Here is a 274700-nt window from a genome sequence, read left to right on the forward strand (position 1 = left end):
TAAGAAAGAAAGAAGAAAAAGAGAAAAGCGAGCTAGAATAAAGAGAGAAAGGGAACCGAGTAGGTTCCTATTAACAAAAGCACTAAAAGTGCTAACCTAATAGAACCCTAAAAAAGGGAATTATCAGCAATGGGTCTCTCTAGGCGGACCACTGGCCTTCCCGAGCGTACAACTCCGCTCCGAGCAGAAAGGACTGATTATGGGAAAAAAAGAAAAATAAAAGCCTTGTTAAAAAAAAACAAGGACAGATGAGCATTTCCCAACAAATAGGGATAGATATGCATCAGGGAGATGCAATAGTATACAAAGCACTTTTGAGCCATCTCCGGAAAGACTGTGATCATGGCTTGTGCAGTTTCAAAGGATTGAAGAAATTTATCCAATTCCTGAGGTTGCTGAAACAGTTTTGTTTGATTATGATGAGTGACTCGCATCTGTGCCGGATACATTAATCCATATTTTGCCCCAATATTCTGCAGACGCGGTAGTGCCTTTAGGCCTGTGGGTTGAGGCCAGTCCTAGATACTCTCCAATTTCTTGGGGTCCATTTGAAACCCGTTCTTAGAAACAATGTATCCCAGGAAGGGTACAGACTCCTTATGAAATTCACACTTTTCAAGCTTCGCGTATAGGGGTAGATTTTATAATTTTGCGCGTAGCCGCGCATATCTTATAAAATCCAAGGTCGGCACGCGCAAGGGGGTGCACATTTGTGCAACCTGTGCGCACCGAGCCCAGCGCGCGCTGTCTGCTCCCTCCGAGGCCGCTCCGATTTCAGAGCGGCCTCGGAGGGAACTTTCCTTCACCCTCCCCCCACCTTCCCCTCCCTTCCCCTACCTAACCCACCCCCCTGGCCCTATCTAAACCCCCCCCTTACCTTTGTTGGCAGATTTACGCCTGCTGAAAGCAGATGTAAATCTGCGCGCGCCAGCGGGCTTCTGGCGCACCATCACCCGTCCCGGGGGCTGGTCCAGAGGCCTCGACCACACCCCCAGGCCGGTGCCACACCCCCGGGCCCGCCCCCGAAACGCCATGTCACGCCCCCGAAACGCCACATCATTTACGCAACGCCCCTGACGTGCCCCCGACACGCCCCTTTTACGAAGCCCCGGGATTTACGCGCGTCCCGGGGCTCTGCGCGCACCGGCGGCCTATGCAAAATAGGCGCGCCGGCGCGCGAGGGCCCTGCGCGCGTAAATCCGGCAGGGCATTTAAAATCCGGCCGATAGGTAGTACCCACCCAGGCGTCTCAGGTCCTTCTTAACATCCTCCTGATGAGTTTGCAGATCTTGAGAAAAGATCAATATATCATCAATATATACTACTATGCATTGATAAAGTAAGTCCCGTTCATCATATTTTGAAAGACTTCAGGTGCATTACTTAAACCGAAGAGCATGACAAGATATTCGAAGTGTCCCTCGCGGGTGTTAAAAGCAGTCTTCCATTCGTCTCCTTCACGGATACGTACTAGATTGTAGGCTCCCTTAAGGTCTAATTTGGAGAATATCTTGGCTCCTTGGAGCCTGTCGAACAGTTCAGAATTTAAGGGCAAGGGATACCTGTCCTTGATGGTAATCTCATTCAGACCCCTGTAATCAATGCAGGGGTGTAAGGTGCCATCCTACTTACCTACGAAAAAGAAGCCTGCACCAGCAGGAGATTTGGAGGGTCTGATGAATCCCTTCTGTAGGTTTTCCTGTATGTAGGTAGACATAGCTTTAGTCTCAGCTACTGAAAGAGGATAAACTCTTCCTTTGGGAGGTTCTAAATTAGGCCTCAGATTTATGGCACATTCAAATACTCTGTGTGGTGGAAGTGCATCAGCTGCTTGCTTTGAGAAAACATCCTGGAAGGATGGTCGGCCCCTGTGACATAGTGAGGGCAAAGGCGATCTGCTGCCAGTATTCAAAATGGTGCCGATTGCCTTTGCCCTCACTATGTCACAGGGGCCGACCGTCGGTACCTGTGACATAGTGAGGGCAAAGGCGATCGGCGCCATTTTGAGTACTGGCATCGGACGGCCGGCGTGCAGGAGGTCGCTCCCGGACCCCCGCTGGACTTTTGGCAAATCTTGTGGGGGTCAGGAGGCCCCCCCAGGCTGGCCAAAAGTCCCTGGGGGTCCAACGAGGGTCCCGGAGTGACCTCCTGCACTCCGGCCGTCCGATGCCAGTACTCAAAATGACGCCGATAGCCTTTGCCCATACTATCTCACAGGGGCTACTGGTGCCATTGGTCAGCCCCTGTCACATGGTAGGAGCACAAGATGGCGCCAATGACCATGTGACAGGGGCTGACCAATGGCACTGGTAGCCCCTGTGACAAAGGCTATTGGCGCCATAATGAAACCGGCACCGAGGGTGTGAGTGCAGGGGATGGATCCCAGACCTCCCGCTGGACCACCAGGGAGTTTTGGTAAGTCTTGGGGGGGTTCAGGAGGGTGGGGGGTTTGTTTAAATTTTTATTTAGGTGGCCGTATAATTCGGCGAAGTTTCGTGTATTCGTGGGGAATCGCAATACGTTTTGCTTCCCCACGAATACTACGAATAGTGCAATATACGTTGTGGATCGCCAATATGGCAAAATCGAATGCACACCCCTAGAGCAGAGTATTTGCATCAGCTCTTCTCTTGAGAATCTTTATTTCACTCAGGCTTCCTCTGTCAGGGTCCATGTGTAAAAAAAACCACTTAGGCCTAGTTAGCCTTCTTTTTGACAATGTTGCAATTGACTGTACTAGAAAAAGTGTACTCCAAGTAAAGAGAACAGCAAATATATGTGGCTGCTCTAAAGTTTTCTGAATGATTGTGAGTGTAAAACACCATGTCCCTACATAGTGTTCATGAAGGCCTGCCAACACAGTGTACAGAGCTTACCCTAGCTTGCAGCATTTGGCTTGCTGGCCCTACCTCTTGCATACTGTTCTAGGCCTCACATGTGGGCGACATAGTGGCATTGGTTCTGCTGGGACTTCAGCAGGGCTGGGGACATGGAGGCCACCAGCTATAGAATTCAAATCAAGCACAAGTAACTCAGAAATTTGAATGTACATTTTAAAGGTACAAGTTGTTAGTAAAAAATATTTTTCTCAGAGTACACTTTTAACTATATCATTTCATAGCATATCATTCCGTGTCTTCAGCCACTATGTGCCTGTACATGCACTGTGACACAAGGGCCTGTAAAGACACTGATGTCAGCACTGCATTAGCTGTGGCAAAGCAACAGCAGACATCAAAGTGCTCTTCTAGCAGGTGGCAGTTATAGTCTTTCCTAAAGTTCATGCAAGGATAGTGTCATTCCCACAATGTTTACTAGTCTTACCAAGCCAGCATACCTGTTTGTGGTTGGGTGCAGCCATATACAGATGCACCCTGATCAAGCTACCTAGGATAACTGTCAACTATCATGTCCAGATGTCTGTTGTGGTGTCATGTTGGTTATGTGAGCTTCTCAGGAAGGCTAGACAAGGATGCTGTTCTGACTGTGTGCAAGCAAGATGGGGAATCATATGCTGTCATGCCTTCACCTTGCAATTGTCAAGGTCACATTATAGTTTCTAAGGACTCTAAGAGCACCCATTGACTCTATACGAAACCTTCCCCTCATTTAACCCACCTCAAAGCTGTGTTAGAAGCAGTTAGCCTAGTTGGACAGGTTACAGGTGGCCTTTGTCATGGTTATGGAGATATGACAGTTGATGCACAGCCCTTGGCCCATCCATTTCATGGCTAGTCAGCTTGTGCAGCTGTATGATTGTATGTAGCTAGAAATTATGCAGAGTTGTGTGTTTGAAGCACTAGCTAGTATCTGTTCCACTCCTTATGCTATCTGTGGGCACCCTTAAAGCACATAGGCTGAGGACTCCTGGGATGAGTAACATGCAGAATGGGCAGAGCCCTGGTTGAGTAATCCACTATCAAGTGGCTTAAGTTTAGAGGCCTTTGCTGGTCCAGATGACAGCCCTGACTTGAAGCCCCTAGGAAAGAGTAGCTGTTCTATAGGCTGTGTCTCATGTGGTGTTTGTCACTGTAACAGTTTGTGGTGAGCAAGGCAGGTGTGCTGATAGTATCTCTATCCTCAGCTCAATGAACATAAGAACATAAGAAATTGCCATTCTGGGTCAGACCAAGGGTCCATCAAGCCCAGCATCCTGTTTCCAACAGTAGCCAATCCAGGATACAAGTTCTTGGCAAGTACCCAAACACTTGAGTAGATCCCATGCTACCACTGCCAGCAATAGCAGTGGCATTCCTCAAGTCAAACCAATCAATAGCAGTCAATGGACCTCTCCTCCATGAACCTTTCCAAATCTTTCTTAAACCTACCTACACTAACTTCACTAACCACATCTTCTGGCAACAAATTCCAGAGCTTAATTGTGCATTGAGTGAAAAATAATTTTCTCTGATTAGTTTTAAATGTGCTACTTGCTAACTTCATGGAGTGCCCCCTTGTCCTTCTATTATCTGAAAGAGTAAATAACCGATTTGCATCTACCTGTTCTAGATCTCTCATGATCTTAAAGACCTCTATCATATCCCCCCTCTGCCGTCTCTTCTCCAAGCTGAACATCCCTAACCTCTTTAGCCTTTCCTCATAATAAGAAGATGTTCCATCCTCTTTATCACTTTGGTCACCCTTCTCTGTACCTTCTCCAGTGCAACTGTATCTTTTTTGAGATGCATTGACCAGAATTGTACACAGTACTCAAGGTGCAGCCTCACCATGGAGAGATATAGAGGCACTATGACATTTTCTGTTTTATTCAACATTCCCTTCGTAATAATTCCTAACATTCTGTTTGCTTTTTTGACTGCCGTAGCACACTGAGCTGACAATTACAATGTTTTATCCACTATAATGCCTAGATCTTTTTCCTGGGTGGTAACTCCTAATATGGAACCTAACATTGTGTAACAACAACTGGGTTATTTTTCCTTATATGAAAGACCTTGCACTTGTCCACATTGAATTTCACAAGGTCCTCTTGTAATTTATCTCAATCTTCTTGTGATTTAACTACTCTGAATAATTATCATCCACAAATTTGATTACCTCACTCATTGTATTCCTTTCCAGATCATGTATAAATATATTTAAAGGCACCAGTCCAAATATAGATCCCTGAGGCACTATACTGTTTACCCTTTTCCACTGAGAAAATTGGCCATTTAATCCTTCTCTCTGTTTTCTGTCTTTTAACCAGTTTGTTATCCATGAAAGTATATCGCCTCCTATCCCATGACTTTTTAGTTTTCTGAGAAGCCTCTCATGAAACGCCTTCTGAAAATCCAAATACACATCTACTGGTTCACCTTTATCCACATGTTTATTAACCCCTTCAAAAAAATTAAGCAGATTTAGAAACATAGAAATGATGGCAGAAGAAGACCAAACGGCCCATCCAGTCTGCCCAGCAAGCTTTCACACTTGTTTTTTTTCTCATACGTATCTGTTACTCTTGGCCCTTAGTAACCTTATGGTTCTATTTCCCTTCTACCCCCGCCATTAATGTAGAGAGCAGTGCTGGAACAGCATCTAAGTGAAGTATCTAGCTTAATTGTTTAGGGGTAGTAACCGCTGCAATAAGCAATCTACTCCCATGCTTATTTGTTTACCCAGCCTGTGCAATTCAGTCCTTGTTGGTTGTTGTCTGAATATAAATCCACTTTTCTTCATTCACCCCTGTCATTGAAGCAGAGAGCTATGCTGGATATGCATTGAATGTGAAGTACCAGGCTTAATTGATTCGGGGTAGTAACCGCCATAACAAGCAAGCTACACTCATGCTTATTTGTTTACCCAGACTATGTAATTCAGCAACTGAATTACATAGTCCTTGTTGTTGTTGCCTGAATATAAATCATCTTTTCTTCATTCCCCCCTGCCGTTGAAGCAGAGAGCTACGCTGGATATGCATTGAAAGTGAAGTATCAGGCTTATTTGGTTTGGGGTAGTAACCACCGTAACAAGGAAGCTACTCCCTGCTATGAATGGCATATAAGTTGTAAAATAAAAAAATCTAGGCTAGTCAGTAGGGTATTAAGGGTCGGGGCTAATAACGTAAAACAGAGGCTATTTAGCTAGGGGGGTTTAGGAAGTCCTATCCTTTCCCTGGGCAAACTGGGAATGAACTGGGTAAATTGATAACTGTATCGGGCACGTGTGTCTACTAAAATCCCCCCACTTAACACGGTAGAGACGGCATTTGCATGCACATGCACGCATCTGTATAAAATTGTGCACAAATGTATGCGCGTTCCGCCTATTTTATACCATGTGCACATATACACACGTATGTTATCAAATGGTCACATACATTGGTGTGCAGCAGCACACGCGCATACACATGTGCCTGCGTGGCTGTTTAAAAGTTACCATTCCTAGGAATAGCCACTGCTTATTAATTGAATTAGTAGCATGGGATCTATTTAATGTTTGGGTACTTGCCATGTAACTGGATTGGCCACTGTTGAAAACAGGATACTGGGCTTGATGGCAACTTCTTATGTTCTTATGTTCCTTGAACTCTAACAAAAACTGCCACACTGCTCCTAATGCACTGCATGCCTTTATGCAAGCTGCTAACCAATCCAGGAATCTTCAGAGGAGGTGCCTGACAAGGATCGTCTGCCAACTCCTACCTCCTCACTAAATTCTGTCCCACTGCCTGAAGTAAGGACAAACTGGATAGTGGAGACCAAAGAGGTCTCTACATATTTCTTGTTAGGATGACACCATCTCTGAATAGCTTACACAATCCAGGGGTTACTGAATTTGAACTTAGGATGCCTGAGGAATATTGTTAGTCATAGGCCTGAGATTTTATCAATGGATTATACATTCCTGTTGCAAAAGGGGTCCAAAACAATGGCCACTATAAGATACCATTTATGTGACATTTTCTCATTTTCTTTGGCTGCTTTGCTTTCTTCTTTTATACTATTTTTTTATGTTAGAGCACAATTTTGCTGGTAGATGATTACAAGACTGGGCTATAGGAATGATCCCCTCTTTATGAAAATAGTTTCTTCACAAGGTACTTTTTGTTACCTTTCTTTCTAGTGGCCGGTGATAAAATAAATTATCATGACTTCCTTTAGCTAGATTTGTAATTTCTTCCATAAGAGGAAAAGAAATAGAAATAACATTGATCCTATTGACTGGACGGTAACTTTTAATCAGGTGCGCGGGCGCACCTGCTCGCATGTTCATTGGCCTGAATCCAGGGACTTGGATATTTTATAACATACACACGTATATGTGCACATTATAAAATAGCCTGAATGCATGCACATGTGGGCTCAATTTTAAATGGATGTCTGCTCAGTTTTAAATGGAGGTTTATTAAAATATCCAAGCAAGCACGCAAATCTTAATACTGTATTTTCTTCAGGATGCATGGCAAATCAGGCTAACACCTTTCTTTTATGTCTAAATATGTTTGCTTTCCACTTTGAAAGGAAAATTTATTGATGGTGAAAGTGTGACAAGACTAATGTGCACAGAAATTGTTTTATGTTAACTGTACAAACTATATTTGAGGCTTATTGTACTTTTTTTTTTTTTTTGCTTTTTTACTGAAACTTTCCTTTTCCTCAAAATGTTATATTAAGTACTGAAAAGGACCTAAAATTCATTTCTGTTGTTAGTTACTAACGAAAAATATTGAAGAAAATGAATGCAGGTTCCATCCTGGCCTCTTGTATAACCAGTACCCCCTCTGCTGGCTTTTCAGGCAAATTACTGAAAATATATGTGTTATTGACTGGAAAGAGAATTTGACACTTTTTCCTTCCATACAGTACATCAGTATAATAGAGTGTACATTTTAAAAAATGTAATCAATCAGAAATAGGTTTTAAAAGGTTAGTATATTGTGTTTGCAAATGTATAATATACATAACAGGAAATTGTTTTGTGTGGTGATTATAAAAATCAGTTTCGTTGCATCCCATAGAGGAACAAAACAAAGGTTTATAAATTATAATTAGGCTATGAATAAATTAATATGCAGTGGTCTGCAGTTTTTAATTCTGCTTTGGACATTGGAATGTGAGACATAAAGCATCAGATGGATATTTATTTCATTTATTCTTTCTTAAAATTGTAATATTGCTTTCTTTTTTCACTCTCTGCCTGCTTTATTTATTTTCCCTACTGCTTACTTCCTTTTCTGCAGTCTAGAAGATTTAATTTCTCTTAATTCTATTTTCGAGTAAGTCAAATAAAAAACTCCCAATCAAGACTTATTTCTCTTACTTGGTCATAATGCGTTTTATTCACAGAGTGTCTTCATTTGTTTTGTTTCAGACTGAATAGAAGTCTCCATGACAAAGAAAATCCAGAAATGTCCATTCTAACTATTGACTTGCACAGGGATTCTTTTGTGAAGCAGTTTTAAGCTGGTAGATTCTTCTCATTCTAAAGGGATCTCTGTCAACTTCTCTTTTTTTAGGCATTTAACATCCCTCCCTGATGATAGCCTAAAGGTGCTTAGGCTACAAAATTAATGGAAGACATCACAGGGGAATCTAATGGGTATTCAGCAAGAAGTTCACTTCCAGTAATATAATATTTTGACAAATGGATACTGTGATGTTTTCAAAAGGTGAAGATGTGATAAACTACTTGATAAAAGTATCAAATGCTTCTATTAAACCTTGTTTTATTTTTGTTTTTATTAGAAGCAGAGTTAAGATGAAATCACTTAGTATGTGAGTATACATTACATAACTTTGCTTTGTGCTAGATCATTTTGTTGCTTTCTCAATACTTTTTATCTTCCAAGTGGCACTTAAAATCAGTAATCCTACATTTATAAAGAATAGTAATAATAATAATTTAGATTCATATTGAATGTGTATCTAAGCAAGATTTCAATATTTATTAATTTTAGTACTTATAAAGTCAATAATGATGTGGCATCTGGAGTAGAATACCAGAAGTACACATTGGATACTATAAATATTATAAACAGGAGAAGGGACACCATTAACTATTCTTTATATTCTTATCTTTTGCATTCAATTACAGTTGTACAAATAGATAAAGTTATTTAACTATTCTGCTGTAATACCTGTTGCAAAACGTATAAAGCAAATAGATATACTGAACTACAAAAATGGAGATTATCTCAGCCTTCAGCAAAGGATGATATATAGTGAATGGATATGAGGTAGTATAATTTCTCTTATCTTACCAATGTACAATAAATATGTTTGAAAAGCATATAGCAAGTTCTCTGGGGTTCAGAGATTTTAACAGATTCCAATAATAATTACTGTATAATTTGTGGTGCTACCATCTTCCTTACATTATCATAAAGTTATGTATTTAAATTAATTATGTTTATAGAATATTATTAGTACCAAATCTATATAACAAAAAATGTATCAGTAGCTCACATATGAAAATGTACAATTACTGGATGGAATATTGTAGTACCTTAAAATCATTTTTACCCTCTTTAAAAAGATATTGTTGTATTAAAAATGGAAAGTGATTTTCCCAGCAACTTTAGAGTAATATTCAATGTTATGAACAACTAGAAAATTATAAAAACAGGTGTGATAAAGCAAGGCATAAAAGTATCAGAATAAAATAAAATGTATTACCAAGCAGTTCTCTAAGCACACCCTTGTTATCTATCATTAAATTCGCTGAAAGGCTAATCACAATCACATTTATTGGCCTAACAGAGATGTTAAGCTTGACAGAGAATTCTTCAGTTTGTTCCAAATTTCCCAATAATGCTTCTAAAACTAGGAGAGAAGCTTTATTCAGACCCAGTGAAAGGGAAGATAATTCAAATGGCTTAAGGATTATAAATAAAGCACCTTTTCTTTCTTTAATAAGTGAATATTTTCCAATTTCTGTACACAATTGCATGGTATTTGAGCATATCCTTTAATGCTACGAATGCTCTGGAAACCATAAAACAAAGGGGTTAAAAGTAGATAATATGAAATCTTATTTTCTGAAAACAGCTTCAGGTCCACTCCTACCCACCCACCCCCCCAAAAAAAATAAATAGCAGCAGCCTGTGAGCAGTCATTATTACAGACTTTGATGAAGTACACAGTTCTTCTTTCCTTGCAATTGTAGTTGATAAAGTTTAAAAACTGCATATGAAGCTTACTGAATTAATAGAAATTGCTGCTAAAACAAGTGAAGTAATATGGTTGACACATTAGGGTTACTTAAATATGTAGAAATAGAAGATGAGTAAACCAATTGCAAGTGATAACGTTTTACAAGGCTAAACCTATACTTTTGTGAGTATAGTTATAAAGATAACCTCCCTTCACGGCGTTCATGCAAAACAAGAATAAGGTTGCCATAATTTCCTTGCCTATTGACACAACTTCCTTGCCTGCTTATTTTTACAGACCGAATGATAGAGATAAGTCAGGAATGTGTTAGGTTAGTCTAACAGAATAGTACCAGTTGTAAAAGAAAAATCTATTATATAAATAGTGATAGTGATAATGCCCTGGAACAACATATATCATACTCACTTTTCTCAGGAGAGATAAGAAAGAACTAGAATACATAAAATAATTGCCAATATATTTGATTGTTAGCTCTTTCCCCCTCATTATTCACTGATAAATATTAAATCATTGTCTCTAAAGTATAGTAAGATGTACATTTAGCCTGTTAAGTGTCTTCAGGGCTAGTCTGAATCATTATTGGAGCAGCAACTAACGTACTGCAAAACTGTGCAAAGCTCTAAAGCATAGCAAATGTACTATTAGGTCAATAAAAGTTTTTACCATAATTAGGCATCTAGAACATAATTATCTTTCTTTAATGAGTGCGCGTAATCCTGCAATTTCTGACTGGCAGTCATACAAATTTGAATAGCGGGCGAACAAACAGAGCTTCCCTGTACATCAGTAAACATTTGATTATTAAGTAAACTCAAATCTGCTATCTTTATAATATATATTTTTTGTTCATCTTATTGAATTCATTATCAAGAGAAATGTAGTCACAGTTGAATATTTCATCTAATAAATTTTGTGTCACAATTTGTTTTTTTCAGTAATTCCTTGCTTTTTTCCTTAAAGATTCATTGCATTTCAGACTTATGGAACATATCACTTGAAGTTGATTATGAGGTTGTCTGATATTGGTGGGGTAGCATTGAAATGGTTTATTTCATTTCTTCAGGGAAGAATGCAGCAAGTTAATCTTGATGATAATTGAAGTGGTATGATAATAAGTGGAGTCCTCTGTCCGCTGTCCTTTTTAATGTATTGGCTACTCTACAGCTAATCTATGGGATTTATGTGGACGATGTGCAGCTTTATTTACCCAGTGATAAGACTGCTGAATTTCTATTTGATTCCTTTAATAGTAATTTAAAAACTGTTAAGCAGTGTTTTGCAGAAAATGATTTGGTTTTCAGCTGATCACAGACAACTGTTTCATGGCTAGGACCTTTGCCTTTACCTTTGGTTCCACATTTATCTATTTTGGTTGACAGTATAGTAAAATTAGTGATGAATTGATTATACTGAATTCTAACTTGTTGTTAGCCACTAAAATTTAAAGGGCAGCATTTGTTAAGGCCATTAAGAAATATTCTCTCACTTCTTGATTTTGCCTACTAGTACAGGCCAATGTTCTTTCTAACTTAGGCCTAGATTTATCTAGATTTATCATTCTGCTATATTTATATTTATAGCAGAATGATGAGCCGCACAAAAGAAAGGGGCAGGGGTGAAATAGTGCAGCTGGCTGCATCGCTGCAGTATGTTTTCACCCATAGCAGTTGCAGCTGGGGTGCACAGTTTCGCCCCATGGGAAAAGGTGTAATTATTTCCCGCGGTGCTGCCGGTGATAATGTAGGAAACGTTAGTGCCCACAGTGCTGCCAGGACATAACTCCGCCCTAACCCAGCCCACACTCCTTCCCTTTCCCTAATTGTCATTGTACCGCCACGATGTGGTCAGTATCGCGTGCGATACCGGCACATCGCGGTTCGATGAATGACCCGGCTAGATTATTGTAATTCTTTGCATGGCAGGTTGCCTAAATATCTTTTGCATGTTTTGCAGCTTGTCCAGAAGGCTGCAGTAAGGGCAGTATTTGGCTTGCATTGTAGAGAAAGTATTACCCACCACTTAAAAGAGCTGCATTGGTTACCTGTTGCTCAAAGAACTAAATTTAAATTGTTAACAATTTATATATAGCACATCATCAAGTAAATTTTCAAAGGCCTGCGTGCGCAAATACTGGAGTTTACGCGCGTGGCCGGGCCTTGCGCGAGCTGCGCGCATTTTATAACAGGCCCAGCCACGCGCATAAACCCCGGTACATGCGCGAGTGCTGGGCCTCCCTAAAGGGGCTGGCCGGGGAGGTGGGGTCTGGGCGGGCACCGCATGCTGCTTTAAAAATTGACCCCTATATGAAGATTCCTTTTGCCTGAAGGATAAAATATCTTGTTATGTAAATTCTTGAACTTTACGTTCTGCCTCACAAAGTAAGCTTATTATTTCTACCATATCCCAAACAAGGTTAAATGTTTCCCAAGTTAAAGTTCTGTTATTGGTGCTGTGTTTTGGAATTATATTCCACTTGATATCCACAGCCAGCCAGACTACCTTAAATATAGGAAGCTGTTAAAAGCGTTTCTCTTTATGCTAGCTTTTTATATTGAGTTGTATATTGTACTCAGCTTTATTATTATTATTATTTTGTGATTCTGTATGGTGATCCCTGTTTTATTTTGTATGTAATTGTAATCCACTATGATTTTTTTAAGTAATGTTAAATAAAAATAATAACATAAAATAAATCAAGAATAGAATCTATTTGTATTAAATTGCATAAAGTACAATAATGATAAGTATTAATTAGAAGAATTGAGCCTCAATCTACTTTAAATCAATTTGATTGCAATTATATACCATCCTTATTCTAATTATATGAAATTATACCTAAAGAACTAGCTTCCCAAACAACAAATTTAAAAAAAAAGAAAATGACGAAGTCTCTTTATCTGAAATGAACAAAATGTGCAGCCTAATCATAGGGAAATGCAACAGATTATATCTGATTTAAAAAAAAAAAAAATTGGAACCAAATACATCAAATAATTCTATACATTGATCATAACTACTTTCATTAAAGTACACAAAAACGATAAATTAAAATCAAAAGATATAAGGCTGGATTTTAAAAGGCCTGTGTGCGTAAAACCCGGGATTTATGCGTGTAGTCGGGCCTTGCGCTCGCTGTGCGAATTTTCAAAGAGGCCTGGCCACGTGTGTAAACCTTGGTATGTGCACAAGTGCCGGGCCTCTTCAAAGGGGCGGGCTGGGACAGCGCCATTGTATGCTGTCCTGGAGAAGCGCGCGTCAGCAGCCAGCCGGCCTGCGTAAATTGCTTCTGCTCCTGAGGATCAGTAAGTAAAAAAATAAAACAATTAGGGGTAACTAGATAGGCATTAGAGATCGGGGTGGAGAGGGGAAGGGGAAGGAAAGTTAGGGAGGGGGGTAGGGAAGTTCCCTCCCAGTCCGCCCCAATTAAGGGAATTTGGAGAGGCCCGATTGCATCGCCGCGCGTTCTCTTACAAAATACGGCCCCCCCACCCCGAGCGCGCCGCCCGCACATGCACGCGCGGATTATAAAATCTACCCCACAGGAGGAAATATAGTATCAGAAATACAAGGAAAGTTTGGGATAGAAGACATTACTAGGTTCTTTTCTCTTTGTCGTGTGTAGTCTTAAAGGTTTTTGTCTACAAGTCTTTTAAAGTATTGAGGTGCAATATTTCCATCTGAAAACACATTTTTGGCAAATGAAGCATTAATACATGTGTTCATGGGAACTGCTATTCTAACAATTTTTAAAATGCACTATAGGAAAAGGGGAATTCTAAATTGGAGTAGCCTGTTACCTAAAGTGCATTTCATCCACCCAAGCTGGATACTTAAAACAAAGTCAAACAAACAGAGAGCAAAAAATGTGGTGTCTTACATTCCAGTTGATAGAAGTTTTGTTTTCTTACACAATAAGTATGTATGGAGTATGTGACCTGTGCGGCTGCACAGGGCACCATATTTAAGGTGATGCCACTGCCCCTTCCCTCCCTCACTAGTCCATGTGATGAGTGCAAGCAGCAGATTCAGGAAGATTGTGCAGGAAGCAGAAAACTTTTCTCTGGTGGCAGGTGAAGGATCAGCCTGCAGGGAGGAGGAAAATTGGAGCTGAGAAAAATGAGAAGCTACTGGGCAAAGGAGAGGAGAGAGAAAGAGAAGAGAATGCCAGAGATAGGGGGAGTGTGCTGGGCATTGTGGATAGATAGAGAGGAAACTGAAAGAGGGTGAGGGAAGTGTGAGTGTGGGAGAGATGAGTATACTGTGTTGGAGCCACTGCTACTGATGAAGGATGGAGTGCTGTGCCATGGTGCAAACAAAAGGGGAGAGGGGAGAGGGGACGTTGCAAATGTTTGTTTTCAGACAGGGTATTGGTGAGCCTAGAGCCACTCCTTCTTGACAATTACTACTTTCAACTAGCTAAAATCCTCATTGAGTTGCTTCCAGAATTAGAGCACTTCAGTTAATAAAGCTTAGAACAGGGGTGGCCAACTCCAGTGCTCAAGAGCCGTAAAGAGATCTGGTTTTCAGGTTGTCCGCAATAAATATGTATGAGATATATTTGAATGCACTGCCTCCAAGGTATACAAATATATCTCATGCATATTCATTGTGAATAACCTATAAGTCAAACTTGTATGTGGCTCTTGAGGACTTCAATTGGCTATCCCTGGCTTACAGAATTCAATATATTCAGTATCAGCCGGATTTTTAATGGTCCGCGCATGTAAAACACAGGGGTTACATGCGCGGCTGGGCCTTGTGCGCACTGCAAGCATTTTAAAAGGGGACCAGCTGTGCACATAACTCCTGTTACGCGCACAAGAGCCGGGCCTAGGCAAAGGGGCGGTCCGGGGGCGGGGCCTAGAGGCGCTCGGTACAGCGGCCATTTGCCACTATGCCGGAGGATCGCACTCTGCTTGCTCCATCTCCTTTGCAGGAGCAAAAAGTAAGTAAAAAATGGGAGGGCCTAGGATAGGGATAGGGGGAGGGCAGGATAGTGGAAGGGGAAGGGAGGTTAGGAAGGAGGTAGGGAAGTTCCTAAAGGAGCAGACTGGGAGGGAACTGGGGAAGCCTGATGATGTGTCGCTGTGCGAATTCACGAAATTCTACTCCCCCTTGCGCGCATCCATGTGTGTGCGCCGGGTAACGCACGCGTCCTTTTTTAAAATCTACCCCTATATACTCAAACTGTTTTCAGGTGCTAGAACACAGTAAAGAGTTTAAAAACACTAAATCCATGCAGCAGTCGGAATATATAAAACATACTGCTCTTTTCACTATCAGTCCTAGACATAGATAGGGAACATATATTTTTACGATATTTTTGACATGTTTAATCTGAATGTATATTTCTACCTGCATCCCCTCCCTATCTTCGTCCCCCCCTGCATGAAATTTACGCTATTTTGTTGACATGTTTAATCAGTTTCGCTGTTATTCCCTATGGGCCAGATTTTAAAACATGCGCGTGGGTGTAGATTTGTTCGCGCAACCCAGCTTCCTGTACACCCCCATTTGCTTGCCACCTAAACAGACATTCACATGCCCCATGCACATCACACAAATACAAAACCCAACACACTTACCTATTCCTATACCCCCATTCTAAAAAGCACACTAATACCCCTCAACACTAACCCACTCCCACACTCATCCCCACACTTTTACTTCTGTATATTCCCCCACTCAAAAAAAGACCCAAACTACCTCAAATATACCCCCACATACACACTTAACTCTCCATACACTCCTCTCACCTAATACCCAGGGACATATGCCCGCCCACCCTCCAACACACTCCTACATACCACCACCCACCTGACGACCTATAAACCTAAACATAAACCCAGAACTCACAATTCTACACTCACTCCATCATACCCAAACCCCTCACATACATTCACACAAATCACAACCTCCTACACCAACAAACCCACCATGCACAAACATATCCCCCATATAATAACTGTTATGATTCCATCCTCATTGTACCCCGACTATGATGTTTCCCCACCTGCAGAGGCCTCCAGTGAACTCTGCTGTTAGGCACCAAAGCCATGTCCTCACAGGTCATTCAACTCAACCTGTGGTACAGCCTCCTAGCAACCAGGAGTCCTCAGCAAGCCATGTCTCCAGCCTTGTCAAGCTACCCTCCTTGCCTGCACCACACCCAAGCCTCAGCCCTACATAACCCTTCCTTGCTAAACCGGAGACCTTTGTATGGAATCATCCCTGGCTCCTTGTCCTGGCCTTCCAGCCTTCTTGTTCCTTGCCTTGTCTTGCCTTGTCTTGCCTTGCCTTGTGGCCTTCCAGCCTTTTCAAACCTTGTCTTGCCTTGTAGCCTAAGGGCTTTCTTGCCCCTTTCCTTTTTGCATAGCCTATTCAGGCTTACCTTTGCTCTCTGGCCAGTTTAGGAATTATCCTGCTCTCTAGCATATCTAGGCCTTTTCTGGCCACTTTTCTGGCCACTAAGCAAGAGGCCCCCTCTTGCTTAGTGGCCATTTGGAACTTAGCCTTGCTGCCTTTGGGCTTTCATGTTCCTTGTTCTGTGTTGTCTGTTTCAGTCTGTCAAGCCCATTCCTGTCCCTGTCCTGTTTTGTCTGTATCTGCCCCAGTCCATACTGCACTCTGATCCTGTTCAAGCTCCAGCCCTTATCTGCACTCTGTGCTTGTTCATGCTCCAGCCTTACCAGCCTATCCATATCTTGCTCCAGCCTAGTCTGCCTGTCGAAGCATTATTCCATACTTGCTATGTTAAACAGCTGCAACAAAGACCTACTAGCCCCCAAAACCCAAGGGCTCAACCTGCAGGGGAGAGGGCTGGTTAGGCGGAAGATCAGCCCAATCCTTGCCTTTGAAGTCTTGTGCCACTCCTAGGGTGATGTTCCCTGCATCTAGCCAGGACCCGAGTCATAAAAATTATATCCACCTCCGCACATAATACACTCCCCCCAAATAACCCATCAACACCGCCAAGCACCATCCATCACCCACACCACTTCTACACATCTATGTTGGAAAGCATGCACAAAGTCATGCATCTACATGCTTTCCCTCTTACTGTATTAATGCATTTGTGAAGCAATTAGCACACATATTTTTGGCTGCCCTAAATGTTAGTGAGTTGTTTTGCATCTCATTACTTCATTGGCATAAATTTTGCATTCAAATTCTCAGAAGGTACAAAATGCTTGTTAAGAGTGCTGTTAATGTGCATAGACTAGATTGCACTCATTAACAGGACTTTTAATGCACATTAACACTTTTGAAAGTATTAGTGCACTTTAGTACATTATCCATTAACAGGGAGATTTTAAAAGTGTTGCTTGCGCAAAAGCAGCCCCACACACACACATGGGCTGTGCGTGAGCAATGCAAATTTTAAGAAGCCAGGAAGTACACGTGTACATACCTGTGCATGCATTAAGAATAAGGAGGCAGAAAAGGGGTGTTCTGGTGTGGGGCCAAGACATACATGTGTAACCCTTGAATTTTGCAAGACTAACCATGGCAATGTATGCCAAGTTATGCAGGTAACTTTACTACTGGTCCTGATGAGGTGAAGGATTGAGGATATGGGGGGGGGGGGGGGGAGGAGAGAGAGAGAGAGAGCGCCTCTTTTAAAGGCCCAATTTGACACTCTATATATATCCCACTATAAGGGGGGAACCAACTCAGGGTGGGTTTTGGGGAGGGAGCAGTGCTTCAAGGGTCTACAGACCCTTGTGCACTAGGCAGACCAATGTAACACCACCCCTCCCCAAAACCCAGCCTGAGTTGAAAATGCCCCCCTTACAGTGGGATATATATAGAGATTGACAGATTGGCCCTTTAAAAGAGGCTCTCTCTCTCTCTTGTGAGTACAAGCATAAGGCTTCTACACACAGTAGGGATGTTTTAAATGGTGCATGTCACACAATATAAAATTGAACATTTTTTTGCTTGCATGCCCAATACACACGTTTAAGGGCCCATGCACACACACACACACACCTTTTAAAATTTACTTGTAAGGGGCAATTTTGAATAGAGTTCATTGTTTGCAGTATATGCAGGTATTTTCAGCCAATGTACATAGCAGCAAGCAGCACTTTTTGAAAAGGTTTCCCTTAGATAATTAGCATCCACAAACTTTGCATACTAAAAAAAAACTGCTTACTTTGCACCTGATATTTGTGCGGGCAGAACGTGGGAGGATGGGAGCTCATATAATTTTGAAAATCTCATGCAGACATGCTATTTTTTTCCCCAAATCTAAATGCACCCAGCGGAATTCCTCTTTTTAATCCAGCTAAAAGTGCGTGTGCAATGGAAATTCACTTTTACTTGTAGCTTGACAGTCGGGCAATTTTCAGTCAAGTCATTTTATTCTGGTAAATATCTATTTACCTGGATAAATGGCTGTGAAAATTGTTCTCCATGTGGGTAAATTAATTAACATACAGATAACTAGGTATTATTCAGTGGGTACTACAAGTATTCACTTATTAATACTTATTAGCACAATATTTAAAAGCAAAAAGGAATAGTGAGAGAATTCAAGCTGTGCAATCATCTCATTATAAGTTAATTTCTAAGGATAATGAGAATGCCAAACAATTTAGGGAATACTATTTCTATCTATAATGATTAAAAACTAAGGCCTAGATTCATCATTTTGTGATAAATATAGCAAAAATAGTGCCTGCTATAAAAAAGGGGCATGGTTAGGATAATTTTCCAGGTACCACTTCACATAGGTATTTTACTGCAACGTGTGTTAAATTTATCACACCCACATTATTTTCACATCACAAGCTGAAAAGTCCCCAGACAGTCTTTTACCGTATTTTGATCTGCTGGCTAGAGAGAGAGAGAGAGAGAACCACTGTGGAAGCTCACAAAAAAGTTAACTATTTATACCACTGTAAGATGGGGCACTAGTAAGGTATGTGGGGTGGATTCTGGGGGGCAATTTTACATGCATAGTCATACATACGAACAGCGCAGTTACCATCAGTGAAGATTTAATGTAATTTGGAGTGATGAAAAGTAGAAGAACAGTAGATTTGTACCATGTTCTCTCTACCTAGCTTGTTTGCAGCTAGGTAGATAGTGTATCAAACTAGGTAGAGAGAACATGATACAAATCTACTCTTCTTTCACATTTCATCCCTCCAAATCACATTAAATCTTCACTGATGGTAACTGCGCTGTTCGTATGTATGACTGTGCATGTAAATTTGCCCCCAGACCCCACCCTACCCCAAAAACCTCACCCTGCGTTCATAATGCCCCCTCTTACAGTGGTATAAAAAGTTCAAAAATCAGTGGGTCTCCACAGAGGTGCTCTCTCTCCCCCCTCCCAAAACAGGATTTGCGATAAATCCTGTTTTGGCCGTATCGCACAGCTATTATAGGCATAACGCCCAGCAAAAAGGTGTAGTTATTTCTAGCATTAAATCCCATGACAGTGTGCATTGTTATCACACACAATGTTAACCAGCCCTCACTTCCATTTACTCCTCTCACTGCAATAAAATTTGCATACGCATTTCACAATGCGGTGTTTATTGCATGCATTACGGCATTATCACGGGAGTTAAGACTCTAATGCATTGGCCGGCCCCTGTCACATGGTAAGAGCAATGGATGGCCTGCACCATTTTTTAAGATGTCGCCGGCCATCCATTGCTCCTACCATGTGACAGGGACCGGCCAATGGCACAGATAGCCCCTGTCACATGGTAAGGGCAAAGGGCCACCGGCGCCATTTTATTTACTGGTAGCCAACGGTACAATAGCTGGAGATCGCTCCCAGGACCACCGCTGGACCACCAGGGTCTTTAGGCAAGTTTTGGAGGGGTCGTGAGGGTGGGGGATTGTAAATAATTAAATGTGAAGGATCAGGGTGTGTGCTAATGGGTTTGTGTTAGCGCGCACTAACTTCCGTTAGTGCATGCTAAACCGAAAACGATTCTATACAAAAATAAAAAAGCCGATCTGTGGGAATATGAACTTTTCCCGCAACTAAATGAAACAGAAAGCGGGCACCCGATGCACATCTCTAGTGTGCACATGCAAAGGAAGTACATTGTATGCTTTTGATTGTGTACAGTGAATAGTGTGGTATGGTTTCTACACGCTATTTAGTGCATGCATTGGGGATTCAAGATGGAAGAGATGTGGCTGTTGCAGCTGGAAGAGATATGTGAGTTGGGGAGTAGAGGATGGGGAGAAAAGGGAGAGAAGGAAAGAGAAGAAACAAGATACAAGAGAGAAGAAACATCAACACATATTTGATCACTTCAGAAACAATCCCAGATCTAAACAGATTTTACAAACATATTTTCAAACAAAAGGTTAGTAGATGGCAACTGTTTATCAAACATAGAGGCCTGTTTATCTAATTGTGATAACACACATTTAGGACAATGTAATAAGACCATGGTAATAATAAGCACTACATTTTTAGTGCCAATTTGTTTTGTTATGATGGTAAAACTTTACATCCAATGTAATAAGCAAATTGAGAGGAATAGTCATAATAGTTAAAATATGCACTAAATCAGAATTAAAAGTACATGGCAATGAAAGTAAAGTTAACTTTGAATTAACTCTGTTTTTATATTATCTAAAAAAAAAATAAATTATTGTCACTCTGATCCAGGGACAAGTGACCCAGGACCCCTAAAACAGAGAGATTCTGTCCCATGTCCAGAGACCCTCACACACACACTCACACTAACACTCCCACCCACTAAACCCCCAGCCTCCACTCTAAAATACTTCCCATTAAGTTCTTATGTTCTCTAAACCACGTGGTAGATGGTAGTATACTTGGATTTTCAGAAGGCATTTGACAAAGTTCGTCATGAAAGGCTTCTAGGAAAAATAAAAAGTCATGGGATAGGTGTGATGTCCTTTCGTGGATTACAAACTGGTTAAAAGACAGAGAGTAGGGATTAAATGGACAATTTTCTCAGTGGAAGGGAGTGGGCAGTGGAGTGCCTCAGGAATCTGTATTGGGACCCTTACTTTTCAATATATTTATAAATGATCTGGAAAGAAATACGACAAGTGAGGTAATCAAATTTGCAGATGATACAAAACTGTTCAGAGTAGTTAAATTACCTTGTGAGGCTGGAAAATTGGGCATCAAAATGGCAGATGAAATTTAATGTGGATAAGTGCAAGGTGATGCATATAGGGAAAAATAACCCATGCTATAGTTACACAATGTTAAGTTCCATATTAGGTGCTACTACCCAAGAAAGAGATCTAGGCGTCATAGTGGATAACACATTGAAATCATTGGTTCAGTGTGCTGCGGCAGTCAAAAAAGCAAACAGAATGTTGGGAATTATTAAAAAGGGAATGGTGAATAAAACGGAAAATGTCATAATGCCTCTGTATCGCTCCATGGTGAGACTGCACCTTGAATACTGTGTACAATTCTGTTCGCCGCATCTCAAAAAAGATATAATTGTGATGGAGAAGGTACAGAGAAGGGCTACCAAAATGATAAAGGGAATGGAACAGCTCCCCTATGAGGAAAGACTAAAGAGGTTATGACTTTTCAGCTTGGAGAAGAGACGGCTGAGGGGGGATATGATAGAGGCGTTTAAAATCATGAGAGGTCTAGAACGGGTAGATGTGAATCGGTTTTTTACTCTTTCGGATAAAAGAAAGACTAGGGGGCACTCCATGAAGTTAGCATATGGCACATTTAATTCTTTATTTATTCATTTTCAAAATATATAAACAAAAATCACATTTGCTTATAAAGAAATACTGTGGGTTCATAATTAACTCAATCCTCATTCCTCAACATCCAAGAAATTTTTATAATAGACACATAAAATCAAATTATATAAACCTTTTACTTAGTTGAGATGATTTAACCAAAATCAATATCACTAAATTCTCAACAATTAAATCCCACACCTAGCAGAATACTTTATGAGGAGGAGATTTGAAATCTTTTAAGGAAGTATATAGGAAAACCCATAATTAGCTATTCTCAGAAACGCACGTTACAGCAGCTTCTATTTCTATTCCTTACTGGGTCAGAATATTAATTTTTCTGGCATCTATAAACTCTTTTAGTTGGTCAGAAGTGAAAAACATAAAACGGTCAACTCCTTTAGATAGGAAACATTTACAAGGAAACAAAATGTTTACAGTATAGCCCAGCCCCACTGCCTCTTGCCTGAGGTTTTAAAAACCCCGACGCCTGGCCTGCGTGGCTGGGGCCAGATCAGGAAAAATTTTCACCGCAGCTTCATAAAAATTAATCGGATATTTCCTAAAATATGATTTCATCACCTTACCGATATCCTTAGTGGTAATAAATGAAACCAGAAGTGTTCCTCTATTAATTACTTCTAATGTAGAGTCCTCTAAGAAACTGGTTAAATTTCCTTGAAAAGGAACATTACTGGCATTCCCCATTCCTCTTGACAGAAAGAGGAATGGGGAAGAAGCAGGGGTTAATAGATGGAAAGTTCCCTTCGCTTATTTCCAGTTTTTCCAATAAGAATTTCTTTAAAGTAGTATAGGGAATTTCCCCAGCTACTTTTGGAAAATTTATCACGCACAGATTTAAATGTCTTGATTTATTTTCAAGAAATTCCATACGTCGGGACAAAACTTCACTGTCCTTAATTGCAGCTTTCTTAAACTGCTGAAGCTCTTCCCCGTTTTTCTCCAATCCGAAAACTTTACCCTTTAAGGAATCGACTTGGTTTTGTAAATCTGCAGATTTTTGCAAACATTGGGCCTCATTTACCAATATCGCATTGGTAACGCATTGGTACCGCCTGCGTTAAAAAAAGGGGTGTTCCCATGCAAATGAGGCTTTTTTCGTGCATCAGGAAAACTTTGCGTGCCGCGATATTTTCGCGAATCGCGAACCTATCTTCGCGGTTTGCGATAAAAAGACCAAAAATCATCGCAGTACGCGGACAAAAGTGAAAGCAATTACCGCGTCACGCGATAATGTTACATGTATAAAAGGTCACTTCCTGCCCCACCTCCTTTGAGGGTTTGGAAGGAGTTTTGGAGAGGAGGTAGGAGTTTGAGGTTGCTGTTGGGGTTAGGAGCTTTTGAATTTGATTACTGAGTGTGGTGTCTTGTTTACTTGTTGTCATCTGTTTCCCTTTACCTGTGTCTTTTGTAATATCTGTTGGAGTGAAAGTTTGTCAGTTACCTGTTTGTCCCTATCTGTGTGGAGGAGGAAGAGGAGGAGTGTGGTGGTGGTGCTGGTGCTGGTGGTGGTGGTGAAGGTGGTGGTGCTGGTGAAGAGGAGGCTGAGGAGTGTGGTGTTGGTGGCGAGGAGGAGTGTGGTGGAGGATGGAGTGTGGTAGGAGAGGAGAGAAGAGGGAAGTTGAGAGTAGGGGGAGGGGGAGTAGGATGGAGAGGGGGAGGGAGGAGGAGGGACCTAGTGGTAGGGATATGAGGAGTAGGAGCAGGGACAGGGGTAGTGGGAGAGATAGGCAGGAGGGAAGTGATAGGAGGGTGGGGGAGGGGGAAAGGGTGAGGCAGGAGAGAATGGTGGGAAGAGGTAGGGCTAGACAGGCAGGGCAGAGGGGAAGGGAGCAGGAAGTGCAGGGTCAGGTGGGGGGGGAGGAAGGGAGTGAGGAATCGGGTGGGTCAGAGAGAGAGCCTAGGGAGGAGACCCCTCCGGAAGTGGCACCCCAACCAGGCACGGTAACAACAACAAGGGTAAATATAGTCCTTAACTTAATGAACATCAAAACATCACATAAGGACATAAGAAAAGCAAAATGTGCTCAGTAAATGTTCTTACAAATTTTACATCAACTATGATAAATTTATTGCATATACATCACATATTATAAAATATCACATAGAAAGATAAGACATTTTTTCATTTTCAAATATTATTTGTTAACATAGTGAGGGTACCCATAACAAATCCCAAAATGTTCTTATCATAAATACCACCAATCCCATAAAACACTTCATTCACTCACCACAATCAAACAATTAAAATACCCACATTGCACATTTTCCCAAATACCTATTGAACAAAGGACAACAGGAACAATGAACCCTATATAATTATTAGCAATCCCCAACCAGGCAGCCAGGCCAGGGTCAGGCAGCGTGCCATGCGGTTCAGCGTGGAGGACAATGACATGCTGATAGAGGGCGTCCTGCGTCATTATGCTCACTTGTTCGGGAATTTGTCAGTGAAGACCACCAAGGCAGCCAAGGCACAGATCTGGGCCACCATAGCTGGGGACATCCAAAGGCAAAGTGGCATCCCTCGGACCGGGAAGCAGGTGGCCCACCGGTGTCGAGATATCAAGGCGCAGCTGAAACTGAAGATAGCCGAGAGGAACCAGTACATGAGGGACACAGGAGGAAGGTCACCGTGCCCCATCAGATTCACTGAGATGGAGAGGCGACTTATGCAGCGGCTGGGACCAGACGTCTTTGAGGGCTTGGATCCACACCTTGATACCTCCCACCTCGAAGATGGTAAGTAGGCCTGTACCCCCCTGTCATGTGCAAGGTTTCAACACAATGTTTAGTCCTGTTTTCTGTTTCAGTTCCCCATGTGCTCTCCAGAAAAGTCTTGCCCCCCCCCCCCCCTCCCGCAGAACCTGGCAGTCTGAGCTGTGCAAGCAATGCTGAGAAGTTCACATTGTCACTTTCCACATGTGATGTGCATACCCCGGCCTGCAGGGCCCATCCCCCTGGCCCTTCCCCCATGCCATTAGGCATATATATTCAAAATAGCTCTAAGCAGAAAGTCATGTGGGTCAAAGCTTATGTGTCCATGTTTGATGTAACTCCAATTCAAGCAAATGCTGTGGTACTGATGATGTCTCTCTTTTTGTCCCCCATCTTCTACAGAGCACTCTGGTCCCAGGCAGCAGACATCAGGTGCCAGCTGGGAGGGCCCAAGCACCAGCAGAGACCCACCGGGGACACGGCGGCCACCTATGATGACCAGGCCCTTTCAACTGGATGCGACGACACAGTGATCGGATTCGGAGGAGGAGGAAGAGGTGCGGCCCACCCTAGCAGCCACAGGCAGACCCCTAACCCTGAACGAGGCCCTGGAGGATCTTGAGTGGGTGACCTCCCCCACTGATCAGCACCCCCTGATCTTCGAGTCAACTCCGCCCAGTAGGCCCACACCAGTCATGTCACCATGCAGCCCTGCACCATCGGCTGGGGCAGCAATGCCAATCACACATCCCCCAGCACCACAAGCACCTCCAGCAGCGCCACCCTCACAACCATACCAGGAACCGATGAGAGCCACACAGGCGGAACAACTAAGAATGGAACTGCGTGGCCTCAGGAGAGCTGTCAGACAGCTGAGCCGTGACTTCCAGCTCCAGACTGCAGCCACCACACAGGCAGGCAACACCATCGCTGCAGCAATTGGGACACACAATACAATTTTGTTGCAAATCCTCCAGCAGATGCAGGACTAGCAGGTGTCCTCCTCATCCACAACTTCAACACCCCAGCCAAGTCCCTCAGGGTCCCGAGGCCGCAGGGGCCGTCCCCCGAAGAACCTGCCACCTCCCACCGGACCCTCAAGACGTGGCAAGGGACACTGAGGGGGCCATCAGGCACCACAAACAGGGTGGGGCAGTTACTGCCACCACTGGGATGGCCATCCCACAGAGGGGCAGTGCCGTCGAGATGGAAGAGGAAGCATCACTGCCAGCTCCCCACAGAGGGGCAGTGCCGTCGAGATGGAAGAGGAAGCATCACTGGATGGTTTGGATAAAATGCAAGAGGTGAATGACTATTAAAGGAAGCAAACTGTAACATAATTTTATTTCATTCTACCCGCAGATGGTTGAATAAAATTAGACCATGAACAACAAGCGTAGGCAAACACTCTTGTAGGTCCAAAGATTTTTTTTTTTGCATTAAATATTTTTATTCTTGAATATGGCAACTCCACTGTTTAAATATACATTTTAATATAATTCCACGGGTCCCCCGACATGGATCCCGTGTTTCTCCAAACTGGCTGCGTCGGGAGGGACAGCATGGGTAGGAAATAATTCTTTCTCTAGACAGTGTAACAGGTGGTCCCCCGACACGGATCCCTTGTTTTGCCAAACTGGCTGTGTCGGGAGGGACAGCACGAATAGGAAATAATTCTTTCTCTAGACAGTGTAACTCCCTGCGCACCAGGCGCGAACAAAAGTACGCTGGATTTTATAAGATACGCGCGTAGCCACGCGTATCTTATAAAATCTGGGGTCGGCGCGCGCAAGGGGGTGCACATTTGTGCAACTTGCGCGCGCCGAGCCCGGCGCAGGCTGCCTGTTCCCTCTGAGGCCGCTCTGAAATCGGAGTGGCCTCGGAGGGAACTTTCTTTCCACCCCCCTGCACCTTCCCCTCCCTTCCCCTACCTAACCCACCCCCCCAGCCCTATCTAAACCCCCCCTACCTACCTTTGTTGGCAGATTTACGCCTGCTGAAAGCAGGCGTAAATCTGTGCGCGCCAGCGGGCTGTTGGCGCGCCTCGGCCCGGGAGCTGGTCTGGAGGCCTCGACCATGCCCCCGGGCCGGCGCCACGCCACCCCGAACCGCCCCCTGACCCCGGGCATGCCCCCTCCCCCGCCCCTTTTACGAAGCCCCGGGACGTATGCGCGTCCCGGGGCTGTGCGCACGCTGGAGGCCTATGCAAAATAGGCACGCCGGTGCGCGAGTGCCCTGCGCGCGTAAATCTGGCCGGATTTATGCGTGCAGGGCTTTTAAAATCCGGCCCTTAGTAAACTTGATTAATAGCCGTTAATGGACTTCTCCAAGAACTTATCCAAACCTTTTTTGAACCCAGCTACACTAACTGCACTAACCACATCCTCTGGCAACAAATTCCAGAGCTTTATTGTGCATTGAGTGAAAAAGAATTTTCACTCAATGCATTAGTCTTAAATGTGCTACTTGCTAACTTCATGGAATGCCCCCTAGTCCTTCTATTATTTGAAAGTGTAAATAACCGAGTCACATCTACTCTTTTAAGACCTCTCATGATCTTAAAGACCTCTATCATGTCCCCCCCTCAGCCATCTCTTCTCCAAGCTGAACAGTCCTAACCTCTTCAGCCTTTCCTCATAGGGGAGCTGTTCCATCCCCTTTATCATTTTGGTTGCCCTTCTCTGTACCTTCTCCATGACTTTTTAGTTTTTGTAGAAGCCTCTTATGAAGGACTTTGTCAAACGCCTTCTGAAAATCCAAATACACTACATCTACCAGTTCACCTTTATCCACATGTTTATTAACCCTTTCAAAAAAATGAAGCAGATTTGTTAGGCAAGACTTCCCTTGGGTAAATCCATGTTGACTGTGTTCCATTAAATAATGTCTTTTTATATGTTCTACGTTTTTAATCTTCAGAATAGTTTCCACTATTTTTCCCGGCACTGAAGTTAGGCTCACTGGTCTATAGTTACCCGGATCGCCCCTAGGTCAGGTGTGCCCTGTTAGTGATTGATCAACCAAGATATCAGCCAGTTTGTCTTGAACATCACACTGAAAAGAATCAGTAAGTACTGCTTGGGGAAATGTTTAAAACTTAAAAGTATTGGGGAGAAGTATACTATTGGGGTGTATTATTTAATGTGGGTGTATTATTTAATGTACCTATTCAATACAGAAACATGTTTCTGTATTGAATAGGTAGTCAGAAAGGTAGGCAGTAAACAGAAGTTTGTATGTTTCCTCATAGGGCAGCCATTTCATGCCTCTTATCATTTTGGTTGCCTTTCTCTGCACTTTCTCCAGGGCAGCTATATCCTTTTTGAGTTGCAGTGACCAGAACTGCATAGACTATTCAAGGTGCAATCTCACCATGGAGCGATATAGAAGCATTATGACATCCTCCCTTTTATTTGCCATTCCCTTTTCTGATACGGTTGCCTACTCCCCATCTTCTCTGTAGAACATATCCTGGAAACATAACATAGGGGCTGCCACACCAGGCCCTATCATTTGACACTTAGTCTGCCATATATATACGCTGGCACATTAGGCTTACACATAATCTGCCAATAATCTGCCATATGTAGCTCCATATGTTTTGTGCGCATACATAGAAGTCATGGCACATTTCTCCTGTTGATTCTAGGGAACATGTTTTGCTGCACATTTTCCCTGCATCACTTGTCTACCTCCCAAGCTTTGGATTATGCACCTGTCTACTTGCTGGCTTCTGGAACACCGTGTCAGCTGCTGTTTGACAACTAAGGGAGGTGTGCATGGAACGGCAATTACTACCAAAAGAAGCATGCTGGGCATGCTGGATGTACCATTTGGTCTTTTTCTGCCATCGTTAATATGTTACTATGTAATAAAAATGAGCATTGCTCAGTTCAATTGCTTGTTTTCTTTTCTTTCCTTTCCAAGTGGGCTTTCTGTTTTCCTTTCCTTCCTGTAGAAAGCTCTACAAGTCAGCAAGCAATTAATTAGCTTTATAAAACACAGGCTCTTTCTGTTAGAGGTATTGTAGCTCTGCTTCTATCTCTCCCAGGACCATTCTTCAGGGCCCAGAGAAATAAATTATTATTATTTTTAACTCTGTTACAATAACAGTGTGATAAGACTAGCCAGAGCAAGAGGAATGCTGGGGTTCCTATGGAGGAGCACAGCCAGTAGTAAAAAGAAGGTAGCAGTGCTTCTGTACAGGTCATTTGTAAGACCTTACCTAAAATATTATGACTTATTTTGGAGGTAATATTTCCAAAATCTATATAGACATGGTGAAAGTAGTCCAGCAAAAGGCTAACAAATTGGTGCAGGGTCTGTACAAAAAATCCATATGAAATGATACTTAAGGACTTAAATGTGTGTATTCTAGAGGAGAGGAAAGAAAGACAGGATATGATAGAGACATTCTAATATATCACATATATAAATAATGCACAAGACAAAATCCTTTCTTGTCTTAAGGAAGAATGCTCTAAAAGCAAGCAGTCTTGGTTTGAGGCACAAGAACAACATCAGAAAAAATGTCTTCACAGAAAAGATGCTGAAATGGCTTCCCACTGGAAGCTGTGGAAACAAAAACAGTAATGAAATTCAAGAAGGCATGGAATAAGCACAGAGGATCTGCAATTACACAGAAATGAGGGGAAAGCTAGAAATCAATAGAAGTATGCAGCCAGAAAAATTGTGTACCATTTTTTGGCTTGTTTTATTTTTTTCTCCATCCACTTCATTGGAGGTTTTTTTTGTTTTGATTTGTTTTTATTAAGTTTGATTTATATTTAATGCACATTAAAGCTGTTGCTCAGAGAGATTGTGAGCCCTTGGGCCATGGCGTGGGTCAGGGAGGAGCCCCAAGACACTGTGGGAGGGACAGTGCTCAGGCACGGGCAGGAGCTGGAACAAGACTGAACCAGGATCAAGACTTGGAACATCAGGAAGTGGAACAAGGCAGACTCAGCCCTCCAATTGACCTGCACACACCAGTGAGACCCAGCTATGCAATGCTGGTCTGAAGAGTAGCCCTCTGGCCACTCGGTAGCCCTTCCGGACCTGCCTCTTGGGAACTACAAATGCATGAGACCAGACGGAGGCTGAGGGCAGGAACAAGATGAGACATGGAACTCAGGGAACTTGGAAGACTCAGACGAGGATACTTGGAACTTGAAAGACTCAGACAAGGATATGTGGAGCTTGGAAGATTCGGACAAGGACTCAAGGAACTTGGAAGACTCAGATGAGATTTCAGGAAACTTGGAAGACTCACACAAGGTTTCAGGATACTTGGAAGACTTGGACAAGGTTTCGTGGAACTTGGAAGACTCAAATAAGGATCCAGGATACTTGGAAGACTCAGACGATGATTCAGGATTCAGGCACTAGTACAGGGTGAGTACTGCACTGCAACACACCCTACACAGCCACCCATGGCTGGTTGCAGACCACGCCAAAAGTGAAGTAGACTCCAGGCAAGAAAGTGAAGACTTGGAACCGGAAACATGTTGAAGATTCAGGAGAGGCCTGAAACAAGGTGTGCCCTACACAGCCGCTGACCATGCTGAAGTGGAGCAGGTTCTGGCTAGAGTCTTAGGCATGGACGGAAGCAGGCAGAAGGTACTCCGAAGACCAGAAAAAGGATTCAGACTCAGTATTCAGACTTCGGAACTCAGATTCAGACTCAGAACTCAGATTCAGGAACAGACCTCGACTTTAAAAACAAGGGGGCCTTCCAGAGACTTGCGCTGCAGACATGAAGACAGGCCTTGTACCACGAAGCTCCCTACACTGCCCCCCATGGGCTAGTCATGGACCATGATGGTGGCACGCAAGGAAAGGTGGACAATCACAGGACCTGGAAGCAGGATGAAGAGCCGGAGACAAGGACATCAGGACCAGGACTGGAACATAGAACATCAGGAACTTCAGGAAATGGAACATCAGGACACTGAAGAGACAACGAAGGAGCTCCGACAAAGAATAGAACCAGGAACATCAGATGACAGAGACCAGGAACATCTGGAACATCAAACGAAGAGCCATCTAGACACAAGAAGACCATGGAGGACCTTGACCAGAGAAGACCACAGACCACTGTGAAGTCCAATTTGAAGGCCCCGAGGAATGAAGGCTGAGCCCTTTTATAGGGCTGGACATGGCACCAGCTGATGATGTCATCTGGTGGGGCCATGGGCTTTTCCCGCCGCAGGCCCTTTAAATGTAAAGCAGAGACTAGGGATGTGAATCGTGTCCTCGATCGTCTTAACGATCGATTTCGGCTGGGAGGGGGAGGGAATCGTATTGTTGCCGTTTGGGGGGGTAAAATATCGTGAAAAATCGTGAAAAATCGTGAAAAATCGTGAAAAATCGTGAAAAATCTAAAAATCGCAAAACCGGCACATTAAAACCCCCTAAAACCCACCCCCGACCCTTTAAATTAAATCCCCCACCCTCCCGAACCCCCCCCAAATGAGTTAAATAACCTGCGGGTCCAGCGGCGGTCCGGAACGGCAGCGGTCCGGAACGGGCTCCTGCTCCTGAATCTTGTTGTCTTCAGCCGGCGCCATTTTCCAAAATGGCGCCGAAAAATGGCGGCGGCCATAGACGAACACGATTGGACGGCAGGAGGTCCTTCCGGACCCCCGCTGGACTTTTGGCAAGTCTCGTGGGGGTCAGGAGGCCCCCCACAAGCTGGCCAAAAGTTCCTGGAGGTCCAGCGGGGGTCAGGGAGCGATTTCCCGCCGCGAATCGTTTTCGTACGGAAAATGGCGCCGGCAGGAGATCGACTGCAGGAGGTCGTTCAGCGAGGGTTCCGGCGCCTCGCTGAACGACCTCCTGCAGTCGATCTCCTGCCGGCACCATTTTCCGTACGAAAACGATTCGCGGCGGGAAATCGCTCCCTGACCCCCGCTGGACCTCCAGGAACTTTTGGCCAGCTTGTGGGAGCCTCCTGACCCCCACGAGACTTGCCAAAAGTCCAGCGGGGGTCCGGAAGGACCTCCTGCCGTCCAATCGTGTTCGTCTATGGCCGCCGCCATTTTTCGGCGCCCATTTTGGAAAATGGCGCCGGCTGAAGACAACAAGATTCAGGAGCAGGAGCCGTTCCGGACCGCTGCCGTTCCGGACCGCCGCTGGACCCGCAGGTTATTTAACTCATTTGGGGGGGGTTCGGGAGGGTGGGGGATTTAATTTAAAGGGTCGGGGGTGGGTTTTAGGGGGTTTTAGTGTGCCGGCTCACGATTCTAACGATTTATAACGATAAATCGTTAGAATCTCTATTGTATTGTGTTCCATAACGGTTTAAGACGATATTAAAATTATCGGACGATAATTTTAATCGTCCTAAAACGATTCACATCCCTAGCAGAGACACGCACGCCTAGAGGCCCGGGGACAGGTAAGAGCAGGTAGCAGCATTGGCGGTGTCCCTGCCACATGGCGGAGCAATGGCGGCATCACCAGGGCTGCATGAAGAGGCCTCCCGGTGGCAGCAGTATGGCCGTGAAGGCGCAATCCCGGCAGCGGCTCCTGCCACGGAGATGGAAGAACAGCGGCAGTGGCTTCCCAGCCGCGAAAGGCGGAATCTACGACGGTGGCACTCCTGCTGTGAAGAGCAAGGCCCCAGAGTCGGCTGCGTCCCAGGCTGCGAAGATGGGAGAAGTTGGCGGTGGCGCCAGGGCTGCAAGAAGAGGATGTCCTGCTGCATCAGGCCGGTGGTCAGGCGGCGGCTGGAGGTGAGAGGCTGCTCTCGGGATGGGCTCCGCAAATAGCATCATAACAAAAGCACAATAGTGCATACTATTTAGATTTACAGAGCACTAAAAACTTAGGGGTGAATTTTATTTGTTTTTATTCTTTTATATGGTCTTTTTTCTGAGTGAATTTTTAAGTTTTTATCTTATTTTTAATGATATTTTTGTATGTATTTAATGATGGGGATGGACAGGGTATAAAATGTTTTAAAAGAATAAATAAATAAATAAATAAATGTGTGCACCAACAATTAGAACATAGACGCATGAATAGCTTGTTCTTGCATACACACATACATTTACACACAAAAAAGGGATCGTCTAGGTGTGTTCCAGGGCAGAGCCAAGAAGTATGCATGTAAGTTGCTATTTTATGAGACGTGTGCTCACACGTCAATTTATTTATGTAATTTCACATCTGCTAATTATCTTGAGCAATTTATATCAGTCTCGTGTATTTTGTACTATTGGTTGGGAAGGAGTTCTGGGTGAACTGGGGAGAGTTCAGAGTGAAGAACTAGGAGGGTCTGGGGAAGGGCTGAGCAAACTGATGGAGATTTCGGCAAACAGATGATTTCAATTATACAAACATGTTCTCAAAATATTCTGACTTCTGCATGTAAACAGGGTTTTACACGATCAAGACAAAAAAAAATTTGTGCATAATACATTCGCCTGTATGCTTTTAAAATAGGTAGGAAAAGTGCATGCATTCAATGCATTGCAGATATTTGTGCATAAGGAAACATACACACATCTGTTATGGGGTAGACTTCATAGTTCCATCTATCGTGAGTAATTGATCATACAGGTTTTACATGGCCGCTCACATAAATAATATTCAAAATATTATTCAAAAAATAAAAAAAATAAATAAAAAATAAATAAATAAAAATATTCAAAAAGGACCTAAAAATACTAATGTTCCGCAAATTCTACACTGACTCTCAGACGTCTGATCATTCCAACTCTCAACTGAACTCTCAGTTATAAACCTCTTAATACATTCTCTTCACCCTGAACTGCATGCCCTCCTCTTCCAACCTAATAATGCTCTCTGGACTTGATATGCTTATTTTTGATATTGTTCAAATTGTTTTTTATTGTTGCACAACTGCTAAGAAAATGTATAACGTTCACATTGTTTTTTTCTGTTACACAACTGCTAAGAAAAATGTATATTTTTGTAAACCATTATGATGGCTCTACCGAATGACGGTATATAAAACTCAACAAATAAATAAATTTTTCTTTGTTCTATATACAGAAATGCAACGCTAATACAGATGCTCAAAAATTTTTGTTTTAAAAATATTGTTGCTGACACGAAAAAAAATATGCATGCACCTAGTCACTCCTTGGAGAGAACATTGGTAGACTTATGCGTATTTTTATCATTTGTGTGTACCTTATACATGCAGTTTATGAAATACTGTAGTAGATCTTCACATGGTCATATGCACAGGTATGTAGGATCATGCAGAGTTTTCTGAAAGTTACCCTCTCAGGGGTAAATTTTAAAAGCCCTGCGCATGAAAATCAAGCCAGATTTTACGCGTGCAGGGGACTTGTGCGCCAGGGCGCCTATGTTGATAGGCCGCTGGTGCGAGCAAAGCCCCAGGACATGCGTAAGTCCAAGGGCTTTGCTTGGGGTATGTGTCGGGGGGGCGTGTCGGGGCGGGGCGGCATTCAGGGGCGTTCCGGGGGCAGGGATGTGGGCATGGTTCCAGCCCGGGTGTGTGGCCGAGGCCTCCGAAGCAGCCCCTGGGCTGAGGAATGGCGCCGCAAGTTACACCTGCCTTGGGCAGGCGTAACTTTTTCGACAAAGGTAGGGGGGTTAGTTAGGGATGGGGGGGTGGGTTAGATAGGGGAAGGGAAGGGAAGGGAAGCCGGGGGGGGGGGGGGGGGGGCGGAAAAAAGTTCCCTTCAAGGTTTCTCCGATTTCGGAGCGGCCTTGAAGGGAACGGGGAAAGCCATTGGTGCTCCCCTCAGGCTTGTCGCGCGCAAGGTGCACATGTGTGCACCCCCTTGCGCATGCCGACCCCAGAGTTTATAACATGCGCGCGGCAGCACGCACATGTTATAAAATCGGGCGTAGATTTGTTTGTGCCGGGTTGCGCGAACAAATCTACGCCCGCGCGTATGTTTTAAGATCTGCCCCCCAGTGTATAATAAAAATCAAAAAGGAATAAAATGAATTCACATTCCTAGAAATCAGTTGGGGGTCTCTGTTTCTGTACCAGGAATCAAACTGGACAGACTAGAGACTTGATTCATTAAAGCTTTTGTCCTGTTCTGTGTCTATGGGAAAAGCTTAGTCATTGAAGCCGTAGAGGGGCCTTATATTTGTTTCCTGCTATCATATAGGTGAATTTTAAAAGGAGTTATACAGGGTTGGTTATTTGAACGCTTTGGTCACGCCATATAAGGCATCTGTGAAAGTAATGGGTATGCAAAAAAACTCCTGAAGAAGGCAGTATCTGCCGAAACATAGTCCATGTCGGGTTGATTCTGAAGTAGTTAGGAAGTGGAGTTTTATATTCTTATGAAGCTAAGTATTTGGTGTATTAGTTTCAGCCATAATTTGGGCTTGTTTGAGAAGAGTTTTTGTTTTTTATAATTAGTTCAAATTTATATGTGTAGTAGTGAGTATCTAAGTAATAATAAAAGTTAGTGAGAGAGAAATTTGGTTTGTGGAAGGTTGATGGTAAATGATTTGAATTTGAGGTGCAAGTAATGCTAATACTGCCTGAGGCCCATCGCGGGTGTGAGACAGCAGATTACATCTCTTGCACCATTTTTTCTGATGCTGTCGCTTTCCCATTTTATTTATTTGTATCACTGTTTTGTTGACTGGATTAGATTTTTTGATGATTTTTTGGATAAACAATTTTTGCTTTATTTTGTTTTCTATTTTTTGTTTATACATGTAAATATAACATACTAACATGACAATTTTCAAAAACCTTTTATGTGAGTAAAGTGCACTTACACATGCGTATCCTACAGACAATTCAATGGCATATATTGTAGCAATTTTCATATCCCACTTACTTGGGTAAAGTGCACTTACATGTGTAAAACCTAATTTTAAATGTGGAAATGTTTTCTAAAATCAATCCCATAGTTCATATTTCTCTGTGCCAATAGGTTGCAGGCCTCATTTGGTTCAAATTTGACATGGTATTTGTTTTATCTGTGCAAAAGAATTAGCAAATCAAATGTATGATAATCTTCAGTAATGCAGTAGAAATACCACACAATTTTAGCATCTCATTAGCTTAGTACATTGTGGGGCGGATTTTAAGAGCCCTGCTCACCTAAATCCGCCCAAAACCGGGCGGATTTAGGCGAGCAGGGCCCTGCGCGCCGGTGAGCCTATTTTACATAGGCTTTCCGGCGCGCGCAGACCCCGGGACTCACGTAAGTCCCGGGGTTCTCCGAGGGGGGCGTGTCGGGGCGTGTTGGGGGCGGGCCCGGTCATCGCGGCGTTTAGGGGGCGTGCCGGGAGCGTTTTGGGGGCGGGCCCGGGGGCGTGGTTACGGCCCGGGGTGGCCCAGGGGCGTGGTCGCGCCCTCCGGACCCGCCCCCAGGTCGCGTCCCAGAGGGAGGCGTAAATCCCCCGACAAAGGTAAGGGGGGGGCTTAGACAGGGCTGGGTGGGTGGGTTAGGTAGGGGAAGGTGGGGGAAGGTGAGGGGAGGGCAAAAGGAAGTTCCCTCCGAGGCCGCTCCGATTTCGGAGCGGCCTCGGAGGGAACGGGGGTAGGCTGCGCGGCTCGGCGCGCGCCGGCTATACAGAATTCATAGCCTTGTGCGCGCCGATCCAGGATTTTAGCGGATACGCGCGGCTCCGCGCGTATCTACTAAAATCCAGCGTACTTTTGCTTGCGCCTGATGCGCCAGCAAAAGTACGCCTATTCGCGTTTTTTGAAAATCTACCCCTGTGTGATGTGATATCTATTTTTTTTAGGTCTCCCATGATAACATAGCAAACTGTTCACACTTTAGTGCATTGGATCATAGTATTATATATATTTTTAGCAACCATATTCATGAGCCTGAATAGGTTTGGCAGAACAAGTTGGATAGAAGTGAAAGCAATCTTTTTCCAGCAGGTGCTTTGGACTCATGAATAATGGAGGAGTTCTACATTTCTGACTTGTCAGTCTTTGGTCTGAGATAGAATCTTCAGGGATTATACTTTTACTTAATTTTTTATTTGTTGTTGCTGGTTTTTGTCTGTCATCCTATCTTATAATAGATTTATATATTTTAAAGATTGTAGTTAAAGAGGTAGATGTTCAAATACCTTCAGTCTAAACAAATTCTGTGGGTATTTTTAAAACCATAGGATTTGCCATAATATTCAAAGCAGAACTATGCAGGTAATTTTGCTTTGACTATTGCCCCATAAAAAATAGCCACAAAAATGTGTGCCTTCTTTCTGTGCGGGTACATTATTTTAGGAAAACTTTGTGGGTAGTTTTGATTTTTCAAAATTACCCACAAAGGTGCCTCCTCTGATCTTATCCCACCTTAGGAATATCTCCATAGATAGGTGGGCAATAATTAAAAAGTAAATTTCCATGAGTACACCAGTGTTTTACCCATGACAAGTGTTTGCACTATTGCCCTCCCCATGTATTTATATTGTGATCCACTGAAAATAAGATATCATAGGATTGGCAGAATGGAAGTGTTCATATATACATAAATATAATCCAATAAGTCAGATTCCCCATAACAAACTTGCTTATCCCTAAAAAATGAATGGAAGAAAAACATTTACGGGTAAATTTTCAAATGGACGTGCCAATTTTATAACATGCACGCACCAACGTGGGCATATTATAAAATCTGACACCCGCAAGCCCGTGCGCGACCGATTTTATATCGGTGAGTGCATGTGCGCTTGGGTGCCCACTCGCACATGCAAGGGGGGATTTCACAATACACCCGTGGCGATACTATCGGGCCTTTGCCCAGTTCCCTTACCCCTTACCCCTTACCTATCCTTCCTACCTTTTCCCCTTTTCTCCTCAACCCCTAAACCTACCCTAACTCAGTCAATTATTTTTGTTCTTAAACTTACTTTTTCTGAAAAGATGAAGTAAGTCCCAGCCAGCTGCTACCCCCACCCCACTCTGACCACACCCCTGTCCTGCCCCTTTTAAGAAACCCACAACTTCTGCACATACCGGGAGATACACGCATGGCTGCGCTGCTCTGGAGATGCTCTCATAAGAACATAAGAAATTGCCATGCTGGGTCAGACCAAGGGTCCATCAAGCCCAGCATCCTGTTTCCAACAGAGGCCAAAACCAGGCCACAAGAACCTGGCAATTACCCAAACACTAAGAAGAACCCATGCTACTGATGCAATTAATAGCAGTGGCTATTCCCTAAGTATAATTGATTAATAGCCATTAATGGACTTCTCCTCCAAGAACTTATCCAAACCTTTTTTGAACCCAGCTACACTAACTGCACTAACCACCTCCTCTGGCAACACGCCCGGCCCGGCCCCACATGTATCTCCTAGGATTTGCGTGTGGCAGGCTTTGAAAATTGGCCCCTTAGAGCCCAATTTTAATATTCTGAGTAAGTCACCAAATGCATGCATAAATGGCCACATGGAGATTTCTGCTAGTATTTTATACACTGTGTGGCAAGGACATATTTCTCCAACAAAAGTATTGCATCTTTCAGTAAATAAGTACATTCATAATGCAGGAGAACACATACTTTATCTATCCAGTATTTTACTCACATGGGCAGTAACTTTCAAACCAGCTTGCAGGCACACATTGAAGCGTGTGCGTCAGTGTGCACTCAGGGAGGCAGCCATTTTCTAAAATAGCCTGGCTGCATGCACATGTGCCCCTAAATTTAAGTGGGCATGCACATGAATGGGCAAATCCCGCTTCTACCACGTAAGTCAGGGGATTTTAAAAGAGGCGCATACTCACACCATTGCCAATTTCTCCAGTTCTTCCACCAGTACATCTAGTTAAGAGCTAGATCCTCCAAAGTCCAACCCCCTAGTTAGTAGCCTTTACTCCCCCCCCCCCCCAATTAGTCAAGACCCTTAAAAGCCCTCAGAAATGGCTAGTTTTCTTTTTTTTCAAACCATGTAAAGTGTACAAATCTACTCTTCTTTTATCGTTCATCACTCCAAATCACATTAAATCATCATATGTATGACTATACATGTAAAACTGCCCCCCAAAATTTACCCCACCCAAAAACCTCACCCCGAATTACTAGTGGCCCCTCTTGCAGTAGTATAAATAGTATGAGCCTCTACAGAGGTTCTCTCTGTTTTTCTCTCTCTCTCTCTCTCTCCAGCAGCCTGAACAGCCATTCACAATAAAAGCCTTTTTGGCTGGTAACACAGCTGAGATAAATTACTCAGTGTGCAATGTAAAACTAATATGCAATGTGATAATGTTATTGCATGTTGCAGTAAATACCTATTTGATGCAGTATCAGGAAAATTACCCTAACCATGCCCCTTTTTTTTATCATGGGCCCTATTTTTGCTAGATTTATAACAAACTGATGAATCTAAATCTTAGGCCTGGATTTATCAAAATGCGATAAGTATCGCATGCAATAGTGCTAACATACAGTTTATCACAATTTGCACTAATTACCTATGTGAAGAGGTAAGTTAGCACAAATTGCAATAACATTTTCAGACTGTTTGATAAGTGCCATATCTGTTGTATTTCTTGCATTCAACCTCTGGGAGGGAGGGAGGGGGGAGAGAGAGAGAGAGAGAGAGAGAGAGAGAGAGAGAGAGAGAGAGAGAGAGAACCAAGTCATAATATCCTATCCCTAGATAGGTATTTGTATCCCTATGGGTGGCCCACCTAGTAACTCGAGGTGAGGTTTAGGTATTAGTTTAGGGGGTTAGGGGCCACTTTGGCATTCAACGTGAGATGTACGAACAGAACAGTGCTCTCTTGTGAAGATTTGATGACCTTCGGAGTGAGGAAACTCACTCCAAGATGATATTTGTGCAAGGTTCTCTCAACCTAGCTTGATGGACTCTCTACCTGGGTAAAATACCTATCTAGGGAGAGGTCCTCATGACTAGTGTCTCTCTCTCTCTGCCCCCCCCCCCCCCCCCAAGATGGCTAGGCTGGTGCTCTGGGAGCTTCAACTCTACTAAACCAGGCCTTTCAGAGGACATCACTAAATGCACTAAAACCTTACTGCCCCATAACACAAGCTATCGCACAGCTTAATGCTACTGAAAAAGGTGTAGTTAAAATTGGTGTTAAGTCTGTGTAATAGCACTTCACAGACTGGCAAACCCAGCCCACTCCTCCTCTTTTTCAAATTTGCATCGCACCATACGATATGGCCTTAATGCATGTGAAAACGCCTTAGCGCATTTTGATAAATGACCCCCTTAGTTTGTACTCAATATACTAGTCTATCTTAGTACAGGAGTAGTAGTAGATCATGATACTAGATTGTAAATAAGATAGTTTGGAGGAAGATACTTATTTTATTACTATACTTATTACTAGTATCTTCCTTCAAACTATTGAAAAAAATAATTCTCAGTTAGCCATAGATACCAGCAAACTATCACCATCTGTAAAGTAAGCTGAAGCTATAAAACTACACCAAATAAAACATACCCTAACAGGCCAATATATTCATACAATAAAAGAGTAACTCACACACACACACACACACACACACACACAACATTTTTGATTAGAGTAGACTAGGTATAGACAATACAATAATCAGCTAGACAAAACTAACTAGTGCTATTTTTAAACTAACTTCTACTCCTGGGTCCTTCTTCCGTCCTTGACCCTGCTTTTGGTGTAATTTGCTGTTAAAAGATAACATTAAAGAATAAAAAAATCATCATAACTTAAATTTATTGTTCTTCATACACCAGCATGCAAAAATACAAGATATCAGTAAATGGTCAATTACATTTTAATTCCATCATTTTAATATAGTAATACACAATCATAATATAACATTTTATATTAAAGTACAGCAGCACGCTGTAACATGCTTAACATTTTCACCACCCATTCCCGGGCCACCCAACATATCACACAGACACCATTCTTGGTGAAAACAAGGCCGCAGCATTTATTAACGTCATTAAACAGATTAACATAATTACATTACCGGTACCCGAGCCGTTGGTGCGTTCAGGCATACTGCCATCCGGGCGTCAAGCCGGCATCCGCCATGTTAAGTCAGTCCGCCACCATCTTTCCGGCCCCCCACCATGCCTCCAGGCCGCCCATGCCCAACTACACGCACTTTCCCTTACCGAGGACTTCCGGTCTGTCTTGACCACGTCCTCGAGGTCCCCATCTACCTACTGACTCGGGTACCCCTGCCACCAGCCTGGGACAGTTCCCAACTTGTCCCAGGCCCCCCACCATTACTGCAGCCAACCTCGCTAAATACTCGCTCCAGTGATTCCTGTATGGAGTTGTTAAATAAATCGTACCCAACTTCGGATAAATGTATCCGATCTGGCCGATATAAACCCAAACATGGCTCATCCGCCCAGTCATGTCTGATTTGATGAATGCCCCTTTGCTGGGCCCATAAACCGACCTGTCTATTGATCTTCTTTCTGCCCTGCACCATAACTTGCTACCCTGCCATTTGATCCTCGGTATTATGTCTGACCAAATGATGGTTGTCCCTGGTGTCATCTCCCGAACTGCAGCCAAGTCTCTCTTTATCATGTCTATTAGCTGTTTGGCGGAATGCACTCCCAGATCATTACCCCCCCAGGTGGATAACTATCGCGTCTGGTCGTTGCAATGTGCTTAATCTGTGCCGCAGATCTGCCAGCAGTTGCTCCCATTTCTCCCGACCTTCCCATCCATTTCAGATTGATACCCCGCAGAGCCAAGCCCAAGTGTATGCCATATGGTCTTTCCTGCGCCCTCTTGGCTGCCCATCGCACGAAGGAATGTCCTATTAACCATGCTATCTTCCTGTGGCTCCATGTATCTGCGGGTGAAAATAAACAAGTTAGTTACCCAATTGTGCAAACTCCGGCCTCACATATCGCTTGGCCACCGCCGATTGCCATCTACCAATCTTATGAATGGTTTCCATTGGCAAACCTGCTTGTGCTGCGCTAGTCGCAACCCTGATTCGAAATGAATGTGTTCCGTACTCTTTCGGGTCCAGTCCTATCCTTTCCAACACCGCGTGTAATACCGCTGCGAACTGAAACTTAGTCAGTGGAACTCCGTCCCTATGCACCAGCAAATGGTCCCCACCCTTAGGCCTTATATGTAGGTAGTTCTTTATGTTCCTTACCGGTCAGGTTACCTGTGGCCCCGCCATTGCCAATTGAATTTCCACCCCTTTTGCCGTTTGATCCATCTTTGATTTGTGTACCCGTAATCTAATAAGCCGGTCGTGCACTTGGATGTTGCGATACAGTAAACCGTTACTCCCCTTATCGTTTTTGGATGATGCCACCAACTCGCTAACCCTTAAAGCAGCAAAAAATGCTGTGCAGAATGCCGCCCTAAACAATACTGCCTCGAATGGCTCCGTACATACCTGCGGCACCGCATATCACAATCTCACTAATACTTCGTGTGTTATCGGCCTTCTTTTATCGCCTTCCCATGCTACCTCCCTCGCCCAGCCTGCTAGTAGCTTCTTAACTATGAAGAAGCTAAGTGGGTCCCCTAAACCTTGTGCCTTTGTGAAGAAGGCAAAACCAGCCAATTGCTTTATCGTGGTTCCTCTGGACAAGCCCGACTCCTTCGCCCACGATATGAACCGAACTATCTGTTTTGCTTCAACTACCCCCGTCGCCTCTCCCTGCCCCTGAAGGAATTCCTGCACCCTAGCGTAACCCCGGCAGTAGGCTTTCCAAGTCGCTGGGGCAACAGACGCCCTTAACAATCCCTGCTTGACCTTGTTCCAATTTGCCATAAACGGTCCGGTATTGGGACTCCCTCCGCCTCTGCCTCTGGCACCTGTTGGCGAAAAAGTTCCCACTTAGCCCTTGAGAGTGCATCGGCCACCTGATTCTGGGTACCGGGTACATGCTTCGCCCTTAATGTCATGTTCAAACGTAAACTTTGTAGCACCACTTCCCTCAACAACTCCGCCACCCGTGAACAGCGGCAGCCTGCTTGTTCAACACCGTCACTACCGCCATGTTGTCACACCAAAAAACTATCCATTTGTTGTGCAACTTGTGCGCCGACACCGTGATCGATACCAATATGGGGAAAAGCTCCAGGAATGTGATATTCCTTACTAAACCTATGTCCCTCCATACCTTCGGCCACGGGGCCGCGCACCAGGCGCCCTGACAATATGCCCCGAACCCCCATCCTCCTGACGCGTCTGTGTATATATCCAAGTCCCTGTTGGACACTGACTCCTCCTGCCACATTGATATGCCATTGAAGCTGTCCAAAAATTCCAACCACATTACAATTTCGGCCCTTATTGGTCGCGCTACTCTGATGTGGTGATGCGGACGCCTCACTTCCTTTGACATGTCTGCCAACCATCTCAAAAAGGCCCTCCCCATGGGTATTACCCGGGACGTGAAATTTAAACTTCCTATGACGGATTGCATAGTGACTAAGGTGACCTTCTTTGCCGCCAATGTCTGTCTGAGCATGTACCGTAGCTTGCACACTTTCTCCATTGGCAATCTCGATGTCATGGCCTGCGTATCTATCTCTATTCCCAGAAATGACAAAGTGGTCGCCGGACCTTCCGTCTTTTCCTGGTCTAAGGGTACCCCAAATTCTTGGGCCATCTCCTGAAATGTTGTTAGTATTTGTGCACAGGTGTTCATGTTGGCCGGTCCCACAAACAAAAAGTCATCCAGATATTGTACCACGTTGCCGTTCCCAGCCCTTTTTTGGAGTGCCCAATGTAGGAACGTGCTGAACATCTCGAAATATGCGCAAGATACGGAACACCCCATCAGCATACATTTGTCAAAGTAGTATCAACCATTAAAATGGAAATCCAGTAGCGGGAAGCTGTCGGGATGTACGGGCAACAATCTATATGCGGACTTTATATCAGCCTTGGCCATCAATGCCCCTTGACTGCATTGCCTTACCAAGGCAATAGCCACATCGAAGGATGCGTATTGGACCTTACATGCATCCTCTGGCAAGTGATCATTAACGGAATCGCCTGGAGGATATGACAAGTTCTGAATTAATCTAAACTCCCCTTGTTCTTTCTTGGGCACTACCGCCAAGGGTGAGAACATCATATCCTGGAAAGGCGGGTCCACGAATGGACCCGCCATTCTGCCCATTTCGATTTCCTTATTGACCTTCCGTTGCACGATGTCTGCGTGTCTGACTGCGGAAACGGCATTTCCTAAACTTGCACTCTTAATTCGCCTCTGAAAAGGAATGCTGAAACCATATTGAAAACCCTCCCTAAGCCTGGCAGCTTCAGCTCGTTTAGGGTATTCTGCCAGCCATGCGGTGATAGTTGCCAATCGTACAGGTGAAGGTGCCTTGCTGAAAACACTATCGTTTTCCACCCCCGCTGCCATTTCCGGCAGGTCCTTGCCCTTTCCTAGTACATTTACTTGCCGGGTGCGGTGCGGCGCACAGGGAACATATGTGTTTAAATTTACATTCATGAAAGGTGCATCCCGCCTTGTTGAATCTCCAACAAACCTTGTTATTTCCGCTTTCCCCCCAAGAACTACTCCCCGGTGTTGCTAGCCCAGTGCCGGCTTTTCCGGTTCCGTGTGCCCCGCCTATGTCGAGGACCTTACTGGTCATCTGCCGCAACCATAAACCTACGTCCTGTGTTCCCCATGACATGTTCCTGTTGTCTTCCATTTTATCCCTAAACTGTTCATCATAGTTTAACCAACACCAGCCTTGATACTCTTTGTAAGCCTCCAGTATTGCATCTGCATAGCTAAGCATGGGTGCATACTGGGACGGGTCCTCCTTACCTATGACACTAATCATTCTTAAATAGGCCCTGGTCCAATTAATGATATTCTTAGGTACCTTCTCCCCCTTTTTTCCCCTCTTCTTTCTCTCAGATGCACTTTTCCTATCTTCCAATATAGAGAATATATCTATTTACTCTCTTTTCCTTATTTTGCTTCGCAAACCCCTTGGGACACTTTCCCACAACTCGGCTAAAGGAGGCAGCATAGTTGCCGCTGTCGTGCCCACTGCTACCCGCTTAACCGTCGCTGAAGCCCCTTTTTCAACTTCGCTCCCAACGGAATCCTCCTCTGACGAATCAGTGGAGGATTCGCTGTCTTTTCTCCTTCTCTTATTACCCTTGCCTTTTGTTGCTCCATCATTATCTCGCTCTCCTTCGCTTGCTCCGACCGACGCCTCAGGCTCGACCACTACTTCTGATGATTTTTCCGGTGCCCGCGTCTCGCTGTCTACCTCTATACTTGCATCGCTTTCTCTGGTGTCCATCACTTGTGGCGCTTTGTCTCTGCCATTATCCTTCGTAGCAATCCATTTCTTGGGTTGCTGGCCTTGCTTGGTTTGCCTTTCCTGCCGTTGCGCTGGCTTAAACTGTTGTCCTATGCCATTGTCCATGTCCTGTGGAGCCGTTGTTCCCCCAGCCGACAGGCTATACCATGGCGGTGGTACCTGTCACCATGGGGGATACATATGCTGCTGGTAAGGATGAGTCATCACTGCGTGCCATGGCTGGGCACCATACTGGTTTCCCCCTTTTCCTCCTTGTACAGACGCATCCGAGGGTAGTCCTGGCGCTCCCATGGCTGGCATGGCCCCTGCATTCATCATTGGCCACATGGGCCATCCCCACTGCGGCGGGCCGCCATGTCCCATCTTGGACTGCAGTCCTGTAAACCCTTGGTGGCTGCCTTGTTCCAATGGGGGTGCCCTGGGCTGCTGCTGCCTGCCTTCATTCTTTTTTACTTGAGTCTTCTGTGCCTTCCCGGCCACTCCTGCTCCCTTCTGACTCCTGTCTTGCGGCCTCGGTCTTCTCCCTCCAACTCCTCCTCTTTCCTCTCCTGTGTGTGGGAAGAGGTCCTCTTGTGCATCCCGTGGCCCTGTGCCCCTCGGCTGCCTTGCTCCCCCCCCCCCCCCATACTCTCGTTGCTCCTTTCCCTGGCATGCTTGCAATCAGTGCACAAAGAAAATCCCCCCTTTTTTTTTTTTTTACTCACAGTTTGCAGTTTCCAGTGGGGGAGCGCTGGCGAAGTGTCTGTCCACCACTTGGATCAGTCTGGATCAGTCTGTTGTCCTGGAACCCTCCTCCTTCCAAAATAGGCGCCTGTGCCTTTAAAATTCCCACCTTGGCTTTCTCTCGTGTCTGCAGGACTGAAAAGGGCTCGACACGTGTCAGCAGGGCTGAAAGGGCTCCGACTCCAAAGCGCCGACCAAACAGGTGGTATTGTCTCCCGAAGTTTAGCACAGCGCTCACCATGTGACCCAAGATCCTTCTGCTGCTCCCGGCACCTTGAAGTGCTTCTGTGGCTTTAAATTTGCAGCGGTTCCCCGGATCCTCCCCGGAGACTAAGGGAGTGCCTGCCCAATTTTTTTTTTGTTTTGTTTTTGTGCTGCCCGATCGCGTGTCTCGTGGGCCGGGCCTTCTCCGGGCACCCTCCTCGAGTGCCTTGCGGGACCAGACCTTCTCCGGGCACTCTCCTCGGTGATACGATGAAAAAGGAGAGCGCTGACCAGGTAAAGAGGGCCGGGCCAGCGCTCGCCGCGGTCTTATAGGCCCCCAGCCTCACGAGACCCGCGAGGCTGATGTCATTGCATTGATGACGCGCCGGCCTCACCGTGCCGCGCGCATCATCCCCCCCCCCCCCCCCCCCGGACCAAGGGGAGGATTGTTTGCCACCGCGCGGGTCCGCGGCACCAAAAGGTAAGCGGTGGGGGGGGCCCCTCCCCGCATGGCACGAGTCTGCCCCGTCGTATATATGTAACAAAGTTTAAGTTAAAATATTCCACTTGGGAGAGCGCACACCACAAACAACAACAATAAAGTGAATGCATACACAACACATTGCATTGACTTTATACACTTAAGTTCAAATGTAAATAAGAGAAGGCCGAGAAAAAGCATGCCTTTCATTGAATATATAATTAATTGAACTTAACTTTACTATCTCTAACTTAGTACATTTTTCAGCATTCATGTGATGATTACAATCTCTTGATGACTAGTAACTAATACTGTCTCACAAACTACATGTAAACTAGTAGTTTATAAACTAACTTACCAGTTAAAGGAGGATGTAAGGTCCTACGGACCTCCTCCAACCATTCCCCCAAATGGAGATGGAGATTCCACACCTTCTTCCTGAGATCCTCCATTTCCCAAGGGGAAGAGGCATGCCTGTTATATCCTCCAGGAGGGCCTTTTCAGGCTGCATGGTATTTTTCCAGATCTTGGCGATTTCTGGACTGCCCCTTCATGCCAGTGCCCTTTGAGGGCTGTTCTCCATCTCTATCCATTACTGTAAAAAAATAGAATTAAAGAAAGACAGATAAGAGATATACTAGTACTTGCTTGGAGCGCTTAACTGCTTAGCTTACTATTCTACTGTGTGGTCACTATGGTGGCTTTCGATTGAGGGACATGAACCTAAAAGAGAGATCCAGCCACTACATTGAAATATTAGTTCTATATGTAGCGGCTGGGTTCCTCTTTTCAGTGTGTTGTCATCATCAGTTATTGGCTATGTTCAAAAACCACTTAAAACTTTAGCAAGGAAGCTGAAATATAAAATACATATATTCCATAGTACAAACATTGCAAGTTTAACTTTTACTTACTTTTACTTATATTGTAATATACTATAAAAGTATATATACTTTCTCACTAGTGCTGCTGGTGGGCCCAGGTGGTGCTGCTGGAGTGCTAGTGGCACTGTCAATCTAATAGCAGGACAACTGTCCCAGTCAGGCAGGTGCTGCTGCTGGCTGACATCATACAGTGTAAAAACAGTGTCATACATGCCACCAGGCATGAACTCTGTTACTGTTTGGAAACTCCCGTTACTCTGTGAAAACTGCATTCATACGCAGTAACAGGTTTCTGCATGGAAACAGTAATCTCGTGCAGTGATAGGAGTTACCGCACAGTAACAGAGTTCATGAGCAGTAATGGGAGTTATTGTGCGAGATTGTTGTTTCCATGCAGTAACAAAACTTACTGACGAGATCAGTGTTACTGCAAAGAACCATAATGAGCATGCAGTAACTCTTATTACTGCGTGGAAACAATAAAATTCAGAAAAAAAAACCAAACAAAAATCCCCAACCCATTCTAGCTGTGAAATGGGCACATAATGACTCTACCTGAAACCAAAATGAAAAAAAATATATATATTACCACCCCTACTCTCTATTTATCCAAAATAGCATGCATACAGGTACACACTACTTACGTACATATATACTGATTTTATGCATGAGAACCTATTGAAGATTAACCCTTTCATATTTCACTCAGAGTCTTTTATTGTTGCTAAAGGGAGCTCATTGAATATCAAACATGAGTACCATTGATACAGTATATTGTATATGAAAAACTTTAGGACAAAAAAATATCAGTCAAGATCAAATGTAGAGCTGCAAATTTTCCATGAAAAAAAAAAAACATGCTCTTGTTTAAGCTAGACCTTTACAGATAAAACCAATTGTATCTATTTGCTTTGTCTTAAGCTACACATGAGGATAACTGCCTGTCAAATGTATTGAACAATTTCAGAAGCTGTTTTGTATCTCTGAGCAGGAGCACCATTAGAGAGTAGCCAATAGTTTTCAAATTGTATTCCAACATGAAAACAAATAAACTTTTTTAAGGAAAAAGTATAGAAACCAACCTCAAAATCTTTTTGTAGTGGGAAGAAACTGGTAGCCTTATCTGGAGACTAGGATCTGTCATAGCTTCCAAAATTATTATTAATATAACAGCTAATAGTAATAGAGTTATTCATAGAAGAAATACTATTTATCGACTGCAGCAGTATGTTTTCTTGGGATTATAATAGAGAAATAAAGACCATCCAGGAATATAGCTCAGAAGAGGAGACAGATCAGCCCCAGGAATGAGCATGCTAAAGATTAGTAAAATGTAGTCTGGATCTTTAAAGGATTCATTTAATCCCCAAATGATCGAGCCTCCCTCATGCATGCATGCACTCATACAGGTTCCACATGCTGATGGTAAGAAGAGGTATTAATAGTTTGTTATTAAAATTTGTTTTCCACTTTACCCAGAGAATGCTTTAAACAGTTTATAAGATTAAATCCCTTCACATATAAATAAAAAGAGATTTAATAGTTACAGTTACATACATGGGACATTTTCATAATAATCGATATTTATATTATAATAACATAATTGAACACAACAAAACCTGAGAGAAAAGCAGTGCAAATGCAGCAGTTTCCCTTTCTATCTAAATCCCATTTCTCAGAGATGTGTTTCTACCAACTCCTACGGGCAGGCAGCACTGACGATCCAGCACTATCAAGACAGGAGAGTCAGATGTGTTCATCTTCATGAATTGAAGGGTTAACACTGAGAGGAAGCAGATCTCTAATCCTGCAATACACAGGCAGAGGGAGAAATGAAAAGCAGAACTTACTGAAGGGTGCAGGAGGCGTACATTGGCTGACAGAATCCCATCACCTTTGCAAAACTACTGGAAATCCTAGCGCAGGTGGTAGATCTGGGGTAAGGAAGCTAAATGAATAGAGAAGAGCTAAGAAGAGGGTTGAAAGAGGGGTTCTGGGAAGGCAGCTCTAAAGTGGGGTTTAGGGAAGATGAGAACTGGTAGGAAGAAGATGATATCTGAGAGGGGGAAATTGCAGGAGAAGAAAATGAGCTGAGAGAGTAAAAGGAGGCTTTGAGAGTGCAAAGAGGAAAGTGGAAAAGGAAAGAAGGGATGAGATCTTAAGCAAGAAAGTTGAGAGATACATGGGAGGAAAGGAGAAGAAAGAGAAAGGAGGAGGAAGAAAGGATGGCCCAATTCTGCTCGTGTGGAGAGAAGGGGAGATTGCTGGGCTCCATTGCTGTTTGAGGAGGTGGAAAACTGGTGCAGTTCAGGATCCTTGCAAGTTGTAAAACAAGTTGTTAACAAACAGAGGAGGAACAGCATAAGGACAGTGACATCTGCTTGTTTACAATATCCATCACAAGCTGCAACTATTTGTTTGAAAAAAATTACATCAAAGTCATGTTCATAAGAAATAGAATAAAACGTAAGGTCAGGTTAGGTTCTCAAACACAGAGAGATTGCCAGAGCAATGAAAAATAGGCCATTCTGTTACAATGTGGTTTGCAAGTTGTGAAGGTGCACACATTCACACCTGCAGATGGTAGACAGACCCATACTAACTTGCAAGTGACAAGGGATGTGCAGGGGTAAAAAATTAATTTTGTTTTTTTGTTTCATTTTCTGGAGGGGTTTCCCAATGAATTTCATTTCTTTTCATGTTTAATTTCTTTCTTTCATTTAAAAAAATGAATCAAACATTAAAAAATACAAAACAAGGAGAGCAAGATGGCCGCGCTAGGAGGTAGACGCGAAAGAAGTGCTCTCCGTTGGATTACCTTCTTACGGGCCAATACAGTAAAGCACGGCTGTAGTTGCCCGTTTTTTTAACACGCTTTGGACGCACGTTTTGAGCGCGTAAGACGGACCCTCGAGTCAGTATCGGCTTTTACACATCCTTAGCGCTTGCCAAAAAAGATGCTTATCCACTTCCGCCCGCCGCATGTATATGATATGTTAATGATCGGATTAGCTATTCCCCACGGTACAGTAATGTGCGCCCAAATTGTCGCCTTTTTAACCAGCTTTTTTACCACGTCTTTAACCTCAATATTTACCGCCTACCCTGACCCTGGCATTAGTGTGGAGTTCAGTCAGCTTCGGACCGGACAGCACACGGAATACAAAGGGAAAATCTACCAGAAAGAAGAGGAACACATGGAATAAAGGGAAAATCAACCAGACAGAAGCACAGACGTCCATACAGGCAGCGGGGCATTTCAGTCATGAACATTCAGAAAGAGGCAGGAAAGTCCATGAATGTCCATGAACGGAAGCCGCATCACGTCCGGCCGGGTGCTCAAGGCAGCGGCCATGGACGTTGGAAGGCAGTGGGGCCTCCGATCATGGACGCCCGGATAGAGGCGGGAAGGTCCATGAACAGAAGCCTCAACCTTGGACATCTGGCTAGGTGCCCGGATGTGGAAGGTTGGGGGTGGCCTCCGAACAAGAGGACGTCCGGATGCTCAGAGCAGCGGCCCCGGTGTCCATGTGGGGTTTGTAGAAAAGAACCATCCACTTACCTGGTGGAATGACATTTGAAATGACAGGTACCAGCGCACCATGGATACTGTATAGGTGCTGTATACCGCTCTATACAGTAAAATGAATTGCGAACGCCTACCACTTCATAGGCGTGCTTTGGACGCTCGTTTGCCGCTGCTTGGATTTGCATCTAATTTGAATACTGAATTGAGCACCTTGTGAACCAAAATGTAAGCGCGTCAAATGCGAGGGCGCCCGGCACTGCCACACCTTTTCTTACGCATCTGTACTGTATCGGCCTGTTAGTTATTTCCTATTGCTACTAGAAGCAAAATGCCTCATACGAAAGGGAAAGCGGATTTCTACTTTTTTTGCGCCAACGCCTGGGTTTTCACCGGAGGAGAAGGCCGCTGATGACGCCGGTGCAGAGCGGGTTTCGGCATCGCAGGCTGAAATATCTCTAAGTCCCCGGAGCTCCGTGCACCCCTCCTCCACCTCACCAATTGATTTCCTTGGGCTGTGAGAGAACCGAAGACAGCGGAAAAGAGGAAGGAATACCTGGAATATTAGGAGGAATCCTTCAAGAAGAAGCTGACGTTGTACTCCAGGTGAGGCCTCCTTTATCTGCAACAACCGGGAACTCTATTGAATTTAGACTGTCGAAGGAGGGGAGGAGAGGAGAACACCAGGCTGTAGCGGGAGATGCAGAATCTGAGGTTGTAAGAAGCAGTTTAATATCATTGGGAAAACCTGCAGAGATTTCTTTAGAATCATTATGGACTGCCATAAAATCCCTGGAGGTGGCAATAGTCAACTTGACCAAAATAACTGTGAATTCAAACCAGCGTTTTGTTAATATAGAATGTTCTATTACTGCAAATAATATTAAATTTGAACAACTGGAAAACTGTATGGGAAAATTAGAAATATGGCAGCAAAGATTTGCTCATGCAGATATTCTCAATGAGAAGAGGTTTGAAGCAATGGAGAATTCTTTAAAGTATGCTAATCTTAGAATTCTTAACCTCCCAAAGCTAGATAAATTACCACCATACGACATGTTTAAAGAATATCTCCTTCAGATCCTAAAAATTCCTCAACAAGCAATTCCAGTTGTTTCTAAAATATATTACCTTTCATCAAAAGTAAATGCACTGACTGAGAATAAGCCTACGGAGGAATTAATTAATCTGACAGATATAATTGAATCCACACCTGAAACCGTAATAAACATCCTGCATGAGACTAAATACAAAATTGAATCTTTATGGGTAGAAATCCCTTGAGTGTCGGGGAAGACTATAGTGATAGGGGTATACTACCATTCACCTGGTCAAGATGGTGAGACGGACAGTGAAATGCTAAGAGAAATTAGGGAAGCTAACCAAATTGGTAGTGCAGTAATAATGGGAGACTTCAATTACCCCAATATTGACTGGGTAAATGTATCATCGGGACACGCTAGAGAGATAACGTTCCTAGATGGAATAAATTATAGCTTTATGGAGCAATTGGTTCAGGAACCGATGAGAGAGGGAGCAATTTTAGATCTAATTCTCAGTGGAGCACAGGACTTGGTGAGAGCGGTAATGGTGGTGGGGCCGCTTGGCAATAGTGATCATAATATGATCAAATTTGATTTAATGACTGGAAGAGGAACAGTATGCAAATCCAAGGCTCTCGTGCTAAACTTTCAAAAGGGAAACTTTGATAAAATGAGAAAAATTGTTAGAAAAAAACTGAAAGGAGCAGCTACAAAAGTAAAAAATGTCCAAGAGGTGTGGTCATTGTTAAAAAATACCATTCTAGAAGCACAGTCTAGATGTATTCCACACATTAAGAAAGGTGGAAAGAAGGCAAAACGATTACCGGCATGGTTAAAAGGGGAGGTGAAAGAAGCTATTTTAGCCAAAAGATCTTCATTCCAAAATTGGAAGAAGGATCCAACAGAAGAAAATAGGATAAAACATAAACGTTGGCAAGTTAAATGTAAGACATTGATAAGACAGGCTAAGAGAGAATTTGAAAAGAAGTTGGCTGTAGAGGCAAAAACTCACAGTAAAAACTTTTTTAAATATATCCGAAGCAGAAAACCTGTGAGGGAGTCAGTTGGACCGTTAGATGATCGAGGGGTTAAAGGGGCACTTAGAGAAGATAAGGCCATCACAGAAAGATTAAATGATTTCTTTGCTTCGGTGTTTACTGAAGAGGATGTTGGGGAGGTACCCATAATGGAGAAGGTTTTCATGGGTAATGATTCAGATGGACTGAATCAAATCACGGTGAACCTAGAAGATGAGGTAGGCCTGATTAACAAACTGAAGAGTAGTAAATAACCTGGATCAGATGGTATGTACCCCAGAGTTCTGAAGGAACTAAAAAATGAAATTTCAGACCTATTAGTAAAAATTTGTAACCTATCATTAAAATCATCCATTGTACCTGAAGACTGGAGGATAGCAAATGTAACCCCAATATTTAAAAAGGGCTCCAGGGGTGATCCAGGAAACTACAGAATGGTTAGCCTGACTTCAGTGCCAGGAAAAATAGTGGAAAGTGTTCTAAACATCAAAATCACAGAACATATAGAAAGACATGGTTTAATGGAACAAAGTCAGCATGGCTTTACCCAGGGCAAGTCTTGCCTTACAAATCTGCTTCATTTTTTTGAAGGAGTTAATATACATGTGGATAAATGTCAACCGGTAGATGATGTATACTTGGATTTTCAGAAGGCGTTTGACAAAGTTCCTCATGAGAGGTTTCTAGGAAAAGTAAAAAGTCATGGGATAGGTGTGATGTCCTTTCGTGGATTACAAACTGGCTAAAAGACAGGAAACAGAGAGTAGGATTAAATGGACAATTTTCTCAGTGGAAGGGAGTGGACAATGGAGTGCCTCAGGGATCTGTATTGGGACCCTTACTTTTCAATATATTTATAAATGATCTGGAAAGAAATACGACGAGTGAGATAATCAAATTTGCAGATGACACAAAATTGTTCAGAGTAGTTAAATCACAAGCAGATTATGATAAATTGCAGGAAGACCTTGTGAGACTGGAAAATTGGGCATCCAAATGGCAGATGAAATTTAATGTGGATAAGTGCAAGGTGATGCATATAGGGAAAAATAACCCATTATATAATTACACAATGTTGGATTAGGTGCTACAACCCAAGAAAGAGATCTAGGCGTCATAGTGGATAACACATTGAAATAATCGGTTCAGTGTGCTGCGGCAGTCAATAAAGCAAACAGAATGTTGGGAATTATTAGAAAGGGAATGGTGAATAAAACGGAAAATGTCATAATGCCTCTGTATTGCTCCATGGTGAGACCGCACCTTGAATACTGTGTACAATTCTGGTCGCCGCATCTCAAAAAAGATATAGTTGTGATGGAGAAGGTACAGAGAAGGGCAACCAAAATGATAAAGGGGATGGAACAACTCCTCTATGAGGAAAGGCTGAAGAGGTTAAGGCTGTTCAGCTTGGAGAAGAGACTGCTGAGGGGGGATATGATAGAGGTCTTTAAGATCATGAGAGGTCTTGAATGAGTAGATGTGAATTGGTTATTTACACTTTCGAATAATAGAAGGACTAGGGGTCATTACATGAAGTTAGCAAGTAGCACATTTAAGACTAATCGGAGAAAATTCTTTTTCACTCACTGCACAATAAAGCTCTGGAATTTGTTGCCAGAGGATGTGGTTAGTGCAGTTAGTGTAGCCTGGTTCAAAAAAGGTGTGTATAAGTTCTTGGAGGAGAAGTCCATTAACTGCTATTAATCAAGTTTACTTAGGGAATAGCCACTGCTATTAATTGCATCAGTTCACCAACTGAAACGTGCAAGGGAATCCTTATCTGGTGGTTATTTTGTACGGAGGTTTTTCTCTAGGGTAACCGATTTACAGTTATCCTTTTCTTTTCCTCCGTCTATTATTCTTTTATTATTTTCAAAAGTATTTCTGTTTTTTAATTTTAATTTTTTCTTTTTCTTTTTTACTTAAAATCCCTTCTCCCCTGCTGCTTTTCCAACCCACTCCAATTTTTATTTCATACTTATCAAGGTCGCCGCCTTTATTGGTGTTAATGGGTACGGAGCTGCATGTCCGACACGGGCCATGTTTCGGCACAGTGTGCCTGCTTCAGGGACTGCGGGAGAATCTACTGTGTCATATATGGGGTTCACAGCATTCATGTTACTCTTCATAACATCAGGTAAAGTAACACCACTCTATCTCCTTGTTTAGGCAAACGGGGGTAATAGTGTTCAGCAAGTGTATCCATTTCTGCTCACGTCGGATCAAGTGCTCATCAAAATTACCGCCTCTAGTAGGTGTGGCAACTACCTCCAAAACAAAGAAAAACAAATCAGGAATAGTGTGTGCAGATGTAATCCAATGGTCCACTAGTGGAGCCATATCATGGGAGTGTTTGATATTTGATCTATGCTCAATAATCCTGATTTTAACCTGTCTCCTTGTCTTCCCTACATACAATTTGTCACAGGGACATCATGTAACATAGATCATTCCTTCTGAATTGCAGTCAGATTTACTATGTAGTATAAAATGTTTACCTGAAATGGGGTGAATAAACTGAGACATAGTTGTACTGTGTTTACAGACAGAACAGTGTCCACACGGTTTGTGTGTGCCGACAGTATCAAGCTCGAATCAGAGTGTGTTAATAAGTTCCGCAGATTTTTGCCTCTGCGGTAAGTGAATCTTAGGGCACCTTGGAAAAAATTCTGAAACGACAAAGCGTACCAGTGTCTGCGTATAATCTGAGAGATGGAATTACTCAACGGTGAAAAAGGAAGAATACAGTTTAGAGTCTTATCTCTGTTTTTTTCTGATGAAGAAATAACAAATCTCTATTCGCATAGGTCCAGATTTTCAAAGGGGTACTCATGTACACCAAAAACCTGGCCGAAGTACCCCCTGCGCACGCCGAGCCTATGTTGAGTAGGCTCGGCGTCACGCACAAGCTCCGGGATGCACATAAGTCCCGGGGCTTGCCTGGGGGGCGTGTCGGGGGCGTGTCGCAGTGGCATATCATTTGGGGGCAGGGCCGCAGGCATGGTTCTGGCCCGGGGCGTTTCAGGGGCGTGGCCGAGGCCTCCGAAACAGCTCCCAGGCCTGGGAATCACGTGCTAGTGGCCGGCCAGGTGCACGCAAGTTACGCCTGCTTTGGGCAGGCGTAACTTGTACAACAAGATAGGGCTGGGGGGGTGGGTTAGGTAGGGGAAGGGAGGGGAAGGTGGCGGGAGGCGGAAGGAAAGTTCCCTCCAAGGCAGGCTCCATGGCTCGGCGCGTGTAGGCTGCCGATTTTGGGCAGCCTTGCACGCGTCGACCCCGGATTTTAGTGGATATGCGTGGCTACGTGCGTATCTATTAAAATCCCGTGTACTCTTGTTTGCGCCTGGTGTGCAAACAAAAGTACGCGCGGGTGCAGATTTATAAAATCTACCCCATACAGTGCTCATTTAAAAGCTAATTTTAACACTTTAGGAGGGTACCCTCTCAGCCTAAACCGAGAGGACATCTCCTTAGCTTTAACGACAAAGTCAGCCTTTGATGAACACAGTCTACATAAACACAGGAACTGTCCTGTGGATATATTTTTCTTCAATACCCTAGGGTGACAGCTATCAAATTTAAGAATGGTGTTGCGATCTGTATCCTTACAGAAAATAGTTGTGGAGAAGGAGAAACTGTCAAAAGTTATCAACATGTCCAAAAACAATATCTGAGAACGGTGTATGCTGTAACTAAACTGTAAGTGGGGATTACACTGATTTATCCAATCAAAAAACATGTAGAATTGGACATCTATGTCCAACCAGATCAAAAAAATGTTGTCAATGTATCTAAGCCAGGAATGTATGAAACTGGACCAAAAAGGGGGTAAACATATGTTTCTTCGAATTTTGCCACATACAGGCATGCCAGGCTGGGGGCCATGGTTGCCCCCATGGCCATACCCTTAATTTGCTAATAAAAAATCTCTTCAAAACGAAAGAAAGTTTTTGTCAATGCTAGTGAGGTCAGTTGCATTAGAAAAGGGGTCGGAACCCGTATCGGTGCGGTGCGGTAATTCAGTGTCTCCTCTACAACTTCCGGTGCTTCATCTTGAGGGATATTTGAATATAGCGACACTATATCTAGGGTAATCAAAAAACAAGGAGATGGAGGGATATCTAAATCCTTCAAAATAGAAATCAAATGCAAGAAGTCACGGACATAGGATTGTATAGCAGGGTCAAAAGGTTTCGAAATATATCCACAAATTGTGAAAGGGGTTCTAAAATAGAGCCAATCCCTGACACAATTGGACGTCCCAGGGGATTTTGTAAGGTCTTATGCATTTTTGGTAAAACGTAAAATACAGGTGTGATGGGGAACTTGACAGACAAGAAACTAGCCTCGCAATTTGTAGTATAATGACGTGTAACACCATCTTGAATCAGCGTGGAGATTTCAAGCTTTAAAGATTCTGTGGGATTCCCAGACAAAGGTAAATAAAAAGTGGTATAATTGAGTTGGCGACAGACTTCTGTCATGTAATCCACACGGTTCATAATAACAATTCAACCACCCTTATCAGCTGATGTGATGATGATCGTTGGATCCTCAGCTAAAGAGTTCAGTAGGGCTTTCTCTTGTTTAGTGAGGATATAATGAATATGTCGTTTCTCCTGTAGGAGTGACTGAATATCATTCCGCACCAATTTTTCAAATACAATCAACATAGGACCAACAGGGCCCGGAGGAACCCATCTCGACTTTACAGTTACCACTGATTCATACTGTATAGTCTGATAATCAGAGAAAAACATTTTAAGTTTCAGAGATCTAAAGAACCTATACAAATGAACTTGTAAATCAAAAGTATCACATCTAGTGGTTGGAACAAATGACAGTCCTTTTTCCAGAGATCTTAGCTCATTACTTGACAAAGCCCGAGAGGATAAATGAAATACAGCTTCAGAGTTCACTGCCATGGATCCTGCTGTTGACATGTCGTTCGAGTCGAGTGTTGAACTTGAGTGGTATACGGACGACCCCGGGACCAGGAGCCCCGGTTGCTTCGAGGTGCCTGTCCCGAATCTAAAAAAGAGGCTGCTATAGACAAATATGGACCAGAACCCGAAGGAACCAGCGATGTGACTACTTGATGTTCTCGAACAGGATGTGTTATGACAGGTGCAACATCTTCTCCCGATGAATCGTCTGAAGACGATTGTGCAAAGGTCACAGTCTTTTTCTGGAGTCTGTTTGTGTTCATCCATTGATACACAGATCCTTTCTTGTAGTCAAACTCGTCTCTCTGGAATTTTTTTGTATTTCACGACTTTTAAATCCTTCTTAAATTTCTCAAGATTATCATCAAATTCCACACATTGTTGTTCATACAGTTCCAGAGAAGAATTACATCGGATAGCCTGAATTTGAGATTCCAGATCGTCCTTTAAAGAAACTATCAGCTCTGTGGTTGTCTCAATGATCAGCAGCATCAAGTCAAATGAGCATTTATTAAGTATTTGGTTCCAAAGTGTGATAAAACGAAGGTTATCAGTATGTAGTCGTGGCTCCTTTTGAACCCATAGACCTCAGGGAATTCTTCTAACTCTGCAATATTCTATAAGGGTTGAAGCGTCATGGCATCAAGCCATGACACTGATGGTAGATCTCCAGTAGCTGCGTCCACAAAAAATGAAGCATCTGACTGAACTACTTTAAATGAGTCTTCCGAATAGCTAAATGTCTGATCATCAGCACTAGTAGCCATTTAAATGCTCACATTTAGGGAAGAGAGTCCAAGAAAGCACACGAGCAGAGGCAGCACTCAATATATATATAGAACACCAAGAAAAGTGCTGGGAAAAGTTTACATAGTCTGAGAATCTAAGGAGTTTAGTCAAACTTTTTTATTTTTACATCTGGCAACTCCACTTTAAATATTGTTGTATTTCACATGGGTCCCCCGGCACGGACCCGTGTTTCACCGAGCCTGCGTCGGGAGGGACACACAAGTAGTATCAACAAATTCTACAAACAAAGCATCAAAAGGACTATGCTAAAATGGGAACAGTGCCAAACAGAAAATATACACAAACTTGTACTTGCAAAGATGAATCGTACCTTCATCGGGTTTTAAAAGGATATGGCAGGGAGCGAGTCTTACATTGTTGTACAGGTATTCTTAAGCACTATCAAAAAAGGTGCCAAAGGCCCGCGGACCAATCAGCTATCAGACAGTCTAACAAATCAGGAAGAGGGACGGGTTATCCAATGAAAGTCAGGTAAAGTAACACCACTCTATCTCCTTGTTTAGGCCAACGGGGGTAATAGTGTTCAGCAAGTGTATCCATTTCTGCTCACGTCGGATCAAGTGCTCATCAAAATTACCGCCTCTAGTAGGAGTGGCAACTACCTCCAAAACAAAGAAAAACAAATCAGGAATAGTGTGTGCAGATGTAATCCAATGGTCCACTAGTGGAGCCATAACGCGGGAATGATTGATATTTGATCTATACCTGAACAGTGTCCACACGGTTTGTATGTGCCGACAGTATCATTAATTGGCTGTCTCAAGCTCGAATCAGAGTGTGTTAATAAGTCACGCAGGTTTCAAAAATATATCCACAAATTGTGAAAGGGGTTCTAAAATAGACCCAATCCTTGACACAATTGGACATCCTGGGGGATTTTATAAGGTCTTATGAATTTTTGGTCAAAATTTGTTCCATGGTGCCCTAAGATTCACTTACCGCAGAGGCAAAAATCTGCGGGACTTATTAACACACTCTGATTTGAGCTTAAGACAGCCAATTAATGATACTGTCGGCACACACAAACCGTGTGGACACTGTTCTGTCTGTAAACACACTACAACTATGTCTCAGTTTATTCACCCCATTTCAGGTAAACATTTTATACTACATAGTAACTCTGACTGCAATTCAGAAGGAGTGATCTATGTTATATGATGTCCCTGTGACAAATTGTATGTAGGGAAGATGAATAGACAGGTTAAAACCAGGATTATTGAGCATAGATTCTCGGACTATGTAAACTTTTCCCAGCACTCTTCTTGGTGTTCTAAATAAATAACAATAAAATAAATAGAAACAAAGGAGCTAATGTTAAGATCCCTGGGGATATTCAACAGTGCCTTTGCACCACTGAATATCCCTGCCAGCTGCTGAATATGGAGCTCATAATCTTTTTTTCTTATATTTTACCTGCCATTATATTTGTACAAAAATTGGGCAATTATTGTGCAAGAAAATCATTTATAGCATTTTGTAAATTTTCCTCATTATTTTTATTACATTCTGGTCAAGTTGTATGCTTTTCCACAAATCTTACATTTGGCAAAAATGAGAATTCATTTGGAGGATTTTTTATTTTATTTTTACCTAATCTTTTAGTTTAGCTGAAAACATTTTGTATATCTTCCATCAAAAGGGAAAAGTATACCATGAGTTTTGTACAGTAATCCTTGCTCTATAAAGTAAATGTATTTATGAAAACATTTTAAGACTCAGGATAGATATACCATCTCTTCTACTTTGAGTCATACATTAAACATAGTAAGAAAAGCTCTTGCTCTATATATGACTATATAGGGATTGTGGTTTAATTTTGTTAATAAATATTCACTGAATATCATTCTAAATGTATAAGAGTGAGATTCTCAGAGGACCAATTAAAGGAATGTAAGAACATGCTGGTAGATTGGCTGCCAGTAGGGAGAAATCATAGGATGACAATAAAATGTAATGTAGTCTTGTGATATACTTATTATTCCTGTAAAATAAAGGATATCAAGGAAGTTATCTAAACATTTAACAACAATATAAATAACATTTTTATTAGATAAATACAAATGTGAATATAAATTAAAATTTAGTAGGGATGTGCTATAGGGTTTTGGTTTAGTTTTAGCATGCACTAATTTTGAGTTAGTGGACATTAATATGAGTTAGTGTGCATTAATATGACTTAGTGCACCTTAACTCAAAATGGGTGTGCACTAAAAATAAAACAAAAAGAAAGTGGGGAAAAAATAGTAAAATTAAAAAATTATATTAAATGTTTTTGGCTGCACACTCATAAAATGTATCTATCCATTAATAGTCCTGTTTCCCCTGCCCATGCATGCATAAATGCATATAATACAACCATTTCAGGGATATATCACTTTTCTGGAGAAGAGATTTATAAGCAAGAAAAATAATAAATATCCCTATATGATTTCTGTATAAAGGTATCTGTTAAGCAATTCTGTTTTTTTTTTCCATTCTTCCTCTATGCAATCTTTAATTTATCTTGCTACATTCACATTCCATATCCCAAACTTACATAATAACATAGTAGAATATGGCAGAAAAAAGGCCAATGGCCCATCTAGTCTACCCAGTTATTCTATCTACATGCTAAGAATACATACCTACTGCCAGAAATTTTCTCTTTCCATCCAGGACAATCTTTTTTTTTAATTCTTCCTTTGTATTCTACTATCCTGGATAATAGAGTATACAAGATCCTTACTAGTTACTTCCAGCACTCCCACCATTCACATACCTATCCACAAAGCTCACTATATTCCAAACAGTCAGCAGAAATGTAAGCTACTAGGTTGAAACCTGGTGAATTGTCTTAAATCCCCAGCCCCCTGCAAAAAAAAAAAAAATCTCTTCCACTAATTTGATATGACTACCCTGATAAAACTCACCTTGTTCATCTCAAGGCTCCATCCAACACCAAATACAACAAAAGTAAACCACACTGTTAGGCAGAAAAAAGATAAGAAGTCACCCAGCTTTATTAACAAAGCTTCTTGACAATAAACAAGGTATATCATCACATATCATTTTAACAAATTCAGTGACCCCAGGCTGAACTGGCCAGTTCACCGTACTATAATCTCAGTGACCCTCAGTATAAATCAAACCTATCCCTGAAAACATAAGATAATTTTTGGTATCCTGTTACCTTAAACTCCTTGTAATAGCTCTTTAGATGTGTTAGCTCTATTTTAAAATAGGATAACAACATTTAAAAATCCCATCCTTCATGGAAATTTCTCATCCACAAACTGGAACTGGAAATTGCCAGCAGATGTCTGTCTCTTCCCAGATGGCCTGAAGTTCTCTCATGTGGGTCTCTCTCTCTGCTTCCAATGATGATGAGGCTGCTATGGATGCTGCAGCAGTTGTGTGTGTATGTTGCTGTTAGTCTTGTCACTAGTACAGTGAATCTCTCTTATAGCTGGTTGCTATTGCATTGTTATAGTACAGTAACTTGTTACTGAAGTTAAGCATAGCTGTGTAAGTGAATTCATTAATAAGTAAAAAGTTATTCAAGAGTGAGTTCCTTCAAGAATGAATTCTTTCAACAACTGTCTCCTAGTTGCTTATACCTTTCCAGATCAATCAGTTGAAATCTTGCCATGAGATTTTCCCAACACTGTTCATGCAAGATACTGAAATTTTTCCAATTCAGCAGAGTTTACTTGCCATCTGATAGCTGGTGCTTCTGATGTCTCAGATTTGACAGTTCACACTTCAGCACTTTGTAAGTCCAATAGTCTTTGCAATTTCAAATGTCCATTTTTGATGGGTTGATGACCACTGACATATACTTCTGACTGTTTCACAGCCCTTGGCTAACTAACAGTTCAGCTTGTTATTGCTTTCTCACCCACCATCTGCCTTAAGAAAACTAGTCTTTTCCTCCTCCCTTATCTCACAGGTCAGAAAAGTAGCAGGAAATTTAAGATAATAGACAATAAAAGTAAAAGGTTAGCTAGATAGAGGAAAACAGGACTTCTGCTAGAAGTCAGCGGAATTCAAAGAAAGAAATAGGAAAAATAAGATTAGATAATATACCTAAAAAAATTAACTACTAATGTCCCTATAAAAATGAATATATAAAAATTAGGTCAAAAGGAAATATATATATATATATATATATATATATATATATATATATATATATATATATATATATATATACTGGCCTTTAACTATACTAACTTACAACACCAGTGTTGCTGCTGTCCAAACAAATTATCTCCTAGGTTCCCTCTATAGCTTTCCAGACAGACCTGGTTCTGTGAGTGTCTGCATTTATTTTTGTTTTTTTATAATTGCATTTTTATTTGAACATTTTCAATAAAACACTCAAGGATAGACAGATCTACCTGCAAGTCAATGCTACCATTGAAGCCTATCAGACAGCTGGGTTGTGTAGATACCTGTGCTACCACTAAGACTTCTAAAATGTCATATTAACTTCTTTGCCACACAACACCCAGTAACTCAGTAGATAGCAGCAAATAAGGACCTATTGATCCACCAAGCTTTTCCAGTATTTTCTATCTACACTGTTCTATCTAAAGATATATTCCAGCTATCAGTCATGCAAAATGACTACAGGATATCAGTGTCAATCAAATTCAGGTAGCTTTATCTTCCCTCTTTGGTCTCTGCCTTTATGAGTAGATGATCATATATTAATACAACACTCAAACTATTCACTCAATGCTGTTCCTACCACTGCCCTTTATGGGCCTGATTTTAAAAAGAATTTATATGCTTAAAGGTGAATTTTAAAAGAGATGAATGTGCATAAAACATCAGATACAAGCACAAGTAGGACTTATTCACGCTGGGGCTATATATGCAGATTTGGGGCATGTCAGAGACATTCCAGGGCAGGGCCAACACATATGCATGTAAGTTGCAATGTCATATCCTATGAATGCAGCACATATACGGCTCTTATCTATGCATTTTCATCTCTGCTGTTTATCAGGTGTAAGTCTGAATAGAACTATTTAGAGACAAATTTGGACTATGTGAAGAGTCTGGGTAAACTGGGGAGAGTGCAGACTAAAAAACTTGGGGGGGGGAGTCTTGATGATATAGATGGGGCAAACTGGTGGACTAACTGGTAAAACTGGTCATTTCCTTCAGGTGCACATGTTATAAAATGAGCTCTCTTGCATGTGTAAAAGCCAGTTCTTAAGAAAAATGCGCAAATAGTTGCTTATGAAAGTGTTTAAAATGAGAACCACACATAGGTGAGTTAGGCCTATTTTATATAATGTGTGCACACTCCAGCACACACTATAAGATTCAGGCCTATGTAGCCGGGCACCCCCATATTTACGCATATGGGCACACATGCGCTGTTTTAAAAGTTACCATATTAAAATTGGATTTTACATGTGTGAATGAACTTTACCCATGTGAGTGGGCTTTTTAAAATTGCTACAATATGCCATTGATATTTGCAGGTAAGTGTACTTATAGTGGTAACTTTCAAGGTGACACTTGTGCACACATGTGCACGCATTTGCTTCTGCACGCACATGGACGCTCCAATTTTATAACATGGGCATTTATGTGCGCATGTTATAAAATCAGCTACCCGCGTGTACAATTTCACATGATTTTATATCGACGTGCATGTGTGCGCAAATGCTGTCTCGAGCTCATAACTGGGGGGGGGGGGGGGGGGTTAGTAGGTGTGCCTGGTGACACATTAGGCCTATTTCCCAGTTCCCTCCCAATTTGCCCCAGAAAAACAGAGGCCTTCCTAAACCCCCTACCTAACTAGCCTCCCTTTTACCTTACTAACCCTGACCCTTAAAACCCTGCTAACTACCCTATTTTTAAATTTATCTACTTACACACAGCCCATAGCAGAAGCAAGTTACGCGTTTGTGGGATCCCAGTACACACTAGTGTGCATAACTGACTGCATGGTGAAGATCCAGCCCTCCATGCCTTGCCCATGACCAGCCTAGACCTTACCCATGTCATGTCACCATTTTGCCAAAATTTTATTATTCACATATCGGGAGATTCGTGCGTGGCTGCAAGTCTTTTAAATCCAGTCGACTCGCACACATCTGAGTCACATGCATATCTCCCAGTTTTGCCGTGTGCAACCCTTTTAAAATCTACCTTTATGTGTGAAAATGGCTTTTCCCAAGCATGCTTAATAGTTGGGGTAGGAAGAGGGAAAATTTTGTTTCATTTTTCGTTTCATTTTTGGAGGGGCTTTTTCCAATGAATTTCATTTTGTGCAATGTTTATTTTGTTTCTTTAGTTTAAAAAAATGAAATAAACATTGAAAAAAAAACCCAGAAAAAAAGGAATTAAGGCCTCCCAGGCCTTCTCTGCCCCCTACGCATACCTTCCACCTAGAAAAATGCCAGGTCTGGGATCCTCTCTGAACTCCAACTTACCCAATCCAGTGAGGACCTGCAGATGAGGCCTAAGGCCCAGCCCAAACTCGGGCCTTGCATGGAGCCTAGACTGAGGTTGCAGTGACCTACTGTGTCCTAAGCCTACATAACGGCGAGGCTTCAGCCTGGACCTAGGTGTCAGGTCCAGCTAGTCCCAAAGTTTCAGCCTTGCGTAGGCCTAGAGCATGGTAGGTTACCTCAACCTTGGCCTAGGCCCTATGCAAGGCCCAGACATGGAGGCCTGGACCCAACTCCAGGGTTTCAGCCTAGGCCAGAGCCTGGACCTAAGCTGACACCGCAGCCCAGTTCAAAGGGGCCAAAGCCAAGGTTTCAGTAAGGACTCAGACTCAATGCTGGGGCCTAGCCTGGAGGCCAGGTCCCAATGCCTGGTCCTCAGCCTAGGCCAGGGCCCTGACCCAGGTCCATCCAATGCCACAGCTCAGCCTGGAGGCTGGGTCGCAGTGCCTGGGCCTCGACCTAAGACAGGGCCCAATCTCAGGCCCAACACTACAACCCAGTCCAGAGGCCAGGTCATAACGTCATCATGGAAATAGTGCTGGTGTCATGGTTTCACCTGTTACATCGTTTTCCCACCAGCAGAGGTCATCAGAGAGCCCCTCTAGCCACTTCCCTGCTGATCACATGAAGCAGCAGTTCCATCCCTACTTAACCCAGCCTGCCCATTTCCTCGTTTCCTCTTTATCGAGTCACCTCAGTTCTGTGACCTGGCCATTCTTGCCGTTCTTTCCTGTCTTGACTTGTGGCCTATCTAGGCCTCCTTGCCTTGTTCAGTGGCCTCCTGGACCTCCCTGTCCTGCCTTGTGGCCTTTGAGCTTTCTAGGTTTACCTAGCAGCCTTGTGCCCTGTTTGGATCTTCTTTTTTATTGTTGCCTGTTCTAGTCCTGTCCTTGTCCAGTCTTCTGATGTTCTGTCTGGTACTGTCCTACCCAGTCCAGTCCTTGTCCAACCTTGCCCAATCCAGTTCAGTTCCTTGTCTGTCTCAGGTTTTGCCCTTGTCTTCTGGTCCAAGCTTGCCCTTGATTCTAGTCCTGTCTCCAGTCCTGCCTGTATCCAGCTCTCAGCCTGTACCATGTTCCAGATTCCTGCCTGTGCCTAGTTCCAGTTCCCAGCCATGCTTCCAGTTAAGTCCTGCCATCAACCAAAACCCAAGAGCTCAACCTGTGGGAGAGGTGACTGTTATAGGCAAAATATCATGTCCAGTCCTGCCTTGCAACCCTGTATCGGTTCTGCGGGGATTACCCCTGTTTCCAGCTTACCAGACCATGACAGTTTGATGCCCTCCCAGGAGATCTGGTAAAGATGAGAATGATAATGGAATTCAGAAGGCTGGAGGATGGAAATGGAAAAAATGGGGTTAACCTATATTAACTTTAGGAGTAACATTTCATCATGGGGGTAGCCTGCATGGAATGGCAGTTACTTCCCTTAACAGTAGGCAAGGGAATAAACTGAATTTAGTGGCAGTTGTACCCTTAACTGCAGGCAATGGAGAAAGCTGTACAGAGCAACAGTTACTACCAAAAGCAACTCACTGGACAGACTAGATGGACCTTTACTCTTTATCTACCATCATTTACTATGTTACTAAGTTACTTCAATAACATTGACTCAAACGTTCTCCATTACCAGACACTTTATGAAGCAAAAGTGTCACTCACTGCCCATATAGCATACTTGTCATATCAAAACAGTACCAACTCTTAGATCCAAACAGCTCCAACACTATGGGGCAAATTTTCAAAGGCCATGCGTGTAACATTCGCGCATATTCCGAGAAAATCTGCCCCTGCACGAGCCGAGCCTATTTTGCATAGGCTCGGCGGCGCGCACAAGCCTCGAGACGCACGTATGTCCCGGGGCTTGCAAAAAGTGGTGTTCTGGGGGTGGGGTCGTGGGTGGGGCACCAGCCTGGGGGTGTGCTGGGGGCGGGACCGAGGCCTCCGGCACAGCCGCCGTGCCAAGGAATGGCGTGCCGGCAGCTGGCCGGCAAGCATAACTTTCGAGATAAAGGTCAGGAGGGGATTTTAGTTAGGGCTGAGGGCGGGTTAGATAGGGGAAGGGAGGGGAAGGTGGGGGGGGGGGGGGCAGAAGGAAAGTTCCCTCCAAGGCCGCTCTGATTTCAGAGCGGCCTTGGAGGGAACAGGGAAAGCCATCGGGGCTCCCCTAGGGCTCGGTGCGCGCAAGGTGCACAAGTGTGCACCCCCTTGCACCCGCTGACCCCGGATTTTATAACATGCGTGCGGCTCCACGCGCATGTTATAAAATCGGGTGTAGATTTGTTCACGCTGGGTTGCACGAATAAATCTACACCCTCGCGCTGTTTTTAAAATCTGGCCCTATATGAAAAGGCAACTCTGCAAATATCCCATTGGACCCTTAAACACCAACACATCCCCTAATGGGAAAACAGAGCAAACTGGACTTTTACAGATCCATGCACAGAAACTACAAACTAGCAGAATATCTCATCTCAGTTACACATTTAAAACATGACCCTCACCAAATATAGAAAAAGTGAACACAATTTGAAATAGAAATATGCTAGTGATTTACTTTCATTCTATTTGTTTTTGGAAGATTTTTGCCTGTAAAATGTATTCTGTGCACAAAATTTAACGTGTTCTGTTCATAAAAATTGTATATATGCATGTACATGTGTATATGCTATTTTATAAATGTCTGAGAGTATGCACATATTTTTTGTTTCATGCAAACATTTTACCGGAGGGAAAAAGGATGTTCTAGTGTGGGGTTCAGAAGTATGTGCGGTATTTTGTAAGAGATATATATAGCTACATTACCAAATGTCCCACTGAAGATCCCTGATTAAAGTTATCCGACTAACCATTGCTGGATATCTTTAAAATAACTGGATATTCTTTTGAATATCGCCGGCTATAATTTAGCCAGATAAGAAGTTCAATAGCTCATTTAATCCATTTAGAAGGATAACATGTGAGTTATCCATCTAAATGGCTTTTGAATATTTATTTATTTATTTATTATTATTTTATATACCGACATTCGATCTGAGATATCTACCCCATAGACTATATAAAATACTAGCATTAACCGTCGTGAATCTACTTACATGTTCAAATGCTGTATAACAGATAGGCTTGAAAGTTAGTCTCCCTGCGTGTAAGCACTAGTTGCATATAATAGAAATGTTTGTGCATAAACTTCTCAAAACAAAAGAACAAATGGATATAGTGTAACGAATATAGAACATTTTTGATTGAAATGAAAACAAATTACACCAATTTTGTTCCCATGTACATCCTAAAATATGCAGGCAAAACAAAATCTCCTTTGCTCTGAGGTCCACTGCAACTTCACTCCTTCCCTCCTGTTCCCTACAGACAGGAAGTAAGTGAGGAATGAGGAAGGGCTGATTTAGGGAGCAGATTAGCTTTTCTTTCAGGCTGATACAGTACAGTGCGCTCCAAAGGTAGGCGTTATTTTCTGCCTGCACCGGGAAAGTTTACAGAAAAGCAGTAAAAACTGCTTTTCTGTACACCCTCTGACTTAATATCATGGCGATATTAAATTGAAGGTCCCAAAAGTAAAAAAAAATTTAAATATCAGGCCACGGCTCGCGGGTTGAAAACCGGACGCTCAATTTTGCCGGCATCCGGTTTCCGAACCCATGGCTGTCAGCAGGTTTGAGAACCGACGCCGGCAAACTTGAGCCTCGGCTGTCAAACTCGCTGACAGCCGCGGCTCCTGTCAAAAAAGAGGTGCTAGGGATGCGCTAGTGTCCCTAGCGCCTCTTTTTACCGCGGGCCCTCATTTGCATGCGGGCTGATACTAAATCGCGCGCACAGGAGAGTGGCCTGTGCACGCACCGGGAGAGCGGGCACTCGCCCGCTCTCCCGCAACTTTTACTGTATCGGCCCGTTTTGTCTGTAGTGCCTACTGTAGGCTCAACCCTGACCCCTCCCCCCCCCCACACACACACACCCCCTCCTGTTCCTGGATGGCAGGAAGGGAGGAGCTGGATTAGGAAGCAAAGTGACTCTTCTTCCCTATGCTTTGTGCTCTGTCTGCTGCAGATTCATTCCTCCTTTCCTATTCCCTATAGGCTGCCTGGGAGGGGAGGTGCTGGAGCAGGAAGCAGCGGGCTTTGGGTTTGGGCCCCCTGCTATGCTGGGCCCCTTTTGCCCATAGATAAAAGCAGTCCTGAGCAAACCATAATGAAACATCACTAGCACAGAGCTCAAGTAAGTCAAACTAACAAAGGCAAATCATGTGCTTCACAGTTTTACTTTGACAACACGAAAGGGGTTGGTGGATTTAGCATAAAATCTCTGGCTTAGTTTTCCTCAGTAGCAACATTGTAGCAGCCAGTGCTAGAAAAGATCAAAAGCTGTTCAGATCCTATTTACAGCAAAGAAAGTATAATGAGAGCACCTGTAAATGGCATGTAAATTATTGAGCAATAATTCAGCTTCAGTCAGGTTTACAGATGAATTGAGATCCTTAATTCCATTTTAGTTTAAAACTCTCATTATACCACAGCTTGTAAAAAAAATCAGTTTTAATCCTCTTTTTAAACTGTTGGTCAACCGATCCATTCTGTACCAGACATGCAAATGAATTCTGTTCACCAGATCCTTTCTTGTTTCACGCTAGCTATTTAGAACTATATTTGACTGTAACTGAAGAATTTATGTATTAATACTGAGTAAATGTACATAATGAGGATTTAAAAAGCACAGCCTGAAATACTTGCTGGTATGGGATTTATCCACAAAGAAAGAGGTTTTATGTGCATGAGAATCAGTATACACTGTCATTTACAGACTGGAACATGTTGGTGAAAATATTTTAGAAATATGATGGGGTCTAAAGGCCTCTTTTCTCAGTTGTATAAGAGGTAATGAAGAATTAGAGATGGTATTCTTGGGTAGGGGTAACAGAATAAAAGTGAACTGAAATCAGAGCAGAGGTAATTCAAGTGATACACATTTAGTTTAAATCTTTTTAATTGAGGAAAATTATTGAACAAGGCAATATGTTACATAATAATCTTTGCAACTCAATTGCTAGATAGATAATATTTCTAAACATCAATCTTTCTCTTTTATAAAGCTTTTTCGTCTTTCCTAAGAACTCACCCCAACCAACTCATCCTATTTTTGGTGCACCTACACTCACTGCTGATAGCACAAAAAAACAAATGTTAGAAAGAAAATAAGATGATTAGCTAAAATGAAAAAGAGAGGATTGCAGACTCCAATAAACTATTCAGAAAAGATCTAGCTCAGTTCTTAATATACAAAAGAAAGTAGAAAGGTCACTTCAATGTTCATTCATTAATAACATTAGTTCCTGCTCTGTGTGACGAAGAAAGAATATACAACTACTGGATTTCCATAAATATATATCTATGAGGAGCTTGTAAGGCCATACAAGAAAATGGCTCCAGCCAACCCTGATATCACTTTGGCGCCATCTTGAGAGCCTCTGGCATTATTATTAGTTGAGAGTGAGAGCAAGAACAAGTGTGCCTCGCTCCTGCACGTCTTATTGCCAGACCCTATGAATGGAATAAGAGGGTGCCAGAGAGGTCCAGAGCCCCTGGCCCATGGAAAATTTTAACAGGCAAGAAGGCTTCAGAGGATCCCAGAGAGGGCCCAGCTGAATGGACTCATCCAGATCCAGGTGGGTAGGCCTGGACCCCAAGCTAGATTTGGACAGGCAGTAGTGAAAGTTGAAGGTGTTTGGGGAGACCCTGGCTGGGCACTGGCCCCAGACTTCTTTATGCGGAGTACGAGGGGAATTATAGAGCTTCCAGAAGGCCAATGTTGGCTTATCGCACGCGATACAGCCGTATCGTGTGAGATAAGCCGCTATCACATACGAAAAGGGCCTTTTTCCATGTGATAGAATGCAAATTAGGGGGAGGGGAGGAGGCGGGGTGGGGAGGGGCAGAGTTGGTGGTGTCTTCACTGCCAGCGATAATGTTACTAACATTATCGTCGGCAGTAGCACGCCGAATAGCACCACCTTTCATAGTGGTGCTATCGGTGCAAAAGCTGGCAGCCGGTGCACCACCGTGGTGCGAAGGTTGTGGGCTTTCGCAGGTGCACCCCCTTTCCCCCCCCCCGTTTTCGCAGGCTTCATCATTCTGCGAAGAATGATGAATCCTGGCCATAAGTAGTTGCCATACTGAGTCAGGCCGAGGGTCAATCAAGCCCAGCATCCTGAGTCCAATAGTGTCCAATCCAGGTTACAAGTACCTGGCAAGTACCAAACATTAAATAGATCCCTTGCTATTAATGCCAGTATTACCAGTGGCTATTCCCTAACTCAACTTGATTAATAGCAGTTCATGGACTTCTCCAGGAACTTATCCAAACCTTTGTTAAACCCAGCTATACTAACAGTGCTAAACACATCGTCCGGCAATGAATTTCAGAGCTTAATTGTGTGTTGAATGAAAAAGAATTTTCTCTGATTTGTTTTAAATGTGCTACTTGCTAACTTACTTCCTGGAGTGCCCTCTTTTCCTTCTATTATCTAAAAGAGTAAATAACCGATTCACATTTACCCGTTCTAGTCCACTCATAATTTTATAGACCTCTCTCCAATCCCCCCTCAGCTGTATCTTCTCCTAGCTGAACAGCCCTAAGCTCTTTAGCCTTTACTCATAAGGGAGCCACTCCATCCCCTTTATCATTTTCATCACCCTTCTCTGAACCTTTTCAGTGCAACTATGTCTTATTTGAGATGTGGTGACCAGAATTACACAGAGTACTCTACGTGCGGTCTCACCATGGAGTGATACAGAGGCATTATGGCATTCTCCATTTTATTCATCATTACCATCGTAATAATTCTTAACACTCTGTTTCCTTTCTTGACTTCTGCAGCACACTGAACCAATGATTTTAATGTATTTTCTACTATGACACCAAGTTCTTTTTCCTGAGGGGTAAGTCCTGATGTGTACCTAACATTGTAAAACTACATGGGTTACTTTTCCCTCTGTGCAACACATTGCATTTGTCCACATTAAACTTCATCTGTCATTTGGATGCCCAGTCTTCCAGTCTTGCAAGGTCCTCCTGCAATTTATAACAATCCGCTTGTAATTTAATAACTCTAAATAATTTTGTGTCATCTGCAAATTTTATCACCTCACTTGCCAATCCCCTATCCAGATCATTTATAAAAGCTGTATATTAAAAATCACCATTCCAAGTACAGATCCCTGAGGCACTTCACTGTTTATCTTTCTCCACTGAGAAAATGACCATTTAATCCTACTCTCTTTTTCCAATCTTTTAACCAGTTTGCAATCCACAAAAGGACATTACCTCTTATTCCATGACGTTTTAATTTTCTTAGAAGTCTCTCATGAGAGACTTTGTCAAAAACACCTTCTGAAAATCCAAGTACACTAAGGGGTAGATTTTCAGACATACGCGCGGGCGTAGATTTGTTCGCGCAACCCGGCACAAACAAATCTATGCCCGATTTTTTAACATGTGCGCGCATCCACGAGCATGTTATAAAATCCAGGGTCGGTAGGCGCAATGGGGTGCAACTTGTGCGCGCCGAGCCATGCAGCCTTCCTCCATTCCCTCCACCTCCCCCCACCTTCTCCCCACCTTCCCCCCACCTTCCCCTCCTAACCCACCCCCCAGCCCTATCTAAACCCCCCCAACCTTTATCGTCGAAGTTATGCCTGCCTCCGGGCAAGCGTAACTTGCACATGCCAGCCACTTGCCGGCACGCCATCCCTCAGCATGGCCGCAATGGAGGAGGCCTCGGCCCCACCCCAGGACCAGTGCCCCGGCCATGGCCCCACCCCTGGAACGCCCCTTTTTCGAAGCTCTGGGACATACACATGTCCCGGGGCTTGTGCACGCCGCCGAGCCTATGCAAGATAGGCTCGGTGCGTGCAGGGACAGGTATTCGGAGGTTACTCGCATATGTTACGCAGATAACCCTTTCAAAATCTGCCCCTAAATCTACTGGCTCACATTTATCCATGTTTATTAACCCCTTCACAAAAATGTAGCAAATTTGTGAGGCAAGACTTTCCTTGGGGGTACATCAGTGCTGGCTGTGTCCCATTAAATCATGTCTACCTATAAGTTGTGTGATTTTATTCTTTAGAATATTTTCCACAATTATTTCTGGCACTGAAGTCAGTCATAGCAGTCTATAGTTTCCCAGATCACCCTTGAAGCCCTATTTAAATTTCAGGGTTAAACTGGACATCCTCCAGTCTTCAGATACAAAGGACAATTTTAATGATAGATTACAAATTGCTAATAATAGATCTGAGATTTTATTTTTGAGATTTCAGAACTGAGGGGTGTATACCATCTGGTCCTGGTGATTTGCTACTCTTCAGTTGTCAATCTGGCCTACAATATCTTCTAAATTCATCATGATTTGGTTCAAGTCATCTGAATTATCACCTCTGAAAACCATTTCCAGAATGGGTATTTCCCCAACATCTTCAGTAGTAAACACTGAAGCAAAGAAATTATTTAGTCTTTCTGTGAGAGCCTTATCTTTTCTAAGTGCCCCTTTAACCCCTCAATCATCTAATGGTCCAACCAGCTCCCTCACAGGCTTCCTGCTTCTATGATATTTGAAAAGGTTTTATTGTGAATTTTTTCCTCTACAGCCAGTTTCTTTTTAATTCATTCTTAGCTTGTCTTATCAATGTTTTAATTGCCAATGCTTATGCTTTTTCCTACTTTCTTCAGATGGATCCTTCTTCCAATTTTTGAAGGCAGTTCTTATGGCTAAAATAACATCTTTCAACTTGTCTTTTAACTATGCCAGGAGTCATTTGGCCTTCCTTCCATCTTTTTTAATGTGAGGAATGCATCTGGACTGCGCTTCTAGAATGGTATTTTTAAACAATATCCACACCTGTTGTACTCCCTTCACCTTTGTAGCTGTACCTTTTAGTTGTTTTCTATTTTCCTCATTTTAAAGTCTCCTTTTTGAAAATTTAGTGTTCAACTGTAGATTTACTTATTCTCCTCCTTCCAATCATTAAGTAAAATTTGATAATATTGAGCCAGATATTCAAAGTGGGCCAGATTTTTAAACTTATGTGTGGATGTAGATTTGTTCACGCAACCCGGCGCGAACAAATCTATGTCCGATTTTATAACATGCGCGCATATTATAAAATCCGGGGTTGGCACACGCAAGGGGGTACACTTTTTCTCTGCCCCCCCCCCCACCTTCCCCTCCCTTCCCCTATCTAACCCACCCCGCCCACCCCCGAATCGCCTCCATGCCCCTGGACCTGCCCCCGGACCACCCATTTTTGGAAGACCCGGGACATATGCGCGTCCCGGGGCTTGCGCATGCCACGGAGCCTATGCAAGATAGGCTCGGCACACGCAGGGGCAGGCAGGGGCAGCTTTTCGGGGGTTATGCATGTAACCCTTTGAAAATCTGCCCCAGTATGTTTAGCGCTAGATAGCCAGATAAGTAGGACTTATCCATCTATCTAAAGGCTGCTGAATATCAAGTTATGCTCAGCGGCCACTATATAGCTAGATAAGTTACGTATCTGGCTAGCTAAATAGCCAGATAAGTCATAAGCAGGTAGTGGGCAGATCAGGCAGCACTATTTATCTAGTTAACTTAAAATAAAGTCTCAATATAACTCCAGAGTTGCAGCTAACTTTTATGAAAATAATGTGGCTTGCAATTTTTCAGTCAAGCCATGCTATTTTATTTCCATGAAATTTCCTAGTAATAAAATGCTTTGTGTGCATTTGTAAAGGATTTCCATGCAAAGCAGTTCATTACTATTTTGCATTATTGGGGAAAAATAACACAATATTTTAAATACTTTACATTTTCGCAACCACAAGGCATGTACCTGCTGGATTATATATACAGTAAAAGTTCCATTATCTCACACTTTACCTTCCAGAATGCTCACCAACTGGAATCTCTCTCAGGCAACACTTCTGTGGGAAGGGAATGATGGGGGAAGGATTGAATTAAGGAGCAAAATGGCTTTTCTCTGCTCTGCTCTGTATACTCCATCTCCCTTCCCTTCTGTTCCTTATAAGGCACAGGAGGGGAGGAGAGAGTAAATGACAGGAAAGGAGGAGCTGGATTAGGGAGCAAATCAGCTCTTCTGTATTCTAGTCTATGCTCTGTCCTTTCCATCCAGCCTTAACCCCTCCACTTCTGTTCACTGCATGCTGCTGCTGCCTGGGACGGGAGGAACTGGAGGATGAAGCAGGGGGCTCTCAGATAACTGGCATATGTGATTAACAAGCACCTCTGTTCCCCATGGATATCACATACAAGAGGTTTTATTTTACTTCACTATTCTATTATTTGTAGAGTTTCCATTAATTTTCATACATCCAAGGTAGGACTGACCTGAAGTTTCCAACCTCCTGCTATTACCAAAGTGGGTCAACCTCTGCCCTTCTCCAGTCCTCTGGGACCTGTCTTAACTCCAAAGAGCTATTGAAGGGATCCTTTAGTGGAACCACCATAACATCTCTGAGCTCCTTTAATAACATTGGATGTATTCCACGTGGCCCCAGAGCTTTCTCCACTTTTAGTTTTGTTAAGTTTCAGACAAACCTTCTCTTCTATAACTGAAGTGGGATCTAACCCAGAACCTTGGACCCCGGACAATAATCAGTTGTTCTCCTTTGATTCTGCCTTTGGTTGATACTGAACAAAAATGTTTTTAGCATTTCTGCTTTTTTCTCATTATCCTTCTAGCAATCCATCTTTCCTCCTTTTCATCTTAGAGTCCCACCTATGCACTTCTTCCTTTCACTTACATACCTGAAATAGATTTCGCTCCAGGTTTTACCATCTTAGTCACTATTTCTTCCATTCTCACTTTCATTGTCCTAACTTCCCAGCTTTTTTCAGCTTTATGAGATCTTCTTGTACTCTTCTTTATGAGATCCTTTATACATTTTGAATGGTAAAGAAAGAAAAAAAAAAGAAAAAGGTGGAGGGGGAAGGGTGGGAGAGTTAGGCGAAGGGAAGAGAAGGGAAGGTGGGGTAGGGAATGGGGAAAGGCAGCACGGCTCAGCGCGGGCTCGGTGCAGGCTTAGTGCATGCATGGTGCACCCCCTTGCGTACCGACCCCTTGCGTACCGACCCCTGATTTTATAACTTGCATGCGCAAGTTATAAAATTGGGCGTACATGTGTGCTCACCGGATAGCGCGCGCACACCTTTTAAAATCTTCCGGGACCCCGCTGGACCACCAGGGACTTTTGGTCTTGGGGGGGCGGTTCGGGCAAGTCTTAGGGGGGTCGGGAGGGTGTGAAAATATCACACCCTCCCGACCCCCAACTGAAGGGTTGGGGTGGGTTTGGGGTTTTGTTTTTTTTTTAATGTGCCCTTTCTGCCCCACCCAAAAATGATAAGAAAACCACACAAACGTTTGTGTGGTTTTCTTATCGTTTCGACGCCCCTCCCCCCGAAACGCGATGAAATAGGAAATATCATCTCTATTTCCTATTTCATCGCAAACGAATGCGCATCCCTAATGAAATCCATATTAAAAGGGATTTGTTAGCTATATTGGCAGTAAGCTGGACAAACCCCAGGGTTTTAAAAGTCCTGCCAGTTTCAGCAGCAGTGATTTGGTTACCTAACCAATTAGCTGGATAACTAGTTAGGCAGAGAACTGAGAGGCATCCGAGGGTGTTCTGAGGCAAAGTAAAGTTATGCAATTAACATAACTAAATAATGCTGATATTAGGCATTATCTGGCTAAGGCCTAGATTCATCATTTTGCTATAAATTTCACATGAATAGTGCCCATGATAAAAAAAAAAAGGGGTGTGATTAGATAATTTTAGAGTTACCACAACGCACGCTATTTTAGCGCTTCACATAGGTATTTTACTGCAACACATGTTAAGTGTATTGCACCCGTGATATTTTCACTCCCTCTTGGGTGCTATCAAGCTACGACGAGAGTACATTATAGAAATCTCATCTTTGTGTACTTTTCCTCATTCCAAATCACTTCAAATCTTCACTGATGTGTTCTGTGCTGTTCGTATGTCTGACTGTGCATGTAAAACCTTACCTCAAGTTACTAGTGGTATAAATAGATGACTAATATGGGTGCCACCTTAGAGGCTCTCTCTCTCTCCACTCCATTCCACTCCTCTCCCGCCCCCCCCCCCCCGCCCAAAACAGGATTTGAAATAAATATCACAAATCCCATTTCAGGCATATCGCAAAGCTTATCACCAGGAAAAAAAAGTGTAGTTATTTCCAGCATTAAAATGTGTGATAATGTGCATTACACTATTGCACGCAATGTTAAACATCCCTCATTTTCATAAACCCTGCCCAAACTCATCCCCTTGACTAAATTTTCATAATTTTCATATGCATCATGGAATGCGAAAAATAAGGCATTTGGATGAATGACCCTGTAAATTAGATGATAACTTTTGGATTGCCACAAGACAGTCCCAAATTTAGCTGGATAAATGTGCATATATTGCAGCTTTCTGTGTATATGGGGGGGGGGGGGGGGATTTAATCAAACAATCAGTCCCTAGATAGTAAATCACAAAGGAATAAGACTAAACCACACCCATTCCTACAGAGTAATTACAGACAAATATAAAAAGAACAAGATTTGTTTCTCCTTTTTACTTCTCCACTCAATAAACATTGGCCAAATACTTGGTCTAAGCCTATTGTAAGTTATCTCCCCTTAAAACATACTTTTAAGACATACAAAAGCCACTGAACAGTACCCTAGAGACCTCTTGCAAGCAAGCAGGTTATTTTTCCTCTTTTCTGCTCTTCTGAGCATGATATAGTGATCACCACTGGCCAGCCACTCAGCCTGAGTCTAATGTAAGATTTTGCCACTTAAAAGAAACCTTTAAGAAGCAAAAAAGGGCCAGAACAGCCCTCCAGAGACTCCTTGAACATAAACAAGTAACAAAGGAAGCTTTTTTTTCCTTCTTTACCTCTCCACTGAGCAGGAAATAGCAATCAGAACTGGCCAAGCATACAGTTGAGCTTAATGAAAGTTATGTCCACTATAATATCATCACCACCCTAAGACCAAGATTTAGAATACAAAACCAAAGTATAACAACAAAGTATGGAAAGTATATAATCTCCAGGGGTGATGGGCCGAAATGATCCCTCTGCTGGCTTCTGAGAGTTCTGAAATAGTTACAGGTCCTTCAGATATTTATATAGTTTACCTTGTGTAATGTACTTTTCCTTAAGTTCACATTCCTTGTATCTGGCCATGAACACAAACAAGGTAACACACACCAGAAATAATTGCATACAAGCTTATGTGCTGATTGCAATTATGTATTGTGTGTGTTATCTTCAACCTCACATTCCAGAGCATTTCCCAAGACTTCCTGTCTTCCTTGTCCTTTCTCTGCAGGGTCTTCATGGATTTCTAACATAGCATTCCTGCCTGAGGCTGTTTGTGATCTCAACACCAAAGCACACTATAGTCCTGTAAATCTGATCTGTCCTATTTTGTGCAAAATATCTATGTATTGCCATGATTTCCAAAAAAGAAGTCAACACACCTAGAGATGGAAGACTGACTTATAATATTCATGTCCCAAGTATGTTCTAAAATAACCTGCCTCCATGATTAGAGATGGCCTAGCTGGGTTTCCAGGTGTGGGCTCAGTTGGTCAGTTTTGGTGGCTCTTCGATTGTTAGCCTTAGTTAATTGCTGCTGTCTTCTCATTCTCATTCTTGCTTCTAAAATGAAGGTCAGCCTCTTAGATACAGAAGCATACACTGCTGAGGAGTGACCATCAGAAAGAGTCCATCCTGATTGGGGAAAGCCATATTGGATTGAAATGACTTCCATAGATATTCATATGTTGTTATAAGCTACCAGGGAAAACACAGTAGCATATATTATACTTTTCTTTAAAAGACATGTAACTATGTTTCTTCCCTAATGATCATTTTTTTCTGTTTTCAGTTTTTGGCCAGAGTTTCTTTCAGTGACTTCTAAAGGACATGGGGTATTTCAGCCCCTGAAAGAGAGGAATATATATATATATATACATACTGTGAAGTCTGAATAGCCAGAAGGTTCAGTGACTGTCTGTAGGTGTGTGTGCTTGCAAATGAGACTGAACATGCTTCCTTCTGAGTATGCTTGATTGAGTGTACATACTGATGTTGAGTCAATGTCATGAGTGCACTTCTTGCTAAATCTTTTAATTGTCCTCCTTTTTTACATCCATGGTTGTGATTAGAAGTTTTGCCATGCTGAGAAATAGATTGCTGGTTGTTGTCCTCCTGTCTTTCATTTTGATGACTTGATCTGGCAAAAATGTTCTTTCACATGTATGGTTCATGTCTTTGACAGCCGTTGTTAACACCTGTATGGTTGTTATGACTGCTGTCTTTGAATATGGTACTGCCATAGAAAGGCTATACCTATATCACCACCACATACACACATACACGTTTCCATCCATTTGATACAGGAGGAAGAAACAAAGTAGACAAAACGAAAAGAGCACCAAGGGGAAATAAAAGTAAGTAATAAACTTCCTGCTGGGGGTAATTATGATGCAGAAGGAAAGCCTATGCATTGATAGAGGATGGAAAAGTTTGCCATTTTGGGAAGGTGCAAGAGAAGCAGGGGATGTGGAACAAACAGGGGGAAAAGATCAGGGCAACAAACCATCACAATCAAAAACTCTCATGGGTATTTATAGAACTATGTAGCCCTGCTAGATGTATTTACTCCAGCAAGAAGCAAGAGTAAATATATTCAGTTCCAGACTGCATATAAATGGTGGATAAAAATTTGGCAAAATCACTCTAAACGTTCTAATGGAAGTCAATGGAGAAGAGTCAGAGATATCCAAGAAGGAATGTCTATGGAGGACATGCCACCATCAACCCTGAAATATTTCACCTCCACCCCCATCAAACATCTTGAAATGTGGCCAGTACTCAGGCATGTTTGTTGTTTTGATTTGTATTTAAAAGAAATATGGCTGACAAAAGATGATACAATCAGCAGAACTTAGCCCTTTCTGCTGCGTGCCTCTCCAGAGAAAATTTGTGAAGAGAGGAACAGGTAATGAAATGTCAATGAAATTCTTTACAACTTCACCCTGTTATGCGATCTCCTTACTATACTGTAAAACGCTTAGTAAAAAAAAAAATTTTGAAACATCCCCCCTCCCCCAAATCATGCTGGCATAAGTAATTCAAATTCCATTAATTTATTAACCTTAAAAAGCATACAGATTTTTCATAACTGATCAGTCTTTTTATCTCATGCTTCTGTTTCTCTCGGTGCATATGCGGTATTGCTCCCACAGCAGTCAAAAAGCGTTTGGAATAAGCAGCATCCACAAAAAAAACATTACATATTCGATTAAACTGTTCTCTCTCATGTAACCTTGTGACATATTCTAGTGAATTAAACTGAATGTACAAGTATTTAATGACTAATCCTTTTAAGTATTTTAATGTCCAAATGAAGTTTTATTGGAGAGAAAACAAAGCATATGCGGTTTCCGTTAGAGCTTGCCTGCAGGCGGAGGATTGAGCAGATTGGCCTTGTTTAATTAATATTTCAATTCTTTGTATTTGGCGCGCAGCTTACACGTGGCTTCCGGGTCCTGAATGAACAGCTCCTTTCAGCAGTGCTCGTGCTGGCTGAGATCAGACTGTAAGTAATAGAGGCAGCTCTGGATGAAAAGAGAACGAGCTTCAGACTCTACAAACCCTTCCTCCTACAACTAGGAGGTCTGCAGCTCCAGGAATTAACCTTTTGATCCTTCTGAAAACAAAGGTGGGGGTGGAGGAGCAGGAGAAGGAGATTGAACAGGCAAGGAAAACTAAGATTCTGAAATACTCAGCTTGTACCGATGGAGATAAAGGTATAGCAAAAGTATAAAGGTATAGCAAAAATGTCAAGAGGCCAGTGGCACCTTGTAGACTAACCAATCTACTGAGGCATGAGCTTTCCAGGACAGAGTCCACATCGTCAAATGCATGAGATAAAGGTAGTTAATTCCGACTTTGCACTGAGTGTAGTTCAAGTATATTGAGAGAAATCCACACCGACTTTTATCTCTGCTCTAGAGGAGTTATATAGCAAGGGTTTCTCTTTTTTTTTTATAGAAAATAGTCGTGCTGAGAGAGACAAGCTCCAGCCATAACTCTACCATCAAACTTTCAATGGAGCGCTGCTGCTTTTAGCGCTGAAAAGATAAGTGGTGCGTTTGTAAGTGAAGGCTAATGTCGCTTCTTTAGCCCAGACTTGTGTGTGCCTTCGATTCCATGTGCAAAGGAAGGTGCATAATATTCTAGCTGCAATACAAATCAAACAACTAAACACAACCATAATAGTAAGAAAATGAATTGGGAGAGAGGGAGGCATTTCAAAGGGATTAACAAATCCGAAGATCACTGTCTGCTTTGATATTTTTTTAAGTCCAAATTTGCTGCCGCTGAAAAGCAGGGACACCTTTAGTCGCTATGGGTTTTTTGTTTTGTTTTGTTTTGTTTTTATTTTAAATTAAAGTTTTTTCAAAGTTTGAGGGTTTATTCGAGAACCTTTCCATCGAGGCAGTTTCGTAGACTGGGAGTCTGTTTCCTCACTGCTTTTTCCCACCCTGTGCTAACTAGCAGGGTTAACATCTGGAGTTATTTATAACATAGGCAGCAGATGCAGCTGTTTTGAAATGGTGCATGACTTGCACTAAGAAATTACTCAGTGAGGCTCATTTATCAGTAAGCCCTCATGCCAAGCCTAGCACCGGCATTGGCTCTTTTTAGTCTTTCAGCAAATCTCTAAGGGGCATTAGTGCCCAATTAGTGCCCAGATTAGCCCAGAATTTAACAAAAATCACAGTTTGTCGTGTGCTTGAATTTTAACCTTAAAAGGAGGGTAGTCAGTAGCTCTATGCTAGTAATATGAAAAGGGGTTCTGGTGGTATAGGTGCAAAAGGATGCCCAATGGAATTTATCAAAGTGTATGGGATGGGGGGGGGGGGGGGGAGTCGAATAATACTTAAAATTCACCATAGCTGTAAAATAGTGTTAAACCAGTTCCTGGAAATGTATCTATTTATCTATTTATTTAAATGTTTTATATACCGACGTTCCAAGTGAGAACCACTAGATCACAAATTCTCTTGAAGAGGAACTTTTTTTCAGAAATAAATGTTCTGAGGGATGGAGGCATAGGTTTATAGGTTCTTTATACTTTATTCCCTATTTCACTAGTTGTTTCACTACAACAAATGCTATAAGTGTTCTGCTCGCCATTAACTCCATTCTGTGTGCAGACTGACTGCTTCATCCAGACTCTTTTAAGCACAAGGTGGTGAAATAGCATTAGGCATTCTGCTATTTAAACATTGCAGTCCTTTGTAAAAAGGAAGCAAATCACGCAAGCGAACAAATAAAAACAACAAATAAATAAACAAGCCTGTAAAATTAGCCCAGTAGTGACCTACTTCTTATGATGAATCTACCAGTTTGTGTTCGTTTACTATTTAGATCTTATTGGTAAAGACATTGCCAGCTTATAAATGGGCTGTCATTTGCTTTATTGTGGATTGAACGTCTTAATTTTAAAACAATAATATTAATACCAAATATTATTAATAAAATAATTATTATTATACATCGTTTAAACTAATTTCTGAATCAATATTCACATTCTTGCCGCCAGATCTAGTCTTCCACCTATGCATAAGGTGTTCAGGGAGGAACATGTAAATAATCTGCGGTTACTCCAGTGGACCCTCAGGAGCAAAATATAGTTTATTGACTAAAAATAACATAAACTTGCAATTAACTCACTGTTATCTAAAATGTGCATTCTACATTTTCTGCTGTACAGTAGATGGTTCCTGCAGCAATTACAAGTAAATTTTGTTCTTCATTGGAAGGCAAATACTAGAAAGAGCAAATAAAAAAAGAAATAAAAAGGTTTTATTGCATTCTTTTTCTTCTCCCTGTTCCACTGTCCCCTAAGATAAAATCATTGGGGCTCATTTAAAAAAGAGCAGCCAGACTAATTTTCGTTTTCCGCTGGGATTTCCCTGCACCTCTGTCATTTTGCTCCTGAAGATACATTATTCGGGTGCTAAAGTAAGTATGCCAGCCCAGCCGACAGAAATTTAGCACTAGTGCAGGACTGAGTGCCTACAATGGAAAATGAAATTCATTTTCTTACCGTGAGATTGTAAATTCACCTGACCTTAAAACTAGGGCTCAGGAGAAGCACTTAGCAATTCAGTCTTAGCCCACTCCTGGCAGAAACAGCGTTCCAGTTTTTTGAATTATCCCTACTGCGACAGAGAGAAAGAAAGAAAGAGAGAGTGATTGATTTTAACAACTTAAAGTGTATACTCTAATTCCTCAACCTGCTTTACAACACAACAGATGTACAACTGTGCGACAAAGAATATCGTGTTGCTTTGTGTTCAAAGCTCCAACCAAGTACTAAAGAAGTAAAGAAACAGCTGCTACAGCAGCCTTGTATGAAAAAAGTTTTTAATATATCTCAAGTAATATAATTGCATTATTATTTTCACTGGAGTGATTCTATTTTTCTAATACCATTGTTTGTCTTGTCTTTTAGAAAATAATAATGATTACTTTCTTCCATTATGTGTTGGATTGAAAAGGTACGCTTAGTCTAGCTGAAGTTGCTTTCAGACATAGGGTGAAGATTATATTTAACAAATCAGAAGTCTCACGCTCAAATATATTTCTGAATTTAATATAAATAATTAGTACATCAACGTTTGTAATAATGTATATTTTCTACTATCAGCCAGAAGTTTCAAACTGTATCTCTTTCATAATAGAAATTCTAAATCAAATATTGAAATAGACATTGAACATAATGTGGCAGATGCTCTCTTTATCTTATGTCACCATTAAATTGATATAATTCTAGTGACAAACGAAATCCAACTGTTTTTGAGCTTTACATTGACCAGAAACTCACAACAGCTTCCAAACTCAGTGATAGGCAATCGATTAAGAAAGTGCATATCCTCTTCCTTCTCCCCTTCCAATATGGATTTTTTTTTCTTATTCCAGCTTTGTACGGTCTAGCCTTTCATGTCTCATAGATTATCAGATCTTCTTCAGATGTACAGAAAAAAAAGGACAAGTACGCTGTAGGAGTTAGAAATTCATGACATAAATGGAAGCTAATTCCAGGTACAAATAGTATGAGTTTGATGTAACATTTCTGAACTTTAAAGAACATTTCTAAACTGCTTCTCATGAAACATGCTCTAAAGAGTGGCTAAAACTGTGTTCAGTTCCCCTTTTTGAGGATTTAAATGTTCTTCTGTGTACACAAGTACACATGTCTTCTTATACACTATAGAATATATGAGAAAGAAGCAATGTACAAGTTACCCTCCTCTGTTAAGCAATGCTGAGTTAGATAATGCGTTGCTAGATGATGATGATGATTATACATCTTTTAGATTCATTTCTGAATCAATACGAACTTTCTTATCCATAAATCATAGTAGACATACCTATTTACTGAGTTTTCTGGAGTCGATATTCAGTTTCAGTTTAAAAAAAAAAACAAAAAAACATTTCAGGTATCAAAAAATCACAATACCCACTTGTTTTGCATTCTAGTTTGCCTTGCTTGCAAATATACATACTATTTGACTGTGATGCACTGAAGTGGAATACCGGGAATACAGCAAGCTAACTTACTGAAAGATTGTTTTGAGTAGTCATTTACTTTTATTGGCTTTACCAAAATGAATTGGAAAAACTGAATATGAGAAATGACTAAAGCTTTGTATTCGAAATGTTAATCTGAACTATTACACTTAAAAATAAGTTTCAATTGCGTTAATTATATAAATTTTCACTGCACTATTTTCCTTTCTGGACCAAATACATCAGCTTAGATAACAGAACATATTCTTTAAAATGGGAAGCAGAAATAAGTTTTATTGGGTTAATCAGTGAGATTAATGCAAACATTGACAAGACAGAACAAACAGGCATACAACTAAACATTTGTATAACAAAAAATTCGAGAGCATTCATAAATGATGCGAATTTCTACAATTCTGAAGCTGGAAACCACATTTCTAATATTGTAATTATTAAGACCCTGAGTAAACTACAACTAGTAGAATGCCCAAGACTATTTTAAGAAATATCATTAACCATCAGCTGATCTAACCGTTTTAAAATATTCACAAAAGGATATAATGGATCTTCAAAGAAAACCCTTTTTAAAACTGTATTTCTTCTTGTAAAGTCTTATAAAGCTGCAGAGAGTATATAGATAGATAGATAGATAGATATCCAGAAGTAACCAGAAGTAAGAAAAGTTTTTAAAAAGTAATGTAATTGTCAGGATTGTATTCCCACAGCCTCCACCGAAGTTCATGAAAATTACATACAAGTTAGTAAGATGTATATTTATATATATGTGTGTGTGTGTGTGTGTGTGTGTGTGTGTGTGTGTGTGTGTGTGTTATTCAATCCTTGTATTTCAACAGCCTTCATTAATATTTGAAAAATGTTCCTTTTCAGATTAAATGTTTATTCAAATGTTCATCAAGAGAAAACTGCTTAGGAAAAACATAGCGATGAAGCTACATTTGAGCAATGGAAATGGAACCAGATAATTACTGGGAGAATGGTTGCTCCCGAAAGATAAAAGATAAAAACTATATATGTTTGAAATGTTATCGTGTAAAATTCGAATACCTGAAAGTTGAGGTTTTCAGTAAAATGTTTTTTTGGACTGCTTTTTGACAAAAAATGAGAGAGAGATGGACAGGGAGAAGTGTAAGTGTGTAGGGATGAACTGAAGGGACATGCATGTGTATTCGTGCAGAGGGCACAAAAGGGTCTATACAGGAAAGAAGGAGTGAAGGGCATGAGGCCCCTGCATCCTGGGAAAACCTATGTGTACAATAGTATTTAGCACATTGGTCTAACAAGACGGAAACTGGGAAATTGTACGTTGAGTCTCTTGCATTGAAACTGCAAGGGTAGATGAGTGTGTACTTTTATATTAAAACTCTTTTGTCACCTCTACAGCCAACAAAAACAATTTTGCATTTTACTCAAGGCTACAAGTGGGGAAAGCAGAGCATGCAACCTCTATTTGATTGTTTTCTGATTAACTGGACATTAAACTACAATAGGGAACAATGCACTGGATGGTTCACTTGAAGTCAAGTAGCCCATTTGCAAATCATTCAATTTTTTTTAATCTCAATAAACACAAAATGCAGTTTGGCTCAGTCTAGTAATTGAAAAAATGGCACTCATATGTATATGGTACTGGGGAATTTTTCAACTTTCCCTTCATAAGCAATAGCTTTTTGTTATACAATTTGAAGTACTTGCTCCTGTCTATTTTCTTTTTGGACAAAAATCTATTTTAAATGTCAGTTTCTTGAAGCTTTAGCATAGGGTCGCAATAATAAAAACTCTTTGGAAACAGAGCCTCTGAGTAAAAGAGAGATGCTAACAAGCTTTTATTTTAACAAACATGGTATTAGATGTAAGAAAAGAAGTAAAACAAAAGAAAAACCAAGCCATTACAACTCAAAGTTTATAAACTTATGATGCATTACTTTTTCAAAATTATTGATTTTCCAAACGCAAATGGACTGCAGAAAATTCTTTCAGGTCACCGGTTTTCCCATGTTTTGAAAGTCTAATTTAGTAAATAATATGAAATCATTAATACAGGCTGCAAACTTTAGCTATATAGTTCTGAAGATAAAGAGGCAGGGCACGACTTTGTTTAGCGCCTGTGTTTTAACCTTTATAATAGTGTCCTTAGGTCTTTTATAGGTTGAATAAAAATATATATATAAAAAAAAAATGAAAACGGACAGGGACAGGGGAAGAAAATGGTAACCTTATTTGACACCGGGAAGATGCATTAATAATCATCATGAGCCTCCTACACCTGAATATTGGTTTTCCTTTCCATCATCTTCATCTTATCTTCTGATTGGCTGCTTCGGTGTTTATATTCATCTCTGAAGAAGAAAATATGAAAAATGTTACGTTTCTCTCGGCAAAGGATGTTGTTCCTAAACGACTAATATTAACAGAGAGAGAAAGGAAGGAGATGTGGGGGGGGGGGTGTCTTTTATTTTTTATTTACTGAATATATATATATAACCTTTATTTATTGGGAATTCATCATGCAATTGAAATAAATCGGAGGATTTATTATTCAGATATGCACTTTGTTACTGCCTGCACTACTTGCGATACCTTTACAAAATAACACTGCTTTGCAAACAGTCAAAAACAATTGCCATATCCATCAAAAAGTGCAATACAAGTTTACTGTGTTACACGAAACAGGGTTTTCCTACCTGTTTCATTTTTCTTTTAGGGTAAACTGCACAAAGTCTGTCACAATTACCCTGCTAAAAGAAGGTGGAAGACGTAGGTAGCGCTTCCTGCTGACCCTTATGCAAGTCTGAAATATCACTTTGCCATTGCAGACAATGCACTCCGTTTTAGTCGTCTGCCTTTGTCCATTTTTACAAAGCAAAGAGATCTGCATGACAGGTCCGGTTAGCCTGCATAAAGAGATACCAATAACCCCCCTCCAAAACCCACACATTTTCACACACACACACACACACACAAGCACACACGCACAGACAAAGAATCTGTTTGACTGTTTGCCTGCGGCTGCTATTAAGATGCCTTCCTATCTGTAACACTTAAAAGCATAGCAAAAAATTAAACGGTAATTAATAAGAAGATGCACCCTTTTATATCTGGAGGCAATACTTGTGACTATGAGATAAACTGTATCACAATGTTCATCTGAAGGAAAGGTGAATGAAGAGATTGTCATAACCTTTCTAATTTATTATTCCAATTTTTTTTTTATTCGATGTTCACAATTATTTTATTTCTGTGCTATTTTGAGGTGCATATTGCTGCTCACAGTCAGCCAAATTCATATTTTTCTTTCACCTTGGCAGATCCTTTTAAATCACATAATCATTCTAGTGCTGTTTACTTAGAATTCTTCCATACTCGAAAGATGAAAGGGAACACGAAGAGAGAAAAGCATGTGAGCAGGTTCCTATTTTCTATCCTTCCGAAAACTTTATAACGCTTTGTCTGCTATCCTAACGTGTTCAGAACTATTTTTTTTCACTCATGCAGCGTCAAATTAAGAAGAAAAAAAAAAAAGAATCTGAAAATCTGAGCCATCGTAAGATTAGCTTATTGTCTGAAAGAGTAAAACAAAACTCGTTCTGAAAATGAATACCTCTTTCTTTTTATGCGAGGTTGTATGAAAAATAGTAAAACATACCATCCTACTTGATATATATCTATATGACTTCTGATTAAATATATATATCTAAGAAATGTATACAAAATTCCAGTGGGCGACATACTTTCCAGGTTAGGCAGCATAAAGCATTATGAGGTTGGAAAAATGGATAAAAATGTTGAAAGAACCCGCAGTTCCTTATTAGGCGAAGATACAATATTTATTCCTTGTCTCCTGGGATGAAGCTCTTCTATCTATTGTCCTCCCAGTTCTCAGTGCTGATGCTTAATTTTCAAAACTTCTATATTACCAAGGGACCTACGACATCAGCTAAAGAAATACCCAGCAAGTACAAAATCTGATCCAGGGAGCGTCTTTCGTGCAGAGGGAAAAAATTTTCCTGCAGCTTTTTAAGGAGTGCAAAGCAAGACCATTACATCCTTAGGCGTGCCTACCTACATTTTTGGGAAAATACAAGAAGTTTGGATTTTGGGGGTATATCCTGCTAACAAAAGGAAAACTGCAATTCTCGGAAAACAAACAAAACATGTCAACTACTTTTCCTGGACTCGTCCATGATACAGAGGTATTTTGGTGCCGCTCTCTTTTTAATCCTTAGAACCGTTACATTTAATTAAAATCTGCTTCCGATAAGTTAGAGAAGAAAAAAAAAAGAAATTCGTTAAGACATCTGTCGCCAGGAATATGACTCTTTACAATATAACAGTTGCTATAACGAAAAAAAAATTCTGATAACAGATAAACTTCAGAAAGGATTAAATGAGTAAACTATTAGAACACCTTTTTTTGTTGGATCGGATTAGGAAAGCTTTAATGCATTTTAGAGAAAGTATAATGTTGTATAGGATGAGTTTTCTAAGCGGTAAATATAGCAAAATAGCATTAGATATTTTGCGGGGCTGTGGAACCCTTATAGCAAACACAGAATATACTTTATTAAACAAGACGTCTTATGTTTATCGTAAAGTCCTAAGGTATAGCTTTGAGAAAGTCTCCAGGCTTTTATATGAAGCTATACGTTTCTTTGCGTGCATACGCTTTGCTTTTTTTTTTGTTTGTTTGTTTGTTTGTTTTGTTTTGTTTTTTTTTGTCATTTAAAGATTGCAGGGTACCCGACATGGTATGGTATTAGTGTTTTAAATGTCAAACCTAAGAGGGTCTTGCATTCTTTTTACCCCTTCGTTTCAGATACGTCATGATGGATCAAACAGTTATCGTTTGATGCAGCTCGGATGTCTGGAGTCTGTGGCCAACTCAACCGTCGCCTATTCCTCCTCGTCTCCTTTAGCATATTCCGCAACTGGTACTGACTTTACTTCCCCTTATTTCTCCTCCAATCACCAATACACACCACTTCATCACCAGTCCTTCCACTATGAGTTCCAGCACAGCCACCCAGCTGTAAACCCAGATGCCTACTCCTTGAATTCTCTCCATCATTCGCAACAGTATTATCAACAAATCCATCATGGCGAACCGACAGATTTTATTAATCTCCATAATGCCCGGGCACTCAAATCTTCCTGCTTGGACGAGCAAAGACGAGAGTTTGGGTGTCTAGATGCTTACCGTCGGCATGATCTGTCTCTTATGAGCCATGGGTCCCAGTATGGGATGCACCCAGATCAAAGACTCCTGTCAGGACCCAGCCTAGGGCTTACAGCCTCGGGTGCAGACGATTTGCAGGTAAATAAGAGGAATATTTTCCCTCTAGAATATTGTCGATAGATTTGTCCTTTAGTCGAAGACAAAGAATAAAATATAATAAAGCTGACGTTATTTAACATTAAGGACAAAGCAGGACTAACCTCAGTGATCGAACACAATCTTACCTGGCTTTAATATTTAAACTGTTGGAGATAGTTTGAAGATTTTTGTTTTTGTTGTTGCTGTTTTGCGGTATTTCAGAACTCAGTTGTCATATCTTTAAAACAGAAAACAAAAAAACCCCTGTCGTTTCTTTTATTAAATCCACATAGATTATAATTTCTAAAGACTTCTTTAAACAGTATACTTTGGAAATCGTATACCATATTAAAAAATAAGATTCTTTTATGATACGTGAGTATTTGTATGTTATCTGTATCTAGTTCAATCACTGTTTTCAAACTATAATGTACTTCACATTATAAATACAAGAAGAAGCATAGCAAAACAAAACTGATCTTAGCAATTAGAGTTAAAATAACTCGAAATCTTTTCCATGATTACTTATATTACATACATCTTTTTCCTCAAACTTGGGCATGTGCTAATTTGGAAAAAAAAAATGGAAGTATTTTAATGCGCTAAACGGAACCTGTGTTATTAAAATGTCTAAGCGACAAAGTTGTGCTCTGCTGACCTTTCCCGATTTTACTTCGGAACAAGATATTATTACAAAATTCTCTAATAACTTCATGTTATTTTTCGCATTAGTGTAGACCTAGAATTTCCCTATCCACATGTTCGGTAAATAATATTCTGAGATCAGAAGGGTATTCACTTTCTCAGACAGCATTTCTGCCTCCACGGCAACCCAACACACACATGCGCGCGCGCACACACACACACACGCACAAGACTTTCTATTCAGTGATGAGCTCAACTAAAACCTGTTTATTCCTTCTTTAAAAAAAGACACGTCTGCTGCTGATTTTTTTGTATCTGTACAAATTTTTTTCATTGCTAGGCACAAAGCCTAGTATTTTTCAAAAAGAGGGGATTAGACCATTTGCAAGGTCCAAATAAAGAGTAAATCCTTTGCGAAAGAGAACCGTAGTTTATCCAATTTTCTACTTAATCCGACTCAACTGGTCATTTATGCAATGTCATCTGACTAAACAACACGCTTCCCTTAAAAAAAAAAAAAAGCTTGGTAAAACTGCAGTCAAGTGCACGAGAGAAAATCAGCAACTTATTATATAACCACTTTAGATCTTTAAACGAAATAGCTGTAAAATTATTCTGGATACAGTTTATAAATCTGTTTTCATAATTAAACTATATTTAATTTTTTTCCCTACTCACTGTGAAGAGTAAGTACATTTCGTTTTTATATGGCAAATGCCAGAGTAAACATGGTTTTCATGAAATCTCAATCATACATGTTTAAAAAATATACCTATATATATATATATGGATTGAAGTCATAGTTGATGAAATAGCCACCAATTTTCTCGATTTCTTTTCTTCTTTACAAAAGTCTGTTAGCTTGTTGCCTCATTTTAGATGCAACCCATGTAAATATACTTTTCCTGAACAGAATTTTAAGTAAAAACCTAATTGTAGAGAGGGCGCTTAAGTCACTAGAACAGATGCAAACAGTCTTGAGGCTGCAGTTACATCTTTCAGTCCCCTAAAAAGATTTGCTATGCCCAACAAAGGAACCTGTCACACCTTTTCCCGTCACCGGCTTAATTTATGCCAGCTCTTCCAGTTTTTCTGTATTGATTTGATAATCACTTTAAGGCAGAACGTAAGAAAAGAGCCCGTGAGTTTGTGGAAGAAAAAAAAAGATTCAGTAAGCCTTCCTCTATACAGAGAAAATTAAAAAGAGAGAAAGACAGGCTGTACGGTTTTTTCTTTTTTTGTTTTTTGTTTTTTTTTTTATAAACCTGAGTTTTAATATGCACAAATTATCTCCACGTTCACGGAAATGTTCACGGGCTAGTTGGTACATTGATACCCTAAAAGATATTTTCTATTTGAAATTACCTACCGTTTTTAAAGGAAGCTTAGTCACATGCGTTCCCTTAACAAAAGGCATTATTATTTAACTTTTGAATCGAACTCATGAATTAGGAAGAGGGCCTTCCATTTTTCCACTGCCAAATGCACATACTAAGATGGCATACTTTTACCAATGCATTTTCTGTAGACACAGGCCTTTAGAAATGAAGGCCCGAGAAACTAGAAAGAATTTCTTCAACAACAAAAGCCTGTGAAAAGTAGACGTTTTGCTCAATAAAGTTCCACATTTATAAATTACAGAAATGCATGGGACTTCAATACTGTTCTCCTGGGGGGGGGGGGGGGGGGGGCGAGGTTGGTTGTCGTTGTATTTTCTTGTAATTTTATTTCTAGAGGATATTTAATTACAGATGTCCCGTTACAACTTGTATGGGAGCATTAAATGAGTTCGCATGGGATATATTAAAAATCTTTTTTCATATCCCAAGATTAATAGGAAACATAGAACATTACATCCATAAAGATGGAGAGTCCTATTTAGGCAATAATTAAGAAATGGATATGCAATTTCTTAAATTCTTGGCAGAATGTTATGGACTGTATGTAATTAGCATTATAATGACCATACAAATAACTTTAAGATAAATACAATGACGGCGATATAATGCTCTTTCAGGTTTTCTTTTTTCCGCTCAATGCTCTTTAATGGATAGACATATATTTTATCTATGCATGTATGTACTGTAAACATATTTGCGCATATCTGATTTATATTAAAGGGATCAGTGGAGGCGCAGTGTGGTTTAGTACTGAACGGTCAAGGTGGGGTGATAAGGCGAGGTAAGAAGGCTTCTATTTATTCTTTGTTACATTTACTGTAAACAGGAAAAGACGATTTTATTTCAATTTCATTTTAGCAAAATAATATTTAAAAAAATATATTATCTTTTGATTAGTTTACCAGTTTGGGAAAATTAAGAAAATACAGAGTGGAAACTAAAGAGATGTACCTGGTAATTTGAAATAAAAAATTCTAACAAATCAATGAACTATAAAACAGCATTTTTGTTACAGATTACTAACTTTTAATAAAGAAAAACAGGTGTCAAAGACTGTCTTTGATGTCACTTTCCCGCTGCCAATCTTGTAAATCTATCACGAATGCGTTGGGTAAAACAAAAGTAACAACCATAGAATGTGATAGGAGCATTTGATATACAACATAGCTTCAACAATTAAATTAGAGCTGGACAGCTAACCGTAGGCTAAATATTCCACTCTGGTATTGTTAATTTTGTGTGTTAGTAAAAATACCTACCTAAATTTACCAGTTAGTAAATAAATAAATAAAAATGTAAATTTTATTCAGCATATATGTACAGAGGTTATTTTTAAGGCAATATCTATGAATGTTTTCTCAGATATTGCTCATAGTAAACAGACTCGGGGGGGGGGGGATGTTTGGGGCGAATTGTAACTAATCTCTACAATATATGCTGGTAGGAATAATGGAAAGCAAAATGAGATAGAACAGTATGTTAAATTGTAAGAATCAGTTTTTTCTCCTAACATAAAAGGACCTTAATGTCCTAATCTATTCTCTATAGGCACACAATAAGGCATCACCTTTACACGTTTGTATTAAAAGATATTGCAGTTGCACTATCTTATTTCTGAGAATTTCCAAATTGCCAGTATATTATTGTAGAACATAATATTACAGTATGTCTTATAAATGTTTTTGTATTATACATACCTAATTATATTTTTCTCCAAAATATTATAAAATACCATAAAAATTAATTGAAAGAATTGTCTTTTTTTTTCTATGCGGAATGAAAAATTTTATTCATTTGGTGTGTACTAATTGAATCGTTCCTGATACAGTATTTCAATCATAGACACTAGTGCTGCTTATTGTGAAATGTTCCATTTGCCCATGGCAAACATTATTCAAGGGTTAAAATATATCAGCTTTAAAGCCGAGAAGTAGGAGCTTAAACTAATTTATTATGATGTAATTTGGATGACAGATTTACAGTCTAGAATGTTTTAATAAATCCAACAATACATCTGCCTTTATGCTGGCTTTATTAATATTCTTATTATATACATTTACATTTTTCTTCTGTACGCCACATTGGACAAAATGTCTGGTTCTAAATCCGGCCAGTCCAGTGACAAATAATCTCAACGCCACAACAAAAACATATTAAAGCAGTTGACCATGTCGAGTTAACCTATAATAAATATGAACGCTAGTCACAACGATATATGTTGAATAAAGAAGCAAAAGAAGAAATACATTGTGTCAGAGCAGATGCGAAGTTGTTATTTAAACAGTTTGGACTGTACCACCAGAAGCAAAATAGACTTTAATTAAGAAGAGTGGGTGAAGGTACAGATGGTGCTGAAAGGACAGCTCCGTCAATTATAAACCCTATCCGTCCTAATAATACGAGCATTTCGTGAGCAATTGTATTTCTATCTTGAATGTGTATATTTAGATGTTTAAGTATTTTTACTGAGACTCTAAAATTAAGTTTTGACACTGTAAATAGTAAATACCGGGATTTATTTAGAAGAAAATTCAATTGTTTATTATTTTAAAAAAATGTAGATCCTAAAGAAATGTGCTTAAAATTTAGTAACTGTTGCAATTAAAAAACAAATAGCAATAAATAAATAAAATTCTATTGCATTTTTACATTTTGAAATATTTCTAACCAAATTAGTTTTAAAGTAATAAAAAGCACATAATTTCCTACTTTTAAAGACTGAGCACAAACTATTTCTCTAGTTATGCTACATCTAAAATATTTGAATTTGTCTTCAGATATCTGTTGTTATTTATTAGATTTGAAACAGTTTAGTATAGTTTCTTAACTAAATAATAAAATGGGTTTCCCTTAAATCTGGATCTGATTTAACTTCTCTGGAATTGGATTTTAACCTCTATGGCAAGGCAACATTCCGCACTCACTTCATTGTTATATGTGTATCCCTAAGGATCTTCGATTATCAATCTGCTAGGCTAATTCCTCAGGCAGTGAAGGTAATGAAGGACTTAATATAATGCAGGTGAAAAAAAAACTGACTTTTTTTTTTCTAATGAGCTAATTCTGTGCTTCTCTTTGGAAAATAGGGTAAAATAGTTATGGAATTATAAAAAAAAATACTGCACCAGAAAAAAAAAACGTTTTTAGTGTAATCTACGTAGGATTATAGACTGACGTGATAGAAATATTTTAAATAAAGAAAATAAATAAGACCTGTTTGTTCTGTCACGTTAGTGCCGACATAAAATTAAACGCTTTACGAAAGCAAATGCATTTCTTCATAAAACCTTTTCTTGCTCAAAGATAATTTCAGCAACAGTATAGTACAATCTTAATGGAAACTGTTACTTTTGATATTTTTGCTTATTGCAAGAATTATTATCACCTAAATCATAGTAAAAAAAAAAATTCTAAGTAGATGCTCAAAGACAAATTAGATTGCGTCTAACAAAACATGCAAAATATTAAGGGGCTTATTTACAAACTTCGACATTACATGTCAGGCAGATACAGAAAAAAAATCAGGATATTTGCAGGGCATTGTCAAATGAATTATATGGAGCACAACGTTTGCGCTTTCCAAAAAGAGCTGTCTTATGCCCGCGTTGTAAACGGCAGGGCACTGACTTCAGTCCTCCAGGTCAGAAACTGGTGGAAAAATAGATGCTCCCTTCCCTTTCGCCAGCCGCCAATATGGACAGTTTGTATGACAAATATCAGAATTTAAACATTTTTTTTTCAAAGCTGAGGCCACTTTATTTTAAACAAGGCGACCAAATTTGCTCCTGCTTTTTTAATAGCAATACATTTGGCGAGGAAAACAACCAATGTGGGCGCGTTTTCTCCCGTAGAGCTCCTCAGGTTGCTTGGGGAGATTTATCTTCCTCTCACATTTCAGCTTCCTATCATTTGAATATTTTATGGAAATGAAGATCTATACCTTTAGGCTGGTGGGTAAAGCCATGCTTTTAGCCTTCCTTTAAAAAGACAGCGCTATTTTCAGAGCTAAAGACAACAATGCTGGTTTGTAATTATGGTGACATTGTTGATGGTGGTACTAAGCCCTGTGCAACAGAATGGTCACTTTGCAAATAATTGTGTGGCGCGCACACACTCGTGTGACACAGCTAAAATTATATATCCTGTAAAAATATTTTACACAGTTACAGATTTTCCTTGATAGACAATGTATTACAATTAGTTTATATTTTCCTTTAACGTACATTGGAAAGTAAGGACATTTACAGCATTCTGTAGTGGAGGTAATTAGCATCTTGATAAATAATTGCCTCAAAGTTTATCCCTAGAACCCTACGCTATGGCTTTCAGGTTGTGAAGGATTTAACCCAAAGCTCCACTACTCTAGCCATCAGAACCAATAATCTTTACTTTACCTAGTGCTCCTGTATCGATAGCCTTTCTAGCCTCGGGCATGTGCTTTGATATGTTAATATTTCTGAGCGCCAAATTCTGCAGAGATCATATTAATGTTGTTCATACAGAGTGGAGCTTTGCCTTAGTTGAATATTCAGATATCCTGTTTCAAAAGAAATTACTACAGAAATGAAGGTCCTATTTAGAGGAGTCTTCGTTTATTAAAAAAAGAAAAAGCCTTCTTATTTTTCGAGAATATGTAGTCTTGGCACAACCTTTACATTTTCAAAGCATCTCCTTAGATTCCCTCCAAAAGAACCATGATATAGATTTTGCATATTATCTAGTATTAATGGGTGATCTTACTGCAAAATATTTGGATAAAAAGATAGCAAGATCGCATTTGGCCCTTGTCATTTTATGAAATCTAAATGGCAAACTCCAAATAGCGCTCTTGTTGCACTTTGTGATCATCTAGTCTTGCTGCCCCAGGCAAATTTCAGAAGCTTAAATACTGTTATAGCCTCTGGGCCATGAAGAGACGACCAGACTATTGGCAATAGCTCTTTTTCGATTGCCCGTGGCAACATAAAATACAAACTACTGTACTTTGAATCAAAACATTTTTGGGGAATTAATATTATCTGAACTCTACACGTTTTAGGAGATCTTGAGTTTGTCAAATGCTTAGAGGTGACTGGTATCTGAAAGCTGAGTCATAAATGCCTGGCTAGATATGTTGTCAGATCGTGTTTATGTTAAAATAGTCTCTTTAAAAAAATCAGAATTGGTATCCAAAGAACAACATTGTAACCATCCTAACATTTTCTTTCTCTACATTTTTATTTTTTATAATTGCCATACTTCATTTGATGGCATGACTGCAGTATGTAATATTTTTGTAATCCAACACATACACACACACATAACACATACAGACACTTCAGATTCATGTTAACAGAATCATAATATATGATAAAGAAGCAGACTGGATAAACACAGCCTTACGAGTACACGTTCCACAAAAAAACCTCCACTCAGCAAACAAAGCACTACTAACAATCCCTTCAGTAAAGTCAGCAAAATTAACCCAAGTGAGAGAAAGGGCTTTATCATTGGCTGGGCCCATACTATGGAACACAATGCCCCCTGAACTCAGATTACAGAATAATCTCAAAACTTTTAGGAAAAATTTAAAAACATGGCTCTTTAAAAAAGCCTTCACTAAAGAGTGTGGAGGGTAGAGAATGAAAATACAGGGTAATGCAGATGAGAATGAATTTACTCAATCCTACATTTAATATCTCAAAGCGATAGTAACTCAATAATATACCTGTACTTGACCAACATTACTCAAATGATTTTATTTATGAAATTGTAACCGAACTTTATTGGCACCTGTTAGAATGTACGATATCCTACATTTACTTACCTTAGTCTATGTGCCTATTTGTAAACCGTTGCGATGGTATATAACTTAGCGACGGTATAGAAAAGCTTTTAAATAAATAAATCCACATTTTTTCTTTTCCTCAAGGTATTGTCGTCAGCTGTAAAATTCATGTTTATTTTTTAGATAGTGAACATCAATATATCTGCAGTATATATATTATAAATTTTGTTATACCATCATTGGTGTGCATTATATACACTGTACTGTGCCGCAGCATGGTTATTTAACATTTTAATTTTATCACTGTATTTTTATATAAATTGAAATGTAGCTCATTCAGCACTCTAAGAGTAGGGAACAAAGCAAAATAAGCAAATAAATAAATAAATAAATAAATAAATAATTAAATACTAATTGCAGGAGCCATTTGCAACTTTATTTGATGTAGTGTTGTGGTGCCAATTACAACGGGTAGAGTCCAATGCCAGTATTATTGGCCTCAGCCTTGTGGTTTAGAGCAGTGGCCCTCAACCTAGTCCTTGGGACACATCCAGCCAGTTTGATTTTCAGGATATCCACAAAGTATATGCAAGAGAGAGAGAGATCTGCATGCATTGCCTTCATTATATGTAAATCTATCTCATGCATATTCATTGTGGATATCCTGAAAACCTGGCTGGTTGGGTGTGTTACAAGGGCTGGACTGAGAACCAATGACTTAGTGATTGGTGGAAAAATAATTTCCTGTGGACTGGTTTCAAAAAAAATTGGAAGCCTATAAAACTAAAATAAAATGTTTCAGATTGTAGAAAAATATTTGAAACCAGAGGTTTGTCAACTTTTTCAGCTGCCAAAAATGTGGAGCACAAAGAAAGTGAGGCAGGCACAATTTACTTTTGCAAATTGTATTAAAAACTCTGGCTGTTTGAACAGACATTGGGATGGTAACTTTGAAACAGACGTGCAGGTGCACATGTGTGCGCGTTTGCCGGCTCGTGTCCAGAAATACGGCCATTTTATAACATACACATGTATATGTGTGCATGTTATAAAATTGGCTGAGTGTGCGCACATGTGCATGCAATTTTAAGTGGGTACATACCTGCATGCAAATCCTGTTTCCACTGTGTCAGTGGGGGGATTTTAAAAGGGGCATGTGTCCATGCCATTGCGAGTTTCACCAGTTTGTTCCTAGTTCACCCAGTTAAGGGATAGGACTTCCCAATCCCCCTAGTTTAATAATCTCCCTTTCCCCCTGTTAGCGCCAACCCTTAAAACCCTGCTGCCTTGCCTAGATTCTTTTATTTTATTACTTACATGCAATCCATGCAGTAGTAAAGTTACGCAGCAGGGACCCCCGCGTGTGCCTGTGCATGTAAGTATTTATGCACATAACTCTTGATCTTCCCCTGACATGCTCATGCACCATCCAGACCATAGTGGGAGATATGCACATACATGGGCGGCTTATAAAATCCACTCGGCATGCTCTGGCCTAACCTGTGCACATATTTCCAGTCTTTGGCACCCTCAGGGCTTTTAAAATTTGCCTTTAAGTCTTAAATTGCAGCCTTTGACAAATGGCCCTTTAAAATGCTTTGCAGACTTTGCACTGGAATTATCCCTTCAACAGCAGTACAAAACCAAGTAAAAATGGGTCCCCCAAAATATTTCTAAAGTGTAGTTATTTACAAATTTCTCACTTCTGCAAAATTCACCAACTGTATAAACTCAGACTTTCCAGGAATATTCAGCCTATGACACTGTTTTGCAGACTACAATAAAATGATATTTGGGTTGATTTGATTATTTATCAACTCTTTCTCTATACAGAATTACTACAGTGTGTAATGCTTTTGTAGACAACTGCAGAATGGAAGCCAAAATTAGCATAAACTCCAGTTGCTTCAGATAAATGGCCCACATTGGTTATACACTCTTGAGAAGAAACAGTAATGCATGCGTCCTAAAATCATAATAAAATGCAGATTGCTCCTGAGTTTAGTTATTGCAATTCCAAAACACCTAGTTATATTAGTTTATGAATTAAAATAATTTCCTCTAGCTTGTGTGTAAAGTGATCTTTTCTTCAGTCTTTGTAGCTCAAGATAAAAACGTCTAAGTTTAGATTTCTTTTAGTTTCAAGAATGTATTTATGAATAGAATTATCTATATAGTGGAGAACTGCAGAAATCATCTTGGTTCTAAAAAACTGATTTTTTTAGGTCTTTTATTGGACAAAGAAGCTTTTGTAGTGCACTAATTTTTTATACCATTTATTTATTTATTTATTTATTTTGGATTTTTATATACCGGCATTCGAGACAGCAGTCACATCATGCTGGTTCACATAAAACGGGAGTGCATAATAAACATAAACTAGAACATTGGTGCGGAAAAGGCAGTTACATGTAACAGGGTGGCTAGAACTTGGTGAAGAGGAAGAGAAAGGACAGTTATTAATTAATAATGGCTAACGATAGTAGAGATAGTTAACAATAGTGTAAATGACAATGGAGGTTGAGGTTGGGGTGTTTTAAAGACGTAACCATATTGGGTTACGTCTTTAAAACCAAGAAGTTCATTTACTCAAGCATCTTTTTTTGCTAGTCCAGTAAAAGGTACCAAAACCTACTAATATTTCATGTTCCAAGAGTGTCTTTTAAAATAATAACCTTGATTTGTGGTATAAAACCATATTTATGGAAGGATATGCTTGATGTAACTCAAAACTTTAGTTTTGAAAGAACATTTACCTTCCTTATAGAAACTCAGGGGAATATTTGGGATTATGGTGCCAAGGGAAGACACGTTTTAAACTGTTGAAATCTTTGTTACTTTGTTTTGGAAGGTCTGTGCTCTGTAGACCATTAAAGGTGAATTTTAATAGTCCAGCCCGCCAAAATCAGGAGATCCATGAATATGTTGGGCTGGCACGCGCAGAGAAGATTTTAAAAGCCGCCTGAGTACGAGCATAACTCCCAATGTACGCACAAATGAAAACTTCCAAAAAAGGGGCAGGGCAGGGCAAGGGCATCCCTGGATATCAACTTCAAATTAGTGCATAAATACCTATGTGCACAGGTGCACACCGGAGTCTCCTGCCACGTAATTTTACTTCTGCTATGGAGAATGTATAAAGGATTAAAATAAAGATAAATAAATAGATAGATCAGCGGGGTTTTAAGAGTCAGGGCTCACAGGGGAGAAGGGAGGCTTTTAAACAAGGGGAGTTTGGAAGTCCTATCCCTTACCTGGGTGACCTGGGAATGAACTTGGAAAACTGGTAATGCTGTTGGCACACATATCTATCCAAATCCCCCCACTCATGCATGTGCGAGTGTACTGGCTCATGCCAATTGGATGCAGCCATTTTATAACATACATGCATGATGTAAAATCAGCTGTCCGTGCATATATGTGCATGCAATTTTATAGGGATGTGTGCTTGTGTGCACAAATGCCGGCTCTTCCTCGAAAGTGAGGGGGATTTTGTTAGATGCACGTGCCGATGTAATTTCCAGTTTCTCCAGTTCATTCCCAATTCACCCAGGTAAAGGATTGGACTTCCTAACCCCCTAGTTAATATGCCTCCCTTTTAGCCCAGCCCCTTAAAAGCCTACTAAATAGCCTCTTTTATTTTGTTTCATTACTTACACACCTTCCACAGCAGGAATAAAGTTATGTGGTAGGAGACCCCCGACACAAGCTTGTTCGCGTAAATACTTATGCGCACATTTCGTGTTACAGACCCGGATGGTCCATGCCCCACCCACGTTTTGCCTTTCCCATTCATGCGCATATCAGGAGATAGGGGCCTACCTGGGCGCTTCTTAAAATCTGTGTGGCGTGCGCCGGCCCAAGATATTCACTTACCTCCCGGCTTTGGCACATGCGGGGCTTTTAAAATGCCAAAACTGAGAGATATGCACACAAGTTGGGCCAGTGCGTGCTGAGCGGATTTTAAAACGTACCCAAGTATACATGTATCTCTGGCTATGTGCACAAGCCAAATGTTTTTAAAAAGGAGGCAGGGTGTGGATGTGTTCTGGACAGGGCATGGGCCTGTCAGGGGAAGGCCAAGAGATGTGAATGTAAATACTTATGCGTACAGGCACGTACCGGGGTCCCCTGACACATAACTTGACTACTGCTGTGGATGGCGTATAAGTCATATAGAAGTCTAGGCTAATCAGCAGGGTTTTAAGGGTTGGTACTGAGAGGGGAAAGATAGGGGTGCAAGTCCTGTCCCTAAACTGGGCAACCTGGGAATGAACTGGGGAAAATGGTGAATGGCGTCAGCGTGCGTCCCTTATAAAATTCCATTTAAAATTGTGAGCACATGTACATGCGTACCAGCTATTATAACATGCTCTCGTATAAGCACATACGTTGTAAAATTAACGCGTCTCTGGATGTGAGCCAGCAGAGGCATGCACATGTGAGCTGGGCACCTGTTTAAAAGTTACTGTCCCTGTATGTTACATCTAGCAGTGAACTTTGGGCCATTCTGGCACAGACTTCCTACCCCTCTGTAACTACAGAGTTAAAAAAAACCCCTGGGACTTATAAATGTTTGTGTTGAGAGGAGGATCACACATAGTGAAGTGATTTGCCTGCTTCTATTAAAATTTAGTTAAGATGTGAAAACAAGTATTGTATCATCATAACAATTATCCAAATTTATTTTTGTATTTGAGACTAGATATTTTAATCTTCAGAAGCTCATTTCACAACATTTTTGGATAATTCTTATGTTGGTACAATGAAACATATTGCAACTTACAAAGAATCCAATTTTCATCTGGACCAATATTGAAACTACTTCTCCTAATTGATGCCAGCATACTACTGTGTACTGATCAAAGGACAAGAAAGACCTCCAGTCTGACCTGTAGTACAATAGGTTCTACTTTTGCCTTTTATATATTTATATTCATTCATGATCTAGCTGTTCTGGATGATTAAGTGCATCCATTTACAGTTTTTGTATGTCAACACTTCATCATGTCAGCAATGTATAATTTGATGTGCTAAGTAATATTTTCTAATATGTTCCTTATGTACTTCAAGGCTTCATGGGCTCTGTTGTTGGCTTATTCAAGACCAGATAACTCAACAAAGGGGTTTATTTACTAAGATGCATTAAAATCAGCCTGTAAAATGCATATTCATTAATGGGGCAAATTAAATACCACTTTTGTTAAGTGGGAGCCTATTTTCTAATAGCCTATGATACTATGCTATGCCAATACCCATTAGTAAATAGGCCCCAAAATGCTTGTATTTTGTTAACATTTAAAGAAACATCCACTCCTTTCCCGATTCCATCAAGAGAGAGGTAAATATTAGAGATGGCACAAAAGACTACAGTTATGGATTGCAAAGGTTAACCTTGCTGACATATCTGTGTATTTATCATAAGAAAATACAATCTGAGAGTGAATTACTCTTTAGAAAATGCAAGAAAAAAATAGTCATCCAAATAGATATGTTTATTTACCAAAAGCCCTATTAAGGATGCTTAAAGCTGGAATCATCTTCTTGCAAAACAGTCTGAATTATTCTGTTGTGGAAATGGTCTATTGATTTACATGCTTAAGTCAAACTGATATACTAAATAGCAGAAATTATCTATGTGCAAAAACATGTAAAACTCCAGACATTTCAGGGTTTTCATGTGATTTTTGACATGAAGTCCCATTTGTGAAAGTTTCCAGAGATTTTGGTCTCCACTGTAGTAAAATTTCACGTGTAATGACATTTAGTTTAAATACAAAATGATGCAAGATCATGCAAAGCAACTTCTTTAATTAGGAATGTGTTGAAAAAGAGCATGCAAAAAAGCCATCAGGGACCAGTTTTTGGAAAGAAAATAATTATACATCTGTGCGGTGTATTTATCTCATTTGTCAGCTTCCCACAGCCATATTTTGTTTAAATGTTTCCTATGGGGTTTATCTGCACCCGTAGCAAACTTTTGCATGAAGTGGTTACTAATCTCTGAGAAATTCCATGGGCTAATACATTAGCCTCTTAGTAACTATTTCATAGTGGACAAACTCTGATTGTTTTTAAAGTTATTATTGTCATTTAACAGAAATTTTGTGACCTATTTTTACTTGTATATTTAATGGAGATGGGCAAAAATTAATGTGATTCTAAAATACTCTTATAAAGCCTGCCTATAATTAGCTAGGTTTATTAGTTTTTGATCAAAGATCAAATTTATATGGACTTAGCTTTCTTATTTTTTTTTTTAATTCTGCAAGGTGACATGCAAACGTTTTGCCTTTTTTTGCCCTTATTTGTGCCCAAAACCTAAATCAGGTATTTAATATTGCAGAAAATGACTTTATGACTCACTTATTATATTTTTGCCATGGTTTTCTCCAGAGAAAAATGTATGTCAGTTTTTCTACTGTTTTCTTCTTTAAGAATAAAAGGACTACTTTTGTTGCTAAACTGGCTGCAATCTTTGCATTGGAGAAAAGCTGGCACAAATCTTCAACTTAAGAGCTCCAGTATCTGACTTGAAAACCTCTTTAGTATATTTGAATAGGGGCTACATTAGTAATTAGAAAATAGTGCTGTGCACCCTTGTCTAGTTTCCCTCTCCGCCACAGACTGTGTAACCTTTCCTCTGCTCAAAACCTACATTGCAAGATCTTCAGGGCACTACATTTTAAAGAAGTGAACTGTCTTCAATAGTGCAGTCTATCCTGCTGGCCTACAGAACTTTCATGATTATTGCTATTGTTATTATATAGGTGGTACCTGTGTGGTGAATCCTACAGATCTGTTCTGCTCGGTTCCTGGTCGTCTTTCTCTGCTTAGCTCCACTTCCAAATATAAAGTGACAATTGCAGAGGTGAAGAGGCGCCTTTCCCCACCAGAATGTCTCAATGCATCTCTTTTAGGAGGCATTTTGAGAAGGTAGGCTAACCTTTACAGGAAAGGACTTCTAAAATATTATGGAATTTATTTTCTGTCTGAAATAAAAGATATCACCAAATCATTAATTAATTAATCTAATCCGTGAGTTAGAAAATGTACCACAGCAGGTGCTGTTCTTTTCTGCCATTTCTGCCAGTTCCTTAGGAAGGGTAATTGTCAAGCAGCCTGCACCGCAGTAAAGTCTACGCGCACATTGTCCACACAAGCTTTGCTGATTATTTTCAAAGCAAGCTTAAGTGTACAAGTGCAGTTTTATAAATATTTTCAGGTAATTGGCCGTGTGCACACACACATTTAACTCACATAAAGTTACACTTCCTCTTCAGAGGCCATAACAATATATAGGTACACTTATGCACCTACTTTCTAAAATCAAAAAAGTACTTGTAGGTTGACTCCACTCCAACTCTGCCCCCTGAAATGCTTCTGCTCAGTTTGCATAAAGTTAGGGCCTAACCCGGGTTATGCACGCCCTTTTCAGTGTACCCAGGCCCAGCCTATTTTACTACAAGCATTTGCACACATAAAAGTGGATTTTAGGCATGCATTTGTTTTGGAGAAGTATCTCTTTAATAACCGAGCAGGAAACAGGACAGCCGTAATGAAAATCATTCACGTTGCTTTTATTGAGTTGATAGATTTTGGTAACAAACATTCAAGTTGAATACATTTTACTGGACAAATGTCCAAAAACCAGAAATATACCTTAAAGCTCTGACCCATTCATTAAGATTGGGAGGTTCCAAGTTCTTACTCTACACCTTGTGGCTGATGTGCTAAACTGAAATAATTGTACAAATGGAAAATATTGTGCGTTATTTGTGATAGTGTGCTTTGACCTCCCTTTTACTATGTGAAGTGGATTTTGTGAAATTTTTTTGCTTTGTAAATAGTAAAATTTTGCATGTAGTTTTATGCTTCTGAAATTGTATTTATATTAATAGTTAATGAGTTGCTATAATGCAAAATTATGCAAAACAGCTCATTAAGAATTAGACATAGTAAAACTGTGTCCTTTAAGGGACCGATGCAAATAGATCCTTTCATATAATAAAAATATTTTATTTCTTCTGAAACCTATTACAACCATCAAGCTAACATCATTCAAAAACCTAAAAAATATACTCTCTTTAAATCATATAGCACACACAGTATCAAGACCACTCTGTTAAAACCAGACGCTACATTGATCCTACAACATCAATAGACAAAACATCCCATAAATTGAAAAGACAACAACAAAATATCAAAAAAGTGACAAAAAACACAAACAAATAGACAATATATTAAAATGTCACCATCATTATTACACATACATCACCCCATGAATAACATCACTCTACCTTGGATGACAATTGGCAATAAAAAAAAATCTAGCTATGCACATGCAAAAACAGCAACATACACACACCCAGAAAAAAAGTAGTAGTAGGAGAGAGAGGGCAGGAGAGAGAGAGAGAGAGAGAGAGAGAGAGAGAGAGAGAGAGATTCTTTACAAAACTCAGTCTGATACATAGTTAGATTTCTTATTGCCAATTATCATCCATGACAGAATGATTTTATACATGGGGGTGATGCATATGTAATAATGTGAGTAATTCTACTCTTTTGTTAATAGTGGTGACTTATTTTTAAGTATTATTTGTTAATGTTTATGCCATTGTTTTTAAATTTTGTATTTTGTTATTGTTTTGAGTTAATGTGGTGTTTTGACTATTGATGTTGTTTGCCCCATTAAATATCTGATTTTAGCAGAGTGATCTTGATATTTTTTGTGCTTTATAATTTAAAGAGAGTATTTTGGATATTTTGGTATAATGTTAGCTTATAGCCTGAAATAGGTTTCAGAAGAAATAAAATATTTTTATTACATGAAAATATTTATTAGCAATTGAATTTATTATTTATTTGATGCAATATTTATTATATCTGGTTTTTATTTTTTCTATTAATGAAACTATGCACAAACTTGACTTCACAAGGCTAATTTCACAATAACTTTAACTATCTTAGATCAGAGAGGTATAGTTAAAAGATTTTATGAAATTTGTGGTAGAAAAACAATGCAGCTATTTTTCTATCAGGCCTATGTGCACATAAGACGTAGTAGAAAAATAGTTCATGCTAAACTGCCAACAGTATCCAGTTTTTCTCTGCTTAGTACAGCACTGTGTATGTTGTGTATAACTATGAAAATGTTAGGTAGCAGTAGTAGTAATATTAGTAGTAGTATATCTGCCTCTTTGTTCATAAAAGTTTGTGAGAAAGACAAGCATATAGGAACCAATCTTAATGTATTTAGAAGAGAATGGAAGTCAACAAAAATGTTTCAAAAAACATTAACCATGGCAATTGTATTCACTCCCAGTCCTGGAGGGCTACAAATAAGCCAGGTTTTTAGGATATCCCTAATGAATATGCATGAGATAAATTTGCATACAATTGAAACAGTGTACATGCAAGTCTATCTCATGAATCTTCATTAGGGCTATTTTGAAACTCAACCTGTTTCCAGCCTTCGAGGACTAGAATTGACTACATTACCCTCTGGATTTCAAACTTCCTATTTATTAACAAGGGGGTTCATATTCAGATGCTGGCTGGCTAGGAAAGTTAGCTGAATAAACTTATCTGGTTACATGTGCTGGGATATTCAGCAGCATGCTTGCACCATTGAATATGCATGGTTATTTCAAAGTTAGATGAATACGTTTTTCTGACCATCTTTAGGATTATTCTCCAGCATTTCTAAAGTTATCTATCTATGGAAGACATTAATCAAGCTGTAATATTTTATCGCAGGAGGAGCGAAATATCATTGGGGGTGGAGAGTTCCCACAATATTTTACCCCTCTCTGACAATATATTGCAGCAATATCACTGTGTTATTTTTTATCATGGAAAACCTCTATGATAAAAAGAATGTGGCAGAGGCTGCAAAAATGCATGATGGAGACCGATTTTGCATGGGGCACCATCATTTTAAAAGGCCACATGGCTTGAAAACCACCCCTCAGAAAGTTTCAAAAATACCCAGGGGTTTTGCGCAACCCCTGCCCAGCCCCACTGCCTTTTGAGGCAGTGCCAAGTTTAAAGGTTTAAGAAAAATAGATTTTAAATTACATCATGATATCACAACCATTTCCTATCCCACTCCCTTTTGTTGTAATCCCCACCCCAAAGAAAGACCCACCTGGTGCCCCCATCCCACCTCCCCCAAAATCTTTCCAAAATAATTAGGCCCTGGTGGTGGCCTCCCCCCCCCTCTCACCTTGCCTCAAAAACAGGCCTGGTCTAGGGTGGCCCCTTGACCATGACCCTATCTTCTGGACCCCCTATCTAAAAGAAGACTTGTTGGGATAGGGATAGTATAGACTTGTTGGGCTAGGGATAGTATAGAGTGCTCCCTAACTTGATACCATTTTGGAATATGGCCTTGATTTGCCCAGAGATAGGGACATTCCAGGCTACCTCTATATCACCAATAAGTCTTCTTTTAGGTAGGGTGGATGTAGAAGGTGGGGGTCCTGTGACCACCAGTGTCTGATTTCAGGTAAGGGGGAGAGGAGATGCTAGCACCAGATCCTAATTGTTTTGAAAGAGGGGGGTCTTGGGGAAGAGGTTGGGGGTACTGGGGGTGGGCAGGGGTTTTCAATAAAGGGGAGTGATTATGGAAAGGATGTGGGGCATCACCAAACATTTTAAAATAGTATTTGTTTTACTTATGGACTCAGTACCACCTTTATAAGTGGCAGAGGAGATGGGCAGGAGTCTTGCAAGAGCCCCCGGAGTATTTTTTACACTTTTGGAGAGGTACAGTTTTTGGTCACATAGCCCTTTAAGAAACATCGCTGGGATGTCGGCATGTGCATTAGCATCCCGATGTCCCCACAATGTTTTATACACCTCCTCAAAATTTGTTAAAATGACATGCTGACTTTTTTCTGAGTCAGCCACAATATTTTATTTGCATAGGTTTGACTATGTAAGAGCTGCTTTGTATGGATTTGCAAAATTAATGCATGCATGCAAATTTCATGCAAAGCAGTTCATTGAAATAGGGGCAGATTTCAGGTCAAAATATCACATGATATCACTAAATCACATAGTATCACACAGTATCATGCAGTATCACCGTGATATGGCTATATCACGCGATAAGTAGCATTTATTGAGTGTTGAACTCTGTCTAATGCGTATTATAGCCATATTGCAGCTTAGTAAATCTAGGCCTATGTTATCTGATTAGTGCTGAGCTAGGCAGATAACTGTTTTAGCTGGATAAGCAGTTATCCATTTCAAGGACAGTTAGCACGGCAAGATTTTGAAATCCCACCATTTGTTCAGCTAAGTCAAAACTTAGACAAATGGTGCTGAAAATGGACCTCAAGATTTGTTATAAAGGAGTTTATTGTGAAATGGAATCCCTGCCTCTTAGATTATTGTAAGATATAAATCTATATATATATAGTTGATTCTGACTTTGAACAGGTCATCCAAACCATTTTGTTTTGCTTTTTGTCTTCACAGAGCAAAATCCAAGAATGGAGGGCGCTGTTTACGGGAAAAGTTGGACAGACTTGGCTTGAATTTACCCGCAGGGAGAAGGAAAGCAGCAAATGTAACTCTCCTGACTTCTTTAGTGGAAGGTATGCCATAATTCGCAAATGAAAATAAATAACTAGAATTATTTGACTGTTTTTTCCCATGCCAGCACATGATTTGATGTTTTATTGTTTTCGTTATTTTTAATATTATCTGTGTTATTTTACAATCTGCAAAGCATGGTATTACCAAATCTGTGGAATATTAGGGGGTAGATTTTAAAAAGTGCGCGCGGGAGTAGATTTGTTCGCGCAACTCGGCGCAAACAAATCTACTCCCGATTTTATAACATGCACGCGCTGCCACGCGCATGTTATAAAATACAGGGTTGGTGCACACAAGGCTGCACAAAATCGGCAGCCTGCACACGTCGAGCCGCGCAGCCATCCTCCGTTCCCTCTGAAGCCGCTCCGAAATCAGAACAGCCTTGGAGGGAACTTTCCTTCCGGCCCCCCCCCACCTTCCCCTCCCTTCCCCTATCTAACCCACCCCCAGCCCTAACTAATTCCCCCCCTAACCCGAGACAGGCGTAACGCGCGCACCTGCTTGCTGCCCGTGCGCCATGTTCCGGTCCAGGGGCTGGTCCGGAGGCCACGGCCATGCCCCCGGAACACCCCTGGGCAAGAACCACGCCCGCAGCCCCGCCCCCGGAATGCCCCCGATGACGTGCCGGCCACGACACGCCCCCCGACATCCTCGCCAGGAAAGCCCCGGGACTTACAAGCGTCCTGGGGCTTGCGCACGCAGGGAGTGGAAGGGGCAGCTTTTTGGGGGTTACGCGTGTATCTTACACACGAACCCTTTGAAAATCTGCTGCTAGATTTTTAAATATTTATTTATTTATTTGTTTATTTAGGAGTTCGATCTCTGGAGGCTAGAGTGGCAAACTTGGAGGAGCTGAGGCAGACAGAGAGGTATATAGATGAGACCTTCAGGTACATAATAGCCAAGACCCAACTCCAGTCTGGCAGCCCTGATGCTGCCTTGGAGGAGGAGGTTCTCATGATTGGAGAGCATCAACCTGGTGCAGCAGGAAATGATCCTGTAGCAAGGACCTGTCTCCACCGCACCAAGAAAGTGTCTCTCAGGGCTACTACCAAGGAGGGAAGTGTTAGGTTGGCTGTCATAGCTGGTGATTTGATTATTAGGAATATAGACAGCTAGATGGCTGCTGGGCATGAGGATCACCTGGTAACCTGCCTACCCGGTGCAAAGGTGGTGGACCTCACACATCACCTAGATAGGATTTTAGACAGTGTTGGAGAGAAGCCAGCTGTCATGGTACATGTAGGCATTAACGACATAAAAAAATGTCAGATGGAAGTTCTAGAAGCCAAATTTAGGCTCTTAGGTAGAAAGCTGAAATCCATAACCTCCAGGGTAGCATTCTCTGCAATGCTCCCTGTTCCACACACAGGTCCCCAGAGGCAGGCAGAGCTCCGGAGTCTCAATGTGTGAATGACACAATGATACAAGGAAGAGGGATACAGTTTTGTAAGGAACTGGGAAACCTTTTGGGGAAGAGGGAGTCTTTTCCAAATGGATGGGCTCCACCTTAACCAGGCTGGAACCAGGTTGCTGGAACTAACTTTTAAAAAGGAGATAGAGCAGCTTATAAACTTGAAAAAAAAGGGGAAAGCCAACAGTCTCTCAGCAGTGCATGGTTCAGAGGGAGGTATCTTCAAAGGATACTAATGAAGCATTAGAGTTAGGGCATTCCAACAGAGAGGTTCCAATAATAAGAAAAGTAGTCCAAGTGCCTATAATTAAAAACTCACCTGAGCTAAAAGATTCAAATTTATCCCTGTCAGCTGAAAAGCAGAAGGTAAATGCAAACAAAAAACATACTTTGAAATGTTTGTATGCTAATGCCAGAAGTCTAAGAAGTAAAATGGGAAAATTAGAGTGTATAGCAGTGAATGATGACATATACTTAATTAGCATCTCAGAGACATGATAGAAAGAGGATAATCAATGGGATAGTGCTTTACAAATTATATCGCAATGACAGAGAAGAGCATCTTGGTGGTGGGGCAGTGCTTTATGTCTGGAATGGCATAGAGTTCAACAGGATAAAGATCCTGCATGAGACTAAATGCACAATTGATTCTTTATTGGTAGAAATCCCTTGTATGTTTGGGAAGAGATTAGTGATAGGAGTGTACTATGTCCACATGGCCAAAATGGTGAGATGGACAGTGAAATGCTAAGAGAAATTAGGGAAGCTAACCAAACTGGTAGTGCAGTAATACTGGGAGATTTCAATTATCCCAATATTGAATGGGCAAGTGAAACAGGGCAAGCTAAAGCTCCTGAAGGGAATAAAAGACATTTTTATAGAGCATTTGGTACAGGAACCAACGAGAGAGGGAGGAATTTTAGATCTAATTCTTAGTGGAATACAGGATTTGGTGAGAGAGGTAATGATGGTGGGGCCACTTGGCAATAGTGATCATAATATGGTCAAATTTGAATTAATGACAGGAAGGGAGTCAATAAGTAAATCCATGGCTCTAGCACTAAACTTTCAAAAGGGAAACTTTGATAAAAAGAGAAAAATAGAAAAAAACTTAAAGGTGCAGCTACAAAGGTAAACAGTGTGCAACAGGTGTGGACATTGTTAAAAAAATACCATCCTAGAAGCACAGAACAGATGTATTTCACACATTAAGAAAGGTGGAAGGAAGGCAAAACGATTACTGGCATGGCTAAAAGATAAGGTAAAAGATCTTCTTTCAAAAATTGGAAGAAGGATCCATCAGAAGAAAATAGGATAAAGCATAAGAATTAGCAAGTTAAATGTAAGAAATTGATAAGACAGGCTAAGAGAGAATCTGAAAAGAAGTTGGCCATAGAGGCAAAAACTCACAATAAAAAATGTTTCTAAACATATCAGAAGCAGAAAGCCTGCAAGGGAGTCTGGTGACCGGTGGATGATTAAGGGTTTAAAGGGACACTTAGAGAAGATAAGGCCATCGTGGAAAGATTAAATGATTTCTTTGCTTTGTTCTATGGAAGAGGATATTGGAGAGATACCTGTTCTGGAGAAGGTTCTCATGGAATATGTGGTAGGCCTGATTGAAAAACTGAAGAGCAGTAAATCACCTGGACTGGATGGTATACACACCAGGGTTCTGAAAGAATTTAAAAATGAAATTTCAGACCTATTTCAATTAATTTGTAACCTATCATTAAATCATCCAATGTACCTGAAGATTGGAAGATGGCCAGTGCAACCCCTATATTTAAAAAGGGATCCAGGGCTGATCCAGGAAACTATAGACTGGTGAGCCTGACTTCAGTGCCGAGAAAAATCGTGGAAACTGTTATAAAGAATAAAATCACAAAACATTTAGATAGACATGGTTTGATGGGACTTAGCCAACATGGATTTACCCAAAGGAAGTCTTGTCTCACAAATCTCTTACAATTTTTTGAAGGAGTGAATAAACATGTGGACAAAGTTGAACCGGTAGATGTGGTGTATTTGGATTTTCAGAAGGCGTTCAACAAATTCTCACATGAGAGGCTTCTAAGAAAACTAAAAAGTCAATGGATAGGAAGCAATGTCCTTTTGTGGATTTAAAGTTGGTTAAAAGACAGGAAACAGAGAGTAGGATTAAATGGTCAGTTTGCACATTGGAAAAAGGTAAACAGTGGAGTGCCTCAAGGATCTGTACTTGGACCAGTGCTTTTTAATGATCTGGAAAGGGGTACGACGAGTGAGGAGATCAAATTTGTGGATGACACTAAATTATGGAGAGCAGTTAAATCTCAATCGGATTGTGATGAATTGCAGGAGGACCTTGCAAGACTGGAAGATTGGGCTTCCAAACGGCAGATGAAATTTAACGTGGACAAGTGCAAAGTGATGCAGTTACATTCTCAAGTAAATCTTAAATGGGCTACGTGCATAAATTTCAGTGTTAATGCGTGTGGCTGGGCCTTGCATGTGCCACGCAAATTTTACAATGGGGTAGGCTCGATTGCATCGCCGCAATTATTTTGCGAAAAATCCCCACCCCCGTGCACATCTCCCACATGTGTGTGTGCAGATTTTAATATCCGACGGGAATGTGTGAGTGGCCATAGGATTTTATAATATGGCATGTCCATGTGTGCCTGCCGGGAACCGCACACACATGGACTCGCGTGTGCTCCTTTTAAAATTGACCTCAATGTTAGGTTCTATCTTAGGAGTTACTACCTAAGGCCTGGATTCATCATTCTTCACAGAATGATGAATCCAGTGAAAATGGGGTGCAGAGGGTGAAGGGGGAGGCAGGCCTGCGAAAGCCCGCAGCCTTCGCAGCACGGTGGTGCAATTTCATCGTCCACGGTGTGCCGGCTGCTGGCTTTCGCACTGAATAGCTCCACCGTGAAAGGTGGCACTATTGGGCATGCTACTGGTGGCGATAATGTTACTAACGGGGTGGCGAGGGGGCGAAGACACTGCCGAGTCTGCCCCCTCACCACCCTGATTCCTCCCCTCACTGCCCCGACTCGAATTTGCATGCTATCGCATGCAATACGGCTGTATCCCGTGCGATAAGCCTTTAGAAAATAACTCCACAAGATAGAGATCTTGGTGATATAGTGGATAATACATTGAAATTGTTGTCCCAATATGCTGTGGCAATCAAAATAGCAAACTGAATGTTAGGAATTATTAGGAAGGGAATGGCAAATAAAATGGAGGATGTCATAATGTCTCTGTATCGCTCCATAGTGAGACCGCACCTTGAATACTGTGTGCAATTCTGGTAAACACATCTCAAAAAGGATATAGCTGCACTGGAGAAAGTGCAGAGAAGGGCAACCAGAATGATAAGAGGCATGGAAGGGCTGCCCTATGAGGAAAGGCTAAAGACATTATGGCTGTTCAGTTTGGAAAAGATACAACTGACAGAGGATATGACAGAAGTCAATAAAATCCTGAAAGGACTTGAACAAGTTAATGTAAAAAGGTTATTTATTCTCTCAGATAATAGAAGGACCAGGGGGCACTCCATGAAGTTAGCAAGTAGCTAATTTAAAACAAATTGAAGAAAATTCTTTTTCACTCACCACATAGTTAAGCTCTGGAATTCATTGCCAGAGGATGTGGTTACCGCAGTTAGTGTAACTGGATTTAAAAAAGGTTTGGATAAGTTCCTAGAGGAAAAATCCATAAACTGCTATTACAGTAATTAATAAGCAATACTAGCTTGTGATTTATCTAATGTTTGGGTACTTACCAGGTACTTGTGACTTGGATTGGCCACTGTTGGAAACAGGAGACTAGGCTTGATGGACCCTTGGTATGACCCAGTATGGCATATCTTATGTTCTTATGTTCTTGTATACCGTTGTTCCAAAACAAGATCACAACGATTTTTAGAATCAGCATTCAAATTCTGGATCAGCATTCCCATTCTGGGTTAACATTCATATTCTAGGTCAATGCAGCAGTAAATATATATTCTAGGACATATTCATACATAATCTAGTTCAACATAACAGCAATTACTAGGTAAACACATCAATATCTAGAACAAGTTAACTAGGGTGTTCTGATGGTGGTTTGTTATCTATAATTTCCATTTCATTATTCTTCACGTAATACTCAATATGTTGTCTTGTTGCACTTTACATCGCTCAATACTTATTACTCAGTCTACTCACATAATCTATGGTTCTGACAGAGACGTTGTCAGCATATTAATAAATAAACATAATAAACACATGGATATAGTAGTTAAAAAAAGAAGATAAGAACATAATAAAATAATGAGGGCTAACAAAGGCAAATAAATGATGCATATTTATAGTATTTTATGGGAAACTCCGTGGATAGATGGAGGGCATTCATGAATCATCTGTGGTAGCTCCACTTCCTGTCCACTCTAAATATCTTTTTCAGCTTGTGACAATTGTTTCATTTTTTGCTAAATATCTCCCAAATATCTGCTCTTATAAAAGTTACTAGTCAAAATTTTCCCACTATTTTCCCTTCAGGTTCCAAAAATAATGGTATGAATCAAGGACAATTTATATCTAGTGCAATAGACATCATTAGTCGTGAGTAGTGAATCTACAATGATCCCCTTTTTGGCTAAACATTTGTTTTGTAACTGGATTCTTCCATAGTGGCATGAATTAAAAACGATTTGCAGCCTTGTCTCATTTACAACAGGAAGGCTGGGACCAATGCAGAATCTGATTTCACAGTGCCTCAGCACTAAAATGTAACCAGTTATTTACAAACTGGTTGCACCGGAATAAAGGAGCCAACCCACCCCAACTAAGGTGGGGAGGCCACAACCAGCGAGGTGTTCCACCTCTGGAGCAAGGGAGGGGCAGGGGCTGGGGGTGTTGGGCCAGCAAACAATTTAAAGGTAAATTGGCCCCTCCCCTCCCAGCCTCTTCTTTTGGCAGTTTTTGTGGGTAAGGAGGCGCTCTTGGCTTCCTTCCCCCACTTCCCATACCTGTGTGTGGCCTACCTTGGTTCCTGGACTAGCCCATGTTCCAGCATGGTTTTCTGTGGGTGGTCTCAACTTCAACTCAGGTCTTTCAACTAGCGGCAGGTAGGTGGAGGATCGAAGGAGGGTAGGGTATTTGAGACCTGCTGCTTGGGCTTGGCGTGTCCTGTTTTGGGGAGTGGGCTGCAGGCCTGGTAGGCCGTGCATGGCTGATTCCGTCACCCCTCTCAGTGCAAGGGAGGCCCCTGACCCCTCCCGGCCCATTGTTTGTGCATGTGGCTCTTTCCTACCTCCTCCTTCGGGGTCTGCCTGCTACGGTGTTCCACCATCCTAGGGGGTTGCACCGGGAGCATCTGAACCTTATATTAAAAAAAAAAAAAAAAGGGGGGGGGGGGGAATGTGAGGATTTTGTAGATGAGGGATGGCAGGGCCTGGGATCATACGCTCACCAATCAGTGCTGGCGTGCCGGATGTGTGGCTTTTCATGCTGTAGTCAGAGATAAAAAATATAGGCTCCCAGTTTCAGCATGTTTGGGTTTTGTTGTGGTGGCTTCTACTCCCTTTGCATACCGTGTGCTGAAAGGGAAGAGTGATCCTGGATTTTCCGCACAAGCTCTTGCAGTCAGATCAAGGGTCTTGCTGCTCCTCCTCCTGGCTGGTGCTGCAAAGCCCTGTTCTTTTCCGCAATATGTACTTTTGTTTGGGCGTGGCAGGCCTCTACTAAGATCATGCTTGACTGACTGGTTGAGCCTCAGCTGCTGTGTTGTCTGAGATGCAAGCACTGGAGAAGAGGCATGCAGCTGCATAAGATTTCTGGGAGAGGGTCGGTGGGTTGGGCCTCCTGCCCCCTTGCAGTGACTTTGGGTGTTGCGACCTTTTTTCTAGAGTTGGTCACGCTGGATTGTGGAACCTCCTGAATCGGGCTGCCTGGCTGCTGCCTGCTCTCATGGTTGCAAGAGGCATCCAGATGAGTCATGCCACAGTGAGTGCATCCCCATCTCCCCTACCTGTGACTCCCAGGCCATTGAAGTTCAGAGGCTAGTGCACACACGTGTGTTGTGATAGGCTGTGAGCTTTGCACTGGCCCATTAGGTGGTTCAAAGAGTGTAGTGGTGAAGGTGCTCATGTGGTCCCGGGATGGGGCATTGTCACCCATGCAGCAGACCTTTGCAGGGGTGAATGAGACGCAGCCCCTGCAAGGTTCGGGACTGTAGAACCTTTGAGCCTGGAAGGCCTAGGGACAGTCAGGTTTAGGCCGGGTCTCGGGGCAGCCGGATGTATGTATTAAAAAAAAAAAGCTGGATCGAGGGCGCTGAAGCTCTTTCAGTTGGTCCTGGAGGACAGTGGTCAGCGCAAAAAAGGGAAACAATAATTCCCCTGTATTTAGGTCCCTGACGAGACCTCAGTTTGGAATACCATGTACTTTTGCAACACCGTGCCATATGCGTTCTACAGTTTTGTTCTGCTGCTATGGCGACTGTTTAGAGCTAAATAGCAGCTTGCTTTTTAGGTTGCAGGGAATGGCAAATAAGAAATAGACTACAAGATATTTCTCTTGACTCTGTGACATTCTCATCAAAATGTTCAACTTATTTAACATCATCAGTATTGTTCACCCATATTGCAGGATATCTTCAGGCATCACATGTGTCCCCCTGCAGTGCAAAAGGGTGGAGATATGAAATCTTCTGTATTTTCTGTCACACTTGCCTGCTCTTCAATGCTGTTTTCATAATTTGAAGTTAGTAGTACAGAGTTAACTTTGGTGTTTCGACTGTGTTACTTACTACTTTCAGAGAGAGCACTCTAGTCCTTGCATACTGGGTATTCACATTTTGCCCTTTCAAGTGCACACACACACACACACACACACACACACACACCCAGCATATTCATACTGAGCAGCACTAGCCTCTTTACTCAGGGTGCTGTCTCTCCATGGAGCAATGCAGTTGCATTGTGACATTCTCCATTTTGTTCACCATTCCTTTCCTAGTGGATCCTAACATTCTGTTTGCTTTGACCACCATGGCCCAATCAGCCAACTATTTCGGTGTTTTCTCCGCTATGACTCCAGGAGCTTTTCTTGGGGGTTGCTCTAGTGTGCAGCTTGACACCATATGACTACAGCATGGGTTGTTTTCTCTATGTGCTTCTAGGTGAAGCACATAGGGAAAACAACATTTGTACAGATTGAATTTTATCTACCATTTGGATGCCCAGTCTTCTAGTCTCGAGGGGTGCTCCTGCAATTTATCACAGTCCGCTTGTGTTTTAACTACTCTGACTAATTAGAGTGAACAATTTTAAGGTTGTTCTTTGGTGGCAGCACATTTTCAGCTCATTACCATATCAGTTCACCCCCACAATCCCACTCTGGCGAGCATCACTGCCATCCCACAGCGTGATGCAAATGAAAAGGTTTGACATTTGTGCACGGCAGCCAGGCTTCGGCGCTACCACATGGGTGGGATGCCTTTTTATTTCTATGCATGTGCTGATTGGGAAAAAGCATGACCTCAAGTCACATTTCTGCATTGTGGGCAAAAGAACTATTCAGCCAGGACCACTGTAGTGAAGAACCGGTCAGCCCATGAAACAAGCATAGTATGGTAGCCCCATTTGCTTATTATTAGGGGGTTAGCCACCATGCATAGTGGGGTTGAATAATAATGATGGCCAAGAGAGACTGAGTGGCTATTCCCTAAGTCAACTTGATTAATAGCAGTTAATGGACTTCTCCTCCAAGAACTTATCCAAACCTTTTTTTAAATCCAGCTTCACTAATTGCACTAACCACTAGGGATGTGAATTGTTTTTTGACGATTTAAAAAAATTGTCAGATATTTTTTAAATCGTCAAAAATTGTTAGAGTCGCGATACAATAGAAATTCCCCCAATTTATTGTGAAAAATCGTAAATCGGGGGAGGGGGGAGGGCGGGAAATCAGCACACCAAAACAATCCCTAAACCCACCCCGACCCTTTAAAACAAATCCCCCACCCTCTCGAACCCCCCCAAAATGTTTTAAATTACCTGGTGGTCCGGGGGGGGGGGGGGGGGGCCTGGCGTGATCTCCCACTCTCGGGCCATCGGCGCCATTTTGGCTGCCTCTAATATAAATGGCGCCGATGGCCCAATAAAAAAACAACCCACCCGACCCTTTAAAATGTCCCCCTTGATCCCCCCCAAAAAACCCTTTTAAAATTACCTGGTGGCCCAGCGGGGGCGCGATCTCCCGCTCTCGGGCCATTGGCTGCTTTAATAAAAATGGCGCCGATGGCCCTTTGCCCTTACCCTGTGACAGGGCAAAGGTAGCGCCGGCGCCATTTTGAATACTGGCAATACGGCCCGAGTGCAGGAGGTCACTCCCGGACCGCCGCTGGACTTTTGGCAAGTCTTGTGGGGGTCAGGAGGCCCCCCCAAGCTGGCCAAAAGTCCCTGGGGGTCCAGCGGTGGTCCGGGAGCGATCTCCTGCACTCAGGCCGTATTGCCAATATTCAAAATGGCGCCGGCGCTACCTTTGCCCTGTCACAGGGTAAGGGCAAAGGGCCATCGGCGCCATTTTTATTAACGCAGCCGATGGCCTGAGAGCGGGAGATCGCTCCCCGTGCTCCCGCTGGACCACCAGGTAATTTTAAAACCTTTTTTGGGGGTTCGGGAGGGTGTTTTGATTATCGGATCGGCGCAGCCGATAATCAGAACTCAAATCTGGCTGGGCGATAAAAATTTTAAGATTTGGATCGGAACCGGAACCGATCAGATTCCGGTTCCAATTCACATCTCTACTAACCACATTCTCTGGCAGCAAATCCCAGAGCTTAATTGTATGTTGAGTGAAAAAGAATTTTCTCCGATTAGTTTTAAATGTGCTACTTGCTAACTTCATGGAGTGCCACCTAGTCCTTGTATTATCCAAAAGAGTAAATAACCAATTCACATGTTAAGGTAGCAAGATTTACATTCAAAACTGAGCAAGTGTGATAACTGATAACAGAATATTACGGCTAGCAACATTTTCAGGGTGAGCAGCCTTCTTTAAGTCAGGTAAGGCTTCTTGAACATGCTTTGTTTAAGGACTTTGCTACTGCTACAGTCTTGTAGATTTCTATGCTGGAGGTGGTATGAGCATCCATTTGTTGGCAGCCTTTTCCTGCTATCCAATGTCCTTGTTAATATTCCTTTGGAGTCCTTATGATATTAATGTGTACAAACATAGCATTGCATGCTTGGCAATGCTTCTTAATCAGGCCCCCTCAGAATGACCTTGAGTGTACAGGAGATATGCAGACTATGTTAACACAGCAGGCCCAGCATTGGGGACCACTGTGGCTTAGCTACATTTTGACATTGCCATTGAGCCAAATTGTTAGAGCTGTCCAGTTACTTTGTTCTCCCAATCATTTATATCACCCAGACACTGTTTTTCTTTGTCTCAGCATTCGCTTGGTAGTGGGCTCCTATCACATTGCTTTGAGAAAGTGCATGGCAAGTTCTTTATACATCTCTAAAGAAAGTGCATGGAACAAGATTTTTATACATCTCTAAGCTGTCAGTATGGATGCTCTTGCTTATTATCATAATGTTAGCCCATTTTCCTCTGAACTATCTCCTTTTAGTGTTAACATTGTCTTCAATTTGCTTTGTTGTGACCAGATATCTTTGGTGTTGATTCCATGCTGCTTGACTTCTGTTATTGTTTTGTTATCTCAGTTTCATGGAGAGGCCATGGAATGCATTCTGGACTCAATAAACAAAGGGCCACCATTGGCTACCAGTGATTGGTTCAGCTAGTTACTTCAATGAATCTCATAGGATAGGGGTCAGAAGGATGGCCATCCAGCAAAGGTTCTATTCCCTTGTCATCAGCTTGTGGCTCCCCCCTTTAAGAATTTGGGGCCATGGCCAGAGGTATGGCAGGTAATATTGCCACCTAGAAAAGTTAATGCAGGATTATGAAACATCTGTCATCTTCTTGGTTTGGATAGTCATGCATTTGCAGTCAGATACCTTGCTCAGCATCCCTGCATCAATATAGACTTGATGATCTGATTAGCTTGGTATAATTGATACTCACTGTCCCTGATGCATGTCACTATTTTCCAAGACCAGAGCATATTAGCACAGATTTATTTTCTCTTCCAGGAAGAGTTGCCCCTGTGAATGACTGGTTGTTGTCCAAGTAAGACATTTCATCTAGTGTTCATGAGGTGGCATCATAGCTTGCACAGCATAGGGGCTACTTGAAGTTTATTTCCTCAGTACTGCAAGTGAATGGAAGGGTGATTTATATATGCCTATAATCTAGTCTCTAGCATATGCACGATAGAAATTAAAGGACTCTGGAAAAATAACCCTGAAATATTATAGGCTAGTAATCACCCAGTGTTTGCTAATACATTTGCTAAGTTTGTTACTGCATACAGTGCATCCCACATAATAAACTCCATAGGTTTCAGGATAGAAAGCTGGACAGGTATATGGCTATCTTCAGCACATTCCAGAATGGAGGCAAAGACATAGGTTGGTGACAATATGCAGTATCCTCCTCTGGATTTTTAGAGGGATGATGCTATCTCCAGAGCAGTATGCATTTCGGGTAAAATATTGAACAAGAGCATCAAGAGTTGTTAAAGCACTAGGCAACATCAATGCCTGTAAGATATGGCTGCAGCTGGGTTGGTGGAGTGCCCACGGCAAGTGAGGTATCACTACCGTGGGCTTGAGGCGGGGGTTGACCATGACCCATTATCCAGCCAGCCAGCTTTCAATTCTTGAAAGCTGGCTGGCTAGATAATACCAAGTAGCATGGTATTCCTGCTCTTACGTTGCATCGGTGGGTGACAGCGAGATGAACTGGCTGTCAGGTCTTCGACTTTGATGGCCGGGATTGGCCTGCGCATTACCCAAAATTGTGTTGGCACGCTTAATGAGTGACACCTGCTCTTTTATGGCACTGCTTCAGCACACTGCTGAGAACTTTGTCTATAATCAGATTTGAATGCAGGATAACCTGAGGGGCAAGGCTTCGATGGCCGTGTATCCACAACAGTGCTACATTGCAGTAGCAGGATCCTATGGAGCATTTAATGAATTGAAATTCAGCAGGTGAGTTTGTGGTCACCCATGGAAATTGAGAATATTTTAGTAATTGATGCTTTTGTAAATTGAATGAATGTTAGTAATTGTTTTGTAATTTAATTCTTGTATGCAATGACCTATGCTGTGGCCATATCCATCCAATAAAGATCTTTTTTCGAATAATGGACTGACAAATAATTTGTTTCTTACAAATATGACAGCATGGGACAAGGGTGAGGTTAATTACAGATAGGCGAGAGGAGGTGGATGCACCTCAGATGGTTATGTACAGAACATTTGAGAGCTATTTATACACAGCAGTCTGGTGTCTCCAATATTTAAAACACTGACATCAGCCCCTGCCACCAGGTAGCTTGGATGAGGGAAAATGTCTTTATCCAATCAATTTCTAAAAAGGAAGCCTACAAAATTCTTCCAAATGGACAATGTTACAGGGTAACACATTTTTTTTCAAAGTGGAGGAACTTGATTAAATCTTTATCTCCAAATTTGCCCATGCTTTTCAGCAACAAAAATTTCAAAACAGGCTTAGTCAATCTTGATTTATATACTAAAATCAAAGAGCAAAAATAAGATACACAGATATAGGTACATTTTAAAAGCCCTGCGTGTACCAAAAGTGGGAGATATGCGCAAACGTCAAGCCGGCACATGCCGATTGGATTTTAAAAGCTGCCTGAGGACGCATGTATCTCTTGCTGTGCGCACAAGGAGAAAGTTTGCTAAAATGGGCAGGGAGTGGACATGGTCTAGACAGGGCATGGGTGTGTCAGAGGAAGGCCAAGAGATGTGCACATAAATACATGCACAGGAGTGCACTGGGGTTTCCCTGCTGCGTTAAATTTACTACTGCTATGGATGGCATAAGTAAGTAATAAAACAAAAAAAATCTAAGCCAGTTAGAAGGATTCTAAGGGTTGGGGCAAACAGGGGAAAAAGGAACTATTAAATTAGGGGAGTTTGCAAGTCCTATCCCTAAACTGGGTGAACTCTGAATGAACTGAGAACATGGCAAATAGCATTGGTGCATGTCCCTTATAAAATTCCCCCATTTCCTCTATGGAAGCGGCATTTGCGTGCAGATGTGCTTGTCCATTTAAACTTGTACACACAGGTATGCATTCCATGCTATTTTATAACATGCGTGCTTATATGTGCGTATGTTATAAAATGGACACATCTCTGGACGTGAGTCGGAAAATGTGCTCACCTTTTTTGAAGTTACCGTCTCTGATCACAAAGTGTGACCTCTTGCAAATAGTCCTTTAAATTGTATTAGCACTGCATTGTAAATCCTATCATGTCTTGTGCTGCAGTTATCCCTTTAAAGTTATTGTAAAACCAGATGTAAATGAGCACCTATGCTTGTGTTTTAAGATATATCATCCTGCATTTGTCAGTTCTTCTTTAAGTTTTCAACATACCCTGTGAAGTACTCAGGGATGGGGCCTCTGTCAATAAGAAAAAACAAAAAAACAAAGGCACTTCTTTAAAATGAGTATGTCCTAAATTGTATATGCATTTATGTGGCCTTATTTAGGATCCAGTTGTAAAATCAGAGTAGTATAATCCGGTTTATAAATCGGTGCTACTAATGGTGCAACCAGTGAACCCCTCTGTGTGAACAGTAAGTTGTTTCCAAAGACCTTTGGAAAACTTGCAGATCTTTCTTGGGCAAGAGAAGAAAATGAGGCACATCTTTCCCAGAAAGATTTCTCCTTCAAGTTGAGGCTGGAGGTGCATAAACCAAAGGAACCAGAGGTGCTCAAACCTATTTGTGGATGGGGGTTGAACAAAATCTTATCCATCTTTAAATAAAAAATTCTGAATAAGCCCCATGTGGGAAAATATGTGCCTGGATACCCTGTTTTAATATTCTGTAAGATGGAAAGCTTTCCAGTGAGGGCAAGAAGAGACCAGGAGGATAGAGATAAGCTTCTAGATAGGACACTGTTGGAGTGGTAGACAGCAGGAGCCACTTTTATTTATTTTATTTTATTTATTTATTTAATTTTATATACCGGCAACCATTTGCACATCGTGCCGGTTTACAGATAACTTACAACAATGGATATATAGGCAAAGCCTTTACAAGGAACAGTGTTTAACATAAGCTCAGAAACAGAAACACGTTCTTGTTTAATTAATGCTATTTAACCTTAACCTCAAGAAAGAGAGCAGTCTATCCTCTAAAGCTGAGTAGCAAGGCAAGATGAGTACAAAATATTCTTAATGCAACTGTTTTTAAATGTGTGAAAAGTATATTTGTTGATACAGAAAGAGTGAAGGTGAAAGGATCCCTATCAGAGGGATACAAGCAGAGAGGTTGAGTCACTGATATAAAAATGTAAAGTAGGTATACTTTGCTGGCCTTCAAATGAGGTGACAGGAGTTATATTTGGTCAGTTTTCTCATTAACAAGGAAAGAAGAGAAAACCATGCCAAGACAGATTTTCTAGCATGTTTCATCACTGGCCCTATTGAAAATAATCTTGCTCATATTCTTATCGGATGAAGAATTTTCAGTAGGGTTGGTGCTAGGCCCATGCCCCACCTACCCATAGGAAGGGTAATTTTCAAACAGCCTGCATAAGAAAGTCAGCAAAAGCACATGTAAGTTACACAAATTTTTAAGGTGGACTTATGTGCATAAGTCGGCCTTGAAAATGATCACACAAGAGCTACCCAGCACGAATTACACCTGCTATTTGGCGTGCACAAACATTTCCTGAAAAGTTAAATTCATACAAATTTTATCAAGTATGTGGGTAAATCCATTCCTGTCCCCACCTCCACTCCCAGGAATGCCTCCACTCAGTCTGCTAACCTTATGCATGAAAATGACATAAATGTGAATCAGGTGAACAAAGCGCCACCTCTGTGAAGCAACTATGCCTCTTCCTGACTCCAGCCAACCTCAAAACAGTAATGCAAACCATAGTACTTGAACACAGGGAGGAAAACTTTCAAACAAATGTGGGTGGTGGCCTATACGTTCATATATGGCCAGGAGCAGATATACGCATTACGCAAGTATTTTATATCCCGCGCGTATGACATACATGCATTTTATAAAATACGTGCATCTCTACCCGGCAACGTATCTCATTGAAAAAGTAAAAGGATACTGCCCAACAAAAAAAACTGTGCTCAAGCCAAGACCAACAACAACTAACTGCCCCACCCTTAAAACAATCCCAAGTCTTAGGAGATGTGGCACCAGATCTAGGAAATGCACTTCGCTCCTACCTGCAAAAAATCAATGACCACGATATTTCAGTGCCAACTAGGCTTTTTACCCAACAGACTAATGGCTTCTGTAACTTATCACCCTAATTGGCGCTAAAAACTCACAAACAATTGTAAAAACCTTGATATAATGACTTTAATGTAACCTCCTTTATAACCCTCTAATATTGACTTTAATACCTCATCGCATTATACAATAAAGACTTTAATGTAATACTCCTAATTATTACCTATTTTACCTTGCTATATTTTACTGTAATGCTAACTACCTCATGTAAAATGAACCCTCACTGTGTAACCCAAACTTTGACCTAATCTACCATATTGTAATCTGCTTTGAAGCAGCAAACCGGCTGTGATAGAATAGAAATTCTAAATTAAACACTGTTTTGCATGCAAAAGTCCCTTTGAAAATATCCCCCAAGTTAGGAAGCACTTGGTCTTATTATACAGAAGATATTGGGCCTGATATTCATTGCCATTTGTCTGACTAAGCTGGGACTTAGCCGACTAAATGGTGCCATTTGAATATCCAATAAGCAGCCAGAACTTATCCAGCTATCTTTTTTATCCAGCTAACAAGTTAGCAGGATAAGTTGGTGTGGAGTGGGGATATTCTGGCGCCAAGTCAGCTATCCAGGTAACTTAGCCAGACAAATAATGACTGCATGAAATTAGTCCTAAAGTTAGCTGGATAAACTTATCTAGCTAACTTTGAGATTGCCATTGATATTCAGGGGCACTAATGCATGGCTGAAGATAAGTTTTATCCAGCTAACTTATCTGCTCCACATGCTTCTGAATATTGGGCTGATTGGGGCCACAGATAAATAATGGACAGACTGAAAAAGTGCTATACAACTTTCAATCCTGAAAAAAAAGCGCTAAAATGTACCTTTAGACTGTAATGTAAAAACAGATTCAAACTTTATTTGTCTTTTAGAACTAAAAATATTCTGTGAATTTTAATTTCAATGTCATTTTCTTTGTGATTATTCAAATATTTACAAATATTTACATAATTTATGCACAAGGTACATAATTAATATTAATTACAATATTACCACAATATTTTCTGAGTTTTAGGGAGTAATTTTCAAAGCCATTTACAGTACATGCACAAAATCTGGTTTTGTGTGTAACTGTCTGTACTAAAATAGCCCAGAGCTGAGTTCATATAAAAATATGCATATAATTGGGTTATGTGTGAACTTGTCCACAACTAGGAGAATTTTCAGAGGAGTTATGTAGCGCTCGAGGGTGGACCCTTGTCCTGGGCAGAGGTGGAACACTTCCTGAAAGGGAACAGGAGGTAAATGCCCCCAGGGGGCAGAGCACTGGAGGAGACAGAGGCTAGGAATAACTTCACCACTGGAAGCCCGAGGTCCCCCTGGGAGGAACCCGTAGGGACCAGGCCTCTTGGATGTAGGTGGGCTTGCAGGGTCTCCTAAGAGAGTGAAAGTCTGGCGTGCCCATGGAGACAGGGGGAGCGCGATCGGATTCAAAGGTGGCTGCTGGTTGGAACAGGGAGAACCAGAACAGAGTTGGTGATGACAAGGCAAGGAACAGAGCCAGAATCTGGAGACGAGGTCAGGCAGGCAAAGGTCAATGCCTAGACATCAGTCCGAGGAGTGGTCACTCAGCAAAGCAGAGGTCAGGTACCAGAGGTCAGACGAGGTCAAAGGCAGGCTGAAGTCTTTGAGGCAGGCGGCAGGCAGGCAGGCAGGTCAGGAGCAAGCTGTGGTGTTTGAGGCAGGCGGCAGGCAGGTCAGGAACAGGCTGTGGTCTTTGAGGCAGGCGGCAGGCAGGTCAGGAACAAGCTGAGGTCAGTACCAGTAAGACAGTCCGAGGATACCACCTGGGTAGACAGACAGTCAAACCCAGGAACAAACAGGGCACAGGAACTAGGATGCAGGAAAGAGTCAGGAACAGAACTGGAACAGAAGGATCCTGGAACAAGACTAGGAACAAGCAGGAACAAGTACAAGCGCAGAGGCAATCTCAGAACAAACCGACCCAATTGCCAAGGCAAGGAAGCAGAAACAGGAACATCCTTATATCGGGGAATCAATCAGGGCGCGCAGCAGAGCTAGGACACGCTCTTGGCCCTACATGAGTCTGGGCAGTCCACGCGCGCGCGTAAGGGCGTGGCCAACATGGCCAAGGACGCCAAACCTCAGCGTGAGGCCCGGCGCGCAGTGGAAGGCCCAGCGACCGCCGCTGTGGGACGCCGGGGCCTGACAGGACTGGCAACCACCGCGAGGGAGGTCGTCCCAGGACCTGCTGAGGAACCATGAAGGTGAGCAGGCTCGTGCGCGGGACAGCCGCGGGCGGGGCGTGTAACAAGTTATACATGTAAATGTAACATACTAGCATAGCAATTTTCAAAAGCCATTTACCACATTAAGAGCACTTAATGCAAGTAAACCCTATTGACAATTCAATGGCATATATTGTGGCAATTTTCAAAAGCCCACTTGTATGAGTAAAGTTCATTTACATATGTAAAACCAGTTTTAAGTCTGAAAATGCTTTTCAAAATCAGGCCCAGACTAAGCAGAGACCCAGGGGTGTCCTACCTCGTAACTTTACGTCTGCTGTGGATGACATGAAGGTCATAAAATAAAGATAAATAGACAGATTGGTGGGGTTTTAAGGATCAGAGCTAACAGGGAAGAAGGGAGGCTATTAAACTAGGGGGGTTTGGAAGTCCTATTCCTAACATGGGTGAATTGGGAATGAACTGGGAAAACTGTCAATGGTAATGGCTCGAGCATGTTTTAAAATCCTCCCCCCCCCCCCCACACACACACTCACTTATGCGATAGAAGTGGCGTTTGTGTGCAAAGGCACGCATCCACTTAAAATTGTGCGTTTGTGTGCATGCGTTCAGGCTATTTTATAACATGCATGCACATATATGTGTATGTTATAAATGGCTGCATCCCTGAGTGCAGGCCAATGAAAGTTACCATCTTAGGGTCTGATTTTAAAAAGCATTTGCATGCATAAAACCGGATTTTACTTGAGTAAGTGCATGTTACCCGTGTAAGGTGGCTTTTGAAAATTGCTGAAGTAAGTTTAAAAACAAAAGAATAACGAAGAAAAAGGTAGGGGGAAAGGGTGGGGGAGGTAGGGGAAGGGAAGGGAATGTGGGGTGGGGGGGGGGTAGGGAAGTTCCCTCTGAGGCCACTCCGATTTTGGAGCGGCCTGGGAGGGAACGAGGGAAGGCAGCGTGGCTCGGCGTGCACAAGGTGCACAATTGTGCACCCCCTTGTGCATGCCGACCCCAGATTTTACATTATAAAATCGTGTGTACATGTGTGTTCGCCAGGTAGTGCACGCACATGTACCTCGCGTGCAGGTTTGAAAATCTACCCCAAACTGAGCAGGACCCACATTGAAACTGACTGGCTGGAAAAGCCATGTTGACATAAAGTACTGGAAGGCAAGAGTGTATCAAAAAATCACGTAGTGAGCGGTTCTTTTTTAACACAGACACTGGAGGTTCAGAAAAGATAGGATCATGGCTCAATATAGACCAGTGCTGACTACAATCACTTTAATTCGTTCTGTAATAAGGAGAATAAGGAATTGTACAAACAAATCTGGACACTTGTGATTTACCAGAAGAAATCAATACGTTTTCCCGGTTTGCATAGAGGGTTCCTTTGTATGCCTTTTTTATACAAGACTTCACATAGCCCCGATTTGAAACCTCTGTGCAGGATCCCTTGCTCTATTTTTAAATTCCTCAACTGTGGTACAAATACGTCGTAACCACAAAAATTGACTACTAGGTATATTATTTTTAAGGTTCTGAGGATGCAATAATGCAATAATGTGTTTCTATCTGTTGGTTTTCTAAAAATTGATGCATATAAATGCCCCTGATTTTTATAGATCAAAAGATCTAGAAAAGAAATACATTGACAGTGGTACTGAAAGCTAAACTGAAGATTTGGATTCAACGTATTGATCCATTGTATGAATTGTTGTAACAGGACTAATGAACCCATCCAAATATAAAACACATCATCAATATACCTTTTCCAGGTAATTATATATTACCAAAATCCAGATGTATGCACAAAACATTCTACCTACAGGTAGGAAACCAATGGGGCCATTGAAAACCCTATCAGTATGCCTTTAACCTAATGGTACATTTTGGCTTCAAACAGCAAAAACTTTTCTTAAGTACAATATTTTCTAGCTGCACCAGAAATTCACACTTTTGTGTTGCTGTACCAGATTGTTCCAATGTGTCTCTAATAATACACTTTGTGTCATCCTGTGGAACATTAGTATATAAAGCAGCTATATCTGCCATGACCAATCAGCAATCAAATTGTACTTCTTCACTTACCGACAATTGATTTATACAGTCAGCAGTAACTTTAATATATGAATCGATTTTAGATAGCGATCTGTATATTTTGAAATCAGCTCGAACAATGATTCAAGACTAGATTCAATTGGATGGCTCAGGGTCAAACTACTAGATTTATGTAGTTTAGGTACTAAACATAGTATGGGGATAACTGGAAACAGTTCATACAAAAATTATCCAAGTTTCTTATCAATAATCTTAATCCATATGGCTTCTTGCACCAATTCCCATATGATCTTCTTAAGGCCATCAGTGGGATCATGAGATAACAAATAGTAAAAATTGTCCCCAATTGGCGATACACTTCAGTTAGATATTGAATTTTATCTTGGATAACTATTCCACCACCCTTATCTGCTGATTTGATGACTATTGTGGAGTCCCTCATCAAGTTTTGCATGGCTAACCAGCCATTCAGACTGAGAAAGATTATGATGCCATGGAGGGCTAATTTGTTCCAGCATAGAAAGATCACACAAGACCATTTTTTCAAAGACAGTAATGAAAAGATATTGTGGATCGGGGGGCATCCACTTCGAGTGTCTTTGGAAAGGTGGTGTATTAGGCATCCCAGATCATATATTAAAAATTTTTGCAAGTTTTAACTATCAACAAAATTTATATAATCCAACCCGTGTTCTAAAAGCATCATATCTAGTGCTTGAAATGAAAAATAAACCATAATTTAAAAAACTGTAATCATCCACTGAAAGTTGCCTGGAGGATAAGTTGAATACAGTGGTCAACTCTGTATTTGTTAGTTGTCTCAATATCGCCTTGGACAAGATGGACCTTGAAAACCTTTTAAGTCTTATTGCCACATCTTCCTGCTCCCTCAGTTCTGTGAACGTAAAAAATGGGAAGCTTCCCTAGGAGGAACATGGTCAGTATTATTACTTTTAAAGAGAGGATCAACCTCCGTCTCTGAAAATGATACAACCTTTTTTCTCGTACTTTTGTTATGATCTTTTTCCTCCTCTGATGATTCACCTGAGGAGGAAAAATACTATCTACCAAAATTTCTCTTTCTATCTTTTATCATCCATGGGTAAACATACCTTTTAGTATAATCTGTCTGGTCTCTAAATTTTTTTCATTTTAATGTTTTTAATTTCAGAGTGAAGGTCTCCATTTGTTCCTTAAATTGTTCTAACATAACAACAAATTCTTCTGGTGTTAATCCTCCTTTCAGTATTTCTAATTGGGAAACTAGTTCTTCATTCAGTGAGACCAATGATGTTTTAATAATCTTAGATATCACGATTATAAGATCATATGAGCATTTGTTTAATACCAAGTTCCATGTATTAATGAATTCCTCCTGATCCAAAAATAATAATGGTTCTTTTAATACTCTGAGTCCCCAAGGGATTCTTTTCACACGACAGTACTCTGCCAATGAGGCAGCATGTAATTTCATATGTATCATCTTTTTTCTTAATTTACAATATCCTGCCACCACTGAGGTAGATCTTAAAAACATACGCACGCGCGTACTTTTGTTCGCGCCACCGGCGCAAACAAAAGTACACCAGATTTTATAAGATACGCGCATAGCCACGCATATCTTATAAAATCCGGGGTTGGCGCATGCAAGGCTGCGCAAAATTGGCAGCCTGCGCACGCCGAGCCGCGCAGTAGCCTCCGTTCCCTCTGAGGTCGCTCCAAAATCGGAGCAGCCTCGGAGGGAACTTTCCTTCCACGTCCCCCCACCTTCCCCTCCCTTCCCCTATCTACCCCACCCCCCAGCCCTAACCTAAATCCCCCCCTACCTTTGTTGGGCAAGTTACGCCTGCTTGAAGCAGGCGTAACTTGCGCGCGCTGCCTCGGCATCCCCTGGCACAGGCCGCAGTGCCGGGGGACTCGGGACCGCCCTCCCAGCCCGCCCCCGAACTGTTGCCATGCCCCCGGACCCACCCCGAACCGCCCCCTGACCCCGGACACGCCCCATCCCACCCCTTTTACGAAGCCCCGGGACTTACACGCATCCCGGGGCTTTGTGTGCACCAGCGGCCTATGCAAAATAGGCGTGCTGGCACGCGAGCGCCCTGCACATGTAAATCTGGCAGGATTTACGCATGCAGGGCTTTTAAAATCTAGCCCACAGTGTGTGCTTGTGATTCAAATAAAGAGAACTCAGATATACGGTAATAATTGAAGCACAATGTTCTGAATAACTAAACAATTGATCCATATTATCTAATTTAAAATATCAAATCACAAAAATATAAATGATTTAGGTATTTGACAAATAAATGAGTCACATAAAATCCTTCGAAAATACGGAAACACCATGGTGCTATAACATCGAAGGTACCAACAAATATTGGCATCAATGTGATGAACCATAAAATATAGAAGGATGCCCCAGCAGTACATAAAAATATATACATTTTTATTCCAAAATATTTTTTACAAAACAAACGCATTCAATCAATAATCAACTTATATTTAAAAACACCTATATCCCTAGTTTTGATGACCATATGCTGTCTTCCTCAGAGGATGAACACTTATCCTGAAAGTATCCTACATACTGTAATGTTTTTACAAACACACCCTTTTATACGTTCAAATCTGAACGTTTCTTAGTTGTCAGTCTTCCACTTCATATAGATTAGAAAGCTGTAAATTAAAAAAATATACGATATTATATACAAATTATATAATACTCAGATAAATGGCAAAATCACGTTGTGACTTCAAAAAGTTGCAAACTTAGGCCAGGATTCATCATTCTTCACAGAATGATGAATCCTGCGAAAATGGGGGGGGGGCGCGGGCCTGTGAAAGCCCGCAGCCTTCGCACCATGGTAGTGTGCCGGCTGCCGGCTTTTGCACCAAATAGCGCCACCGTGAAAAATGGTGCTATTTGGCGTTCTACTGCCAACGATAATGTTAGTAACATTATCGCCAGCAGCGGACACCACCGACTCCGCCCCCTCCCCACTCCGACTCTTCCCCTCCCCACCTGCGATAAGCCGTTGATAAATGACCCCCTTACCTATATCATATTCGCTTACATACTTCTACTCTATTAGGAGAGTCAAATTTCAAATGAAAACTCTTTGTTTGATTAATATCATGCATACCAGCCCCATTCTCTAGAGATTGAGCCCTTGGATTCCAGGGCCAGCAGGCCTTAGATGAAAGTCCTGTAAGGAACAGTCAGAGTTGTGTCTTGGGCAGAGGTGAGAGCAGGCAGTGAGCAAATGGTATCCAGGTCCAGACCAAGGTCTAGGCAAGGAGTAGGCAAGCACATCAAACTCCAAGCTGGAGTCGGGGCAAGCAGATGCCCAAAACAGTAGTCAAGACCGTAGCAAAGGTTTGAACCAGGAGTCAAGCAGAATGGACAGACAAGAAAAAGTCAAGTCACTGGGGACCAAGACACAAACAGGGCAAGGCAGTGCAAGGAAAGGTAAAATGATAACAAGGCAGGGCGAAGCAAGATAACAACATGGCAAGACAACGTGAAGTAACAATGAGGCAAGACAAGGAAAGGTTATGCACAGAGATAGCCAGCAGCAGGCACTGCATGGCAGGAGGACCTGTTGCTGAGGTAAACTTTGTTTTACGCCCACCGGCCGCAGCCACCCGCAGCCGGCTCAATTCACATCATGTCATGCTTGGCCCTTTGCTCCCGGTGCTCTTGCGGCCGCAGCCAGCCACTGGCGCCGCATTCCTCCTGGCTCCCTGTGCTCCTTGTGGCGGCTGGGACGCCACCGATCAGCGTTCGAATCTTGGGCCTCCCTAGGCGCGTGCTCGCGCCATCTGTTCTTCCTTTAAAGGGCCAATGGTGGGAACTTCAGGCTAATCCCCGGCTGATGACATCACCAGCCCAGGGTATTTAAAGTGTACTTCTTGCCACCACTAACTGACTTGGCAATGAGTTCCCTGATTCCTAACTGGTGCTCTCTCCAGTTCTTCGGACCTGTTGTTCCCGCTCTATGAATTTCTGCCCTGCCTGTCGGAATCCTGTCTCAGCGACCTGCTCCTCGGGGTCCTGGCTCAGTGCTTCTACACCTGGGACCCTGCCTCGGTGCTTCGCTCCTTGGGGCCTGCCTAGTGCTGCTACATCTGGGACCCTGCCTTAGCACCCTGCTCTTGGGGTTCTGGCTCAGCGCTTCTATACCTGGGACCCTGCCTCAGTATTCTGCTCCTTGGGACCTGCCTAGCGCTGCTGCATCTGGGACCCTACCTCAGCGCCCTGCTCCTCAGGGTTCTGGCTTAGTGCTTCTAAACCTGGGACCCTGCCTTGGTGCTCTGCTTCTCGGGGCCAGGCTAGCGCTTCTACATCTGGGACCTTGCCTCAGTGCCTTACTCCTAGGGGTTCTGGCTCAGCGCTTCTACAGTTGGGACTCTGCCTCGGTACCTCGCTCGGGGCCTGTTTTGGCACTTCCACATCTGGGCCCTGCCTCAGCGCCCCTCTCTCGGAGTCCGACTCAGCGCTTCTACCTCTGGGACCTGCCTCAGTGCTTCCACTCCTCGGGACCTGGCTCAACGCTGTTACATAGCGACATCCTGTTTCTGTGCTTCCACCTTCCGAGGACTGGGTCAGAGCTTCTACATCACGAGACACTGTCTCTACGCTCCCACTCAGGGCCTGGCCTGCATCCCTACCTTACAGGACTGGTCTTTGTGTTCCAGCTCTGCGGGGTATCTCTCAGCGTCTCTACTTCACAGGTTCCTGTCAGTGCGCTGCCGCACCCCAGGCAGTGCCTCAGCCCTTCTACCCTACTAGAACATGTCTCATCAGATCCTCCACTCAGGGCTTGCTTCAACATACCATTACCCATGTCTATGCCCCTGCACTTCCCTCCCACGGGTTCTACCCCCCATGTTCCTGCTCTACTGACTCTGGAACTGCAGTACTACAATAGCATTTCATCACTTGAGGCCTTCTCTCTCTTTCTCTCTCTCTGTGAGAGAATCTCGACCTCGGACTGAACTCTCTGATACTCCCTGTCTCCAGCTGCCTGTCTCCTCCAGGACCACATACACAGAGGCCCACCTAAGACCAGTCGGCCTCGGTACCCAAGGGCTCAACCTGCGGGGAATGAGGGCTGGTACTGGCGAAGATCCTGTCTGCCTCTGCTTCTGGCCAGCCTCGCCTTCCGACAGTGGGGACCTACAGGGTAGGTAGCACCAACCCCACCTCGGGGCAAGAGTCCACAAATCCTAACACTTTGGAGTGTGGCTAGGGTTTAAATACCCAGTCACATGACATTATCTGTTTCCCACTATGGAACCTTCAAGAGTTGGCATGTTGTGTAAGCACACCTAGGGAGACCAGGAAACATGGAAGCATGATGGCATGGCAGCGTTTGGGATTAAGTGTGGGCCTGTCATGGGACATCTCGCAGCCAGCCAAAACCTTAGAGTAATTTTAGTTTTACAATAAGGGCCAGATTTTCAAAAGTTACGCATGTAAATCCGGAGGATTTGCCAGGCCTATTTTAAAAGGGCCTGGCGACGTGCATGAAGCCCCCGGTCATGTGTAAGTCCCAGGGCTTACAAAAAGGGGCGGGCAGGGGGCGGGGCGGTCCGGGGATGGGGCAGGGGCATGGTCAGGCTCCCAACACAGCGGCCATATTTGCCGTTGTGCCGAGGATCGCACGCCAGCCGACTGCCGGCTCACGCAACTTACTTCAGCCCCAGGGCTGAAGTAAGTTTGGAGATAAAAAAAAAGAAAAAAGAAAAGGTAGGGGGGAAGGGCAGGGGAGGGAAGGGAAGGTGGGTTGGGGGGGGCAGGGAACGGAGGAAGGCTGCGCAGCTCGGCGTGCACAAGGTGCACAATTGTGTACCCCCTTGTGTGCGCCGATCCTCAATTTTATAACTTGCGCGCGTCTGCATGCGCAAGTTATAAAATCGGGAGTACATGTGCACACGCCAGGTACCACGCGCAACCTTTTAAAATCTACCCCTAAATGTAGTGTAATGTAATACTGTACCCCAGTACTGCGCTCATAAGGGTGTGGCCAATGCTACAGAAATGCCGAACTCTGGCGTGAAGCCTGGTGCGCAGTGGAAGGCCCGGCAACCGCCACCATGGGACGCCAAGACCTAGAGGCGCTCACGGGGAAGCTGACCCGGGACCTGCAGAGGAGCCAGAGAGGCGAGCAGGCCCATGCGCGAGCCAGACGTGGATGGGGTGTGCAACACTACCCCCCCTTCTAGGCCTCCCTCTACACGGCTGTGGCTTGTCAGGGTAAGTCTTATGAAAGGTCTTAAGGAGTTCCTTGTCAAGTTCTCTTCGGCCCCATAAACCTCCCAGACTAGGAGGTACTCCCATCTCCCTCGACGCCGATGGACGTCGAGGACTTCTCTTACCTGAAGAAATGTATCAGGTTCAGTAGAGACCCATGGAGGAGAGGGCACTCTACATGAGGGCCAGGAGAGGACCAAGGGCTTCAACAGGGAAACATGGAATGTGTTATGGATGCCCATGGCACGCGACAGTTGGAGCTGATACAATACTGCTCCCACTCTTCGAATCACTGGAAAAGGGCCAATGTATTTGGGAGCCAAGCGATACGAGGGAAGTCTCAATCTTATGTGTTGGGTGCTCAGCCACACCTTCTGGCCAGGAAGGATGGAGCAGGATGTCTATGGGCATCAGAAGTACGCTTGGAACATTCAGCGGCCTGGGTCAGGCGTTCTTTGACTTGGTTCCATACCTGACAAATGGTGTGGGCCATGGAATGCATAGCTGGAGAAGGAACAGTCAGAGGAACTGGAAGTGGCAGCCGAGGTTGTCGTCCGAACACCACGGAAAATGGAAATACGTCGGTGGCAGCAGCGACATGGGTATTGTGCGACAGTTCAGCCCATGGTAGTAGATCAGACCAGTTGTCCTGCTGATCATTCATGAAGGAGCGGAGGAATGTTTTTAAGGTTTGGTTGGTCCTTTCAGCTTGACCATTGGCCTGTGGGTGGTAGGCCGATGTGAAACTCAAGGCAATTTTAAACTTCTTACATAGGGATCGCCAGTATCTGGCAGCAAACTCTGGTCCTCGGTCGGATATAATTTCCTTTGGGAGTCCATGGAGACGGAAAATGTGCTTCAGAAGCAACTTGGCTAATTCTGGGGCTGATGGAAGGCCTGGCAAGGAAATAAAGTGACCCATCTTTGAAAAACGGTTGCTTTGGTATTGTTCTGGGATGGAGGCAGGTCTGTAATAAAGTCCGTTGAAATGCTAGACCATGGCTTGGTAGGTGCTGGAAGTGGTTGGACTAGGCCCCAAGGCCGTCCGGTAGGCGGCTTCTGTTGGGCGCAGACGGGACATGAATCTACATAGTTACGAGAGTCTTGCACCATGTTGGGCCACCAATAATATCTTCGTAATATCTCTAGGGTCTTGGTATGACCCGGATGTCCTGCCAACTTGGAGTCATGAGCCCATTTCAGAACTTGTTCACGTAATCTACATGGAACGATGGATTTCCCAGCTGGAACTGTAGTGGTCACGGCAAGGGATACACAGGCAAGGTCTATGATGTACCTAGGAACGTCAGGGACATCGTCAGGTTCAAAGGATCTGGATAGTGCATCAGCACAGAAGTTTTTGGAAGCTGGGCGGTAACATAGAACAAAGTTGAATCATTCAAAGAAGAGCGCCCATCGGGCTTCTCGAGGGTTCAAGAATTGAGCTTCTTTAAGGTACTCAAGATTCTTATGGTCGGTGAAAATGGTAAACTTGTGTTGCGCCCCTTCCAACCAGGGGTGCCACTCTTGGAGTGCCGACGACAAGAAGTTATCGGTTACCAACGGTGTAACATTGCTCTGTAGGAGAGAACTCGTGTGAGTAAAATGAGCAAGGTATCAATTTACCCTTGGGAGAAAATTGGCTTAATATGGCTCCTGCTCCAATTGCAGAGGTGTCAACTTCAACGGTGAATGGGCATCTTGGGTCTGGACAAGGACCAGAGCAGAACGCTTATTTGAATGTCTGAAAGGCGGCTTGTGCTATGGGAGTCCACACACGAATGTTAGCCCCTTTCTTGGTCATGGCGGTGAGAGGAGCATCTAGAGTAGAATAATTGGCAGTGAATCTCCAGTAATAATTGGTAAAGCCAAGGAAATGTTGCAAGGCCAGTTGGCCTTCTGACTGGGGCCAATCTCGGATCCCCTGGACTTTATCTGGATCCATGGAGAAACCTCAATCAGATATGATGTACCCTAAGAAGGGTAAGTGGTTTCACTTGAAGAGGCACTTTTCTAACTTGGCATAAAGATGGTTTTCTCTTAGGCGTTGGAGGACAATCCTTACATGATCTCGATGGGATTCAAGGTCTTTAGAAAAGATCAGGATGTCGTCAAGATATACGACTATGAAGGAGTACAAGAGGTCTCGGACTATTTCATTCATGAGACATTGAAAGACTGCTGGGGTGTTGCATAGCCCAAAGGGCATCATGGTATATTCATAGTGACCATCCCTCGTGTTGAATGCGGTTTTCCAGATATCTTCAGGTCAGTTGAGTACCAGCTTGTACGCACCCCTCAGATCCAACTTGGTGAAGATATGTGCCCCTTCAAGATGGTCAAACAGCTCGCTGATAAGGGGAAGGAAGTATCGGTCTTTGCGGGTTATGGCGTTGAGCCCTCTGTAGTCAATTCAAGGCTATAACCCACCATCCTTTTTCTTAACGAAGAAAAATTCTGCGCCAGCAGGAGAATCAGAGGGACGAATGAACCCTTTTCCTAGGTTCTCTTTGATAGACATGGCTAGGGTTTCAGGGTGAGATAGTGGATAAGTTCCGCCCTTGGGAGGCATTGTGCCTGGCAGAAGTTCTATGGGACAATTGAACTTGCGTAACAGAGGCAAGGTATCTGCCTTCTGCTTCGAGAAGACATCTTCGAAGTCAACATACTGAGTAGGCAACCCAGATAGAGTGGTAGACTTCAGAACAGGGACAACTGGAGATACTTGATGTATACATGTCTTCTGGCATTTGGAGCCCCACTGCACCAATTGCAGGGACTGCCAATCGAACTGGGGTTCATGGGCCTGGAGCCAGGGCAGCCCCAAGATAACTGGATGTGTAGAACATTTTAACACATAGAAAGACACCTCCTCCTCGTGGAGAGTGCCACGGTAAGACGGACAGCCACTGTTCAATGGGTGATGAGCCCTGGAAGAGCTTCTCCTTGAATGGAGGCAATGCGAACACTCACATCTAATGGCTGAAGAGGAATGTTCAGAAGCTTGACAATGTTATTGTTGCATTCGTGCCTCTTCTCGCCCCTCACTCCACCCTCTCAACTTGGGATGCGACTCCCTTCAGCTCTGACCGACAGTGCAGCCGCAGCATCTCTCCGCCTCTCGGTCCCGGTTTCCCCGGGCTGGCCTGATGCTACGGATCCGCCATGTTCCTGATGACGTAATGGCGCATGCGCACGCTCCAGGCTTTGCACCAGCAAGGCGCAAACCTCGGGGGCGTCCCCCCATAGTGATGTCATCCATTTGCACTTTAAAAGGTCTTTGTTTGCTAACCTCTAACGAGTTAGCAAGAAACTCCAATGGGACTTGCTTCGGCAGTCCACGATACTTGCAACAACGATCCGAGTCAGCCGGGGAACCATCCCCACTGCTTGGCCTTTTCAAACTTACCAGGAGTACCCACTCCACGGGGACTCCACTCGCTCTTCTTGACTTCAGATTGCCAGAACACTCAGAAGACTCCTCATTGCCTGGAAGCGATCGCGGACGTGAACACAGTGAGTTCTATTACATAGAAACTGGTACTCGCTCCACGAGGGCCTACATTCCTATTGCTCTGAAGACACCCTTCCATCCAAGAAGTTATCGCAGGTACAGAGATCAAGAGTTACATTGGCAAGATTACAGATAGGAACCGGTACTCGCTCCACGAGGGCCCATGTTCCTAGAATCTTATTCAGACTCTCTTCTACTCTAGAAGCCATTTCATATACAGCAATTATGAGTTCTTATTGCAGATTGTTTTTGGGAACCAGTGCTCGCCTACGACTCCTGTTCCTGAATGTACTGAAGACTCTCTGTGGCATAGAGACCATTGCAGACATCTACTATTGTGAGTCTACCATCTTGTATCCAGTATACCCTGATTACTCACTACTTCTAGTCTCTCTCTACAGCTCAGCGACCCAGAGATTATATTCCAGTATCAGAAGGACTTCAAGGAAGCAAAGAGGTAGGCGATCTATGATACCGTCAGGTGAGTACAAAAAGAATAGATGCCTTAATCTTTTTCAATACTTTATTGATGCAGAGACGTTTCAAATCAATTGCCCGACTCAGGCCGAGTTTCGCAGCTTGTAGCCGCTGCCTCAGGGGCTACAATTAAACAATCAACATTCACCAAATGAATATCTCACAAAAAAAATTACACACAAAAAATATTATTAAGATCTCTTAAATATTAAAAAGAATCTTATATAAAATAATAAACATCCTTTTTAAACATTGCAAAGATCTAAAATTCAAACAACGACTCAATTGTAATAAAATTTTTATATTAAGATCTCTTAAATATTAAAAAGAATTTTATAAAAATAAATAAACATCCTTTTTAAACATTGCAAAGATCTAAAATCAAACAATCAAATTAAAAGATGAAAAGTGACATTAGATGATACTTTACCTCAAAACTTCAAATCACTGATACTGTATAATCCACTCTGATTAAACAATATGCCATCGATGAATAAACAACTAAAAGAGAAACAACCACTTATAAAACCATATATAAAATTTAAAAATGAATCAGTTTCTCTTATTCAATGTGATGAAAAACCTTAATTGAATATGCAAATCTCAAAAAATAAACCCAAATCGTCTTGTTTATGGAAAATGAAACAAATGTAAAAGATATATAGAAAAGATGATCTATACTGTAGCTAAAACACCACACCACATTGTTTAATTGTGCATGACAGATGTTACTAAAGTTGACTGTATTGTACATCTCCTTTTTAAGCAACAAATCATGAAATGGAAAGACATTGATAGTATTAATAGCAATATTTAAACACTAGTGTGGACTTGATGTAAAATCTGCATATCATTCACGATCAATGCCTGTCCTTATAATGCGACACAACCCAAACAAAAGAGTATTATTGATATCAGTAACACTGCTGGACCAGTGTTGTAAACTTGTACCTCAATTGGCGCCACAACCATTACCCATTTGTGATTAACGATCCTCCTATATTATGCTAAAAAAATTTTTATGAAATTTAATCTTTGAATATAATCATTACAAGCCACATTAAATCAATCTTTTGATTTTAAGCACCAAAATTGTGTCTCTGAAATACAATTCATGCCATTCTTCAAATGTAGTTATTTCAAACCGCATTTAATAAATCTTTTTGATTTTTAGCGCCAAAAATGTATCTTTGAAATCCAATTCCTGCCGATCAGTCATTTTAATTTTTAGCGCTAAAAATTTGCCGATCCAAAACATGCTAAACTCAAAATATTAAATTAAAAAAACCCCAATGTGAATATCATGGAGTAGAAAGTATGAAACAATCTGATTGAACAAAAAAAAGTGAAATATGTCATCAAAGTGATTGAACACTGAAATCTAAACTAATCTTTTGATTTTTAGCGTCAAAATTGTATCTTTGAAATTCAATTCATGCCGTTCTACAAATGTAGTTAATTCAAGCCGCATTTAATTAATATTTTTGATTTTTAGCGCCAAAAATATATCTTTGAAATTCAATTCGTGCCGATCAGTCATTTTAATTTTTAGCGCTAAAAATTTACTGATCCAAAACATGTTAAACTAAAAATAATTAAATTCATACTAAACTAAAAAATAGCCCAATTTGAATATCATGGAGTTGAAGGTATAAGACAATCTGATTGAACAGAAAAAAAGTAAAATATGTCAGCAAAGTGATTGAACACTAAGAACCCAACAAATCAAAATAATCTAAAACTATAAGTGAATATAAATATTACCATGAAAGCAAAAGGGTCCAAGCCTTAAAAATATCAGCATTACCTTGAAATCAAAAGGTCCAGATCAGATTTCTGTGGCACACCGCAGTCTCTGCTTCTAGCGATTGCAAGCCGCGTACCGGCAGCCATTTTAAAGAGCAAATTTGGCGCCAAAAAATATTTTTACAAACGTTAAAAAAAATAAAAAGGGAAATGCGTTGGTTCAAAATGCATGAAATAAAATCCATAAACGTTTATAGGAACTGATTATTAAAAAGAATTTAAAAATTTAGAAGTGCTGTCAATCAACAAATGGGCGTGGCTAGTGTCTAAAGTTCGAAGAACTGTCAATCAACAAATGGGCGTGGTTAGTGTCACAAAAAAAATTTAATTATAAAAACTAAAAAAAACATTAAGATAATGCACTGAGGTCTTGTGCAAATACAATATCAAATCTAAAAGCACTAATTCTCATATAAAAAATTCAATCACAAATCACTAATTTACTTATAAAAATTAATGTAAAACTCGTAAAGAATTACAACTTTATATTTGTGATTATTACTGTCATGTCTAATGGTGTGGTGTTAAAAATATATAATAAATGTTACTGATACCTATACTCAAGTTACTGATACCTATACTCAAGTTAATGAGACCTGTGCACTCCGTCATCTGTACATAGTTTCCCTCTATTCCTATAGTTTTCATTCCTTTACTTCTCTTCTCTCTATCTGCCTTTGTTCTCCTCTCTTCCCCATCCCCACATTGTTAATTGTTATTGCCAGTTATTTATTTACTATCATTATTATAAATATTGTTTTATCGTTACACTGTATTTTCCACCTGAGTTCATTGTAAACCGGCATGATGTGCTGCACGAATGTCGGTAAATAAAAGTTAATAAAGAAATAAATAAATAAATAAATATATAGACAAATGCAAAAAGTGGTTGTACTCAATTAGCAGCTTAAAAGACTATATAAATGATGAATAGAATAATATTCAAATGGCAAACAAAGGGGGACATTGAATATAAAAATACAGACAGATCAGACTCTACATTCAGACCATGCGGTGTTAAGGTATTAAATTTGTAAATGTATTTTTGCTCAATTTGTAATAACAGTTTATCCAAATCACCACCTCTCCAGTTTAACTGTGGTTGTTGGATTACACAAAATTTAAAATCTTCAAACTTATGACCGTATTCAATGGAGTGATCAACCAAAGGTTTAGAACTAACATTTCTTTTGATGGCACTCTTGTGTTCTGAAATCCGTTTGTTAAATTCTCTAATGGTTTTACCAACGTACAGTTTATTGCATGGACAAATAGCTACATAAACCACACCTTTGCTTTTGCAATTTGTGAAGGAAAGAAGTTTAAAATCTGCACTAAGACCAGGTATTTTTAAAAAATTAGTTTTCATGTTGACTTTACATGCTACGCAGTTCCCGCATGGGCGATGACCAGGCGGTCTCTTATCTTGGATACTCTTCCTGGATAAAGCAGAGGGTGCCAGTATGTCTTTTAGGTTTTTATCTCTTTTATTAGCTATCATAATTTTCTTGTTCTTAAAAAATGGTAATACTTGTAATATTGGCCAAAACTTCCTTAAAATAGTGCTAATTTGATATGACAGATGTGTGAAAGTAATAGGGCAGACTAAACAATCACTAGCTTTACTGGATTTCTTCTCTCCTTTCAATAATGCTCGCCTGTCTTGTTTTTTTGCTTTATTTAAACCATTTTGTACATGATATAGCGGATATTCCTTCTCTAAAAAACGCTGTTTCATTTGTATTGATCTTACATCAAAAATTTCTTCAGTTGCACAAAGGCGTCTTAATCTCAAAAACTGTGAATATGGAAGATTCTTAAGTAAAGATCTGCTATGACTGCTCGTGTAGTGTAGCAATTTATTGGTATCAGTGGGCTTTCTGAATATATCAGTGACGAATTTACCATCCACTAAATTTACTTGAATGTCTAAAAATGAAATAGATGATTTGCTATGATTCATAGTGAATTTAAGATTAAGATCTAACGAATTCAGCCACTTAAAAAATTCAAGCAATCTTTCCATGCTTCCTTTCCACAGTAAAAAAACATCGTCGATAAATCTTTTCCATAGGAGTATGTTACTAGTAAATTCATGTGAACTCAAATAAAGTTTTTCAAATTGAGCAACATACAGGTTCGCAACTGAGGGTGCCATCTTAGAACCCATCGCGACTCCTTTTATTTGTTGGTAGATTTTCTTATTGAAACTAAAAAAATTTTTAGTCAATGCCAATATAGCTATATCATTTAGAAACTCACTCGGAATGCGTTTATGTGTAGTACGAGTCTGAAAAAAGTGTGTCAAGATTACTAACGCTGCAGTCTGAGGTATATTTGTATAAAGTGACTCGATATCTAATGTCACCATAATGATGTCCTCATTCGAATCATCGGAAATATTCACTGATTCTAATGTGAGAATAAAATCTGAAGAATCCCGGATGTAGCTAGGTGTTTCTGATACATTATTTTTAAGGAAAATATCTAAAAATGAGGAAAGTGGTTCTAACAAAGATCCGATTGCTGCTACTATCGGTCTCCCAGGGGGATTGATTAAAGACTTATGTACCTTCGGTAAAATGTATAAAGTGGGCATAATTGGATTGTCAACCTTTAAAAAACTTATTTCCTTACTCGTAAGAAAGCCTCTGTCACTTGCAATCTTGAGTAAAGTATCTATTTCTCCTTTGATTGTGCTTGTTGGATCTTTATCAAGTTTCAGATGAAAAGTCTCATCTGTTAGTTGGCGTTCTACCTCTTTGATATAATTTACAGTATCCATAATGACTATGGAACCTCCCTTGTCTGCAGATTTAATTACAATGGAGTTGTCATTCTTCAACGTCCCCATTGCTTCTCTTTCTTTCTTAGTTATGTTAAAAAATCTTTTGCTCAATTTCTTATCTTCAATCTTTTTGATCTCTTGTAAAATAAGAGTTTCAAAAGTTTGTATCACAGGATTGGAGGTTCCAGGAGGTATCCAATTGCTCGGTTTCTTAATTACGGAAATGTCAACATAGTCTGTTTCCTTGTCAGAAAAAAATTCTGCAATTTTAAGTCTGCGAATAAATTTAAACACTTCCACCCTGGTACGAAATGAGTTATAGGAGGGGGTAGGAATAAAGGATAAGCCTTTGTTTAAAATCTTAATCTCTTCTTTATCTAAAACTCTGGAGGATAAATTGATAACTCTATTCTCATTTAATAATGGAACCTCCGATCTTGATTGGTCTGAAATCGATTGTTGTAACTGCCTCTTCTCCCCCTTCCTCTCCCCCTCCCTCTCCACTCCCCTCGCCCCCTGAAAAAAGAAGTCGAGGGTTTATTGACTAGGGGTGCATCTGACTCCGATTCTTTTCCTTGATCTTTAACTGACTCTCTCCTCCAAAATCTCCCAATTTCTTTAACTCTATTCGATGGTCCTTCTTTATTAATTGTAGTAAAGAGGGATGCAGATGCATCAAGATCTGCGTCTGTACTGCTTCTTACACGCTTGGCGTTCCTATCTAAATTGGGACTATTTTGTTGTCTCTTTTCATTCCTTTCTTCTCTGTTGGTGCTTAAAATCAAAAGATTGATTTAATGTGGCTTGTAATGATTATATTCAAAGATTAAATTTCATAAAAAAATTTTTAGCATAATATAGGAGGATCGTTAATCACAAATGGGTAATGGTTGTGGCACCAATTGAGGTACAAGTTTACAACACTGGTCCAGCAGTGTTACTGATATCAATAATACTCTTTTGTTTGGGTTGTGTCGCATTATAAGGACACTAAAATAGTGCAGTGCCTCTGTCTAAATCAGAAGTGAAATATACAATCAGAGGTCCTATACGAAATGTTATATTCTATAAATAAATCTTTTTTATTAAACACTTTTCATATAAATCCTCCTCCTCTAATACATAGGAACTCCTAGCTAGACAATCTATAGTAAAAACCACTCACTCATTCGTTACCCCCATTCATACTAATCATACACATACAATTCACTAACATAAAAAATACCTCAACATGATTAATATATCAATACATTTCTTGTAACCATTTCATATAGTATACAACGCACTCCCTCTCAGTGAATAACACGTACAAAATTGGAATCTATTTATATGATCAATCACCCGACGACGATCTCGTTTCGTCCGCAGTAGCAGACTTCCTCAGGGATATGTTCATGAACGTATTAATTAATCACGTTGAAGTAGGTTATTGCACCTCCCGATGACCGTACTCATAATGATCGCCCAAGTTCTTCTTATAACCCTACTCCTTAATGTGCCTTCCCACGTCTAGTCGAAGCTCCACATCCACTAATCCAAGTGAACAAATGCACTCCGTTCACTTTTATCTTCTTGCATTCCGTCAACACTGATGGTATTCACGGCACTACCAATCTTCTTTGCATCCCTTCATCTTCTTGCACTTAAACCAGCAAGCGGACCTTCCTTTACATATCACTTAAACGCAACGGCTTGCCTTGTTCCGCATCAGCACGCTCTGCTTAAACGGACGTTTAAGCAGAGCGTGCTGATGCGGAACAAGGCAAGCCGTTGCGTTTAAGTGATATGTAAAGGAAGGTCCGCTTGCTGGTTTAAGTGCAAGAAGATGAAGGGATGCAAAGAAGATTGGTAGTGCCGTGAATACCATCAGTGTTGACGGAATGCAAGAAGATAAAAGTGAACGGAGTGCATTTGTTCACTTGGATTAGTGGATGTGGAGCTTCGACTAGACGTACAAAATTGGAATCTATCCGTCAATCACCTCGTCGGGTGATTGACGGAATGCAAGAAGATAAAAGTGAACGGAGTGCATTTGTTCACTTGGATTAGTGGATGTGGAGCTTCGACTAGACGTGGGAAGGCACATTAAGGAGTAGGGTTATAAGAAGAACTTGGGCGATCATTATGTGTACGGTCATCGGGAGGTGCAATAACCTACTTCAACGTGATTAATTAATACGTTCATGAACATATCCCTGAGGAAGTCTGCTACGGCGGACGAAACGAGATCGTCGTCGGGTGATTGATCATATAAATAGATTCCAATTTTGTACGTGTTATACACTGAGAGGGAGTGCGTTGTATACTATATGAAATGGTTACAAGAAATGTATTGATATATTAATCATGTTGAGGTATTTTTTATGTTAGTGAATTGTATGTGTATGATTAGTATGAATGGGGGTAACGAATGAGTGAGTGGTTTTTACTATAGATTGTCTAGCTAGGAGTTCCTATGTATTAGAGGAGGAGGATTTATATGAAAAGTGTTTAATAAAAAAGATTTATTTATAGAATATAACATTTCGTATAGGACCTCTGATTGTATATTTCACTTCTGCATTATAAGGACAGGCATTGATCGTGAATGATATGCAGATTTTACATCAAGTCCACACTAGTGTTTAAATATTGCTATTAATACTATCAATGTCTTTCCATTTCATGATTTGTTGCTTAAAAAGGAGATGTACAATACAGTCAACTTTAGTAACATCTGTCATGCACAATTAAACAATGTGGTGTGGTGTTTTAGCTACAGTATAGATCATCTTTTCTATATATCTTTTACATTTGTTTCATTTTCCATAAACAAGACGATTTGGGTTTATTTTTTGAGATTTGCATATTCAATTAAGGTTTTTCATCACATTGAATAAGAGAATTGATTCATTTTTAAATTTTATATATGGTTTTATAAGTGGTTGTTTCTCTTTTAGTTGTTTATTCATCGATGGCATATTGTTTAATCAGAGTGGATTATACAGTATCAGTGATTTGAAGTTTTGAGGTAAAGTATCATCTAATGTCACTTTTTCATCTTTTAATTTGATTGTTTGATTTTAGATCTTTGCAATGTTTAAAAAGGATGTTTATTTATTTTTATAAAATTCTTTTTAATATTTAAGAGATCTTAATATAAAAATTTTATTACAATTGAGTCGTTGTTTGAATTTTAGATCTTTGCAATGTTTAAAAAGGATGTTTATTATTTTATATAAGATTCTTTTTAATATTTAAGAGATCTTAATAATATTTTTTGTGTGTAATTTTTTTTGTGAGATATTCATTTGGTGAATGTTGATTGTTTAATTGTAGCCCCTGAGGCAGCGGCTACAAGCTGCGAAACTCGGCCTGAGTCGGGCAATTGATTTGAAACGTCTCTGCATCACTAAAGTATTGAAAAAGATTAAGGCATCTATTCTTTTTGTACTCATCAGAAGGACTTCAGCCTTGCCGGACACAGCGACTCACTACTGCCACCCCTGGTGGTCCAGCTTCCAGTCTAATAAAGAACTATTGTGTTTATCTCATATTCTAGCCTAGCCAGTGGTTCCTCTCAGGATCTCCTCCTGGGGGCACTGTCATCTGCCATCGGCCCAGAGATTCACCATTTCCTCCAAGTGGTCATTCCTTTCACTATTGTCACCTTGTGGGAGCCAACCACTACAGACCACTGATTCCGCTCATGGAAGTATTATATAGACAGCTACTCCTCTTTCTCTGAGACTTGCCAGCAGCTTATATATATATACAGATTGCTACTCTGTAGCGGGGGGCATGATAGATTGCTATCTCAGTAGCGAAGTACTATATACCTATTGCCAACACCTCTTCCTTGAAGAGTTGATCCATAACAGATTGCTACTCCTTACCAGATTGATAACAGCTTGCTACTTCCTTTCCTTACAGAAGCATTTAACAGCAGTTCACTAATAGATCTACAGATAGCTAACTCCTCCCTTCTGGAGGAGCAGGTCATGTCATATCGCTACTCCTTCCCCTTTCAGGAGTACAGCAGAACAGCTTGCCAAGTCCGCCCTTCTGGCAGAGTGAGCGACAGCAGATTGCTAACTCCTCCCCTCTGGAGGAGGCGAGCATAACAGATTGCTAGCTCCTCCCCTTTGGAGAAGGAGAGCGTAACAGATTGCTAACTCCAGTGAATCCAGCTGAGAATATTGAAACACAATTAACTCCAGTGAATCCGGCTGAAAATATTGAAACAATTAACTCCAGTGAATTCTGCCTTCAAGAAAAGAATTTGAGAAGCCTAAAATTAAAGCTAGCCTTCAACAGAAGAACTGGAAAAGCAATACTCCTGGGGATTCAGCTCAAGGTATTGGATGTTTGTAGCCCATGGATCCAGCTCACCTTTCTGCCTTGCAGGCTATACCGGGCCTGGCTCAACGCCTTTCAGAAGAGCAAGAAACCCTGGAAAAACTTACTGCAGCCTTTCACCAGCTTCATACACAAAAGGCACAAAGCACCGCTTCTATACAAAAAAACAGTTACCAGTGATAACTTTAAAATCAGCTGTTCCACTGGTGGCGCCTGTTCGATTCTCCGGAGAACTCCAGAAGACTCGAGGCTTCCTGAACCAGTGCAGCTTGCACTTCACTCTGCAGCCTTTAGTGTTTCCCACGGGTCTCTCCGGGACCAGCTACGTTCTGTCTTATTTGGATGGGAGAGCCTTGTCTTGGGCTTCTACCTTGTTGGAACATAAGGACCCTATCTTGCAGGACATAGAAGGATTTATGGACTTGTTTAAATCCGTTTTTGATGACCCTGCTCTTATGTCTGTTGCTGGATTTGCTTTGGTGAACTTAAAGCAAGGCAACAGATCCCTGGCGGAATTTGCCATTGAATTTAAAACTCTAGCAGCAGAGTTGTGCTGGGACCCCAGATGTTTGAAGGCACTCTTTTGTAGAGGCCTGGACATTCGCATAAAAGATGAGCTGGCTGCTCGTCAGACACCTGACTCGCTGGAAGAATTGATATCCTTAGCCACTCGGATTGACTGGCGGCTTCGAGACAAGGTGAAGGAACTCCGGCCTAAGGTGTTACCTGGGTTAAAACCAACCAGTGCTCCTGCACTAACAAGGGGAACAGCACGTCCTGCTGTGAAGAAGAAAGAACCGAAGGAATATGGCCGTGGTCACTTGACGTCTAAAGAGAGAAGATATAGAAAGAAGAACAGCCTGTGCATGTACTGTGGTCAGCCAGGCCATGATGTTTCTGTTTGCCCTAGTCATCCGGAAAACGGACAAGCCTGAGTCCCGCGGGAGGACTGTTCTTGGGCTATAAAGCAATATCTCCTCCACTCTCTTGTCCAGTCTTGATGAACCCTGAACCAGTGATGGTTCAAACCTCTGCCCTGAAGGACTCAAGAGCAAGAGACGACTATGATATCAGATGTTTGTGGAATACCTGAGGAGTCCATGTGGTAAATTACAAGATCCAATATTATATCACACTATGAAGTGGGCCTTGGACGATTCTTTTTACCACTACTTCTTTTAAGGATCTTATCAACATCACCAGCAGTTTTTCAAGTTCTTGCTGGTAGTCATAGCGGTTGCTATGCACGCCATAAGCTAGGTGGCGCTCTTCATCTACAATGTCTTCTTGGATTACAAATTGAGAATACTACTACATTCTACCTACTTGGAAGTCGTGCTGAAGAACAACAGCACTGTTGATTCCGAAGTAGACGTCTTCTCTACCTCTCAATTTTGTGATGATTCACTTGGAGGTCGTGCTGGAGGTTTACAGCACTGCTGATTCTGATGTAAGAAGACATCCCTAGCTACCAGTATTTCGATTGGCCTATTCGGAAGTCATGCTGGGGTACAGAACTGTTTGATTCCGAAGAAGAAAAAGAAGATATCTCTATTCATCAAATTTACTTAAGGACCACTCGGAAGTCGTGCCCATAACTTATGGCACTGGTTGATTCTGAGGAAAGAAGAAAAGGTTTCTACTCATCAACTTCGTTGGATCATTTGGAAGTCATGCTGGGGCACAGCACTGTTTGATTCTGAGGATGAAGATTCATCCATCCATCCATCAGCCTGTTCGTCTTACTGGTATTATCAACATCTCTCTTCCAGCATCCTGCGGAAGAGCTACATCAGAAGTGGATATTGGACCATTTCTACATCACCACTTCCACTGAAACCTCAATGATGTCCAAGGCAGCCCATCTCATTGCTGCTGACGTCATTATACATTCTACTAGATTCTTCAAATCTACATCTATCCATGTCATATGAACTTGAACTCAAGACTTTGAGACCTTGGATGTTTGAACAGAGACTGAACTTTGTTTGCCTGAAAAGGCTTCGACCCCAAGAACCATCTTTGGGATCCTTAGACCTATTGGATAAGAGATGCTCATCAGTTCCACCTCGCGCATCTCTGGTACTGAAGAGGAGATTGCCCTTTGAAGGGGGGTACAGTTGCATTCGTGCCTCTTCTCGCCCCTCGCTCCACCCTCTCTACCTGGGATGCGACTCCCTTCGGCTCTGATGGACAGTGCAGCCGCGACTTCTCTCCGCCTTGCGCACGCTCCAGACTTTGTACCAGCAAGGGCGCAAACCTCGAGGGTGTCCCCCCGTAGTGACGTCATCTATTTGCACTTTAAAAGGCCTTTGTTCGCTAACCTCTAACGAGTTAGCAAGGAACTCCAATGGGACTTGTTTCAGCAGTCCATGATACTTGCAACAACGATCCGAACCTTCCCCACTGCTCGGCCTTTTCAAACTTACCAGGAGTACCCGCTCCACGGGGGCTCCGTTCTCTCTTCTTGATTTCAGATTGCCAGAACACTCTGAAGACTCCTCATTGCCTGGAAGCGATCGCGAACGTGAACACAGTGAGTTCTATTACATAGGAATCGGTACTCGCTCCACGAGGGCCTACATTCCTATTGCTCTGAAGACTCCCTTCCATCCAAGACGTTATCACAGGTACAGAGATCAAGAGTTAAATTGGCAAGATTACAGATAGGAACTGGTACTCGCTCCACAAGGGCCCATGATCCTGGAATCTTATATAGACTCTCTTCTACTCTAGAAGCCATTTCATATACAGCAATTGTGAGTTCTTATTACAGACTGTTTGTGGGAACCAGTGCTCGCCTACGGCTCCTGTTTCTGAATGTACTGAAGACTCTCTGTGGCATAGAGACCATTGCAGACATCTACTATTGTGAGTGTACCATTTTGTATCCAGTAAACCCTGTCTACTCACTACTTCTAGTCTCTCTCTACAGCTCAGCGACCCAGAGATTATATTCTAGTATCAGAAGGACTTCAGCCTTGCCGGACACAGCGACTCACTACTGCCAACCCTGGTGGTCCAGCTTCCAGTCTAATAAAGAACTATTGTGTTTATCTCATATTCTAGCTTAGCAAGTGGTTCTTCTCACGATCTCCTCCTGGGGGCGCCGTCATCTGCCATCGGCCCAGAGATTCACCATTTCCTCCAAGTGGTCATTCCTTTCACTATTGTCACCTTGTGGGAGCCAACCACTACAGACCACTGATTCCGCTCATGGAATTATTATATAGACAGCTACTCTTCTTCCTCTGAGATTTGCCAGCAACTTATATATATATATATATATATATATACAGATTGCTACTCCGTAGCAGAGGGCATGATAGATTGCTATCTCAGTAGTGAAGTACTATATACCTTTTGCCAACTCCTCTTCCTTGGAGAGTTGATCCATAACAGATTGCTACTCCTTAGCAGATGGATAACAGCTTGCTACTTCCTTTCCTTACAGGAGCATCTAATAGCAGTTTGCTAACAGATCTACAGATAGCTAACTCCTCCCCTCTGGAGGAGCAGGTCATGTCATATCGCTACCCCTTCCCCTTTCAGAAGTACAGCAGAACAGCTTGCCAACTTCGCCCTCCTGGTGGAGTGAGTGACAGCAGATTGCTAGCTCCTCCCCTCTGGAGGAGGCGAGTGTAACAGATTGCTAGCTCCTCCCCTTTGGAGAAGGAGAGCGTTATCCATGATGAAGCTGCCACTTGCTCCTATATCGACAAGAGCAATGGTGGTGAAGGAGTGGGCCTCAATGCCCACAGAGACGGGAAGTGCCACAGTAAATGCAAAGACCCTCCTTCCTCTGTTGGAGATGTTCAGTTGGAGACAGTCGCCAACGGTTCACTCCATAGGTTCCACCACAGAAGAGGGCGGTGGTCCTGGAGTCTTGGCTGGAGGGCTTAGGACACGCGTGGGACACGGTGTAGGTGAGCGGGAGGCCTTTACTTCTATGCACCTTTTCCGGAGATGATGGTCGATCTTCCCGGTGAGGGAAATTGGGTCCTCTAGAGACGTGGGAGTCTCACGGATGGAGAGTTCATCTTTGCGAGCACTGGAGAGTCCATCTAGGAAGATGGCTTGCAGACAATCTTCTTGCCACCCGAGCTCAGTAGCCAGGGTCCTGAACTCCACCGTATACTCAGAGTCCACGATCCTTGACGGAGGTGGAGTAGACTATGGCTGGCTGCAGCCTGGGTCTCCGAAGGTCTTCTTGAAGAGAGCAACAAATTCGGATAACTTGTAAAGTATGGGATCAGAGCATTCCCATAAGGGAGAGGCCCATGCAAGAGCCTTCCCTTCCAGGCGGGAGAGGATGAAGGTCACTTTAGTGGTTGCCTTCAGGAACAAGGAGGGTTGCAGTGCAAATTGCATGAAGCACTGATTGAGGAAGCCACGACAGGATCATGGGTCCCCATTGTATTAAGGAGGTGCAGAGAGTGCTAATGATACTTTGGGTAGCATAGAGGCCGATAGGCCCACGGGATTGGCCAGAGCTGTATATCGCAGCTGGGAGTGAAGCTCTTCCACCGAAGAGGCTAACATTTCCAAGGCTTGGTGATGTTCTTTGACTGTGGCGGCCAAACCCAGTAGGGCCCTGGAGGTGGGATCTCCACCGAGTCTATGGCCTTGGCAACCTGTTGCACTCGGGGGTGAACCCTTGTCCTGGAGCAGTAGAGAACGGCTCCCTGGTAGGGACCAGGAAGCACCTGCCCCCAGGGGGCAGAGCACTGGAGGAGACAGAGGCTAGGATGGGTTTCACCACTGGAAGCCCGCAGTCCCCCCGGGTGGAGCCCGTAGGGACCTGGGCCGCTTTGACTTAGGTGGGCCTCACAGGGTCTCCTGGAGAGGTTGTAGACAGGCGTGCCCACAGACAGCAAGGGAGCATGGTCAGACTCGAGGCTGTAGGTCTGATGGAGCAAGGAGGACCAGGAACAGAGGGACGCTGGAACAGTAGGATGCAGGAAGAAGGGTGGAACAGTAGGATCCTGGAACAAGGCTGGAACGAGACTGGAACAAGACTGGAACAAGGCTTAGTACACATTGACAATCTAGCACACAATACAATGCCGACCCGATTGCCAAGGCAAAGACGTGGAGGCAGTGACTTCCTTAAGTAGTTCCTTCAATCAGGGCGTGCCGCGGAGCTAGGACCTGCCCCTAGCCCTACAAGAGGCCGGGCGGTCCGCGTGCGTGCGCTCGTAAGGGCGTGGCCAACTCCACGGAAGATGCTGAACTCCAGCATGAGGCCTGGTGCGCAGTGAAAGGATCGGCAACCGCCACCGTGGGACGCCAAGGCCTGGAGGCGCTCGTGGCTGCCACTGGGGATGCCGACCCGGGACCTGCAGAGGAGCCAGAGAGGTGAGCAGGTCCGTGCGCAGGCCGGACGCGGACGGGGCACACAATAGCACCTTTCCATTGGTAGCTCAAGATGAGTTACATTCAGGTACAGCATATATTCCCCTGTCTCCCGAGGGCTTATAGTCTGCAGAAAAGGAGGGTGATGTGACTTGCCCAATGTCAAGGAGCATCAGCAGGATTTGAACCATGTCTTACCCAGTTCTTAGTTTTCTGCTCTAACCACCAAGCTGCTTCTCCATTAAAACCAGCTTGCAATCTCAGTAAAACCCTGATTCAGAATGTTAAGAACATCAGGATCACCCAGATACATGTGAAGGCCAGCAGAAAGTCATCAGCACAAATTTGATAACAGAAAACTCTTTTTTTTTTTGAACCATGCGCATAACTTTGCATCTTCAGAAAATTATCCACACAAGTTGGTAGATGTATGCAGGTTACTTTACTGGAAATATTTTCCAAGTAAAAGTAAAAAGATACTTCACTTTGAAAATTAGTGTGAAGTTTGTGCACATTAGCTCTCATTTATCTGAGCTTGATCTAAGTGGGCTTATATTGGAATAGTTCCAATAATTTCTAACAGGTAGAACACAGACTATGGTACTGGACCATTTTGCTGTCCTTTAGTACAATGGTTTGTGAGGTTCTCCAGGGGACAATTTATATATATTTTTTATTTGATATCTTTTTAGTACCCAGTGCATGCTTTTCTTATATAGACTGCCTATTCCTTGTAGTTTTAATCAATCAGGTAAGAGTTCTGTGAACCTAACTTAAGAACATAAGAAAATGCCATACTGGGTCAGACCAAGGGTTCATCAAGCCCAGCATCCTGTTTCCAACAGTGGCCAATCCAGGCCATAAGAACCTGGCAAGTACCCAAAAACTAAGTCTATTCCATGTAACCATTGCTAATGGCAGTGGCTATTCTCTAAGTGAACTTAAAAGCAGGTAATGGACTTCTCCTCCAAGAACATATCCAATCCTTTTTTAAACACAGCTATACTAACTGCACGAACCACATTCTCTGGCAACAAATTCCAGAGTTTAATTGTGCGTTGAGTAAAAAAGAACTTTCTCCGATTAGTTTTAAATGTGCCCCATGCTAACTTCATGGAGTGTCCCCTAGTCTTTCTACTATCCGAAAGAGTAAATAACCGATTCACATCTACCCGTTCTAGACCTCTCATGATTTTAAACACCTCTATCATATCCCCCCTCAGTCGTCTCTTCTCCAAGCTGAAAAGTCCTAACCTCTTTAGTCTTTCCTCATAGGGGAGTTGTTCCATTCCCCTTATCATTTTGGTAGCCCTTCTCTGTACCTTCTCCATCGCAATTATATATCTTTTTTGAGATGCGGCGACCAGAATTGTACACAGTATTCAAGGTGCGGTCTCACCATGGAGCGATACAGAGGCATTATGACATTTTCCGTTTTATTCATCATTCCTTTTCTAATAATTCCCAACATTCTGTTTGCTTTTTTGACTGCCGCAGCACACTGAACCGATGATTTCAATGTGTTATCCACTATGACACCTAGATCTCTTTCTTGGGTTGTAGCACCTAATATGGAACCCAACATCGTGTAATTATAGCATGGGTTATTTTTCCCTATATGCATCACCTTGCACTTATCCACATTAAATTTCATCTGCCATTTGGATGCCCAATTTTCCAGTCTCACAAGGTCTTCCTGCAATTTATCACAATCTGCTTGTGATTTAACTACTCTGAACAATTTTGTGTCATCTGCAAATTTGATTATCTCACTCGTCGTATTTCTTTCCAGATCATTTATAAATATATTGAACAGTAAGGGTCCCAATACAGATCCCTGAGGCACTCCACTGTCCACTCCCTTCCACTGAGAAAATTGCCCATTTAATCCTACTCTCTGTTTCCTGTCTTTTAGCCAGTTTGCAATCCACGAAAGGACATCGCCAACTATCCCATGACTTTTTACTTTTCCTAGAAGCCTCTCATGAGGAACTTTGTCAAACGCCTTCTGAAAATCCAAGTATACATCATCTACCGGTTGACATTTATCCACATGTATATTAACTCCTTCAAAAAAATGAAGCAGATTTGTAAGGCAAGACTTGCCCTGGGTAAAGCCATGCTGACTTTGTTCCATTAAACCATGTCTTTCTATATGTTCTGTGATTTTGATGTTTAGAACACTTTCCACTATTTTTCCTGGCACTGAAGTCAGGCTAACCATTCTGTAGTTTCCTGGATCACCCCTGGAGCCCTTTTTAAATATTGGGGTTACATTTGCTATCCTCCAGTCTTCAGGTACAATGGATGATTTTAATGATAGGTTACAAATTTTTACTAATAGGTCTGAAATTTCATTTTTTAGTTCCTTCAGAACTCTGGGGTACATACCATCTGATCCAGGTTATTTACTACTCTTCAGTTTGTTAATCAGGCCTACCTCATCTTCTAGGTTCACCGTGATTTGATTCAGTCCATCTGAATCATTACCCATGAAAACCTTCTCCATTATGGGTACCTCCCCAACATCCTCTTCAGTAAACACCGAAGCAAAGAAATCATTTAATCTTTCTGTGATGGCCTTATCTTCTCTAAGTGCCCCTTTAACCCCTTGATCATCTAACGGTCCAACTGACTCCCTCACAGGCTTTCTGCTTCGGATATATTTAAAAAAGTTTTTACTGTGAGTTTTTGCCTCTACAGCCAACTTCTTTTCAAATTCTCTCTTAGCCTGTCTTATCAATGTCTTACATTTAACTTGCCAATGTTTATGCTTTATCCTATTTTCTTCTGTTGGATCCTTCTTCCAATTTTTGAATGAAGATCTTTTGGCTAAAATAGCTTCTTTCACCTCCCCTTTTAACCATGCCGGTAATCGTTTTGCCTTCTTTCCACCTTTCTTAATGTGTGGAATACATCTGGACTGTGCTTCTAGAATGGTATTTTTTAACAATGACCACGCCTCTTGGACATTTTTTACTTTTGTAGCTGCTCCTTTCAGTTTTTTTCTAACAATTTTTCTCATTTTATCAAAGTTTCCCTTTTGAAAGTTTAGCACGAGAGCCTTGGATTTGCATACTGTTCCTTTTCCAGTCATTAAATCAAATTTGATCATATTATGATCACTATTGCCAAGCGGCCCCACCACCGTTACCTCTCTCACCAAGTCCTGTGCTCCACTGAGAATTAGATCTAAAATTGCTCCCTCTCTCGTCGGTTCCTGAACCAATTGCTCCATAAAGCTATCATTTATTCCATCCAGGAACGTTATCTCTCTAGCGTGACCCGATGATACATTTACCCAGTCTATATTGGGGTAATTGAAGTCTCCCATTATTACTGCACTACCAATTTGGTTAGCTTCCCTAATTTCTCTTAGCATTTCACTGTCCATCTCACCATCTTGACCAGGTAGACGATAGTATGCCCCTATCACTGTAGTCTTCCCTGATACACAAGGGATTTCTACCCATAAAGATTCAATTTTGTATTTAGTCTCATGCAGGATGTTTATCCTGTTGGACTCTATGCCAACTTTTCAGACTACTTTAAATCTAACCCTTGGAGAGACATTGAGCTCAACTACCTATATTAACATTAGAAATAGAACCTTTGCTTATAATTGTGCTAACAATTAGATAAAATTCCTATTTGATAGAATTTTTTTCTATTGTTTGTAGCCTCTTACCTCAACTGGTACAATTAATGAAGTCCTTGTAATGCTAATTTCTCCTTCTTATTCACATTTCCTGTTTTCTTATAGGAACTCTTAAGCAGAGTCCAAAACTCTTAGAAGTCCAATACCTTTTTGGGCAGGGAGTAAGGAGGAGTTATGATTCTCTGGTTTTCCATTGTTTGAAAAATTCTTAATTTGCTGTGAAAGGAGGGGAGGGTAGAGACTGGAAGCTGCTTTTCAGGTGCAGACAGATGTGTCTCAATTAAGAGCTTGCCCACCACAGTTGTTTTTTTTATTAAATAAACTCTTAACAGACCTCATTCCTTACAGCTTTGCAAAATGAAGAGCTTCCCCTTTCTTAATTAATCCTATTTATTTATTATTTACTGACATTTGATCTGAGATATCACATCAGTTTATATTCAGGTACTGTAGGTATTTCTCTATCCCCAGAGGGCTTACAATCTAAGTTTTTGTACCTGAGGCAATGGAGGGTAAAGTGACTTGCCCAAGGTCACAAGGAGTGACAGCGGGACTCAAACCCTGGTCTCCTGGTTCATAGCCCACTGTTCTAACCACTAGGCTATTCCTCCTCTAAACTAGGTGGGCTAGGAGATGTAGATGTTGCGAGTCCCATCCACTAGGCCCGTGCCGGGGCCTGCTCACCTTGCTCCTGCACTGTTGGGCCCCGGGCCGTCCTCTCCTGCTGCCGCTACAAGTGCCTCCCATCCGCTGCGCGCCTTGGCGGCATCTCCCAGGCCCTCCACGTCGGGCCTAGAATTTCCCAGTTATGGATTTGCAGTTTTAATGCAAAGCCTTTCATTTGTTTTTAGAAACATAGAACTTGATGGCAGATTAAAAACCATATGGCCCATCCAGTCTGCCCATCCACTGTTGCGCTGGAGGTGGATCCTTGGCTTGGTGCAGGATTGGTAGGCCCTCTGGTCGGACCCAGAGAGCGCCTGCCACCAGGAGGCGGAGCATACGAGGAGACAGAGGCTAACTGGAGCTTCACCACTAACAGTCCGGGGTTTACGCAGGTTGAGCCCTTGGGTACCCGGACCACCTGGACTTAGGTGGGCCTCAGATCGTCTCGCGGAGAGGTAGCGGAGAGGTGTGCCCACCACGAGCAAGGGTGCGCGACTAACTCAGATAGGATGGACTAGACCCGAACTGGAAGCTCCCGAGACCTCAGGGAGGTCACAGTTCAGGAAGATTCTCTGGGCGAGACAGGCAGAGCCTGCAGATCTAGTTGGGTGGAAGCCACGAGTGGATTCCCAGCAGGCTGGTCTGGTAGCCACAGTAGGCCAGAAGAGAGTGTCCGAGAGAAGCACAAGGGTTAGAACCAGAGTATCAGTCCAGAAGTAGTCAGCCAAGCAAGGATCAATACCAAGGTCAGTTCGAGCGTAGTCAAGGCAAGTGAGGGTCAGTTCCAGGCAGCAGAAAGGAGAATTGTCAGGCAGGCAGAGGTCAGTTCCAGGCAGCAGGCAAGAGAATGGTCAGGCAGGCAGAGGTCAGTACCAGAGGTCAGTCTGACGGACTACCTAGGAAGGATGCAGGAACACACGGAGACTCAGGAACAGGAAGATGCTAGAACGAGGAGATGCAGGAACAAGGAGATGCTGGAACAAGGAGACACTGGAACAAGGAACGCTGGAACACGGCGTAGGCAAACAAATAACACTCGCTTTTATATGAGGTTTACGTGACGTCATCGGGCTGTGCCACGGAGCTTGTTCCTGCCCTTGGTCCTTTAAAGGGCCGGGCAGTCCACACGCGCGCGCCTAGGGGTGGGGCCTGCGCCGGGGAGAATGCTGCGCCCTGGCGTGGAGCTAGGCCCGACGTGGAGGGCCTGGGAGATTTCACTGTGGAGCATTGCGGACGGGAGGCACTTGTAGCGGCAGCAGGAGAGGATGGCATGGGGCCTGACAGCGCAGGAGCAAGGTGAGCAGGTCCCGGCGCAGGCCTAGCACGGACAGGACGTGCAACATCCACATCTCCTACTCAGTTTTATAGTCCCTTCCTTTCCCTCAGATGTCCTCTGTGCTTGTCCCATGTTTCTTTGAATTCTGATGCTTTATGTTTCCACCACATCCACAGAGAGATTGTTGCATGCATCCAATATCCTTTCTCTAAAGAAATATTTCTTTAGATTATGTATGAATCTACCCCCTTTCACACTTCTCCCAAAGCCTCCTTTCCTTTAAAAAGTCCTGCTTCCTCTCTATTTTTTCCTTGGAGGTATTTAAAAGTTTCTATCATATCTCCCCTTCCTCTGCTTTCCTCTATATTATACAGATAGTGATCTCTAAGGCTGTCCCTGTATGCTTCATTATAAAGACTGCTGGCCATTTTGGTAGCTTCCAGACCGACTCATTTCGGTTTATATCCTTTCGAAGATGTGGTCTCTAGAATTATACACAGTACTCCAAATGAGGTCTCACTAAAGACTTATACATAGGCATTATCACTCTGCTTTCCAACTAGCTATTCCTCTTCCTATGCACCCAAGCATCCTTCTGGCTAATGCCTTCACCTTTTATATGTATTTAGCTACTGAAGATCATCAGATATAATCAGCTCCAGATCCTGCTGTTGCATAGAATAACTTGATTTCTTATACGGTTTGCCTCTCTAATATTTGGGGAAACTCATATATGCATGATCCTGCATTAAATGTTAGCTACCAGACAAACCATTTCTCCAACATCACTAAAACCTTCCTCAGATATTTCACAATTTCCATGTTGTAGATTTATTTATATATTTTATTGGGTCATGGCCTATGCCTACGCAAGGCCCAGGCTTCGGACCTAGACCGAAGCACCGGAGTCATGCTCAGGTGTAGGCCTACTTTGGGTCCCAGCCTGCTCCCTAGGTGAGGGCCTGGCTTCGGGCTTAGGCCCAACTGGTGGTTTGATTTTTTAATATAGGTTTTCAAAACAAAAATAGATTCTGACAAAATTTAGTCTGAATTTAATTCATTCCATTCTGAAAAAATCCAAAACGAAATAGGCAATTTTCTGTCATTTCCAATTTCATTTCTCCCAAATGGCCATCCTTAATTTCTATGTCATTAACATGAGCCACTAGCATGAGCTAATTAACATGTATTAATGGCCAATGTTTATGTAGTTTAATAGGATGGCCTGTACGTGTATTGCTATCCTACCCATCTTCTTCCTGCCCTCAGGAATGCTGCCCCTAAATGAAGATAAAATTACCCACATTGTAAAACAATGCACAGACTTTCACCCACATTGAGATAGCCAGTTTTCAGAACAGGCAATCGAGCCATGTAAATGCTTTTTTTTTTTTATGTAGATAGATTGCTTTGAATAATTGTTCTATCTATGCATAAGTATTATCTAATAAATTACTAGCAGATCCAAAACCTCAGGTAATCTTACATATAACAGGCCTAAAGTTTCTAAGTCATAAACAGAATTCTTTATTTATAACTTTTGCATATTACAATAACTAAAGATATACAAGGTACATTATCTTTGACAGATCATCTATAATCACAAAGGAAATATCTTTCAATCCAGGAAATTTAACATTTACAAATCATGTCAAAGAAAATAGTGCTTAAGGCAATATTAAGCTAATTCCTCAAATATTGGAACGGTTCTTATTAAATATCATATATAAGGAAAATACACAATTAAGACTCAATTTTCATTCATTAACCGGCTCTTTTTCTCCGAGAAGATTCTTGAGACCATCTGGGTCTAAAAAGGAATAATTCTTGCCATCTAGCTTTACTATACATTTGCAAGGATATCTTAAACTAAAGTATCCACCCTTTTCTATTACTCCCTTTCTATACTGCAAAAAATTTTTCCTCCTTATCTGTGTAGATCTTATTAAATCCGGATATATCCAAATTTTTTGGCCATAAAATGTTAAAGACCTATTACGAAAGAAGGTTCTCATTACATTGTCCCTGTCAGTAGAGAAGGCAAATTGGACGAGAAGAGTTGCCCTAGACGAAATCTCTATTTCGTCTTGGGATTTCTGTAATAGATCAGAGAGATCTATAGATTCCCCATCAATTGGTTTACCTTCCTGTTTTCCTGTTTTTTCTATCTCCAGCTCTTTCTTTTTATTTCCCAAATAATACACTTTTACTATTACAGGCAATAATTTCTCAGGAATTTTTAATATTTGCAGCATGTAATTTCTAAACAGTTCTAATGCATCTATTTTTTTAATCACAGGGAAATTGTTTACTCTTACATTTAGCGCTTACCGCATTTTCAAGGCTTTCCAATCTTTTATCTATTTCATTTTCATTTTTTATTTGGTGAGTCTGAATTTTCTCAAGATGTCCTACTCGTTTTTCTATCTCTTTAATAACCTCTTGTTGTTTTCCCAGTTCATTAGTATTTACTACTAATGAATTGGATGTTTTTATCACTACTTCAGTTAAGTTATTAATAGAAGTATCTATTTTAGCCATATAATTCCATAACGATTCCATGGTAATATTTACAGGCTTCTTAGGTATATTAGATGGTTTAATTATTACTGAGATATTTTCCTGATCTACTATTAATTGTTTCCCAATTTTTGGTGTACTCGTTTCTTTCGGACTAATGACAAGGTTTTCCATCTTACTTAATTTTAAGCTAACTTCTTTCTTACTTTGTTGGGTAATTTCCAAATTTAAAGCTCCTTGTACAAGACTATCCTGATTATCCAAGACAGTCTCAGTCCTCTCGTTAATATAACCTGGAGTTTCAGGGGAAGCCCCCCTTCCTTTTCCAGGTGGCGATGGCGTTTCCGGTGCTCCAGGGCTAAGTGATACCTCAATGGCCAGAGGTGAGCCCTCCCGTTCCGTTGGTTCAACCTCAACGGCCAGCTCATCTGGAGTATTTTGTGAGTCTATCCATTGCAGTACTGTCTTTTGTCCGGTTTCCAATGTAGCCACTTCACTGGAAGGCTTAATCTTCGCCTTCCTTTTAGTGTGTGGCATTATTAAGGAAAAATTTTAACAGGAACTTAAACCGGAGTCTCAGATAGTACCGAAGTGATTGTGTATATTTATCACGAGGATTTAGCTTAGTGGAGGCAGTAGGTTTGAGAGTAGCTTATTACTCATATAGGTAAATAAAATATATGTCTGACCTGATAGGGAGTCCGGCCTCTCCCCGGCGAATTCCCGGCGAAGCCTGGCAAAGCCTAATGCGCGCGCCCCTTGAGCGCGCGCGGCTTAAGCAGCGCGCCGGCGTCGGCTGCGCGCCGCAGGGAAATAATCTTTTATAGGAACTTCCGGATCCCGCCTGCAGTGGATGCTCCGGGTAGGCAGAATCACAGTCCCAGGTGGCAATCAACGTCGGGGTTAGCCAGAACACCCTCGGAGTCAATTGGTAGGCAAAACAAGCTGTTCTCTCCTCTCTGCCTCAAGAATTCAGGCAGAGGTGTACCTTTTTTATAGGAACTTCCGGGTCCCGCCTGCAGTGGACGCTCCAGGTAGGCAGAATCACAGTCCCAGGTGGCAATCAACGTCGGGGTTAGCCAGAACACCCTCGGAGTCAATTGGAAGGCAAAACAAGCTGTTCTCTCCTCTCTGCCTCAAGAATTCAGGCAGAGGTGTACCTTTTTTATAGGAACTTCCGGGTCCCGCCTGCAGTGGACGCTCCGGGTAGGCAGAATCACAGTCCCAGGTGGCAATCAACGTCGGGGTTAGCCAGAACACCCTCGGAGTCAATTGGTAGGCAAAACAAGCTGTTCTCTCCTCTCTGCCTCAAGAATTCAGGCAGAGGTGTACCTTTTTTATAGGAACTTCCGGGTCCCGCCTGCAGTGGATGCTCCGGGTAGGCAGAATCACAGTCCCAGGTGGCAATCAACGTCGGGGTTAGCCAGAACACCCTCGGAGTCAATTGGTAGGCAAAACAAGCTGTTCTCTCCTCTCTGCCTCAAGAATTCAGGCAGAGGTGTACCTTTTTTTAGGAACTTCCGGGTCCCACCTGCAGTGGACGCTCCGGGTAGGCAGAATCACAGTCCCAGGTGGCAATCAACGTCGGGGTTAGCCAGAACACCCTCGGAGTCAATTGGTAGGCAAAACAAGCTGTTCTCTCCTCTCTGCCTCAAGAATTCAGGCAGAGGTGTACCTTTTTTATAGGAACTTCCGGGTCCCGCCTGCAGTGGACGCTCCGGGTAGGCAGAATCACAGTCCCAGGTGGCAATCAACGTTGGGGTTAGCCAGAACACCCTCAGAGTCAATTGGTAGGCAAAACAAGCTGTTCTCTCCTCTCTGCCTCAAGAATTCAGGCAGAGGTGTACCTTTTTTATAGGAACTTCCGGGTCCCGCCTGCAGTGGACGCTCCGGGTAGGCAGAATCACAGTCCCAGGTGGCAATCAACGTCGGGGTTAGCCAGAACACCCTTGGAGTCAATTGGTAGGCAAAACAAGCTGTTCTCTCCTCTCTGCCTCAAGAATTCAGGCAGAGGTGTACCTTTTTTATAGGAACTTCCGGGTCCCGCCTGCAGTGGACGCTCCGGGTAGGCAGAATCACAGTCCCAGGTGGCAATCAACGTCGGGGTTAGCCAGAACACCCTCGGAGTCAATTGGTAGGCAAAACAAGCTGTTCTCTCCTCTCTGCCTCCATATTTTTTTAAATTTAAAAGACCAAACATATGCCACAGGTTTCAATTCATTTGAAGTAAAATGGTCATTTATTATCTGTTGATTGCATAAAGAGGGTAAGTTTTGAAGTTAGAATGTAGAGGCATGCAATACTGAAGTTATATTGAAACTCTCTGTAAGGCAGTATTTTTTCAGGTACAGAAATCTTGTACTTTATTTCTCCAGGTCATCCCATTGGAATATAAATAAGTATATGATGCCAAAGAATATCAGGTTTTGTGAAGTTAATGTGATGCAAAGTACATATAGAAATGTTGTCAGAGAAGCCGCTAGTAGCTTCTCAACCCATCTTGAGTCTCGGTGTGTTATTACTGGAAGGATGTACTCTCCTACTTGCAAGAGGCCCAAAGGCTTCAGAGGCTTATACTGTTTAAAATAACATGTATTTATGTTTGACACATCTAAGTGAAGTGACAAGATTTGCAAATCTTCAGATACTCGGTGTTACATAATTCCTTAGCATACTGCTTTTGCTCATGTCATAAAGTGACACTGAACAATATTATGAACAGTAAAATGATAGGAAAGGATAGTCTTTAAAGTGTTCATGTTAATCTCAGTCTCGCTCATTATATGTCAACTGTTTTGAGCCACTGAAAAATGAACATTTGTAAAAGAAAAATGAGCACTGTGTAGGAAAAGGAGGTTTTAACAGGAGCTGTTGGAAATAAATGTTTTGCATCAAATCTCCACTGTAATGCACATTCTTTATTCAGTTGCCAAGCAGAAATGATAAAACAAAACCAACGATATTCTTGCACTTCTAAACACTTTGCAAAATGTATGCTTGAGGAATTGTTGGCGATAGTGAAACCTGTCAGTTTTGACTTCCAGTCAGCTGCTCATTTTTGTGACTATGTACTAAACTATTAATACTAACGCACATATTAAAATGGGCTTAAGATGTGCTTTAAGTAATGCCAATGTAGGAAAGTCCCTTACACTGCATTAATCCCTCAACTGCAGTTGTTTTAAAATTGTGTAGGCCAATATTCAAAAGTCATTTAGATGATTAACTAAAAAGTTAGGGTCCTACAAAAAAGACCAGAAGTTGGTCTGTCAGAGCCAGAAGCCAAATGTTAAAGCAAGACAGACCAACTGCCTTCAATTAAATAATTTATTTGCACATATATCACTTGATAAAACAAGCCCAACTCTGGCTGAGTTTCTTCACACAAGGCTGCTTCAGGGGCTACAAATAAACAGATTGTGCTGGGTAATAGCCAGAACATTTAAATAATAAGGCACAACCAAATCAATTCTTTAACTTTACTTCCCAATTAAATAGTATTGATTATTACTGGAGAGTTGCACTAATCTATTCAGCCACAATTTAATGGAAGTGAGATGAACTGGGCAGTATTCCCGTGTTAAAACTTATGGGTGACAGTTAATACTTTGGTCTCCCGCGTTAACGATAATTACTATACCACACAAATAAGACAAATTATATTGAAAGATATTACTTTTTTCTTTCATAAGGGTTTATAAGAAATTGAAGGGATGGAGAGAAAGGAACCAGGGGAGTCGGGAAAGGAAGGAAAAATGACAGGCAGGAGTAAGAGCAGGAAAGAGACAAAAGGGAGGTAGGATGGCAACATTGGCAAGACCAAGGAAGAAAAAGAAAACAGTCAAAGTGATGAATGAAAATAAGCGATTTAAATCTATACTGGCTATATATAAATAAAAAAATGAAGAAACAAAAAACAGAAAAACAAAAAAATGAACCACAAATCAATAGTTCCTGCCGCAGGAACTCTGTGGTCGAGTTGGGTCCAACAGGATTCTTCCATCTGGCTGCGCAGGAACTCTGTAGTCAGGATAGGCCCAGCAGGTTTCTTCCATCTATCTGGCACTGGAACTCTATACAGAGGCCCAGTCAGGCTTGTTCAACAAGTCTTGTTCTTAGGCGTTAGAGGCCAGAGGTTCAGCTCCTTCATGGCCCTTTGCCACAGCATGGCTTGTGCTGGAGCAAGGTTGCACCACTCCACCATTTGCAATAAACCCCAGTTGAATTGGGGAGAGTGTTTCTGTAGCCAAGTGAGTACAAGCACTACGGGATGAATGGATTTCTCCAACACTAGTAGTTCGAGTTCCTCGGTATGTAACTGGACAGGTTCCGTAGTCAAGGAAATTTGGCCGGGTAATGGCTCTCTGTAGATAGAAGCAATGCATAGCGATGTATCAAGTGAGCGGGTCTTTATGTCCAAAAGATGAACAAGATCCTTGAGAGTAAAATTATCTCCTGCTCTGGAATCTACCAGAGCAAGAACTGGAAAGGATCGTGAATCCCAGATCAGAGTAACTGGGACAGATAACTGAGGGGCTGGAGAAGTTGCACCCAAGTTCAGGACCCCTATTGAACTCGGACCAAGGAGTTTCCTGGACGGATAGGGCAAGTCTGTAGATGGTGGCCAGGTGTTCCGCAATATAGACCTAGACCGGTTTGTCTTCGCCGGAGGTGCTCTTCTGGTGTCAGCCACCCACGACCCAACTGCATAGGCTCTTCCATCTTGACTACTCTAGTATCACTGCCGAAAGCAGGAGTGGTAATAGGTGGGGAATGGGAACGATCCCGTGAAGGCTTCTTGGGCATACGACTTTCCCGGTGACACTCTTGAAGATGATGGTCGATCCGGCCTGCCAAGTCTATAAGGTCCTCCAAAGAGGAAGGGAGCTCCCATGCAGCCAATTCATCTTTCAGCTGTGGGGAGAGTCCATCCAGGTAGATAACTCAGAGGCAGTCTTCCTGCCACGTGAACTCAGTACCCAATGTCCGAAACTCAATGGTATAATCAAAAAGGCTTCTTTGACCCTGATAGAGGTGTAGTAAGCTGTTGCTTTCCACGGCATTTCACCCAGAATCATCGAAGGTCCGTCTGAATACAGCCACAAACTGAGCCTGTTCTTTCAATAAAGAGTCCGAGCGTTCCCACAGGGGAGAAGCCCAGACCAGCGCCTTCCCTTCAAGGTGGGATAGGATGAAAGTAGCTTTTGTCAACTCATTCTAGAAGACAGAAGGCTGCAGAGCAAATTGCATATAACATTGGTTAATAAATCCTCTGCAGAGTCTAGAGTCGCCATTGAAGCGTGGGGGCGCTGGGAGTGCCAATAAGGCTTGAGGCATCAATGGAGGTGGCTGTGGATGAAGAGGAGCCGGAGGAGGAACTGGATTATTTGTAAGAGCATCAAGCCGGGCATGATGACGATCCATGGAGGAGACCAGTGCCTCAAGAAACTGCTGCTGTTCTTGTACTTTGGAGGCCAGGCCTGGGATGGCCTGGAGGGCACGTGGCTCCATCGAGTCCATAGCCTTTGCAACCTGTTGCGTCGGAAGTGGACCCTTGGGCCAAGGTAGGGGTGATGCAACCCATAGGTAGGGACCTACAGGTCCCCACCGTCGGCAGGGTGGAGTGGGCTGAAAGTAGAGGCCGCTGGAGCTTCACCTATACCAGCCCTCGTTCCCCATGGGTTGTACCTTTGGGTGCTGGGGATGGAAGGACTTAGGTGGACCTCGAGGTTGGTTTGAGAAGAAAGGTGATTCAGCTCAGAGACAGCAGTCGATAGGTGGCATAGTCCTACCATGGACTGGGTTCGGTACAGGAACTGAGGTGCCAATGGACGAAGAGTAATTGAAGGTGCTCAAGCAAAGAAAGACCGGAGCCTTGTAAGTCCACGTCCAGGGGATAGGCTAGAGAAGGCGTCACTGACAGGCTTGGATCAGGGCCGGCAGCAAATAGAGGTCGTTGTATGCAACAGAATTCTGGATACAGAGAGGTCTGTAGCATAGTCAATCAAGGCAATGGTCAGGTCACAGAGAAGTCAGGCATAGTCTAGCGTAGCAGAGGTCCGGGACTGGAGATAAGCTGAAGTGTAGTCAGGCGTAGCAGAGGTCTGGGGCTGGAGACAAGCTGAAAAGTAGTCAGGCATAGCAGAGGTCCAGGGCTGGAGACAAGCTGAAGAGTAGTCAGGCATAGCAGAGTTGAAATCCAGAGAGTCAATCCAACACATAGACTGGGCAGTAACGAGGAAGACTGGAACTGGGAACCACAGGAATCAGGAACACGAACTAGAGAGGATTCTCTATCAGCAATGAGTACTTGGAGTATGAGGAGACCTGTTGCAAAGGCAATGCTATGGAGTGAGGCCTGAGCTTATATCCACAGAAGAGTCTGATGTCAACATCTGGGGCCGCGGCCAGGATCCCGCCGCGGGCCCTTTAAAAGGATTAGTGATGCACTCGCTTAGGGAGGGGTGTGGTGCTGATGGTGGCGTCTCTCCGTGGGCCTCGTGGAGAGGCCCGACAAGAAAGGGCATCTTGGCTGGCAACACTGGGGACCATGGCAGAGCCGGAGGCACCAAAGGTGACCCGAGGTCAGAGCTGGCAGCCCACCTCCACCAGTGAAGAGGAACCAGGAGCTGGAGTCTGTGCAAGAAGGTGAGAGGGCACGCCGTAGGTCTGCCGCGGGCGGAAAACATAACAGTCATTACTATGGTATTTCATGGAAGGGCCAAATTTACCTTGGCCAAATTGCTGAGCTAAATTTAACTATATCTCAAAAGGTGTAATTAACTACAAGCATGCTAGCAGCTAAGTATGGGGGCAGGGTCTTGAGGCCTCCCGCCCCCCACTGAGGTCATTGATGCTTCTACTCCTCACCTAAACACAAGTAAACCTCCAGTAGCTGTCCCTACCTCTCCTTCCTCCCATACACCCACCTCTGAAGCAAGCTGTATCCTTCTACCTCTCTGTCTCTCAGCTAGCAGGAGGGCAGTACCTTAACTCCTACCATTTCAGCCTCCTACCTCTAAAGGGCATTGCTTAGAGGCACATCTAACTTTAACTGGTGAACATTGTGGAAGACAATAATACAAAAAATGGACAGGACTATTTTATAGTAAAAGTGATTTCATAAATCCATACTGTACATGACTAATACCTTTCAGGTATTAGTGATGAACACGAATCAAACCTTTTTATGATGGAAAGGAAGCTGTAGAACCAGGTGGTCATAATTTGAAATTATAAGGGGGTAGATTCAGGAACAATATCAGGAAATATATTTATGTACTGCCCTTTTGGAAGTGGTGATGAAGTCAAGAAGGGTGATGGAATTAAAAAAGGCATGGGATAAACACAGAGAGGTTTCATAATGGCTAGAAGATGGAAATTAAGAAAAGGGATAACCTTTGCTACCTTTAAGTGTAATATTTCTGCATTGGGGTATCCTGCACAGAGCTGCAGTGACCAAACAATAAAAGGCATGGGGTAACCTATACAGAGCAGCAGTTACTACCCTAAACAACTTGTTGGGCAGACTGGATGGACCTTTGGGTCTTTATCTGCTGCCATATACTATGTTACTATTTATATATTGTGACCTACATTGTGACCAATTTGATTTTACAAAACATTCCAATAAAACCTTAGCTGCAGAAATGCCAGAAGTTAAGTGTTTGTTGAGGCTTTTTGAAAAATCAAGTTGATCACAATGTAAGTCACAATATACGAATGCTCTTATCAGTATGGATTTATAAAGCTTTTACTAAAAAAGAGTCTTCACCTTTCTTTGTATTATTGTCATCCACAGTGTTCATCAGTAATTGTCATTCAGGTGGCTATTTTGAATGCATTCCATTCATAATTTTTCTAATATCAAAGTTCAATGCACCACTAAGCAGCACCATTCAAAGTGGGAGGCTGAGACAGCTGAAGGTAAGGGGCTCTTCTTTTGCCAGCTTGGACTGGGGAACGTTCTGGGCATGGAAGGGGGAGAGGTTAAGGCTTGATTCGGAGAGGGGTGGAGAGTATGGCCATGGTGTGTGTTGGGGGGAGGTTAGTTGTATTCAGATTGATGTGTAGTCATAGTGAGTACTTATGTTTGGGTGGAGGAGGTGAGGGGAGAATATTGGCAGACCAGAGAGCTGTTCCCTTACTCTAATCCATGCATTCATTTTGGGCTGGCTAAAGCTGGGTTATAGATACAAAAGAACATGAGGAGGTCAATTATATGTAGAAATGGGATCACTGAAATTTGCCTGCCCTATCTGCATGTAAAAATATGTGCATAATGCCAGTACATGCACACTTTTATGCACAGACAGTGGAGGCATTTCTAGGGATGGAGTATGGCAGGGTTAGCACTTATGTGCATGCATATACGAACACTTATGCATATATTCATTTGCAAACATAAATAATTATGCTGAAAAAGTACCTCCACAAGCAGGTGTAGATTTGTGTGCATACTTTGAAAATTGATATAAAGTCTGCAGGCAAAAAGTACCTGCAGGCTTTATATTTCTGTTTACAATCTGAAGGTTGTTCTCAAATAGATCATGCCCAGGGATGAATTTTAAAAGCATTGCTAATGCTAAAAGGCCCATACATGTGAGTATCTAGGCCGCATGCAAGCAACGTGTATTTAAAAGCTGCAAATTACTTGTATATATACATGGGTATGAGTTAATAAAAGGAGTGGATTTAGAGCATGTTGGGGCATTCCTAAGCAGGCCTAGGAGTTACATATATAAATTTTAATTCTGGTGTCTGCAGCACATGATGGCTTGTTAGCCACATATATTTACTGCCGCTCCAGATAAGGTTTAAGTCTGCAGAAATCGCGTTTTAGTCCTAACATGACAGAGTGAGGGGTACGGGCCAACTGGGAGTATTGCAGGCTGAAAAACCAGAGGAGTCTGGATGACCTAGGGATAGACTGGGCAAACTGGTGGACTAATTGGTAAAACAGGGAATGGCCTTAACACAAACATGTTTTAAAATCCACTTACCTGCATGCATTTGTTGCGGGAACGTTAAGGAGCAGTCCCGATTCGAAAGAAAAAATGTGCCCTTAAGCTATGGCACGACCCCAGAGGAGGAGTCCGGAGAAGCGCCAGGACAGGCAAGACCCATCCGAGCATGGGCAGACAGGCTAGAAACTCACAACCCTGACCTCTGCCAAACCTGAATGCACCAGAAAAGACCCAGCAATGCAATGCTGGTCTCTAGGGTAGCCCTCCAGCCACTCAATAGTCCTTTCGGACTTGCCACCTAGGAACGGCAGGTGCAACAGGGCAGACAGAAGTCGAGGACAAGTGATGACAATGGAACAAGGACGAATCATAGGCACTAGGAGACTTGGCTGATATGAGGCACTTGGAGACTTGGACGAGACATAGGCAGGACTGAAGCTTAGGATGAAGAAGGGATCTGGGCAGCACTCGAAGAAGGATCTAGCCAGAACAGGGCTGCAATCACTGAGAATGGACACTGGATCAGATACGGAATTACTCACAGGATGGTCATCTGGAGGCAGAGTTCAGCGAGAGAGGCTAGGCTTAAAACCCAGAGCCAGGAAGTAAAGGATCAGGAACCACTGGACACAGGAACAGAAGTACTGGAGCAACTGACAACAGGAACCGAAGAGCTGGAACATCTGATGAAAAAAGACATCTGAAGAGAGGAACTGGAGAGAACTAGGACATCTGGAAACGGAGCATCTGAAGACAGGAACATCTGAAGACAGGACGTACGAGGACATAGGATCCAACGAGAGACCAGGAACCATAGACGAAGACAAGGGAGCTCCCATGAAGAACAGAGAATCTTGAAGAAGCGACGATGGACCTCAGAGCCTCCTGGAATGAAGAGCTGGAACAGACGAGGAATCCAGGAGCGGACTGTCTCCTTGCGAAGGTGACAAGGGACTGGCAAGGGGCCCTTTTATAGGGCTGAAGAGGAGACGCCCAGATGAGGTCATCAGGTGGGGCCATGGGGCTTTTCCCACCACGGGCCCTTTAAATAATGGGGCAATTCCCGCAGCTGCTCACCTAGAAAAAGGCCAGGACCAGAGTCAGCGACGGCAACATCCACGCTGTGAAAATCAGGGTTGGAGGTGGCACTAGACCGCGAAACAGGAGCAGGTCAGCAGCGGCTTCCTGCTGTGAGGAAGCACGGCTGCGGCAGCTCTGCCTGACGCAGAGAGAGGACGGCGGTGGTGCTGGGCCACACAGGGCAATGTCAGCGGTGGCCTCCAGGCCGCAAAGGTGAGAGACTGCTCACAGCTGGGCCTGCAAGCAAGATCGCAACAGCACCCCTTCCTCAAAAGACCCTCTCCCCCAGCCTCCTTTCTGCAGCTTGGAGTGGTCAAAGGAACCACATCCATACCATCAGGGGGATAGCCTGGGTCGAAGACCTGGAGCTGAAATTCCTTGATGCGAGACTGAGGTAATGAAGGACAAGGACATACACAGAATGTCACAAGAGGCGCAGATTATACATTTTGCTGGGTTGAAGCCAATAGGCTGCATCTTGGCTTCTTGCAACAAAGGTCGTAGAAGGAGTAAGGAATGGATCCAAATGATTGAAATTGCATTGGAGGATCCCAGGAAGGGCTGAAATCCAAAGATTCTAGAAGCTGTAAATGAGGAGTCCCGATAGGCTGTAGGTATTGGGAACCACGGAATGCAGATGCCCCTTGCAGGGGGATGATGCTCATGGACAGGAGACATGAGGTTTCCAGCTGCATAAGGATAACATGCTGGGTGCAAGCACCTCCTGCAGGTCGTGAAAAAATAAACCCAGGGGAGATAATGCAGAAATCTTGGTGAGGCGGAAAATGAGAATGAAGGAACCAAGAGCTTAGGCAGCTGTGGAAGCCGTTGAACCTGGGTGCAGGTGCCTCCTGCAGGTCATGAAAAAATATACCCAGGCCTTACAGGTACTTCCCGAAGAAAGGCTCTTAGCAATCAAGTGGATTCAGGTGCCTCCTGCAGATCATGGGAAAAAACAAAATCCCAAACAATGGCTGGTGTCTCCTGCAGGTCGAGGGATTCACGAGAAAAACTTGGACAAAAAATTCTTGACAAAAAATAATTTCTTGGATCATGGAATTCCAAAACATGCTCACCGGACACATGGCTTTCGCAATTTGTTGCAGGAGTGCTAAGAAGCAGTCCCGATTTGGAAGAAAAAATGTGCCCTTGGGCCATTGCATGACCCCAGAGGAGGACTCTGGAGAAGCGCTGGGGCAGGCGAGATGCATCCGAGCACGGGCAGACAGGCTAGAGACTCAGAACTCTGACCTCTGCCGAACCCGAATGCACCAGAAGAGACCCAGCAACACAATGCTGGTCTCTGGGGTAGCCCTCTGGCCACTGAATAGCCCTTTCGGACCCACCACCTAGGAACAGCAGGTGCAACAGGATGGATAGAGGTTGAGGACAGTTGATGACAATGGAACAAGGATGAAACATAGGCACTAGGAGGCTTGGCTGAGACAAGGCACTTGGAGACTTGTACGAGGCATAGGCAGGACTGAAGCTCAGCTTGAAGAAGGGATCCAGGCAGCACTCGAAGAAGGATCCAGTCAGAATGGGGCTCCAATGTCCGGGAACGGACACCGGATCAGATACGGAATTACTCACAGGATGGTCATCTGGAGGCGGAGTCTGGCAAGATTGGCTAGGCTTAAAACTCGGAGCCAGGAAGTAAACGATTAGGGACCACTGGACACAGGAACAGAAGTACTGGAACAACTGAATAGAGGAACCAAAGAGCTGGAACATCCGATGACAAAGACATCCTAAGAGAGGGACCAGAGAGAACTAGGACATCTGGAGACAGGAACATCTGAAGACAGGGACATATGAAGACAGGGACATATGAAGACAGGACAGATGAGGACGCAGGATCCGACGAGAGACCAGGAACCATAGACGAAGACAAGGGAGCTCCCACGAAGAACAGAGAACCTTGAAGAAGAGAAGATGGAGGGTGCCCACTTATTTTAAAGTTACGTCACATCGAGGGGTGAATTTTCAAAGCCATTTATGCACATAAAACACAGGTTTTTGCATGTTAACGACTTATTAAAAAACATCTCAGGGCCTTTGCATGTAAAACTATTCAAACCTAATTTTGCACATGCACACAAAAAAGAGGCAACCCTGGAGGGTGGTGTTAGGACAGAGTTTGGATTTATATGCACACTTTAGATTTTTAAATATATGCATATAAATTTACATGCACAAGCTACATGTTGTAAGTAATTTCTCTCAGCAAAACTATACACACAAAATAGTAGGTGTAATTGTATGCACATGGTTTTTGCCAGGATAATTTTTGAAGCAAACTTATTCACATTAGTCCACTTTGAAAACTGGTGTTACTTGTACACATATCTGTCTGCTATCTTACGTGCAATGTTACAAATCTACCCCCTTTAGTAGCATAACTATTTTCTAGGCTAATAAAATATCAGTACAAATGACAGAAGATTAACACTAGGATCCCTTTAGTTTAAGAGCAAAATTATCCTTCCACTCACCCTCCATTTACTAATTATTCCCCCTCCAATGGCACTTATTCACATTTATAGTGATGCAAACTGCATCTTTGAAGTTGTATCAAAATATGTTCCTTAATTTATGGACCATAAAAAATAAACTATTAAGAGAAGACTAACTAAAAAATAAACTATTAAGAGAAGACTAACTAAAGGAAGGTATGGGAGAACTATGGGGGTACCGTTCATGTCCTCAGGATTAGGGAGCTCAGTCTATCACAAAGATAACACCTGTTGACTGATTATAAGGTACATATGTACCCTTCAGAGTCTGTGATATCTGATTGATAGGATAAAAAAAAGTGCCAAAAACAGGGCAATATTCATTACACTGCCTTTAACCTTGTAACTTTGCAAATGTTCAAAGAGAAACTACACAATCTGTTGCTTTTGAGAATTCTCTAAAAGTTATGTGGGTATAAAAGTGCAGGCATGCCTTGCACTTATATCTGCGGAAGATGCAGGGCACTGGAATATATGCATGAATATTTGAAAATGTCATATGCATGCATATTTACTCTCCCCCTTAACCCAACTTCGGTCTGAGATTGCCAATTGCCAAGAAGTTATTCGACTAGAGAAAGTAGGTGGCTATATTTTTCTGCTCTGGGGGGGCTACATTTTCAAAAGGACTTGAAGGATAGCATCTAGAGCCTTACAAAATCTGTCCCAAATGGCAATGTGAAAAACTGAATTGAGTTCTCATTAGGTTTGAAATTACATGGGGCAGACTGATGTGGAAAGCACTTAAAAATATTATTTTAATATTGAAAATATATGTTTACTGATTGTTGTAGAATTAATTACTTTACTTCTTTTGATATTCTAATGAATAGGAATAACAGTTTAAAATAATAACCAAATCTGTCTGATTTCAGGAGAAGCATTACATTTGGCAAGAGATTTTGGCTATACCTGTGAAACAGAGTTTCCAGCCAAGGCAGTAGGAGAGCACCTTGCCAGACAACACATGGAGCAGAAAGAACAGACAGCAAGGAAAAAAATGATCCTAGCAACAAAGTAAGAAGAAAAAAAGTACATTTTCATCTGATCATCTTTACTTTCATGAGTGTTTGACTAGGATAAGGATACTGACAATAGGCTCATTCACATGAAGAAAGGATCCAAATGCTGCACTGTCGGTGTATAAATTGATTAATATCCATCTACAAGTTCAAGAGGTAGCTAACATCAATTTATCAGAAGTGAAAGAGATTGGGGAAATTGCAGATGAGTTGGGATGGACAATCAAAGGCAGCCTGATATTCAAAAGAGTTTCTCTGGGTAATTTTTAGAGGTACCCAGACAAACCCTGAGTTTTAAAGAAAAGAAGGGGCAGGGTGGGGGTGGTGGTACTCTGGGGGCATGGCCAAAACTCATCCAGGCAGTACCAATGTTCAGTGCTACCTAGATAAATATAGCTGGGCAAGTCTGATTGAGGAAATCACTGCTCTAAAATTAGCTGGGTGGGTATATTCAGCAGTAGCATTATCCAACTGAGCACCTCTGAATATTCGTGTAAAGTTACTTGAGAAACTTTACCAATCAGCTGCCCAGTAAATATGGGCCTGAAATTATTAGCATAAAAATACATTTCCTTATCAGCATTTAGGTTCTCATAGACAGATAGATACACAGACAGAAAGATACACAGACAGAAAGATAGAGAGAAAAACAGATAGATACATGAGAGAGAGAGAGAGAAAGAGAGATGGGGAGAGATAATACTGGCACAACAGACCTTTAGGGGACAAATTTCATTAGGTTGGATAATTGCAGGTCCGTGGTTACTTTTTATACCTGCAGATCTGTAAGCTAATTAATTCTGAAAGTCAAACTCCTCATATGTTTTCCTTTGAAAATCTGAGGAGCAAGGTCGGTGGGTGGAAAAGTACCTGTGAAACTTTGTACTTGTTATTTGTTCAGGGCAGATCCACGGTGAAAAGTAATTTAAAAAATGGAATCTGCATGTGCATTGTCACTCCCCTGAGTTCTCTCCACTCAAGAAATATCTCTTTCCCCCAGCAGCTAGTGGTATGTGCACCATGAAATAGCTCGCTTGCATTTTCCTTCTCTGGGGGTTAGCAATTAGTCAGTTTTGCATAAGCCCATTTCAAACAGGTAAACATGTAAAATTAATTTGAAAATTGCCATTTTGATGCTCAAGTCCTGTCATTTCCATTTTATTCCACCACATTTATTAGTCTGGACTATTATTACTCTCAATATGATCCCCAGATGTTTATCCCTTTAAAATGATTTACAATAGAATGGGAAGGGTTGGGAATTACTGGGCAGACAGAAAGGGCAAAATGTCAAATCTATAACTATAAGCAACATTCAGTAGTAGCATTTGACATTTATCCTCCCCATACTAAGATATCAAACTGCTTCAATGAAAATGCAAAACTAAAATATTCTGGTTTTCCTTGGCCTTTAAATATCACTAGCTGCTTTGCATCTTTTAATCATCTAATGAGCTGCAGTATTACTATTATATAAAAACCTCTGTTTTAATGTAGTCATAATATTTCTCTGTCATTTTAGACAAATTTGTAAAGAATTCCAGGACCTTCTAAGTCAAGACAGATCACCACTGGGATCATCCAGGCCGACACCAATATTAGATCTTGATATCCAGAGACATTTAACACATTTCAGGTATGGCCTTAGGTACATTTGTCTGCTACAATTGTATCCAAGATACATTTTAGAATAATTATAATTATTATTCATCCCTTTTCATATAAAGAATAATAAACACGTGAAAAAGTGTATTTTACTAGAACAGGGTGGGAAAACTATGGACCACAGGCCAAAACTGGCCCAACGCCTTCTCTTATGTGGCCTACCTACCTTGTGCCAGAACTCCTTTGTTTCTGACCCACTGAAACAAAGAACTACAATATTTCTAAATGGCCTATTGTCACATGCATCTAGGTTCAGATGGGTGGGATCACACTCACTGGTGCCGCTGTAGCTCCAGGGTAGCACTGCTCAGGGACCCAGGCTCAGGACAACAGTAGACCAGCATCATCTGCCTAGGCACCATCATTCACTTCCTCCCATGGCTGATCGCACATTGGCACTCCCAAGTTGCTCTCCCTAGACTGCCCGCAGAGGGAAGTTGAGGTTCAGATGAGTCCTGTTGCTGCTGGCAACTGTTGGGGTTCATCCACCGCTCTTCTCTTTCTACAGCAGCAGCCTAGTGAGATGTTGGTAAGGAAGGAAAACTCAGTCTGCCGCTATTGTGTGTCCATGCGCTGCCGAGGTGAGGGAGTAGAGATCCAGGTTACAATCACCACCTGGGAGCTTCATCTATGATGCATCCCCACTTCTGCCACCACCAACCTTACTGCATGTGGCAGCCACCATTCTCCTCATTCCGAGTCTTCATATAGATTAACTCTCATCTGGTGCTGTTTATTTTCCTTTCTCCCTCCCTCATCCTCCTCTTATGTTGGTCCTGGTCTTTTTTTTTTCTGCTTTCCTCTTGTTATCCTCCTCTAATTCCTTTTCCAGAATCCATTGTCTGTTTCTTCTCACTCGCTATCTTCTTCACATCCTCCCCTATATCTGACATTGATCTATCACTTTTCCTCTCATTTTGCACCATTTCTCTCTGCTCTGTCTTTTCATCTCTTCCTCCTAATCCACTGGTAGATTTTACACCTCCTCCCTCTCTTTCACCCTTCAGTTCTCACCTCCATTACCCCTTCTCATCTCTCCCCTCCCCAACAGTGGGTTGTTTAATCACCAAGCCCTGCCCAACATCTCCTTTTTCTCTCTCTCTCTCTCTTCTAATATTTTCCCTCTCTCTTCCCCTCCCAGAATCTTTCCCCCTTTTCTCTTCCCAGTATCATCTTCCTCTCTCAAAATCTATTTTCTTCTCCCAGCCTCTCTCCCACTGCATATCTCTCCTCTTCTCTCCTTTCCCAGAATTCTGTCCTCTTCTCCCCACACTTTCAAACTTCTCTTTCCTTTTCTCCCCCACTTCCCTGCATCTTTCCTCAACCCCTTCCCCACAATCTTCTCAATGTTTTCCTCTTTTCCATCATTTACTTACACCTCTCTCCTTCACTCTTCCCCCAGCATTTACTGTCACCCCCCCATCCTAGGATATGCTAGACAGATAAAGTTCCTGGATGGAATAAATGACAGTTTTATGGAGCAATTGGCTCAGGAACTGATGAGAGAGGGAGCAATTTTAGATCTAATTCTCAGTGGAGTGCAGGATTTGGTGAGAAAGGTAAGGTGGTGGGGCCGCTTGGCAATAATGATCATAATATGATCAAAATGTAATTGATGACTGGAAGGGGGGCAGTAATTAAATCCACAGCTCTAGCACTAAACTTTCAAAAGGGAAACTTTGATAAAATGAGAAAAATAGTTAAAAAAATTGAAAGGTGCAGCTACAAAGGTAAAAAGTGTGCAACAGTCAAGGACATTGTTAAAAAATACCATCCAAGAAGCACAATCTATTTGTATTTCACGCTTTAAAAAAGATGGAAGGAAAGTCAAATGATTGCCAGAATGGCTAAAAGTGAGGTGAAAGAGGCTATTTTATCTAAAAGATCTTCATTCAAAAATTGGAAGAAGGATCCATTAGAAGAAAATAGAATAAAGTATAAGCATTGGCAAATTAAATGCAAGGCATTGATAAGACAGGCTAAGAGAGAATTTGAAAAGAAGTTGGCCATAGAGGAAAAAACTCACAATAAATACTTTTCTAAATATATTCAAAGCAGAAATCCTCTGAGGGATTCAGTTGGATTGCTGGATGACTGAGGGGTTAAAGGGGCACTTAGAGAAGATAAGGTCATTGTAGAAAAATTAAACAATTTCTTTGCTTCAGTGTTTACTGAAGAGGATGTTGGGGAGATACCCATTCCGGAAACATTTTCAGGGGTGATGATTTGGATGAACTGAATCAAATCATAGTGAACCTGGAAAATGTGGTAGGCCAGATTGACAAACTGAAGAGTAGTAAACCACCTGGACCAGATGGTATACACCTCAGGGTTCTGAAAGAACTAAAAAAATGAAATTTCAGACCTATTCCAATTAATTTGTAACCTCTCATTAAAATCATCTGTTGTACCTGAAGATTGGAAGATGGTCAATGTATCCCCGATATTCATCCAGGAAAATATAGACCAGTGAGCTTGACTTCAGTGCAAGGAAAAATCATGGAAACTATTATAAAGAATAAAATAACAAAAAATATTTAGATAGACATGGTTTAATGGGACACAGCCATCAGAGATTTATCCAAGAGAAGTTTTGTCTCACAAGTCTACATTTTTTTGAAGGGGTAAATAAACATGTGGGCAAAGGTGAGCTGGTAGATGTGCTGTGTTTGGATTTTCAGAAGGCGTTCAACAAAGTCCCGCATGAGAGGCTTCTGAGAAAACTAAAACGTCATGGGATAGGAGGTGATGTTCTTTTGTAGATTGCAAGTTGGTTAAAAGACAGAAAACAGAGAGTAAGTTTAAATGGTCTGTTTTGACAGTGGAAAAAGGGAAACAGTGGAGTTCCTCAAGGATCTGTTCTTAGACTAGTGCTTTTCAATATATTTATAAATGATCTGGAAAGAGGTATGATGAGTGAGGTGATCAGATTTGCAGATGACAGAAAATTATGCAGAGTAGTTAAATCTCAAGTGGATTGTGATAAATTGCAGAAGGACCTTGCAAGACTGGAAGAATGGGCTTCCAAATGGTAGATGAAATTTAATGTGGACAAGTGCAAAATGATGCATATATGGAAAAATAACTCTTGCTGTACTTACACAATGTTAGGTTCTATCTTTGGAGTTACCACTCAGGAAAAAGATCTAGGAATCATAGTGGATAATACATTGAAATTGTCGGCTCAGTGTGCTGTGGTGATCATAAAAGTAAATATAATGTTAGGAATTATTAAAAAGGGAATGGCAAATAAAACAAAGGATGTCATAATGCCTCTGTATCGCTCCATGGTGAGACTGCATCTTGAATACTGTGTGCAATTCTGGTCACCGCATCTCAAAAAAAATATAGATGCACTGAAGAAAGTGTAGAGAAGGGCAACCAAAATGATAAGGGACATGGAATGCTGCCCTATGAGGAAAGGCTAAGGAAATTAAGGCTGATCAGTTTGAAGAAGAGACGACTGAAGGGGGATATGATAGATGTCTACAAAATCATGAAAGGACTTGAACAAGTTAATGTAAATCAGTTATTTACTCTCTCACAAGCCGATACAATAAGAAATGAAGGAGAGCAGGTGCTCCATGTTGAGCGCCCACTCTCCTGATATGCGCCCAGGTACCTCTCCTAGGTGCACGATTCTGTATTTAAATTAGGTGGTGTGCTACTAAGGAGGCGCTAAGGACAATATCATGTCCCTGGCACCTCCTTATTATCAGTAGAGGTGGCTGTCAGCGGGTTTGACAATCAACGCTCAATTTTATCGGGGTCGGTTGTAGAACCCGCTGACAGCCACGGGTTAGAAAAATGGACGTTGGTAAAATTGAGCATTCGTTTTGCTATCCGCTGACCGGTGGGCAGATTTTTTTTACTTTTTTTTTTTAAGCAGTAATTTCTGTTTTTCTGTACACTTTTCTAGGTTGCACATTTTACTTTCAGTATCCCGGGTGACTAACTAATAGGCTCATCAACATGCATTTGCATGTGATGAGCGCTATTAGTTTTCAGGGAGTAGGCTGCGTGTTTTTGCAGCACTTCTATTACCTCTTATACTGTAAGGGGTAATAGCGCATCAAAAACGTGCGGCTAAACGCATGCTAAATGGTGCATTCGGCCGAGCACACCATACTATATTGGCCAGTCAGATAATAAGAAGGACTAGGGGGCACTCCATTAAGTCAGCAAGTATATCATTTAAGACAAATCAAAGACAATTCTTTTTCACTCAGTGCATAGTTAAACTCTGTAATTCATTGTCAGAGGATGTGATTACAGCAGTTAGTGTGACTGGATTTAGAAAAGGTTTGACTAAGTTCCTAGAGGAAAAATCCTTAAGCTGCTATTTATTAATAAGCAATAAGTAGCTTGAGATTTATTTAATGTTTGGGTACTTGCCAGGTACTTGTGACTTGGATTGGCCACTATTGGAAACAGGATACTGGGCTTGATGGACCCTTGGTCTGACCCAGTATCGCATATCTTATGTTCTTATCCCTTCTGAGCATGGGTTCTCTTCCATCACTTGGCTGATCCAGCACTCCTCTATGGCGTGGGAGGGAAGGAAACCCAGCCTGGATTGACCTTCTGATCTTTGCTTTCTGGTGGTCCAGGATGTTCCTCCTTCCTCTCCTCTGCTAGCACAACCTTAATTTAAATAATTACAAGCTGCTTCGAGTTCTATTGTTGCAGGAACTGCAGCAGAAACAAGTGGTGAAGTGACAGAAGGATGGGACAGAGTTTGCACATGCTCCAATTCCTGTCCCATGATAGTCCCTTTTCTACCTGATGGGAGATGAGGCCTGGAAAGAAAGCATGCACAGACTCTCTCCCACACCTTCACAACTTCATTCTGGTGCAGTTCCTAACCCGATAAGACTTGGAGGAGCTTGCAATTACTTAAATAAAGGTCTGCCAGTAGGGGAGAGGAATGATGGGGGGGGGGGGGATGTCGCAGTACTGGTTGTTCAACAAAGCATACCAACTCACCCAATGAACAACACAACAACATCACCCTCCACTCCAACCTGAAGAATAAATGAAACTTATCACAACTATGTATTATAACTAAGAAGTGAAACGTAAAACAGAACAGTAACTAACTAGCATATGATACCCCTTTAACAGTTCAAACCTTTTTTGAAACCCTGTTTATCCTCCCTTAACCCTTCGTATTTTTGTAAACCGTTATGATGGCTTTATGATGACAAATCCGAATGACGGAATATAAAACTCATTAAATAAATAAATAAATAAATAAACAAACAAACAAACAAATAAATAAACAAATACTGCTAGCTCCTGTACTGTAACTGGCAACATTTCAGCAGTGGTGCCTATGGTCATGGCTATATTGTCCATAGGTTAGCTATGGCACTGAAAAGACTTGTTTGATCTAGATTCACCCTCTAAGGAGCTTATTCACAAGCATTCATAAAATTCAACATTTCTGGGACACAAGGTAAAGTCAGGCAATCAAGAAGGGTCTGTCATATTGCAAAAGGAAAAGGAAAATCAGCAGATTAAATGCATCTTGCAAGTCTTCTTTTTTAATATTCAATAATTCTGATGTCAATTTTCAAAGCGATTTATATGGGTTAGAAGTTTTATTTATTTATTTTTATTTAAAAACTTTTCTGAATCTCTCTTCCAGATTAAAAATTGCTTGAAACCATGTAAATCAGCAAACATAATGCAATACACATCAAGCAAGCATCACTTTAAAACAAATTTTAAAACTTCAACATATCAGCAAATTTAAATTAAATTAATAAGTTCTAGGGGGTTGATCTGACGAATCACTGGAAAATTGAGCACTCTCAAATTGTGAGCTCTTAAAGCATTCTCCACCCCTTCTAACCTTTTATTCATGATCTTCTCCGATACTATCAATTTCTGTTGGGTATTTTCAGTGGATTTTACTCTTTTATCCAAATCTTCCAGTTGTTTATTATATGATGAAATAAGATTATAGTTCGTTACAGTTTGGTCCCTTGTGTCCAAAGTTACCTGTGATAGCATCTTAATAGATTGCACAATAGACCTTAGAGCAATCCAAATGCCTTCCAAGGTTCCATTCTTTAAAGCAGATATTTCTAAGCCTGTAGAACAGGGCTCTCAAGTGGCTCCCTCCCATGTCAAAACTACCGCACACGCGCTGCACAGTACCTTGTCGTGGAGATATTCTTAGCTCCTGTTGGTTGTTCAAAGAAAGATCCAGGCTCATTTCCCTCATCGCTGTTCCCGGTTATAAGCCTCTCGTTCCTTCCAACTCTCTGACCTCTCCGGAGCTTTCTTCCTGAACAGTGGCTCCCACTCCACTCTGAAACATCATCAGAGGAGTCTCCGCCACCTCCAAATCATTAGAGGTTGTGCCATTTTTAACCAGATGAGCAGGCCTTCTCGGGCTCTCCAGTGCTCAATGTGGTGTCATAGGTCAGGGAGGAGGATGCTCGCTCCCACGTCACTCCACCAGCAACCTGACTCTCTGGCATTGAGGCTGTTGCTCCTGCAAAAAAATCCCTCGATTCAAGGCTGTGAAGGATCGACCAAGGGTGACCTATTACCCACTCCTCTCAACCTTCCTTTTTTTTTGGTATGAGGCATTGTACAGAAGAAAATTAGTAGTAAGGTATTAGCCTCTCCTAGAGCGACTTCAACGGACCTGTTAGATGGCAGCCATCTTGCCCCAAATTTAAATTAAATTAAACAACAATACTAAAAATTAACCCTCTCAAATGTACCTGCTACTATCTTCCTCATCAGCCCTGCAAAGATCCAGTTTTACCCACTTTAATCAGCTGTCTAAAGATTGCCCTACCTCAATGCAAATAAAAGCTCATGCATTGTTCTACAAATTTCATACTTTTAGCAGCATTAAGAGGAGACATTCCAGGGGGCAGTTTTAGGATGGAGGAAGTAAAGTACATGTAGAGCATGCATATTTCCACAAAATTCTGTCCACAATAAAAGCATGTATAAGGGACTGCATGCACTTTGTACCCAAAGTGAACATTTCAAAGTGAACGTATGCATTTGCTTTGAAACCTGGTGCAAAGGTTATGAGTAACAAGTATCTGTGGTCTCAGGGCAAGAGGAGAAAGGTTATTAGGAAACCTACAGCCTTACATCCTCCTTCTCCAGTCAACGTTCAGGCCCTTAAGCCATCACCTCCCCATCCCACTACCAAGATTTTGATAATTAAACTCAACAATCATTATGGCCCCTACAACATCTTCCCAAAAAATACTATTAAAATAGAATTGGATATAGGATAATTTTCAAAAAACATTTATGTGGAAAAATACTGATTTACTCAGGTAAAAGACCTTCTTGAAAATTACTCATGGAAAAAGCACCTAAAAGTACCAGTGGTGTGCAGGGGAAAAATTTGTTTTCATTTTTCAGTTTGATTTCGGGAGGTTTTTTCCCCACAAATTTTGATTCGTGGAATTTTGATTTGTTTCATTATGTGAAAAAAAGAATCAAACAAAAGAAAAACAGACAAAAAAATGAAAACAGAGGCTCACAAGATCTCCCATCCCATCCCTCACTCCCAACCACCCAGAAAGGTTCTGGGGCCAGGATCCCCCCCGGCCCTCATTTCTGCGGTCCAGTGGGGATCTGCTGGCAAGGCCTAAACCCAAGCCAAAGCCTCAGACTTGCATAGGCTAAAGATACAGTAGGTCACCGCGACATTGGCCTCAACCAATGCAAGGCCAACATCTCAGGCAAGGCCGGATCCTGGGTCCAGACCCAATGTCACAGCTCAGCCTGGAGGCCGAGTCCTGATGATGGGTTCTTGATCCAGACACAAGCCCAATGTTGGGTCCTGGTCTGGAGACTGGGTCCAGTGCTGGGGCTTCAGCCAGACCAAGGCCCGAAGCCAGAAGTCAGCCAGACCCAGGCCCGATGCTGGTGACCAGCCCAGACACTGGATCTTTATACCTGGGCCTCGGCCTACGCCAGAGCCTGAGCACAGGCTGGACACTATGGCCCAGCCCTGGCATCAGGCCTGGGTCCAGCCGAAGCCCTGGTACAATGCTGTACATCAAAATCATGCTGAGTTAATTAACTTCAGCATGATCCCAGTGGATGATGTCAGTTGAAGAAAAAAAAAGAACAAACAAGAGAACATCTTTGGAGCTGTGCTGAGGCCTGAGTTCTGGGCCTAGGCCTAACTCTAGGACAAGGCTCATGCATCGGGACCTGGTCTCCAGGCCAGGCCCTTGCATCAGGACCTAGCCTTTGGGCCAGACAGGGGCATCAGGCCTGGGTTTAAGATGAGGTCCCAGCTTTAGGATACAGCCTTCAGACCAGGCCCCAGCATTGGGAACCAGCATCTGGGCTGGGCCCTGGCATTGGGCCTGGGTCTAGGTCAAAGCCCCTGCATTGGGATCTGGCCTCTGGGCCCAGGCTTCAGCCTACTCTGAGGACCAAGTGAAAGGACCCAGCCTCTGGGCCAAGCCCTGGTGTTGGGCTTGGGTCTGGTTAAGGCCCAGGCACCAAGACCTAACATGGCCACTTCCATGGATATCCAATGCATGAAGGGTTCGGGTCTCAGTCGGGCCCCCAGTGTCAGTCAGGTCCTAGGCCAAGACACCGGAATCTTGCTCGGGCCTAGGCCACAGGCCCTGCTTTGTGCCTAAACTCTAGGAGAGGTACCGGCTTTAGTCCTAGGCCTAGGTCTAGGCCAAGCGCAGGTGTTATGTTGGCATAAGCCATGGCCCCTGTTTTGGGCCTCAGACTAAGCCCATGGCCTAGGCCTGACCTGATGCATTAATATAAAACAAATGCAATGAATAAGGTTCATTTCATTTGTGGAATTTCTCAATTTGTTGAAAGGAGAATGTGTGGCTAAAAAAGTTAATAAAGGCACTGTTCAATACATTTAAACAACAGTTTGATTTAATTATAAACAACAAAGGAAATTTTTAGATAACAATTCACTTCTTGAACTTCTTGGAGTCCCTTGTAGCTGGGTAAGCCATTTAGGGCCTTATTTTCTAAACGTATCTCACGCGTGCGATACCAAAATGGGGGCGGAGATGGCCCTGGAAGAGGAGGAGTTGGGGCATCACCGGGGCCGACTCCGCAAAGACGCCGCGGATGACGAAAAGGTAGGGCCCTTTTCGCGTCCGAGTTCGCTCCCAATAGCTACACCTCCTATGGTGGCGCTATTGGGTACGAAACCGGCAGCGATTGCACCGCAACAGTGTGATCGCTGCCGGCTAGCGCAGGCCCGCCCCCCGTTTCGGCCCCCCGCCCCTCATTCCCTAAAGTATCGCAGGCCTGCGATACTTTAGAAAATGAGGCCTTTAGACAGATATCTATTATGTTATCTGTCTAAATAACTTTAGAATATGGACCTCTGTATGTAAGCCCTGAAGCTGAATTAAGAGTGAAACATGGTTATGTCAACATTGCCCAAATAAGTAAATTTTGAATTTGGCCATTAGTTGATATAAAGAAATTTTGGACAATAGGTGGATAAAGAAGTGTGTTTGTAGTACCTGCACTGCTGCAATGCCATGATTGTAAAAAATGGAGTTGTGTGGAGAAACAGAGAACTTTTCGACTAATTTTAATATGTTTTTGAGAAGATAATTAAAGTAATGAGAAGTGTGAAAGGGTTTTTTTCAGTTATGGCAATAAAGTAAATTCATATAAAGCACCAAGAGAAAGAATAAACACCCTGGTGCTTGTGCTGTCTGAAGGTTTCCCTTTCATTATCAGCTGTGCAGATTTAATATTCATACGATTAAAAGTGGAAATGTGATGTACAAATGAGTTATAGCGATATGAAAGAGCACGCACAGAAACAAGAAAAAAAAAATATACAATAAAAGCCACCAAAAGCAAAAATGAAAAATTTGTGAAAATAAAAATTATAGTAAATTGGTGACCAGTGTATACTGTGAATATCATTTCAGACCCAATACTTCTTTTCTTACCTTGAGGGTGGGGAAGAATTGGGCTGCTCTGTCCAATGAAGATTTTTCTTACATTACCTAGCTATGGCCTGGATTCACCATTCTATCGCAGAATGGTGAATCCAGCGAAAACGGGGGGCCTGAAAAAGCTGGCAGTCATCGCACCACCACAGTGTTTTCGCTGCCGGCTTTCGCACCCAATAGTGCCACCTTGATAAGTGTTAGAAAATGACCTGCTATATGTTTTATATAGCCAGATAGGTATAAAGTTATGTGGATAAACATACCAGAACAACATGAGACCTTCTCTCCACCATAACCAGTCTTACCTGACCAAACTTAGGTCTGGATTTATCAAAATGCATTAAATATCGCATGCAATAGAAAAAGGGATGTGTTTTATGGAAATAGGCAGTTTATTGCAACTACCTATGTGAAGCACTAAGTTACTGCAAATTGCATTTGCAGTAACTTACTGCATTTGCAGTAACTTACATTGCATTTGCAGTTTGCAGTACTGCATTTTTTGCACTTTGAGATAAGTGCCAGAATTGTGGTATTTCCTACATACAACCACTGGGGGGACCATGTTTATTATCAGGGCCACTTGAGAGAGAGAGAGAGACGGCATAATGCCTGCACACTAGATAGGTATTTATATCTCTATGGGAGGCCCACCTAGTAACTCAAGGTGAGGTTTAGGTATTAGTGTAGGGGTTAGGGGGCCACTTTGACATTCAAAGTGAGACATATGAAGATTTGATGACCTTCGGAGGGAGGAAACTCACTCAAAGATGAGATTTGTGCAATGTTCTCTCAACCTAGCTTGATGCATCAAGCTAGGTTGAGAGAACATTGCACAAATCTCATCTTTGAGTGAGTTTCCTCCCTCCGAAGGTCATCAAATCTTTACAAGAGAGCACTGTTCTGTTCGTACGTCTCACTTTGAATGTCAAAGTGGTCCCTAACCCCTACACTAATACCTAAACCTCACCTCGAGTTACAAGGTGGGCCTCCCCTAGAGATATAAATACCTATCTAGTGCAAGGGCATTATAGCTAGTTTCTCTCTCTCTCTCTCTCTCACCAGCATTTGAGAACACATCTCAACATGCAATAAAGGCTTAACACTACTGAGAAAGGCATCATTAAAACCATGCAATAGGGCTTTGCAAGATGGTGAACCCACTCCTCCTCTTTTTCTGATTTGCATCGCACCATATGTTATGGTACTATCACATGCATTAAATGGGTTTTCGTATGCATTAAAGGTGCTTAATGCATGTGAAAATTCATAATGTTATTTGATAAATGACTCTGTTAGCTGGGTAAAGCACTGAATGTCAGTGCTAATCAGCTAAATATAAGCTCCACCCCAAGAATGACCTGACACATCCTTTTTTTTACCACAAAAGTTTTAGCCAAGTAGTGACTTACCCTTTTGGGAGGATGGCAATAAAATTGCCAACCACTTTAAAACAAAAGTAACCACCATTTTCACAGAATTCTCACAACTGCCTTACCCCACCTGTGTCAAGAAAGAACCTAATTATCAATGGTCCGAATTTAATCCAGTTTCAGACAATTCAATTCAAATTATAATCAGCAAACAAAAACCCTCAAACTCACCATACAATCCTTGTTCAGGAGCTTTCTTTAAAGCTATTGGTCATCATGCATACTCTTTTCTTAGTAGTCTAGTTAACCAATCTTTAGAAACAGGACAATTCCCATCCAATTTGAAAAAAACATCCATTCTACCTACTCTAAAATCAAAAACAAAGGGTACAGCTGATCTCAATAATTACAGACCTATCGCCTCTCTCACATCATTAGCTAAACTAATAGAATCTGCAGTCTTACGTCAACTTTCCGATTTTCTATCCGAAAATAACATTCTCCACATTAACCAGCATGGCTTCAGAAAGGGACACCCTACAGAAACACTTCTTCTATCTACCTTTGACACATTATTCCGGGCCTTTGATTCATACACAGACTATATTATAGTATTTTTAGACATCTCAGCAGCATTTGATACGGTTGATCACCAAATTCTCATCTCAGGGCTACAAGCAATAGGTATCACTGGAACAGTATTAAGTTGGTTTTCATCCTTTCTTACAGATCGCCCTCAACAAGTTAATATCAATCATCAATTTTCCACTCCCTACACAATTCCTTCTGGCGTTCCCCAAGGATCTTCATTGTCTCCCATACTATTCAATATATATCTTCTTCCACTTTGCCACATCTTATCTTCACTCAATTTACAATTCAAAATTTATGCAGATGACATTCAATTTCTGGTACCCTATAAAACTTCCTGGTCTGACACCCTATCATTAGTTTCACTCTACCTATCTACCATTAATTCTTGGCTATCTCATAATCGTTTAAAATTAAATCCATCAAAAACTGAATTGGTTCATTTAACATCCATTACAGATTCCTCTATAGGTCCGCCATCCCATTTCACATTCAATGGTTCAACCATCCCAATTAATTGTCACGCCATAAATCTAGGAGTAACCATAAATACAGATTTATCCATGAAACAACAAATTTCCTCCCTAACAAAGAAATCATTCTATAAATTACAGCTTCTGAAACGTCTTCGTCCTCTTCTTTTCTATCGTGATTTCAGGACTGTCCTTCAATCTCTCTTTTTCTCTGGTCTAGACTATTGTAATGCTCTCTATCTAGGTCTATCTGATTCATCAATTCATCCGCTACAACTAGTTCAAAATAGTGCTGCTCGCTTATTATCCGGTACCTCCATTCGCAATCATATTACACCCATCCTACATTCTCTTCATTGGCTACCCATAAAGTACAGGATAAAATATAAAGTAATCTCAATCATTCACAGTCTAATTAATAATTCCTCATCCACCTGGCTTTGCACCTTACTCCGTATTTACAAACCCACCCGACACTTAAGATCACTTACTCAAAATCTCTTAGACATTCCATCACCACGACAGGCCAGACTAGACATCACCAGGAAAAGAGCTTTTTCAGTAGCAGGACCATCACTCTGGAACTCACTACCCAACCCTCTCCGCTTAATATCAAATCCTCATCATTTCAAAAAAGCTTTAAAAACATTCCTCTTTCAACAAGCATTTAATACTTCCACTAAGCAACCCCCTGATCATAAATGAAGCTTCATCTCCCAAATTTCTCTCATCAGTTACATGTCACTTTAACTTCTCCCTTCCCCTATCATCCCATCAGTGTTCTTTAAGGATATTACAATTCGTCCCTTCTCGTTCCCCTTTTACCCTCCCTGCCCTCCTTGCTCAAGGCACGCTACCTTTATTTTATTCTAATTTTAATTAATAATTTGTTTTTAGCTAGTTATCATCTAGCTATTTAGTCAAATTTATGTATTTAAGTTTATTTTAGTTATATTTTATTTTTATTTTATTTTTAACATGTTGTAAACCGTTTTGATAAAATTTTATTTTAAAAAACGGTATATAAATACCTTTAAATAAATAAATAAATAAATAAAGTCTTATCCAGACAAATCACTTAGGGGTAGATTTTAAAAGAAGCGCGATCAGCCTACTTTTGCTTGCGCATCAGACTCAAGCAAAAGTACGCTGGATTTTAGTAGATACGCGCGGAGCCGCGCGTATCCACTAAAATCCTGGATCGGCGCGCGCAAGGCTATCGATTTTGTATAGCCTGCGCGCGCCGAGCCGCGCTGCCTCCCCCCGTTCCCTCCAAGGCCGCTCCGAAATCGGAGCGGCCTTGGAGGGAACTTTCCTTTGCCCTCCCCTCACCTTCCCCTCCCTTCCCCTACCTAACCCACCCGCCCGGCCCTGTCTACACCCCCCCCCTTACCTTTGTCGGGGGATTTACGCCTCCCGGAGGGAGACGTAAATCCCCGCGCGCCAGCGGGCCTGCTGCGCGCCGGGCCGCGACCTGGGGGCGGGTACGGAGGGCGCGGCCACGCCCCCGGGCCGTAGCCACGCCCCGTACCCGCCCCCAAAACGCTGCCGACACGCCCCCGGAACGCCGCGACGACCGGGCCCGCCCCCCGACACGCCCCCCTCCGAGAACCCTGGGACTTACGCGAGTCCCGGGGCTCTGCGCGCGCCGGGAGGCCTATGTAAAATAGGCTTCCCGGCGCGCAGGGCCCTGCTCGCCTAAATCCGCCCGGTTTTGGGTGGATTTAGGCGAGCAGGGCTCTGAAAATCTACCCCTTAGAATATTGACCTCAGAATTTATTATTAGAATAGCAATACAGTTCCTACTGGGAAAAGAGAGCAACCTGAATTACACAGAAACTATCTATTTGCAGAATACCTCAAATTAGTTATACACAGAAAATCTCTCATCAAGTATATAATAATTGATACAAAATAGAAATAAAAACTGAGCTCTTGTCAATTATAGCTTCAACAACAGGACAGAAGGACCAGACTAGGGAGCTCTACTCTGGCCACTCTAACTTTACCCATTTCACTTCTGTTCCCTGCACACTCCTTGAGAGAGCAGAGATTAAACAAAAAAAGCAGATTTTCTCTGCTGCTTGAGATTCAGGGCACTAGTCAATAGAGTCATTGGGACAGATCCCTGTGTGCTCGGGGATTGTGCCACACCTCAGATTGCTGTGCTGTAGGCAATTGCCCAGTTCACTGATGGAAGAACTTGTCTTGCGCTTTCTCTGTCCTATTGAAGATTGATTGAAAATTGTCTTTTCTACATTAAGTCCATTCCAGAAAAATGAAAAAAGCATAATCAATCTAAATACTATCCAACCTCTAAAAATCTCAAAGGGATAGAAATGGAGTTAATTTAATATATTGATTTATCCATCTCGGAACAGGTGCACTCTAGAAGAAAAAGAAATGGAAGACATGATAGAAATATTCAAAACTTTTACAGGATTCAATAGAGCAAAAAAAAAGGAAACAGCTTCCAGAGAAAAAATAGCAAGGACAAAGATAAGAACTTGGAATGATGGTGGCTTAGGGCAAACATAAGGAAACACTTTACTGAGAGAGAAGTAGGCAACTGCAATAATCTACTAGAAGATGTGATAAAAACTATAATAGCAACATTCCTCTCAGAAATATCCATACTGCCACCTCTAGGATGACTAATCCTGAGCAGTATGATATCTTTCAAAGAGAAAAGAGGAGGAGAATCAATGTTTTCATTAATACTACTGGTCAACTGAGGCAAATTGAGAAAAAGTAGCATGCTCATAGTCACACAAAGATTACTGCCTAATGAAGATGGTCTGTGTGTTTTCCCAGCTACATTTTTGTGCATTTTTTACTATATCACATCTCTTTTGCCTTATATCTTGGAATGCTGCCCTAGTCTTCATGCTTTCAGGCTCAACAAAAGGATTTACTCTGCCTCGCATCCTGATTTTGTTTGCTTAAAATATCCTAACTTTGCCAAATGCTTCCAAAATATTTTGTATTATCTCTTATTACTTTGCAGGGTGACATTTGATGCGCTGAGGAATTCCTAGCATACACAATGTTCCATTATGACATTTTGCAAGAACCATCATTTTATGCTGTATTCCAAACAGCAAAACATGGGAGAGGGTAATTTTCAAACAGCCTGCATTGGCTAAAATCTGGCAGTTACTTTTTACCTGTAGACTTTAGCCAGAATTTTCAAAACGATTTACACACATAAATCCACTTTGAAAATTTGTGGATGTGTGTGGAAATGGCGCTGACATACACCACAAAGTTACTACAGCTCAGGAGCATGTATATATTCACGTATAAGTACATGCATAAAATCTATCCCTGCCTCAATTCCACTCCCTGGAGTACCTCTTAGTAGTGTGTATAAAGGTATGCATAAATTCGCTTTGGGATAGATTTTAAAAAATTGGAATGGACTGGGAGGGAACAGGGGAAGGCCCAGATGTCTCTCTCTCCCTCTCTCACTCTCTCCTGAAACAGCATTTGCAAAAAATCCTATTTCAGGCATAATGCACAGCTATCACAGGTCATAACTCTAGGAAAAAAAGTGTAGTTATTGCCTGCAATAGCATGTATAACACATGTATTGTGCTGTTACCACATCTCATTTTCATTTACTCCTACCAAAATCTACCCATCTGACTAAATTTTGCATATGTAGCACACACAGGGCCTCATTTTCCAAGGAGTTACCGCGTGTGATAATTCCGCAAATCACGCTAACAGCAGTTAACGCGATTTGCGAATTTTTAATTTTGTATTCAGGGAGCGGAGTTGGGGTGGAGTAAATGTAAAGTAGGGAGGATTTATCGTGTGCCACAAAACAGCCACACTGTTAGCATGGCCAATAATATGAGAGAGAGAGAACACTTTGCTATCGTGCCTCCTCCCTAGACAGGTATTTGTATCCCTATGGGAGGCCCACCTAGTAACTCGAGGTGAGGGTTAAGTATTAGTGTAGGGGGTTAGGGGCCACTTTCACATTCAACATGAGACGTACGAACAGAACAGTGGTCTCTTGTGAAGATTTGATGACCTACGGAGTGAGGAAACTCACTCCAAGATGAGATTAGTGCAATGTTCTCTACAGGTGTAGAGAACATTGCACTAATCTCATCTTGGAGTGAGTTTTCTCACTCCGTAGGTCATCAAATCTTCACAAGAGACCACTGTTCTGTTCGTACGTCTCATGTTGAATGTGAAAGTGGCCCCTAACCCCCTACACTAATACTTAACCCTCACCTCGAGTTACTAGGTGGGCCTCCCATAGGGATACAAATACCTGTCTAGGGAGGAGGCACTATAGCATCTCTCTCTCTCTCTCTCTCCTCTCTGAAACAGGCCTGTCCGGAACAATGTAGCCTAAATTGGGCTAATAGTGCAACTTACAATAACAGACTTTCACATAGCTGATTTTGCAATACACATGCTTATCAGCATAAGGTACACCCCTTTTTGGTAACGCATGCAATACCAATGCAATATTGGAAAATGAGGCCTACTGTGATAAATAACTCATGCATTATAGTTTTATCACATGCATTAGGGTCCTAACACATTTTGATGAATGACCCTGTGAGTCCTTAAAAAAATCAGGAAAATTATTGCATTGGTCAGGATTCAGACATATCCTTATCACTATTACTGGAAGGATGTGAGGTCAAGTTACATGTTAAATGAAACAGCTCAAGGGTATTATTTTCAATCATGGCTATTTTAATGGAAAATAACCTTTTTGGCTTCTTCAGTTGCATTTTTATAACTTTTCAAGCAATTTAGATATGCCTTATAATTCTTTGTTGAATCGTTTCAGCTCCAATGGTGCTCTAATCTATGAAAAGTCTGTTTAAGGTCTTGGAATGCAGGTGTAAACAATGAGGCATTGGCCCCAATAAGATGGTCACACACATCTTATTGGGGCCAATTCAATTGATATGCTAATTAATATATCTGATAACATAATCACATCAATAGCATTGAATGTGTTAAAATTCTCCAATATACCATAGGTAGAATTTTTTTCCTGAAACATACTAGACTCAATATTTTTATGCATCTGAAATGATTAACTTAAATTTAACTATACACATTTTAATCAGTTAGTCAGTTAGCTACAGCTGAATATTTGGACAAAGTTAACTGGTTAAAATTAGCCAGTTATCTTCCTCGCTCAGCAGCATTTTTTAATATCCACTTTAAAGTAAAACCTTCCATTAGCAATATAGAAATATATAGCAATATAGCAATATAGCAATATATTTATTAGCAATATAGAAATATATAGCAATATAGAAATATATTTATCCTTGTCAAATTTCACCTGAAGTCTGTATAAAAATGTAAAATACCCCACAATGAAACTTGAGTTCAGCTAATAAAGACCTCCTTACTATTCCGTCTTTTGCATCTGCTAAACTTACTTCTGTCAGAGAAAGAGCTGTTTCATTAGTTGGACCAAAATTGTGGAACACATTACCTGTTAAGCTCAGACTGCAGAAGGATTTGAAAGTTTTTAAAAAGCATTGAAAACATGGCTTTTTGAACAAGCGTACACAACAGATGTCAGCCAGTAATTTTATTTTTATTTTTTTATCTTATTTTATTTCAATGCTATTTAATTTAATCTACTAATGAATTGATTATTAATTATTTTATATATTTTATTATTCTTGTTAATCCTTAATTTAAATTTATTCACTTTTATTCTTTGATCTGCTTAACTAATTATTTTAATTAATATTATTATTATGATTGTATTTTCTTTCTATTTTATTGATTATATACATAAATTATGAACCATTGTGAAGGTAAATACCAAACATCGGTATATAAAACTCAATAAATAAATAAATAAATACATAAATAAATAAAAAAAATAGATTTATGTTGAAATGAAATTTAAATCCGTTGGAATCCTAACTAGGTATAATTTCAATGCCTTTGACTATAATGGGAAATAAAATTAATAAGTGAAAAAGACAAGTGCTAAAGAGCAAGGAAATTAAAATATATTTCAAAGGGGTCATGCGATGTAGTGAGCCAAGGAAGAAGTGGAGGACATGGGCTCCAGGAGCCACCACTTTATTTTGCTTTCATCCCACTTCTTTCCTGGCAGTGGTGAGCCATTGTGACAGCATATCTCTCCCTTAATATATAGACAGTTTTGTTTTTGATAAGAGATATAGAAATATCTGTGAAATCTGTGCAATAAGAAAAGGAAAAACTGAAACCGGGAGACTCAAAGATGCCTCATGCTGGCAGTAATACTGCTCCCCACTTGCTGGATGATTTTCTGAGAGTCGACTTAACTACTGCAGTGGTAAATGTGCTTAACGATAAATTTGAAACTTTAACAGAGCACATTGAAGAAGTTAAAAATACGATTGCAGAAATTAGTAAGTGCCTCAATGGCATGGAAAAAAGAATTTCTTTGTTAAGAGAATGAAAATAAGATGCTGAAAGAAAAGATAGATTTGATGGAAAAAGCTGCATCAGAGCAAGTAGATACACTAGATGATTTGAAAAACTGGTTTTGATGGAACAATTTGAGATATCTTGAAATTACCGAAAATGTGACAGTGATTTGTCACAATTGCTAAAGACTTGGCTGTTAAAAGATTTAGGCGTAGTGTATTATGTCAGTGGAATGGTAGTGGAGAGGGTCCATTGTTTTGGACGAAAAAGGTTGGGCCAGACTAGGCCTAGAATGATAATTGCTAAATTTCTCAACTATGGTCACAAAATGAAAATTCTGCTTGGCATTGCATAAGTATAAAGAGCTTACTTACCAATTTGTAAAAGTGTTAATTTTCCAGGAATTTTTTGGCCAAGCTACCAATAGAAAGGAATTCTCCTCAATTTGTTCAGAGCATTTGCATCAGTAATAGATTTACATTGCAAAACTACAAGTTTATCATGCGGGAAAGTGCATGTGATAGATATTATGTCAGAGGCGAAAGAATTTGTGCAGCAACTGCCAGCTCTAAATTCTTGAATTTATTCCGTTTTTCTGTTCTTATTTTTGTATCATCGGGATTCCATTTATGGTGGTTAGGGAGTGAATAGCAAATCACTCAATGAGATTATCACCTTCTTTATCTGATGCCTTATGGAAGAAGTTATTGAAAAGAACTTCATTGCTGTCATCGTATCCAGCTTGAAAGGAGACAGCATCAATATTTCTTTTGTGTTTACTTGCAGACATTCTTTGCAGACAGTTGCATATATCAGAATTTATTCAGTGCACAGTAAAAGGAAAAGCAGGTTTACACTGGGAAGCATTTTGTTCTTAACATACTGTGGTATTTTTTTGACAATTTTGAGACTAGTTTGCTGAGATGTACAACACTTTTGTCACGGGATGGTCCTCAGATGCACCAATTATGACCTCTATACTCAGTTTTAGGCATTTTATGCTGTGAATTTTTTCTTTTTTGGGGGGAGAGGATAGATGAGAAAATTGGGTGGGGGAAGGGAAGAGAAGGGAAGAGAAAGAAAAGAGAACAGGTGTTACATTCGCCTGTCATGGCCTCTCATACTTACCAGCACTGTGGTGCAGTGCAGGTAAGCCCAGGTACACTGGTGATGGCAGGGAGCTGCTGCCAACGCAGCCTCTCTCAGGCTCCCCGCCAGGCAGTCACGGCCCGCTCCTTCAGCGCTGCTCTCTCCCGACGCGCGGCCACACACTGCCTCGGGCTCCTCCCTCTCCCCGATCCCCTTAGGCAAACGCGAGTACCACGTCCTGTGATTTAAAAGGATCATGGCAGGAAATTGCCACGGCCCCTCCCTTCAGCAAACCAGCACCTTTTTCTATTTAAGGCAAGGTCTGGCCTGCAGACCTTGCCTTGGCTGCTTGGCTCTTGCTCCTGTTCCTCCCCGGAGGGTATTCCCAAGCTCCTGACCCATTTTCTGATTGGACTGCCTTTGGACACTGACCTTTGCCTGGATACAACTATGGGATTCGCCGCCTGCCATGACTACAGCCTGGATAGCCATTTACAAGATTCGCCGCCTGCCACAACCACAGGCTGGATAACCGTTACGAGAGTCGTTCCCTGCCACAAGCTCAGCCTGAATATCCAACCATGAGATTTGCCGCCAGCATCTACCCTTGCTTAAACTCTGACCCTCTTCTGTGTCTGGGCCCTGCACCTGGCTCCGGCCAGCGTCACCACTCCACCGGGACTTCCAGAGATGCCATGTAAGCCCAGCCAGCCCCCGGTACCCAAGGGCTTAACCTGAGGGGAACGTGGACTGGTAGTGGTGATGCTCCAGTGGGGTCTCTGCTCCTCTACAGCCTCACCTGCCGATGGTGGGGACCTGTGGGGCTCAACCCCAGAGGTGGCGCCAACTCCCCCTCGGTCCAGGGGTTCACAACCCAAACAACAGGGGCTCTGTTTAGGAATATGTATTGAAAGGGAGCATTCCATGGGGTTATTTCTGTACATGTCTGGTTGAAATTATGTGGTTTTAGAGGGAACTGTTGCTCGGTCTGGGACAGAGCAGACCCCTCTCAAAGTGTTTTTAGATGTTCAGAAGTTTGCCTACAGGATGAAGACCTGGGTTGGGAACTCCGGTTAAAAGAGAAAAAAGTTTTTATACATTTGCAACAGTTGAACTGTAATATTGACTTTCTACAAGAAACCCATTTCTTAGACAATAAGTATTTGAAGTTAAAACATAAATGGCAGCGTAAGTTTATTATGTGTCCAGTACTATTGAGAGGTAGTGTGGTAATGTTGCTGCATAGAAATTGTCTTTCAAATTGGAAAATCTGATTATAAATCCTAAAGGAAGATTCAATATTCTATTTGGGTCTTTATTTGAAAGCGTGGTCATTCTTAATTCTGTCTATGCAACTAATAAATATGATCATGCTTTTGTTTACCATATTGATTGCACATATCGGGTAACTGCCCTATTATAGTAGAGGGAGATTTAAATTTTCATGCTGATCCTCAATGGGATAGGTGGCCCAAAATGCTGAGACAGAAATCTAGCCCCTATACAGGTATCCAATTCTTATGTAATAATTTACAGTTGGGAAATGCCTGGAGAATTTTACATGTGGTTACTTATTTTGCTCATATATCTAGGGCTTATGACACCAAAATATATTGATTATCTGTTAATTTCTGAGGCTCTTTTTCCTAAGCTATCCATAGCTGATATTGGAGTTCTGGCAATTTCAGATCATAGTCTCATGTATTTTACAAGAATGCAAAAGTCTCCTTGGATTCTTTGAAAAAAAAGTTTTACTTTTATGGTAGTAAATGCAAGAGGATGTGGAACGATTTGGTAAGATGTCAGCAAGCTTTCACCTTTGACACTTATATGAGTGATAAACAAGGCAAACACGTACATTCTCAGAAAGCTTTCTGTTCATTCATTAGAGTTCTATATGTTAAGATTCACAGCCCGCAGGTAGGCCCGTGAGCTGCAGTACTCACCCCTAATGCTGGTCAGTCTCAGCACGGCTGTAAGCTGCCGGAGTCAGCCTCCCATGCCACTTTGTCTCTCCTGTTGGTCCCGATGTGGCTCAACCTTAGCACGGGAGCAATGCCGCTGCACCCAGCATCCCATGCCATCATGCGGCCACAACCCGGCCTTCCCATAGGCATGTGTGCATGTGTGCGCATAATGGGGCAGATTTTAAAATCCCTCCTGCGCATGCCGAGCCTATTTTGCATAGACCCGGTAACGCGCGCAAGCCCCGGGACGCGCATATGTCCCGGGGCTTGAAAACGGGGGCGGGGCATGGGTGGGGCAGGGTGGTCTGGGGTGGGGTGGGGCCGGAGCCTCCAGGCACAGTGGCCATTTGCCGCTGTGCCCGGGATCGCGGGTCGGCCATTGGCTGGCACGCGCAACCTACGCCTACCCGGAGGCAGGCGCAACGTCTAAGTTAAAGGTAAGGGGGCGTTTAGGTAGGGCTGGGGGGCGGGGTTAGGGAGGGGAAGGGAGGGGAAGGTGGGGGGGCGGGAGGGAACGGAGGAAGACTACGCGGCTCAGCGAGCACAGGTTGCACAAGTGTGCACCCCCTTGCGCGCGCCGACCCCGGATGTTATAACATGCGCGCAGCTGCGCTCGCATGTTATAAAATCGGAAGTAGATTTGTGCATGCCAGGTTGTGTGCACAAATCTACACCCGCGCCTAAATCTTAAAATCTGGCCCAATATGCACACAGTGGCAAGGACCCTTGAGCGATGCCTCCAGATGGTGTCAGCCTCTTAGACTATTTAAACCAAGGCTCCGCAGCAGTTCCTTACCTCAGCAATGGGTCTCCTGCTTTGCAGTGCTTTGTGCCAGCATTCCCAAATTTCTGTTTCTTCAGCTTACCTTCTCCTACCTTGCCTTGTGTTCTTCAGCTTTGCCATGCCTTGCTTCATCCAGCCTCATCCTTGCCTTGTTCTACTCTCTTTGTCTTCTCCTGCTTCCTTTGTCCATCCTGCCTCATCCAGCTTTGTCTCGTTCATCTCATCCAGTGTCATCAGTGTGTCTTTATCCAACCTTGGCTTGACCTGGATCTTGACCTCTGTCCGGACCTGACCATGTTTTTTCTGCTGCCTGGACCTGACCTTCTGCCTGGACCTGACCATGTTTGTTTACAGCCTGCCCCAACCTTGGTCTGTCTCTGACTCTATCTGCCTGCTGCCTATGCTGACCCTGGTATGCTATTGGACTCTTGCTCTTGTCTAAGCCCTAGAGACCTGCCTAAGACATGCCAGCCACCAGAACCCAAGGGATCAACCTGCAGAGGAGGCAGCTGGTGAAGTTCCAGTCTGTTCCTCTAAAGGGCACATTTGCCAGCTGCTGATGTAGGCTTTGTAGGTTTGCCTACACTGCAGCACCAAGGGCTCATGCCAACCTTTACATTATATATACAGCTGAGTCAAAAGATATTACTGCTAGACATGATTTTTCACAAGATCTATGTTTATCTATCATTTCCTAAGTAGAGCTGGAGTTTTTAAACAGTTCTTTTTCAAGTTTTGAAATTGAGGCAGTTATTAAGTCATTACCACCGCTTCATGCACCAGGGAAAGATGGCCTTGATGCTCATTTTACAAAATACTAAATGCAAAAATACAAGAGGACTTGAAAGCCTTAATTATCTTTTACCTATGAATGGGAAGATGCCAGATACCCTGAAAAATTCTCTGATACCTGTGGTACCCAAGCATGGTAGGGTTCTGAGTGATCCTGCCTCATATAGGCCAATATCTCTCCTAAATCACGACATCAAAATCTATGCTATGATAATTGCTAATAAGTGCAAGTACAATTTACCAATCTGGTTCTCAAAGGAAGAGGCTTAAAACAGAAAGGCAAAAAGAAGTGTTCAAGAAGTATAAAGAATCCCGAAAAGAGGAACATAGGGAAGAATACTTGGTGAAACTGAGGGACACGAAGAAAGAAATCAGGAAAGCAAAAGGTTAAGCGGAAGAAAGGATTGCCAAAGAGGTAAAGCGAGGTGTCAAAACATTTTTCAGATAGAGAAAGAAGGGAGGTCCTCAGTGGAATATTGAAATTGAGAGATGACAAGGAACAATGCGTGGAAAGAGATGAAGAAATGGCAGAAATATTAAACAAATAGTTTAGTTCAGTGTTCAGTAAAGAAGACCCTGGAGAAGGACCGTTGCTTGTACACAAGATTGTCGATGGGAATGGGGTAGATGAAACTCCATTTACGGAACAAAATGTATGGGAAGAGCTAGGCAAACTGAAATTGAACAAGGTCATGGGGCCAGATGAGATAAATCCTAGGATACTGAGGGAGCTCAGAAATGTGCTGGCGGGTCCGCTGAAGGACTTTTTCAATAGATCCCTGGAAATGAGAGTGGTACTGTGGGATTGGAGAAGAGTGGTGGTGGACCCACTTCACAAGAGTGATAGCAGAGAGGAGGCTGTTAACTACAGGCCGGTTAGCCTCAGATCGTTGGTGGGAAAATTAATGGAGATGCTACTGAAGGAAAGGATATTGAACTATCTACTATCTGGTGGGTTGCTGAACCTGAGGCAGCATGGATTCACCAGGATTCATTTTTTTGATTAGGTGACTAGAGAATTGGATCGAGGAAGAGCGCTCAATGTGATCTACTTGGATTTCAGCAAAGTTTTTGATACAATCCTGCTTAGGAGGGTTGTGAATAAAATGAGAAGCTTGGGAGTGAGTGCCAAGGTGGTGGCATGGATTACAAACTGGTTGACCAATAGGAGACAGCATGTAATGCTAAATGGAACCTACTCTGAAGAGAGAGCTGTGTTAAGCAGAGTGCCATAGGGATCGGTGTTGGGACCGGTTCTGTTCAATATCTTTGTGAGCAACACTGCAGAAGGGATAGAAGGTAAAGTATGTCTATTTGCAGATGATACTAAGACCTGCAACAGAGTGGGCACTCCTGAAGGAGTAGAGAGAATGAAAACAGATTTAAGAAAGCTGGAAGAGTGATTAAAGATTTGGCAGCTGGGATATAATGCCAAGAAGTGCAGAGTCATGCCTCTGGGATGCAGTAATCTAAAAGAGCTGTGATGGGGGTAAAACACTAATGTGCACGGACTAAGAGAGGGATTTTGGGGGTGATAGTTGTTATGGTCCCGGGCAGTGCCCCGGTCCCTCCACCTACCTCGGGGCCGGCCCGGGCCGCAGGAACTCCTCTTCAGCTGTCTAGGCCTGACCTGGCTCCTGCCGCGGCTCGCCCTTCGTGAGGGAGACGCCGCTGACCCTACGTGCTTGGCCCCGCCCCGTAGGCACGCATGCTTGCGGGGGCTCGAACTTTTAAAGGGGCCAGCACGGGAAGAGGGTAGACATCCCTCATATGATGTCAGACACTGCAGGGTATTTAAACCCTGCAGCTTGGCCTAAACCTCACCTTGCAACGAGGTTCACTCTTGTTTAGAGTTACTAGTTGCTGCATCAGGATCCCTGATCATCTTCGGCTTCTGACTCCTGGCTTCCGACCTTGGTTCATCCATTGACTTCTGGCTTCAGCTTCCGTCCTTGGCTTCGTCTTCAGTTTCTGACTCCTGGCTTCTGACCTTGGCTCGTCCACTGACTTCTGGCTTCAGCTTCCGCCCCTGACAGGACTCCGGCTTCTGGCTTCTCTTCATCCTCAGGCATCCAGTTCTTCGCCCACCAGGAGGGGGGACTGCGGGCTTCCAAGGGTGAAGTCTTCATTGCCTTCCTGGTGCCGCTGCTTCCTGGGCCTGTCCCCTCAGAGCCTCGGTCGCAGAGGATCTCACCTAAGTCCCAACGGCCCGGGTTCTCACAGGCTCCTCCCGGGGGGACCGCGGGCTTCCAAGGGTGAAGTCTTCCAGGGCCCTCTCCTCAGCACTGCCTCCCGGCTGCGACATCTACTGTGGCTTCCCACAGTGCATCACCATCCGTCTCAGCCGACTCAAGGGTCCACACTCCTAACAGTTGGCAAGGCCATGGACCCGGCGGATGCCACGGGCTTGAAAGCCATTTCGGGTATTGCACAGAGGTTGCAACAACAGCAAATCTGCATTGACTCCCTGATGACGACTGTGCAAAGATTAGCTGACCGGATTGATGGAGCCGCCACACTCAGCCCCCTGGTACCCATAGCTGTGGCTGATATCGGACCGACCACGCCCACACAATTGCCTCACTGTACTCTGGGGACACGAAGCTATGCCGAGGGTTTCTTAATCAATGTTTCATTCGATTCAACCTACTGCCTGCCCAGTTTCCCACGGATTGGACCAAGACTAGCTATATTATTTCATTGTTGGATGGGAAACCCCTGGCATGGGCCTCTTCACTATGGGAGCATCAGGACCCCAGCCTGGCTAACCTGGTGCAATTTGTTGCCACCTTCCGACAGATCTTCGATGAAACCTCCCGCGGGCCTACGGCCGCCTCAGAATTACTTCATGCCAGGATAACCAGTCTCTTTCCGATTATGCAGTAGAATTCCAGACACTTGCAGCTGAGTTGAACTGGGGGAATGATAGCCTTCACGGCATATTCCTGGAGGGTCTCTCCTCAAGACTCCAAGATGAGCTGGCGGCCAGGGATCTCCCGGACGACTTGAATGGTCTCATCGATTTGGCAGGTTGCATGGACTGCCATATCCAACGCTGGTTCCGGAAGGGGAGGTCCGCTCGGAGACCCCGGAGCTCTGGAACCACACCTTCCCGACCAGTGCCCTCTTCTTCTGCCTCTCTGGAAAATCAAGATGCAGAACCCATGCAGTTGGGCCGGGGCCCACTTTCTCAAGAAGAAGGAAGAAGACGTCTTGTCCAGGGTCTGTGTCTATATTGTAGTGGCAAGGGACACCTCCTTGCTCGGTGTGGTGAGTGTCCTGGAAACACCCGGACATAGGGATAGTCGGGGAGCTAACCCTAGGTAACACCACTTCTGCCTCCCCGTGTACTGCTCCAGTGACCATACTCCTTCCCGAAGGGAACTTCGATACACTAGCTCTGATTGACTCCGGAGCTGGGGGGGAATTTTATCCTCGGGGATTTAGTTTATTTAATTCCATCAAATCAGACTTTTCCAATATTTTCTCTATCATTGATAATGCTATTTGTTCGGGTATATTTGTATAAAGAGCAGAAATATCTTCTCTAACCAACGAACAATCAGGTTGAACAATTACAATATCTTCCAAATATGTAATGAAATGAGACAAGCCTTTATGTAAAATGCAATACTGGTTACATATGGATACAACAAATGATCAAGATATTAGAGATCTGCTAAAATAAGGGTCCCTTACCTGAGACAATCATACTGTCCAGAGGAGTCTCCAAGGACTTATGAATTTTAGGGACAAGATAGAGAACTGGAGCTATCGGATATGATTTATATGCATATGTAAATAATTTAAATAATTTATCATTAATGATCTTATTCTGTAATCTCCCTTTTAAAATAACATGTATCTCAGACTGAATGTTTACATTGGGATCAATCTCCAAAGGACTATAAAACTATCACCTAATTGACACATAGCCACTTCTACATTTCATTCACAATTCAGTATCAGTATCCCACCCCATACTTATCAGCGGTGTTGGTAAATTTTGCACTGATTAGTAAGGTGCTGTGGCTAAAATAATCTGTGTGTAGAATTAAAAGTCTGTATATTTTTTATAAGTATTTTGTAAACTCATTGAATATATTTTTGGTAGATTTCACCATGTGGTGCTAATAGAAATTTAGATCAACGGATTGATCAAGTACATGCTGTTCTTCCTGTACATGGCAACAGGATTTTGGCGGATATTCTACATGCTATATATAATGGAAGAGAATGGGATTTGCATCCACGTGAAGAAGCCACAATAGGCGAAACAAGTGGACCCATTGTCAGTGAGACGGATGTTTAAATTTAAATTGATAACGAGCTTGTGGCATCATAAAAATGCGAGACAATTCCTTTCTGTAAGATTTTGTGAAGTAAATTGAGTGTTAATTGATTATTTTTAATGGGGTGTGGATAGAGAGTGTGTATTAGGGATATGCATTCATTTTCAACGAATGCTAAATCCGCAACTAATAGGTCCCTTTTCGTTGCATTCGTGGGTCTGCGAAATGCATGGCGAACCCCCATGAATGCAACATATCATTAGTTTCATTCTTCTGGTTCGCGGTGTTTTAGTGCCCGTTTGAAATAGAAGGCCATGTGAGAGTATCCACCAGGGGCGGATTGGCCTATCGGGGGATCGGGCTTCCCCCGGTGGGCCGAACTAGCTGATCATGTGGCCTCCTCTGCACCGGGCAATTGAGGGCGCCGGGCGAAGAAATGAAGACAGGCGCAGCCAGCTGGCCTCCGGCAGGGCCAAAGAAAAGAAGTTCGAGGCAGTCAGCCACCACAAGAGAAATGAAGACCGGCACTGCCAGCCGCTGCCGGAGAGCAGGCCAGCAGGGACGAAGAAAAGAAGATTGGCGCAGCCAGCCGCCACCAGAGAGCAGGCCGGTGGGGCCGAAGAAAAGAATATCCGTGCAGCCAGCTGCAACCCGAGACCAGGCCGGCGGGGCCGAAGAAAAGAAGATCGGCACAGCCAGCCACCACCCGAGACCAGGCCGGCGGGGCCGAAGAAAAGTAAATGGGTGCTGCCAGCCGCCGCCGGAGACGAGCTATTCAGCTGCGGGCCTTTGTGTGTATATGTATTTGAGATCGGAAGGGTGCTTCTGTGTATGTGTATGTGAGAAAGGAATGGTGCTTCTGTATGTGTGTGTGCCTATGTGGTGTATATGTGGGAAAGGAATGGTGCTTCTGTGTGTGAGACAGGGAAGGTGCTTCATGTATATGAGATAGGGAGGGTGCTTCTTTATGTGTGTGGTGTATATGTGAGTCAGGGAGGGTGCTTGTGTGTGTCAATGTGTGTGTGCGAGAGAGAGATTGAGCATGTTTTTGGCTGGCTTGTGTCACCTGTGTGATTGAGCCTGTTTGTAAGTGAGATAGAACATCTGTGTGATTGAGAGCTTGTGTGTAAGTGAAATAGAGAGAGCATGTGTGTGACTGAGAGAGAGTGAGAGCATTGTATGGTTGAGAGAGACTGGCCAGAGAGGTGACATGTGTATGTGTGAGAAAGACTGATCAGGGAGATGACTGGTATGTGTGTGTGTGAGAGAGAGAGAGAGAGACTGGTTGGGGAGATGATTGGTGTGCAAGAGACAGAAACTGCTCCTGAGGGTGTGACTGGTGTATGTGTGTGAGAGACAGAAGAGACTGGTTGTGGTCCCTAAGGAAGAGGACCATGAGGACAGCTTCAGCAGCTACTGCTGCTTCTGGTGTGGCCTGCAAGGGAAAGGAGTAGGAGAACTGCTGGAGAGGGAAAGTAAAGGTGGCATTTTAAGTTCATTTTTCTTGTTTGACTACCATTTTAATTATTGGGTAGTATGTGATGTGTCTGCTGTTTGAAATATTTTATTGGTGTTTGGTAAAGCTTTCAAAATTTGAAAGAGTCTTTAATTATTGGATATTCTATTCATCAGCTGTTTTGAAATTATTTTATTAGTATGATTTTACTATTATGATTAATGATTTATATACCTTGATTTTATTGATTGTTTCATGAGGAATGGTGAAATTTTTGTTTTTCCATTGTTGCACTGTATAGAGTCTGGCATGATGTGTTTTACAGTTCAGTTTTTGTCTGCACATTTCGATTTAAACTTTATGTGGCTTTATTCTGTATTTGGTGAGGGTTTGTTTTCTGCATGCAAAGACTGAGAAGAAGCATTCTTTTAACATGTGGTTTCTCTGTAGGGATCTGTAGTAGCTTGGCCTGTTCTGTTTTCCTGATAGGAGGTGTATTGATATTTTAGATTCTGGTGTAATATTTGTGGAATTCTTTTTCACAGTAGGGTTGTTATTCTTTGAATGTTAGCAGATAGTACTGTGTTGATATGGGAGGACCATGCCGAAATATATCACAATAGGCATTATGCCATATGAATTCCAAGACGCAAAGTTTTCTTGTTGGCATCACAACAGTGCATGAAATTATCACAATAATGTATATATTAATTTTACCTCAGAATGTCACTTTCCATGTAAAATATGTGTTAAATGCATAATTTAAAATTGTGTATGGGAAGGTGGGGGTAGGACACCAGGCTGTAAGGTTTGCCTAGGGTGCCTAATACCCTTGCACCGGCCCTGTGCACAGCAGCAATGCTCCACCACACCCAGGCATAGTTCATCATGTCTCAGGTCCTAGCACGCGTGTTAGACTCTTTGGTCTGTGTTTCAAGACAGGTCAGGTGGACAGTACTAGGGGTGTGCATTCATTCCCTACAAATTGGTAATCTGCAACTTATAGGGCCCTATTTGTTGTATTCGTGAGGAAGTGAAACGTATCGCGATTCCCCACGAATACAATGAATCTTCGCCGAATTATTCAGCCGCCTAAAGGAGCCAATTTAAACAAACCCCCCACCCTCCTAACCCCCCCAAAACTTACCAAAACTCCCTGGTGGTCCAGTGGGGGGTCTGGGAACCAGCCCTGCGCTCACACCCCCGGCTGCCGGTTTCAAAATGGCGCCGATAGCCTTTGACCTACTATGTCACAGGGGCTACTGGTGCCATTGGTCAGCCCCTGTCACATGGTCATTGGCACCATCTTGTGCTCCTACCAAAGGCTGACCAATGGCACTGGTAGCCCCTGTGACATAGTAAGGGCAAAGGCTATCAGCGGCATTTTGATTACTGGCAGCCGACGGCCCGAGTGCAGGAGATCGCTCCCGGACCCCCGCTGGACTTTTGGCAAGTCTTGTGGGGGTCAGGAGGGTCCCCCAAGATTTGACAAAAGTCCCTGGTGGTCCAGCAGGGATCTGGGAGCGATCTCCTGCACTCGGGCCATCGGCTGCCAGTAATCAAAATGGCATCGATAGCCTTTGCCCTTACTATGTCACAGGGGTAACCGGTGCCATTGGTCAGCCCCTGTCACATGGTAGGAGCACAAGATGGCGCTGATGGCTATGTGACAGGGGCTGACCAATGGTACCGGTAGCCCCTGTGACATAGTAGGTCAAAGGCTATCGGCACCATTTTCAAACCGGCAGCCGAGGGTGTGAGTGCTGGGGATGGCTCCCGGACCTCCCGCTGGACCACCAGGGAGTTTTGGTAAGTCTTGGGGGGTCAGAAGGGTGGGGGGTTGTAGTTAATTTAATTTTAGTGGGGAAACGAATAGGAATTAACATATAAATGTATTGGGGGGCCCCCTTGCTGAATGCAACGTATCTGCCCCCCAATGAATACAAATCCTGAATGCAATGTATGGTGTCCCTCTGCACATTCCTAGACAGTACACACCGGTTGACGGTCATGCCGCATGCTGAGCCTTGACTTGTCTTGCCTCCTTGCTTTCCCCTATCAACACCATAGCGACCTGACTACCTATGCTTTGCCAGCCTGTCTTGCCCCTATCAAAAGCACAGCGACCTGACTATCTCAGCTCTGCCAGCCTGTCTTTCACCTATCAACTTTCTGTCACTCTGCCTTGCTGCCATACACCAGACGATTCTACTCCTTGTGGTGTTCTTGCCACTATCATGGTTCCTCAGTGTGTTGATGCTAGTTTTTCTGCTGCTTTGTCCCCTTATCGGCACCTTGTGGTTTTTTCTTACACCCATTCTGCTTGCTATGTTCCCCCTTCATTGTGCTGTAGGATGTTGATGCCACTTGCTTGCCACTTTGCCTGTCGTGCTGCCTTCAAGGGTTCATGCAGCTGTTATCAGTGCTCTCTTTTGAAGCTGTGGTGTGTTTTTGACACTCTCGCTGCTGCTTTGCACCTCTGTTAAAGCACTCTTACCACTCCTGGTACCCCTTTGCCCCTTTACAGTGCCTTAGGCTATTCATGCCACTTTGGTGCCACTTTGCCACTGTCTAAGTACCTTGGAGCTCTTTTCTCGTTCTGATGATTGCTCCCCAGACGTTTCATCAGAATTGATAAGAAAATCCCAATTCTGCAGCCAAAAATAGGCTGCAAATACTTCCCCATTGACTTTAATGGCAAAACAAATTAAACTAATAAATGAATAAGTTTTTCCCCTTATGAAACTAATAAAACGAATTTGGATCTCAGCGAAACGAAAACAAAACTAATTTTTTCATTCTGCACATCCCTAGTGTGTATATGTGTAATGTGACAGAATGGTATATAAGTTTATAAACAATTGTGTTTTATGTGGTATGGATGAAATATAATGTGAATTTTAAAATATTATGTATGGAAATTTGGAAATGTATCTCATGTGGTTCTATATAAGAGTATTAAATAAGACATTAAATAATGTAATATTTTTCTGAAATATTGTGCATTTCAAATTCTTGATTCCTTTTTGTGATTATATTATCCTTATCATAATTTTTCTTATTACTGAAGCAATTCCAAGTGTGCCAGCACAGAGGGGGTAAAACAATTCACACACAACTGCATGCTGTATCATCACGTCTATATTTGGTTGTTTAAAAGTCGGATGATATTTTATAATATTCTCTCCTAAATGTGACTGGCATTGTGCTTGCCTGTTGTATGTTTTATAATATGACAGTAAGGCATTACAGTGACACATTCCAGCCAACATTAACCCTGCATTAGAGAAGAATCCCCTTATATCAGCTTGCTGCCATCAAAAATCCTACTGTGAGTAGAGGTCCCATTCAAATATTACAGAGTACTCCTGGATGCGTATGAACTGTAAAGATATACAGAAAGATCAAAGTCCATGAAGGTTCGATTGCTTGCTTCCTCTCCTCTTTTCCTGATTCTGCTGCTCCCTGATGATAGCATGAGTGGAGAAGGATGATATTTTTAATCTATCAGTTGATAATTTTGTTGAGGGAAAAGTCATGATTTGGAGTTAGTAAACCAAGCCATGGAGAATGAAGGCCATAATATTTAATACTTTAGTGTAACTGCCCGCATTGATTCAAAGACAATTATCTGCAGACTTTGTGAAAATTAACTTAGAAGAACTACACACACACTCATTTACACTTCTTCCTTTGTGCAGGTAGATTTTTCTTTGATAAAATATGCACCTACTTTTGAAAATACTAAAGTATGTAGGTAAGTTGAAACCTGCAGCTCACCCTAAGGAACACCACTTCTTACCGCAGATACAATATGTTCATAGAGGCTCTTTGACAGTAACATTCAAATGGGCACACAGGAATCCATTTGCGCATGTGAGTCAGCCTGCGCCCAGGGACAAGGCTGTTTTATAACATGCGCTTATATGTGCACATGTTATAAAATAGTCTGCCCACATACACATGTGAGCCAAATTTTAGGTCGGCATGTGCATGGGCTTTCAGATCCCACTTATACCATGTAAGACTGGGAATTTTAAAAGGGATGCATACTGCCATTACCAGTTTACCAGTTTGTCCACCCAGTTCTCCCAGTTAACAGTTAGGTCCTCCAGACGGCTCTGGAATGATAGCCTTTTCTACCTCCAGTTACCCCAGACCCTTTAAAGTCCTCCAAAATAGGAGGAGGATGGTAGCTCCTGGAAGCTTATCAAGAAATGTATTTTTAAACAAATAAAATGTATCATCTTATTCTTTTGCTTTTTGGGATTTATTGTAGGGATATGCAGCCAGAAAATCTTTATATTTGTTTTTGTTTAAGATTTCCCATTTGTTTTGCTAATTTTTTTCATTTTTGGGAAATGTTTGTGTCCATTAAGTGTGCACTAAATAAAAAATAATGGGGCAGATATTTAAAAAAAGCAGAGCTCTTAAATTTAGGCCTCTAAGGCCTAGATTCATCAAATTGCAATATGTCTTCACAGAAGGCATCCTACTATCTTGGGGGACATAGCCATGTTATTGGGGGCCCTTCCCTCCCCCTCCCCCAACCCCCTGATAGAACAAGAGCCCTCCCCATGTTCCCCAAAAGATAAAAGCCCCTGGCCCCCTGAAAGAGCAAGAGGGGCTGGGGGGAGGGACCTTGCTCTTTTTGGTGGGGTCAAGGGGACAGAGGAGGGGCCTTGCTACATTGGGGAGCCAGGAAAGAGGGCTACCACTGCCATGTACATCCTTTTAACTTTATTTTTAGTTTTGGGGAGTCTGGGCTGCCTCAACTGGCAGCACCAGGTTAAAATGGGAGTCAGCAATGACCCTAGCTCAACCTCCCTGTTTGGCTACAGGTTGTGGGTTGTTTTTTTTTAATATCATTATTTTTTCCTCTGCTGCTTTAAATGTGCAGTGGGAGCCTCAGGACCTGTGTTAGGGTCCTGGGCCTCCCACCACACATCTAACACATGCCAGAGAGGTTTAGTTATTTTATCATGGCTGATCACTTCTCAGTCAGCCACAGTGAAATATTAGCATAGAATTACCTAATAATGACCATATTTGCATGTATTTGCATTATTTATGCATGCAAATTGCATTCAAAGGTCATTGTACTAGGGGAGGATATCTGGGTGGGGACATGCTAATTATCATGTAGAGTGTGCGATATCTCCATGATGGTGCACTATCACGGTATATACGAGTGTTAGAATCTTTTGATGGTGCCATAAGGCCCTAATGCATTTTGATAAATGACCTAGTAAATTAAATTAGGCACTTATTTTCAATTCAGTGCCTAAGTTTTCAGCTGAAAATGTATTTGCCTATATTTTGACACCTAAATTAGGTGCTTAGTTCTGAAAATCAGTGGTAAACTCCTGTTTCCCTGCTCTAATTCTACCCCCATAGCCACCCAAGTTTTAGGATTCTAAGGAGGTCATTTTCCAAGGAGTTACAGCGGGAGATAAATTCACAAATCATGCTAACGTGAATTTGTTATTCAGGGGGCAGAGCATATGTAAAGTAGGAAACAATGTATTGTGTTCATTTGTGTTACATTGTGTGCTAGAGGCCAGTAAAGGTTTATCATGGTCCACAACAAGGGGGGGGGGGGGGGGGGGGGGGGGGGGAGAGAGAGAGAGAGAGAGAAGAGAGAGAGAGAGAGAGAGAGAGAGAGAGAGAGAGAGAGAGAGAGAGAGAGAGAGAGAGAGAGAGAGAGAGAGAGAGAGAGAGAGAGACTTGCTATAGTGCCTATGCCCTAGAAAGGTATTTGTATCCCTATGGGAGGGCCACCTAGTAACTCGAGGCGGGGATTAGGTATGAGCGTAGGGGGTTGGGGGCCACTTTCACATTCAACATGAGACGTACGGAAAGAACAGTGGTCTCTAGTGAAGATTTGCTGGCCGTCGGAGTGAGGAAACTCACTCCAAGAAGAGATTTGGGCAATGTTCTCTCAACCTAGCTTGATGGACACTCTACCTGGGCAACAACAAGCTAGGTTGAGAGAACGTTGCCCAAATCTCTTCTTGGAGTGAGTTTCCTCACTCCGACGGCCAGCAAATCTTCACTAGAGACCACTGTTCTTTCCGTACGTCTCATGTTGAATGTGAAAGTGGCCCCCAACCCCCTACACTCATACCTAATCCCCGCCTCGAGTTACTAGGTGGCCCTCCCATAGGGATACAAATACCTTTCTAGGGCATACCTTTCTAGGGCATAGCAAGTCTCTCTCTCTCTCTCTCTCTCTCTCTCTCTCTCTCCCCTGAAATAAGCTGTTTGGGATTGTTGTGGACCATGATAAACCTTTACTGGCCTCTAGTGCACAATGTAACGTGAATGAAAGGGTTGTAGCTATGAGCCATGCTAACACTGCAGCTGTTTTGCGGCACATGATACATTGTTTCCTGCTTTATATATGCTCTGCCCCCTGAATACGCATTTGCAAATCACGTTAACGGCTGTTAGCGTGAATTTATCTCCCGCGATAACTCCTTGGAAAATGACCCCCTTAGTGTGCCCTATATAAATTCAGAGCGCACTAAAAAATTAGTGTGTACTAAAATTCCAAAAACAAATCTACCAAATACACATTCCTAGTTTTTTTTTTATAACATTTATTTTCCTGAAAAAGAAGGGGTGGAAGGAATGGGTAGCAAGAGGCTGCTGGATAGAGCTTCAGTTGGATGAGATTTTCATCAGCATGGCTTTCTGGAAGCTTGTCGTCTGTATCCTGCTGGGATTCATTCAGGAGCAGGCTGAAGATGTCCAAGTTATGCCCCTCAGCTTCCTCCTCTTCCTCCTCCAGCTCCATCATTGAGGAGGACTCCACCTCCAGCACATCCTGGGACCTAGCTGCTGAGGATTGCATGATTATCTGGCTGGCCCAAGTTCTTAGACCTGTGGAAAGGAGAGGAATAACATGTAAGTGTTGATGTCCTGCCATATGGGGCTGATTAGTAATGAGGTCCCTATTCAAAGGGCTTGTCCAGCTAACTTTTGGAGTTAGCTGGGTAAACTCCAAAGTTTTAAATTTTCTCCCTGTTCACTGACTAAATTAAATTTTGTCTAGTTAAACTGTTGCTCAGTCAGAATTGATCTGCATGAAAAGAGGCAGTGCTGAGAGTGTTCCCAGAGTGTGATATACACTTGAGTATCTCTGTCCAGATAGATAGCTGTCCCAAAGTTACCCAGATAATTTTGTCCAGGTCCCTTTAGACCAGATATTCTGCCAGTGCACATTTAGGATGAAAATTCAAATAAAGATAACCAACCAAAGTTGTGTGGTTGAATTTATCTAGAGAGCACTGGCTGAATATGGACCTCACAGTGTCTTGATGCTGACCTACTGAGGTGATAAGTACTGCTGTATGAAGCTGTAGTGAAGTAATTTAAGACCCATTTTTCCTGTAAGCTTGCTGTTGGTGAGAGATTTTGTACACCTTCAGTTTGAAATATGAATGAAGTGGAAGTGTTGAAATGTTCTTCCTAACACTCTGAACTAAGTCTTTATAGTGTTCCTTATTGCCCGTGTTAGCCATGTGGTGTAGTTCCTTGTAAAGGCCTGTGTGGCTGATGGTCTCAGAGTTGAAGTCCACCTTGCCAGCACTTTAGTCCAAGTTGACTCTCTCCTTCCCATGAATGTAGTTGCATGTAGGTAGAACAAAAATTTCCACCTGCTTTCTCTGTAGCCAGGATTGTGTTCATGTATTTCTCATGTAAGAGCTCTTCATCCTGTTCAGATCCTAGGATAATCTTTAGCCTTTCCTCCATAGTGGTTTGTTGAATAGATCAGGACTTCTACTTCCACTCTTTGTTTTATGAGCCCATATCTTAGCTTGCATCCATTGTATTTCATCTTGCAGTGGTCTGCAGTATGCCAGGACACCCCCAAACTGCTAACAACTGTGGTGATCTCCATCAACACCTTATCTTTGCCATCTTGGATCTCTTGGTGGGTCCTTTCCCAAAGTGTGCTGTGTAGCGTTTCCAAGACCTTATTGAAAAGAAAGTAATTTTACTTGGCACAGAATCAGATGCTGTGAATTGTAGGTTTGGGTTGGTATATGTTGATGTTGTCCCTGACTGCTATGCTATTTCAACATCCAGTTAATCAGGTTGCTGAGAGGGTTCCCTCCATTTTTCCCACCACCTTCTTCTCCCCAGCCTTCATCCCTCTCCCCTATTTTCTTTTCTCTTCAACTCTCTCTCCTTTCCTCCCCTGCTCTCCATCCCTGCTTTCTTCCACTTTATCTTCCTGCTTCCTTCTTTCCCCATCTTCCTCTCATCTCTCACACTTCTTTTTCATCCTTTCCTCTCCTTTACCTTTTCATTCATACTTCTTTCATGCACACCCAGCCCCTTTTATGTTCCATTCATACAGTGCCCACACACACTCTGCCTAGCACCCCAAAGATAAAAAGAGCAATCAATAACCAATAACCAATAGAGTTTTTCACACACTCAAGAATTCCAACACACAAAGATAAGTTAAAAGCAAGAAAAACAATAAAAGGATAGATAAACAATAAATAGCACATTCTGAATCAGTCTCAAGCTCTTGCTTTCTCAAAGCACAACAAACCTATCCTCCTTTCTTAGGTTCAGTAACTCTCCATACCTTCCTTGCAGTGACATAAGTGACTGTGAAGGCCAAGCTTCTATACTTCTCTAAAGGAGGTGTTTTTTCTGATACAGTTTATTGATCTCATTGATCAAAAGACAACATGTTTTTTTATTTTTAACCATACAATATCACTCAGTAACTATGAATTAGAACAGTAGCATGGGAAAATGCCACACAATCAACTGAATTTTCAAAGGAGTTATGCATGTAAATATAGCATACTATGTAACAATTTTTCAAAATGATTTACCTGTGTTAAGTACACTTAATGAGGATAAAATGTATTGACAATTCAATGGCCTATATTGTAGCAATTTTCAAAAGCCCATTTACACTGATAAAGTGCATTTACATGTAAAAACCTGTTTTAAGCATGTAAATGCTTTTGAAAATCAGGCCTAATATTTTTACATATCATTAGCTTTGTATATAGTGTGATATGAATGGTATTTTTTATGCAATAATTTTGGCAAATTGACCTCCATAATTTAGAAAAATTATTGCACTTTAGTACATCTATCCCCAAATATGTTATAATGCTAAAGTTATATGATTCTTAATGTCCAAAAACAAAATGTAATTAAAAAAAAAGAATTTGTTGAACTCCATTGTAAACATTTTCAATTTCTTTTTAATAGTTTGATTACTCATGGTTTTGGAACCCCTGCAATATGTGCTGCTCTAAGCACTTTCCAAACTCTTCTTAGTGAAATGCTGAACTACTTGGAAAAACACACAGCAAATAAGACTGGAGGAGCAGCAGAATCTGGCCAGGGAAATGCCAACTCAGAGAAGGCACCCCTACGGAAAGCATCAGAGGCTTCCATGAAAGATGGCAAAACTGAAAAGACAGACTAACGACATCAAAATGGAATTAATTTCTGGAGAATTGTGCTGCTGAAAGTTATTTTAAACATATAGATGTGTATCACTGCGAATAATTTATCTACAGTGGGCCAAATCAATACCATCTACCAGCTGACACAAACCTGCCTGCACATATCCCCTTTAGAGGTGCTGAGCACTCTGGGGAAGGGTGAATTGGTCAGTCAGATTGAACCATTTGCTCTGTTCAAGAATGTAAAGCATAAATGGATGATGCATAAAGGTGGTTAAAAAAAAAAAAAAGGACTTGTACCCTCCTGGCAATATTATTTTGTGATAAAATTTTCATTGTTTATGTTGCTAGCCTACTTTGTGCATGTTGTATTTTATTGTTCTGAATGATTCACTTCACAGTTTATGCACTTCTAGACTTAAAGAGGTAGGATATTTGTCACAAGTTACCATATGAGAAACACTTTTTTATATCCAGCTGCAGACAATATTTTCTTTAGGAATAAAGCAGTATGTCATAATAAATGTAGAAAAATCAGCATATGTACCAAGGTACAGCGTGCACCGAAGTTTCCCTAAATTGCATTAAAATAATAAATTATGAACTACTATGCATTTTGTTTGCTGTCCTCTGTATCAGTGCACGCTATTTCAAGTTAGTGCACACTATTTTGAATAAGTGCACACTAAAAACAAAAAAAAAGAAAAAATAAATTTGTGATTGTTATGTTTTGTTTAAAAAACAACAACATAAAGTGATGTAGACAATGTTGATGACATTGTCTGTGACTTTCAAACAAAAGCACATCCCTATTTATTTATTTATTTAACGTCTCTTCTATACCGATATCCGTTCGCACATCGCATCGGTTCACAAAAAACAAGAACTTTTGGGCGGAGCCCTTACATAAAACAGAAATCCCTAAAAATTACCTATCTGAAATGTGGGTACATTTATATGTGTATATTTGTGCAAACTTTTACCCACACTGAGCAGAGGCTTTCATGGTGAGTGGGATTGAGAGGAGTTTGCATTTATGCTCATACTTCTGCATTTTCAAAAGTATGTGTGTAAAATTTCCAAATCAATGGTGGTGAACAATTTAGCAAGTTTAACTGCATGCAAGTAATTTTCAGTGAGATGGTTTTCAAAAGGGAAAGTATGCACAACTGCACATGTAAGCACTTTCCCTTTGAGATGCCTATTTGCCATCTAATTTATGCAGGCTAGTATAAAATTACTTTCTAAAAGCCTTAATACAAATTTATGAACCAGTTGAAGAGTTTTCCTTAATACTAAGTGCCAAAATATAATTGTAACATCAGGTTATCATTAGCTTCAACAACTGTCTGATTCAATCTTTGTTTCATTGAGGCTCATCATAGTCCAGTCCTGGATATATTTTCCATTCATCAGCATATTAGCTTTAACCTGTTCTTTGCAATTCATCTGACTTGTCATCTGTACCATTAAAACTGGTTGCAAATATGATTATTTAAACCCTTTATTATTTATTTATTTATTTCTACATTTTTATATACCAACATTAGATCAGAGATGTCACATCGGTTTACAGATAATGTAAAGGAAATAAGCGGGGGGGGGGGGTTTGCTTATTTCTGACAGTGTATTTAAAGAGACTGTATGTAGATATCAAACATGTAGTATATATTTACTAGGAGCGGAGAAACCTCATAAATATGGCAGGTTTTTTAATGTGTAGCCCAAACTTGCCAAGTTTATAGATTTTAACAGACAACGGTGCAGTTACGACTGTAATCAACTTATAATCATTGGTTACTCCACTTTTTTTTAGATTTTAACAGCTTTTGAGCTTAAACATTATTGGTTGCATAGTCATTTTTATCTCTCTTAAGTTTATTCAATTTAAGTTGTCGAATCGAAGCCTTGAATTCTTCCAATTTATTTTTTTGTTTGTCTATAATGTCTTGCAAGTGTTCTGCAGAATAATCATTCGTTATTTGCTCATGAAGAAGGGCTACTTTTTGAGTCATCTCTTCAACCGATTCTCTGGTTCGTTCTACTATTAAGACCATTCAATAGAACATTTGTTTAAGATAGAAATCCACTTCGCAACAAACGAATCGTCTTCTTGAAAGACTAGTGGTGATTTTTTAATCCATAAACCTCAGGGGATTATTTGTTGCCGAAGATACTGCTCAAAAGCTGTTAAAATCTAAAAAAGAATGGAGTAACCGATGATTATAAGTTGATTATAGTCATAACTGCACCGTTGACTGTTAAAATCTATAAACTTGGCAAGTTTGGGCTACACTTTAAAAAGCCTGCCATATTTATGAGGTTTCTCCGCTCCTAGTAAATATATACTACATGTTTGATATCTACATACAGTCTCTTTAAATATGATGTCTTTTGAATAATTGTAGTTGGATCATCATATACTTACAATTCGATTGAGTTGCATATTTCTGACAGTGAACATATTTTTAACAATGAAAATAATGAAACAAGGATTCTTGCATATTTCCTACAGGTCAACTTAATTAACAAGAACTAAGAATTGAAAATTATAAATTATTTATGTATTTATTTATTTATTTATTTATTTAACTGCTTTTCTATACCGACATTAAAATACACATCATATCGGTTTACATTTTAATATAAAAAAGGTGGGAAATTACACTAAACAGGGAAAGGGGGAATGGGGCAACTGATAAATACAAAAGGAAGCACACAGAGGCGAAATTTAGCAAAATAAAAAATGAAAACTAAAGAGAATACAGTATGCAAAATGTAAAACATATCTACAAATATACATTAAATTAAACATTAAATGTAAAAATTAAAAAATTAAGAGTTAAAAATTTAGATTCATATGAAAAAGACCACTAAAGTAGCTTTGTGAGACTTCAGATCCAACAATGAAAACGTAACATAATAAGTATAATCAGCATGCGTCATGGGAAACATGGAGGCAGAGAATATGTGTAACAAGGGTCGGACGGGAATGTGGTGCTGTGAGGAAAGATGGTGGGGATAGGATCATTGGGGGAAGGCTTGTAGGAAGAGCCAGGTTTTTAGGAGTTTTTTGAAGAGCTGTGTTGAGGGTTCTGATCTGAGTTGTGCTGGAAGGTTGTTCCAAAGTGAGGGTCCGGCTATGGACAGTGCGCGTTCTCTTGTTGTGGATAGGTGTGCTTCTTTCGGGGTGGAGATGTGGAGAAGACCAGTGTTAGAGGATCGGAGGTTTCGTTTCGGTGTGTGGTATTGTAGGCGTGTGTTTAACCAATTTAATTTGCTGTTGTGGAGAGACTTATGGATGAGTGATAGGACTTTGTGTTGTATTCGGAAGTTGATGGGTAGCCAATGTAGGTCCTTGAGGATTGGAGTGATGTGGTCCGATTTCTTTCTGTTTGTGAGGGATCTAGCTGCTGCATTTTGTAGAAGCTGCAGCAGTCTGATTGTGGCAGCAGGGAGGCCGAGCAGAAGGGCATTACAGTAGTCAAGCTTTGAGAAGAGTAAGGTCTGGAGGACGGTTCTGTAGTCGTGTGGGAAGAGTAGCGGTTTGAGTCTTTTGAGGGTCTGGAGTTTGAAGAATCCATCTTTGATGGTGGTGTTGATGTGCTTTTTGAGGTTGATTTCTGTATCCAGCGTGACTCTGAGGTTTCTTGCTGAAAGGGTTAGTTGTTGGTTGAGGAGGATAGTTGTGCTTTGATGTTTAAGGTTGCGGTTGGCATTGTTGGTAATATGTAGGATTTCAGTTTTTTTGTGGTTGAGTGAGAGTGACAGCTGTGCGAGGAGTTGAGTTATGTCCGACAGGTGGGTGTCCCAGGTTTTTAGAGTGTTTTCGAGAGATGATTTGAGGGGGAGAAAATCTGTATGTTATCTGCATATAAGTAATAGGTAAGGCCTTTTTTGGAAAGAAGGTTGCAAAGGGGGAGCATGTACATGTTAAACAGGGTGGAGGAGAGGGATGAGCCTTGGGGTACACCGTGTGGTAGGGGGATCTGTTTGGATTGAGATGATTCTATTTTTACTAAAACTATGCAGTGATATTATTTTTACTATAAAACTATGCAGTGATAATATTATATTTTTACTATAAAACTATGCAGTGATATTATAGGATAACGGCACTATTCAAATAACTTACTTTAAAAAAATATGATCAGTTTTATGTTCCCGTTCTTGCCAATATTTGCATCAGTGGGATGAGTGCAATTAATAAGGTTTGTGTAGAAATGACATCAAAATATTAATGAACTTACTCTCCATGAAAAAATTTGCGAAGCATGCAATTCAAGCTCTTGATTCAGGCATACCTTAAAAGACCAAAGGGCAGATTTAGAATGCAAGTTGCAATGAATCCTCTGTGCAGCTCGGAATACTAGGGATAGGCATTTTGAAGAAACAACATAGGAAATAAGATGAAATTTATATTTTGTTTCATTTCATTCTCAAAGAAAATGATTGAAAATTCGACAACATTTTCTTGGTTTTCAACTCTTGTTTTGAAAGCAAAAAAATTGATCTGTCGGACCTAAGCCCAAGTCTGAAGTTGGGGCCTCACATAGGGAATAGGCTGAGCCCTATACTAGGGAAATCGACCTATGCACAAACATGATGACAGGGCTGGGAACTGGGTCTAGGACCGAGGCCAGGGCCTTGCCTAGGCATAGGCTGTGGCCCGAAACAGGAACCATGGCCTAGGGCTGAGCACTCACATTCCAGGTCCAGGCCCAGGATCGGGCCCAGGGCTGACACTAAAGTTCTGTCAAGAGATTGGGTCCCAACAGCAGGGCCTCAACCTGGACTGAGGCCTGACACTGGGTCTGATGAAGGTCAGGTCCTGATGCCTCAGGTTTGGCCTAGGCCATGGCCCGGGCCCAGGCTCAACACCATGGCCCAACTTAGAAGCTGGGTCCCAACACCTGGGCCTCAGCCTAGGCAAGGGCCCCAATAACACAGCCCAGTCCAGAGCCTGGATTCTGTCACCAGGGCCTTGGCCCAGGGTCAAAACCAGGCCTGGCACCCAAGCCTCAAGGGCCTTCTATCCCATCTTCTTTCTTCTTCTTAGACAAAATGAAGCCATTCACTTGGGAGGTTCTGGAGTTATTTAACGTCAGTAAGTTCCAAGCAGATGGCATCATTTCTTCTAACAAGAAAGAAGACAGGTTAGAAGACCTCTGAGGCCTGGGTCTGACTTAGGGCTGAGGGTCCGGTGTTGGGACCCAGCCTCTGGGTTGGCCCTAGCATTGAGTCTGGGTCCGGGCCAAGGCTCCAGCATCAGGATTGGTCTCTGGATCAAGCCCAGGAATCGGACCTGGGCCTGGGCCCTGGCATAGGCTGAGGTCCAGATGTTGGATCTAAGCCTAGAAGCCTGGGCCTTATTTATGGCATAGGCCAATATCACAATGACATACCATGGCCTAGATCTATGAAAGGTCGAGATTTCGGCCTAGACCTAAGCGTCAGGACCAGGCCTCGAAGATGAAGCCTCGGCCTTGCATAGACCTAGGCCACAGTATGTCACTGCAACCTCAGCCTAGACCTTATGCAAGGTTTAGGCTTTGGCCTTACCGTTGGATACCCCCAGACTGGGTAAGTGGGGGCCAGGTAGGATCCTGGTCCTGGCACTTTTTTGGGCAGGAGGAATGAGTGGGGGGCATGGGAGGACTCAAAGGCCACATTTCTTTCTTTTTATTTGATTTTTCTGGGGTTTTTTGTTTAATTCTTTTTTTTTTAACTAAATAAACATTAGACAAAACAAAATTAATGGAAAACCAACCCCCCCAAAAATGAAGCCAAAAATGAAACACAATTTTTTCTTCTTCCCACTCTTACTGAATACTGCTGGCATGCATTGAGATCCTAAATTTAAATTTGCAGAAATTCAGAAGGCAGGCACTACTAGGCTGTCTATGAAGGCATTGTTTGATAAGAACTGGGTCAGATGCTGGCACCGGTTTTAACAACGCTGTGTAGAGAATGGTATGAAAATAGTATTATTTCCTCTAATCTATAACCAGGAAGGAAGCCTAAAATATTGTCCCCAGTTGAATATGACAAACCTCAAACTTTGAAAAAGACATTTTTATAAAGGTAAGGATATGTATAAAGATGGGTCTAACAACTTTGGCCTTTTTTTTCTTGCACATAGAAAATTAAGACTTAAAACAAGGCTGTAGGAGAACACTAACTAGCTCCTTCATAATACAGCCTACCTATGCATATGCTGTGTGACCGTTGATTTATTCAGCTCTTTTGCATCACTTTCCCTTGATTTGAATACTCAGTGCAAAGCAGAGCTGTAAAGTCTGCAACCAGTGACATCAGATACATTAGACTTTATTTTTGGTGCAAACTGTGTTATTGCCAGTTTTCAAATGAAATCACACTTTTCTGTGGCAGTATAGGTTTAAAATGTATGCAAATATACTGTAAAGAATCTCCATTATTATCAAATACAATTGCTCAAGTCAGACATACAGCATGAAAATTCAAGATAAGCAGGCAATGCATGCCCACATTAAGGGGTTCATTCATTAAGCCGAATTAGGCATTTACCATGCAGTAAATGCCTTAACACAGTGATAATGTATGATATTTCAAATCAAGCATGCTGCCATCCTCCTGTAATGTGAGTGTGGTAATGAGCTGATTTGTATGCAAATGCAAATCATTACTAGCTCATTACTAGCTAATTATTAGCTAATGAGCTAATTATTAGTGCATTACTAGCTAATCTAATGCAAATAAAATAACACAACTTGCCTGAAAATTTGCAAGCCACATTATTTCAGGAAACTTAACTACAACTCTGGAATTGTAGTAAACTTTCCCAGGAGTATTGCATACTAATGTGCATCCCAATGCTCTCAGGTCCATCATTTAAAGGGCCCTAGAGGCCCTAGGAATCTCCCCTCCCCGGGTGTTGTAAAGTAAACTCCTCTGGGGATATTGAGACATTCCCAGCACCATTCCCCACTCCCTAGCCTACTGCCAAGATGGCTGAAGTGAAAAAAATGTGTTAAAGAATTCTGGACCCCAGCTGCAGGCCATGCCCCTTCCCTAAAACACCTCCCCTTTTAGTAACCCCCCCCCCCCCCCCTTCAGAGCCTGCATCCCCCTGAGCAAGCCCTGGTAATCCAGTGGAGCCCAATATGCCCCCAAGAGCTCCAGGCCCAGCACTGCCGTTTTTAAAAATGACTCTGGCCAGTAGAGGTCTCACCTTTGCCCTATCATGTGATAGATAAAAAGGTATAAAATTCTAAAAGGGGAGGGATTTGGAGGAGGAGCAGGGCTTACACACAGAAACAAGGTCTTGTGAACATTTTTGTTTTTTCACTTTGGCCACCTCAAGGGGCGGTGGATGAGGTGGCACTTACGAATCTCTTGAGATCTCGAGGCAGTTTGTAACATGATGTGGAGAGATTCTTAGGACTGCTTAGACCCTTTTAGAGAATCAAGATACTTGGCTGTGGGGTCATCATAGCATGATCTCAGGTGGGGGCACCCAAGCTGTGGTATTTTCCCCTGCAGTGTCTAATCTCCAGGAAAATTAGTAAATGAACCTCAAATTTGAAATTGGCCCATTATATAAACCTACAGGGACAGTTAGGGGGCTTTTAAGCCTTCCTTCGGTCTTTGTGCTCAGCGTACCATCTTGACGTCATTCTCGCTCATGTTGGGGTTAGGGGATCTGGGCAGCCTGCAGGTTGAGCGGCCCAGGTGGGCTAAGCCCTACAGTAGGCTTTTCTCGGCATGCAGCACTGTAGGCTGTAGCGGCGTTTTCATGCACCTGTGTGTGCTTTCTGCCCTCTACAGGATGTCGGTGTGTACAGTGCTTCTGCTCTGCACATGCGTTGTGTATGCCGCGATAGGCGTGACTTTTATGCACATAACTATTTTTAGCGTGGTGATACGCTCCAGCAAAGGCACACTAATAGTGTGTGTGCCATGCCACACTTATTGCTTGGGTGCGTATAATTTGTGTGCGTAATTTTTTGAGCACGAGCCGTTTGAATGCACAGTTACCGCCACTCATGGCGCCGATAAACAAGAAGCCTAAGCACCTTTCTCTTTCGGTTGCCTGTCATATCAGGGCTTCTACATGTGTCTTCCAACATGTGTCAGCACTGTTCAAATGCTCAGGGAAAGCTGACTTCCTTGGATTTTGCTAAACCTGGATCCTCTCATTCTGATGATGGTCTGGTTACGGTTTTGGCTGGAAGTGTGCCAGATCTTGGTACTCCCTTGACTGGCTTCTCCATAGGAGATGGCAGTTCAGTTGGGCCCGCTTGGTCTGAATCCAGCTGCTTTTCTCTTGAGTGGAGTTTTTTTCAAGGTTTTCAAGTCTTTGTCCAAGTGCAGTCCTCCACTTTGTCCATTCTGGTCAGGTTGGATCCTCAGCTGGTGGCCCCTCCCTCTTCCAATCCTACAGTTAAGCACCGTGGCATGCCTCAGTTCACCACAGTTATCCCCAGTGGGGACCCAGATGGCCCGAATGAGGAGGCAGATCCTGATTCCTTAGAAGATGGTGAAATTCCTCCTGGTTTAGAGCCATATTGAAGCAACCTATGGTTCTTTCATAGAGATGAACTACTGGCCCTGATTTCCCAGACACTGAAGATACTGGAAATGCCTGGGGCAGATTATATGTCAGAGCTAAAGAAGAATCCCATTTTGGTCTCCTTGTGTAAAACCTCTTGCTTTTTACCTGTTATAGACGCAATTCAGGAATTGATTGAATCTGCATCTGCCAAAAAGGCATTCTTTTGAAGGGGTTAATAAACATGTGGATAAAGGGGATGGAACAGCTCCCTTATGAGGAAAGGCTGAAGAGGTTAGGGCTGTTAAACTTGGAGAAGAGACGGCTGAGGGGGGATATGATAGAGGTCTTTAAGATTATGAGAGGTCTTGAAGGAGTAGATGTGAATCAGTTATTTACACTTTTGGATAATAGAAGGACTAGGGGCATTCCATGAAGATAGCATGTAGCACATTTAAGACTAATCAGATAAAATTATTTTTCACAATGCACAATTAAGCTCTGAAATTTGTTGCCAGAGGATGTGGTTAGTGCAGTTAGTGTAGCTGGGTTCAAAAAAGATTTGGATAAGTTCTTGGAGGACAATTCCATTAACTGCTATTAATCAAGTTTACTTAGGAAATAGCCACTAGGGATGTACATTCATTTTCAACGAATGTGCAATCTGCAATGAATAGGTCCCTGTTTGTTTGATTCATGGGTCCGTGAAATGCATGGAGATCCCCCATAAATGAAACATATCATATTAGTTTCATTCTTTTGGTTCACAGTGCTTTCTTAGCAGCTATTTGAAATAGGAGAAGGCCATGTGGAAGTATCCATAGCAACAACCAGCCCTTTCCTGTGAGTCATAAGTGACCTCACAGCCCTGTCATAAAGTGGGTCAGACAGGTTGGCAAGGAGACCAGAATGCCAACGTATCAGAGCGAAGCATTTTTCTAATTCAGCCAATTGCTGCTCTCAGGGCTCTGTGATGCTGTTCCTGATGTATTCCTACCTTAAGCAAGCATAGCACGCGATGTGCCACGCACTTTCTTCTTGGCTTTTGTCTGAGGAGGTTGCTGTACTCAGAGCTAGCCTCTGAGTGTCTCAAATCTGTATTCAATTGCTATTGCTTGCTACTTTGATAGAATTTTCCATTGAAAAAGATATTTGTTCATTTTTGCTGCTGTGCCAGCCAGGCTTTTTTTTACTGCACTTTTTTTTTAATTGAACTCAGACTGTCTCTCTGTCTCTCCCACTGAGACAACCTGCCAGCAGTGGCATTTTACTGCTGATCCTAACCCCCTGGGGTAGGTTGCAGGCAGGGTTTGGGTGTTGTGGGTGGGAGATAGTGTGAGAGTTCCAGTGGCTGTCTGGGAGTTGGTATTTTCAAAGAACAAGCAGCATCACAGTAGGAATTGGGCTTGCTCAGGCTTCCAGTCTTTTCTCTGCAGTTTGAATTTTGGTGCACACAGAGAGAGCAGATAGTGTAAGAATTGCAGTGGCTGTCTGGGAGCTGGTATTTTCAAAGAAAAAGCAGCATCACTGTTGGAATTGGGCTTGCTCAGGCTTCCAGTCTTTTGTCTGCAGTTTCATTTTTTTGTGCACACAGAGCAGTCTCAGCAAGGCACTGCACTGTATGTCTGTGTGTGTGTCTAGTTTTCCACACTCACATATATTGGTACAGCAGTGTTCTTTTAATCCAAATTCCCAGTAGGCATCTGGAGTTTTAATTTTTATTGTGCACATACAGCAGTCTCAGTTGTAGTGTATAGCAAGGCACTGAACTGAGTGTCTGTCTGTGTGTGTGTGTGTGTGTGTGTGTGTGTGTATGTCTGTAGTTTTCCAAATTCACATATATTGGTACAGATGTGTTCTTTTAATCTAAATCCCCAGAAGGCATCTGGAGTTTTTAATTTTTTTTTGTGCACATACAGCAGTCTCTGTTGTAGTGTACAGCAAGGCACTGCATAGTGTATCTGTGTGTGTGTGTGTGTGTGTGTGTGTGTGTGTGTGTGGTTTTCCACACTCACATATATTGGTACAGAGGTGTTCAGTCACCAATAAAGAAATATTTTTTTAACTGAAATCCCTAGTAGGCAGTGACATTAAACCCATGATGTCAGGGAAAGCTAGACATGGTCAAGTGATTGGGACTGGCAGAGGATGCACTGGCAGAGGAGGCACTTCAAAAGGCAGTGCCAGTCCCCCATTAAATTTAAAAAGGGAGCTGTTCCAATCTAAAATCTCTGGAGGGGCAGGCAATTCCATCCAGAAAAAAATGAAATTTAAAGATGATGCACCGCCACCACCTATTTCTGAACCTGTTGTTTTGGAGGTGAGGGAAAGGGAGGCTGAATCATGCAAGACAAAAGGGCGAGACCCAAAAGCAGCAGTGTGATAGCAGACTTGATAGTGCTGACAATGTAGCGCAGACACTGTTTGCTTCTGATTCTGATGAAGAATCATCTTGTGTGGGATTCTCGTCATCAAAAATGGAAGAATTAATAGCTGAAGAAGGTTTAGGAGAATTAGTTAGCTGTCTTAGCCTCCACTTCAGTGCTGGAGGGGAGAGATGAAAATGATGATGATCAGGAGGAAGAGCAGTCAGCACAAGCAGAGAGTGTGACTGATGCCCCTGGCATTGCTTCTCGGGGTGCAACCACTACTTCAACTCCAGTGCCAGCATCCACCCAGAAGGCTATAGAGAAGGAATCATGAAAGAAATCTGTGATCTGGAGCCACTTTAAAGTGAGGGAGGACCCGCGTTTTGCTCAGTGTAATTACAGTGCCAGGGATATTAGTAGAGGCAAGCAAATGGGACATCTAACTAATTTTGGCTTGATGCATCATATGCAGAAGCAACAACCAACAGTACTGACATCTGGGGATGGTGACAGTACCAGTCAGGGGACCCCTTTTTCCAGGCAGCGTAAAGTGGTTGAAAAGGAGCAGAGTCACCCCATGCCCTCATCCCCATCTAGCAGTCAGGTGGCAGGCTAGCAGGCCCCTGCTATGTATCAGAAGCAACTACCCACCATGGAGGAAATGGGGTGGTGTTCGGTAACGCTATCCCGGGGAAGGAGGCAGGCAGCCTCAAATGTTGTAACCAGGAGCACTGGGGAAATGATTGATGACCAGCCCTTGCAGGTAGTGGAGAATGTGGGTTTCAACCATTTGGTGAAGGTCTTAGTTCCAAATTACAAAGTCCCCTCCAGAACCACATTTAGCAGAAAGGTCATCCCCAGCCTGTACAACCAGCATTGCAGTCGCATCCAGGAGCTGCTAGCTAACACAGAGGGGAGTGTGCATTTCACTTGTGATATCTGCACCACCAGGAATGCTGCACACTCTTACCTCTCCCTGACAGCACACTGGTGGGACCTGGTTAAGGCAGGGGCAGGCAGCAGTTCTATTAATGAACAAGTATCAGGGTGGAGGTGGGCTTTAATGCAAACCCACCTGACAGGCGATGCCCATATTTCTGCACCTAGTAGTGAAGTCAGCTCTGGGGTTGAAGTCCAATCACCAAGAGAATGAATACTGCATATGTTAATACACAAGTGCAGGAACATAGCAGTGTACTTCCATAGAAGTGTGAAAGCGGGGCAGGTTCTCCGTGAAAAGCAGACTGATTTGAGGATGCCTCACAAGCGTCTCATTCAAGACATTGGCACCTGGTGGAATTCCACCTATATGATAGGGATGTGATTTGGTTCCGGAATCGTATTCATACTAGAAATGCAGGAAATCTTCGTTTCCAGCGAGTCCGCTTTTTTATTTTTCCCTGTCCAGAGCCAGAAAAAAAAAAAAAACACCTCAACCCTTTAAATCTCATTATTTAGAATCCCCCACCCTCCCAACCCCCCAAAAACTTTTCTAAAGTACCTGGTTCTCCAGCATGGATCCCAGGAGTGATCTCCCACTCTCGGGCCATCGGCTGCCAGTAAACAAAATTGTGCCAATGGCCATTTGCCCTTACCATGTGACAGGGACTATTGGTGCAATTGGCCAGCCCCTGTCACATGATAGAAGTAATGTACGGCCGGCGCCATCTTTAAAAATGGCGCGGGTCAAACGATATTTTCATCTGTCAGAAAAACGATTCACATCCCTACTATATGATGCTGCAGAGGTTAGTGGAGCAGCAGACACCCCTTCAAGACCTTTCTGTGGAAATGGACATAGGTGTGCAGAGTACCCTAGGGCATCATGATTGGTTAGTCATCAGTCAGCTGATAAAAATCCTGCAGCCCTTCAAGGATGCCACGGAGGAGCTGAGTTCCAGAAGTGTCACCTTGGCTGACATCATCTCTAAAGTTAATTTTCTGGAGGAAAATTTACATAGAAACATAGAAATGACGGCAGAAGAAGACCAAACGGCCCATCCAGTCTGCTCAGCTTTAAACAGGGCTTTAAACAGGGAAAGGGAATGACAGCAGAGGTGCTGCATTGTCTGGGCTTTTTGCAGAAGCAGGTGCAAGAGAGATTAGGACCTTTAACAAAAGACCACAGATATATGCTCACTCCAGTCTGTGATCCCCATGTGAAAGGGCAACTCGCCCTACAGTCCGATTGTCTCACATTTGTGGAGAACCTGCTATTAGTAAACATCTGTGAACAGGAGTGCCATAGGCAGAGACAGATTAGGCATGAAGCAGAGGAGGAAACAGCGGGTACTTCAGAGAGTAGTGCAAGCGAAAGCAGGAGCAGCCCTCTGTCAGCGACAGCTAGTACTTCCTCCTCCACTTCAGTATGCCAAAGCCATGTTGCCCCTAAAACATCATCTTTTCTGGCACGGGCTAGAGAGAAAGCAGCTGGCAAGAAGGACTCTCAGCCCACCCAAGCAAAGGAGACACCATCAGAAATGTCAGTGACACGGTATCTCACAGAGTCCATAGAGGACATGCAGACAGATCCGCTGGCATATTGGGCACATATGTCCCCTGTCTGGCCACACCTAGCAAAGTGGCTCAGCGATATCTGTCATGTCCATCAACAAGTGTGACCAGTGAATGTGTATTTTCAATGACAGGGGATATCATGAGCCCTCATTGCTCAAGGCTGGCACCAGAGTTGATGGAAATGCTAGTGTTTTTGAAAATAAACATGTGTTTTCTTGGGTTTCCAGATTTTCCCTGTGAATGGCAAGATGAATAAAAGCAATTTAAAGCCTTGCAGCAGCTCCAACTGCCTCATATGCTCCAGATAATATCAACACTTGTTCCTGACCTCAACTGATGTGCCTGCCTGTCCAGCCCTTACGGCACTACAAGGGCTTGAACTCAACTGATAAGCCTGCCTGTCCGGACCTTACGTCACTACAAGGGCCTGACCCCAAATGCTGTGCCTGTCTGTCCAGCCCTTACATCATTACAAGGGCCTGACCCCAAATGCTGTGCCTGTCTGTCCACTGTCCAGCCCTTACTTCACTACAAGGACCTGACCCCAAATGCTGTGCCTGTCTGTCCAGCCCTTACGTCACTACAAGGGCCTGACACCAAACGCTGTGCCTGCCCATCCAGCCCATATGTCACTACAAGGGCCTGACCCCAAACACTGTGCCTGTCTGTCCAGCTCTTCAGTCACTACAAGGGTCTGACCCCAAATGCTGTGCCTGTCTGTCCACTGTCCAGCCCTTACATCACTACAAGGACCTAACCTTAACTGATGTGCCTGCCCGTCTAGCCCTTGCGTCACTACAAAGGCCTGACCCCAAATGCTGTGCCAGTCTGTCCAGCCCTTACATCACTACAAAGGCCTGACCCCAAACACTATGCCTGTCTGTCCACTGACCAGCCCTTACATCACTACAAGGGCCTGACCTAAACTGATGTGCCTGCCCGTCCAGCCCTTACGGCACTACAAGGGCCTGACCCCAAACGCTGTGCCTCTCTGTCCAGCTCTTCCGTCACTACAAGGGCTTGACCTCCAGGGAAGTACAGAAGGAAAAAATTCATTTTGATTCAGTTTTTAATTTGCCTGGACCCAAATTCATTGCATTAGTTTCATAGAGGGGAAAACCAATTTGTTGATTAGTTTTATTCATTGTCCGTTTTCACATTAAAGTCAATCGGGGAAGTATTTGCAGCCTAGTTTTGGCTGCAGATTTGGGGTTTTCTTATCAATTCTGATGAAACTTCTGGGGAGCAATCATCAGAACGAGAAAAGAGCTCCAAGGTACTTAAACTGTGGCAAAGTGGCACCAAAGTGGCATGAATAACCCAAGGCTCTGTAAAGGGGCAAAGGGGTACCAGGAGTGGCAAGAGTGTTTTAACATAGGTGCAAAGCAGCAATGAGAGTGTCAAAAACACACCACAGCTTCAAAAGAGAGCACCGATAACAGTTGCATGAACCCTTGAAGGCAGCACGACAGGCAAACTGGCAAGACAAGTGGCATCAACATCCTACAGCACAATGAAGGGGGAACATAGCAAGCAGAAAGAGTGTAAGAAAAAAACCACAAAGCGCCGATAAAGGGACAAAGCAGTAGAAAGACTAGCACCAACACACTGAGGAACCACGATAGTGGCAAAAACGCCACAAGGAGTAGAGTGTGTATGGCAGCAAGGCAGAGTGGCAGAAAGTTGATCGGGGCAAGACAGGCTGGCAGAGCAGAGGTAGTCTGTTCCCTATGGTTTTGATAGGGGCAAGACAGGTTGACCCCGGGGAGAGTTCCCTTTCCTTTGCGCAGGAAAGGGTTCCCTACAATGGGTTCGCCCCTAGAGTGGGGTGTTTCCGTTGGCGTTTAGTGAGCTTTCGCTGGTCTTTTAAAATCTGGAGACGTAGCAGATATACAAACGAGAATTTTGAAGGCCGAGGTACAGGAGGTTTCCATGTGAACAGCGGTTCAACATGGGTCAGCGGGTGTTAAAAGATAGGCTGACTACACCCGGAAAGAGGTCCCTTTTCTTTACACAGGAAAGGGCTCCTTAGAATGGGTTGTTGGCCCCTAGAGTGGAGCACGAGCCTTCAAGCATGGCGAGTTGCCATGGAGGAGGTTTCCATGTGAACAGCGGTTCTGGTTCAACATGGATGAGAGGGAACTAAGAGATAGGCTGGCTACACCCGGGGAGAGTTCCATTTCCTTTGCGCAGGAAAGGGCTCCTAGAATGGGTTGGTCCCTAGAGTGAAGCACTAGTCTTCAAGCATGGTGAGTCAACATGGAGGAGATTTCTATGTGAACAGCGGTTCTGGTTCAACATGGGTCAACGCGTACAAAGAGATAGGCTGACTACACCCGGGGAGAGTTCCCTTTCCTTTGCGCAGGAAAGGGCTCCCTGAAATGGGTTGACCCCTAGAGTGTGGTGGTTACGTTGGCATCTAGTGAATACCCAGAAGCTACTAACTGAACTTATGCACTTCAGCTGATGACAAAGGAACTTGAAGAGCTCTCAGAAATAAGAAAACTGCTAATCGTCCAAATCTACAATATCAACCTATGTTGACTTTGTACCCTACAATGCCTCTGTAAACTATGGGAACACAGAGAATGAACTAGAGTACAACTGCTACCAGTTTTCTATAGCACTAGAAACATTAATGTTGGCACCTAAGAAACATCTAGGGAAAATAGCCCATATTATGAAGGTCAGGAATAATATTGAGCATATCAAATATCCAAGCTCCAAGCTAGACAGAGAGGCACAGCATTTGAGGTCAGGCCCTTGTAGGGACGAAAGGCCTAGACAGACAGGGACAGCGTTAGAGGTCAAGCCCTTGTAGAGACGTAAATCCTGGACAGACAGGCACAGCGATAGAGCTCAGGCCCTTCAAGGGATGTAAGGCCTGGATGGACAGGAACAGAATTAGAGATGAAGCCCTTATAGGGACGTAAGGACTGGACATACAGACAAAACATTAGGGGGTCAAGCCCTTGTTTGGACGTAAGGCCTGGACAGTGGATGGACAGGCACAGCATTAGAGGTCAAGCCCTTGTAGGGATTTAAATCCTGGACGGACAGGCACAGCGATAGAGAGCAGGCCCTTGCAGGGACATAAGGCCTGGATGGACAGGCACAGCATTAGAGGTCAAGCCCTTGTAGGGACGTATAGCCTGGATGGACAGGTACAGCATTAGAGGTCAAATCCTTCTAGGGACATAAATCCTGGACAGACAGGCACAGCATTAGGGGTCAAGCCCTTGTATGGACATAACGCCTGCACAGTTGATGGACAGGCACAGCATTAGAGGTCAAGCCCCTGTAGGGACTTAAAGCCTGGTAGAACAGGCAAACGTTAGAGGTCAGGCCATTGTAGGTTCATAAGGACTGGATGGACAGGCACAGCATTAGAGGTCCAGCCCTTTTAGGGACTTAAAGCCTGGACGAACAGGCACAGCATTAGAGATCAAGCCCTTGTAGGGATATAAGGCCTAGATGGACAGACACAGCGTTAGAGGTCAAGCCCTTGTATTAATGTAAGGCCTGGACGGACAGGCACAGCATTAGAGGTCAAGCCCTTGTAGGGATGTAAGGCCTGAAAAGACAGGCACATCGTTAGAGGTCAATCCCTTGTAGGGACGTAAGACCTGGTTGGACAGGCACAGCATTAGAGGTCAAGCCCTTGTAGGGACATAAGGCCTGGATGGACAGACACAGCATTAGAGGTCAAGCCCTTGTAGGGACATAAGACCTAGACAGTGGACGGACAGGCACAGGGTTAGAGGTCAAGCTCTTGTAGGGACGTAAACCCTGGACAGACAGGCACAGCATTAGATATCAAGCCCTTGTAGGAACGTAAATCCTGGATGTACAGGCACAGTGTTAGAGGTCAAGCCCTTGTAGGGATGTAAGACCTGGACAGTGGACGGACAGGCACAGCATTAGAGGTCAAGCTCTTGTAGTCACGTAAAGCCTGGACAGACAGGCACAGCATTAGAGATCAGGCCCTTGTAGGGATGTAAGGCCTGGATGGACAGGCACAGCGTTAGAGGTGAAGACCTTGTAGGGACATAAGGCCTGGATGGCCAGCCACAGCCTTATAGGTCAAGCCGTTGTAGGGATATAAGGCTTGGATGGCCAGCCACAACATTAGAGGTCAAGCCCTTGTAGGGATGTAAGGCCTACACAGTTGATGGACAGGCACAGCGTTAGAGGTCAAGCCCTTGTAGGGACATAAAACCTGGAAGGACAGGCAAGCGATAGAGGTCAGGCCCTTGTAGGGACATAAGGCCTGGACAGACAGGCACAGCTTTAGAGGTCAGGCCCTTGTAGGGATGTAAGGCCTGGATGAACAGGCACAGCGTTAGAGGTAAAGACCTTGTAGGGATGTAAGGCCTGGATGGACAGGCACAGCGTTAGAGGTGAAGACCTTGTAGGGACATAAGACCTGGATGGCCAGCCACAGCCTTATAGGTCAAGCCCTTGTAGGGATATAAGGCTTGGATGGCCAGCCACAGCATTAGAGGTCAAGCCCTTGTAGGGATGTAAGGCCTACACAGTTGATGGACAGGCACAGCGTTAGAGGTCAAGCCCTTGTAGGGACATAAAACCTGGAAGGACAGGCAAGCGATAGAGGTCAGGCCCTTGTAGGAACATAAGGCCTGGACAGACAGGCACAGCTTTAGAGGTCAGGCCCTTGTAGGGATGTGAGGCCTGGACGAACAGGCACAGCGTTAGAGGTAAAGACCTTGTAGGGACATAAGGCCTGGACAGTGGACAGACAGGCACAGCATTAGAGGTCAAGCCCTTGTAGGGATGTAAGGCCTGGATGGACAGGCACAGCGTTTGAGGTCAACCCTTGTAAATATCCAGAAGCTATTAACTGTATTTAATTCTTATGCACTTCAGCTGATGACAAAGGAACTTGAAGAGCTCTCGGAAATAAGAAAACCACTACTCGTCCAAATCTACAATATCAACATATGTTGGCTTTGTACCCTACAGTGCCTCTGTAAACTATGGGAACACAGAGGATGAACTAGAGTACATTTACCACTAGTTTTCTATAGTACTAGAAACATTAATGTTGGCACCTAAGAAAGATTTAGGGAAAATGGCACATATTATGAAGGTCATGAAAACAATTGAGCATATGAAATATGCAAGCTCATAAGAACATAAGAACATAAGAAATTGCCACGCTGGGTCAGACCAAGGGTCCATCAAGCCCAGCATCCTGTTTCCAACAGAGGCCAAAACCAAGCCACAAGAACCTGGCAATTACCCAAACACTAAGAAGATCCCATGCTACTGATGCAATTAATAGCAGTGGCTATTCCCTAAATAAAATTGATTAATAGCCATTAATGCACTTCTCCTCCAAGAACTTATCCAAACCTTTTTTGAACCCAGCTACACTAACTGCACTAACCACATCCTCTGGCAACAAATTCCAGAGCTTTATTGTGCGTTGAGTGAAAAATAATTTTCTCCGATTAGTCTTAAATGTGCTACTTGCTAACTTCATGAAATGCCCCCTAGTCCTTAAGTTAGCTTTTTATGTTATTACATTCCAAATGTTGCAAAACAGGAAAATGAATATTCTGGAAAGAAGTGATGCACAAATACGTGAAACTGAAATTAGAAATACTAGAACTAAACTCAGACAGGCACAGCATTTGAGGTCAGGCCCCTATAGGGACGTACGGCCTGGACAGTGGACAGATTGGCACATTGTTTCAGGTCAGGTTCATGTGCTGATATTATTTGGAGCATAGGAGGCAGTTGGAGCTGCTGCAAGGCTTTCAATTGCTTTTATTCATCTTGCCATTCACAGGGAAAATGTGTAAACCCAAGCAAAGGCATGTTTATTTTCAAAAACACTAGCACACTGGTTGGTGGACATGACAGATATCGCTGAGCCACTTTGGCTATGTGTGGCCAGACAGTGGACTTGTGTGCCCAATATGCCAGCGGATCTGTCTGCATGTCCTCTGTGGGCTCTGAGAGATACCATGTTACTGACATTTGTGCTGGTGTCTCCTTTGCTTGGGTGGGCTGAGAGTCACTCATGCCAGCTGCTTTCTCTCTAGCCCAATCCAGAACAGACAATTTTTTATGGGCAACATGGCTTTGGCGTACTGAAGTGGAGGAGGAAGTACTAGCTGTCACTGACAAAGTACTGCTCCTGCTTGGGCTAGCACAACTCTTTGAAGTGCCCACTGTTTCCTCCTCTGCTTCTTGCCTAATCTGTCTCTGCCTATGGCGCTCCTGTTCACGGACTTTTACTAACAGCAGGTCCTTCACCAATAGGAGACAATCATACTGTAGGGCAAGTTTCCCTTTCACACGGGGATCACAGACTGTGGCAAGCATGTATGTGTGGTTTTTTGTTAAAGGTCTTAATCTCTCTTGCACCTGCTTCTGCAAAAAGTCCAGACAATGCAGAACCTCTGCTGTCATTCCCTCTTCCTGTTTAAAGCCCTCCAAACTTTCCTCCAGAAAATTAACTATAGGGATGATGTTAGCCAAGGTGGCACTTCTGGAACTTAGCTCCTCCGTGGCATCCTTGAAGGGATGTAGGATTTTTACCAGCTGACTCATGACTAACCAATCATGATACCCTAGGGGACTATGCACACCTATGTCCATTGCCACAGAAAGTTCATGAAGGGTGTCTGCTGCTCCACTAACCTATTAGCATCATATAGGTGGAATTCCACCAGCTGGCAATGTCTTGAATGAGACGCTTGTGAGGCATCTCCAAATCAGTCTGCTTTTGTCGGAGAACCTTCCCCACCTTCACACTTCTGTGGAAGTACTCTGCTATGTTCCTGCACTTGTGTATTAAGTCCTGCAAGTATTCATTCTCTTGGTGCTTGGACTCCAACCCCAGAGCTGACTTCACTACCAGGTGCAGAGTGTGTGAAAATCATCAGATGTTCTGAAAGCCCCAGTTGGATATTGCCTTTAACATGTTTGCACCATTGTCTGTGGCAAAGAACCCTGCCTGAAGATTCCTGCCTCCCTTGTGTAGCTGCCAGCCCACCAGTATCTGTCTGATGCATGATAGAATATTGGCTGAGGTATGGGCATCGTCCGTCAGTTAGGTATGCAGTAAAGCCCACCTCCACTAATAGAGCTGCTGCCTACCCCTGCCTCAGCCAGGTCCCACCAGTGTGCTGTCAGGGAGAGATAAGGGTGTGTAGCATTCAGTGCAGTCCAGATATCGCAGGTGAAATGCACACCCCCATATGCCTTAGCTAGAAGCGCTTGGATGCAATTGAGACACTGGCTGTACAGGTTGGGGATGACCTTTCTGCTAAATGTGGTTCTGGAGGGAACTTTGTAATTTGGAACTAAGACCTTCAGCAAATGCTTGAAACCCACATTCTCCACTACCTGCAAGGGCTGGTTATCAAGGGCAATCATTTCCTCAATGTTCCTGGTTACAAATTTTGAAGCTGCCTGCCTCCTTCCCTGGGATAGTGTTGCCGAACACTTCCCTATTTCCTCCATGGTGGGTTGACCCTTCTGACATATGGAAGGGGGCTGCTGGAATGCCACCTGACTGCTAGAAGAGGATGAGGGCATGGGGTGACTCTGCTCCTTTTCAACCACTTTACGCTGCCTGGAAAAAGGGGTCCCCTTACTGGTACTTCCACCATCCCCAGATGGCATTACTGTTGGGTGTTGCTTCTGCATATGATGCATCATTAAAAAATTAGTTAGATGTCCCATTTGCTTGCCTCTGCTAATAGCCCTGGTACAGTAATTACAATGAGCAAAACGCAGGTCCTCCATCACTTTAAAGTGGCTCCAGATCGCAGATTTCTTTCATGATTCCCTTCTCTATAGCCTTCGGGTTGGATGCTGGCACTGGAGCTGAAGCAGTGGGTGCACCCTGAGAAGCAATGCCAGGAGCATCAGTCATACTCTGTGCCTGTACTGACTGCTCTTCCTCCTCATCATCATCAGTTTTATCTCTCCCCTGCAGCTCTGAAGTGGAGGCTAAGACAGAACAAACTAATCCTCCTAAACCTTTTTCAGCTATTATGTCTTCCATTTCTGATGATGAGAATCCCACACAAGATGATTCTTCAGAATCAGAAGCAAATGGTGCCTGTGCTACATTTTCAACACTAAGTCGAGTCTGCTGTCACACTGCTGGTTTTGGGTCTCGTCCTTTTGTCTTCCATGACTCAGACTCCACTTCTCTCAGCTCTAAAACTACAGGGTCAGAAACAGGTGGTGGCGATGCATCAACTTTAAATTTCAGTTTTTTCTGGATGGAACTGTCTGCCCCTCCAGAGATTTTAGATAGGAACAGGTCCCTTTTTAACTTTAATGGGGGACTGGCACTGCCTTTTGAAGTGCCTCCTCTACCAGTGCCTCCTCTGCCAGTCCCAATCACTTGACCATATCTAGTTTTCCCTGACATCATAGATTTGGCTTCAGAGAGCACCGATGTCCCAATATATCTGAGTCTGCAATACTGCCCACAGGCCCACGAGGCAGTGCCTGGATGTACACTGCAGCTGGGACCGCTGTATGTGCACACACCATACTTGTAACTACAAAAGAGGACTACTGGGGATTTGGCTTCAGAGAGCACCGATGTCCCAATATATGTGAGTCTGCAAAACTGCCCACTGATGCCCAGTGTACTGCCTTCTTGGCTTAAAAGAGCACTGCTGTCCCAGTATATGTAACTCTGCAAAACTGCCTACTGACGCTCAGTGCACTGCTTTCTTGGCTTAAAAGAGCACTACTGTCCCAATATATGTGAATCTGCAAAACTGCCCACTGACTCCCAATGCACTGCCTTCTTGGCTTCAGAGAGCACTGCTGTACCAATATATGTGAGTCTGCAAATCTGCCCACAGGCCCACGAGGCATTGCCTGGCTGTATACTACTAATGGGTGTAACTACAAAAGAGGAATACTGGGGATTTGGCTTCAGAGAGCACCGCTGTCCCAATATATGTGAGTCTGCAATATTGCCCACAGGCCCACGAGGCAGTGCTTGGATGTACACTACAACTGGGACCACTGTATGTGCACACACCAAACTTGTAACTACAAAATAGGCCTTCTGGATTTGGCTTCAGAGAGCACCACTGTCCCAATATATATGAATCTGCAAAACTGCCCACTGATGCCCAGTACACTGCCTTCTTGGCTTAAAAGAGCACTGCTGTCCCAATATATGTGAGTCTGCAAAACTACCCACTGACACCCAGTGCATTGCCTTCTTGGCTTAAAAGAGCACTGCTGTACCAATATATGTGAGTCTGCAAAACTTCCCACTGACGCCCAGTGCACTGCCTTCTTGGTTTAAAAGAACACAGAGAGACAGTCTGAGTTCAATAAAAAAAAATACTGCAGTTAAAAAAAATGCCTGGCTTGGCACAGCAGCAAAAAAGAAGAAATATCTTTTTTAGAGGAAAATTCTATCAAACTAGCTTGAAACTGAATATATCTCCCACCCACAAATCCAAATTCAGCTTGCAACCTACCCCAGGGGGGTAAAATAAGCAGCAGACTGCCACTGCTAGCAGCTTGTCTCAGTGGGACAGACAGAGAGACCATTTGAGATCAAGAAAAATAAATTTGGTCAAAAAAAGTCTGCCTGGCTGACACTGCAGCAAGAACGAAGAAATATCTTTTTCAATGGAAAATTATATCAAAGTAGCTAGCAACTGAATACAGATTTGAGACACTCAGACTACCTCTGAGTAAAGCCACTCTCCCCAGACCACCCCTGCAAAGAAAGAGCGTGGCACGCTGCGTGCTTAAGGTATAAATAGTTCAGCGTCATCAGGAACAGCGTCACAGAGCACTGAGTGAGAGTGGCGATTGGCTGCATTAGAAAAATGCTTAGCTCAGATAGGTTGCATTCTCGTCTCTTTACCAACCTGTCTGCCCCACTCTATGATAGGGCTCTGAGGTCACTTATGACTCACAGGAAAGGGATGATTTTTGCTTTGGATACTCCCACATGGCCTTCTCCTATTTCAAATGGCTGCTAAGAAATCACTGCGAACCAAAAGAATAAAACTAATATGATATGTTTTATTCAATGCGTTTCGCGAACCCACGAATACGAGTAGGGACTTATGCATTGCAGATTGCACAGTCATTGAAAATGAATGCACATCCCTACTGACCTTAACTGATGTGCCTGCCCGTCCAGCCCTTACATCACTACAAGGGTCTGACCCCAAATGCTGTGCCTGTCTATCCAGCTCTTAAATCACTACAATGGCCTGACCCCAAACGCTGTTCCTGTCTGTCCACTGTCAAGCCCTTACGTCACTACAAGGGCCTGACCTAAACTGATGTGCCTGCCCGTCCAGCCCTTACATCACTACAAGGGCCTGACGCAAAACACTGTGCCTGTCTGTCCAGCCCTTAAATCACTACAATGGCCTGACCCCAAACGCTGTTCCTGTCTGTCCACTGTCAAGCCCTTATGTCACTACAAGGGCCTGACCTCAACTTATGTGTCTGCCCGTCCAGCCCTTACATCACTACAAGGGCATGACGCCAAACGCTGTGCCTGTCTGTCCAGCCCTTCCATCACTACAAGGGCCTGACCCAAACGCTGTGCCTGTCTGAGTTTAATTCTAGTATCTCTCATTTTAGTTTCATGTATTTGTGCATCACGTCTTTCCAGAATATTCTTTTTCCTGTTTTGCAACATTGGGAATATAAAAACATAAAAAGCTGACTTAAGATATTTGGAGCTTGTATATTTCATATGCTCAATAGTTTTCATGACCTTAATAATATGAGTCATTTTCCCTAAATCTTTCTTAGGTGCCAACAACATTAATGTTTCTAGTACTATAGAAAACTAGTGGTAGTTGTACTCTAGTTTATCCTCTGTGTTCCCATAGTTTACAGAGACACTGTGTAGGGCACAAAGTCAACATAAGTTGATATTGTAGATTTGGACTTGAGTAGCAGTTTTCTTATTTCTGAAAGCTCTTGAAGTTCCTTTGTCATAAGCTGAAGTGCATAAGTACAATTAATAGCTTCTGGGTATTCACAAATAATCTCCAGCTCAGTGCTTGCTTCACAAATGGCAGTCTCTATTGCTCTAAAAGCATCCTCTGTTGAATTATCTTTCACAAATGAAAAACATGCCATTTTCTTCTGGCAGTGAACCAGTTCAGGAAGAAGTGGCAGATTAAACCACAACATACCTGCACAAAGGAAAGGGAACTCTCCCCAGGTATCGCCTATCTCTTAACACCCACTGACCCATGCTGAACTACTGTTCACATGGAAACCTCCTCCACTTTGGCACTCTTTGAAGGCTCATGGCCCACTCTCGGGGCAAACCCATTCCAGGGAGCCCTTTCCTGCACAGGGAGCCCTTTCCTGCACAAAGGAAAGGGAACTTTCCCAGGGTGTTGCCTATCTCTTAACACCCGCTGACACATGTTGAACCACTGTTCACTTGGAAACCTCCTCCGCCTCGGCCTTCAAAATTCTCGTTTGTATATCTGCTATGTCCACCAGATTTTAAAAGACCAGCGAGAGCTCACTAGATGCCAACGGAACCACCACACTCTCTGGGCGAACCCGTTTCAGGGAGCCCTTTCCTGCGCAAAGGAAAGGGAACCCTCCTCGTGTGTCACCTCTCTCTTAACACCCAATGACACATGTTGAACCGCTGTTCACATGGAAACCTCCTCCTCGTCGCAACACTTTCCGAGTCTCGTGCCCCACTGTTGGGCAAACCCATTCCAGGGAGACCTTTCCTGCGCAAAGGAAAGGGAACTCTCCCCGAGTGTCACCTATCTCTTAACACCCACTGACCCATGTTGAACCGCTGTTCACATGGAAACCTCCTCCACTTCACCACAATTTGAAGGCTCATGTCTCACTCTCGGGGCAAACCCATTTCAGGGAGCCCTTTCCTGCGGAAAGGAAAGGGAACTCTCCCCGGGTGTCGCCTATCTCTTAACACTCGCTGACCCATGTTGAACCACTGTTCACATGGAAATCTCCTCTGCCTCGGCCTTCAAAATTTTCTTTTGTATATCTGCTACGTCCACCAGATTTTAAAAGACCAGGGAGAGCTCACTAGACACCGAAGGAGCCACCACACTCTAGGGGCGAACCCATTCTAGGGAGTCCTTTCCTGCACAAAGGAAAGGGAACTCTCCCCGGGGCTCTTGTTTGAATATTTGCTACTACCACCAAGATCTGCACCCGCAGCAGCTCCACCCCACCCAGGCATAGTTCATCATGTGTCAGGTCCTAGCATGTGTGTTAGACCCCTGGTCTGTGTTTCAAGATGGGTCTGGTGGACAGTATGCCCCGGTTGACAGTCGTGCCACATGCAGGGGGCCCCATTCCCCTTCACCCCACTCCCCTCTTCTTGGGTTTTATCTGAGAAGTTTGTTTGTTGTTTGAGCTCTCTCAGAGTGTCTCAAATCTTTATTCAATTGCTATTGCTAGTTTGCTACAATTAATTTTCTATTGCTGAAAAAGATATTTGTTCTTTTTTGCTGCTGTGCCTGCCAGGCAGCCAGGCTTTTTTTTACTGCACATTTTTTTATTGAACTACTTGTTGATTATCAGTCTCATGCCGGTATTTAGCCTTAGATGGAGTTTACCACCCACTTTCGGCTTCATTCACAAACAACCCGACTCCAAGAAGACCTGGTCCCGGCGTGCCAGGGGCCACTACTACCAGCCTAACACCATCCGCGGGCTGAGCCTCATCTTGTCTTGCTCCTTGTCTTTCCCCTATCACCACCACAGCATCCTGATTACCTCAGCTCTGCCAGCCTGTCTTGCCCCTATCAAAACCACAGGGACCTGACTACCTCATCTCTGCCAGCCTATCTTCCCCTATCAAAACCACAGGGACCAGACTACCTCCACTCTGACAGTCTGTCTTGCCCCTATCAACTTTCTGCCATTCTGCCTTGCTGCCCTACCCCAGACGACTCACTCTATTCCTTGTGGTGTTCTTGCCACTATCGTGGTTCCTCAGTGTGTTGGTGCTAGTTCTTCTGCTGCTTTGTCCATTTATCGGCACCTTGTGGTGTTTTTTGACACTCTTTCTGCTTGCTATGTTCCCCCTTCATTATGCTGTAGGATGTTGATGCCACTTGTCGCCACTTTGCCTGTCGTGCTGCCTTCGAGGGTTCATGCAACTGTTATTGGTGCTCTCTTTTGAAGCTGTGGTGTGTTTTTGACACTCTCGCTGCTGCTTTGCACCTCTGTTAAAGCACTCTTACCACTCCTGGTACCTCTTTGCCCCTTTACAGTGCCTTGGGTTATTCATGCCACTTTGGTGCCACTTTGACACAGTTTGAGTACCTTGGAGCTCTTTTCTCGTTCTGATGATTGCTCCCCAGAAGTTTCATCAGAATTGATAAGAAAACCCCAATTCTGCAGCCAAAAATAGGCTGCAAATACTGCCCCCATTGACGTTAATGGGAAACAAAAAACGAATGAAACTAATAAACGAATTGTTTGTTTCACCTATGAAACTAATGAAATGAATTGTGGTCCCCACGAAATGAAAATACGAAATGAAACAATGTTTTCCTTCTGCACATCCCTAATAGCCACTGCTATTAATTGCTAGGGATGTGTAGAGGGACGCCATATGTTGCATTCGGGATTCGGATTCATCGGGGGGCAGATACATTGCATTCGGCCATATGGCACCCCGATTCATTAATACGTCCATTTCGATTTGTTCCCCCACTAAAATTAAATTAACTATAACCCCCCACCCTCCTGACCTCCCCAAGACTTACCAAAACTCCCTGGTGGTCCAGTGGGGGGGGGGGGTCCGGGAGCCATCCCCTGCACTCACACCCTCGGTGCTGGTTTCAAAATGACGCCGATAGCCTTTGACCTACTATGTCACAGGGGCTACTGGTGCCATTGGTCAGCCCCTGTCACATGGCCATTGGCGCCATCTTGTCCTCCTAACATGTGACAGGGGCTGACTAATGGCACCAGTAGCCCCTGTGACATAGTATGGGCAAAGGTTGTCGGCGCCATTTTGATTACTGGCAGCCGACGGTCTGAATGCAGGAAGTCGCTCCTGGACCCCCTCTGGACCACCAGGGACTTTTGGCAAGTCTTGGGGGACCCTCCTGACCCCCACAAGACTTGCCAAAAATCCAGTGGGGGTCCGGGAGCGACCTCCTGCACTCCGGCCGTCGGATGCCAGTACTCAAAATTGCACCAATCGCCTTTGTCCTCACTATGTCACAGGGGCTACCGGTGCCATTGGTCAGCCCCTGTAACATGGTAGGAGCACAAGATGGCGCCGATGGCCATGTGACAGGGACTGACCAATGGTACCGGTAGCCCCTGTGACATAGTAGGTCAAAGGCTATCGGCGCCATTTTGAAACCAGCACCGAGGGTGTGAGTGCAGGGGATGGCTCCTGGACCCCCCTATGGACCACCAGGGAGTTTTGGTAAGTCTTGGGGAATGTCAGGAGGGTGGGTGGTTGTTTAAATTGGTTTCTTTAGGCAGCCGAATAATTCGGCGAAGATTCGTGTATTCGTGGGGAATCGCGATACGTTTCGCTTCCCCACGTATACAACGAATATGGCCACATTCATTGCGGATTGCCAATACGTAGGGACCGAATGCACACCCCTATTAATTGCATCGGTAGCATGGGATCTTCTTGGTGTTTGGGTAATTGCCAGGTTCTTGTGGCCTGGTTTGGCCTCTGTTGGAAATAGGATGCTGGGCTTGATGGACCCTTGGTCTGATCCAGCATGGCAATTTCTTATGTTCTTATGTTTTTATGAATGGGACACCCTGGAGGCAAATTTCAAAGGGGGTCAGGCATTGGAAGGCCTATACCCACTGGATCCAGCTGTGAGAGAGTGTTTGCATTTTCACAAAGTGGATACACTTGACTGCGCTGTATCTAAATGGATGATTATCCCCATGGAGGGAGAAGCAGCCTTGAAGGATGTGCATGATAGGTGGATTTAAACTATCCTTGAGCAGACCTTTGAAACAGTAGCAAAGACCTTGCAGATTGCTTCCTGTTGCACTTTTGCGGCACATTCTTGTCTGCTTCTCTCTCAGGAAGTGGATGAGTCAAGGGTGAATTCCAGAGCAGTTTATGGAGCCCACTTCTGCCTTTTTGGCAGATGCAGGCTATGATTTGGTCCATACCTCGGCCAGAGGAGAGGTTTCGGTAGTGGCGGCCAGACGTCATCTATGGTTGCAGAATTGGTTAACTGAGACAGTCTCCAAGGCTAATTTTACAAAAATTCCCTTTAAAGGCTCACTCTTCTTTGGGAGAGAGTTGGAAAACCTGGCCGGTAAGAGGGATGAATCTCCAGTTCCTCGGTTACTGGAGGATAAGAAGCAATTGCAGCACCTCCTTTCTATGAGGGGTCATCTCAGGGGTTCCAAGCATTTTTGTCCCTACAGAAACCTGACCTTTGAGAGGACTTGGCCTTTTGGTAGATCTCAGTCCTTTCATCCCCAATAGTCCAAGAGAGGAGCAGGGTCAGCTGGCAGCCCATCCAGAGCTTCCCAATGAAGGTTTGCTGACCCACCGTCAGGAGGAGGAGATAGGGGGATGCCTATCTCCCTTTAATCAGAGGTTGGTCGAGATCACATCTGATCAATGGATACTGGAAGTGATATGGGAAGGATATGCACTGAAGTTTTGCAGCATTCCTCAGGACGTGTTCATGATGTCTTCTTGCCACTCCCTGCAAAGAAGCAGGCAGTGGAGTCTACGCTTTGGGCTGTGGATCCCGTGCATACGTCTCTGGAAATTACAGGGTGCTATTCCATTTATTTTGTTGTACCCAAGAAGGAAGGTTCCTTTAATCCATTCCTGGACCTCAAGAGTGTCAACTGTCATCTGTGGGTGACTCATTTTTGCATGAAAGCCTTACAATCTGTGATAATAGCCGTACAATCGGGGGAGTTTCTGACATCCCTGGTTCTGTTTAAAACTTACTTCATATTTCCATTCATTTGGAGCACCAATGTTTTCTATGCTTTGCAGTGCTGGGTTGCCATTATCAGTTTCGGGTGCTGCCTGTTGGTCTGTCCACCATCCCCAGAACTTTTTCCAAGGTTATGGTTATCATGGTAGTGATGTTGAGAAAAGATGGAATCCTGGTACACCCATACTTGGACGACTGGCTGATTCGGGCCAAGTCTTTGGCAGAGAGCAGTCTGGTGCCCAACAAGGTAATTTCCTTGCTGCAGGAGCTCAGTTCCATGGTGAACCTGGCCAAGCGCAGTTTCCGACCTTCTCAGTCGTTGGAGTATCTGAGAGTTTACTTCAACATGAGGCTGGGCAAAGTTTTCCTGCCGGAAGTTTGCATTCAGAAATTGATGTTTCAGGTGCGTCAGTTGGTAAACACTATATGAGAAATGGTGTGGTCCTATCTACAGGTGCTCGGCTTGATGGTGGTAAACCTGGAAGTGGTGCCGTGGGCAAAGGTGCATATGCATCCTTTTCAGAGCTCACTGCTGTCTCGTGGGAACCCACAGGCTCAGGACTATTTGGTTCAGCTCCTCTTGCCGATGGAAATCTGCTCTCACCTCCAGTGGTGGTTGCAGGAGGCTTATCTGAGAAAGGGAATTTTTTTGTCCTCCCCAAACTGGTTGGTGCTCACAACAGATGTGAGTCTCCATGGTTGGGGAGCTTACTGTCAGGAACTGATGACCCAAGGATGTTCGACAGCCAAAGAGGCTCTCTGGAACATTAGTCACATGGAAGCCCAGGCAGTCAGGTTGGCATGCTTGCAGTTCAGCCTCAGACTACTAGGTCAAGTGGTCCACGTGATGTCAGACAATGAAACAATGGTGGCTTACATCAATCACCAGGGAGGAACCAAAAACCAGCAAGTGTCACAGGAAATTGACCAACATATGGAATGGACAGAAGGAATTCTTCAGATGATCTTGGCCTCTCACATCACAGGAAAAGACAATGTATGAGCAGACTTTCTCAGCAGGGAGAGTCTGGACCCTGGAGAATGGGTGCTGTCTGCCGAGGCGTTTCAGCTGATAGTGAATCGCTGGGGCCTTCCGTCCCTAGACCTGCTGGCGACTTCTCGCAATGCAAACGTTCCTAGATTCTTCGGTCATAGGAGAGATCTGTGGTCCCTGGGCATCGATGTTCTCGTACAGGTCTGGCTGGAAAATGAGTTACTTTATGCCTTTCCTCTGTGGCCATTGCTGAGCAGGGTCATTCGAAGAATAGAAATCCACAAAGGGTTAGAATACCTGGTGGCTCTGGATTGGCCCAGAAATCTGTGTATGCGGATTTGCAAAGACTCCTGGTGGAGGACCCCTTTTGCCTTCCGCCGCACATGAATCTGTTGCAGCAGGGGCCAGTTCTTCTTGAGGATCTGACTTAGCTCTGTCTTACAGTTTGGCCCTTGAGAGGGCTAGCCTGTTGGATATTCTTCTGCAGTGATTGCTACCTTATTCCATGCTCTGAAGTTCTCCACTGCTCTAGCATATGTACGGGTTTGGAGAGTGTTTTGAGGCCTGGTACAAGGAGCACGGTGTTCTTCCTCCTTTGGTTAAAATCACACTTATTCTGGATTTTTTAGAGGTTGTATTGGCCCTTAATTCCTTGAAGGTTCAGGTTGCGGCTCTTACATATTTCAGAGGCATGGTAAGTGGTGTCTCCCTATCATCCCATCCTGATGTGGCCCATTTCTTGAAGGGAGTGAAGTGCCTTCGGCCTCCCTTGCTGTTGCCAGTTCCTTTGTGGAGTCTTAACCTGGTGCTGGATTTTTTAGTGGGTGCTATGTTTCAACCGCTGCATAGCCTTTCCTTTCTGTTATTGACCTTGAAGACAATGGTCCTGGTGGCTATATGTTCTGTGCGTCGAATTTCCAAGTTGCAGGCCTTGTCTTGCTGGATGCTGTTCCTTTGGATAACTCCAGGGGTGTTGCAGTTGTGTACTGTTCCATCCTTCTTGCCTGAGGTGGTCTCAGAGTTTCATTTGAATCAGTCTATTTCTTTGCTGTTCCTGGATAAGGTCAAGGACGTGGAGGAGTATTGCCTCCTGCATTCCTTGGATGTCAAGAGACTTGTCATGTGGTATCTGGAGGTTTCTGAACCTTTCCAAAAGTTGGATTGTCTATTTGTCCTTCATGGTGGAAGGAAGAAGGGCAAACCAGTTTTGTGGGCTACGAAAGCTAGCTGGATTTAGGAGGTGGTCATGGCTGTGTATGGGGATGCTGAAAAGCCATTGCCTACTCAGGTTAGGGTTCATTCCTCTAGAGCTTAGGCAGTGTTATGGGTGGAAGTTAGGTTGTTGTCTCCAGTTGACATTTGCTGAGCTGCGACGTGGTCCTCCTTACACACTTTTTCCAGGTTTTATCATCTGGATGTGCAGGCCCAGGAAGACACAGGCTTTGCAAGTGCAGTGTTTACTAGACCAGGGGCAGCCTCCCGTCCTGTTTGGGAACTTTTCTAAAGTACCTGGTGGTCCAGCGGGGGTCACGGGAGCTATCACCCGCTCTCCGGCCCGTCGGCTACCAGTAAACAAAATGGCGCCAGTGGCCCTTTGCCCTTACTATGTGACAGGGGCTATCGGTGCCATTGGGCTGGCCCCGGCACTGATAGCCCCTGTCACATGGTAAGGGCAAAGGGCCATCGGCGCCATTTTGATTAGTGGCAGCCGATGACCTGAGCGCGGGAGATTGCTCCCAGGACCCCTACTGGACCACCAGGTACTTTAGGAAAGTTTTGAGGGGTCTCGGGAGGGTATGGAATTGTAAATAATTAGATCTAAAGGGTTGGGGTGGGTTTGGGATTCTTTTTTCTGTGTGCCCTTTCTTCCCCCCCCAAAAAAAAACAATAAGAAAACCACACGAAAATTTAGTGGGGGTTTTCCTATCATTTTTGGGGACCCCCCGATACATGACAGATTAGAAAATATTGTACGATATTTTCATTCGTCAAAAAAAATGATGCACATCCCTAAACATTATACACAGAGTGATCACTTAAGTCAGTGTAACACACACATCCACTTCATTGAAAATAATAAACATAGAAACATCTTTTGTCCATCATTTAAATCCCAGTAACTAAAATCCCATCATGTCAAGGAAAGGTACAAGAGGCCATGTCAAGCCCGCAGTTGTTGGTATGGATTTGTTTGCAAGACAACAGTGAGTTCCCCAACCAAAATAAACAGGGATTTTTTCAAATCCTAAACATCAGCAGGAGAGGCAGGCATGTCAAGCAGCAAAAAATTGAAATTTGGGGAGGATATGCCAGCACCATCTGTTTCTCTGCCAAACCCTGTTGTGTCAGAGTAGAGGGAAAGGGCAAGCAGGGCACTGGTGGCTACAAAGAACCAGTGCCTTTGCAAGTAGAAGTGCAAGTGGTAAAATCTAAATTATTAGCAGCACAATCCTTTAATGCAGCAGAGGCTGTAAAAGCAGTTTTCTCATCCTCTTTCTCTGAATCAGTGTGTGAAGAATCTTCCTTTAAAGTATCTCCTAAAGCAGAGATGGGAGAGGCATTAGATGAAGACTCTGTATATTATATTTACATGCATTGCTGTGGTGCCAAACAGAAAACCCTGCAAATCAGACACTTGGAACCCATATGGTATTAGGCCTATGGTAGTGCATATTAGGTGTATTTATTTATTTAAAAAATATTTGTTACCCACCACTCCAATGATAGTACTAGGGTACAGATAAAACATACATAATAAAAAGTTGTAGGCTTGGCCCTCAGAAAGCCATGAGTACACTGAACTATTACAATATACTAAATCTCCCATGTCAAAACAATATACTAAATCTCCCATGTCAAAACAGCATTAACTGTCAGCACTCAAAAACTAAGAAGCTACCTATGAAAAGGCAACCCTACAAATACTACACCAGGCCCTAAAACACCAATACACCTCCTATTAGGAAAACAGAACAAGTCAAGCTGTTATAGATCCCCACACAGACATTACATGCCAACAGAACACCTCACCTTGTTCACACATGCTGAACACAGAAACACCCTCACCAAATACTGAATAGAGAGACCATAAAGTATAAATAGAAACATGCAGACAAAAACTAAACTAGAAACTACAATAAGATTCTGTATGCAGTGCAAATATAGGAAAAACAGAAACAACACCATTCCTTATAAAACATTAAACAATAAAATCAAGAAATATAAATCATAATAGTAAAACCATACTAGTAAAAGTTATAAATATTTCAAGAATTCAAAAGTCATAGCTCTATCCATTTTCAAATGCCAATAAAATATTTCATAACAGCTGATACATCAAATAACACCCAATAATTAAAACAAATAAGGATTAAAAACAAAATCAAGCTGCTGTTTTTACTTGGGAAATTTGATTTCCGGATGAGATAAGGTTGTCATGAATTAGCAGGGAGGGGGTGGAAGTTGTTGTATACAAACCTTTTCTCATACTTGCTCAATCATATACACACACACATACTCTCTCTCACATGTTCAATCAAATCCACAAACCACATGCTTTTTCGCTCTTTCTCAGGCTCGACTATATACACATGCTCATTCTCACTCTCATACTCATCCATGCACACACATGCTCATATACTCTCTCATGCTTAATCATACATGCTCATACGCTCTTACATGGTCAACTATTCACGCACGTTCATACGGTCTCACACATACTCATTCACACACACCTGCTCATGCTCTGTATCTCACATGTTCAATCAAACACATACACATGCTCATATCTCTCTTTCACATGCTCAGTCATACATACATACTCATACCACTCACATGCTCAATTATAAGCATAAGCTCATACACACAGTCTCACATGCTCAATCATTCACACAGGCTCATACTTCTATCTCTTTCATCTAGCCTCCATGTGTACTGCAGCATGGGGAAGAAGACTAATGATTCTTGGCATCGGGCAGGCCATAGTGCTCGTCATTGCTGCTCCTTGAGTCCCTGCTATGCTACTCCTTACTGCCAGGCTGGGAGAGGGAAGAGGAGGAGGCCAATCCTTTGCACTGCATTATTGGGGTAGCATGTAAGGAAGAGGAGGAGGCTGATGTTCTTTACAGCCATGCAGGCCACACTGCTCTTCATTGCTAGAGCATGGAGGAATCAGGAGTTTTCACATGATGGCACCCCTGGCTGAGGCCATATAGGCCATAGGCTAACGATTGCTCTGGCAGGCAGGTGCTCCACAGAGCCTGGAGCAACAGGACGCAAGTGGGATTTGCTGCACACTCACCAGGTGGATGGTGCCCATAACTCTGCCAATATTTTAGCAGCTATTAGACAATGCTGGAGGTCTGGCCACTGGATGAGAGAGCCAGAGGTCTTAATGCAGGGATCTTTGTCACTGAAAATGACTCTAATATGGTAAAGGCAGTATCCGACAGGGGATATCATGGTGTATGATGCTTTGCTCACACTCTGCATCTAGCAATGAAGTAGGCCCTAGGGCTGGGGTCCAGGGACCCACAACATGTGTACCTACATGGATTACTAGAGAATGTAGAAAAGTAGCTGGGCACTTCCACCAAAATGTGAAGACAGAGCAGCTTCTCTGTGAAATGCAGGAGGAATTAGAGATGCTTCACAAGGACATGGACGTAGATGTACTGGAATATTGGTCCTACTAATCCAGCATCTGGCCAGACCTAGAGAGAGTAACTCAGAGCTATCTCTATTGCCCACAACTGAGTTGTTGCGCTCGGGGGTGGACCCTTGTCCTGGACAGTAGAGAAGTTCTCCTGAATGGGAACAGGAGGTAACTACCCCCAGGGGGCGGAGCACTGGAGGAGACTGAGGCTGTGAAGAGCTTCACCACTGGAAGCCCGAGGTCCCCCCGGGAGGAGCCCATAGGGACCTGGGCCGCTTGGACTTAGGTGGGCCTCGCAGGGTCTCCTGAGAGAATGAAAGTCCGGCGTGTCCATGGGAATAGGGGAAGCGTGATCTGGTTCGAAGTTGGAGACTGGTTGGAGCAAGGAGAACCAGAACAGAGTTGGTGATGACAAGGCGAGTAACAGAGCCAGAATCTGGAGACAAGGTCAGGCAGGCAAAGGTCAAGATCCAGAGGTCAGTCCAAGGAATGGTCGCAAAGCACGGGTCAGGTACCGGAGGACAGATGAGGTCAAAGGCAGGCTGAAGTCTTGAGGCAGGCGGCAGGCAGGCAGGCAGGTCAGGAGCAAGCAGAGGTCTTTGAGGCAGGCGGTAGGCAGGCAGGCAGGTCAGGAACAAGCTGAGGTTGTTGAGGCAAGCGGCAGGCAGGCAGACAGGTCAGGAGCAAGCTAAGGTCAGTACCAGTAAGACAGTCTGAGGGTACTACCTGGGTAGACAGACAGACGAACACAGGAACAAGCAGGAAACAAGAACTAGGATGCAGGACCAAATCAGGAACAGAACTGGAACAGAAGGATCCTGGAACGACACTAGGAACAGGCAAGAGCAGGAACAAACACAGAGGCAATCTTAGAACAAACTGACCTGATTGCCAAGGCAAGGAAGCAGAGACAGGAACTTCCATATATCTAGGGATCAATCAGGGCGCACCACAGAGCTAAGACCCCCCCTTGGCCCTACATGAGTCCGGGCGGTCCGCGCGCGTGCGTGTAGGGGCATGGCTAACATGGCAGAGGACTCCATGCCTCTGCGTGAGGCCTGGCGCGCAGTGGAAGGCCTGGCGACCGCCGCCGCTGGACGCCAGGCATGGCTGGCAGGGCTGGAAACTACCACGAGGGAGGTCGTCCCGGGACCTGCTGTGGAACCATGAAGGTAAGCAGGCCTGTGCGCGGGATGGCCACAGGCGGGGCACTTAACATGAGTATCCCCAGTGAAAGATTGTTGTTGTTTTTTTAATTCTTTATTTATCAATTTTAACAAATCATTACAAGGAACTCTTGTTCAAAATCAAAAATAGAAAAAAGAATATAACAAGCCAATAATCCAATAATCTTATATAATAATCATCATTAAATCTTCTTCTTTTTTCAAGTAGTCTCCCTCACAGTTATCTTTCTTTTTAAGTGATAAACCAATTGTTGAATAAAAAAGTGTAGCTTTGATTATATTACACTATATAAGAATAGGTAGCCCTATTATATATATATAAAACCGCTGTAAATTATTGCTTCAATAACAGCAAATTCCTGTATAATTATATTTCTTTTTGAAATTAATAGATTTCTTTTGAAATTAGTAAAATCTTAGATCAGCATTATTATTAATATTGTGAAAGATTGTTTTTAATGACAGGGAACATCATAAGCCCTCATCACTCCAGGATATCATAACATTTGAAGGAGAAGCTAGTGTTCCTGAAAATTAATCTGCCTTTGCTTGGGTTTCAAGATTTGCCATGTGAGTGGCAAGACTATTGAAAGGAATTTGAAGGTCCTGAAGCTGCTCTGCCTGTCTGCCTGCTGTGCCTCAAATACCAGCAATGAGGCCTATAACCAGCATCTATCAGCATTCAATAACTAACTGCATCTGCCTGATGTATCCCCAAAACCACCAGTTGGGCCACAAATGAACAATCACACTGCTGCATCCTCCCGTGCCTGAGAAGCCATTCTGAGGGCTATAACACACCAATCCTGAGTCCTGCTATATCCCCAACACTGCTAGCTGGGCCACACTTCAACAACCACAGTGCTGCTACCTCCTGGGCCAAAGAAGCCATTCGGAGGATCACAACACACAATCCTGAGTCCCTCTATGTCCCCAACACTACCAGTTTGGCCACACTTTAACAATCACACTGCTGGTGCCTCCCTGGCCTGAGAAGCCATTTCAAGGGATACAATACATCAATGCAGAGTTCTGCTGTATTTCCAACACTGCCAGTTGGGTCACACATGTTGTGCCCATTATGACTAAAGGTGGACAGAAAGAAATTCAGCAGGTGGTGTATGACTTGTTGGCAGTGGGTGTAATTAGGTCCACTAAATCCCAAATTAACAGTCCAGTTTGGACCGTGAAGAAAACAGATGTTTCCTGTCACATGACAGTTGATTATCATAAGCTGAATGAAAAAACTGCTCCCTTACATAGAGTGGTCTCTGATGAATCAACATTAGTAGAGGCCATTCAAAGTGGCGAAGGCCAGTGGTACACGGCAGTGGACATATCAAATTACTTTTTTTAGTATTGAAGTAACCAAAAATTCCCAAAACCAATTAGCTTTTGAATGCAGAGGGGTACAATACACCTTCCAATGTTTGCCACAAAGCTTCCTATACAGCCCAACCATTTCAATGTTACATTAGCAGAAACACTTTGAAAGTTTCCAAAGTTTGAAGGCATACACCTTCATCACTATGTTGATGACATCTTACTCCAAGGTACGTCAGAGACAGATGTGCAGCAAGCCTTGGACTCTCTTCATCTCCTTCCTCCAGGAGGCAGGCTGGGTGATTAATATTGCCAAAGTACAAGGCTCTTCCCAGTGAGAGAAGTTCTTGGGCATACAATGGATAAAGGTACCCACAAAATCCCACAACCAGTGATACACAAGATCCAAGCAGCAGCCACTCCTCAAAGCTGAGAAGACGTCCAAAGATCCTGTGGTCTTCTAACATACTGGAGGGCATTCATTTCTCAATTGGCCCAGATGCTTCAGCCTTTGTATAATCTCTGCAAAAGGAAGACTATTTTTGAAAAAGCTTTCCAAGAAGCAAAAAGAGCTACACCCTATCCAGCCGGAATTTCCATTTGAATTAGAGGGCTCATTATCTCAGTCATTGGCTGAGTGGAGCTTTTGGTAATGTCAGAATGGCAAAGAGTTCCTCTTGGCTTCTAGAGCAAGAAATGGACTTCTGCAGCATAGCAATACACTCCTTTTAAAAAACAGCTTTTGGCCACCTAATGGGCCCTCACAGAGACAGACTAGTTGATGCAACATGCAACAATGTGCCTGAAGACCCAAATACAATGAAGAAATGGCTGCAAAGACTGTCAGTACCTTGAGACCTTCTCTTCTGAAATGGAAATGGTACATTACCACAAGAGCTTATGCTGCCTCTGAAGGCATATCTAAACTGCATGAACAAGTGATGAGACTACCTGAAATAATCAGGAATGCCATTTCCCCAACAGAAACTCAAGGATATCCTACAGGCGTGGCACAAGCTCCATCTTATGATGAACTTGATGAGACTCAACAGAAGATGGTGTAGTTTATCAATGGTTCTTGCAAGTATGCTCATGGTAAATGAGAATGGAAGGCTGCTGCCTACCAGACAAAGACAGCAACACTTATAAATGACCAAGGATAAGGACTAAGTAGCCAATAGGGATGTGCAGAGCAAAAGTTTATGTTCATAAGTCCATAAGTCGAAAGGGGGGGTCAATTTCGGTCAATATGGACATATGGAGAATTCCATAAGTTGAGTCTATGTCCATACGTGCAAATAAAAATTTAAACCCCTCACCCTCCTTAATCCCCCCCCCCAAGACTTACCAAAACTCCCTGGTGGTCCAGCGGGGAGTCAGGATGCCATTTCTGAACTCCTTTGCGAGGAGCACGTGACGTCGGCATCACGTCGGAGTGACGCGGCGTCACGTGATTCCCCGCGCGTTCGCTCCTGGACCCTCGTTGCACCCAAAAGGAACTTTTGGCCCGCTAGGGGGGCCTCCTGACCCCCCAAGCTGGCCAAAATGGGTCAGGAGGCCCCCCCCAAGCTGGCCAAAAATTCCTTTTGGGTGCAACGAGGGTCCCGGAGCGAACGCGCGGGGAATCACGTGACGCCGACGTCACTCCGACGTGACGCCGACGTCACATGCTCCTCGCAAAGGAGTTCAGAAATGGCGTCCTGACTCCCTGCTGGACTACCAGGGAGTTTTGGTAAGTCTTGGGGGGGGGGGATTAAGGAGGGTGAGGGGTTTAAATTTTTATTTAGGATCAACAATCGCGATTTCCAACGTATTCAACATAGCTATGTTGAATAAGTTGGAAATCCGATCGTTTTCGCCTCATCACTTTTTTAAGTTAAAAAACAAAAATAAGTTGCGTTTTACATTTAAGTTCAAAACGAATGCACACCCCTAGTAGCCAATATGCTGAGCTAAAAGCTGCTCACATGGCAATAAAGCAAGCCTTTCTACTAAATTCCTCAAATGTGTTAATCTACACAGACTTTTAGTTGGTATATAAAGGCTGGGATTTTGAAAAGCTCAGGAATGGACTATCCTTAGCAAGCCACTATGGGAACAACCATTATGGGAAGAAATCTGGGAAATGACAAGACTCAATCCCACCTTTGTGTATTTTGTAGATGTCCACAGTTCCAACAATACTGAAGAGGCCCAACATAATACTACTGTTGATGCAGATACACAGATTCTAGCACTCACTATTTCTCTTGCTTCCTGGATCCACATAGCCTCAGGACATTTAAGAATACATAGCTATGAGACTGGGCTAAATGAAGGGGTATTAGCATTACCAAAAATGATTTCAGCCAAGTTGTGGCTGACTGTACTACCTGTCAACAAATCAAACGTCATACTATTCCTAGTTATACTACATCAGGCACTGTTAATTTAGTATCATCCCTTGGCAGATTATTCAAATGGATTATATAGGTGCATTACCTTGGGGCCTATGAAGTATTAATAAACATGTTTTAGTAACTGTTGATACCTACATAGAACAAACACATTGCTTTCCTACTAAAAGTGTCAATCAGGATAGTACACTGACAGGATTAGATCAGATTATTCGCTTTCATGGTATACTTGTAAGAAATCCAAACTGATAATAGTGCACAATGTAAAGGTAATAAGATTAAATTATAGGCCCAAAGAAAAGGCTTTCATTGGATATACCATATTCCTTATTATGCCCAAGCAATAGGATTGGTGGAACATACTAATGGTCTGATTAAGGAAACATTAAAATTGCATTCCACCACCAATTTGCTGGGAAATTGGTGGAAACATTTACCTTAATGATAGATCAGAGATATAGTTAACCTCAAGTCACATCCATGATATTACCCTCTAGCCCATGCTAAAGTAAAATTGCACTCCCTGCTTCCCCTCTGACAATGAGGAAGAGGAGGAGGAGGAAGACATAGACTTTAATGCAGCAGAATGTATTCCATTATATGATAATGTTTATGCCAATTCTGGTTCTGATAATGATGTAGCTTTATATAAGGTAATTGATATATTTGTTTCTACCTTCCCTGGTTTAAAGGTGTGGGTTGCGTATCCAACACCAACATTGCCTATCTACTGAAGTCATTGCTTTGGGACAAGGACACATGTTCCTCCTGGTGATTCAAGATTTGAATATCACCTGCTACATACCAATCAAGAGATGTGTATGCCAGAGTGACTCAAGATACTAGAAAATCAACTTTTAGTATATTAATCCCTGGAATTCTTTTGACTTGTTTTCTTTTAATATCTTTCCTTATAACAATTTTAGCTTTTATTGTAATCCTTTCAATGATGAAAACTGTATTTCATCCTTGTCCCTTCACCCTAAAAGGAGTCTAGAATTTTCTGAGAGTAAAAACTCATACCTAAACCTTTCCATGACATTGGCAAAAATTTGGATTGTTTCCAGATGTGTTGTATGCAGTCTTCTCCCCACCTATCTGGATGACCCTATGTTTCATTCTTCTGATTTTCCTTCTACTTTGACTAATTTGATGACATGTTGTATTTCCTATCCTTCTCCCTTATGTACACATAGATGTCCTAAATCCACTTCAACCCTCAATACTTTATTTATCTCACCCCCAGCTACTCACTGTTTTACAGTTTGCTATCATTTCCTTCCTCAGGATACATTAAAAGTAGTTAGCTATTTCCCTATTTGCAATAGTTCATGGTCATATAATCCTAAGTCCCATTTTACTGCTTTAACTGTTTTTCAACCATATAACAATGGTTCTTGGGATTATAGGAACTTAATGGGAGAATTCCAGGTTTCAGATGACAGTGTTACATGGTGTGAGCGCTTGTAACCCTACTTAATGGCTTTTTTTTTAACAACTCATGGTTCTTCCATAACCATGCTGTGATTACCATTTCCTTGGTTTGGGTTCCAATATAATCCTTAACACTTTTTGCAACTTTCTGTGGAATGTTATTGTTCTCCTATAGCTTGATGTTACTAATAGCCCTTGTTTTCATGATAAATGAATCTATTCCTTTAGTTAATTGTCTATCAAGATAATCATGGCATGTCAATTCTACCATGGTCCCTTCTATGTGACCCATGAGGCACAGCTCATATTGGTTTTCAGGCACTTGTGCCATTGTATATATCTATCCCACCCTTCAATTCTATCCATAAATATCTTTCCTCTGACTTTAAAGGAACATAGATACCACCTCCCCTGAATATGTTGCTGAACAATATGCTCCTCTTAGCTTTGGAGCAGGTCATTCCACTGTTCATCTATCAACCTCTGTTTTAAGGTTGCAGGCTATAGCTGAATTGATTAAAAACAGTACTACTCACCAATTTTATCTACCATCTGATAAAATTCAAAATTTAACTTCCATTGTACAAGACCATTGATTGACTCTCGATCTTCTTTTAGCTAAAGAAGGTAGCGTTTGTATCACCCTCTAAACTCATTGTGGTGTACATTGTTGTTTATATATCTACAATAATGTTCTCTTAGTACATAAAGGGGCAGATTTTTAAAAAGTACGCATGCACGTACTTTTGTTCGCTCAACCGGCGCAAACAAAAGTACGCCGGATTTTAAAAGATAGGTGCGTAGCCACGCATATCTTTTAAAATCTGGGGTTGGCGCGCACAAGGCTGTGCAAAATCGTTCAGCCTGCGTACACCGCCGCGCAGCCTGCCTCCATTCCCTTTCTTTCCAGTGCCCCCCACCTTCCCTTTCCTTCCCCTAACTAACCCGCCCCCGGCCCTAACTAATTCCCCCCACCTTTATTTCAAAAGTTTTGTGTGCCGGTGTGCCATGTTCCAGTCCGGGGGCTGGTCTGGAGGCCGCGTCCATGCCCCTGGAATGCCCCTGGGCCGGAACCATGCCTGCGACCCCGCCCCCGGAATGCCCTCGACATGCCCCCGACACGCACCCCAGGAAAACCCCGGGACTTACGCGCGTGCCGGGGCTTGCGCGCGCCACCGAGCCTATGCAAGATAGGCTCGGCGCAGGCAGGGGGTGCAAGGGGCAGTTTTTCAGGGGTTACGCACATATCTTATGCTCGTAACCCTTTGAAAATCTGCCCCAAAATGTCCATTTCCCTTCATGACTCCTATAAACTTCCTAAAAGTTATTTAGATGAACCTGAATAGCATAAACCTCCCTAAGGCCTTTGAAAACAGGTTAAAATCTGGGGTACTAAAATTTTAGTTGTGTTACCTCATTTGTTTATGTTTTGTAATTGTAAAAATGTTCTTCCAGCACATCATTGCCCTTTGTCTAATTGTGGTTCAACTCTCCAACATGGGTTAAAATGGAGTGTATTAGACAGGGACTGACAATGTGAAGAACCTTGCTGTATATGCAGGGCCAGTTAGGCCCTTGAAGAATTGAACCACTGACGGAGCTGTGTAAATTGTGAATATATATATTTAGGATTTGTTAAGACTTTTGCCTTCTTTTTCCTGTTAAGCTCCCATCTTCTCTGGAAACTAAACCACTAAATTTTATGTTCTAGTGGTGAGTCTCTGAAACCCTCAGCAATTCTGCATTACTGATTTAACTACAGGTCACATTCTGCTGGCCTTTTTGAGCCAACACCTGGCAGGGACCCTCTGTGTTAGGGCTGGAATGCACGGGCAACAAAAAAGTACACAGCATGATTGATGGCTGAGTATTGGCAGGAAAGACAGACAAAGAACAGGTATTCTATATAAAACACCTTACAATACCAACACTTCAGTACTAGTGGTAACACAAGACATTCATGATATGCCAATATTTCAGCACTGAAGTCCTAAGAGTTCCAGAATGCTCCACTGCTCAAATTCCTGGGATTCTAATCATATAATTTACTGTATCATTTTTCTATTACACTTGTATTATTTTTCAATTTTATTATTCTTGGATTATTCTATATACTCAATTTACTGGGACAATAAATGTGAAAATCAGCTAAGCACGGTGTATAGATATTTTGTGTTTGCCTATGGGAATTAAGAAAGAGAACAATACCATCTAGTGACTTTAACCACTCCATGGCCATTACAGCCTATCTTTACTCTGCACCATACACACATATGATTGCTTATGTATGAATACTAGGGATGTGAATCGTTTTAGGACGATTAAAATTATCGTCCGATAATTTTAATATCGTCTTAAACCGTTATGGAACACAATACAATACAGATTCTAACGATTTATCGTTATAAATCATTAGAATCGTGAGCCGGCACACTAAAACCCCCTAAAACCCACCCCGACCCTTTAAATTAAATCCCCCACCCTCCCGAACCCCCCCCCCCAAATGACTTAAATACCTGCGGGTCCAGCGGCGGTCCGGAACGGCAGCGGTCCGGAACGGGCTCCTGCTACTGAATCTTGTTGTCTTCGGCCGGCGCCATTTCCAAAATGGCGCCGAAAAATGGCGGCGGCCATAGACGAACACGATTGGACGGCAGGAGGTCCTTCCGGACCCCCGCTGGACTTTTGGCAAGTCTTGTGGGGGTCAGGAGGCCCCCCCCAAGCTGGCCAAAAGTTCCTGGAGGTCCAGCGGGGGTCAGGGAGCGATTTCCCGCCGCGAATCGTTTTCGTACGGAAAATGGCGCCGGCAGGAGATCGACTGCAGGAGGTCGTTCAGCGAGGGTTCCGGCGCCTCGCTGAACGACCTCCTGCAGTCGATCTCCTGCCGGCGCCATTTTCCATACGAAAACGATTCGCGGCGGGAAATCGCTCCCTGACCCCCGCTGGACCTCCAGGAACTTTTGGCCAGCTTTGGGGGGGCCTCCTGACCCCCACAAGACTTGCCAAAAGTCCAGCGGGGGTCCGGAAGGACCTCCTGCTGTCCAATCGTGTTCGTCTATGGCCGCCGCCATTTTTCGGCGCCATTTTGGAAAATGGCGCCGGCCGAAGACAACAAGATTCAGTAGCAGGAGCCCGTTCCGGACCGCTGCCGTTCCGGACCGCCGCTGGACCCGCAGGTTATTTAAGTCATTTGGGGGGGGGGGGTCGGGAGGGTGGGGGATTTAATTTAAAGGGTCGGGGGTGGGTTTTAGGGGGTTTTAATGTGCCGGTTTTGCGATTTTACGTTTTTTCGATTTTTTACGATTTTTCACGATTTTTCACGATATTTTACCCCCCCAAACGGCAACAATACGATTCCCTCCCCCTCCCAGCCGAAATCGATCGTTAAGACGATCGAGGACACGATTCACATCTCTAATGAATACATGCAATGAATTGTGTTGCGTTGGAGGTGGACCCTTGGGCTGAGGTTGAGTTGACACAACCCGTAGGCGAGGACCTATGGGTCCCCACCGTCAGCAGGTGGAGTGGGCTGAAGCTAGAGGCCGCTGGAGCTTCACCTATATGAGACCTCTTTCTCCTTGAGTTGAGCCCTTGGGTGCCGGGGCCAGCAGGACTTAGGTGGGCCTCGAGGTTAGCTAGAGACAGCAGTCTGAAGATGGCGTAGTTCTATCCAGGACTGGATTCGGTACAGAGGCTCAGGTGCAAAAGGAACAATGGGGAACTGGAGGCACCCAAGCAAAGGAAGCGCCTAAGCCTTGAAAGTCCACGTCCAGAGGATAGGTGAGGAGAGGCGTCACTGACAGGCTAGGTTCAAAGCCGACGGTGAGTGGAAGTTGAGGCAAGCAACGTAGAACTCTGGACACAGGAAAGTCTGTAGCGTAGTCGTGCAAAGCAAGGGATAGAGCACAGAGAAGGCAGGCGTAGTCAATCCAGGCAGTAGTCAAGGTGCGAAGAAAGCAAGTGTAGTCAATCAAGGCAATGGTCAGGGCACGGAGAAGGTAGGCGTAGTCAAGCAAGGTAATGGTTAGGGCACAGAAAAAGCAGGCGTGGTCAGGCGTAGCAGTGGTCCGTGGCTGGAGAAAAGCTGAAGAGTAGTCAGGCATAGCCGAAGTTTGGGGCTGGAGAGAAGCTGAAGAGTAGTCAGGCATAGCGGAGGTCCGGGGCTGGAGAGAAGCTGAAGAGTAGTCAGGCATAGTGGTGGTCAGATCCAGAGAATCAATCCAACACATAGATGAACAGGAACTAGGAGAACAGGAACCAGGAACCAGGAAGACAGGAACACAACGATGAGACGATTCAGGAATAGCAACGAGTACTCGGAGTATGAGGAGATCTGTTGCAAAGACAATGCTATGGAGCGAGGCTTGAGCTTTTATACGCTGAAGAGTCTGACGTCAGCATCCGGGTCCATGGCCAGGTTCCCACTGCAGGCCTTTAAAAGAATCAGTGATGCAAGCGTGTGCCTTGGAAGGGGCACGGCGCTGATGGCAATGTCACTCCGCGAGCCATCTTGGCTAGCAACACTGGGTAGCGTGGCAGGGCCGGAGGCACCGGAGGGAACCCAAAGTCGGAGCAGGTGGCCAACTGCTGCCAGCGAGGAGGAGCCAGCAGCTGGAGTCCGTATGGAAAGGTGAGAGGGCCACACCTTAGGGCTGCCGTGGGTGGCACATGTAACAAATTGAAAGTATTTCAGTGCATTGAATGTGCACACTTTTCCTACCTATTTTAAAACTATTTGCACATACAGTATACTAGTAACTGTACCTGTTCTACGCCCAGGCTGCGATCCTTTTTATTGGCACATATGCTCTTGTATGGAAGCGTTATCTGAAAAGGAAAAACTAAATTGCTTTCACCCAGGGCAAGGGACATGGAGGCACATTTGCTAAAGCCAGGGCTGGCAAAGATTATTTATCAAGCTGTTTCTCGCTTTCCCCCACACCCCGTCTCCTCTCTCACACACACATTCTCTCTCTCCCCGGCATCCCACTCCCCTCATATAGGCTCCTTCTCTCTGAAACCCACACTCAAGCATCCCCCCACCCACCCTTTCTTACCTCCCATGCTCTCTCTCACACCCTCCCCACCCCCCTCGTACCGATCATGTTCTCTGTCACACCCCCCCTCACACACACATTCTTTCTCACCGGCATCCCCCCACATGCTCTCTCTCACACCCTCCTGCTCTCTCTCATCCTCCCCTCCCCGACATACATTCTCACCAGCATGCTGTGGGACCCGTGCCATTCGTGGCGAAGATGAAGGCCTGGCACGCTGTTCTCGGCGAAGATGAAGGCCCGGCGTACGATTCGTGGCACATGGAGGCCTTCCATTTTCGCCTTGAGCAGAAAATAGCAGTGGAAACCCCGGTATGCCGCAAATGGAGTGCATCCCGTGGCACACGCTCCATTCGTGGCAAAGATGAAGGCCCGGGCATGCCGATCACGGCACACGGGGGCCTTCCCTTTTCGCCATGAATGGCACGCCGGGCCTTCATCTTCGCCGTGAACGGAGCGTGTGCCACGGGACGCACTCTGTTCACTGCATGCCAGGGTCTCCTCTGCTATTTTCTGCCTGTCCCGTGATGGCCGCTGTCCTTCCGGTTTTGAATAGTCTTCCAGCGAGGGAGGAAATTGGCGAGGTGAGGGAGGAAATATGCTGGAAGGAGGAATTCTGCGCAAAATCTGCATTCCGCAGTAGTGCTGAATTCCCCCCGAAGTACCTCTTGTAGCTGGTGTTGTGACATGGCCGCTGTACGGCGTGTTTGCGCCTCCAAGGCGGCCAGGGAGCTGCCTGCGCCATCTATCGGCAGGCTGGAGAACATGCGCGAGCACTGACGGATACACTCTCAAGCCCGATTATATTATGGATTTTACATACAAAAATAAAGTGGGACTTATTCTTGCAAATCAAGATTTACATGTCTGTATATTTTAAAACATATGTATGTAAGTAAAACTACCAGTTTTGCCAATTACTAGGGGTGGTACCAAAAAATAATTCTGGTTTGTTTTTCCTGTCATTTCAGGTCCACCCCTGGAACATAGGATTTTAATTTGTTTCTTTTACAAAATAAAACATGCTGTAAGAATCTACCACCATCCTTGCCCCTTTATTACACTATTCAATGCTGACCAGCTGGCCCACTCTAGTCCAGCCTCCCATGCCTCCCCAGTCACACCAATATATCCCAGGTGGCCTAATGGGGGGCCCAGAAATAACCTCCTGCTCTCTCTGTTGGGCCTGGGAGAGAAATCATTCCCGGGCCCTCACTAGACCACTAGGGATATTTGGGTGGATTGGAAGGATGGGCCACAGGTATAAAAAAGTGGAAAGGTTGGGGCTGGTTCTTGCAGTGGGCTTTTTTTTTTCAAATTAATATAGCTTCTTTAAAAAAAAAATCAAATAAGCCACACAAACTTTTGTGGGGTTTTCCATATTTTTAATCTCACAAAATGCAATTAATTAGGAAATAACATTGTTCCAAACAAATGCCCATCCCTATCAACTACTTCACCAATTTTCCCAGCTCTTCTCCAGGTTATTGACATTCTACTGGGTCTTAAGCCAGAACTCCCCCCAGTTCACCCAGACCTTGCACCTAGCCAATAGTACATGTAATATCACTTACATAAGCAGGTGTAAAATTTCACAAGTAAATTGGCAAATCTGCATGTGCATGTGACTTTTAAAATGGCAACTTACGTGTGAAAATTTTAGCCCCATCCCAGTATGCAAAAGTATATGTGTGTATCTGAGGTTTATAAAATAGCATGTAAACAAGGACATGCTACTAACATGTGTATATGCTAATTTTTACACACATAAGTCTTTGAAAATTCACTCTTTAGATTGCAAGCCCTTTGGAGACAGATATCTTCTATACTTGAAAGTAATTCACCTTGAACTAAATCTACATAAATAAATACATAAATAACTGAAAAAATATGTTTAGATTGTATTGTGCTTTAATACTATTTTAATGATGTCTTGGCTGCACTTTTATTCATTTATTCATATCTTCTAAATCTGATTATTTCAAATTCCTTCCAAAATGTACGTTTTCTCTTGATTATTTAGGAAAATTGTATATTTGTGTTCTCTGTGCACCTGTCCAAACTTGGAGGGTTGTGTTTCTTACTATTTTCGAAAAAGAAGGTGAAAACAGAAAGTGTAACTCCCAAATTGTTTTCTTTATTTATAAATGTGAGTTATTATTATTCCTTTTACTTCCCAAAACATAAATGCCTCTACATGTAGATATGAAGGCTTTTTTTGAGGTTGATTTCCTGGATATTTTAAGGAAATGTTTGCTACAGTCACAAATGTAGAATAAAAAGAAAAGACCGGCTTGCAAACTCACCAAAATGCTAGGTCTGGTGTCCCGTCAGAAAACGAAAACGCACCCCCGCGTTGTTTGCCACGCCTTCCGCATTGTGCTTTAGGATAGAGGCTGCAGTCAAGAGAGTTTAAACAATGAAGCAATCATATTATGTAGGTTGGCCATCCCTTCACTGGCAGAAGAAATGGGGTGTCGGAAATGTAATGCAGGCACAAATAGGAATCATATTGTCAAACGGACACGATACTAGGTAGGTCCTTGTAGGTGTATCTTGTCATGGCAATACCTAGCACCGTGTCCGTTTGACAGTAAGATTCCTACATGTGCATGCATTACCGTATCCGACCCTCCATTCTCTCTGCCTATAAGATAGATACACCAAAATAGAAAACAGGGCCAGCTGCAAGCGACAGTAGAATAAAGGAGGGATGAAGTGAAAGACGGAGAAACCAGAAACAAATTAGGGAACAGCTATTAAAACAAAATAAAAGAGAACAGTTAGTTTTTAAAAGGTTTATAATGACAATAATCATCTTAGAAAAAAATGTTTTTTTTGTTTTACTTCCCTTTGCAGTAGGAAAACATATTGTGAGGAGATAGTAAATGGCATCTCCCAATCGTACTTTTTTTTTTTTTTTTTAAATGAAAAGAGAAATTTTCCATACATAGATTTCGTCACAAGGATTAATCTCGTTACATAAAACCTGAGCGTCAGCCGGCCACCTTCACAAACCAATCTTCAGAAATTAAGATAGAAATCCCCCCTCGCCCTAGGAAAAAATAGGTTCATGGACAAATGGCTATGGTAATAAAAAGATAGATAAATACGGCAGGGTACAGGTCTTTCAGAAAGCAGATTGTAATCAGTAATAATGTGTTTGTATTTAAACAAAAAATTCAACAAAACGTATTCAGACATCTGGCGGATAAATCTCGATACAATAATTGGTACATACTGGCTTTAGTTTTCATTTTGATAGTTCATATCCTCAGTTACATCATTTGTAAACTAGGGCAAGGTGTTTCTGATGCAGGTTAATTTAGTACATATTTAATAAACGTGTATTTCTCATATTTCAAACATTTTGGTTTGATGCGTCTTTTACTGCTGCGTGTGACTATGCAATAGCGTTGGAATTAGTGGCGTCAGTGCTACACAATGAATGGAGACCTGTTGGTATTGCAATAACTGTGTTTTATTTTTCAATTGAATAAATGAATTTTAATAACAATTAAGACGCTTAATTAGTTTTTTTTATTCCAATTATATTAATAATAAACGGTATTTTGAAATATATATGTTCGGAAAAAAATGTGTAGCTACTTTAAATTCTTTGAACATACTTAGCCCCCAAAACTTTTCTGGGCTTACAATCTCATTTTCAAAAGTGTCCTTTGATAATGTAAGGCAATCGCATGACTTTAATTAAAATTCTAAGTCAAGCTGTGAAAATAAAATACCCAGGTTTCGTTGAGGCTTCTGCATGATTGTATACCATAATCTCCTCACCTTTCCAATTAGAATCAAATTGTCCCATGATGTAATATATTGGAAAGCAGTTTACTGAGTGAACAATCGTTTTAGAAAAAGAGGCTGACCTGCGCTGAAAATTAGGCAGGGATGCTTTCCGTTAAGTGAATGCCGGACACAACAGGTGGGAAGCTCAGTATTTTACAGCACTCTGCTCCTGTCTACCATAGTAAATTTCAGTGCTAAACTATTTACTAAGTTAACGGATGTTCAGGAGTACACGGTTTGTATATTAATGCTATCACTTCCTCATTGCGTGTACTGTATGAATCCCCTGCCTTTCAATCGCATTGTGTGTTATGATAAAACTGAAGGTAGGAACTTCACAGAACTATTTCCACTATGGTCTTAACTCGGATAGGTGCACAATAAGTCAACAAGTACAGCAGAGCAATTTCAGTGATAGTGAGTTGTTCTGACAGGTTCCTGATCAGACCCCAGGAAAAATGGTGACCTGACCTCTGGTATACCACCTGCGTCAACGAAGTGGAAGAGAGAAATTTAAGAGAAAATGTCATCTGCGTGTCTAAATAATCATTATTACTTTAGGAAAAACGCATACCTAAAGTCATGACATATAGAATTTGTCGACTCCGTTTTTATTATTAGAAAAATAGTAATTCTCTCCATCCCCTTCTTCCGAAACCCCCCCCCCCAAAAAAAAAACAAAAAAAAACAAAACTGAATGAATCATCGGAAGAGATATAGAGGAAAAGAGGGAGGAAAAGAGAAAGAATTTAAGGCAATGTCTATTGCCAAGGCTTTATTTTAGGAATATTTGAATAAGACTAACAATGAATTGTTTAAAATAGCAAGAGGTTATGAACTGATTTAAATGATTCTCAAATCAGCCAAAAAATAAAGAGAGATAAATTGACTGATGGCACGTATCTGCCAGCAGAGGGCGTTTCTCATCATCAAAATAGTTGGCAGCAGTAGACGAACTTGTTTTAGGCATGTAGGGTGGGGTAGGCAGAGTCATCACACGTGACTAATACAGTTAAGAAATTGAATAAAATACAAGATAAGGTATAATAACCGTATCTACCTCCTCTCTCTACAATTCAGCATATTTGGTACAACTCCTTGGTCGAAATATATTAATAGAGTAATGCGGCTTTGCATTGGTTTCTAGGCTATTAGTTATTATCGAATCAATTTCTTGAGGAAATATTTCACACATCCAAATAATGCCGTTACATTCCCTGTTTCTTTATGTTTCTACAAATAAAGAGATGTGTGTTTAGAATTCACTGTAATAATTCATTAATCGTGGCTATGCAATTAATTATAGTTAGCCCCTGAGGGTGAATTACTGAAGGATTTGTCCTAGCACCTACCCCCATCTTACCCCTAAATTATATGAGGGAGAGAGAAAAAGAGAGGGAACGGAAGAAAGAGTTTGTTCAGATCTAATGGGCTGCTACCTCGAGTCAGTAAATGGAAATTAGAATACCTGAAAGGTTGGAAAAGAAAGTGAATGCTGTTGGCCATTCCCGTTGTATAATGGAAATCTGGATAAAGCATTAATAAATAAATGAAATACATGCATACAAGAATTTACTAATATTAAACTAGGATGTTGCGTTTTTAGAGTCTTTCCATTTTGATTACATCATGAAACTCAGTTTAGAGATTTTTGGCAGTTTCAAGTGTCGATAAATTACTTTTCTCCAAATGTTTCTCCTATTAGAATTATTTCACTATATGTTATTTATGTTGGATGTCTAATAGAATGCATGATGGCAAACTTGGCATTCCCTTAGATTCCCATATTCACTACTTAATGTATGTCCTTGAGTAGGTCACTTTACCTCCTCTCCATCAAGCTTTACAAGTTTAGGCAGCGTCTCTATTGATAGGAAAAAGTGCAAAATATATTAGGATATAAATCTATTAGATCAAGGACATTGTAACCAGATGTATGACTGTGCACTGTGCTTTCTACACGTATTCCATTATATACATAATAAATAGATTATAAATATCATAAGAAAGAATCACTACAGAGATGTAGATAACGGATACTTCACGCTCAGAAAGCTATACTGTCAGTTAATTGCTTGATACTGCAGTTGGATGTCCTGAAGGCAAGCTGATAGTGCCTAAGGGCATAAGGGTCATTAACTTGGTAGGCAGAACCCACTACCACTTATAGAAAAATGGAATTTTAAAGCAAAATGTTAAGCAAAAGTATATTTTTGCAATTGTTTTCAAATTGAACTTCTAACACTAGTGTAAAATCCAGTATGTTTCCCCTCCCAGGTAATGCTGTTTGAATCTTTCCTTAATTGACCAGGAGAAATACTCTTTTTCAGAAAAAGAAAACCTGCAAGGGTTCTTGCATTAAACTATAAGAACAACAATCTCCATTATACTCCCCTAAACTTAACAACATAAATTACAGCTTCTTTGGAATTCTCACTCAAGGTAATTTTGAAAGGAAAATATAAATGTAATGAGCAATTTCAAACGCTCATTTCCCATATTGAGTGCACTTAAGGAGGGTAAAACCTATTGACAATTCAATAACATATATTGTAGCGATTTCTTTGAATTGCCAATAGGTTTCACCCACAAGGGCACTTAACGCAGGTAAAGAAGCTTATGAAAATGCTAGGATATGTTACATTAAATTTACTTTTGAATATTGCCCTTTTTATATGCAATATACTTTTTTTTAACATCGCCCTCCTCCCACCTCCTTCCTCTGATTTCTCAGTTGAGTTCTCTTGGCAGCTAATTAAACTTTTAATCCTTCCGCTGAATGCTTTAGAAGCTTCCAGTTCTCTAAAGCTTAACTATTTAGTACAATTTATGTAAAAACGGGAAAAAATATTGTGATAAACAGATACATAGAATAAGCTACTGGTTCTCTCCTTGGTATAAATCACATTTATCTGATAGCTAGTAGCTATACATTTACTAGCCATACTCTTGTGCTGTATGCATTTTCTGTCATGCAAACTCCCAATAGAGGGCGCCATTAACCCGTTCAATCCTACTATTCAAGGGTGGCGCAGTACAGCTGTCTCAGAGTTGATCAGTCTGAACAATTTATGAGGAATATGCTCATCAGTGTATATGTTGTTCATATACGATGCCAAATTTGTAATTAGCTTTGCCTTATCCTCAGTCTAAATAATAATTATAATAATAATAATCAATGCAATGCATCGTGTTCCAGAATCGAGTCGATTGCAGTATCCCCCCCCCCCCCCAAAAAAAAAAAAAAAGACGACTTAGTTGGAAAAATACATATAGGCAAAATAATGAAAAGAATGTGTAAGGTAATATATATTTGGAAAATCAAGAATAGAAGTAATTAATAGAGCTATAAATAGGGGTACAACCATCCATAAAAGTGATATATTATAAATGTTTGCATTCTCTATTAGCGGTAAAAATTAAGATAAAGGAAGGAAAATGGGAAAAAAATTAAATGTGATGATTTTTAATGGGATAAAAAAGGAAGCAGGAGTTATTTTCTGACAACTTTTAAAAGTCTTGTATTCAATACATGATTTAGAGAAAGCACTACGGAAGCTTTCCTAAGCAATTGAAAATCAAGGCGGAGCACTGCAAAACAGCAGGATAAATTTAAATTAATGAAGCTTACGGGCAGGCAGACTGCACTATGATATTTACAAGGGAAGTGGGAATTCAGATAAGGCAGGCTTTAGCGGGTAAGATTCTCCTCAGTAAAATCCAGGAGCAAACGTGTCCACATAGCCTGCGCATCATATTGACAAGATGGGTGGAATAGAGACAAGCAGATAATTGTTATGCCAGCCTTTTTTAGTTTGCTTACAGAGAGACATAAAAGGTGGCAACGACCCCATGAGATAGTTAAGATGCCACCAGCCTTCCAAAGCGATTTTTTTTAAATGTCTATATTAAACATTTTATTTTGAGTTCAACAAAGAAATTCAGATTAAGAAATACAAAATAGCCACCGGTATGAAAGCAAACAGCTGGCAAGAAGTTATAGACCCGGGTACTGGATGTCTGAGCTCATTTTTTTTCTATTGTTGTCCCTGTACCTGCAGTTTTCACTGTATTTTCTGCATCAAATTTAGTCCATTGCAAATGATAAGTAAAGCACATTTGCATGTCAATATACTTGCAAGATTATAAAATCCAGTTATATCCCTAATATCGCCAATGCCTACGGTGACCCTATAGCTCACTGTCAAGGAGGAGAAACTGATTCAGTTCTGATTTTAATTTAGCCCAGTAGATGAAGTCCTTTTGTTCAGAGGGAAATGAACTTTAAGTCCATCCACGCATGCAATGGAGTAAAACCAGGCCTAACTAAGATTCACCCCCTAGGCCTGGAGCTATATGATTGCCCTACCAATACTCGAACCTCTCTTACTGGACGCCTTTGCGCCAATAAATTATTAAACCAAACTTTATTAAAATAATATGAATCCTAAACATAACCTATACACGTTGTTTTTTGTTTTGTTTTTGATGCTGATATATTGTTTCTTTTTTTTTTTTTGCAAGTAACTCTGGACAGCATTACATTGATATTAATGGAACCAATAAAACGTTCTTTGAGAATAAAATGTAAAGCCTTGCCCTGTCTCACCGCGGTTTAAACAGATATCTTGCAGGAACAAGTATTTATATTGGCCTGCCTTTTAAATCAGACTCAAAATGTTTAGCATCTAGGGAGGCGCATAACCGCCTCTGGATAGTGCAGTGCTTGAGCACCTTTGTGCCCACAGTTGTAAATAAGATCCATAATGTTATTATTTCTTTAGTTAATGTTTTATCTCCATCTATAATATTTAGCATGTCACTCTTAAAACAAATTCCCTCCTACCCCAACCAAAAAAAACCCAACAAAAAAACCCCTATTTTATATTAATGAATGTGAATATAAATAATATCTTATGTCATTGAAAACAAAATGAAAAAACAACCATAAGATCACCAACTCCACCTCTGATCTTATGTATGAAATTTAGCAACCTCACTTTGACTGCCCTAGTTTTCAAATATGTTCTCCATAGGCACAGAGTGGAAGTAAGCTGGGAAAACAGGTTAGTGAGAATAGGTTCTTATAACCTAAAGATTTATCTTTAATAAGCCTGAAAACGTATAGCATTGCAAATAATACATTCATTAAAAAAACACACACACAAAGAAAGAAAACTAATATCATATAACTCCCGTTCCTCTTATATATCCCACTTATCTTTCTTACTGTCAGTGATACATATCTGAATAAATGGATAATCAGCTTTCCATATTTGTAAATGTTTTAACCTTAAATCTTAATTCCAGGTATATAATAGTTTTAACACGTAAACGAAATGAGTTGTCCCCATTCTTAAACACTTTACGTATTGCATCTTTGATATCCGTTCAAAATGCAGACTTTCCATATTTCAAAGTGTCACTGCAGGGTGAAATTTGCATGGCCTTCTACACCTTATAATGCCTATGTGCCCGATGTTCCTTTCATGTTGTTTTCCAGTGGACTTGTACACCTCAGATTTACTAGCCTGTGCCTTGTTTCTTTATGGCTTTTCACATCATTCTGATTCAAGGCAATCTGCTGTTCCATTTGCTCCTGTCTCAACGAGTTTAATAACTTCAAATAAAAATGATAAAGAGTCGGTGATACCTGCATACAGTTGATTTGTTTCTAAAGGCTGTTTTGTTTGTTTGTTTGTTTGTTTGTTTGTTTGTTTTTCAGACGAACCAGAGAATGTCTTGATGTCCATATCCTGACTGGTGAAAGAGTGGATAGGCTTTTCATTTTAGAGAACTGAATTTTCATAACTATATTCAGCAACATGGATGACTTTATAGCAAGCAAGGAATGTGTATGAGAAAAGTGAAAAGCTCTTTTCTTCTCTAATTATTATTTTTTTGGAAACCAGTGTTCAGAAACATTGCTAAGTGTGTTGTTTTTATTTAAAATCCAGGAATAGTGCTATCAGTATTAAGAAGCACTATAGACTGCAACATAACTGTAAACTATGAAAACTGCATTACATTTTACAGGAACAAAAGAAGATAAACATACCTAATATATAAGAAAGTTAAGACTACACCATATCCTTACAATATAGCTATCTAGCTGTAATATGCTTAATAGCATATAGCGTATACCTTTCCTGCACTGATATGGGAAATATTTAAATTTTATTCTTTCCATTAAAAAAAAAGAAAAAGTAAAATACAGACCCCAGGCTTTTTCACCTTCCCTCATTGCACAACTATATTTTCCCTATACATGACCTACAGCCGCCACTGTTTTTAGGTCTAACTGCCTAAATATGAATAGTCTATGAATACAATTAACCAAAACAAATTATTTTTTGAAAAGCTCTAGCATCTCTAATCATATTAAATTAAATAACTCGCTTCTACATCTATTAAAACTAATGACGATGCTGTCGTCAATAAAAAATGTATTTCTATATACTTTTAAAGCCATCAAACAAATCTGAGTTTGATTGATATATATATATATATATATAGTATGTGTGTGTGTATGTAAAGGGTGTGTGTGTGTGTGTGTGTGTGTGTGTGTGTATATATATAAATATATATAAAAGCACTCATCTCATATATATATATATGAGATAATGCTTTACTACCCAACTGAGTAAGGCTTACTTCTGCAGCCTATTGTTTCAGACCACAGTTATTAGTTGCGATGGAACTGGAACGTCAGGATTTGGTGTCTATCCCCCATTTCCAATTATAGATGGATCATTACAGACGGAGAAGTGCTGAGAATCCAGACATCTGCTCTTCACATGAATGCACTCACCTTCAAGAGAACAGGCTGCCATCATGCTCTGGAAACTAGTAGAAAATGTCAAGTATGAGGATATCTATGAGGTAAGCAAGTATTAGATTATATGAAAAGTAAAGAAAAACATTGTCACAACTTCATTAAGTAGGTCCTAGAAAGCTATGGGAGCTGTTTGTAATTAAGATAAAAAGTTCGGTGACTGTATTAAAAATTGTAATCCCTTCATAGCTAGATCTAAGTACGAGTTTAAGATTGTCTCAGACTAAATAATAGCATATAGTTCCTGAAAACATGAATTGCCTGAATTCAAAACTGTTTATAAAAAATATTTGCTCTTAAATAGTTGACTTTATTTATATTTTTTAAAGAACATGTCCGCTCTATTTTTTTTCATATAGCCTATTTACAAATCAATGTGTGGCATCTTACGTACATACAGTTATATAATGATAGTAATAGCTGACAAAGAATTTATTTAATTTTTTCTTCTGATTTAGAATGTTCTAATATAACGGAATTTTGAAATAGGTTTGATGAATTTAGTTTTATGACGAAATGTATAAATGCGAGATTGACTAGTCGTTTTAATAGAATCAAGTAATAATATTAATAACAATAATACATATTTTATTGATACATCTTAAGAGGTTAGAAATAGACTACAGGCTGGAAAACTTTTTTTTTTTTTTTTTTAATAACCGTTTAGCCTCATCCCTGGGTAACTTAGCTAAGAAAATGTAATTATATTTTCTAAACCGTAAGATATATTTTAGATTTCCTGGTGCTTGTGCTTGTGTGTATGTGTGTGTGTGTGTGCGTACGTGTGTGTGTGTGTGTGTGCGCGCAGGAGGTTGACATGGGGGTGGGGAGGTTAGTCCGGTTCTCTGCAGTCGCTGGAGTGAGAACATGTCAAGCTCTGAATAGTCAAAGGTCAGTCTCTTAAAGAACATAATTCTGGAAGTGAGTTAATATTTAAAGTATGGAGATCTCGGTTCACAAACAAGTAAGCGTTGGAAGAAGGAGAGAGAGAGAGAGTGAAAGAGAGAACGTTGGGTAAGAAAAAGAAGACCCGTTTTAGTGCAAAATAATGTTCTGGAAGTGTCCGGTAAAATTAAGCAATTGGTAAAAAACTATAGAATAGGATCTGAAAGTGCCTTATGAGAGAGCATGTTCAATCTCGGGATGTGACTGAATGTGCTCTTTCAGGGCTCCTGGATGAGCCCGGCGGGTTGCCGTCTTCCAGATAGCAGGAATGTTTCAGCTCTGAAAAGCTCCGTCAGGCTAATTATCAACAGAACACTGGCAAAATCCAGCGTATGCCGAATTCGTTCCAAGGCTGCTAAAAGGCTACTCCAGGCTACCGCCCGTGTACAGCTTGAGCTTCCTAGCACTTTTACTAAGCTGGCCAGCCAGTCTACAACGAAGGAAATCCGTCTGTTGAAAAGCATCCAGTTATGACCCTGGAATAATCGTGTCCACAAAATCCCAAACACTCTGCATACTTCACAGGAAATGATAGCTAGCCCTAGTGCTTTAGAGAATTGGACCTCAATGGAGTGTAGTTTTTTTTTTTTCCTTTGTTTTTTTTTTACCTGCCAAATAAATATTATTTTAATAAATTATCTTGATTGCGAAGGGCTAATTAATTACACTGCGAGTTATACTG

General features: G+C 42.5%; 1 protein-coding gene across 1 annotated transcript; it reads left to right on the forward strand.

Annotated features, from left to right (window-relative positions):
* The first annotated feature begins 88159 nt into the window (after window positions 1-88159).
* On the forward strand, window positions 88160-216304 carry TFAP2D (transcription factor AP-2 delta). The gene is made up of 8 exons (XM_029596111.1): window positions 88160-88823; window positions 89447-89944; window positions 92710-92770; window positions 104527-104692; window positions 109244-109362; window positions 175564-175705; window positions 177233-177346; window positions 215815-216304. Exons 1-8 carry the CDS (start codon window positions 88785-88787, stop codon window positions 216032-216034), a joined length of 1359 nt encoding a protein of 452 aa, XP_029451971.1. The 5' UTR covers window positions 88160-88784; the 3' UTR covers window positions 216035-216304.
* Window positions 216305-274700: the final 58396 nt, after the last annotated feature.

The sequence above is a fragment of the Rhinatrema bivittatum genome, chromosome 3 (assembly GCF_901001135.1).
Source record: "Rhinatrema bivittatum chromosome 3, aRhiBiv1.1, whole genome shotgun sequence".
NCBI classification, from domain to species: Eukaryota; Metazoa; Chordata; class Amphibia; order Gymnophiona; family Rhinatrematidae; genus Rhinatrema; species Rhinatrema bivittatum.

Excerpts from the sequence above, each read along its gene's own strand:
- TFAP2D (XM_029596111.1), top strand. The coding sequence starts at position 88,785 with ATGTCAACTACTTTTCCTGGACTCGTCCATGATACAGAG. Across the intron at positions 88,824-89,446 it reads GACTCGTCCATGATACAGAG|ATACGTCATGATGGATCAAA; the intron begins GTATTTTGGTGC and ends CCTTCGTTTCAG. Across the intron at positions 109,363-175,563 it reads CCTGACTTCTTTAGTGGAAG|GAGAAGCATTACATTTGGCA; the intron begins GTATGCCATAAT and ends GTCTGATTTCAG.